Source organism: Salvelinus sp. IW2-2015, linkage group LG28 (genome assembly GCF_002910315.2).
Source record: "Salvelinus sp. IW2-2015 linkage group LG28, ASM291031v2, whole genome shotgun sequence".
NCBI classification, from domain to species: Eukaryota; Metazoa; Chordata; class Actinopteri; order Salmoniformes; family Salmonidae; genus Salvelinus; species Salvelinus sp. IW2-2015.
In genome coordinates this window covers 16,827,476-17,076,816 of record NC_036868.1, presented here as the reverse complement: position 1 = coordinate 17,076,816, position 249,341 = coordinate 16,827,476, and the positions used below count along the sequence as shown (strand labels likewise).

General features: G+C 43.2%; 8 protein-coding genes, 1 long non-coding RNA gene and 1 pseudogene across 22 annotated transcripts; 3 read left to right on the top strand and 7 right to left on the bottom strand.

The window, feature by feature from the left end:
* The first annotated feature begins 19,359 nt into the window (after positions 1-19,359).
* LOC111954524 (WD repeat-containing protein 26) lies at positions 19,360-32,381 on the top strand. 2 transcript variants are annotated; one of them, XM_023974320.2, is made up of 14 exons: positions 19,360-20,082; positions 22,238-22,337; positions 22,896-22,952; positions 27,027-27,163; positions 27,949-28,046; positions 28,259-28,415; positions 29,017-29,155; positions 29,328-29,468; positions 30,218-30,337; positions 30,713-30,858; positions 31,211-31,289; positions 31,491-31,620; positions 31,970-32,164; positions 32,279-32,381. In XM_023974320.2, exons 1-14 carry the CDS (start codon positions 19,802-19,804, stop codon positions 32,302-32,304), a joined length of 1,806 nt encoding a protein of 601 aa, XP_023830088.1. In that variant the 5' UTR covers positions 19,360-19,801; the 3' UTR covers positions 32,305-32,381. The 2 variants fall into 2 exon arrangements, with proteins under 2 accessions (XP_023830088.1, XP_023830087.2); XM_023974319.2 differs by having other exon boundaries at positions 28,259-28,433.
* A 3,743-nt stretch (positions 32,382-36,124) lies between these two features.
* LOC111954278 (fasciculation and elongation protein zeta-2) lies at positions 36,125-46,169 on the top strand. Of its 2 annotated transcripts, XM_023973874.2 has the most exons (9): positions 36,125-36,526; positions 39,239-39,347; positions 40,696-40,812; positions 40,932-41,073; positions 41,406-41,671; positions 42,235-42,315; positions 44,656-44,731; positions 44,864-44,929; positions 45,747-46,169. In XM_023973874.2, exons 1-9 carry the CDS (start codon positions 36,222-36,224, stop codon positions 45,761-45,763), a joined length of 1,179 nt encoding a protein of 392 aa, XP_023829642.1. In that variant the 5' UTR covers positions 36,125-36,221; the 3' UTR covers positions 45,764-46,169. The 2 variants fall into 2 exon arrangements, with proteins under 2 accessions (XP_023829642.1, XP_023829643.1); XM_023973875.2 differs by lacking the exon at positions 42,235-42,315 and having other exon boundaries at positions 36,126-36,526.
* Positions 46,170-48,573: 2,404 nt separating this feature from the next.
* Positions 48,574-49,571, bottom strand: LOC139023241 (uncharacterized). The gene is made up of 2 exons (XR_011474390.1): positions 49,364-49,571; positions 48,574-49,254 (listed from the first exon to the last, which is right to left on the bottom strand). It is a non-coding gene; the product is annotated as an uncharacterized lncRNA (long non-coding RNA).
* Positions 49,572-57,545: 7,974 nt separating this feature from the next.
* On the bottom strand, positions 57,546-98,471 carry LOC111954585 (estrogen-related receptor gamma). Its single transcript, XM_023974431.2, has 8 exons — positions 98,154-98,471; positions 82,633-82,878; positions 82,374-82,531; positions 81,547-81,663; positions 74,869-74,979; positions 73,978-74,160; positions 60,027-60,296; positions 57,546-59,811 (listed from the first exon to the last, which is right to left on the bottom strand). The coding sequence occupies exons 1-8, from the start codon at positions 98,207-98,209 to the stop codon at positions 59,567-59,569; spliced, it is 1,386 nt and encodes a 461-aa protein (XP_023830199.1). The 5' UTR covers positions 98,210-98,471; the 3' UTR covers positions 57,546-59,566.
* An 11,156-nt stretch (positions 98,472-109,627) lies between these two features.
* Positions 109,628-119,375, bottom strand: LOC111954383 (G patch domain-containing protein 2). Of its 3 annotated transcripts, none has more exons than XM_023974096.2 (10): positions 119,178-119,375; positions 118,364-118,607; positions 117,631-118,172; positions 117,339-117,403; positions 113,623-113,799; positions 113,254-113,374; positions 113,074-113,113; positions 112,887-112,951; positions 112,656-112,744; positions 109,628-112,005 (listed from the first exon to the last, which is right to left on the bottom strand). In XM_023974096.2, the coding sequence occupies exons 1-10, from the start codon at positions 119,225-119,227 to the stop codon at positions 111,836-111,838; spliced, it is 1,563 nt and encodes a 520-aa protein (XP_023829864.1). In that variant the 5' UTR covers positions 119,228-119,375; the 3' UTR covers positions 109,628-111,835. The 3 variants fall into 3 exon arrangements, with proteins under 3 accessions (XP_023829864.1, XP_023829865.1, XP_070291851.1); XM_023974097.2 differs by having other exon boundaries at positions 117,634-118,172; XM_070435750.1 differs by lacking the exon at positions 119,178-119,375 and adding an exon at positions 118,806-119,126.
* A 536-nt stretch (positions 119,376-119,911) lies between these two features.
* On the bottom strand, positions 119,912-150,437 carry LOC111954560 (centrosomal protein of 170 kDa protein B). Of its 6 annotated transcripts, none has more exons than XM_023974381.2 (20): positions 150,022-150,437; positions 147,559-147,696; positions 144,026-144,115; positions 139,940-140,018; positions 139,747-139,805; positions 139,461-139,578; positions 138,085-138,201; positions 137,405-137,923; positions 136,043-137,280; positions 135,489-135,677; positions 135,159-135,300; positions 133,289-135,079; positions 124,910-125,165; positions 124,617-124,788; positions 124,305-124,343; positions 123,589-123,726; positions 123,269-123,357; positions 123,036-123,129; positions 122,886-122,937; positions 119,912-122,678 (listed from the first exon to the last, which is right to left on the bottom strand). In XM_023974381.2, the coding sequence occupies exons 2-20, from the start codon at positions 147,661-147,663 to the stop codon at positions 122,422-122,424; spliced, it is 5,544 nt and encodes a 1,847-aa protein (XP_023830149.1). In that variant the 5' UTR covers positions 147,664-147,696; positions 150,022-150,437; the 3' UTR covers positions 119,912-122,421. The 6 variants fall into 6 exon arrangements, with proteins under 6 accessions (XP_023830149.1, XP_023830150.1, XP_023830151.1 ...); XM_023974382.2 differs by having other exon boundaries at positions 135,159-135,282; XM_023974385.2 differs by having other exon boundaries at positions 122,537-122,678; positions 122,879-122,937.
* Positions 128,488-129,437, top strand: LOC139023247 (uncharacterized; annotated as a pseudogene).
* Positions 150,438-151,418: 981 nt separating the features above from the next.
* LOC111954329 (RAC-alpha serine/threonine-protein kinase) lies at positions 151,419-190,403 on the bottom strand. 2 transcript variants are annotated; one of them, XM_070435971.1, is made up of 15 exons: positions 190,247-190,403; positions 176,055-176,240; positions 162,788-162,916; positions 162,437-162,551; positions 159,212-159,338; positions 158,945-159,076; positions 158,777-158,842; positions 158,591-158,659; positions 157,918-157,978; positions 157,811-157,875; positions 157,594-157,722; positions 157,215-157,429; positions 156,456-156,543; positions 156,066-156,168; positions 151,419-155,199 (listed from the first exon to the last, which is right to left on the bottom strand). In XM_070435971.1, the coding sequence occupies exons 2-15, from the start codon at positions 176,098-176,100 to the stop codon at positions 155,120-155,122; spliced, it is 1,425 nt and encodes a 474-aa protein (XP_070292072.1). In that variant the 5' UTR covers positions 176,101-176,240; positions 190,247-190,403; the 3' UTR covers positions 151,419-155,119. The 2 variants fall into 2 exon arrangements, with proteins under 2 accessions (XP_070292072.1, XP_023829742.1); XM_023973974.2 differs by having other exon boundaries at positions 162,437-162,548.
* A 5,902-nt stretch (positions 190,404-196,305) lies between these two features.
* Positions 196,306-206,949, bottom strand: LOC111954583 (adenylosuccinate synthetase isozyme 1 A). Its single transcript, XM_023974428.2, has 13 exons — positions 206,632-206,949; positions 202,452-202,554; positions 200,718-200,780; positions 200,513-200,563; positions 200,114-200,180; positions 199,148-199,255; positions 198,958-199,039; positions 198,556-198,682; positions 198,101-198,255; positions 197,811-197,935; positions 197,487-197,584; positions 197,188-197,337; positions 196,306-197,081 (listed from the first exon to the last, which is right to left on the bottom strand). The coding sequence occupies exons 1-13, from the start codon at positions 206,797-206,799 to the stop codon at positions 197,029-197,031; spliced, it is 1,350 nt and encodes a 449-aa protein (XP_023830196.1). The 5' UTR covers positions 206,800-206,949; the 3' UTR covers positions 196,306-197,028.
* A 225-nt stretch (positions 206,950-207,174) lies between these two features.
* LOC111954108 (inverted formin-2) lies at positions 207,175-235,287 on the bottom strand. Of its 4 annotated transcripts, none has more exons than XM_070435752.1 (22): positions 235,129-235,287; positions 224,453-224,868; positions 224,221-224,336; positions 223,776-223,935; positions 222,355-222,388; positions 222,044-222,185; positions 221,825-221,957; positions 220,894-221,676; positions 220,598-220,737; positions 220,381-220,442; positions 214,429-214,531; positions 214,171-214,256; positions 213,978-214,078; positions 213,797-213,867; positions 212,097-212,275; positions 211,877-212,000; positions 211,558-211,722; positions 211,234-211,336; positions 210,620-210,772; positions 209,846-210,385; positions 209,673-209,729; positions 207,175-208,045 (listed from the first exon to the last, which is right to left on the bottom strand). In XM_070435752.1, the coding sequence occupies exons 2-21, from the start codon at positions 224,847-224,849 to the stop codon at positions 209,674-209,676; spliced, it is 3,648 nt and encodes a 1,215-aa protein (XP_070291853.1). In that variant the 5' UTR covers positions 224,850-224,868; positions 235,129-235,287; the 3' UTR covers positions 207,175-208,045; position 209,673. The 4 variants fall into 4 exon arrangements, with proteins under 4 accessions (XP_070291853.1, XP_023829373.1, XP_070291854.1 ...); XM_023973605.1 differs by lacking the exon at positions 209,673-209,729 and adding an exon at positions 209,512-209,652; XM_070435753.1 differs by lacking the exon at positions 209,673-209,729.
* Positions 235,288-249,341: the final 14,054 nt, after the last annotated feature.

Genomic DNA, 249,341 nt, shown 5'->3' with positions numbered 1-249,341 from the left:
ATTGTCTATTGTTGGGGCCTGCACAGCCCGCCATGTGCTCCGCCAGAGGTAGCCTGACTGCCATTAGGTACGAGATGAGATCCTCAGACCCCTTGTGAGACATATGCTGACACATGCACATTTGTGGCCTGCTGGAGGTCATTTTGCAGGGCTCTGGCAGTGCACCTCCTTGCACAAAGGCGGAGGTAGCGGTCCTGCTGCTGGGTTGTTGCCCTCCTACGGCCTCCTCCACGTCTCCTGATGTACTGGCCTGTCTCCTGGTAGCGCCTCCATGCTCTGGACACTACGCTGACAGACACAGCAAACCTTTTTGCCACAGCTCGCATTGATGTGCCATCCTGAATGACTGCACTACCTGAGCACTTGTGTGGGTTGTAGACTCCGTCTCATGCTACCACTAGAGTGAAAGCACCCCAGCATTCAAAAGTGACCAAAACATCAGCCAGGAAGCATAGGAACTGAGAAGTGGTCTGTGGTCACCACCTGCAGAACCATTCCTTTATTGGGGGTGTCTTGCTAATTGCCTATAATTTCCACCTTTTGTCTATTCCATTTGCACAACAGCATGTGAAATTTATTGTCAATCAGTGTTGCTTCCTAAGGTGGACAGTTGATTTCCAGAAGTTTGATTTCCACAGAAGTTTGATTTCACAGAAGTGTGATTGACTTGGAGTTACATTGTGTTGTTTAAGTGTTCCTTTATTTTTTTGAGCAGTGTATATATACATTGCATAGTTTATAACCCTTATCTAATACTTTTTAAAATGTGTGCATGTCTTTGTCTTATAAACTGCAGCAATTTCCAGTCGCTGTCATTCGGATTACCAAACATATAAACATCTTCAAATGAAACGTGTGTGGTGGTGGTGACTTTCAAGAGTACAGTGATGGGCCTCAAACATCATCTTATAACCGGACAGCATAATAGAAGGCAAAACCAAACCAATCATTATCGAGTATATAGCGGGTGAGGGTATTCACAGCGCGACCGCTCAGAAAAGGGTGAGGTCTACAGCCAACCGTTTTTACATGGTCCTTCTAGCTGGATTTAGTGACAACAGTTTTTTACAATGGTCATCATTCTCCAATTTAGCGACCAATAGTTTTTACAAAAATACTGTAACAAATCCTCAGCCATAGTTATAAAAGGCAATTCCAACCTCATAAGGATGGAATATATCTCCAGTTGCTTTGGTACACGATCGTCTAATGAATTAACGGACCAAGGCGCAGCGTACGTAGAGTTCCACATGTTTAATAAAATGAAACTAACAAAACAACAAATAGAACAAACATACGTGAAGCTCAAGCAGTGCTCACAGCAACTACACAGAAACAAGATCCCACAAAAACCATTCCACCCACCACCGCACTTGGAGCTAGGCCCACCCACCACCTCACTCGGGAGCCAGGCCCAGCCAATCAGGAATTCGTTTTTCCCACAAACGGTCTTCATTAACGGTCAGAATTACTATCCCAGTTTCGGTCTTAACATCCTGCAGGTGAAGAAGCGGATGTGAGGTTCTGGTTGGCATGGTTACACGTGGTTTGCGGTTGTGATGGATGTACTGCCCAAAATTTTCTAAAACGACGTTGGAAGGTGGCTTGTGGTAAAGAAATTAACATACATTCTCTGGCAACAGCTCTGATGGACATTCTTGCAGTCAGCATGCCAATTGCACTCCCCTCAGAACTTTGTGGTATCGTGGTGTTTGTTTGACAAAACTGCACATTTAGAGTGGCCTTTTGTCCCCAGCACAAGTGCACTTGTGTAATGATCTGTTTAATCAGCTCTTGCTATTCCACACCTGCCAGGTGGATGGAATACTTGGCAAAAGGAGAAACGCTCAACTAACAGAGATGTAAACAAATGTGTACACAACATTTTGAGAAATACACTTTTTGTGGCGTGTGGAAAAATTTCTGGGATCTTTTATTCAGCTCATGAAACATGGGACCAACATTTTACATGGTTGCGTTATATTTTAGTGTAGTATGCAAGAGGGAAAGACGTAGGAGGACTATTCGTACCAACTTTAAATTGTATTTCCATCACTAGAATTTCGCCCATCTTAAATTGGTTTAGACTCTGATTATTATGCTCCCTTCTGAGTATAGAGGGAAATAGAATGTCTCTATTTGCCCTGGAAGAGGTGGTCATCAACTCATATATCCCTTAATCAGGATCGGAACCCTTTAAAAAACAATTGCCTAAAATGACATACCCAATCTAACTGCCTGTAATGATGTACACTGAGAGTCGGGAAGCGAGTTCAGGGAATGAATACATTAAATAATAAATGAACAAAAACAAAAATACGAATAGCGCACCGACATGAAACAAGCAACAGAAACAATGACGATGGTGTGCGCACATATACGAGCAGCCTGGTGACGCTAAGAGGCCGGAAAGGGAGCGACACGTGACACTGCCTGTAGCTCAGGATATGCATATTCTTGATAACCGACTTGAATGGAAAAGTTTGTGGAAATACTGAAATTAATGTAGGTAGAAGTATAATCACATTAGATTTGGTAAAATAAGATAAATACGAAAACAAAAAACACTGGCGTTTTTCTAATAAATAAATAAAAATCAATCTTTGGCAAGAAAGCCATAAAATCACATAGGAGTTTAAGCGGCAATATAGATTCTGCCACCAGATGACAGCAGTGTGGGTGTGTCAAAGTTTCAGACTGATCCAGTTTTTTACACTATGATCCTTAACCCGGACTTTGCGCATCACAGCGCCATCGTGTGCAAATTGATTTTGTCCCCACACCAAACGCGATCAAAACGACACGGCAGCAAGGTTGAAAATATCAAAAACGAACTCTGAAACCAGTTATAATTATTTTGGGGGATCAGGTCGAAAAAGCCATTAAACATTTAATGGCAATTGCTAGCTCGCTAGCTTTTAGTTTCTAACTAATTTGGTCCTATTTAGGCTTAGCTAAGCTTGCTGTTGTAGCGTAATCTGTCCTGGGTTATAAACATTGAGTTGTTATTTTACCCTGAAATACAAATTAAAATCCTCTACTCCGACAAATAATCACACACATAAAACGTAGCCGACTCGTTTCCAGTAATTTGTCCTACTTCCAGCTTCTTTTCTTCTTTGTACTTTATATGGGCGATTGGCAACGTACTTTCATATTAGGTGCATTACCTACAACCGACCTCAGTTCATCCTTTCAATCGCCTCCACGTGGGTATCTTTCCTAAGAAACCAATGAGAGATAGCCAACATGGGTATATGCTTCTAAAAACCAATGAGCTAAAGATGGGAAGAGGCAGGACTTGCAGCGAGTTCTAATGTTACAAGTATAATCACCTATTTTAGCGCCTGGCAACGCAGACGCTCGTTGGTGCTTGTGGGTGCAATGATTTGAAGTAACAGTATGTGGTCAATTTTATAGCCAACGCTGTGCACCGATGGGTCCGGTTTGGGCGTTGTGTTACATTTATGCACTAACATTTTGATGTCAGTCTGCCCAATGCCGAATTGGTAATTTGATACATTTTCAAAGTAATATTAACTAGAAGAACATACACCAAATGATATGTAAAAAAGTTTACACACCCAGGAAGGTCATACATTTTTTCCTACAGCACACACAGACACCGAAGACATAACCATCACACATCTAGATGGCAGGGTGGGGTGGGGCCCAGAAAAAGCAGTTGTTCAAGGAACTGTAGAACCCAGTCCTACATTTTAATTTAATTTACTTCAGAGGTGAATGTATCAAACCAGTGCCCCGTGATAAAAGTTATTTATTGGTTGTGCAAGCTCTCCTCAACATAGCATGGTATTTTTTTCAATGTAAATACTAACTGTTAAAATTGATAGTGTAGTTAGATTAACAAGAAATTTCCAGCTTTCTGCACATATAAAGACATGTCTATGTCCTGGAAAGTTGGCTGTCTACTTCGTCATTCTAGGTGACATTAGTGTAGCGTTAGTAAGCAACCTTCCGGCTATATAGGGACACCGAATCCCGTAGAGGTTATTAAGCTGAAAATACTGTAACTTTTTGGAGGCTGACCTAACCAAAATTTACATATAAATGTGAATTATAGATCTATCATTTCTCATTTGAGAGCAAGTCCTAAGAAGCTGTTATAGCTGTTTCTAATGTGTGCTATTTTCTATGCTTCTTGTGCATAGGTTTAGTATTTTTGCGTCTTTTCACTTTGGTTTATTTGTACAACAGCTGAAAAATACAATTAATTGGGGTTATTGAAAATGTTTTTTCACAGTGGTTTCGAGGTACAAGGATTCTCTACACTGTAGCATTGCATGTTTTTTGTCACAATAAAACAGAAAATTAAGAGAAAAAATATTAGATTTTTTGCAACCTGGAAATGCGGCAGTAGCTATTTCTGCATATTGCTTTAGTCCTATTATGATTGCTCAAACACGATTTCCTTAATTTTGGCTCAAAAGAAAAAAATCAAAAATTTAACTGAGAATCAACATGGCAGGCCCATACTGCCAATATTTTCAAACAATAATGCTTTGGGTGATCTGGAGTTGCGGCCTTTTGCAATCCCTCCATTTGGTCAAATGTTGGAATCGGTACCCTTACCGAGTCATGGACAGTCATTTACATTTTAACATTTTATGTCACTTTTAGCAGCACCGCTCTTATCCAGAGCGACTTTACACGTAGAGGTGCATACCTTTTATTATTATTATTATTTAATTTTTTACATACTGAGAAGAACAAGGAATATCCCTACCGGCCAAACCTCCCTACCTGGCCAAACCCTCCCTAAACCCGGACGACGCTAAATGCCAATTGTGCGTCGCCCCACGTCGATCTCCCGTTGCGGCCGGCTGCACAGAGCCTGGCGCGAAAACCCAGAGACCTGGTGGCGGCAGCTAGCACTGCGATGCAGTGCCATCTATGAGCCACTGCGCCACCCGGAGTAGTCATGGTTGGTGGCAGAAACATTCCATGATTCTGGAAAGATACACATTATCCAGGCGAACTCCATTTTTCTATATTACAACTTAGGTCAGCTATGCTGGCCTATTGGAAGTCCCTCGAAAGCCCAATACCAACTACCGTAAATGTAAATGATTAACGAGACGTGGTGTGATCATAACAACATACAGGAACTCAAGTCCTTTTGTTCACCTGACTTAGAATTCCTCACAATCAAATGCCGACCGCATTATCTACCAAGAGAATTCTCTTTGATCATAATCACAGTCGTGTATATTCCCCCCAAGCAGACACATCGACGGCCCTGAAAGAACTTCATTTGACTCTATGTAAACTGGAAACCACATATCCTGAGGCTGCATTTATTGTAGCTGGGGATTTTAACAAGACTAATCTGAAAACAAGGCTCCCTAAGCATAGCATATCGATTGTGCGACCCGGGCTGTCAAAACCCTGGATCATTGTTATTCTAACTTCTGCGACGCATATAAGGCCCTCCCCCGCCCTCCGTTCGGAAAAGCTGACCACGAATCCATTTTATTGATCCCAGCCTATAGACAGAAACTAAAACAGGAAGCACCCGTGCTCAAGTCTGTTCAACGCTGGTCCGACCAATCGGATACGACGCTTCAAGATTGCTTCGATCGCGTGGACTGGGATATGTTCAGCATAGCGTCAAACAACAACATTGATGAATACGCTGATTCGGTGAGCGAGTTCATTAGCAAGTGCATCGGTGATGTTGTACCCACAGCGTCTTTAAAACATTCCCCACCAGAAACTGCGGATTGATGGCAGCATTCGCGCAAAACTGAAAGCGCGAACCACTGCTTTTAATCAGGGCAAGGTGACCGGAAACATAACCAAATAAAAAACAGTGTAGCTATTCCCTCCGCAAGGCAATCAAACAAGCTAAGCGTCAGTATAGAGACAAAGTAGGGTCGCAATTCAACGGCTCAGACACGAGAGGTATGTGGCAGGGTCTACAGTCAATCACTACAGACTACAAAAGCAAAACCTGCCCCGTCGCGGACCACGATGTCTTGCTCCCAGACAAACTAAACAACTTCTTTGCTCGCTTTGAGGACAATACAGTGCCACTGACACGGCCCGCTACCAAAACTTGCGGGCTCTCCTTCACTGCAGCCAACGTGAGTAAAACATTTAAACGTGTTAATCCTCGCAAGGCTGCAGGCCCAGACGGCATCCCCAGCCGCGTCCTCAGAGCATTCGCAGACCAGCTGGCTGGTGTGTTTACGGACATATTCAATCAATCCTTATCCCAGTCTGCTGTTCCCACATGCTTCAAGAGGGCCACCATTGTTCCTGTTCCCAAGAAAGCTAAGGTGTAATCTGAGTATAACGACTACCGCCCGTAGCACCACTCGTCATCATGAAGTGCTTTGAGAGACTAGTCAAGGACCATATCACCTCCACCCTACCTGACACCCTAGACCATCCAAATTTGCTTACCGCCCCAATAGGTCACAGACGACGCAATCGCAATCACACTGCACACTGCCCTAAACCCATCTGGACAAGAGGAATACCTATGTAAGAATGCTGTTCATCGACTACAGCTCAGCATTTGACACCATAGTACCCTCCAAACTCGTCATTAAGCTGAGACCCTGGGTCTCGACCCCCCTGTGCAACTGGGTCCTGGACGTCCTGACGGCCGCCCCCAGGTAGTGAGGGTAGGTAACAACATCTCACCCCGCTGATCCTCAACACTGGGGCCCCACAAGGGTGCGTTCCAGCCCTTTCCTGTACTCCCTGTTCACCCATGACTGCGTGGCCATCCGCCTCCAACTCAATCATCAAGTTTGCAGACGACACTACAGTGGTAGGTTGATTACTAACAACGACGAAGATGGCCTACAGGGAGGAGGTGAGGGCCCTCGGAGTGTGGTGTCAGGAAAATAACCTCACTACTCAATGTCAACAAAACAAAGGAGATGATCGTGGACTTCAGGAAACAGCAGAGGGAGCAGCCCCTAATCCACATCGACGGGACAATAGTGGAGAGGGTGGAAAGTTTTTAAGTTCCTCGGCGTACACATCATGGACAAATTGAAATGGTCCACCCACACAGACAGCGTGGTGAAGAAGGCTCAGCAGCGCTCTTCAACCTCAGGGGGCTGAAGAAATTGGGTTGTCACCAAAAACACTAGCAAACTTTTACGAATGCACAATCGAGAGCATCCCGTCGGGTTGTATCACCTGATACGGCAACTGCTCCGCCCACAACCGTAAGGCTCTCCAGAGGGTAGTGAGGTCTGACAACACAATCACCGTGGGCAAACTACCTGCCCTCCAGGACACCTACACCACCCGATGTCACAGGAGGCCATAAAGATCATCAAGGACAGACAACCACCCGAGCCACTGCCTGTTCACCCGCTATCATCCAGAAGGGAGGTCAGTACAGGTGCATCAGAGCGGGGACCGGAGACTGAAAAACAGCTTCTATCTCAAGGCCATCAGACTGTTAAACAGCCATCACTAACATTGAGTGGCTGCTGCCAACATACTGACTCAACTCTAGCCACTTTAATAATGGAAAATGTATGTAATAAATGTATCACTAGCCACTTTAACAATTCCACTTTATATAAGTTTTACATACCCTACATTACTCATCTCATATGTATATACTGTACTCTATACCACCGACTGCATCTTGCCTATGCCGTTCGGCCATCACTTATTCATATATTTTTATGTACATATTCTTATTCATTCATTTACATTTACATTTTAGTCATTTAGCAGAACGCTCTTATCAGAGCGACTTACAGTAGAGTGCATACATTTTTTACATTTTTTATTTTTTTTTAATACTGAGACAAGGAATCCCTACCGGCAAACCCTCCTAACCGGACGACGCTATGCCAATTGTGCGTCGCCCCACGGATCTCCCGGTTGCGGCCGGCTGCGACAGAGCCTGGCCGCGAACCCAGCCCAGCCTGGGCGGGAACCCAGAGACCTGGTGGCGCAGCTAGCACTGCGATACAGTGCCCTAGAACCACTGCTCCACCGGGAGACCACCATTCTTTACACTTGTGTGTATAAGGTAGTTGTGAAATGTTAGGTTAGATTACTTGTTAGATATTTTACTGCATGGTCAGAACTAGAAGCGCAAGCATTTCGCTACACTGCTAATTTGTGGCCTGCTGGAGGTCATTTTGCAGGGCTCTGGCAGTGCACCTCCTTGCACAAAGGCGGAGGTAGCGGTCCTGCTGCTGGGTTGTTGCCCTCCTACGGCCTCCTCCACGTCTCCTGATGTACTGGCCTGTCTCCTGGTAGCGCCTCCATGCTCTGGACACTACGCTGACAGACACAGCAAACCTTTTTGCCACAGCTCGCATTGATGTGCCATCCTGGATGAACTGCACTACTGAGCCACTTTGTGTGGGTTGTAGACTCGGTCTCACTACGACTAGAGTGGAAAGTCACCCGCCAGCATTCAAAAGTGACCAAAACATCAGCCAGGAAGCATAGGAACTGAGAAGTGGTCTGTGGTCACCACCTGCAGAACCATTCCTTTATTGGGGGTGTCTTGCTAATTGCCTATAATTTCCACCTTTTGTCTATTCCATTTGCACAACAGCATGTGAAATTTATTGTCAATCAGTGTTGCTTCCTAAGTGGACAGTTTGATTTCACAGAAGTTTGATTTCACAGAAGTTTGATTTCACAGAAGTGTGATTGACTTGGAGTTACATTGTGTTGTTTAAGTGTTCCCTTTATTTTTTTGAGCAGTGTATATATACATTGCATAGTTATAACCCTTATTTAATACTTTTTAAATGTGTGCATGTCTTTGTCTTATAAAACTGCAGCAATTCCAAGTCGTCATTCGGATTACCAAAATCATATAAACATCTTCAAATGGAAACGTGTGTGTGGTGGTGACTTTCAAGAGTACAGTGATGGGCCTCAACATCATCTTATAACCGGACAGCACTATAGAAGGCAAAACCAAACCAATCAGTTATGAGTATATAGCGGGTGAGGGTATTCACAGCCGACCGCTCAGAAAAGGTGAGGGCATACCAGCCAACCGTTTTTACATGGTCCTTCTAGCTGGATTTAGTGACCAACAGTTTTTTACATGGTCCATCATTTCTCCAGATTTAGCGACCAATAGTTTTTACAAAAATACTGTATACAAATCCCTCAGCCATAGTTATAACAGGCAATCCAACCTCAGTAGGTGGAATAATATCCCAGTTGCTTTGTCACGATCGTCTAATGAATTAACGGACCAAGGCGCAGCGTACGTAGAGTTCCACATGTTTAATAAAATGAAACTAACAAAAACAACAAATAAGAACAAACAATACGTGAAGCTCAAGCAGTGCTCACAGGCAACTACACAGAAACAAGATCCCACAAAAACCATCCACCCACCACCCACTTGGGAGCTAGGCCCACCCACCACCCACTGGGGAGCCAGGCCCAGCCAATCAGAATTCGTTTTTTCCCACAAACGGGCTTCATTACGGTCAGAAATACTTCCCAGTTTCGGTCTTAGACAATCCTGCAGGTGAAGAAGCCGGATGTGGAGGTTCTGGGTTGGCATGGTTACACGTGGTTTGCGGTTGTGATGGATGTACTGCCAAATTTTCTAAAACGACGTTGAAGGTGGCTTGTGGTAAAGAAATTAACATTACATTCTCTGGCAACAGCTCTGATGGACATTCTTGCAGTCAGCATGCCAATTGCACTCTCCCTCAAAACTTGTGGTATCGTGTTGTGTTTGACAAAACTGCACATTTTAGAGTGGCCTTTTGTCCCCAGCACAAGGTGCACTTGTGTAATGATGCTGTTTAATCAGCTTCTTGCTATTCCACACCTGCCAGGTGGATGGAATATCTTGGCAAAGGAGAAACGCTCACTAACAGAGATGTAAACAAATGTGTACACAACATTTTAGAGAAATACACTTTTTGTGCGTGTGGAAAATTTCTGGGATCTTTTATTTCAGCTCATGAAACATGGGACCAACATTTTACATGTTGCGTTTATATTTTAGTGTAGTATGCAAAGAGGGAAAGACGTAGGAGGACTATTCGTACCAAACTTTAAATTGTATTTCCAGTCACTAGAATTTCGCCCCATCTTAAATTGGTTTAGACTCTGATTATTATGCTCCCTTGCTGAGTATAGAGGGAAATATGATGTCTCCTATTGCCCTGGAAGAGGTGGTCATCACTSATATATCCCTTAATCAGGATCGGACCCTTTAAAAAAACAATTGCCTAAAATGACATACCCAAATCTAACTGCCTGTAATGATGTACACTGAGAGTCGGGAAGCGAGTTCAGGGAATGAATACATTTAAATAATAAATGAACAAAACAAGAAATACGAACAGCGCACCGACATGAAACAGCAACAGAAACAATGACGACTGGTGTGCGCCATAACGAGCAGCCTGGTGACCTAGAGGCCGGAAAGGGAGCACACGTGACACTGCCTGTAGCTCAGGATATGCATATTCTTGATACCACTTGAATGGAAAAAGTTTGTGGAAATCTGAAATTAATGTAGGAGAATATAACACATTAGATCTGGTAAAAGATAATACGAAACAAAAAACATGCGTTTTCTATAAATAAAAAAAATCATCTTTGCAAGAGGCCATAAAATCACATAGGAGTTTAAGCGCAATATAGATTCTGGCCACCAGATGACAGCAGTGTGTGTGCAAAGTTTCAGACTGATCCAGTTTACACTATGCCTTAACCGGACTTGCGCATGCGCCATCGTGTGCAAATTGATTTTGTCCCCCCACACCAAACGCGATCACGACACGCAGGTTGAAATATCAAAACGAACTCTGAACCAATTATATTATTTTGGGGACAGGTCGAAAAGCATTAAACATTTATGGCAATGTAGCTCGCTAGCTTTTAGTTTCTAACTAATTTGTCCTATTTAGCTAGCTAGCTTGCTGTTGCTAGCTAATCTGTCCTGGGTTATAAACATTGAGTTGTTATTTTACCTGAAATACATAAAATCCTCTACTCCGACAAATAATCCACACATAAAACGGTCAACCGAATCGTTTCCAGTAATTTGTCCTCCTTCCAGGCTTCTTTTTCTTCTTTGTACTTTATATGGCGATTGGCAACTAACTTTCATATTAGGTGCATTACCACAACCGACCTCAGTTCATCTTTCAATCGCCCACGTGGGTATCTTTTCCTAAAAACCAATGAGAAGATAGCACATGGGTATATGCTTCTAAAAACCAATGAGCAGATGGGAGAGGCAGGACTTGCAGCGAGTTCTATGTTACAAGTATAATCACCTATTTTAGCGCCTGGCAACGCAGACGCTCGTTGGTGCTGTGGGTGCAATGATTGAATAACATGTATGTGTCAATTTATATAGCAACGCTCGTGCACGCGATGGGTCCGGTTTGGGCGTTGTGTTACATTACTGCACAACATTTTGATTCAAGTCTGCCCAAATGTGCCGAATTGGTCAATTGATACATTTTCAAGTATATAACTATAGAGAACATACACAAATGATATGGTAATAAAAGTTTACACACTCCCAGGAAGGTCATACATTATTTTCCCTACAGAAAAGACACCAAGACACTAACCATCACACATCTAGATGGCAGGGTGGGTGTGGGGCCAGAAAAAGCAGTTGTTCAAACTGTAGAACCCAGTTCCTACATTTTAATTTAATTTACCTTCAGAGGTGAATGTATCAAACCAGTTGCCGTGATAAAAGTTATTTATTGTTGTGCACTCTCCTCAAACAATAGCATGGTATTTTTTCAATGTAATAGCTACTGTAAATTGGATAGTGTAGTTAGATTAACAAGAATTTCAGCTTTCTGCACATATAAGACATGTCTATGTCCTGGAAAGTTGGCTGTTACTTACGTCATTCTAGTGACATTAGTGTACGTTAGTAACAACCTTCCCGGTATAGGGACACCGATCCCGTAGAGGTTATTAAAGCTGAAATATGTAACTTTTTGGGCGACCCAACCAAATTTACATATAAATGTGAATTATAGATCTGTCATTCTCATTGAAAGCAAGTCTAAGAAGCTGTATAKCTGTTCTATGTGTGCTATTTCTATGCTTCTTGTGCATAGGTTTAGTTTTTGCGTCTTTCACTTTTGGTTTTGTACACCAGCTGAAAATACAATATTTGGGGTTATTGAAAATGTTTTTCACAGTGGTTTCGATGGTACAATGGTTCTCTACACTGTACATTGCATGTTTTGTCACATAAACAGAAATTAGGCAAAACTATTAGAATTTTTGCAACCTGGAAATGGCAGAGCTATTTCTGCATATTGCTTTAGTCCTATTATTATTGCTAACACGATTTCTATTTGGCTCAAAATGAAAAAAWTCAAAATTTAACTGAGAATCAACATGGCAGGCCCATACTCCAATATTTCACAATAATGCTTTGTGATYTGGAGGGCGGCCTTTTGCATCCCTCCCATTGGTCCAAATGTGGAATCGGTACCCTTACCGATGTCATGGACAGTCATTTACATTTTACATTTTAGTCATTTAGCAGACGCTCTTATCCAGAGCGACTTACAGTAGAGTGCATACATTTTATTATTATTATTATTTTTTTTTTTTACATACTGAGACAAGGATATCCCTACCGGCCAAACCCTCCCTACCGGCCAAACCCTCCCTAACCCGGACGACGCTATGCCAATTGTGCGTCGCCCCACGGATCTCCCGGTTGCGGCCGGCTGCACAGAGCCTGGGCGCGAACCCAGAGACTCTGGTGGCGCAGCTAGCACTGCGATGCAGTGCCCTAGACCACTGCGCCACCCGGGAGTAGTCATGGTTGGTTGCAGAACATTCCATGATTTGAAAGATACACATTACCAGGCAACTCCATTTTTCTATATTTACAACTTAGGTCAGCTATGCTGGCCTATGGAGTCCCTTGCGAAACCCAACTACCAACTACCATCCAATGATGGTATTTATAAATAAATTATCTGGGTTCACAAAAGGACTGATCTACATTTAAAAAAAGTATGGTCCTCAGATCTAATTGAATCTGAACAACCCCTTCAACTGGAACAAAATATGGAAAAATATGACCTTTGCATCCCAAAATCCAAACCATAAATTTATACATTTTAAGTTTGTTCACAGACGGTATTTAACAACAAGGAAACATTTTAGGATGAAATTGGCCCCAACTCCCAACAGTTCACTATGCCCCCTAAATCAGGTAGGCACATTCCTTCATATGATGTGGGAGTGCCCTGCAGTTAAATGCTTTTGGGGCAAAGTTACAAAATGTATTTCAAAGTGCATGAATTTAAATATGAAATGCTTTGCATCTATTATGTTACTTAACGATGATAGCCCCTTGAATCTCTCAATTAATCAGAGAAGATTACTACTGGCAGGCAGTACTGCTGCGAAAAAGAAAAAAAATGTTGGCTCTAAGATGGCAATCACCTCACTCTCTCCCATTTAATCAGTGGATACAGTTACTATTACAAGTTATAACATTAGAATTATCTCCAGTGAGAATGAATGGTGCTAGTCAAGGAACAATTGAGGCATGGACAAATACTGTATACTTGACTCTGTAAAGAACAGTCTCTGCTGAAGCCCCACACATACAAACCAATAATATATATTTATTTCGACTTTTGTTACTTTCTTTGCATTCAGGCCCACGAGGAAGGGGTGGTACTTGGGGTCTCTGGTCTTTGTGGGGGATGGTGGGGGTGATTGGGGGGGGGGGGGTTGTAAGGGGAGACTCAGGGGATGGATGGTTGGAAGGGGGACTGATAAACAACCTTGGTTGCGGGGTGGGATGGCAAGGGGTGGGGGGATTGGTTTCTTTGGGTCGGGTTGGGGGGGGTCTCTGTTCTTTGTATGGAGTCACACTCGAGAGCAATACAAACAGATCCGGTAACCACAGCAACTGATAACACTGAGCTCAATATATAGCATGTCTCATCAAGCTCAATGTAGGATCGGACCCCTTTTTTCAATTTTCACCTGAAATGACATACCCAAATCTAACTGCCTGTAGCTCAGGACCTGAAGCAATGATATGCATATTCTTGAAACCATTTGAAAGGAAACACGTTGAAGTTTGTGGAAATGTGAAATGAATATAGGAGAATATAATACATTAAATCTGGTCAAAGATAACACAAAGAAAAAAACATGCGTTTAAAAAAAGAGTATTTGAAACGGAAGAGAAAGGCCATTATATGACTTAGGACTCTAAGCACAATTTAGATTTTGGCCACTAGATGGCAGCAGTGTATGCGCAAAGTTTTAGACTGATACAATGATCCATTGCGTTAAAATCAAAATGTTGTATCAAGTCTGCCCAAATRTGCCTAATTGGTTTATTGATACATTTTCAAGTTCATAACTGTGCACTCTCCTCAAACAATAGCATGGTATTCTTTCACTGTAATAGCTACTGTAAATTGGACAGTGCAGTTAGATTAACAAGAATTTAAGCTTTCTGCCCATATCAGATATGTCTATGTCCTGGGAAATTTTCTTGTTGCTTACAGTGTCATGCTAATCACATTAGCGCACGTTAGCTCAACCGACACGCGGGGGGGACACCGATCCTGTAGAGGATAACAGCATTGCTAATGGTGTTGGTGGTGTTGATGATGATGGTGTTGATGATGATTGTGATGAGGATAATGATGAAGGCTCTATTGCTCTTCTAGGCATTGTTAGAGCTTTGGCAGCACTTAGCTGACCTGGCAGACATTGCTCTGGTCATGAATGTCATTCTCACCAAACTCAACAACCAGTCCTTCAACAGCTTCATGCTTCGCATCTAAATGTGCGTGTGTGTGTGTGTGTGTGTGTGCCATAACCTACCTTTCCCCCTTAGGTCTGAATAAGGGCTCTGTGTTGGCTGTAGTGATCTGTGCTCGTAGACCTCACTATGACGTCTGGGGCAACACAGTCAACATAGCCAGCAAAATGGAGTCTACAGGGGTGATGGGCAACATTCAGGTAACGCACATTGTCCAATTTCCTCTCTCTCTCTTTCCCCCTTATTTCTTCTCCATATTTTCCTATCTTCTTCTCTCTTTTATCTTGATATACAGTGTGTCACGTTCGTCGTTTGGATGAAGAGAGGAGGACCAAGGCGCAGCGTGATAAGAATACATTCTTCTATTTATTTAACGAAACGAAGAACACTTAAACAAACTATGCAAAACAACGTGAAGCTAATTATTAAACAAGTGCAGACACAGGCAACTTACAAAAAGACAATAACCCACRAAATCCCTTAAGAATATGGTTGCCTAAATATGGTTCCCAATCAGAGACAATGATAAACAGCTGCCTCTAATTGAGAACCAATCTAGGCAACCATAGACATACAAACACCTAGACTAGAAAACACCCCATAAACATACAAAACCCCTAGACAAGACAAAACACATAAATCCCCCATGTCACACCCTGACCTAACCAAAATAATAAAGAAAACAAAGTAAACTAAGGCCAGGGCGTGACACAGTGTTTTCATTCTAACCCTTATAAAACCTTATCATGGAGTGACGTCACATGGGTCGTACTGGTACGGATTTTAAGATCCCCAAAAATCTGCTGTTGGCGCCCATTCAAATTAGCCCCACGGCTGTCTTGTTAGATCTTAAATTAAACATCATGACTGTTTTCTCATTAGCTGGGAATTTTGTTAGGAAGGTGTTCGATTCTCCATTGTCCGGGAGAGAGGCTGCTAAGAACCTACTCCAACTGCGTCGAAACCGCGGAGTACCTGGACCTCTGGGAGGCCTTCAACACGGTCCCTTTACTCCATGTCGGGTCCGGAGACCAAGGCTATGGAGGAGTACATTGAGAACTCTCTCGCTGCAGGGAGTGTTCGTCCATCTGCCTCTCCCGCCGACGCAGGGTTCTTCTTTGTGGAGAAGGACAAAACCCTGCACCTGTATATCGACTAACGGAGCCTAGGCTTTCGACCCTCTTCAGGGAGCGACCCTATTCTCAAAGTTGGACCTTCGGGAATGCCTACAATCTGGCTTGGATACGGGAAGGAGATGAGTGGAATACAGCGTTAAACATGGCTAGCGGGCACAATGAGTACTTGCTTATGCCATTTGGACTGACCAACACTCCCGCTGTGTTCCAGGCCCTGGTGAATGATGTGCTCCGGGACATGCTGAACCGGTTCGTGTTTGTCTACCTCAACGACATCCTTGTCTTCTCCCGTTAAGCTCAAGAGCACGTCCTCCATGTCTGACAGGTCCTTCAGCGTCTCCTGAAGAAACAGCTTTTCGTTAAAGCGGAGRAGTATGAATTCCATCGCTCCACCCTCTCCTTCCTAGGATACGTCATCGCTGCAGGACATATACAGATGGATCCAGACAAGGTGAGAGCGGTGGTGGATTGGCCTCAACCCACATCCATAGTGCAGCTGCAAAATTTCCTGGGATTTGCTAACTTCTACAGCCACTTCATCTGGGGTTAAAGCACCCTGGCTTCCCCCCTCTCAGCACTCCCCTCTCCCAAGGTTCCATTCACGTGGTCTCCAGACCAGGTGTTCTCGGACCTCAAGCATTGATTCACTACAGACCCCATCTTAATCCATCTGGACCTGTCCCCTCTGTTTGTGGTGGAGGTCGACGCCTTGGATGTCGAAGTGGGGGCTGTCCTGTCCCAGCGTTCTGCCCAGGACCAAAAGCTGCACCCCTGCGCTTTTCTCTCCCATCGTCCTACCCCTGTTGAAAGGAACTATGATGTGGGTAATCGAGAACTCCTTGCCATCAAGATGTTGTTGGAGGAGTGGAGGCACTGGTTGGAGGGGGCGGAACACCCATTCTTAGTGTGTACTGACCATAACAACCTGGAATATCTCCACACCGCCAAGTGCCTCAACTTTAGGCAGGCTCGTTGGGTCCTGTTATTCACCCGTTTCACCCATTTTATTCCGCTTCCCAAGTTACCCTCAGCCTCAGCTCATGGTGCAGCAGGTCTTCCGGATTCATGGACTTCCGGTCGACATGGTCTCCGATCGTAGTCCTCAGTTCTCGTCCCGGTTCTGGAAGACGTTCTGCACCCTCATAGGGTCGTCGGCCTGCCTATCCTCTGGTTATCACCCCCAATCTAATGGCCAGTTGGAGTGAGCCAATCAGAACCTGGAGACGGCTCTTTGTTGCTTCGTCTCTGCCAACCTCACCACCTGGAGCCAGCAACTTGTGTGGTATACGCCAGTAACGCCCTTCCCTGCTCGGCCACTGGTCTCTCGCCCTTCGAGTGTTCCTTGGGATACCCTCTGCCCAGATGATCGTCTGCCGCTGTCGCGTACCTGGAAGAGAGCCCGGGTCGCTCTTCTAAAGACCACACCCAGGTATCGCGACAGGCGGATTGCCACGGGGCCCCTGCTCCCCGCTATCGACTCGGGTAGAGGGTATGGCTTTCCACTCCGGACCTGCCCCTCCGGGTGGAGTTGCGTAAACTTTCCCCCCGTTTCATCGGCCCTTTCCCCATCTCTGAGATCCTTAGCCCCTCGGCTTTCTTTTGTTGCCCCGCACCCTCCGTATTCATTCCACTTTTCATGTGTCTAGGATTAAACCTCTGCCTCACAGCCCTTTGTCTCCTGTTTCCTGCCTTCCGTCCTGTACCAACTATGAAATAACACACATGGAATAATGTAGTAACCAAAAAAGTGTTAAACGAATCAAAATATATTTAATATTTGAGATTCTTCAAAGCAGCCACCCTTTGCCTTGATGACAGCTTTGCACACTCTTGGCATTTCTACAATGTAGAAAACAGTAAAAATAAAGAAAAACCCTTGAATGAGTAGGTGTGTCCAAACTTTTGACTGGAACTGTATGTGTGTTGTTATTGCTGGAATTCAGGATTTACTGAACAGTTTTAGGCTGAACTGCTTTCAATGGGGAGAGATTGCTTCCGTGGTTTTCATTGAAAACGTAACTTTCTCATATCGACCTGTGGACAATTTTTATCTGTCATTACCCTATGATGTACTGCCCCTAGGTGGTGGAGGACTGCTATAACATCATGAAGGAGTATGGATTCCGCTTCGTCCGGAGAGGGCTATCTTTGTCAAAGGGAAGGGGGAGCTACTAACCTTCTTCATGAAAGTAGCAACAGCACTGGTCCCACCACCACTACAGCCCTGCCTCACCAAGTAGTGGACCATTCCTGATCCACACCTGCTGATACAACAAACATAGTACAGATTACACATGGAGTCATCATTCTTATGTATATGAACACACTGGAGACATGCTTTAACAGCTTAAATTTAAATGCCATGGGCAAGCGTACAGTTAAAGCATAGGCAAGCGTACCATTTAAGCATGTTAAGAAAAACAAAAACACTCACTTTTGTACTCCAATAGCCGCATCTGGATTCTCTGGCAACTGATAGTCCAAGTGAAAAAGTAGAGAAACTAGGCCTATTAACTTATACACCTTTATAATGAGCAGCACAGCTTGCTCTCTGAAAGATGAAATCATACATTTTTTACATTGATGGGTACATGTACAATATGTTAGCTACTGTGTGTATATTCAGATATAGGCAACTACTTCATAGAACAACATATGTCACTCCTCCCAAAGTCCATATTATGACTCCAACTAAACTAGTGTGACAGGACTTGTTTTGCCTTGAGTATGATTATCCTTTATGTTCTATTATTGTTTTCAAACAGTTGAGCTCAGGTTTTGTAAGATAATGCCACTTGAAATATTATGTATGTATAATGTGTTAATTAAAAATGTTTTAATTTCCTTTTATTAGGTCTGTGTGTATTTGAACCTAGTACAGAACAGTATTTCCAGCAATCCTCAGCACAGTGAAATGACTGTGAGTTGCAGTATTATTTCTGGTCTGGTTTCTGGTGTATAAAACTCAAGTTCCGCCACTGAGTGCAAGTGATCATCTCCTCTGAATATGGATAGTGACTTTACAAATTACCTCGACTAACCTATACCGCCGCACAGTGACTCCGTAGCCCCTACATAGCCTCGTTATTGTTATGTAATTTTCATGTGTTACTTTTTGATTTGATATTTTTTTWACTTTAGTTTATTTAGTAAATGTTTTCTTAACTCTATTTTTTGAACTGCATTGTTAGTTAAGGGCTTCTAAGTAAGCATTTCATGATAAGGTCTGCACCTGTTGTATTCGGCGCATATGACAAATACAATTTTATTTTATTTGAATATAAGCCATTGCGACGCCTCCAATAAAAAAAACTATTTTTGCCTGGCATTTTAATATAAATTCTTTAAAGCTATCATAAAACCATGATCAATATGCAAAATTGGTCCCAATGCACCAACCATGGATTATATAATTCTACCGGAAGCAGGGTAGTATAGGAATTTCCGGTTACGTCAGCGTGTCTGGACTCCATTAGGGGGTTGCAGCTGTTGAGAGAAACAACAACAAAAACGGAGCGATTGACGGAACTATCACGGAGTCAGAGCGTTCTCAGCCGGGTTACGAAGTCTAAATTCTGGGAGCTAAAACCTCCTTTCCCACCCGGGGCTTCGCCGGCTTCTAACCACGGCCGCTCTCGGTGAGGAAACTCTGGCCTCCGCTTCCTCCTCCTCCGACTCGGACACCGGCGGAGCGTCGCCGCCCCCACGGAAGAAACACCGAGCCTCGGCGGCGGAGGGAGCAGGAGAGTCCGGGGATTCAACAGTTGCGACAGGCCTTTCTGGAGTTGTTTTGGGACTTGCTACTACTTCTCCACATCACCAAGCCACCTCTGCTATTCACTTTAACCGGACCCTTGTCAACAATCTCAGCGGCAATAACATGCAGTCAAACGGGGCAGGACAGGATTCAGAGCCTTCCTGCCTGAACAGCGCGCAAAACGGGGAGTCATCCTCGGCTGGGGGAACKCACTTCAACGGGCTTCTGGTCAGCACAAACAATGGGAATAGTGTCGGTACCAATAACGGAGCCGGACCGGGCTCAGGGACTTCCACAGCCTCTGGTTCGGAGGTCAGCTCCATGAAAAAGAAAAAACGTCTTTCGCAGTCGGAGGAAGATGTCATCCGATTAATAGGACAACATCTCCACGGGTTAGGGCTAAAGTAAGTTTACACGACGTGTCATTGGAAGGAAAAAACCCTAACATGTCAAAGCACATGATTCATGACATAATTTATTTGTGAGTTTWTTTCAAATAGCGAACTGCGTGGTGGCGGTTGATTAAAAACGGAATTCTGCGTTTGACAGACAAACATGGGGGAGGGGGTAGTTAGCAAGCTAACGTTAGTCGGAGGAAGAAGGGGTCCATTTTGCACAATACGGAGTGGCTAGGTCGATAGAACCACTGGTCTTCGTTACGATTGTTATTCTGACCTTTTATACAGAATAAAAACTCAAGACAGTTCACAATTTGGTTGGCTACCTTGACCCCACACAATAACTTTTTTTCAGAGTAACCTTATAGGGCTAGTTGAATTGCGTGTTGTGAGTTGTATATATATTTTGTTACACGGATGGAAATCGCATTACATCRCCTTGAAATCCAGCGAAAGATGCTGCAAAATATATATTGACTTGTGGCTACTAAGGATGTAAATGGCCATAGCCTGTTGTTTGAAATGACCGTATAGATTTCGCCTATTTTATACTATGGCGGCACCGTGTTACGTTAGAATAGTTGTCAGAAATGAAATGCCTGCGTTTTTAGAGGATTGCGCAAAAGTGCGTAGGGAGAACAACTATACCCTGTTTGACAGCGTCAATTTGTTTTCATTCTCCCGTGTTTCCCATATTTGGCCCTTTCGATGGCTTGCGTGTTTTCATGACATTGACATTTGGTGTTTACAAAGATAACGTCGATAAAGGAGTTTGCTTGATACATTGCTGTTAACTAGAAAAACAGACTGGGTCAGTGTTTCTTTTGAAACCTTTTGAGCGGCAGTCGTCTTGAACAACAACCATGGTACAGCCTCTTAAACCAGTGGTTATATCTTTCTAATCGCTTATATTATTCTGACGTTGCTATTTGCAGACAAATAAATATGACAGTCTGTCAACAATGGCAGTAGTGTAAATATGGACACAATCACCATTTATAGCCCCAGATGCAAAGTCAGAGCGATGTTTAACTCGTATCATTATTGGTGGTAGTGAAGAAAAAAATATTGGTGTTAATGGTGGCTCGTGAAGTAATCAGAATGACTTCCCCACTAGGGTATGATTTCATGGCGGCTGTGGAATGCGCGTCTATTCAGCTGTTATAGATTAGAAACGTTGATTGACTCTAATAATAGATAGGAGGAACACAATATTTTGAGCCCTCCATGGCTAAATTGGCCCATGTCACCACCATAATGGACTGTTAATGCAGTGTTTGATAGACCCAGCCTGCTACTGCTCGCCAGTGGAACTGCCATTACAGGAGCTGCTAAGAGAGCCTGTTTGGGTATGTTTATATGGGGGATAAATACATGCATTGTCTGCTATGGAACTGACGCCCCTACATTTCAAATGTGGAATGGAACGTGAGAATGGTGTCCGAACTCAGCAGGGTGACGCTGTAAACACTGCTGCACCACTCTCTTCTTTGATACATGAGGATGATGTCATCATGCTATGTTGTCAGTACAGCCCCACTCCATTTTATCACAGACACCTTTTCAGCACACTTATAGAGATTTACAGAAAAGGTACTCGCAGTTGACAGGTCTAGTTTATAATTATAACTGATTATTACTAATGCATTATAACTTATTGCTGGATATGGTTTAGATTATGTTATGCCTGTCTCTCCCTGTCTGTCGGTCCGGTATAACATATCAGTTCCATTGGCTGTCTTCTTGGCCAATGTTAATCTGTTTGCTATGAATGTTTAGGCAATTCATGTTTAATTCGTCTCTCCGTGGTCAATTGATTTTGGGCTGACATTTCAGTTCCTTTACATCTGTACGTTAATGTCCGTCTCGTTCAAATGTTCAGCTAATGTTTGCTGTGAACATTGAGGTAATATTTTTATGGCTCCCGAGTGGTGCAGCGGTCTAAGAGGTGTCACTACAGACCCTGGTTCGATCCCGGGCTGTATCACAACTGGCCATGATCGGGGGACCCATAAGGTTGCTCACAATTGGCCCTGTGTCGTCCTGTTTAGGGTTTGGCCGGTGTAGGCTGTCATTGTAAATACTAATTTGTTCTTAACTGATTTGCCTAGTTAAATAAAGGTCAACAAAAATAAAAATGTTTCCCCACTCTTCTCTACAGTCAAACAGTGGACCTGCTAATGCAGGAGTCGGGCTGCAGACTGGAACATACCTCAGCCACAAAGTTCCGCAACAACGTCATGGAGGGGGAGTGGGAAAAGGTGGGTCCCACGTTACCATAGTTACACCTCACCTTTAATGTTAGGCATAGCCTGCACACATCTACTTCAAGAGAGTACCTTTAACATGGTTCTGTTACTAAGTATCAATCACATGTACAACACCAACATTAAGCTACATATGGAATACATAAACAGTGCTGTTAATAATCATTTGTGCCAATCAATAAAATATTGGAACTTGTTGATGAAAATATAGGTTGCTAAGTTCCTAGTAGGGATCTTAAAGAGTTGTTAGTGTAATTACTTTCTCTTCTACATTGCCACAATACTCCCCTTCCAAGAGCCTTGGGCTAATAAGGCTTGTAAAAAAAAACGCAATATTGTTTAAATCCCATAAATGTACAGATATTACTGTGCATTATCTGAACTGTAGCCACAAAATGGCTTCACACACCATGACAATGACAGTTATTGACTTCCTCCACTGAGAAAGAGTGTGCTTATTGTAGTGGTYAACTGTTTTGATTTGTTGTTTTTGTGGCTTGAAAGTGCTGAGCCAACTATTTGTCTCCCCTCTCTCTCTTTGTTTTGGTCCAGGCTGAGAATGATCTCAACGAGCTGAGGGCACTGATGCATTCTCCCAACGCTATTGTGGTAAGCCCAAACCTGACCTGAATGACAGTCATCAACGCAGTGAAAGGGGACCACGGGTTCTAGAACGGTTCTGTCCCCAACCTGACTGTTCTAGATTAGAAAGTCCCTCCTTTGTGAGGCGGATCCATTCTGACTGGAATTTCAAGTGTTCCGGAATACCTTGGACGGACTGAATGGAATGTTTACAACAGATATCCTCATATATGGGGGTATAGTATCCTGCATTTAATAATTTGCTGGTCAGATGCTAAGTGTATGGAATGATTATCAGTAAAATGTTCCACCAATATTATTATTCAACAAAAACACAGTTGTATAATCACATTGTTAGTGTTTAAAGAATTTTGCATTATTAGTAGCTAGGCTTCATCTAATTGGTGACAGATTTTCATGCAACTATTCAAAAATCTGCATAAAGAAAATATGTGAATTTCCCCACTAGTAGTGTGTTTCCATCGAACTGACTTGTTGCAGATACAAATCAGTGCGTGATGACTTAGTGCTCACAAAATGTACTTTTTCGCTTAATGTTCATGTACGGAATAAAAATCTAATGTTCAATGTGTTTCCATCACATTTTCAACTCTAATGATAGTTTTGTCACAAACTGTTGCGTTAGATAGCAAATGTGCCTACTCTGGTCTTGGCATGTGCACTGTAGCCAACAACTCGCAGATACAGTGCAGGTAGGCTAGTCTATATAATGAGATTATGGATAAGAGCTACAATATTTTTTATTTGTCAAAGCGGCAGTTAAGCATTCATCATCATGTCACCAGAATAAGACCTGTGACATTTTATTGGAAGGGAGCATTGAACTCATACCATGCACTTTCACTAACCTGTGAAGTTCATAACTTTTTTCATCTGTAGCCTAATTTAAACTGCATGTTTTCCCTAGTCGTAGTGGGAGGACACCGTGGCGTGACGCTGAGTTTACTTCGATATGATGGTTATATCAATATCAACATCAATATTTGCTCATAAAGGTGTTTCYACTGCATTTTCTTGAATAATTAATTTTAGACAAAGATCCCACCATATCGAACAAATAAATTATGTTGAAATTTATACAATTTTAACGTAACTTCCTGTTTCCACAGCTGTCGTGATATTTGTTAATACGGTATGAGTTTTGTTGCATAAAGACTGTAGATGGAAATGTGGTTAGTGAGTTCATTGTAGATTTTCAGTCAACTGTATGTCTTGTACATTTTATTGTTTTTCTATATATATCATCTAATATCCATACATATTCTGGTGGAGCCCTGAGATGGAGCTCATTTGTCATTCGGCTATTCTTCTGAGATTGTAAATGAGGGGAGTCGCCTCTACCACGGGTACAGAGTGTTCAGATGTCATCTAAAGAACACGGAGGACTGCAGCTAGGCTAAATTATGATGATTAGACCTTGCTAGCTCATTAGGAGACAGGATACATTTGAGTCAGACACTCTTATCCAGAGCGAATTAAGTTAGTGCATTAATTTTAAGGTGGTTAGGTGGGACAACCACATATCTCAATTATAGTAAGTACATTTTCCTCAATGTAGAATGAAAAGGATAGATCTCAAAATGGTCTCCTGTAGCTTAGTCAAGCGCCTGTGGAGTTTTATTCTGGTGAACCAAAGGCGAGGTAAACTATATCCTGTTTTATGAATGTCTAAAAATGAATAGTCGTTTTCTGCCCTGCCATATAGCAAGAAGGTATGCAAGTTATGTCAAGCTGATTATGGTGGACACTTAACGATGGTAATTTTATATGCCAGAGTCATGGTTATAATTGAAAAGGTCAAACCGTGTTGGTCCTTCTGACAGGTTGTGTGTGTTGTGCACTTGGGCACACGTCTGTCTATGTTAGGGTGCGTTAACTCGTCTGTTGGGCTGTGGCAGGCCCAAGATAAGATGGATTCCTTTAATAATAGGGCTCCCGGGTGGCGCAGCTGTCTAAGGCACTGCATCTCATTGCTAGAGGCATCACTACAGATCCTGGTTTAATTCCGGGCTGTATCACCACCAGCCGTGATTGGGAGTCCCATAGGGCGGCGCATAATTGGCCCAGCGTCATCTGGCTTTGGCCAGGGTAGGCCATCATTGTAAATAATAATTTTTTTCTTAACTGACTTGTCTAGTTAAATAAATAAAAAAATACCATAAATGTCAGCACTGACCAAAATACCCAGACTGGTTAACGCTCTTGTTTGTGGTCACAAGTATTAAGTTAACGAGGAAGTGGCTAGTTACAGCTGGCACTGTGAGGTCTCTGGGGTTAAGCCAAGGCCTACCACATGACACCAAGGCCAACCAATACCCCCCCAGTTCACTGTCACCATGGTAATGCTGCCTGTCACTCAAATGATATCGGTATGAGCAAAGATGATCTATGTGGGACTGACAGCTCTAATAATGGGCATAAATGTCCACGAAGGCGGAAAGCATGCAGGAGGAGGCGAGAACATTCTAGCCAACCAGTTTCACGTTTTTTTTGTCGTATGTACGGGATACACATGGTATGCACCGTCCAATGAAATGCTTACTTGCAGGTTCCTTATCGACAATGCGATAGGAAATAAAGTAAATGGCAGTAGAATAGAATAACATTTTTAGCATAAGGATAATACAGGAAGGCACAATTTATACTCCAATATTTACATGTGTGTGGGGGGTGGGGGGGGCAGTGTATAAACTGAACAGTATAATAMGAGTCTGGTGTGCGCTAAGGTGAGGAGAATCAGAGCAGGTGGTCAGTCCAGCTCAAGTGTTCAGCAGTCTGATGGCTTGTAGATAGAAACTGTCTCTGAGCCTGTTGGAATCAGACCTCATGCTCCGATACCGGCTGCCCCATGCTAAGGGAGAGAACAGCTTGTGTTTGGGGTCCTTGATGATGCTGCGTGCCTTCCATCGGGCACCGTTTTGAGTAGATTACCTGGATGGGTTGGAGCACGGTCCCAGTGATGTACTGGGCTGTCTTCACCAGCTGCTGGAGGGCCTTGTGGTTGTGGATGGCGCAATTGCTCTACCAGGCCGTGATTGTCCAGCTGTAGTAATTAGAGATGACCTGGGTCGGCATGCCAGATTTCTTCAGCCGCCTTAGGAAGTAGAGCTGCTGTTGCACCCTCTGGACGAGTGGTGGTGTTTCATGACAAATGGACGCAGAGGAACTTAACTTGTGACTCTACCGTTGATGTGGATCGGGGCATGTTCCCTCTGCTTCCTGAAGTCAAAAATAAACTCCTTAGTTTTCCTGACGTTGAGTGAGAGAGGTTGTTGTCATGACACCACAATGCCAGTTCACTTACCACCTTTTATAGGTTGACTCGTCATTGTTGTTTATCAGGTCAGCAAACTTGATGTTTGTGTCGTTTAAAGCCACGCAGTTGTGGGTGAACAGGGAGTACAGCAGAGGACTGAGGACACACCCCTGGGGGGCCCCTTTGTTAAGACTGTGTGTAAACAACAGGCACAACTCTGATATAATTTTTTTTCCTTCTAAGTTGCCGGAATGCCACGTATATAAATGCATTTGTAACAACCTAAATATGGAACTTCTATCCGATCAAATAAGCCTTGCGTAGGAAATTAGCAATAMAATTTTATGTTGACCAAATTCAACTCTGTCATTGACCTCCATACCAATAATCCCCACTTCCTCTGCTTCTCGCTGTATTTTCGCTCGGACAGATCTTGGGGCGGAGTCAAGCCTCTCACTTTGCCTCTTTCTTTCTGGTATGAGTGCCTGCACCCTTTGAAGCACAGGATCAGAGGCGTTATGTTTTGAAATTAGTTAATTAGTATTAATCTGAAATCTGTTGGTCAGGATTCTGGGCTCCCGACGCTTTTTATGAAACCCTTTTATCGCCACTTGCTTACTTCATTTGTTTCTCCTCTCTCTCCTTTTTACTCATCTTTTTCTTCCCCCTTTTTTCTCTCATCCTTTCCCTTTGTCTACATTATCTATCAACCCCCCCTCCTCCCCCTCTCTCAATTTCTCCCATTTCTTCGGCTCTCTCCACCTCCTACTCCACCTTTCTCTCTTCTCCTTCATCTACCCCTCTCCTTCCCTCTTTCTCTGTAGCGTATGAAGTTCCTGCTCCTGCAGCAGAAGTATCTGGAGTACCTGGAGGACGGGAAGGTTCTCGAGGCTCTGCAGGTGCTCAGGGGAGAGCTCACGCCGCTCAAGTACAACACGGACCGCATCCATGTTCTCAGCGGGTACGCCATTACCTATCAATCACTTTAATCATCGGATGATTCAATCGATCAGTGAACACACGTGCTCCACACAGTCAGTCAGTATGGCATTACTGTTTCTACCAATCATATCAATCCGCTGTCTGATCAATCTGTGCAAACAGCATCCTCAGTGGGTTTGCCTGTCTATCAATCGCACCATTTACATAAGTCAACACGTAAGTCAATCATCAACTGTTACACTGTCGAGTACAACTCGGGACAGGATCCAAATATTCAGCGGGTAAATAAAATAATCCGCATGCTCACTAAGTATGCCAGTCTGTCTCTCAAGCAGTCAGTGGAAACCTACATTTATCAAGAAAAACGAACAACCAAATTTGCGTCAGTGGTTGATCAGTCACATTGTCAAATCAAATTTTATTGATCACATACATGTGATTAGCAGATGTTATTGCGGGTGTAGCTAAATGCTTGTCCATCTAACTCCGACAGTGCAGTAATATCTAACAAGTAATATCTAACAAATTACACAAAATATACCCAATACACACAAATCTAAGTAGGAATGAATTAAAACTATATACATATAGACGAATGATGTCAGAGCGGCACGGACTAAGATAGTGGATAGTATAGAATACAGTAAATACATATGAGATGAGTGAGTTCAATGTGGCTTTGGAGTAATAACCAGCGTATACAGGTTAATATTATGTTAATATTACTGTTATTAGAGGTCATGCATAACAAGTATTTGCCCAGTGGAGTATGTTGTAGTCTGACTGTTTTTTTGTTTTGTGTAGGTATCTGATGTGTAGCCATGCAGAGGACCTGCGCGCCAAGGCAGAGTGGGACGGCAAAGGCGCAAATTCACGCTGCCGACTGCTGGACAAGTTACAGAGTGAGAACACTGGCCACATTCCACCACTCACACACACACACACACACACTTCATATAAACACAAAAATACACACGCTACGTCACATACAGCCTCATGACACCGTATACACAAAGTCAAACAGGGCTTCACAGGGGTCTAGGGATGCACTTCAGACTGGATTATAGTTTGACTCCTGTCTCTTGTCCTTCTCTCCAACCCACTCCCTCTCCAGCGTACCTGCCCCCGTCGGTGATGCTTCCCCCACGCCGGCTGCAGACCCTGCTGAGACAGGCTGTGGAGCTGCAGAGGGACCGCTGCCTCTACCACAACACCAAACTGGACAGCAGCCTGGACTCTGTCTCCCTGCTCCTGGACCACGTCTGCAGCCGGTCAGCAACACACTCAGGGTGACATTTTCTGCCAAACACAGCTGAAATGTGCAAAAAACTAAACCTGAAAACCTCTCCTTTTTACGATGCCTACTGTAGACATCGGTAAAGATGAAGGCAATAATTTATGCGGATATAAAGAAAAGCATGTGTTTAAATACAGGGTCTTTGTGTGTGATACAGAGCTTTCCTGACCTCTTGACCTGACCAATATTTTTGGAATGCTACGATGTTTTTTGGTTTCAGAAATGTTGCGCACTGCAAGAGTCTTAAAGTGAACAGAAAAGATCACCCTTAATCACTTACTACATACATTTATTTGTCACATGCTTTGTGAACAACAGGTGTAGAAAAACAGTGAAATGCTCACTTACGGGTCCTTTTCTAACAATACAGAGTTAGTTTAAAAAATATATATGTTTTTAATAGGGACACAAGGAATAAATTACCAACGCCCATCAGTTGCCTCTATCCTCTCTTCTTCATTCTTTACCTTGTTCTCTCTGTCCCTCTCCACTGTCCTTCATTTTCTTCTTTCTCTCCCCTTTTATTTGACCGATTGACCTTGGTTGACCTCTCTCCTGGTTGGCACTGTCCACAGGAAGCAGTTCCCGTGCTACACGCAGCAGATCCTCACAGAGCACTGTAACGAGGTGTGGTTTTGTAAGTTCTCCAACAACGGCACCAAGCTGGCCACCGGCTCCAAAGACACCACCGTCATCATCTGGCAGGTGGACCCTGTGAGTACCACACTGAGCCCATATCCCCCACACCATCTGCTGTGTACATTCCCACTATATGCCTTATAGGAGTCATCTGCTGCATTAATGGCAAAGATGGTCACCATCTACTGTCTTTCCGTTAGTGCTTTACGCTAACCCAGAGCCTGGTGTCTGTGTGTGTGCTGTCTAGGAGAGCCACCAGTTGAAGCTGCTGCGGACCTTAGAGGGCCATGCCTACGGTGTGTCCTACCTGGCCTGGAGCCCTGACGACGCCTACCTGATCGCCTGCGGACCCGATGACTGCTCCGAACTCTGGCTCTGGAACGTCCAGGTATGGCAACACACACACACCCCGGGTGGAAAAACAGTATGTTAGTGCAGGTAAAAAATCTGTATAGGCATAGACTCCAGCCGTCCAGGACAGGCAGGTTGATTGAATTAATTAATTAGTTAAATAAATAGAAACACATCAATTAATGTAATTTATTGGTCAGAGTCCCTGATTTAGATGGGCCTGCTTTTTTAAAACCTTTTTCTCCCCAATTTCGTGATATCCAATTGGTAGTTACAGTCTTGTCTCATCGCTGCAACTCCCGTACGGACTTGGGACAGGCGAAGGGTGAGGGCCATGCGTCCCCCGAAACACGACCCAGCCGACCCACACTGCTTCTTGATTCAATGCCCACTTAACCCAGAAGCCAGCCGCACCAATGTGTCGGAGGAAACACCGTACACCTGACGACTGTGTCAGCGTGCACTGCGCCCGGCCCGCCACAGGAGTCGCTAGTGCGCGATGGAACAAGGACATCCCTGCTGGCCAAAACCTCCCCTAACTCGGACGACGCTGGGCCAATTGTGCGCTGCCCCATGGGTCTCCCGGTCACGGCCGGCTGCGACAGAGCCTGGACTCGAACCCAGAATCTCTRGTGGCACAGCTAGCACTGCGATGCAGTGCCTTAGACCACTGCGCCACTCGGGAGACCCATGGGCCTGTTAAAAACAGCCGTGCAGTAGACATCCAGGCTGGGAACTCTTCAGTGTCGTGTACTGACTGAGTGGTGTTTGTGCCCTGGTGGGTAGACGGGCGAGTTGCGGACCAAGATGAGCCAGTCCCACGAGGACAGTCTGACCAGTGTGGCCTGGAACCCTGACGGGAAACGCTTTGTCACCGGGGGACAGAGGGGGCAGTTCTACCAGTGTGTAAGTATTGTAAAAGGAGGATGTGTGTATTAGTGTGTTTTACCAGTTTGCTGTGTGTGTGATCTATCCACCAGATATACCAGTGTCAGTTGGTTCTTCCAGTTTGTCCTGCCAGTGTGTGAGTAGTGGGTAGGATACAGGACAGGAGGAATGAATTATACTGCAGCGAGGAGGGACTAATACAGTACAGTAAATGGACAGACTACTTTTAGATATGCACCTTCACTTCTAATTGATTAGCTGACTAGACAAGAACCTGCTGACCTTCAGAACAGAGACTGTCAGGATCTAGTATATTACAAACGGTGTATTTGTGTGTCTGAATCTGTCTGTCTGATTTTCTACCTGTTTCTGGCCTGTGTGTGTGATTGCCAGGACCTGGATGGTAACCTGTTGGACTCGTGGGAGGGCGTGCGTGTGCAGTGCCTCTGGTGTGTGGGGGACGGCAGGACGGTGCTAGCGTCAGACACTCACCAGCGGATCCGGGGTTACAACTTTGAGGACCTAACGGACAGAAACATGTGAGGGCTGCGGTTTCTCCCCGTACCAGATCACAATTTACCCTCCTGACTATTATTCAGTAGATTAACAACAACAAAATGGTTCAGAAGTCTTTGTAATAAATGGTTTATACATGCATGGTTTATACATGCATAATGAATACATGAACAAATTATACATGAATTACTAACTGTTTACTACTTTTTATTCATGTTTTATAAATAGATTATTAACAGACCTAAAGGAAGCGTTACTGGACCAAGTAATACCTTCAGAATGACTCATCTTAATTATGAAGTTGTCTATATACAGATATCATTGACCAGAACACAGATCAGTGATTGATCTCTGTTGTGAATTCCTCTTTTACAGAGTTCAGGAGGACCATCCTATCATGTCTTTCACTGTTTCCAAGAACGGAAGATTAGCTTTGTTAAATGTAGCAACTCAGGTGAATGGGGAGAGGGTGCTATACTTGAATACTGAAAGGACTGTACCAGCGGTATTCTGTGTGTGTGTGTTTGTTTGTTTGTGGACTAGTGTCTGTTTGTGTGAGGGAGATGGAAGAGAATGTACCAGTACTAATGGCTGTGTTTAGTGTCTAACTGCTCCCTCTCCTTCCTCCCCTCCTCCCTCCATTCTCCCCCCACAGGGAGTGCATCTTTGGGACCTGCAGGACCGAGTGTTGGTGAGGAAGTACCAAGGTGTGACCCAGGGCTTCTACACCATCCACTCCTGCTTCGGAGGCCACAATGAAGACTTCATTGCCAGCGGCAGCGAAGGTACCACCCACAGACCCAACAGCAGCCATTTTAGGCACTGACCACAGCTACTCCTCAAGTTTAGGATTAGTGTTGTAGTTGTTGAGCCCTACAACAAACGTGTTCACCACTGTGTCCCTCACTATGGGTGTGTCCCAATTATCGGGGCTCAACCCATGTCTCCATCTCTCACATTCATAAGCACACAAATACAGCAACCTTTTCAGCATATCATAGGAAGGTTGACATAAGGCTGATATTTTCTATATTAATACCATTGTACCCCCTCTTCCTCTCCTCTCTCTTACGTCCTCCACCTTCCCTCTCCCTCTCTCTTACTCTTCCTCCCCTCCTCACTTTACCCCCTCAGACCATAAGGTGTATATCTGGCACCGCCGCAGTGAGCTGCCCATCGCTGAGCTAACAGGGCACACTCGCACAGTCAACTGCGTTAGCTGGAACCCCGCCATCCCAGGCCTCATGGCCTCCGCCTCAGACGACGGCACTGTGCGTGTCTGGGGCCCCGCACCCTTCCTCGACACACAGGTGGTCGACGGGCTCAACGGTAAATACTGCTAGCATTTTGTTAGTTCAATGACCGTAGTAAGGCCGTAAGTTCAATGGCTGTAGAAAGGCCAAAAGTTTTACAGGTAATTATGTCATTCTCATCTCTCCCCAGAGAACTGCAGCAACATGGACAGTTGATGGTGACGTTGGAATGGAAAACTTATTCTCTTTTACAACAAGAAATAAAACCAACCAACAACAAATAAACATCAAAACGAGAACGAAATCCAAAACCTGACAAAACTAAACAGAGAAAAGTAAATCAATTGTCTCATGACCGGGCAAAACTATGGAGGTGAGGATGAAAACACTCTTACAAAACTAGGTCTTCATCCAAAACCAGAACCAGTGACTTGGAAGACCAGTGACCTGGGAAATCGATCTGATCCATTACTCCCTGCTGGCTTCCTCCACCCCACCAAGGCCACAGCCACACCAGGGGCTCTCCCCTGAATATTCCTCTGGAAACCCACCTCTTCCCTGGGCCTCAGGCCCAGCATCACGCCCCTGACCCCTTCAGACAGCCATTACAGACCATCTACACGGATTGGACCGCGTCTGTCATCTGTCTCTCTCACCTACCCGTGTGTGTCCATGGGGAGGGTGGTGGGGTGTTAAAAGGGTGGAGGGGGTTATAGCAACTCTTCCGTTTATTAGTTTTTCTGTTCTCCTTTCGCTCCTTTCTTCGCACTTGAGTTGTTGGACGAAAGCAGAAAATCAACACAAAACCAACCAACCGACAAAGAAAAACTCAAAGGCTATGCTTACTTTGGATTTTTTTACGATAGTCATAGCATTCTTATTGTTATCATTTAACAGGTGAATCCTAGGGTTGAACTAGGAGTAGTGGCCGAGGAGTGCTTTAGTGTGAAGAATACTCTCTCTCAATTTGGAAAAGCTATTTTTATCCCTTGTTTGAAGTCTAACACGGACACACACGCGCCAATGTCCCCCGAGTCGCACCCTCTGACTCCCCCTATCTCCCACTTCCGAGCTTAAGCWATGAACCGCACAGCTCACAGTTCCACTAGATCTGCCTGTTGGGTGGGGGTAAAGGTCAGCTGTCAAAGGTGAGAGGTCAGTGGTAGCTGGTGTAGTGTGGTTGCGTCACTGCTGTAGGGCCAAGTGTGAAGCAGTCCTCGTGTTGAGTATCTCTAAGAATGACATACTCTTGGATGTAGAGGTCTGTACATGCAACTATTGCCGTACACTGAGGACTGCACCTGTCCTTCCTGTGTGTGTGTGTGGGTGAGCGAGCTTGTGTGTATGGGTGAACTTCTGTGTGTTTGTTTAGGTGAGTGAATGCAAGGGCATGCACACCAGCAGAAGATCATGCTTTCCCCTCCTCCCCCAGTGAAATTATAAAGAGGATTTTAATCCCATTCAGAATTAATCCAAAACCCCAGAGCGACCTCTATCTGTGGAACAAAGAATACTTGAGAGCCATTTTGTAGAAACACATTTTTTTTTTTTAACTTGGCCTTTTCTTTTTACATTTGACTTTGCTTTTTTATATATTTCTCCTTAACAACACCTACCATTGGAATGGCACTGAGATACCGGAGTTGGATCAATTTTGTGGGAAAATTCACAGAGTTCACAGACTTTACACAAACACCCTCGCCTGTCCCCCCCAGGCACACCCCCACATGTACACCCAAAACACGCCGCTGAGATCTACCCCTAGTCGCACCTGCAAATGCTCAATTCCAATATAACCTGCTCTTAGCTCCCACTTTGACAGAGCTGGATAGGTATAGGCAAGGTTTTATGGGTGGAAGTGATCATATTGGAATCTAGCTCACGCCACACTTCCATGCACCCTACACAGTACACAGTAGTACACCATTCTTAATGTTAAGCATACAGAACCAAACACAACCTCCCACATATACACAGGCATAGCTGCTCCATCTTACATAGGCTTACAGCCCTTACTTAGCAAGACTGATTTCTGCACAACACCCCTTTCTCTCCAGCCAAGTCCTCCTTTTCAGTGATGAAGGCACCATACAGAGCTTTCTTCCTCCCAATTCGGGGTATGTAATGACTATTTGCTATGGACTGATATTAAATGTTTAAAAAGAACGCTTTTCTGTCAGTTTTTATGAAATATTTTCTTACTTTCATTTTTTGTTCTCATATCATTTCATTCTCTCTCCCTGTATTATCATATTAAAATATAACCAGACAACTGGTGTCCTATATTTTWTTTAAATTCATCTTATGATTAGTTTTGTCTTTTGGGTTTCATTTTTACTTATCCACTACTTCTTACATATTAATAGTGAATATGCACAGTAACACTCATGCCAATATGAGTGGGGTGAGTTATGTTTTGGGAGTGTGTTACCTTAAGAATCAGGTTTAAAATGTCCACCTCTCGCCTTTTAAAAGTGAGACATTGTGCAGTGATTCAATACCCGTGTCTCTGGAATATGTCCAGGACAGAAAAATTCTTGCTTTTTTTGTGCCACTGTTGGTTGCGTTTGCCGTTTCTACCCCTACCAAAATCAAAGCACTTGAGACTCAATAGTGGCTCTGTGGGTGTGTGAGATTCCATGATCTGTGTTTCACATTCTGGAATGGTGCTTTTCCCATTCTAGAACCTTCCATCTCTTGGACCCCTGAATGGACTTGAACTGCCCATCCACACCTTATGTCATGTCTGAGGAGTTGAGGCAAATAAAAAGTGAAGAACCCAAAAGCTTTCACAAAGTTATAATTCACCTGCTGGTGACATATGCTATGTCTGAATGCAACTTGGTGTCTACTCTTCCTTTGTCTTGGAGTTTCTAGGACTGTTTATGATTTGATACTAATAACTATCTTATTTCTCTCTCTGGAGGTGGTGGGGCTGGGTGGGGGAGTAAGCGTTTACGGTAGCAGATTAAAAGAGTAATTGGGGGACGGGGATCTGTTTGCGTTGTTTTATTTACAAAAGTGATTGTACTGTTTTGTATCGATGTGTAGGAGAAGTGTTGTGTGGATATTTTCAATAAAGCTTTCAGGGTTTTGAAAAAGAGCTGTGGCCCAACATGGAAGTATCAAGGGGCTGGATTACAGATATGGGATCAGTTTACATTATCCAATCCTATCCACAGTTCCACATAATCATGAGGGAGTACAGAGCTAAACTGACCTTTAGGTTTGTGTAAAGAGGCAACATGTCTCGACAGACTTTAGAGGAAAGTTTAAGTTCTCAGACTGAAAGGAGCTCTCCAATTTCCTGTGTTTAACTTTGTTTGTACTGTTGACTGGTTCACACACTTGAACATTTGATGACATTTGGTGTAATTCAGAGAAACAGCATGGCAGCAAAGAGGCATAGTGTGTGCATCAGAGGGGATCAAATGCCAAATTTGGGGATAAACAAGAACTGTTACCAATAAATTGTGACTATTTTAAGTTAAAAATCTTGTTTGAAATACATTTCTAATTTGAGGTGCCTTTGTGAAGTCGTTTTCTCCACGTATTATACAGGCCATAGAGAAATTGCATAATCTCCAACTATAGACCTTTGTCTCCATTCCTCTTTACATTAGCTCACCACCGCCACCAGGTGGGAAATTATATGCTTGCAATAACATTTAATGGCATTTTATTTACATAACATAGCCTACATTCAACAGTCTATGGTTCAATGCTGAAATACTCAAGACAATATTCAAAGATTATTAATTTGTTTTACCTTTTCCTCCAGTTTGAAACCATAGGTGAAATATGCCAAATGTGCATTTTAACTAAGAATCCTGTAAGGCAAGCTACTGACCACAGTCACTTACATGAAGATTAAAGAATACAATTGCATCGTTTTAAACAGTCTAACAATATAATACAAATTTGAAAAAATATCCCCCCAAAACCCCATGTGTGTTTTGCTCTTCAATCGAAGAGAGGGAGGGATACCCACCACGCGTGACGTCAGCAGAGGCAGAGACCACTAGCTTCATCAGTCTTCTCCATGTTCATCATCATCAGTGGCACATTCGTTATAGCCGAGGATAGAGCACCATCCAGGGGTAGGGCAGCCGAACCGAGTCCCTGCGGTAGTCATGGCGGCGCCGTTAGCCCACTTCGATGAAGACTGGCAGGATTTCAATGAATTCAAGTCGGCCTCAGGGTCGCCGAACCGACTAGACCAGCTGAACTCGAACGTGGCTGACACGGGCCTGGCGGAGGATTTCTCGGACATCGACAACAGCTTTTCGGGGGAGATATGCAGCTTCAAATCAATGGAGGACCTTGTCCACGACTTCGATGAGAAGCTGACAGTTTGCTTCCGAAATTACAACACTGAAACTGAAAACATAGCCCCCATTAAACCTATCACAGAAGATAATTTCCTCAAGGACGACGAGTGAGTGTGAATTGTGCTACTTTATTACTTTAGCATTGTTAACCTATCATCTGAAATCTGGTTTTGCTAAACTAGTTAGTTAGCCTACCATTGCTAAGGTTAGCCTGCTGCTAGCTAGGCATTTAAACAACAGGGTTGTTAGCTAGATAGCCATGGTTGTGTTGAATGCACGTGACACAAAGGTAACTTAAGAAAATCAGGACTTCAAGACCAGAGCCTTCAAGAGGTTACATTTGTATATTGTTTCTAGCACTTAGCTATAACTCTAACTGACCTGTGTTTTCAATGTAGCTAGCTACCCAACTTTAGTTTGTAAACAACTTGATATTTGCATTGCATGATTTCCTAAACAGTCCCTCCTTTCACATAAGTTACTTCAAAATATTAGACTACGTGTGTCTCGTGCATTAGCTATGTGCACTGCAATTAATTTACCCAATTCCGGCACTGTAGCTAGTTATTATACTGACTTTCAAGTCATCTGAGTCTGTCTAAACTCAGGACAGACGGGAGTCTGGGCTGTTCTCTATTGACGCGCTGCTGATGAACCACATCGTCATTGTGACATTTAAACAAATGAAACGCATACATCGAGGTACGTCTTTGTAATTGTTTTTGAAAGGGCACGCTTCAGCTCAGATTATGTGATGGACAGCGTTTATAAAACCAGTGATCTGTAGAGGACATCTGAGCTCAACCCTCCTCTTCACCCCTCAACTTGCTCTATACACGCACACACAGCCTACACATAGTCATATGCACACACCGAGATCGTGTCTTTTGATATTGGCAGCCTTGTATGTTGCTTTTGAGTCAGGTCCAAAGAATCTTGGGGGAAACACTGGACCCTTTTACAATAAAATGCGCTCCCATATGTAGGCCTAACCTAAACAATCCCTGTTGTCTTAGAATGGTGGTCTTTATAATATTATAAACCAGGTGGTTCGAGCCCTGAATGCTGATTTGGCTGAAAGACGTGGTATATCAGACCATATACCATGGGTATGACACATTTGTTTTTACTGTTCTAATTACATTGGTAACCAGTTTATAATAGCAATAAGGCACCTCAGGGTTTGTGGTATATGGCCAATATACCACGGCAAAGGGCTGTATCCAGGTACTCCGGGATGCGTTGCGTAAGAACAGCCCTTAGCTGTGGTATATTGGCCATATACCACACCCCCTCGGGCCTTATTGCTTAAGTAACACATGCTATAACAAAGGTAGCTAGGCTATCACTATAATAAAGACTTGTGGAGATGGCAGAGGATCTGTTAGCCTGTAATGTTGGTCTATGTATGACTCATCAGCATGCTCTGACTACAGAACAGCCAGTGTCATCTCCCTAAAATKGTCTCCTGGGCTGTCTCACTCAATACAGATACAACCTTGACGATGTCAGCTCCGCTTTGTTCATAATATCAATTTCCAGGGAAAGAATTAATTGAATTCACGCATAAATACACACACACACAGAGAGAGAACATGTATACACAGTACACACAGACCTAGTTTTGCAGTGCCACTATTGGGACCAGGGTGAGGAGGATGTGTGTGAGGGAAGTGGAGGGGGGAGTTTGGACAGAAAGAGCAGTGCACTGAGGGCAGCGGAGTCCTTTCATGAGTGAMTGCTCATTTGGAGGACATGCCTTGACTCCTAACTAGCTCTGAAGTTGGCTAATGGCCTAGCTCCATGCAGAGACACACAGCGAGGATGACAGGAAGACTGGAAGGAGTGTGTGTGTTTTATATTCCCTAATGTGCTTTTGGGGAAAGTTTCAGGATCAACTTCCCTTGGCATAGGAGGACAGAAGGAGAACTACTCATGAAGCTACATAGACCCACTGGCCACAGAGAGGCTTGTTTTATGCAGGGTGTGTGCATTGTTGAGAATAGCAATGCCATGATCAAAGGGTGACACAGAGACGGGGCCAAAGCGGTTCCTGCCGGCATTGCCCCATTTTTAGGGAACTTATCCCAAAACGGTATGTTGTTAATGGTAATAATGCTGTGTTAGTGAGAGAGCAAGAGGGAGGGAGAGAGTGGGGTTATGTGAATAACACATGTCTATTCATTGGAGTGTGTGGGCAGCAATCTCTCTGATGCAAAGCCTATCTGACGCGTGGGTTCACAATGCCCATCCTCACATTGCTCGCAGCAGTCAGGGTCAGACAGACGCACACACACACTCGCATGTATCTTACGCCAAACATATTCTCTTCCTCGCATGTATCTTACACATGCTCACTCCAATTGTGTAGCGGTTTCTATGTACAAAATGGAAGAAAGGTCCATGAAAATGTATTCTGTATTTTCCTGTAGCATAAAGCAGAGCCCTTTATAAGAAAATACTTGGACAATACATTTGGCATTGAGAAATGCTAGATTCCTGTGCTGTTAGCAGCGGGCAGAGAGACGCGAGCTGTGTCAAAGACAGAGACAAGTGGTGTGTGGGTGGGTGGCTGGTGAGAAAAGAGGATGACAAACTACTGCCAACTAATGATGTGTCAGTGTGGAAAGTCGTTTTTTTGTGCTGTGAATGAAAATGTTCTCTTTCTTTCTCCCTTCCTCGTTTCTCACCCTCTTTCAACCTCACATTGTTCTCCATTAATTCTCCCCCACTTACTCTTCTCTTGTCACCCTCTCATTCTCTTCATTCCCCTCACCATATTCCTCTTTCGCCGTTCTTTCCCTCTCTCCCTCCCTCAGCGTGTGGAATGCTCTGACCGATAACTACGGCAATGTGATGCCAGTGGACTGGAAGACCTCTCACATTCGCTCCCTGCATCTCCCCACTCTCAATCTCTGTGAGCAGAGGGTAAGACACACACACACACACACACACACGGTCTGCACCTCCTAGTGCTTAAATATATGGCCTAAAAATCATATCTAGATTTTTTTTCAAACAATATACATCTCGATTAAAAAAAAGAATATATATTTTAATCGAGATGTATATTGTTTGAAGAAGAAAAAAGAAAATGATATTTTTTGCAAACAAGCTTTGTTGGACGATTTTTAAAGGTCAAATACACTGCATTTCAAACAGTCAGCAATAATGTAATGAATTGAAGGCTTGTGAAATTGTACCTAGGATTAATATAAGCCTTCTACAACTACAGGACCCACTAATAATGTAATCAAAATAGTATCACCTGCTTTTTTTCAATCTGGCATTCAAGTCTATGAAAATTCATTTTTGTTACAAATTTTACCAGGACCATACATAATGCACATTCACTAATAATGACTTCTTGTAGCAGGCAGTATAGAAAATGTATACAAGTCTCATAAACCAGCTCTCAAGCACAAGCCTACGTGCTAGTGACTAGCCAGCTAAGTTTTATATTTCAAATGTAGCCAACTTGGATCTATTTTCTATCTAACAAGGTAGAACAGTTGAATTGTTATGAACACACCCTTCTGTCCRTCTCCAACTGTTTGAACAGCGTGCTAGCCTGTCCACTTTGTTCACATGTTGAAATCAAGTGGCCTGCCTTATTTCTCATTAATGAGAACGAGTTACCAACTCCTTATAGAATTGYTTTATGCTTATTGCAGATTTATAAAACACAGAATAGACAGCTAGTAAAGCAGTCTTTGGCTAAAATGCTGCTAGTGGTACGTGTTAACGCAATGCCACACAAAACAAACTGAGCATACATTTCCCAAATCAACRTTTATTGATATTCGTGTTTTAGTAGTGTCTGCTCTGTGTGCAGTATAAGGAGTAGAGACATATAAAAATGATATAGTTAGAGAGGGTTACTTCTCTATTACAGTAAAATAATGTCTCCATGTGTTTTGGTGACCATATGACCCATTCTGTTGGACCAAACCTCAAATGCACATTGTGAATTGTACCAGCTTGTCAGAGATGAACAAGGGATCTCTCATTTTTGGAAGGGGCTTGACGTGTGTGTAAATGGGAAGGTGCACTGCACAGAAGGAGCGAAGGAGACGAGACGAGACCAAAAAGACAATATGAGAACAAGTGGACATAAACGCTCATTAAAAAAATACAGGCATTTGGAATATCATGCTAGAATACATTTTATATATATATCGCCCTAGCACCTCCCCACCAAGCTGACTGCATCCCCCCTTTTTGCTCTCTCTCCATCTCTCTCTGTTTCTCTGCTCCCTCTCTCTGTGATGGACAGAAGCTGGACAACATGCCACTTGACCTGTCTGATGATGAGGAGCTGAGGGAACAGATGGACATGCACTCCATCATCGTGTCCTGCATCAACGACGAGCCACTCTTCACCGTCGAGCAGGTACACACACACACACTCGCTCTCTCTTTCTGTCACGTCTCAAATACACCTTACACACTCCTACTTACAAAGCCACACACATAACCGTGTGTGTGTGTTTGTTTGTTTGTTTGTTGCAGGTGATCGAGGAGATTGAGGAGCTGATGGAAGAGTCTCCAGACCCAGAGGATGATGAGAGCCCGTCCCAGTCAGACCTGTCCATGCTCTCCCAAGACCTCAGCAACCTCAAACGCTCCAGCTCCAACACCAGCTATGAGGACCGTGAGTTACTCCTAACTCTCATCTAAATCCCTAACAACTCAAGTGTTAACAGCTCCTTGCAGCTACATTGCACAACCCGTACATATATACAACTGAACAGCAGATACAGGCTCACAGTAGCATTGTTACGTAACAGACATTAGATACAACTGGACAGCAATTGCTGCATGTTTGTTATGTAACTTGTAAATGCACATCAAATCAAGGCTTAATGCAAACATCTGTGACTGACCTTGTAAGTGTATGTTAGTATGTGATACCCCCCCATGTGTAAATGTGATTTGTCAAGCCCTGTTTAAGTATGTGTTGGTATGTTCTGCGTCGTCTGTCAGGCCTGCATCGTCTGTCAGTCTCAGAGCTGAGCGAGGCCTTGGAGGAGGTGGAGACAGCCATCAGGCGCTACAGTGAGGAGCTGGTCCAGGCCCTGGCCCTGAGGGACGAGCTGGACTTTGAGAAGGAGGTGAAGAACAGCTTCATCTCGCTGCTCATCGACGTGCAGAATCGGCAGAAGGAGCACCGCGAGCTGCTCCGCCAGAAGAAGAAGACCAGGCCCACAGGCAGCGCTCCGAGGGCAGACAGGACACACGTTCCTGGGACGGTGAGAGAGACAGATATATGGATTTCAATGTATACAATGCATGTTGTGATGCAGACATGCGCGTATAGATATGTGTGTTGTGGACACTCATTCATACACGCACCACAAGGGAAGATGCATGCACTGGAAACTATGGGGGGAATGCACATGCATGGAAAAGCAACAAAACACACCCTGCAGTGCTGTACTAACTCCTGCCACACTCACCCTGCAGACCCTGTTGGGTCTCTGCCCTTACGCTTTATTCTACAGTCAGCTATTTTCCAGCTAGTTCCTATGTACATGGTGACATTTTGACATGTCTTAGTAAATACCAGCTGAAAACAGGAATGTCAAATAAAGCAACCTGGCGGTCTGACTTCATCCTGCCATTGTTTTTGTCCATTCTGAACTGTTGATCTTCCGTGTGGATAATCTGTCCTTTTCAGAACCTAAAACGATAGAGGGTTGAATCCATCTCTATACCCCTCTCCTGCTCTCTGGAGTGCTCATGTCTTTTTGGAGGGTTTCTCATTCTTTGGTAGTTTTATCTCTCTCTCCCTCCTTCCGCTTCCTTCTTCTAGCTCTTCACTATGGAGGGACTCTCCACTGTCATTCAGAACGGCCTCCGTCAAACTTTCGGCAGCACAGGAGGGGACAAACAGGTGCCCCCCTCTCTCTAGCTACCCGTCCTCTTTTTTTCAGTTTCCCCCCCAAAATTTGACAGTTCTTTTCTCTACAGCTTTTGCTGCTACTGTGTTCTCAACATGTTCTCTTTATTTTACCATCTTTCTTTTTCAGTTTTTTATACTATTTCTTAAGCCCTCTGCTGTCTTATCCTCTGGCTCATTCTGTGTCCATCAAATACAAATTAAGCTTCTCTGCTTTCATATCCTTCTCTTTTTGTGTCTCTTTTGTTTCCTATGATTTTCCTGTAGTATACTGTAATATATAATAATATATGCCATTTAGCAGACTGTTTTATCCAAAGCAACTTAGTCATGCGTGCATACATTTTTACGTATGGGTGGTCCTGTTTGTTGAACTGAGCGTTGTGTCTTGAGATTGGCAGGAACTTGATGCTGAATCATCCAATAGTGTGCTCTTTATTCCCTGCAAACAAGCGTTCCCCTATTACTATGGGTGTGCTCGTGGGAAATGGGAAGTCGTAAGTCCGACATTGTGCTCACGTGCCTTTTTGAAGTTGGAACAATTCTTTAACCAATAAGATTGTACATTGCTAATAATAAAGTTAGCTAGCTTGTGTAACATTGACATATGGTTAAACTAGCATTCTCCATATTGATAAGGTTGTAAATGTCAAAAACTGATTTGTTGACATTTCTTGGTTGAAAAGGTCAGTGGTGAAACATCGCAACTCTGGTAACAACATATTCTGAGTTTCCCACTTGCAATTCTGACTTGGAGGGTCATTCAAGTGAAATTTCCCACTGGGAACTAGGAGCTTCCGATCAGTTGACCAATGACTCTCTCGCTCTCACAAATAATCTGTTTCTTGACTTGGAACAAATGCAAGTATTGCCTGGCTGCCCAAACTCCTTGCTCTGGCCAAATGATACGCCACGCCCACGGTAGTTTGTACTCCGCAATGAGTCTGGATCTGAGTGTCTCCCTGACAATTTCTAGAACGCAAACACATTCTAACCATTCTTATTGGTCCCAGAAACCGATGGGTTGGGCAAGAGCCAGAACACACGAGTAAAGCKAGGTTTTGAAAATGTGTCATTGGCTTTGATACTCTGATTGGTTAGAGATGATCCAATCGCTAATGACATTGTTTTGTACAACACCCCTCATTTTGACGTCACCACACACACGACTTTAACGATGGCAGTCTCTGACTGAAGTATGTAGCGAACGATAGAGCAGTGGAATTATTCATTTTGAGTAGTCAGGCAAATACAAATGGTGATGGTAAGGTTTTAATACTCGAGTTCTTAAGTTGTTTGTAGTGTTGAAATATACACTAAGTGGCCAGCTTATTAGGTACACCCATATAGTACTGGGTCGCACCCCCTTTGCCTCCAGAACAGCCTAAATTCTTCAGGGCTGGCGTTCAAGTGTTGCTCAATTGGTATCAAGGTACCTAACGTGTGCCAGGAAAACATTCCCCACACCATTACACCACCACCACCAGCCTGTACCGTTGACACCAGGCAGGATGTGGCCATGGACTCGTGCTGCTTACGCCAAATCCTGACTCTTCCAGCAGCATGACGCAACAAAAACTGGGATTTGTCAGACCGGGCGATGTTTTTCCACTCCTCAATTGTCCAATGTTTGTGATCGTGCGCCCACTCGGGCCGCTTCTTCTTGTTTTTAGCTGATATGAGTGGAACCCTGTGTGGTCGTCTGCTGCAGTAAACCATCCAAGACAAGGACCGACGACTTGTGCGTTCCAAGATGCTGTTCTGCATCTCCCTAGAAACTGTTGTGTGTGAAAAGCCCAGGAGGCCGGCCAGTTTCTGAAGTACTGGAACCAGTGTGCCGGGCGCCAACGATTATACCACGCTCAGTCGCTTAGGTCACTCATTTTGCCCATTTCTAGCATTCAATGGAACAGTAACTGGATGCCTGTCTGCCTGCTTTATATAACACGCCACGGCAACGTGACTAAATGTCTGTAGGAGCAAACCATTTTTGTGAATGGGGTGGTGTACCTAATAAACTGTCCACTGAGTGTACATACCTGTTACGAGTTTTTTTTCTTCTGTTTGTCTTTTTATTAGTTATTATTCCCATTATTCTCAGTTTCTCTTGTATCATGGTGCAGTTTTTTCTCCTTTTCTTTGTGTTAAACCTTTTCCTTTTTCATCCCCCCTCTCTCCTCTGCCTTCCCTCTCTCCTCTGCCTTCCCTCTCTCCTCTGCCTTCCCTCTCTCCTGTGTCTTCCCTCTATCCTCTGCCTTCCCTCTCCTGTGTCTTGTACTCCCTCCCTCTCCTCTCGTTCTGTGTTTGTGACGGGTTTCTCTCTCTCTCTCTCAGTACCTGACCACAGTTATCCCCTATGAGAAGAAGGCTGGCTCCCCCTCTGTGGAAGACCTTCAGATCCTCACCAAGAGTGAGTACTGCTCGCAAACCACACTTGCCTGTCAACTAGCAAGTCACCATGAAAGTTTAACTGTAATGCCATAATAGCCGTGTTATAACCATAATATTCACTCCCAAATCACTTTTATGCTCTTCCCTGCAGTTTTGCATGCCATGAGGGAGGACAGTGAGAAGGTACCCAGCCTCCTAACAGACTACATCCTCAAAGGTACTCATTCTCTACCAGTTACAAAACTCTTACTCCCATTCAAAAGACCACACACGGCGATGTACATTCTCAAAGGTACTCAATTCCTTTGAGAAAATATTACTCCCATTCAAAACAGCGCTTTTGTCCAGATTGACTGTCTCACTACCACCTAGTGCCCGAGAAAGATACTGCAGAACACAAGGGTTAGGACATTTTGTTAGGAGGGTCTACTTCCAGTGTGTTCTTTGTTCCCTGAAGTGTGTCATACTAGGCCTGCAAGGTTGTTCTGAGCCTTCCATCTTGACCTTTACCCTCCTTGCCTCTCGTCTCTGCTGCGCTGCTCTCTCGCTAGCTCTGGTATGAGAGGGCTGGACGTGGAGGTTTGTGAGGCACACAGACTCACACAATCATAGACACACACATGTGTATACATACATACATACATATACACACACACACACACGCAAAGTGTCAAGAGCCCCCTCACACACCTCCTTCCAGACGACACCCTTCAATGGGTTTGTGCTGTATACTCGCCGTGCTTGTGACTATGGTGTACATTCACTTACCCTCTGTCTTACACGCACTCCCTCCTAGACTCACACACACTCTTGCTCACTCCCACTTCCCACCAAGCTTCTAGCACTATAGAGCTGTTCACGTGAGTGCTGTTCTGTCCACCTAAGTGAGTCACTCTCTTCTTTCTCTTGTGCAAACCTCTCATCCCTTAGTGGCTCTCCTCCCTGTGCGATGAATCCTCTTTTACGCACATATTTTCATTTGGTGGATCATTTATTGGTTGACAGCTGTTTTCTGTGTATTCTTGTCCCTGCAGTGCTGTGTCCCACATAGACCTAGTGGAGGAGCCCCCTGTTCTAGAACATTCTGACGGAACACTCAGGAGCTGCAGATTTCTGGAACATACCAATGGAAGGAGAGCCCCCCACCCCTCTAATAAGGTGGACTCTTCCTGTTGGAGTTTTTCCCCCGCCACATCTTTTCCCTCGACTCACATTTTAATACCTGATGTTTTACCTTACCTTTTTACGTGTAATTTTTAAGTGTGTTTTAATGTTCTAATGCTATAATCTCACATTAGTTTTGTCTTCTCTGCATGTTAGCGTCTCTGTTAGCCTGTTGGCAGTATTACTCTCCTTGTCTTAAGTGGCTTTCTGTACTTATTCTCTATCCTCTGTTTGCACTAATGTAAAATAACTTGAGAGGGGAAACTCATTCCTGTCTCTACATTCACCGGTCTGTCTTTTCACATCAGTAAGAAATAGGGTGAGGAGACAAGGAGAAGTCACTTGACCATTGGAATGAGTCTTTCCTCTGTTAGACTGGCCAATGCCCTCTGACTGGGGTATATAGGAGGGATGGGGAAATAAGGCTTCTTGAACCTCTATGGGTGGGATCAGTCATGGAGTCCAATGGGAGCTCTCCACTTTAACAGAGAGATCCTATGGATCAGAGCAATTAATGATTGACAAACTATGGTATTAGTGGGATTCAGAAGCCTTGTTTTTTTCCCCCCATCTCTTTTACGTTTCACAAACCCTGTCGGTTTGTCTTTGCATGCTGGTACATAGGATTAGGGAGCTACACCAGTGACATGTTATAAATCATTATTTTGTATACTACAATGGGGAAATTGCACAAATAGAACATGTATTTTTAAGTGATAACTTTTTGAAAAAGGGAAAAAAATAATGACAGAAGTTAGTTAGAAGGTAACCCGAAAGAACAAGCTTGTACAGCTTTTAATTTTTCTGTAGTTTTAGAGAAATTAGGGACTTTTTGCTGCCAGTAGTGTGGCCACTTATGACATCACCATTGTTATGTAAACAATAGCTGTCAACCTCTGACCCCTCCTAGTGACATGTTACATTATGACATCACCCTGTAAACTTGCCTGCCTCATACCTCACCTCTTAGTATGTACTGAAAGTTTAGGGTTATTATAGTATTTCAGTGGGTATAACACTAATATTAGGATGATGAAATAATGGTGTAATTGCTGTGAGTTGATCCTACCATGTTGTTTTTAAAACCAATAACTCTTTGATGTTGTGTTGAGGATCAAGTGATGATGTAATCAGTCGGTGATGTGTTCTTGTCCAGTGGATGTAGCAACAGTAGTAGAACACTAAATCGTTGTATGTACTTATGGAGACAATGTAACGGAGGCAGGGAGGTTTCTGTTCAAAGACAGGAGAGAGCCTTCAAACACCAACATTTCTATAACCTCTTGTCTACATCCACAACTGCCAACCTTCATCAGCACTATCTGTCATAGCAACGCTATGCTTGGTACGCCACAATCCTGTCAAATCGTCAGCATCTAACTATGCTCAGTGCACAATAATTGCAGTCGCACACAAACCGATCAGGTCCAGTCTATCACTACTCTACACCCAGAGCAGTGGTTCCACAGTAGTAGAGGATTATGGATTGCGTTAGGATGAAGAGTGGCGATGTTGTTACTCCATGCTTGGGGGATAATGTTTTAACATTAGCAAGCCCAGCATCCTGCAGCTTGAGTAGCCATGTAGTAGTATAATGCCATCAGTGATTGATAAGGCTACAGATAAGTATAGGCTAGAACCTGAAGACCTAGCTAAGTGGTTGTTGTAGCATCAGCTTGTAGGAACTCTATAGTAAAACTACTGTTGTAGTAACTGCTGGACGAAGTATTTAGAAGCCACCTGACACCTATAGACAGCAACTAGACATCCTAGGTAAGAAGTCCACGGTAGTGCCAGTTCTGTCCTCGCTATTAGAAGTCAAATCATGGTGTCTAATGGAAGCTTTTCCCTGGATCAGAGTGTCGTGTCGAGGTAATGGGTTTCAGTTGAATGTCTTCGAAGGTAGATTTCTTTAGTAAGGGAAGCCAGCAGACCTCTAGGTACTGTACAGAATCACATGCAACTATCTTTCAATTGTAGCAAGCTTCAAAAGCATTCACAACCCCTAGCATGTGCTGCATGCACTTTTCTACTTTTACTTCAGATAAATCAAATGAATGGTAAGCAATAATGTCACACTAAAGGAATCCTTAGCATTGAACCACATTGCAATGAGAAAGCTAAGCCGAACTGAAATATATACTAGCTAGGGTGGGGTTTGGACTCCTTGAAACTGGAGTCAAATTGAGTAGTATAATTTGGGTTGTCTTGGAGCGGCACGGCGTTGTCACGGAGATCAGAGAAGGTTATTGACTCGGATGAAGCTCTGCCCCTTTCGTCGCCTGGTCCCTCTATTTTAGCAAACATATCAGCGTATATCCACACTTTATCTAGAGAATTATATTTATATAAACACAAGCAACAAAAAAAGGCTGCCTTTGTAAATGCCTGAACWTTTGTGTATATATAATCTACTCATTTATTTTTAATGCACTATACTTCTCCCATTTGGGGTTTTTATGTTGTCTTGTCATGTGGTACTACAGTACATTAATTTATTGGGTAAGTGTTTTTGTTTTGTAACCATATTATTGACTAGTGGTACAAACTTTTTGGGCCAGAATTGCATCTGGAGCTCATTACAAATAAAATGATATGTTGACTTAACTTTGGTGTCATGCTATTGGTTTGTAGGGTGCATCCATGATCAATAATTGGTATTAAATCACCTTTTTACTCTTAAGTTACTATCAAAAATAAATTGGTCCACACTTTTATTAGATACAATCTGTACACAGAAATTGTGCAGCGACTTATCAAAAGGCATTCTTACATTCAGAGCAACAGCAAGTCAATATACAAATATGTTTATATAAAATGAAAACACTGTTCTCTTTGTATTTTAGGTCAGTGTAGCTATAAGAAATCCCAAAACAAATTTCAATATAAATGGATGCCTTGATACTGCTCATTGAAACAGGGAAATGTTCTCAGTGAAACTGTTGATCTCTCTATCAGTTCCTCTACCTCATCAGGAGTCTTCTCTTTCATGGCGACATTTCTGTCCCTGAATTATGATCAAATAGCCTGGCTCGCAAGACAAGTCCTTTTCTTAGATTATCTTCAGTTAGTCATATTTGCACTTTTATTTTTTGTATTCCATTTTTTATTTAATCCAAGAGTGCTGTTTGGTAGGTCGGTTGCAGTCATAGTCAAATAGGATGTTATTAGTGAATGTCTATGACTTGCTTTGTGTACCCCTCCGACCTCCCTTTGTGAGGGGCTGCCCCTCCAGTCGACCTGTCTGATCTGACAAGGTGAGGGGTGGACTTCAAAGGTCACAGCAGGTCACAGGTTAGTGTCGGTAAACATGGTGTGTTCCTTCCGCACCGTGCTGAAGCCTTTAATAGTGTCGACAAACTCCTCGTCCTCCATAAACTGGTGGAAGAAGGATGATGGATGGAAAGGGGGAGAAAGGAGGAGTTAATAATAAACAAAGAAGAAAGAAACGTCCTCTAAGCAGGGCCTACATTTCGGGGTGTCTCACCATCCCGCTGTCGTGGCCTTGAATGTGAGAGTCCCACACTTCCTCCTCCCCTGTCAGCGACTTCCTGTCCATCATCTGGCTCACACTGCGCCGCAGAGAGTTCTGGGAGTGGGCAGAGCCATGGATAGCGGAGACGTGGAGGCTGGACACATTAAGGATACCTAGCTCACCCTCCGGAGGGGCGTCGCCACCTGCCCAAAACTTACTGTCCTCCACTCCCTTGGGGCACAGATAGGAGACAAGGCAGCAAGTTACTGTTGTCCAAAATAGACGTGTATGTGTCTGTGGGAGAATTTCAATTGCACACTCCTAGTGTCCTCTCATCAAAACCCATTGGAGAAGATTAGAGGGGAGGAACCTCTGGCTTTCTCATCTAATGGGTGTTGAGAAGGAGGAGAGAGGACGCGGGGAGTATGCAATTGAGATTCTCCCTGTGCCTGCCTGGTCTCTAACCTCCAGGTGCATGGTGAACCCTTTGAGTGTGACACTGTTGGAGGAGCTTGTTGTGTTGGGCACTGTGTCAAACTGAGAGGAGAGAGAATGTGTTACAGAGCGAGACATTTGACACATATCTCATGTTTTCCACTGAGATAGTCCGAATAAACCCCATCTGAGATAAAATATTCCACCATGTTGTATGCAAACTCATCGGAATAAAGTTAATTTCTATATGCTATGAAAGTGAAAGCATCATTAAAGTTGAATGACCCATCTCTTTCATAGGATGTTCCCACATACCCAGTTAGGCCGTCTCACCAGGTAGGAGTCGCTGGGGGGATACACGGCCATGGGGCTCCTCTTCTGCATGGGCAGGGCCACCAGAGGGGGGCGCTCTCTAGTAAAGGGGGTTCTTTTCAGGGCCTTGTGCAGGATGATCCCCAGAACGATAGCTAGAACCACCAGGGCTACCCCTGTCATCAGCACAATGAACCACAGCTCCCTGTAGAAAAGAGACCCGTCCCCGTTACCCCCCTCCGCCCGCTCCCCACCGGGAGGAGTGGGCTCCACCTGATCTAGAGGGGGAGAGGGACGGGTAAGAGGAACGGAGGCAACACAAGTGTACAGCAGTTGAACCTGTTTAATTGGGAATAATATCCAACTTGCTGTCTGATTCTTCAATCCTAAAGACGTCATGCACCCGCCACTATCACGTCTGGGACAAACCTACTCATCGTCTTTATATAGCTGTTTCTTTCTGTGTACTAATGGTCTCTTTATCAGTAAATGCCTTTGTGTCCCAGGCTTACTCTGAGTTCTAGGGGCTACAGCTCAAGGTAATGGGCCCAAGTCAACACTCTTTTTAGAAAGGTGATCACACAGTGAGAGAGATGAGATAACCAGGTAACTGGAGACGCACTTGTTGGCGTGGCCTATTTTCTATCCCTCTCTGATCGCACTCCTTAAGCAGCCTCTCTCATCCAACCATCTCTTACTGACCCACTGCTGTGATATTTCTGTCCTTTGTTTGCTCTCTGAACCAGAGTATTTGTGGGGTATTCACAGCTCAAAATGTTTGTTTGACACACCATACTTTCTATGCACAATGACTAGAGTTTTCTTAACTCCTGGTAGCATCAAACCCACATCTTTATAAAACTACATTTCATCTAATATATGTTAGTTTAGAAAGTCACATCTAATGTAGACATCATGAAGGCAATGACAGTTGACAGGACAGGAGAGACTAGAGGGAGGTATGAAGACAGGGAAAGAGAATAAGAGCAGGTTGACTGGCCAGTCCAGAGCCTCACCAGTGCTGGTGTCCGTGTTGGGGTGTGTGGCGGGGGCATAGACACCCCCTCTCCGTGAGGTGCATGTGATCAGGGGGGCAAGGACTGACCGACGGTAAGGGATCACACCTGTTGCCCCATCAATATTTCACACCGCTGTTTACCTTGGCTGATACACACTCTGCAACACCCCACAAATGAGCGCAAATGTCTTCGGAAGGTTTGAAAATTCTAAGTACTCTGTTGTCTTGTCCACCCTGCTCCCCTGCAGTTTGGTCTAGTGGTGTGGTCAGGATGCGGTCAGTGAAAAAGCGAAGCAATAGAGAGATGCAACTTCTGAGTGCTGTTAAGGTGTCCTCCTCACCTCAGAGATCTCCCATCAACCCCTGCTTCCACCCAGCAGCGTCATGGCAACAGCCAGGTGTCAGGTATCAGCTTGCCTTGAGAGGCAGGGTGACGGCCAGTCAGAGTACCATGCCGCTCTAATACACGCATTACAGTAACTACCTAGATCTTGTTCCACCTCACTGGAAAAATAGCTGTAGTAGTAGTAGTAGTAGTAGTAGTAGTAGTAGTAGTAGTAGTAGTAGTGGTAGTGGTAGTGGTAGTGGTAAGTGGTAGTGGTGGTGGTGGTGTTGGTGGTGGTGGTGGTGGTGGTGGTAGTAGTGGTGGTGGTAATAGTGGTAGTGTGGTAGTGTAGTGGTGGTAATAGTGGTAGTGTGGTGGTGGTAGTGGTAGTGGTAGTGGTTGTAGTAGTAGTGGTAGTGGTGGTGGTGGTGGTGTCTTTATGATTCACCGGAGTTGGCATGTTCTGGTGAAGGCCACTTTCACTTTGAAAGTCACTTTTAAATGTCAACCCTGATCTGTATGGATTTCGAGGTGTGTTCCAAAATGAGAACTAAATGAGTGGTAGTATTACATGGATGGGGCCTTGGCAGGCGTAACACAACAGATCCAAGTCATGGGGACATTAATGCAGTGACGCCTGCACTGAATTATTTTCCCACATGGTGGTGCTAAGTAACAACTCAATATTACCTCATGGCCCGCTACTTTGCAGTACCTGCTCTGAGTCCTGTAGTATTCTGTGTTCCATTATGTCATGTGGAAGATTGTGGAACACATTGTGCAACACATTGTCTTATTAGCAAAATGAAAAGAAGCCCACTAAAAGTACTGCACTAGACTATACATGAGAGTGTAAGAGATAAAGCTACCCTATGAATTATGTAGATGCATATRAAAGCCTAAAAAGTATTGTTTGCTGTTTGAAAAGACTGAGACATCACCGTGCAGGTGTTATGTTCTACTGACTTCCTTCTGGTGGCTTTGGTTATTGATGGATCGTGGTCTGACTATAGTGGGAAAAGGCCCTTATATCAAACCAAAGCTCGTATTTAGATGGGAGGGAGCACCATTCATCCTTATAATACTCTAATCAGCATTCATACCTTGCCGGGATGATTAGGGACAATGGCTTTTTATTGTGGAAGTGATCTCATTGCAGAGTGGCAGAATCAGCCTTTTACAGCCCATCTCCTCCAGAACCCATCCATCAAAGGGTGTCTGGGAGACTGAGATGGTAGACACACACTAACTCACTTAGAGAGAGTGACATATAGGGATGTCACTCACAAGGTAACTCACTTAAGGTAGGTGATATATTGGGACGTCTCTCGCCATCACTAACTCACTTAGAAGCAGCCGATGTGGCGAAACGTGTTGGATGCCCGACTTCCATCATGCCCCTTTTCAGCTTGAATGACTGGTAAATAAACCGATGGATGATTTTTGGGGAGATATCGGCTACACTCATTCATCCATCCATCTTGAGTATGCTCTGTGCAATTAGTCTCACGACTGACACTTTGACCCGACGCCGCCCTCCTCTCCTGGGGCCTCATTTATCAGCCGTGCGTAGGGTACTAGGGGGTAACTAGTCCCCCCTAAGAACAATGTTTAATTGCTGACACAAAAAAGCAATGTTTGGAAATAACATTGGTATGTGGATGAAGGTCATGCTCAGGCGAATAAACTAAAKGGAAATAAATGGCTACAGTTTACATGGGGTAAAGCCCCAGTTACCCGGTAGATTATTATGACATAGGGTTTCACAGAAGTGTGTTAAAATCCATTGAATCAGTTTTATTTAGAAATTCTTTAGTAAGCAATACTTAAAAGCTAAGTCTAGTTGTCTTATTTTAATGATTTAAATCAAATATGGGGGGGAAATGGTGTTGCACACGTCACCATTAATATTTTTTCTGCAACTAGTCCGTTTGGTGGAAACACACCACTGGTAGGAAAATGCACATATTTTCTGTATGCAGATTTTTTCGGTCGCATATTGAAATTCGGTCGCATATTGGATGGAAACCTAGCTACTGACAGTCACTCAATTAGCCCATGTCAGCTAACATTTTTTTGGGGGGGTAGGCTAAGTTAGTCTAGCGGCCAGCTATCTTAAACTTGTAGTAATCGTGGTCGAATTACCGACCAGGGGCCCCCATAGATTTTGTTAGTCACTCTCACTCAGATATCATATTAAAAACTGCAAACATTTCTCTCCGCCCCATGGCAAAATGTGTAGAATTGTCACGACCGTCATATGAATAATTGGACCAAGGCGCAGCGTGAGTAGAGTTCCACATTTTAATGATAGTGAAACTTCCAAAACAAACTTCCAAAAGATATAACGATCGTGAAATACGTAGTGCACATTGGCACTCAAACTAAAACAATATCCCACATAGCAGGTGGGGAAAAGGACACACTAAGTATGATCCCCAATTAGAGGTAACGAATATCAGCTGCCTCCAATTGGGAACCATACACACACACCAACATAGAAATATAATACCTAGAAACCCCCCTAGTCACGACCTGACCTAAAACACCATGGAAAAACTAAAGGCTCTCTATGGTCAGGGCGTGACAGTACCACCCCCGCCCCCCCTAAAGGTGCGGACTCCRACCGCAAAACCTGAAACTAGATGGGGAGGGTTAGGGTGGGCAACTAGCGTCAGTGGCGGCGGATCCGGCCATGGAGCCGGGCTTAACGCCATGCCTGGACTGGGAACTGGCGCAGGGGAAGCCTCCGGCCATGGCACCGGCGCAAGAAGCCCCGGGCCGTGGACCTTCGTTGGAAGCTCCGGGCCGTGGACCGTTGTTGGAAGCTCCGGGCCGTGAACCGTCGCTGGAGTCTCCGGACCGTGGACCGTCGCTGGGGTCTCCGGACCATGGACCGTCGCTGGAGTCTCCGGACCGTACACACGCACTGGAGGCCTGGTGCGTGGAGCCGGCACAGGTTGCACCGGACTGATGACACACTCTTCAGGGCGAGTGCGGGGAGCCGGCACAGGACGTACCGGGCTGGGAAGGCGCACTGGAGGCCTGGTATCAGAATATCAGCTGCCTCCAATTGGGAACCATACACACACACCAACATAGAAATATAATAACTAGAAACCCCCCTAGTCACGACCTGACCTAAAACACCATGGAGAACCCCGAGGGCTCTCTATGGTCAGGGCGTGACAAGAATTGTAGCAAACGTGCTTTAAAACTGCAATATTTTCTCTACACCCCATGGGAAAATGTGTAGAATTGCAGGAAATGAAAAAAATAAAAAATGTCTCTCCGTTGTCAAGAGTGGATCCACTAAAATGTTTTGCTGTTATGGCCCCCAAAACATGTGACTGCATATGTGGGTAGAAGACATACGAGCCACTGCGGACCCTCATGATGATTTCAGATTTTTAGTGTCCCCACCCCCATGAAAGTTGCCCATCCCTGCTCTAACACAATAAATKCATTTGACTTGGTGAAAATCCGTTTTTTGGAMWTAACTTCCTTACCACTTTTTCCATGTGATTTCCTCCTTCACAGACTCCATGAAATAATGACTTCTTCCTTAATATTTGGTCAAATTATACATTTTGTATAGGCCTATGGTTTCCTAGAAACAAGGGGGGTCAACATACTACCCCTTTGGCTCAATTTACCCCAATCTACATGTTTTCATTGATAAATCAGACCCAAACTATATTTATCAGCTCCTGAAGGAGAACCACAACCCCGCCTGGAAAACGTCCTCCATTCACCATTTATGGTAACAACGCCTTATTTGCTGTATGATTTGGAGGTGTTGGAACTGGGCCATGATAGTTGTTAAAAGAAAAAACACTGGAAAATGTGGTCACATTTCTGTAGAGGTGTGGGCTGAATGTTTTAATCTTTTGCATTGACTTTTTAATTCAAAAATATGCTTGCCGCAATAGCGAGTGCCAAACACTGGACGCACGATTGTTTGTTTATTGAGCAATTTAAAAATAAATGCTGCTTACAGCCCACACTTCTATACAAAATGTGAATTGTTGTTCAATATTTTGTTTATCAATTCATGATTGTTTCTATTTCCTGCCTTGGTATAGAGCCCCACAGTGGAGGTTTCATAATACCCATAAAGCAAAGTGGTCAAACAGGGAAACGGTTCTAATCGTTTTTCCACCATTCATTTTTCCCATAGGGGATTTTATAAACACTTAAAATCAAGGCTGTGTTTCTATAAAAATCACCTTGTCCTAGAGAGATTTACACGGTTATCAAAACGTCACGCCAGGGTCAGCCTACACAAAACACAGCCCTTATTTGAAGCGTTTCTAAAAAACGCTATGGGAAAAATGATTGGAACCATTTCCTTGTTTGACCGCTAGGTTATATGGGTTTATGACTCATACTGTGGTACTCTAAAGGCTCTGAAATTAAAACGGCTATGATGTCAATCTCCTATCGCAATACTGTAGCCTGCCCATATGCTTGCAATACAGTTGATCAACCACTAGAAGTTGTGCGTAGGCTAGATGTAATGAGTGCCAACTGTATTTGTGTAATAACCAGCAATGATATATTTATATTGAAAGCCATGCAGCTGTAGCGAATGCTTCCCATATTGACTCTGAACACAATCATTGAAAGGTTTGCTCCAGTCATCTGTACTCTGAAAAACCAACAACATTTATGATTGTAATTCTCCAATTTCTTTTTTTCTGTAATAAACGTCTATACTCATCCTTTTGAGTGTTGATTTGTAATTAATGTAGTTACATTGTGCTGTATCAAAAGCATTAAAGCATTAATTAAAGCATATTGAGAATGGTTTTAMTAGGAATTCAATTAGTTTTTCCTTTGATGGAATTATGGTGTCATAGAGGTACTTACAACTCAGAACTAGCATTACAGATTTGTATTTTTATTTATTTAACTAGGCAAGACAGTTAAGAACAAATTCTTATTTTACAATGACTGCCTACCCCGGCCAAGCCCCTCCCTACCCCGGACGACGCTGGGCCAATTGTGCGCGGCCCTATGGGACTCCCGATCACGGCCGGTTATGATACAGCCCAGGATCGAACCAGGGTGTGTAGTGACGCAAGATAGGTCTCTATCAACAGAGCCACATTTTCATTATTATAAAAATCTAATAAATCTCCACCATATAGAAGCTATACCCCTCTTACTCCCCTCAGTCAGGATTATGACAGGATTATTGCCTTTATGAGGCAGAGACTATCACAGACTGTGTATTTTATAGCACAAGCACAAGGCACAAATAAGACCATAATCCTTGAAATATTTTAGAATTGTTTCTTGAAAACTAGAAATGCAAAACATTTTGTGACTGAAGCAACAGTGGACTAATGAATAAATGTGCGTTATATCATTTTTGAGTGGATTTTTCCTTTAATGGCAATCATTCCATCTTATGTTTTTGTACTGAAGCAATTCGAAATCAGGTTGATATTTCAAGGACAATTTTTTTTATTTGTGCCTAGTTTTCCCTRTTAGGTTTGTGCTGTCAGACACAGAGTTTGTGATTGTCTCTGCCTCATAAAGGCAATAATCCTGTCAGGCAATCACAACCTTTGACTGAGAGGAAGTCAGGTGCGTTCAACAACCTTGACAATCTGTTCCCAGCGGCGCTTTTAGACTTCATTAAAATAATGTCGTTAATTATGGATCCTCTCTTATGGGACCATCCCCCTACCAGCCCCGACACTTCCTACTCATCTGTCCAATAGACACACCTCAAGCCAACATTTATGGCCACCTTGAGAAACGAGGCGCCTGTCATAGACAATCGTTCAAAGTGACAGCAGTCTGTTATCTGAAACAAGTCACTGCGGTAGCATGTGGGTGTCCATAATTTATTGTAACGTCAGACAGAGTGCCTGCAACTTTCCCTACTCCACCTCTCCTCCGCACTGATCTTCTCTTGATTCATGTCTACCCCTCTCCATTGCTTCACTATTTCCCCATTCTCTTCCCTCCTTTCATTCCCCCTCTCTTTATCAATGAGGACGTCTCCCCTTCTGCCTCCCCCTTTCCCAGAAGTCTGACTGGGACATATGATTGTGTCATAAACCTATAACAGATAGAAAGATGAAGACTCYTTCTGGAACTGGAAGCATCTTTATTGCCCTAGAATCGTCCTGAGAATGGTAGTAGTAGTGTACATCTCATCTGAACATGGGTTACAACTCAGTTGGCGCTGGACTTTATATACAGAATACATACATTTACACCCCCTTCACACAGTATTGCTGGATCACACTTTATGATATACTTTGTCACAAAAATATACAGATTATTCCGCACAGCTAGAGCAAATAAAAATACAGTTGTCCGTAATGTACAGCGAGTTAAAAGCTGTTTTCACATTCCTACTGATTTAGTTTCCATTAATTTGACCATTTATGATTCTCCAAGATTTCTACTCTCTGAAACAGAAACACAGAGACACGTTTGAAATACCACCACCAGATGTTCATCATAAGAAAGAAAAGAGGTTCTTTGCACAGTGTGTAATCTACAACTTAATGCAAAAAATGCACGGTTCAATGTCAAGTACTGTACATCACGTTATTATATTGCCTTAGATGCTATGGTATAGTACAGGTATCAGTGCCATGAGTGAAGTAGTGAAGCTAGTACAAAATCTTTTAATTACTTATTAAAACAAAATGATTTCATCTTTAGAAAATTATCTGTATTTATTCCTTTAATATTCTTCGTTAATGCCACACTGGTAAATAAAAAACAAAACAACAAAATAATCAAGCCAACAATAAATACATTTTAGGGCTCTATTCAATCAGATCTGCTTTAGCTGACATCTGCGTAGCGGCTGTTTTGATGGTGTTGGAGATGGAACTGCGCTAAGAGCTGTCAAATCCACAAGTGGCTCCCGGCATTATACCTAAATCGGACACTGCCATTGGCTGCACCGAGTCACATTATCTGAAAACCCATGCAGCCTTCTTTACAAGTTCAACACTGGAATGTGAGATGTAATCTACACCTCCATTAGGATGATAGAAACCCTCATTATTTAGTTGAATGATTTTTACATTTGACCATCATTATTTCTATATAGCTTTCTACACGTTTTCTTTCTGTACTTCTAACGCCAGTGGGTGTGGCTTCGTGACAATGATCAGAAGAGCAGCTGCTCACCGATTTGACAGTTCCACCTCCGACTCCACCAAAACATCCGCTATGCGGGCATCTGCTTTCGCGGTTAACTCTTGAGCTGATTGAATATGGGCCTTTTTTCAATATCTCCCCTCACCTTCATAATCATTGGGGCGGCAGGTGGACTAGTGGTTAGAGTGTTGGACAAGTAATCGAAAGGTTGCAAGATCAAATCCCCGAGCTGACAACGTAAAAATCTGTAATTCTACCCCTGAACAAGGCAGATAACCCACTGTTCCTAGGCCGTCATTGAAAATAAGAATTTGTTCTTAACTGACTTGCCTAGTTAAATAAAGGTTAAAAAAAATGAGTTACAGTTACGTAAATTATTTCCTTGAAAATATTTCAATTAAATCAAGTTCCCTAACTTATTATAGGTGAGTGCCTTACATACGTTATTGTGACCGCTTGCTGCATCCTTTGACTAAGTGTGTCACACCGTTCTTTGGCAAGCCTGTCCACAGTTCATTTTATATAAAAAAGAAAAGTTATTCAAGCACTACAATGCAAGATGAACAGGCTTAGAGCTGGTTTCACACAAATAATAATCCTAGAGGATCTTCAAGTTTTGGGTCTTTCTTCATTTCACTAGCACTGCTTAAGTTTATATTAAGAACTGCCATCAAGATCCCTCATAAGGCAGTTATCCCTGTCACTTAGGTGATGTCAGTCCTTTCTCCTCTCCTCCTGAGTTTGTAATGGCGAGCAGGGCTGTGTTAGCCTTGTCAAACTCACAACAGTCCCAGAATGACATAAAGAAGGATTGGACAACAATTACTTAATAGTAACTTCACAGAGGAGCCATTTTGTCTCCGTTCAGGTCCCCTCATTGCTGTTCACTCTGTTCTTCCAGCACAGTACCACTTCCTGCATTAATCTTGACCTTTATGACATCACTACCCTATCCTTCCTTTATGTGATCCTAGTCCCACGTGGCTGGTCAGGCCCTGGCCTCCAGCAGTTCCAGGAACAGTTTGTGCATGGGCACACGGCCGTCCTGCTTGATGCTGCAGAAGTGCTGCACAGCCCTGGCGGCCGTCTGCCGGAGCAGGGGCAGGGTCATGATGAGCTTGCCTGCCCGCCGAGGGTCCTCCGTGTGCTGGGCACTCTCGTAGTCCTGCAGGGCCCCATGGAGCACATCCTGGAGACTCTGGACAGCCTCCACGTCTTCTATCTGCATGGAGTCTGTGGAGAGAGGGAGCGGGGGAGCGGGAGAGAGGGAGCAGGGGAGAGGGGAAGGCAGATGGATAGGGAGGAACATAGATAGGGCAGGGGAAGGATGATATTGTGAGATGATGTTGGCATATATGCAGAGATTGAACGCCAGAAAAGACAAATAGCCATTGGAAAATACATGCCTAACTCAACCTCAATTACACCAACACAGTGAAGTTCCATACCTGAGTTAGCCAGTGAGATTGCCTTGAGGACAACAAACTCCTCCTTGTCAATCCTCATGGCTTTGTATTTCTTCACCAGCTGCAGTATGGTGTTGTTTAGGTCCAGTACACCTGCCAGTTTGGACTGCTCCTCATCCATGATGTAGTCCTCAGCATACACCAGCTTATCCTCTAGGGCCAGCGAGCGAAACACCACACGCAGGATCAGAATCTCCATCCATCCACTCTGCAGTAGACTCATCTGGTCTGCCAGCGAGAGCAAGGGGAAACCTGAAGAAAGGGGGATGGAGGAGAGATGTAGAGTTTTTAGTTTTAGCTAGGTCTAATTAGGGAGGCCAAAGAGGGGAAGGACAATTTTAAAGACATATATTCATCGAAAAGATACAACCCAAAAATAAAAACATTGGCATTTGAAAATAGAATTGTGATGCTTTTAGTCAGAATGGCTGGACCCATTGGAATTATTAGACCAAGGTCAACCGAAGGGTCATTGGATGAGGGGTCAGTTGAGGCTAGAGGGGCGGAGGCAGCGGTGTGGAACAGTTGAATAGTGAAAGCCCATAAGTTGTCAATCCAATAAGACACTCCCTTTGACAAACAGATACACCCCCATGTGAGCATGATTAGATCCACTCAATCTGTAGTCTCCTCACAACCCACACACACCCACACACACACACACACACACACACACACACACCCCACACACCACACCACACACACACCACACACACACACACAACACACACACACACACACACACACACACACACACACACACACAGCATAATTAAAAACCAGAAGATTCGTTTTACAGAATGGAGGGAAAGGAAGAGGAGGAGGGGAAGGCTTTTTCTTCTTTTTTTTACACCATCAGTGATTCTTATCAGGGTCGGGTGCTTTTACAATTGCCATGTGGAAGCCTGTGGCTCCCGCTCCTCTCTTATCTCTCCCAGATTGATTGGAACGCTGTCTGCAGACTCTTTCATTGGTTGATAGGGATCAGCATTCCGGTACAGAACTATCGCTCAGCAGAGGAGAAGGAGAAGCATTGTGTGAGTCTGTGTGTGTGTCGTTGTCTTTGAGGACACCTCTACATGGACACACACAAGGGGACACATAAAGGAGCATCAGAGACGTCCTCTGTCCCGCAGAGACAAGACAAAGCCGGCAGAGACAAAGAGGTTCTCTTACTTAACCCAGAGCAGTTAGTCCATGGGATGTCATTCTCAACGCTGTAGTTAAGGGTTAGGGTATGAGGAGCGCTTGGAACAATGATACAGGCGTACAGGCTTCAATTTGAGAGGGTTATCTGGGCTGGAAGGATTCAGCTGTGCCCCTACAGAAACACACACATAATAACTTCACAGCCAGCTTACAGCAGCCTAAAAAAGGCCAAAGTGTGGTGTGAGAGAGGGTCTTAAGCCAAGCTCATCTTCTCCCAGCATAGCCCTCAGACAGAATCAACGTCAGTCTCCATGACAGGACCAGACAGGGGAAGGGGCGGGGGGGACAGGGTGCTGAGTGGCCGAGCTGGACTAACCTCCCCCAGGGCAGTAGCAAAGACAGCCTGGGCCCCTCTGCCAGGACACTGGTTCCYCCAGCCATGGGCCGCAGCCTGCCACTCAAACAGAGCTGATGTGACACCCCCATTACGGTGCTACCAGGGGTCTAGAGCTGAGACTACTTTCTCTCTCTTTCTCTGTCCCTCATCACTCTGTCCTTATCTACTGTATCTCTCTTCCCCTCTCGCAACATCTCGCTGACTCTATCTCTCTCTCTTGCCTTCTTGCTCATTCGCTATCGGCCTCCCACTCGCTCATCCTCAGTTTCTCTCTCTCGCTCTCTCTCAGTTTCTCTCTCTCCATTATCCCCTCAAGTGGGTCCCTGGTGTGTCTGTGTCGGTGGTTGTTTCCCATGGCTGCTCCACTCCTCCAGACAGACAAACACTCCACTGGCAAAGGGCTACAAATACACACATCCATGTGACTGACTAGGTTAGACTCCCACTCTGACAGTAAACACTGGTGACAAGCAGAGAAGAAGAGTTTCAAGGCATTCAGGAGGGGAACGCTTTGTTGCTCTTCGTTCTTTGAGAACGAAGAAAGTGCTGCATAGGGAAAGACACACGCAGCACACACACACACACACACAACACACACACACACACACACACACACACACACACACACACACACACACACACCACACACACACACACACACACACACACACACACACACACACACACACACACACACACACACACACACACACACACACCTGCTTAGGCAGCGTTGTTGTGTAAGCATTACTGGACAAGCGTTAACAAAAACACAGGTGTTTCCCTGGTGATGTTTTGGGTGTGAACAGGACATTAACTGCTGATAGAGCCAAAATACTTTCTACTGAGTGAGAGAGAGAAAAGCTTGGGGAAAGAGATACTGGATATATGTGATCGAATTCAGGACCGCGGCATTTGACGCCATTTCCTACTTCACAGTAGGGATGTTAATTATATATAGAGTACTAGTCAAAACTTTGGACATACCTACTCATTCCAGCATATTTCTTAATTTTTACTATTTTCTGCAATTTAGAATAATAACACATATGGAATCATGAGTAACCAAAAAAGTGTTAAACAAATCAAAATATATTTGATATTTGAGATTCTTCAAAGTAGCCACCCTTTGCCTTGATGACAGCTTTGCACACTCTTGGTGTAACATGTGCGCTGAGAGTCAGAAAGTTCAGGTAGTGATGGTTTAATAAATAAACACAACTAAATACAAACAAGAAACACAAACAACACACAGACATGACACCGGAACAGAAGGAACCAAAGGGACTGACATATATAGGAAAGGTAATCAGGGAAGTGATGGAGTCCAGGTGAGTCTGATGACGCGCAGGTGCGCATAACGATGGTGACAGGTATGCGCCATAACAAGCAGCCTGGTGACCTAGAGGCCGGAGAGGGAGCACACGTGACACTTGACATTCTCTCAACCAGCTTCATGAGGTAGTCACCTGGTATGCATTTCAATTAACAGGTGCGCCTTGTTAAAAGTTAATTTGTGGAATTWATTTCCTTCTTAATGCATTTGAGCCAATCAGTTGTGTTGTCACAAGGTAGCTACTTTGAAGAATTTAAAATATAAAGTATATTTTGATTTGTTCAACCGTTTTTTGGTTACTACATGATTCCATATGTGTTATTTCATAGCTTTGATGTCTTCACTATTATTCTACAATGTAGAACATAGTAAAAATAAATAAAACCCTTGAATGTGTAGGTGTGTCCAATCTTTTGACTGGTCCTGTATATATAATTTCTGACATAAATGTTTTCTTGAAAATGTGAACATTCCTATGCCTTAATTACAGACTTGTATGGGATCCATAAATGTGAATCAAAATGCCTAGCTAGACCTAGTAAATAGCCTAGTTTAGCCAAGGAGAAAGCACCGAGCTACAGTATATCGGGAGAAAGGCAGGATCCATGATTAGCTGAGATAATGGAGGGGGATATTAGACAGACTACTTTCTGGATGACAATGCCATGCTCACTCATGTGTTTACATGTGAAATCTTAAAGAGATGGGTGGGGCTATGGCTTAAGAGGGTATGAATGATCCTGAATGGGCGGAAACAAAGAAGGGCTCTCTAGAAAACGTGAAAATCATTCAAGGGCAATTTGTCTCCTACTTGTCTCAAAAGTGCGATAACAAGTTTAGCTCATTTAYATTTCCCCCCTCAACTGCAGTGTATGATATACCATTTTGAAGCTCTGAGTTTGTACTTTTATAAAATGTTACAAATAAAAGGCAATCTAGAAAATTCGACATACATGTAAGTTCACCTTCCTGAATTGAGCCACATATGGCCATATCTACCTCCACTGCTCTCTACTTGGCTGTCATCTTTCTGGGGAAAGTCATTCGATTTCTAAATGCTTGTGTACCTTGACAAATTATGTAACAGTACTTACGTAAGGAAATTCAACTGGAAAATGAAACATACCTAAAATATATTAAAAGGGATCTGACATTGTTTGCCCAACAGAGGCAGGACAGTTAGACAGTTATCTGAGCCTGACTGTCACCATGGGTGTAGTTGTGGGAGGGGCTAGTTTTCCCAGTTAGCCCAGATCAACACAGCTGGCCGACGCCCAAGGGCCTTTCCAAAACAAAGACTTACCAAACCGAGAGAGAGAGAGAGACAGAGAGAGAGAGAGAGAGAGAGAGAGAGCGAGAGAGACATAGAGAGAGACAGCGAGAGAGAGAGAGACATAGAGAGAGAGAGACAGAGACAAATGTAAATATACATAAATAAAGTGACAGAGAGAGAGACTAGGGGTCTCTCACAAGGTCATCCATGTATCCACAATGTACATGTATACTCTACATCAAATCAGAGGGGAGGAGAGACAGACAGAGATTTGCAGCAATATTTGTGAACTGTTGCCACAAGAAAAGGGCAACCGAAAGAGCACAAACACCATTAGAAATACAAACTGTATTTAACCGTTTATTTATTTTCCCTTTCATTTACATTACATTTAAGTCATTTAGCAGACGCTCTTATCCAGAGCGACTTACAAATTGGAAAGTTCATACATATTCATCCTGGTCCCCCCGTGGGGAATGAACCCACAACCCTGGCTTTGCAAGCGCCATGCTCTACCAACTGAGCCACACGGGACTTCATAATTCAATTATTTGCACATTGTTACAACATTGTACAGTCCCACATTTTGTTAYGTTAAAGCTTATTCTAAAATTAATTCAATAGTTTTTTTCCCTCATCAATCTACACACAATAGCCCTTAATGACAAAGCAAAAACAGATTTTTAGACATTTTTGCAAATGTATTGAAAATAAAAAATGGAAATATCACATTTACACAAGTATTCAGACCCTTTACTCAGTACTCTGTTGAAGCACCTTTGGCAGCGATTACAGCCTCGAGTCTTCTTGGGTATGACGCTACAAGCTTGACACACATGTATCTGGGGAGTTTCTCCCATTCTTCTCAAGCTCTGTCAAGATCCTCTCAAGCTCTGTCGGGTTGGATGGGGAGCATTGCTGCACAGCTATTTTCAGGTCTCTCCAGAGATGTTAGATTGGGTTCAAGTCTGGGCTCTGGCTGGGCCACTCAAGGACATTCAGAGACTTGTCCCGAAGCCACTCCTGCATTGTCTTGGCTGTGTGCTTAGGGTCGTTGTCCTTTTGGAAGGTAAACCTTTGCCCCAGTCTGAGGTTCTGAGCACTCTGGAGCAGGTTTTCATCAAGGATCTCTCTGTGATTTGCTCTGTTCATCTTTCCCTCGATCCTGACTAGTCGCCCAGTCCCTGCCGGTGAAAAACATCCCCACAGCATGATGCTGCCACCACCATGCTTCACCGTAGGGATGGTGCCAGGTTTCCTCGAGATGTGACACTTGGCATTTATGTCAAAGAGTTCAATCTTAGTTTCATCAGACCAGAGAATCTTGTTTCTCACGGGAGTCTTTAGGTGCCTTTTGGCAAACTCCAAGTGGGGTGGAGTGCTGCAGAGATGGCTGTCCTTCTGGAAGGTTCTCCAATCTCCACAGAGGTACTCTCGAGCTCTGTCAGAGTCACGTCCCTGACCAAGGCCCTTCTCCCCCGATTGCTCAGTTTGTTCGGGCAGCCAGTTCTAAGAAGAGTATTGGTGGTTCCAAACGTCATCCATTTAAGAATGTGTTCTTGGGTTCTTGGGGACCTTAAATGCTGCATAAATGTTTTGGTATCCTTCCCCAGATTTGTGCCTCGACACAATCCTGTCTCGGAGCTCAACGGACAATTCCTTCGACCTCATTACTTTTTGCTCTGACATGCATTGTCAACTGTGGGACCTTATATAGACAGGTGTGTGCCTTGATGACAACGTTGCACACTCTTGGCATTCTCTCAACCAGCTTCATGAGGTAGTCACCTGGTATGCATTTCAATTAACAGGTGCGCCTTTCTGTCCTTCTTAATGCGTTTTAGCCAATCAGTTGTGTTGTCACAACGTAGGGGTGGTATACAGAAGATAGCCTTATTTGGTAAAAGACCAAGTCCATATTATGGCAAGAACAGCTCAAATAAGCAAAGAGAAACGAAAGTCCATCATTACTTTAAGACATGATGGTCAGTCAATCTGGAAAATGTCTATTACTTTGAAAGTTTCTTCAAGTGCAGTCGCAAAAACCATCAAGCGCTATGATGAACTGGCTCTCATGAGACCGCTACAGGAAAGGAAGACCCATAGTTACCTCTGCTGCAGAGGATAAGTTCATTAGAGTTACCAGCCTCAGAAATTGCAGCCCAAATAAATGCTTCACAGAGTTCAAGCAACAGACACATCTCAACATCAACTGTTCAGAGGAGACTGTGTGAATCAGGCCTTCATGGTCAAATTGCTGCAAAGAAACCACTACTAAGGACACCAATAAGAAGAAGAGACTTGCTTGGGCCAAGAAACACAAGCAATTGACATTAGACCAGTGGAAATCTGTCCTTTTTGGTTTTTGGTTCCAACTGCCGTGTCTTTGTGAGACGCAGAGTAAGTGAATAGATTATCTCCTCATGTGTGGTTCCCACCATGAAGCATGGACGAGGAGGTGTGATGGTGTGGGGGTGCTTTGATGGTGACATTGTCAGTGATTTATTTAGAGTTGAACACACACTTAACCAACATGGCTAGCACAGCATTCTGCAGCAATACGCCATCCCATCTGGTTTGCGCTTAGTGGTACTATTGTTTGTTTTTCAACAGAGCAATAACCCAAAACACACCTCCAGGCTGTGTAAGGGCTATTTGACCAAGAAAGAGAGTGACTGAGTGCTGCATCAGACGACCTGGCCTCCACAATCACCTGACCTTAACCCAATTGAGATGGTTTGGGATGAGTTGGTCCGCAGAGTGAAGGAAAAGCAGCCAACAAGTGCTCAGCATATGTGGAAACGCCTTCAAGACTGTTGAAAAGCATTCCAGGTGAAACTGTTTGAGAGAATGCCAAGAGTGTGCAAAGCTGTCATCAAGGCAAAGGGTGGCTACTTTGAAGAATCTAAAATACAGTTGAAGTCGGAAGTTCACATACACCTTAGTCAAATACATTTAAACTCAGTTTTTCACAATTCCTGACATTTAATCCTAGTAAAAAATCCCTGTCTTGGGTCAGTTAGGATCACCACTTTTTTTAAAGAATGTGACATGTCAGAATAATAGTAGATAATTATTTATTTCAGCTTTTATTTCTATCATCACATTCCCAGTGGGTTAGAGGTTTACATACACTATATCAGTATTTGGTAGCATTGCCTTTAAATTGTTTAACTTGGGTCAAACGTTTCGGGTGGCCAACAAGGGTGTAGGGAGCCAGTCTGTTTTGATTTCAGTTTAGGTGTTATGAAGGAACGTATAACATTCTTCCAAAATAATTCTCTCCATGACCTTGAATTGGTGGAGCTTTGTTAAGTCTCTAATATGTTCAACCATGTTTCATCAGTTATTTCAATGTTAAGTTCCTCCTCCTATTTCTTTTTAATATAGTTTGTAGAATGTTTCTAGAGATTTGAAATAGTTTTTTTGTTACTCCCCAAGTTGTATGCGTTAGTGAATACTTGGATTAATTTTGGAGGTGCTCGAGGGTCAGTCACTTTTATCTCCCTTAAGAAATAGTGTCGATCTTGTAGGTATCTGTAAAAATCTTGTTTATCCAAGCCATGCTTTTTACTTAGGTCCTGAAAGTTATCTAGGTCCCCATTCCTTATAATTGTACTGAATGATGTGATGCCTTTCTGCGTCCATTGTTTAAATCTGCTGTCCTGAGTTGCAGGGATGAAGCTGGGGTCGTATGCAGGCCAACTCAGCAGTTTGATCTCTCTGTCTAAATTATTTTGCTYAACTACCCTAAACCATGTCTTCAGAGAGAAATTAATCCACAGATTTTGTCTATTGTATATTTCTATTACCATGTCCTTATTTCCCAAAACTGACTGTATGGGTGTCTCTGTCAAAGTAGTCTCCATGTCTTTCCATTTGGATTCGTATTCTGAATTGCACCAACACACCAGAGGTCTCAATTGGGCTGACACATAACAATATTTTAGGTTTGGTACGGCCATACCCCCACAATTTCTTGGTAATTGTAATGTTGTATATCTAATTATTGGTCTCTTACTGTTCCAGATAAACCTTGATATCCGTTTATCACTAAACTGTTTAGGYGGGATTTCTATGGGCAGTGATTGGAACAAATACAGTAACCTTGGCAGGATGTTCATTTGGATTGTTTCAATTCTACTACTAAGATCTGCGGGAAGTGAATTCCACCTGTCCAGGTCATCATATATTTTCTTGTTGATGTGGTCATAATTCATGCAATAAAGTTTGGCTGTATCTTTTGGTAGATATACTCCAAGATATTTAATGGATGAAGAGGTCCAGTGGAAGTTATACCTGCTCTTCAGCTCTTCCTGTGGGGTATAATTATATACTAGGCCTTGGGTCTTKTGTACGTTAAGCACATACTCTGAATATGTTCCAAATGTTTGTAAAACATCCATCAATCTAGGTACACTTGAGCCTGGGTCTTTAAGGAATAACAGAACGTCATCAGCATACATGCATATCTTATGTTCACTGCCTCTTATTGTTATTCCCTCTAAGGTTGGGTCCTGTCTTATTGCCTGTGCTAATGGTTCGAGGTACAAGGAGAAGAGYGYGGGTGGAACATTACAGCCTTTTCTTGCCCCTCGCTCTAATTTTATCGTTCGTGTCAAATGTCCATTTATCTTTATTCTAGCGGTCGGACATGAATACAGTGTTTTGATGCACTGTATCAAAATGGTATTCTGTGCTTGTTGTTTCCTGAGTCTCCATGCTAGTAATTTGGTTGCCTTTGAGCCTGCTTCATAATATTGTTGTTTCAGGAACCTAAGCTTTTTCTCTACTTCTTCTCTATAAATCTGGTCAATTTCCTGTTTTACCTTTTGAATCTCTGGTAATATAAGARGGTCTTTCTATTGACTATGAAATCGTTCTAAGTTTCTTAAGGTTTCCTGTAATTTCAGCAGTTTCTGTCCTTTAATCTTTTTCTTGAGAGATGATGTGGCTATGATCTTTCCTCTAATAACCGCCTTAGCTGCATCCCACAATGTAGCAGGAGATACTTCCCCATTATCATTATTCTCCAGATAGATGTTCAATTCTGTCTTTATTGATTCCTTGAATGCTGGATCATTCAGCATGCTTGTATTAAGTCTCCATATAGTATTTATTGGATTGCTATCAATGTGTAGAGTAAGGTAAACTCCATTATGATCTGATAAGTCGCTCTGCCCGATCCTACAATCCTTAAGCCTGTGTCTATCTGCACTGTACATAAAAAAGTAGTCTAACCTGGAGTATTCAGTGTGGCGGGCTGAGTAAAAAGTATATTCCTTATCGGTCTTGTGGGTGTCACGCCATACATCGAGCAGTCCTAGATCCTACAGTATCCTATTGATCTTTTTAGCAACTAGACTAATTTTCCTATTTTGATTTGTGCTGTCCAATTTTGAGTTTAGAATTGTGTTAAAATCCCCTCCACAGATAAGAGTGCCAGTGGTTTCTGTGGCAATTAAATCAAACACCTTCCCGTAGAAGACCATGTCACTCCCTGGGGGTGCGTATACATTAAATAATGTAACTTCCTTGTTATCCAGTTTACATTTAACAAGTATAAATCTACCCTCCTTGTCTTTTATTTCTGACACAAACTCAAAATTAACTGAATTTGGGATCAAGATTGCAACTCCCCTTCTACCCATTTTGTAAGAAGAAAAAAAGTGTTCCTATATCCCATTTTCTTGAGTTTCTCGTGTTCAGGTGTGGATAAGTGAGTTTCCTGCCAGAATAGTATGTCAACTCTCTCCCGTTTCATCTTTGCTATTACCTTACTTCTCTTGGTGGCACTCCCCAGTCCGTTTACATTGAGACTTATGACCTTAAATTCCCCATGATGCATCGATATAAATAAATAACACTGTGCACCATATCTGCCTGCTTATCATGAACCTAAAAATGAACGAAAATTCAAGAACGATAATAAAGTAAACCAAAGTGGGAAAATACTTTGGTATTTGGACTCCCATGTCAGAGGACTGTCTCTTGCCTCTGGGGTTTGAGGGGATGAGCCTGTCCGCAGGATGGGCCCCTCGCTCAGATATGAAAATRCGTGACGTAGTCACAAACAAGACCTGGTGGAACCGAAAATAATAAGGCGCCTATTTCGTCGCTTATACACATCGGTTAATTACAAGTGAAAACTATATCGGTCATGCGTGCATATCATGAATCCTCCCCTTGATATGCCCTTCTGTCGCCCCGTTGTCAATGTGTCATTAATCCTTAGCTAATATATATGTTATTAACGTGACGCTACTTAGTGTGTTCATAAAGAACACATACTTTTGGCTACTCACCCTTGTTCAGCATTGGGGGAAAATAGGGGAGATATTTTACCTWTTGCAATGTCAACCGTAACAACCCAAAATCTTAACAGCTCGCGGTAACTATTAATTCTGTTAAATCCGATTCAGTGTCTTACTTCTTCCCGTTGGAAATGCCTGAGTCTCTCTCGGATGTGAACGTCCTCTCGCCCAGATGGTTTCCCTCTTTCTCCATGACCCTGCTTGTCGACAACGATCCATGGGAGAGCCTGCTCGAGTTTTTCCGCTGGTGATGTCGCCTTTCTCCTGGTGGTATACTCCACTGGGAAGCCCCTTGACTTCAGGTCCTCAGCCGCCTCGTCTGCATGCTCGTATGTAACCGGGCCATTTTCCAGAAATACCCGCATTTTTGCCGGGTATGGTGTTTGGAAGCGAATACCCTTCTCTTTAAGTGCTTTCTTAATGGGGGTGTATTCTTTCCTTCTTTTCAGTATCTCTCCCACGTAGTCATGATCAAAGAAAACTCGTTGGCCTTGGAAGCTAACAGGCTTTTTCCAGGTTGCATGTAAGACTTTCTCTTTGACTGAGAGTTTTAGGAACCGTACGACTATGGATCTTGGTGTGGCGCCGCTGGGGGGGTTTGAGGCCAGAGCTCGGTGTGCTCTCTCGATTCGCAGGTCAGTGCTGTCTTCAAGTATGTCCTTGAATCGACCCTCCACGAATTTGGGCATAGAGTCTTTTTCTGCGCCCTCTACTACGTTATAAAGTCTAATGTTGTTTCGACGTGAGAAACCTTCGAGTTCTGTCACTCTTGCCTGTAGTGCGTGTTGGGTTTTCAGTGACTGTTCAAGATCCGTATTTCCTTGACTGCGAAGTTCCATGTGTACGTTTCCCAATGCACTGTTCTGCGTCCCCCATTCTTGTAGATATGCTGTGAAGTTCAAATGTGTTTTCTTCAAGTTTCTGGTTAATGTCCTTCTTGAACTCATTTAGTTATTTTCTTACATCTTCTGGAAGTTCCTCTCGTAAGCCTGTGTGTGCGCCTCGCGCAATTCCTCCTTCATCACCTCATGAAATGAGGGTTCTTTTGCTGCTGCCATCTTATTTGCGCTAGCATTAGCCATCTCGGGTTCATCGACGATTATATCTTCTGCTGTCTTGTTATGGGCTGTTGTTGTAGCTCCGCAACCTTTTCCTATTTTCCCCTTTTCCATTTTGCGTAAATTATTATAATGCTCAGAGTAAATACTTGAATTTAGGGGGGGAAATACCCAACCGATGTGCAGTATGAAAAACTAGGCAGCCATTTCCTAAGTTGCGTCACCGGACGGATCGGAAATAGATACTTTTGTTCCTGTTTCCTCCAGCATCTTCACAAGGTCCTTTGCTGTTGTTCTGGGATTGATTTGCACTTTTCACACCAAAGTACATTAATCTCTAGGAGACAGAACGTGTCTCCTTCCTGAGCAGTATGACGGCTGCGTCGTCCCATGGTGTTTATACTTGCGTACTATTGTTTGTGCAGATGAACGTGGTACGTTCAGGCGTTTGGAAATTGCTCCCAAGGATGAATCAGACTTGTGGAGGTCTACAATATTTTTGGCTGATTTCTTTTGATTTTCCCATGATGTCAAGCAAAGAGGCACTGAGATTGAAGGTAGGCCTTGAAATACATCCACAGGTACACCTCCAATTGACTCAAAATGATGCCAAAACTATATTTTGTTAACAAGAAATTTGTGAAGTGGTTGAAAAACGCGTTTTAATGACTCCAACCTAAGTATATGTAAACTTCCGACTTCAACTGTATAACATATATTTTTATTTGTTTAACACTTTTTTGGTTACTACATAATTCCATTTGTGTTATTTTATAGCAAGCTTTTATTGTCTATTCCACTTGCTTTGGCAATGTAAACACACGTTTCCCATGCTAATAAAGTCCTTTGAATTGAAATTAATTGAATTGAATTCAGAGACAGAGACAGACAGAGAGAGAAACCAGGGGGCTGTCACAAGCTCAACCATGGATCCACAGAGTGGAATGCAAACTAAACGAAGGGGCTGAAGATATATGGCCTCTTTCCTCTTTATCTTCACCATCAGTGTGTGTGTCCGATGGTTCATATGTGTGGTCAATACATAACTAAACCATAGCTTAATCTTAATAGGCTTAAACAGCTTCCCTTGCTTCCAACGCTTCCATCCAGGAGAGCCCTAATCCTGAAGTTCAGCTTCTTTTGGTTCCAACACTCCCATCCAGGACAACACTAATCTAGATGTTCAGCTTCTCTTACTTCCAACGCTTCCATCCAGGAGAGCCCTAATCTAGAAGTTCAGCTTCTCTTGGTTCCAATGCTTCCATCCAGGACAACACTAATCTAGATGTTCAGCTTCTCTTGCTTCCAATGCTCCCATCCAGGAGAGCCCTAATCCTGAAGTTCTCTCTAAAGACTTCTCTTAGCAGCGGGGGGAATATCCTTTGGGACGAAGGGCAGAAACATTAAGGGGGTAATTCAGACCCAAGTTGAGCAGGCGTAAGTGGAACTTAATTCCAGTTGTGTGCACTTTTCTCTCTCCACATATTCTGACCTTGAATTTAAGCATGAGAATAGCATGCTATTCACCCGCTATTCATTTGGGGTGGAGATTTAAGAAATGAAGGTCTGGCGGAGGTGTGTCTACAGATACGCTGTGTTCTGACCTTGACCTAATTCCCTAATAATTCCACCACCTTCACACGTGAGGAAACCATGAATAAGGTCTATCGAACCTGCCGGTTCCAAGTGGAAAAAGCATCTACTATCTTTTTTTCTGATATGATCTCCATGCACTGTAATTTATACATTGATAAGGGCTATCGATAAGAGCTAGGTAAATGAGTAATCCATTTGGAGAAAGGGACTGTAAATACACATAGCAATTGTTTTATCCTATTTTTCCTTATGATCCCTGGAGACAAATGTGAACCCAGTCGTATKGAAGCAAACTGAAAATCATAACAACATTACATGTTTTGTGGCCTCTTTTCCACAGTGACGTCTGGCCCGAAGAGTATTTAAGAGTATTTTTGTCAAACAGATGGCGACACTGCCACATTAAGGTTTTGAAGGAAACTACTGCTAATACCTTCAGGTAGCACTAGACTCTGGCGCATGTTCAAGTATCACATTCTTACCTTTGCTTAGCAGACCACAGACACACAAACCACAAACAACACACACAACACACACACACACACACACACAACACCACACACACACACACACACACACACACACACACACACACACACACACACACACACACACACACACACACACACACACACACACACACACACACACACTGTTTCTAGGCTAAAGTCTTAATCCAACACAGGGCGCAACAATCTCCACTCTGAGCTGATGAGAGTCTTATTGAAAATGATGTGTGTTTATGCCCGTGTGTGTGTGTGTTTGTGTGTGTGTGTATACCTATGTACGTGTGTCTGTGTGTTTTCCTACCTGGGATGTGTTTGGCCCAGCCGATGTTGACCACCAGTTCGCGGTCGGCAAGGTCACAAAGTGTGGTCAGGGCTTTGATGTCACTGTCGGGGACGGTGGGGTCCGGCATGGCAAAGATACTCTCTGGTTCAGCCACCAGCAGGAGAGAGACCACCTTATTCTCTGCCAGACCACCTAGAGGAACTGAAAGACAGAGACAGAGAGAGAGAGAGATTGAAAATATACTTTATTAATATCTAAACGCACAAATGTGAGAATGTCATTAGAGACAAAGACAGTGAGAGCAAGCGAGAGAGTACAAAAGAAAGAAAGGGAGAGTGTGTTTTATTTTCTTGAAAGTACTACTTAAGTAGTTTTTTGTACTTTACATTACTATTTATATTTCTGACAACTTATACTTTTACTCCACATACACTTTTTACTCCATACATTTTCCCTGACACCAGAAAGTACTTGTTACATTTTGAATGCTTAGCAGGACAGGAAAATGATCAAATTCACACAATTATCAAGAAAACATCCCTGGTCATCCCTACTGCTTCTGATCTGGCAGACTCACTTAACACACGCTTCATTTGAAAATGATGTCTGAGTGTTGGAGTGTGCCCCTGGCAATCGCTCAATTTAAATAAACAAGGAAATTATGCTGTCTGGTTTACTTAAAATAAGGAATTTGAAATGATTCATACTTTTACTTTTGTTACTTAAGTATATTTTAGCAATTACATTTACTGTTGATACTTAAGTATATTTCAAACCAAATACTTTTAGACTTTTACTSAAGTAGTATTTTACTGGGTGACATTCACTTTTACTTGAGTAATTTTCTTATTTTATCTTTACTTTTACTCAAGTATGACAATAGGGTGCTCTTCAGCCCCTGATTCTTACATGTTCTCTTCTGTGGCAGGCCGTGTTGAGGGTTGAGGTAGGGGCTGTTCTCAGAGTCTATCCTTCTCTTGTACTTCTGTCTGCCCCCACGGACCCGGTCCAGACGCACACCTGAGTGAGACAAAGGGAGAGAGAGCGAGAGAGAGAGAGACACACACACATTTAGGTACATTTAACACACACACACAAATGTACAGTCGTGGCCAAAAGTTTTGAGAATGACACAAATATTAATTTTCACAAAGTCTGCTGCCTCAGTTTGTATGATGGCAATTTGCATATACTCCAGAATGTTATGAAGAGTGATCAGATGAATTGCAATTAATTGCAAAGTCCCTCTGCCATGCAAATTAACTGAATCCCCCAAAAACCTTTCCACTGCATTTCAGCCCTCCCACAAAAGGACCAGCTTTGACATCATGCCAGTGATTCTCTCGTTAACACAGGTGTGAGTTTGACGAGGACAAGGCTGGAGATCACTCTGTCATGCTGATTGAGTTCGAATACCAGACTGGGAAGCTTCAAAAGGAGGTGGTGCTTGGAATCATTTTCTTCCTTCTGTCAATCATGGTTACCTGCAAGGAAACACGTGCCGTCATCATTGCTTTGCATAAAAAGGGCTTCACAGGCAAGGATATTGCTGCCAGTAAGATTGCACCTAAATCAACCATTTATCGGATCATCAAGAAACTTCAAAGAGAGCGCGTTCAATTTGTTGTGAAGAAGCTTCAGGGCGCCCAAGAAAGTCCAGCAAGCGCCAGGACCGTCTCCTAAAGTTGATTCAGCTGCGGATCGGGCACCTCCAGTACAGAGCCTTGCTCAGGAATGGCAGCAGGCAGGTGTGAGTGCATCTGCACGCACAGTGAGGCGAAGACTTTTGGAGGATGGCCTGGTGTCAAGAAGGGCAGCAAGAAGCCACTTCTCTCCAGGAAAAACATCAGGGACAGACTGATATTCTGCAAAAAAGGACAGGGATTGGACTGCTGAGGACTGGGGTAAAGTCATTTTCTCTGATGAATCCCCTTTCCGATTGTTTGGGGCATCCGGGGAAAAAAGTTTGTCCGGAGAAGACAAGGTGAGCGCTACCATCAGTCCTGTGTCATGCCAACAGTAAAGCATCCTGAGACCATTCATGTGTGGGGTTGCTTCTCAGCAAAGGGAGGGGCTCACTCACAATTTTGCCTAAGAACACAGCCATGAATAAAGAATGGTACCAACACATCCTCCGAGGGCAACTTCTCCCAACCATCCAGGAACAGTTTTGGTGATGAACAATGCCTTTCCAGCATGATGGAGCACCTGCCCATAAGGCAATAAGATAACTAAGGTGGCTCGGGACAAACATTGATATTTTTGGGTGCTATGGCCAGGAAACACCCGACCTTAACGCATTGAGAACTTGTGGTCAAATCCTCAAGAGGCGGGGTGGACAAACAAAAACCCACAAATTCTTGACAAACTCCCAAGCATTATTATGCAAGAATGGGCTGCCATCAGTCAGGATGTGGCCCAGAAGTTAATTGACAGCATGCCAGGACGGATTGCAGAGGTCTTGAAAAAGAAGGGTCAACACTGCAAATATTGACTCTTTGCATCAACTTCATGTAATTGTCAATAAAAGCCTTTGACACTTATGAAATGCTTGTAATTATACTTCAGTGTTTCATAGTAACATCTGACAAAAGTATCTAAAGACAATGAAGCAGCAAACTTTGTGGAAATTAATATTTGTGTMATTCTCAAAACTTTTGGCCACGACTGTACACTAAAACACAGTACTCCTGTTTAGCAGACTACCCTAATGTCAAAACCAGGAGAGTGATGCACTATTCAAGTTCATTTGATTGACATTTCTCCCTCGTGACATCTCTAAGATTATAGGGAGCCTTAGAGAGAAGTCACATTGCTGGCATAGCAACATCAACCCTGTAACACAATATGTTACAGGGTCATCTTAACAAGCTCAGCGGTAACCTTATCGCCATGGAGATGAGGAGCTAACAGCAAGGTTAKGGGGTAAGAAGGGAAACATGGTGGGGGCTGGTCACAGCGGTCCCTTTACATACACACACCAACACACACGGACATGCACATACATGCACATACGCACAGTTCAAGTTTCAAATGTTTTATGTCACGTTCACTAGTACAGGGAATTTCCTTTCTTGCTTGCTCTTTCCCAACAATGCAGTGGTACTATAAAAAAAAAAGTAAGGTAGAACAAAAACACACGAGAAATAGAAAGAAGAAGAACACGAGAAAGTAAGTAAGCTATATACAGGATCAGTTCCAGGGTCAGTGCCAATACCATACTCACATTCCACCATCCAGTGATACCCTATACGCCTCCAAAGAGAATCTTGACTTGAGAGAGCTTTTATTAGCATGAGGGGTAAGGGTTAGGGTTGAGGTTAGGGTTAGGGTTAGGGTTAGGGTTAGGGTTAGGATTGAGGTTAGGGTTAGGGTTAGGGTTAGGGTTGAGGTTAGGGTTACGGTTGAGGCTAGAGTTAGGTTTGAGCCAGGATATGGACGTGAAGCTAGAATTAGGGTTGAGGCTAGAGCTAGGGTTGAGGCTAGAGTTAGGTTTGAGCCAGGATATGGACGTGAAGCTAGAGTTAGGGTTGAGGCTAGAGCTAGGGTTGAGGCTAGAGTTAGGTTTGAGGCTAGAGTTAGTGTTGAAGCTAGAGTTAGAGTTGAGGCTAGAGTTAGGGTTGAGGCTAGAGTTAGGGTTGAGGCTAGAGTTAGGGTTGGGCTAAAGAGTTAGGGTTGAGGCTAGAGTTAGGGTTGAGTCTAGAAGTTTAAGGGTTGAGGCTTAGGAGGTTAGGGTTGGGGCTAAGAGTTAGGAGTTTTGAGCTAGAGTTAGAGTTAGGGTTAGAGTAGGTTGGGGCTAGAGTTAGGCTTGAGGCTAGAGTTAGAGTTGAGGTTAGAGTAGGCTTGAGGATCTAGAGTTAGGGTTTGGGGCTAGAGTTAGAGTTGAGGTTAGAGTTAGGGTTGGGGCTAGAGTTAGGGTTGAGGTTAGAGTTAGGGTTGAGGCTAGAGTTAGAGTTGAGGCTAGGAGTTAGGGTTGAGGTTAGAGTTAGGCTTGAGGTTAAAGTTAGGGTTGAGGTTAAGTTTGGGTTGGGTTGGGGCTAGAGTTATAGGGTTGAGGCTAGGGTCAAGGGTTTCATATTCCTAACAAATCATAGTCCCTCAATAGTAAGATAAGAGGGGCGAGGGTTAATAGGGGTGAGGAGGGGTATTAAGGATTGGACACGGAGGCCTGAGGAGATGAGAGGGTATTAGGAGGATTGGACAGGATGGGTAAGCTAGGACCCTGGACTTTTAGTGATGTCAGTCCTTCCACTGTGGTCGGAACCAGTCTGGATAAGTCTAACGGTTGGCAGGAGCTCCAGTTTGAAGTTTGTGCAGGTGATGAGTGTGTGTGTAGGGAGGATTTCACTGTGTTGTCACACATTGGATTATATGAAAGCAAAGGAGCATAGGTGTATTAAAGGCAGTAAGGTTTGTTCTGTCTGTCGTCCGCCCTGCCGTCTGTCGTGTGTGTGTGTGTGTGTGGTGTGTGTGTGTGTGTGTGTGTGTGTGTGTGTGTGTGGTGTGTGTGTGTGGTGTGTGGTGTGTGTGTGTGTGTGTGTGTGTGTGTGTGTGTGTGTGTGTGTGTGTGTGTGTGTGTGTGTGTGTGGTATGATGGAGGTCAAAGAGTTACTCATAGGCATCTGAGCTAAGTGTAACTCTTCAGAGAGGAATGTGCTGACAACCAAAGGGACAAGAATAGCTCTGGAGGATAACAGTGTACACACACACACACACACACACACACACACACACACACACACACACACACACACACACACACACACACACACACACACACACAAGACACACACACAAACACACACAACACACACACAACACACACACACACACACACACACACACACAACAGACACACACAGACACAGAAAAACAGACACAGACACAGACACAAATCACAAACACAACACACACACACAGACATACACACACACACACACACACACACCTCTCTGTGTCGGAGAGATCTGAGGGTTCCGATAAGGTGGCGGGTGTTGGGTCACCCCCCCTCCCCCCTCTGCCCTCACTCCTGTTTGAAATCCCCCTGCACCTTTCGAAGGGGGCTTTACACATTCCCAAAACACACCCAACGGGATCAAGAGCACGGATATCCACTGAGCACAAGAGAACTGACCTGGATCGTCATTCTACATGACATCATTTCCCCTGGGAGAGACCTGACACATAGCCATCTGCATGTACTGTATGTGTAGTAGCTAAGCCACTGACAGGCGACTATCCTAAGCTGCCTCGGATAATGGTCTGATGTCAACGAATGCCCTTACTTATTAGCCTACTGCAAGCTTGTTAGTCAGGCACTGGGTCATGAAAGGATGTCAAAAGCTCTTATTCTTTAAAGAGATAAACAAACTAAAGAATGGAGCTATTTTTGTGTATATAATAAGACCTTACCTAATAAAATTAAAAATCTACTCATTCTATTTCAACAGTGTGCCCAAAACTTATATTAAGTCTTCCATGTGATTAGTGCTATGTGATATGATTAGCTGTCATATCCTCGTCGACACACAAGGAAAAACCTGATAGATGCACACTGCTCAGGGGAGACAGTATGCATAAAGTCATTTTTCTGATTCAACCACATGAGGTAAGAACTGTGTTCCAAGTAGTGGAACAATTAGAATGTTTGTTAGTCCACTGCCCTACTGAATTGTGAAACAGAACACTGATTCCGTGCTCAATCCAAYTTTATTCAGGTCTCCATTCTAGACCAAGGGTCTCTGTCCTTTAGCTGTGTGTTGTGCTGACATGGACCTCTCTCTCTGTTATAAGTCACACCACCCTGTCTCTACCTTTACTGCAGCCCCCCAGAGGAAGAGGGGCGTTACCAGGCACGATGAGGCACGTTGCGAGAACTGCTACCAGGGGGGTTACGACGGGAGTTACGAGGTGCGGTTCACATTTCATGGAGGTCCAGAAATCCCACAAGGCATCTGGAGGAATTTACGAGGGGGTGGGGGGTGAATTGCTATAGGAGCCAGAACTGGGTGCTGGAGATGCCCTTCCCCTATTAAAAATAAGCTAATTAAAAAAGGAGACACACACACACACAAGGGCTGACTATAGACAGATGCTGGATCTTCTCACCCTGGTTGAGGGGCTGATTAAATCAAAGCTGGTGAGCTGAAGGGGGAGGGAGCAGGTAGCAGTAAACTCTCGTTCCTTCTCTCTCTCTATCTCTCTCCTCTCTCTTTCTCTCTCTCCTTTTGATAAACAGCTGTCGGTTGCTCACACGCGGCCTTCAATAAGTGGTTCATACAGTGAAGCTTTGCCTTTTTGGGTCTCTTCTATTTTTGGCCAACAATATGTCACCGGCAGCCACACACTCCATGAGACCGCTGCCCCAGACACTCACCATAAAACTCTCCAGAGACTCTAGGGGCTAAAGATGTAGAATGTAAGATATGTCTGTTGTTCCAGATCATCTATTTCTATTCTGCGCATGTGTGAGTAGTGTGACACATCGGAAAAGAGACTGTATGTCTGAGAGAAAGAGGATAAAGACATGTTCACACACACATACTCTGGCAGATAGCCATTTTCTATTTCGGAGGTACCGTGACCAGTAGCGTCCTATAAAGATACTGGGCATTGTTCTGCTAACACCATACATGAAAACTGAGCAGTAATGCTAGCAGGCACTAAGGGGCTGGACCTGTTAAACAGGCAAAGGGATTACATTTCCCTCTGAAGTTAAGACAACAGGTCTCCATATGTTAGCAAATCTATTTGTGTAGAGGGAGTCTGGATCCACAAAGATATTCTAGATCTTGATTTGTAGTTCTTCTTCATTGAATTAAAACACTGTTATAGTACTGAACAGATAAAGATCCACTGGGATACAGAAACATTATGAACACCTGCTCTTTCCATGACATAGACTGACCAGGTGAATCTAGGGGAAAAATATGATCCCTTATTGATGTCGATTGTTAAATCCACTTCAATCAGTTTAGATGAAGGGGAGGAGACAGGTTAAAGAAGGATTTTTAAGCCTCGAGACAATTGAGACATGGATTGTGTACACTGAGTATATCAAACATTTGGAACACCTTCCTAATATTGAGTTTCACCCCCCTCCCCCACTTTGCCCTCAGAACAGCCTCAATTTGTCAGGGCATGGACTATACAAGGTGTCAAAAGTGTTCCACAGGGATGCTGGCCCATGTTGACTCCAATGCTTCCCACAGTTGTGTCAAGTTGGCTGGATGTTCTTTGGGTGGTGGAACATTCTTGACACACACGGGAAAGTGTTGAGAGTGAAAACCCCAGCACCATTGCAGTTCTTTATACACTAAAATCGGTGCACCTGGCACCTACTCCCATACCCCGTTCAAAGGCACTTAAATCGTTTGTCTTGCCCATTCACCCTCTGAATGGCACACACACACAATCCATGTCTCAATTGTCTCAAGGCTTAACATTTTTTCTTTAACCTGTCTCCTCCCCTTCATCTACACTAATTGAAGTGGAATTAACAAGCTTTTCTACGCTCAGTTTATTTTTAAAGGTACATAGAGGAGTACATTTATTTGGCTTTGAGGAGTAGAGAAGTTCCTTCCTCACCTTCTCTCATCATGCCCACGTTGAGACACTTCATGAAGCGACAGGCCTGGCACGACTTCCTCCTCCGCTTGGTGATCTCACACTCACTGGTGGCCGGGCAGCTGTACTCAATGTTACCTGTGGGTGGGAAAGAAAGGAGAGGGGGGATAGATAGAGAGAAATATAGAGAAACATGTAAAGACAGAGAGGTGAGAGGTAGCGAGGGAGAGATGGAGAGACAAAAATACAGTCAAGAAATGGGACAATTTTGTCTGTCACTTCTAAAACCTTTCATTCAACCACTCAAAAACAAACAAGATGCTGAAAAGACACAGGAAACTCCAACGAGGAAAAGTATGAATATTTCCTGGAAGTTAGCTAATCAGCAGCACTCTGAGCTGCCACATCCTATTAAAATCAGGACGCATCTGATCACCTGATCTAATATAATAAAATGATCTGACAGACATCCAGGTATGAACTTTGAGCCTGGGTATGTCTATTTGCATGCGGAGGAGGCTTAAGGAGCCTAAACTACACGAGGGACTTGACCCTGGTACAGGCACAGTCACAGACAATCACGTTAAAACACCCACACAACATGCTGCAAACATATGGATGAGACACACATACAAACACACACTGTAAGGAAACCTGTAAGCTTGCGTCCTTAGAGTTGATCAGGTGTTGATACTAAAACAGGAACTAGGAACTTATCAGCCTACTGGAGGTTTACCAGTACAAAGCCATACACCTCTGGTGTCTGTCCATATATACTGTAACACACGTGGGCACTTCAGGTGAACTCTTAACCCCAGTGTTCATGTGAATTATTGTAAGTGTCTTACCCTGGATGGTCCTCTTGAAGAAAGCCTTGCAGGCCTCACAGGAGGCCACTCCGTAGTGGTACCCTGACCCCACATCTCCACACACCAGACACAGCCTCTTAGCCACAGAATCCAGCAAGAACTCACACTTCACCTGGCCATCCTCACCACCAAACCGCCTGATGGAAGAGAGAAAGAGAGAGAGAGAGAGAGAGAGAGAAAGGGGTTAGACACACATACTGTATGGTACATGCACCCAAGCATAAATCCCTACACACACCTGTTGGCTGTTCCATTGTTCCCCATGCCCGCTGTGTGTCCGTAGAGCCCTGGTGAGTCCAAGCCGTTGGTGTGGTTGTGACTCTTGCCCAGGAGACCAAAGCTGGAGTTGGTGTCTGAGGAGGAACCTTCAGGGCTGGGTTGGGATGGGCTGTCCCCCTGGAAGCTGGGGCTGGGGCTGGAGGGCTCGCGCTTTATGGGGGGACAGGAGGTGTCCAAGCCCCTCACCGACATCCTGCCCAGGAGTCTGACAGGAGGGGGGTGCATAGGATTAATTTATGGTAACATCTAGTAACATAATGGGTGGTACATTGGCTTTGATGTGTGTATGATGTCCTTTCTGTCTAGATCTATCGCAGTTAGAAAACTTGACGTCTATGCAGACCTACACAAATACACCCACCCATGCATACCCATACAACCTCATACCTGTTCTGACCACGTACACACTGATAACCAACTGTCTTCCAGCACCAATTATTTACCAAAACCTCCTTTATCCCTCCCCTTTCCCTTTCAAAAAGAAAAAGGGTAGGAACCATCTTCCCCTCTCTCCATTCTCTGTCACTCTCTGCCTCTTCCTCTGTGCCTCCTACCCCTATCCCCCTCTCCTGATCCGTTTATCTATCCATCCATCTCCACGCTCACCCACCCAGCCGTTTGCAGTTTCCCACATATGCAAAGCTGAGGTCTATTAGACCAACTTGTTATGACAACAGGAGATTGCGTAGGCAAACATATGGAAATCAAAACAAAGATTCTGGCTCAGAGGTTTATTCTCACAGATCTCTTGTGATGTAGTAGATATTACCCATTGTGTTCAGTTACCAGAAGCCAAGTCCTTTTATCAGAATTCCAGCTCTGTCAAGTTTAGAGTTGTAGAGGTATTAATTTTTGGAATGTAATGTTTTTCTATGCTAGTGCTGTATGTTAATGGCATTGTTCAAACTGTAAGCCATGTGTTTTCACATTCTACTGTATGGATTTGTGTTCATCCCCCTACATTCATGCATGTTAATGTACAGATGAGCCTGCCCATGTGAGCGATAAGAGCAGAATAGACACTAATGTTGTTATGTGTTTCAGGAACTGGGCACACGTATAATTATTGTAGACTAACTGATACCTACAGTGCACGTGAAAGTATTCCAAAATGTATGGTGTTTACATGCACACTTAAATGCTGTGCTGACCCATGTGGCCGTAGGTTAGCACACACACTATCGTGTGTTGCCATACCCACTCTTAAAGAGCCACTGAACACGCCGATTGGCAATTGTGTTTTTCTGTTGCTCATTAGAAAAACAAGATTTCAGTCTTGGAAGTGTGTTTCCTGACCGATTCTGCATTTGGTTATGGATGTTTGTCCCCCATGATAGTCGACGGGGGAAGCCTATTTCACTTCCTGAAAATCCCCTGAATAATGCCCCACAGTGGAGGTGTCATAATACCCATTAAATCTAGCGGTCAAATTGTTTCCCATAGTGAAATTTTTAAACACTTAAGATAAGGGCTGTCTTTCGTGTAAGCTTACCCTGGCGTGACGTTTTGATAACCATGTAAATCTCTCTCGGACAAGGTGACTTTTATCAATCTATTTACTCTCAAATTCTAAATTGCTCATTAGCATCAAAGTAGGCATTAGATAGTTAATCCAGAGATTCTTACCTTTGCCTCGTTTCGGCAGTCTCATCCAGATCATAATGGCATTTGTAGTTCTTTATGATAGCCACATTAGGAGCTAATTAGCATTTCATTTTGGGGGGGGGGGTAAATACAGGCGAATATATTGATAAAAGTCACCTTGTCTGAGAGAGATTTACACAGTTATCAAAATGTCACACCAGGGTAAACCTATACAAAACACAGCCCTTATTTTAAGTGTTTCTAAAATCCACTATGGGAAAAATGAATTGTGGAAAAATGATTGGAACCATTTCCTTGTTTGACCGCTAGGTTTTATGACTCATACTGTGGTACTATATGAATCTAAGATAACTCAAGAAATCTGTAATACATTTTGATGTTTTTGCCGAGGATGTTTTAGTTGAGCAATTTTACATCTAACTAAGGTCTTTGGTGCAGTATTCCTTAAATAAAGACATTTGCGACGTGTTGTCTTCTATAAACAAAGTCAGAGCTGCTGGGCAGGTCTGCCTCACTGTCTATGCTACTGGATTGTGAGCAATCACCGCAGCTGTTCACCCCATATTAGTGGGCAAATGGACATTGTCAAATCAAAACCCAACCTTCATTTATACGTTGTGACACACGGATGTTCAAAACTCCGTTTTAGATGAGACCGACTTCATGACCAAAATTATCCTATTTACACTTTGTAGTCAATTTTGACACTAGAATAAATGTTTCTGACTCATATCGATGCCACATAGGCCGTTTTCAAAGGGATTTGTTGATTTTCAAAGGAAGTGGCTCTTTAAAATGACTCACACACTCCCTGTCTGTGTGGTGGAACCCAAGCTCTGTTCCTGCCATGTAAATCCACACGGTAATGACCACCACTCATTTGGTAGGCAAACTATCTGGCTGCCCTAAACATCACTAGAGTCAACCATGACCACGCTCTATCGCCCCTTGAAATCCACAGAGAGAGTGATATTGAAAGAAAAAGAAAAAGAGAGATATTGAAAGAACGAGAGAGAGAGAGACCTCTGTCATTCTAACTTCAACCTTATTCTACTTCAGCTCTAAATCGGATAAATTAATATATTGTTGCCTCTGAAGTGGTCCAACAAAGCTGGCAGAGGACAATGGACTGTGAAGAGACCAGTTTGTTCTCTCATCAGCTATCCATCACACAGGTAGATATTGCTGTGTCAGCTTCCCATAGACCTGAATTAAGGCATTCTCCAATTACTTGGTGGCCATAGATTTTTCTTTCAAAAGGCCCGATTCAGACTTAAGAAATGTACGTCTTTCCTACACATGCCTTTCCTACACAATTCTCAGTAGTTGGAATTCCGACTTACCTTATGAAGGTGCTTAACTGGCTTTGCAGGCATGGTTCCCTTGCRCGCGCTGAATACATTTAATTAAACCACTGAAAACCCTCCTACTTGCTGGCCAACAGATTTTCTCGTGGAGTTTTCATTCAATAGGGTTTTAGTCAATTTCATCTAAAGCCATCCCTTTAAATTTGGTGTGCCTTGAATTTTCTCACTAGAATATATGGAGAGAACGGTTCAGAATATTAGGAATCAATGAAAGAAAGCTATATAAAAACACACATATTTGTCTCCTTTTCAGCACCAATTGGTAGATTTAAAAATACTTTGATCTTACTTTTTACTTTTTAGGGTTATGAAAGTATTTATGAATAGGAAAGTATTTATGAATAACTAAAAACAAATAGTTTGGAGAACCTTTACGCATAAATTATATTGGTGAATCAAAAATAGTGGTTTGACTCATCCTGTAAATTGTCATATTCAATTGTTACATCCATTAAATATTGGAAGGTGAAAAAAAGTCTACATGTCCCAAATTATTGCACAACTTTACTCTAATATGATCCATTAATGCTAGCGACCCCCAGGAACAACTGCACGGACATGACATAGGAAAGAAAGGTAAATGGAATGGAACAACGCAAAATGTAGGCGACAAAATGAACGAAATGAACAATAAAGTGACACTGATAAATGCATGTGGGTATTACTGATGGAGGCTCCCGATAGTGGCAAATATTAACATGATAGAAAAGCCAGGGCATATATAATTATAACATTTGAATATGTTCGGCCCTACAGAAGCTTATAGCTTGGGTCTCCTAACCACTCCTATAGAAATGGTAGATTATCAGATACTCAACAAGAAGGTCTGATTTCATTATTACTGAAACAGGATCCATGTGGTAAATATAAAGATCCAGTCCATTTTAAAAAACAGGCCTGGTACTCATGGCTGATTTTGAAAAGGCTTTTGATAAAGTACTACTGGAATTTCTATATAAATGCCTAGAATCTTTCAATTTTGGAGAATCTCTTGTAAAATGGGTTAAAGTTATGTATAGTAACCCTAGGTGTAAAATAGTAAATAATGTCTACTTCTCAAAAAGTATTAAACTGCCAAGAGGAGTAAAACAAGGTTGTCCACTATCAGCATATATATTTATTATGGCCATATTTATTATGGCCAACAACAATATCAAGGGGTTAGAAATCCAGGGCTTAAAAACAAAGGTGTCATTGTACGCTGATGACTCATGCTTTCTTTTAAATCCACAATTTGGATCCCTCCACAGCTTTATAGAGGATCTAGATACTTATTCTAACCTCTCTGGATTACAAACAAATTATGATAAGTGATATTACGTATTGGATCACAAAAAAATACAACTTTTACATTACTGTGTAGTTTACCAATAAAATTGTCTGATGGTGATGTGTACATACTCGGTATACATAAAATTATCTCACGACAATAAATGTTTATAAAAAGTTAACAAAAACAGATAAAAGCTTGCAGCCATGGTAAGGAAAATTCCTGTCTATTTGTGGAAAAATCTCCCTGATGAACTCTTTAGTCATATCAAGCCAGACAAAATTAAACAGGCCTATTTATATAATGAATATACATTTTAAGGGCAGAAATGATTAAATATTAAAGCATTAGACCTCTCACTAAAGGTGTCAGCCATACAAAAGTTATACTTAAACCAGAACTGGTTCTCTAGTAGATTAGTAAGAATGTCTCACCACATGTTCAAGAATGGCCTTTTCCCCTTTATTCAGATTACAACGTCTCACTTTCGGTTATTTGAAAATGAAATAATCTCCAAAATATCGCTATTTTTAAAACAAGCCATAGAAAGTTGGTTGCAATTTCAGTTTGATCCACCAGAAAATAAAAAACAAATAATAAAACAAATATTGTGGTTAAAATGAAATAAACTAATTGATCAAAAAAACATACTTTTTTGATAAAAGGTTAAATAAGATATAATCTTTGTAAATTCTATCATAAATAGAACTGGTGGAATTATGTCACACATGCAGCTAACAAAATTAGATGGAAATGTCTCTCTATCCAAAATTACAACCAACAAATTGCGGCATTACCGCACAAATGGAAGAGGCAAGTGGAAAGTGTCACGCTCTGACCTTAGAGATCCTTTTTATGTCTCTATTTTGTTTTGGTCAGGGTGTGATTTGGGTGGGCATTCTATGTTCTGTATTTCTATGTTTTGTATTTCTTTGTTTCTGGCCGAGTGTGGTTCCCAATCAGAGGCAGCTGTCTATCGTTGTCTCTGATTGGGGATCATACTTAGGCTGCCCTTTTCCCTCTTTCTGTGTGGGATCTTGTTCTTTGTTTGTGTGCAGGGAGTTTGCACATCGAAGCTGGTCGGTCGTTGTATTCTTTATTGTTTTGTCCTGTTTTAGTTTCACTTCGTGATTAAATTATGTGGAACTCTAAGAACGCTGCGCCTTGGTCTCTTCCTTCCGACGACACCCATTACAGAAAGGGATGAAAGTAAGGAAATTGTCTGTTGGCCCTGCATTAACAGACCAAAATTTGTTAATGAAAGTTGTGATAAATAAAATAAAAAAACATTTTCATTTAATGACCCAAAATGGACATATAGATTCCAAAATAGTTGGGAAGAGATTTTCGATGTACTGATTCCATGGTACATGGTTTATGAACTGATAAACAAAACGACACCGGATTCAAAACTAAGAATTCTTTCTTGCAGCCAATAGAACATTAAATATATGGGGGATACAACCATCTCAACTCTGCGGATTTTTCTGCTAAGAGACAGAATCATTAGATCATTTGCTTTGGTACTGTCCATATGTAGCTTGTTTTTGGACGCAGGTCCAGGAATGGCTGAAGAATTGCAACATTTACCTGGAGCTAACTCTGCAGATAGACTACTGGGTGATTTGAAAAGTAATAGTCAATCGATCAATAATATAATATTTTTAGCATAAATGTTTATCTTTAATTTACAATCTGTAGAAACTATGAGAATAGAAAGGTTCAGAACTTTTGTGAAACAATCCAATATGGATGGTGTTGAGAGACAGATGTGAGGGATTGAGTGGAGCTGAAGGGTGGGACTAATAACAACAAGATAACTAATGTAAAATATACTGTGTCCGTAAAATGTATATAGGTTCAGAACTTCTGTGAAACAGCACAGTTAAAAATATATGGCAAACAGAAATCAAACTGGATGTTCAGAAATAGATGAAAGGGGTTGAGGGTAGCGGAAGGATAGGAGTAAAAACAAACAAAAGATAACTATTTAAGCAATAAGGCATGAGGGGGTGTGGTATATGGCCAATATACCACGGCTAATAGCTGTTCTTAGGCAGGACGCAATGCTGCAATATTACATTTACGTAAGTATTCAGACCCTTTACTCAGTACATTGTTGAAGCACCTTTGGCAGTGATTACAGCCTCAAGTCTTCTTGGGTATGACGCTACAAGCTTGGCACATCTGTATTTGGGGAGTTTCTCCAATTGTTCTCTGCAGATCCTCTCAAGCGCTGTCAGGTTAGGTGGGGAGCGTCGATGCGCAAATCTTTTCAAGTCTCTCCAGAGATTTTCAATTGGGTTCATGTCCGGGCTCTGGCTGGGCCACTCAAGGACGTTGAGAGACTTGTCCCGAAGCCACTTCTGCGTTGTCTTGGCTGTATGCTTAGGATCGTTGTCCTGTTGAAAGGTCAACCTTCGCCCCAATCTGAGGTCCTGTGCGCTCTGGAGCAGGTTTTATTAAGGATCTTTCTGTACTTTTCTCCGTTCATCTTTCCCTCAATCTTGAGTAGTCTCCCAGTCCCTGCCACTGAAAAACATCCCCACAGCATGATGCTGCAACCACCATGCTTCACCGTAGGGGTGGTGCCAGGTTTCCTCCAGACGTGACGCTTGGCATTCAGGTCAAAGAGTTCAATCTTGGTTTCATCAAACCAGAGAATCTTGTTTCTCATGGTCTGAGAGTCTTTTAGGTGCTTTTTGCCATGAGCCTTTTACTGAGGAGTTGCTTCCGTCTGGCCACTTTACCATAAACACCTGATTAGTGGTGTGCTGCAAAGATGGTTGTCCTTCTGAAAGTTTCTCCCATCTCCACAGAGGAACTATGGAGCTCTGTCAAAGTGACCATCAGGTTCTTGGTCACCTCCCTGACCAAGGCCCTTCTCCCCCGATTTCTCAGTTTGGCCGGGCAGAAAGCTCTGGATCAATGGAAACAGGATGCACCTGAGCTCAATTTCAAGTCTCACAGCAAAGGGCCTGAATAGTTATGTAAATAAGGTATTTCCGTTTTTTATTTTTGATCAAATTTGCAAAAACTTGATAAACCTGTTTTCGCTTTGTCATTATGGGGTATTTTGTGTAGATTGATGAGGAAAACATTTTATTTAATCCATTTTAAAACAAGTTTACCTTCTTTTTTTTAATATGGAAAAAGGGAAAGGGTCTGAATACTTTCCAAATGCACTGTGTATATACACTACCGTTTAAAATATTGGGGTCACTTAGAAATGTCCTTGTTTTCCATGAAAACATACATGAAATTAGTTGCAAAATTAATAGGAAATATAGTCAAGATGTTGACAAGGTTATAAAAAAATATTTTTAATTGAAATAATAATTGTGTCCTTCAAACTTTGCTTTAGTCAAAGAATCCTCCATTTGCAGCAATTACAGCCTTGCAGACCTTTGGCCTTCTAGTTGTCAATTTGTTGAGGTATTCTGAAGAGATTTTACCCCATGCATCCTGAAGCACCTCCCACACATTGGATTGGCTTGAAGGGCACTTCTTAAGAACCATACGGTCAAGCTGCTCCCACAACAGCTCAATAGTGACTGTACTGGCCACTCCATTATAGACATAATACCAGCTGACTGCTTTTTCCCCAAATAGTTCTTGCATAGTTTGGAGCTGTGCTTTGGGTCATTGTCCTATTGTAGGAGGAAATTGTCTGTTTTGCGTGTACTATTTAATGAAGCCAGCCAGTTGAAGACTTGTGAGGCGTCTGTTTCTCAAACTAGACACTCTAATGTACTTGTCCTCTTGCTCAGTTGTGCACCGGGGCCTCCCACTCCTCTTTCTATTCTGGTTAGAGACAGTTTGCGTTGTTCCGTGAAGGGGAGTAGTACACAGCATTGTGCGAGATCTTTAGTTTCTTGGCAATTTCTCGCATGGAATAGCCTTAATTTCTCAGAACAAGAATAGACTGACGAGTTTCAGAAGAAAGGTCTTTGTTTCTGGCCATTTTGAGCCTGTAATCGAACCCACAAATGTTGATGCTCCAGATACTCAACTAGTCTAAAGAAGGCCAGTTTTATTGCTTCTTTAATCAGAACAACAGTTTTCAGCTGTGCTAACATAATTGCAAAATGGTTTTCAAATGATCAATTAGCCTTTTTAAATGATAAACTTGGTTTAGCTAACAATGTGCCATTGGAACACAGGAGTGATGGTTGCTGATAATGGGCCTCTATTGGCCTATGTAGATATTCTATAAAAAAATCAGCCGTTTCATCTATGTTAATTCATAGTTTTGATGACTCTTATTCTACAATGTAGAAAATAGTCAAAATAAAGAAAAACCATTGAATGAGTAGGTGTGTCCAAACGTTTGACTGGTACTATATATACAGTTGGAGTCATTAAAACTAGTTTTTCAACCACTCCACACATTTCTTGTTAACAAACTATAGTTTTGGCAAGTCAGTTTGGACATCTACTTTGTGCATGACACAAGTAATTCTTCCAACAATTGTTTACAGACTATTTCACTTATAATTCACTGTATCACAATTCCAGTGGGTCATACGTTTACATACACTAAATTGACTGTGCCTTTAAACAGCTTGGAAAATTCCAGAAAATTATGACATGGCTTTAGAAGCTTCTGAGAGCTAATTGACACTATTTGAGTCAATTGGAGGTGTACCTGTGGATGTATTTCAAGGCCTACCTTCAAACTCAGTGTCTCTTTGCTTGACATCATGGGAAAATCAAAAGAAATCAGCCAAGACCTCCACAATTGTAGACCTCCACAAGTCTGGTTCATCCTTGGGAGCAATTTCCAAATGCCTGAAGGTATCACGTTCATCTGTACAAACAATAGTACGCAAGTATAAACACCATGGGACCACGCAGCCGCCATACCGCTCAGGAAGGAGACGCGTTCTGTCTTCTAGAGATGAACGTACTTTGGTGCGAAAAGTGCAAATCAATCCCAGAACAACAGCAAAGGACCTTGTGAAGATGCTGGAGGAAACAGGTACAAAAGTGTCTATTACCATAGTAAAACAAGTATTTTATCGACATAACCTGAAAGGCCGCTCAGAAGGAAGAAGCCACTGCTCCAAAACCGCCGTAAAAAAGCCATACTGCGGTTTGCAACTGCACATGGGGACAAAGATCTTACTTTTTGGAGAAATGTCCTGTGGTCTGATGAAACAAAAATAGAACAGTTTGGTCATAATCACCATCATTATGTTTGGAGGAAAAAGGGGGAGGTTTGCAAGCCGAAGAACACCATCCCAACCGTGAAGCACGGGGGTGGCAGCATCATATTGTGGGGGTGCTTTGCTGCAGGAGGGACTGGTGCACTTCACAAAATAGATGGCATCATGAGGGAGGAAAATTATGTGGATATACTGAAGCTACATCTCAAGACATCAGTCAGGAAGTTAAAGCTTGGTCACAAATGGGTCTTCCAAATGGACAATGACCCCAAGCATACTTCCAAAGTTGTGGCAAAATGGCTTAAGGACAACAAAGTCAAGGTATTGGAGTGGCCATWACAAAGCCCTGACCTCAATCCTATAGAAAATTTGTGGGCAGAACTGAAAAAGCGTGTGCGAGCAAGGAGGCCTACAAACMTGACKYRGTTACACCAGCTCTGTCAGGAGGAATGGGCCAAAATTCACCCAACTTATTGTGGGAAGCTTGTGGAAGGCTACCCGCAGCGTTTGACCCAAGGTTAAACAATTTAAAGGCAATGCTACCGAATACTAATTGAGTGTATGTAAACCTCTGACCCACTGGGAATGTGATGAAAGAAATAAAAGCTGAAATAAATCATTCTCTCTACTATTATTCTGACATTTCACATTCTTAAAATTAAGTGGTGATCCTAACTGACCTAAAACAGGGGATTTTTACAAGGACTAAATGTCAGGAATTGTGAAAAACTGAGTTTAAATGTATTTGGCTAAGGTGTATGTAAACTTCCGACTTCAACTGTATGTATGTATTTATGTATATATACATTTACAAAAATATATATTTGGGATTGGAAATGATGCAGACAATTACATTGATGGAAGCTACAATCTATCTGCAATATTTTAAAGCTGATCTACCCCCTAATTTTAGTTTTACAAATATATAAATATAACTTCAAAGAGCTCCTTTACTAGGGTACCTATGCATGTTCGTCCACTCACAGCATATTTCCAGCCTCCAAACAGTGGTGAATGGAAAGAGACATTTGACAATTGTTATTAGGCTATAATTTATGCGTCCACTGTTTTTCGTGCGTCTTCGTATCGGCCACTCATCTCTGCCTTGGCAAAATGTCAGTATTCATGTCGAACCACATCGCATTTTGGTGCGTAGGCTATACCACCTGTTTTCAAGTCCATTCATATATTTTTCATGCCTCTGACATGCGGTAATGATACATTATAGTATAATAACTTACAGTTTTGTTGACATTTTGTTTTAATTATTGTGTTTTATGTTTTACTTTCACCCCTGGTTTGCTTCAATATGACTGGTTTCACATTCGTCTCCAGGGATCGTAAAGAAAAATCATCTAAAACAATTGCTATGTGTATTTACAATCCCCTTCTCCAAACGGATTACTCATTTACCTATCTCTTGTCAATAGCTCTTATCAATGCATAAATTACAGTGCATGGAGAATGGTATTATTTATATCGGAAAAAAAGATAGTAGATGCTTTTTCCACTTAGAACCGGCAGGTTCGCTCGACCTTATTCATGGTTTCCCCGCGTTTAAAGGTGGTGGAATAATTATGGAATTAAGTCAAGGTCAGAATACGGCTTTATCTGTAGACACACCTCAGCCACACCTCCATATCCGGGATCTCCAACGCAAATGAATAGCGGGTGAATATGCTATTCTCATGCTTAAGTATGCATAGAGAGAAAAGTGCATAAAAAGGGAATTACGTTCCATTTACTCGCACTTAACTCGGGTCGGAATTTCCCCATAATGCATTAGCATTACAGTGGAATGGTAAAACATGGTGTGTTATCTAACCTGACAGATCTATAATCTATAGCTCTTCAAAAAAGCTCATCAAAGCCCTGTTAGCGCAGTTCCCATAGACTCTGGGTGTAAATCACAGACTCAGAGGAATATTATAAAGCAACAGGCTGTGTGTGAGTGTGTGTTCGTATCCAAAACAACTCTAATTGCACCTTGGAAACAAAGAGCAAAATGCAGCGTGAAACGACTGACGGTCAGACAGAAAGATGGGAGCAGACAGATAGAGAGAATGTGAAAAACAGAGAGGGAGAGAAAGAAAGGGCTCAATCGCTGGGCCATTAACCCGGGGTGTGTAGAAAGAAAGGAAAAAGAAACGAGAGGAGGCAACACTCACTCTCAAAATGAGCAGCCACAATACAGACGATGACCAAAAGGACAAGAGAGCCGGGGACACACACAGACACACACAGGGAAGGAAAAAGAGGTAGAGTGAGGGAAAGTGTCAAATTGTTTGCAGGACTAAAAGGCAGGTAGAAAAACCGTACATTCAAGTTTTATTAAAATTATTATTTGGGTATATTTTGTTTTTGTGCCCATTCGTTTAGTAGTCTATTTTGAAAAAATATATATAACACATACAGTGGGGAGAACAAGTATTTGATACACTGCCGATTTTGCAGATTTTCCTACTTAAAAAGCATGTAGAGGTCTGTAATTTTTATCATAGGTACACTTCAACTGTGAGAGACGGAATCTAAAACAAAAATCCCGAAAATCACATTGTATGATTTTTAAGTAATTAATTAGCATTTTATTGCATGACATAAGTATTTGATACATCAGAAAAGCAGAACTTAATATTTGGTACAGAATCCTTTGTTTGCAATTACAGAGATCATACGTTTCCTGTAGTTCTTGACCAGGTTTGCACACACTGCAGCAGGGATTTTGGCCCACTCCTCCATACAGACCTTCTCCAGATCCTTCAGGTTTCGGGGCTGTCGCTGGGCAATACGGACTTTCAGCTCCCTCCAAAGATTTTCTATTGGGTTCAGGTCTGGAGACTGGCTAGGCCACTCCAGGACCTTGAGATACTTCTTACGGAGCCACTCCTTAGTTGCCCTGGCTGTGTGTTTCGGGTCGTTGTCATGCTGGAAGACCCAGCCACGACCCATCATCAATGCTCTTACTGAGGGAAGGAGGTTGTTGGCTAAGATCTCGCAATACATGGCCCCATCCATCCTCCCCTCAATACGGTGCAGTCGTCCTGTCCCTTTGCAGAAAAGCATCCCCAAAGAATGATGTTTCCACCTCCATGCTTCACGGTTGGGATGGTGTTCTTGGGGTTGTACTCATCCTTCTTCTTCCTCCAAACACGGCGAGTGGAGTTTAGACCAAAAAGCTCTATTTTTGAATCATCAGACCACATGACCTTCTCCCATTCCTCCTCTGGATCATCCAGATGGTCATTGGCAAACTTCAGACGGGCCTGGACATGCGCCTGCTTGAGCAGGGGGACCTTGTGTGCGCTGCAGGATTTTAATCCATGACGGCGTAGTGTGTTACTAATGGTTTTCTTTGAGACTGTGGTCCCAGCTCTCTTCAGGTCATTGACCAGGTCCTGCCGTGTAGTTCTGGGCTGATCCCTCACCTTCCTCATGATCATTGATGCCCCACGAGGTGAGATCTTGCATGGAGCCCCAGACCGAGGGTGATTGACCATCATCTTGAACTTCTTCTATTTTCTTCTATTTTCTAATAATTGCGCCAACAGTTGTTGCCTTCTCACCAAGCTGCTTGCCTATTGTCCTGTAGCCCATCCCAGCCTTGTGCAGGTCTACAATTTTATCCCTGATGTCCTTACACAGCTCTCTGGTCTTGGCCATTGTGGAGAGGTTGGAGTCTGTTTGATTGAGTGTGTGGACAGGTGTCTTTTATACAGGTAACGAGTTCAAACAGGTGCAGTTAATACAGGTAATGAGTGGAGAACAGGAGGGCTTCTTAAAGAAAAACTAACAGGTCTGTGAGAGCCGGAATTCTTACTGGTTGGTAGGTGATCAAATACTTATGTCATGCAATAAAATGCAAATTAATTACTTAAAAATCATACAATGTGATTTTCTGGATTTTTGTTTTAGATTCCGTCTCTCACAGTTGAAGTGTACCTATGATAAAAATTACAGACCTCTACATGCTTTGTAAGTAGGAAAACCTGCAAAATCGGCAGTGTATCAAATACTTGTTCTCCCCACTGTACCTAAAAGATGATCAAAGATGTCAAGTATAGGTATATGTGGATTTAGGTTACACTAGCTATGCATCCTCCTTAACTTGCCCATTTAGCCTCTAACCCCCTGGTCAGTGATTTGAGTCAAAGGAGTCTTGTGCATGGTGATTCCTAATGGGCCAATAGGAGATGAGGTATCAGGCTGGAGATGAAACACTAGCATCACTGATGACTCTTAGTTTAAGTGTGTAAAGGGCTTGGGTCAAATCAGTTGGTGCTGGAGATGTTGGGTTAAACCAGTTAAGGGCTGGACCTGTTGGGTCAAAAATTGTTATTTACAATGACAGCCTATGTCTTGACAGACTGGGGAAGGGGATAAACATGGTAACACTTCTCCTATACCTGTATATTATATATGCCATTTAGCAAACAGTTTATGTATGGGTGGTCCCGGGAATCGAACACACTATCCTGACGTTGCAAGCGCCATGTTCTATTAAAGATGCACTATGCAGAAATCGCTCCACCATTTCCTGGTTGCAAAAAATTTGAATAGTTCACTTAATTTCAGTTTATGTGACAAAACAAGCAAGCATAGTGTAGAGAATCATTGTACCATCTAAACTGTTGTGAAATATATATTCTATAACCAAAAATATAGTATTTTCAGCTGTTTGAAGCTGGTGTACAAAACCCAAAGTAAAAGACACTAATATGTAACTTAAGAACGGGGAGCATAGAAATAGTGCACATAGAACAGATCTACCGCTTCTTAAACTTGCTTTCAATGAGAATGACAGATATATAACACACATTTCTATGTGAATTTGGTCGGGTCACCCAAGAAGTTATATATTGCAGTTTTAACTGAGCTACAGAGGACCACATATTTTCACTATAATTACACTATCAACAACACATAGTTACACAAAACATAAAATCGTGCTCTGTTTCTGCATCCTCTACTCACCCCTCTCACCCCTCCTCCATCTCCCTCTCTCTCTCTGTCAGTCAGTCTCCCTCAATGTCTAATATCCGGTTATCCTCCGGTTAGGGTCTTATCTGAGCTGTTGTCTAGTTCTGTATTATCACAGGGTTAACAGGATTTGCTTTTCAGTGTTGCAACAAATAGCTAATAACACCAACCTACAGAAGCGCACCTCTCTCTGCAGTGTTAATGCTTCACACAACACAATGCAGATTGATAACAAACAACATGTAAACAATGCAAACAAAATGATAGTGGTAATTAATTTAACAATTATCAATTATCAATTAAGTAATCTATTACAGGGAGTAAGAAAAATGTTCAATTTGGACAGTTATGTTATTTTTCCACTTGTACATAGTTGGAATATTTAGTGATAAAAACAAGTTCAAGAAACACAGTAGTATAAAAAATTGAGGCAAAGGCCGTCACAACTGTAAGTACAATTCTTCAGTGCACCAGCATACTAGTGGAACGACTGTAGACTAGAGTCTGCAGCAGTTTATGGACCCTTACTGATCCTCACTGCTCTGCAGGGGGTAAGATACCACACATTTCACTGCTTTCCTCACCTCATCTCTCTCTACTTCCTAATCTTCTTTCTCGACCACTTCCAACTCTCCCTTTTCTTCTCTCACATTTTCACACCCTGTTGCTCCTCTCCCTCCCACCTTCTCTTTCCCTCTCAGACCTAGTCCCTCAGCTCTGCGCACACAATGCAGGTATGTGGGTTTCATCCATCAAAGTTATCCTCTCATTCAGACACTCTTTTTCAGTAAAAATCCAAGAGGTACACTTGTTCCCTAAATAACTACATATGACAGCCCACTACCTTTGTTTCACACAGGTGTGCTTGTGCTGACAKAGAAGATATGTCAGTACAAGATATACCAAATAGCAAATAAAAACACCCAAACTAAGGTCTTCATTTGAGAACGAGACAGCAAGTCGTAGTGCACATGCACACTGTTCAATGCTTACCATTGCCTAAATAACATCACTGTGCTATTTAACTTTCTTTACACTCCACCGACAGTTTGTATACATACAGAATATGGATCAGAATAGTCCATGTACTTACTCAGTGTCAGGGTGATAGGTGAAACACTCAGGGAGGTACAGCTCTACTAAATCCATGTGCTCTTTGACACCATACTCTGAGGAGCAAAGATCCCTGTCAGCTTCCTCTTTCTTTCTTTAGTTGGTCTGTGTCTCCCTATAACTCTCTGTCTCTGTGTCTCTACCAATCTCTGTTTTTCTCTTATACACACACTTTCACTGGAGCAACAGTCTCTCTCTCTCGCTCTCTCTCTGTTTCTGTGTGTCTCTCTGTCTCTATTTCTCATGCGCTCACTGACTTTCCCTCTAGCAGCAGTGTTGACACTCCAGCCAGTGAGGTCTTAACTGTTGTGGCTCGCTCTATGATAGAGCACTCTAAGCTAGGGCTGGCCCTCATGAATATCCAGGAACTATTTTGCATGCCCCTCCCCCTGTACCACAATGTCGGCATTTGATTGGCCACCGTCTACTCCAATGAGAGCCGGCCAGACTCTAAATCGGAATTTCTGGTAAGGATATCTTTCTTTGTCCTAATAAAAACATTTTCCATTAGTACATTACAGCCTGGGAGGCTGACAATTTAAATTAATTGTTGCATTTGAATAGAGTTGCAGTTGAGATGTGTGTGTGTGTACTCGTGCGTATTTGCAGGGTTGGGGGGTAACCGATTATATGTAATCAGTTACATATAATCTGATTTAAAAGAAAATGGAATCAGTTACATTACCAGCATAAATATTGTAATCAGTTTACAGATACYTTTGAAAAATGTGATTATTATATCTTGGATTGCTTTTAAATTGAGAAAGCATACTTGCAATTTTTTTGAACATTTCTGTTTCCCAATGACATTGAATTCAGCATTGAAAAAAGGCACAAGTTGAAGTTTGTGTACTACCCACTGTGCCCAGTGGGTAGTAACTGTATCAGATGACATTTAGAAAGTAACCTACTCATCCCTGCCTGTTTGTAGTGAGGCCAGTGAGTTCTGAAAGCTTTTGTCCTACTGTGATGATACCTGATCCTTAAGGACATTCTATACATACATCTATCTAGGTTGTGTCCATGTCCTACTGAACAACAGGTGCCACAGCACTCCCTCCAACCACCCCTACCCCCAAACACACACACAAAAACACACACACACACACAAACACACACAAACACACACAAACACACACACAAAAACACACACAAACACACATGCACGTTGATTTCCTTTATTTAAAGCCCTGATTGACATAAGTTAAGTAACTCAATGATGCAAGCCTCCCTAACTGTTTAACTCACAGATCCCCGGCACCAATCCTGGATCTGTCACTAAAATGTGCCTAATCTGAAGCTCTGACCTCTCTCTGACTGACACACACACACCATATGCACACACACACATATGCACACACACACATATACACAACACACACACACACACACACCACACACACACACACACACACACACACACACACACACACCACACACACACACACACACACACACACGCTGGAGTGTGCTCTGGCAACTTGCCATCTCTGGCACACGAGCAGGTATCAAAGAGGAGCAACAATGTTCAAGGTGAAAAGGGGGTTAGATTCCCACTGGAGCACACTGACTTGATGTGAAAAATAAGACCATCATCAACACATTACTATGCCTGCATGCTTACAGCATACTTTGAAGACACTCCACTCATGTCTTCTCTACAAGGCACATATTTTCATTTTCTTTCCTTTACTAAAGAACTCAGGACCCTCTTTAGTCCTCAGCATGTCCCGGCTGAGTCTTAGGAAATCTCTGATCATTGGATGGTGAATCACTTAACAGAGAGATTGCCTGCGATCAGCCAGCGGCCAAATCACCCCACAAAGCCTCTCAGCTAGTTTACTGTATCAGAAAGGCTTAGAGGAAAGAATATAGAGAGAGGAATACAAAAACACAAACAAACACACGCACAGACAGACAGACAGACAGACAGACAGACAGACAGAACAGACAGACAGACAGAAGACAGACAGACAGAAGACAGACGACAGAAACAGACAGGACAGACAGACAGACAGACAGACAGACAGACAGACAGACAGACAGACAGACAGACAGACAGACAGACAGACAGACAGACAGACAGACAGGACAGACAGACAGACAGACAGACAGACAGACAGACAACAGACAGACAAGACAGACAGACAGACAGACAGACAGACAGACAGACAGACAGGACAGACAGACAAGACAGACAGACAGACAGACAGACAGACAGGACAGACAGACAGACAGACAGAACAGACAGACAGACAGACAGAGCAGACAGACAGAACAGACAGACAGACAGACAGACAGGGACAGAACAGACAGACAGACAGAACAGACAGGACAGACAGACAGACAGAGACAGACAGACAGACAGACAGACAGACAGGACAGAGAGACAGACAGACAGACAGACAGACAGACAGACAGACAGACAGACAGACAGACAGACAGACAGACAGGACAGACAGACAGACAGACAGACAGACAGACAGACAGACAGACAGACAGACAGACAGACAGACAGACAGACAGACAGACAGACAGACAGACAGACAGACAGACAGACAGACAGACAGACAGACAGACAGACAAGACAGACAGACAGGGGACAGACAGACAGACAGACAGACAGACAGACAGACAGACAGACAGACAGACAGACAGACAGACAGACAGACAGACAGACAGACAGACAAAACCACAGAAAGAGAGAGAAGGTAAGAGAGAGAAAGAAAGAAAAGGGTAAAAAGAGAAAGACGGATGGAGAAATAGAGAGGAAGAGGTGGAGGGTACGTCCAGATTACAATGACTGTTTCCAATTGTCTTTTCTAATTTCATTAGCTGGTCATCTAACACAAAGGAAGGTGATGCAGGGGTGAACAGAGTAAGTGTGCATACAGTATGTGTTTCTGTGGTTTTGATATCAAATCAGTGTAAACGGACACATCAGATTTAAATCTAGGTAGTCTGAGTAGTGTTCCGTGTTCTGAAGTGAACCTCACCCCACCCCCCACCCCCCTCTCTCTTTCATACGCACATGCTGTACAACACACAATATCATGTTCTGAAGCGACCCCTGGAAAAACAAACTTAAGCAAGGAGAAATCGCTTTGCTTATCTGCTTTTTGCTAAACCCCAAACACCAGACTCCATGGAGTGGTTCTTATCACACAGGTAATGAGCTCCACATGAAACACCTCACTCACACACACACACACATGACGCATAAAACTCCTCACAAAACACACACACCTGCACATATATACGCATACAATGTACAGTGGGGTTCGRAATTATTGCGTCCCTTGATAAAGATGGGCAAAAAAGACCTGTAAAATAAATAACGCGAATAATGAGCTATATTGTATGCTCAAAACATTTAAAAAATACATATTTTTATACTAATACAATTTCTCAGAGAAAGATATTTTGTTTAGCAAGTAATACAAAAAAATATTGGATCCCCTGTTTTCAATGCTCCAACACTGAGCCTTTTCCTAAAATATTTTATGATATTGGACACATTTGGCTGGATCTTAGACCATTCCTCCATACAGAATCTTTCCAGATCCTTGATATCCATCGTCTGCGCTTATGGACTGCCCTCTCCAATTCAAACCACAGGTTTTCAAGTCCGGAGACTTGAGAAGATGGCCATTGCAAAATGTTGATTTTTGTGGTCAATTAACCATTTATTTTATGAATTTTGATGTGTGCTTGGGGTTATTGTCCTGCTGGAAGATCTATTTGCGGCCAGCCTCCTGGCAGAGACAACCAGGTTTACGGCTGAAATGTCCTGGTACTTGGTAAAATTCATGATTATGCAACTGATCTTAGCAAGGGCCCCAGGACCGGTGGAAGCAAAATAGCCTCATAACATCAAAGATCCACCACCATATTTTACAGTAGGGATTATGTATTTTCTACATATGCATTGTCCTTTCGAAATGCCAAACCCACTGCTGATGTGGCCAAAGACCTCTATTTTCGTGTCATATGACCATAGTGTCAAAATATCTGTGTCTGTGTTCAGTGCGGCTATCATATACAATCACCAAATCTCAACTTAATCTCCAACGTAAATGTAACACGTGAAAATAATCTTCACAGGGAAATGATCTTCAATAAACCATTTAGGAAGAATACGATTTAGGTATGAGAGTTCCCCTAATAGCTGTTACTACCAATAGATTCTTTATAGCCTGAACCAAGTTATTGTGCTGTTTCATTCGGTCGTACACTTTGGCTAATTCAGGTACAAAGCCATAAACAAATTGAATACGGAGAGGAGAGCAATTATGATTTATTTGATCAATTAAGTCGTTGTTTGAGCAAGATTGACATTTTCTATGGCACAAGCAGTCATGGGGGGATGGAATACAATAATAGTGAGACACACAAGAGCAGGGCCACAGTGGCGTCTTGTTAGCCACTTGAGTTTAATATCACAGGAAATGAGTTTGTTCGCTTGCTCTAATGATAATACCTGCATTACCTTACCAGACCGTTCCTTTTAACTTTGTGATTTCAAGACACTCATGTATTTTAATGCATTTCTGAATAAAAACATATGAAACCAACCTGGGGTACTGTTCTGTATTTGGTGCCCTAAGCTTAATGTCATTTTTGATGAGCTTCATGAAAATGGATGTCCAGCATATTAAATAGATTGGCTTTTTCAAGGAAGATTGGCAAGACTTTTGTGGAATCTATTAAAATAAAGATCCCACTTTCTCATGTTCGATAAGCTCTCTCCCCAGAGGTCGATGCTATGCAGCCTACCTTCTCAAAGCTCTGAAAAGGAGAGACCTGTAACACAAAACTAAGCAGTCAGCATTGACCATAGTATGGATTACTTCCGCTTTTCATAATCTGAGAGAGTTGGGGAAGCAACCCTCAAACCTCACACAATAAAAATGGCAGAGTCAATTTTACTTTAATTGAAGAAGATTTAACTGTGCTACAGATAATATTTGGTCCCAGTCTAAAAAGAGTAAAACATACTCTGGCAACAGAGTAATTTTTTTAGAGTTGTATCTGCTCATATTTAGTGTTGATATTTAACTCTGCGTCATTGGGTTTCACTCTGTACGGTATTAACTCTCTGCAGTATTAACTCTCTGCAGTGTTGATCAGTATTCTAGAGTTAATTATGTAGGGTAACGTTTACTCTCACAATATAATCACAACAGTTAATTCAACTCCTATTGAGACAAACTGAACACTATTTTGGGGGTTTATACAGTCCCATTTGAGGTGAAAAGGTGTAAAGTCTCATTTACATATTTCTGTGTCATATTATGGTGGTTTACAATATGACATCCAATCACTATTCGTATCCATTTCACAGGGAGGCTATCCAGCAATCACCCAGGACTTACACTCAGAATGCATGTCAGAGGAGGGACGAGAGGACTGATGTTACAGACTACCTACAGTACATCATGTAAACTGGAACAGCCTTTCAGTAAAGGTTCCAACAAATCCAACCACTTATTAAGATTAGTTTAGTTAAGAAAATGTATGTTACATATCATTGTGTAGTATAAGATCAAAAACAATCAATGTACATGTGAAAACACAGATATTGAAACAAACCATTCAAAAAAATCGACCTGAAACAGAGCATGCTGGGAAATATGACAATGATGTCCATCCTACATATGTGGACACTCCATAGTTTTAACTCCCTGTCTCTGGTTACTCTTAATGGAGTTAAAAGTACTCCGTCCCATTCAATTTCAGTTATCAACACTCACTCCAGTGGGGTCAATTTAACTCAGTGATTTCAACTCACCTTGATTTACTGTACTCCCTGCCCAATCCCAGCACCCTCTCCATAAGGACAGCTGTCAGATTGAGTTCTAAACCAAGAGCGTCTCTCTCTGGTGTCCCCAACCCCCTACTGTCTCACCTCATCATTCTTCCTCTGGTCCTTCTGACATCATCACTGCGAGACGCACTGAGAATAATCAGTTTAGCTATCGTCTAACTCAGTGCAATCCATCAATTACTTAGACATGTTGTAGGCAAACACTATCGTCTCACTGCACAGATATAGTACATGCTAGGGACAGAGAGATAGACAGACAGAGAGAGAGATAGAGGGAGGGGGACTGGAGGAAGGGGTAAGGAGTAAGGAGTAAGGAGTAGGAGAAGAGAGAGGGAGAGACTATATGGATGGGTCTTTGGATAGATAGACTGACAGATTGACAGTTTAGTGCCAGGAAGAGCAGATTGGTCAAAATATTGATCAGTCACTCACACATTAAATATTGATCAGGAAACAGGATGTATTCACTATCAGAGCCTTGCCACCAGTGGCTGTTCCCTCCCTGTGTGGGAAACTGTAGTAGAACCTCTGGGACCACCTGATCACGCCACTGACCATAAAACTGCTACTTGGTCTATGGTGACAACCAACTATTCAATGGTTTGAAATGGTTTCCACTGCTCACAAGACCCTGTATGGTCCCGTTTGGAATACAGAGGGAAACACTGTTGGGTCGCTGCGGGACCATAGCCAGCCTATTGCTGCTGTCCCTAAACACTTTGGTCTGGATTGCCCTCTAGTGGAGTCCTAAAAAGCCAATTCTTCCTCCCTTCATTGGAGTAATCACTGATCTGAAACTATAACGTAGAACACTTGCTTTCACCTATGATAGGTATAACCTCTCTCTCTCCCTCCCTCTCCTTCTATCCCCCACCTTCTTTCTCTCTCTTTCCCTCTGTCATTGTGTTTAGCAGATAACCCACCAACCTGTATTTTCAGCTGGTCATGTAAGCAGACCTTTTTTAACCACTGGAGGATTACAGACGGGATGTCCTCTCAGCAAGGAGTACAGGATTAACAAGTTCACTTCCCTTCCCTTTATCTATCTCCCTATGTACAGATACACTATATATACAAAGGTATGTGGACACCCCTTCAAATTAGTGGATTCTACTATTTCAGCCACACCAGCTGCTGACAGGTGTATAAAATCGAGCATAAAGACATGCAATCTCCATAGACAAACACTGGTAGTAGAATGGCCTTACTGAACAGCTCAGTGACTTTCAACGTGGCACCGTCATAGGACGGCACCTTTCCAACAAGTCAGTTTGTTAAATTTCTGCCCTGCTAGAGCTGCCCCGGTCAACTGTAAGTGCTGTTATTGGGAAGTGGAAACGTCTAGGAGCMACAACRGCTCAGCTGCTAAGTGAGATCACACAAACTCACAGAACAGGACCGGTGAGTGCTGAAACGCGTCGCACATAAAAATTGTTTGTCCTCCGTTGCAACACTCACTACCGAGTTCCAAACTGCCTCTGGAAGCAACGTCAGCACAAGATCTGTTAGTCGGGAGCTTTGTGAAATGGGTTTCCATGGCCGAGCAGCCGCACACAAGCCTAACATCACCATGCAGAATGCCAAGTGACTGGTGGAGTGGTGTAAAGCTCGTCGCCATTGGACTCTGGAGCAGTGGAAACGCGTTCTCGCGAGTGATGAATCACGCTTCACCATCTGGCAGTCCGACAGACAAATCTGGGTTTGGCGGATGCCAGGAGAATGCTACCTGCCCAAATGCATAGTGCCAACTGTAAAGTTTGGTGGAGGAGGAATAATGGTCTGGGGCTGTTTTTCATGGTTTGGGATAGGCCCCTTAGTTCCAGTGAAGGGAAATCTTAACACTACAGCATACAATGACATTCTAGACGATTCTGTGCTTCCAACTTTGTGGCAACAGTTTGGGAAGGCCCTTTACTGTTTCAGCATGACAATGCCCCCGTGCACAAAGCGAGTTCCATACAGAAATGGTTTGTTGAGTTCAGTCTGGAAGAACTTGACTGGCCTGCACAGAGCCCTGACCTCAAAATCCATCGAACACCTTTGGGATGAATTGGAACGCTGACTGCGAGCCAGGCCTATCGCCCAACATCAGTGCTCGATCGAACTAATGCGCTTGAGGCTGAATGGAAGCAAGTCCCCGCAGCAATGTTCCAACATCTAGCGGAAAGCCTTCCCAGAAGAGTGGAGGTTGTTATAGCAGCAAAGGGGGAACCAACTCCATATTAATGCTCATGAATTTGGAATGAGATGTTTGACAAGCAGGTGTCCACATACTTTTGGTCATGTAGTATATCTCTCTAAATTACATATATTTTTGTCTCTGTCTTCCTGTCCTTCCTAATTCTTAATACTCTTCCTTTTCTCTCTCTTTCTTTGTATCTCTCTTTCTTTTCTGCTCGCCTTTCTCCTCAAATGATGAATATGTATGAACTTTCCAATTTGTAAGTCGCTCTGGATAAGAGCGTCTGCTAAATGACTTAAATGTAAATGTAAATGATGAACAGAGATATGGAGAAAACAAAACAAAAAGAGGGAGGGAGAAGATTCACCAAGGTCACCACGGCTCTTCACACCTTATCTCTGTTGTATTCTTTGTCATTCTCATATCTGGCCTTTTCTGCATACACACACCTGCTTCCCAGGCCTATCACGGGGCACATCTCAGGTGTGAAGCCACCAGGGTGGTGCTTACACAGGTGGAATACTGTTAGTCAGCACCTGACCCTCTCAGCATGATGTCTCAAACTCAGACACCTGCTGACGACAGCAGGAACCTCACATACACACACACGCACATGCACGCAGATAGACACGCAGGCAGACAAACAGGCAGACACACTCTAAAGATCGGATTACCTGGCCTACCACCTCACAGTTAACCTCTCTCTCCACAGGTGGTATAATCTTACTCTGTCTGGCAGTCGACTTAATACACAGGGTTGTTAGGTGCAAATTTCCTCCCACTTCATCCCACCTCTCTTCTGTTCTTCCTCTCTCTCACTCTCTCCAGTTCCTATACCCATTCTCCTTCTTCCATTTTCTCTCCCTCATTATCATTCTTGTTCTCTCTATCCCCTGTCCTCTCTCTGCATCTCCTTCTCTCTCTCCAATTCCTCTCCATCTTTCTCCTTTCTCTCCCCTCTCCTGTCCCTCCTACTTCTCCTTCTCACATACCTGTTCCTCTCTCTATGCCCTCTACCTCTCCCCACCCCCCTCCCTCATATAAAGGTGGATCGGTTGAGCAGCAGCCAATCAGCCAGACCAGTGGGTCTCAGCTACGCCAGGAACACCACTCCAAGATTACACATGATAATGACTGGCTTTGGAGGACCGCCATAACTGATGTCTTCCAATTATAGATGTATAACTATCGATCTGTCAACACTAGAGAAAGGGAGGCAGTAGAGGGATGGAGGGATGGGGAGAGTAAAGCTCTGTAAAGAAATGTTTACTTAACCCATGCGACATGGAATGAAGGATGAACATGTATTGTAAAAATGACAGAGAACAACTCATCACTGACCAACTTGACCTTAGAATGCAGGCGGAAGATTGAGGAATGCAATAAGATAGCTATTCTCAAAACTAATTGTGGGTAGTGGCACACACTGTTTTGGGAGAGCAGGAAGCCGATAGAAACCTAAGTTAGGTGGGTATACCTGAGTACAGGACAGATCTCTCCCACCTGGACAAAGGAAACACACACACACACTCACACAAACATTTCTATCCCAGCCCAAATGCCCTCTAGTCAACTGCCCTGGTCAAAATACCCCACTCTAGATACACACTTTCAAATACCCTCTAAATGCCCCCAGTCTAAATAGCCCACAACAACATATCTTAACATCCCATCCAGCCCCTGCTCTGTCCGACTCAGTACTCACTCTCCCTGTTTCCTCCAGAGCCCTGCAGCCAGCTGCAGTCAGTCAGTCTCAAGGACAAACGCCTTCAGCTCTACCCAGCTCTCTTCCTTCCTCTCCTCTCTGTAGCTCAGCGATGCAGCAGCACAGACTTTTCTCTCCTCTCCTCTGGACCAGCGCTGAGTTCACATACCCCACTCAGTCCTGAGTGTGTGTGTGTGTGATAGGGGAAGAGGATAGAGAGGAAGTAGAGGACACAGCTCTTCTGCATTGCCATAGATACAGGGATCGCTGTAGCAGCCTTGCGAAGGGGAGGGAGAGGAAGGGAAAGAGAGGCAAGAGCATCACGTTTTAGTGAGGTTCTCCGTCAGCATGTGAGTTTGATGCAAGTACACTACATATACAAAAGTATGTGGACAACCCTTCAAATGAGTGGATTGGGCTATTACAGCCACAGAGTTGCTGACAGGTGTATAATCGAGCACACAGCCATGCAATGTCCATAGACAAACATTGGCAGTAGAATGGCCTTACTGACGAGCTCAGTGACTTTCAAAGTGGCACCATCATAGGATGCCACCTTTCCAACAAGTCAGTTCCTCAAATTTCTGCCTTACTAGAGCTGCCCTGGTCAACTGTAAGTGCTGTTATTGTGAAGTGTAAATGTCTAGGAACAACAACGTCTCAACCGCGAAGTGGTAGGCCACACAAACTTACAGAACGGGACCGCCGAGTGTTGAAGAGCGTAAAAATCGTCTGTCCTTGTTTGCAACACTCACTACCGAGTTCCAAACTGCCTCTGAAAGCAACGTCAGCACAACAACTGTTCGTCGGGAGCTTCATGAAATGGGTTTCTATGGCCGAACAAGCCTAAGATGACCATGTGCTATGCCAAGCATCTGCTGGAGTGGCGTAAAGCTCGCTGCCATTGGACTCTGGAGCAGTGGAAACGCGTTCTCTGGAGTGATGAATCACGCTTCACCATCTGGCAGTCCGACAGACAAATCTGGGTTTGGTGGATGCGAGGAGAACGCTACCTGCCCGAATGCATAGTGCCAACTGTAAAGTTTGGTGGAGGGGGAATAATGGTCTGGGGCTGTTTTTCATGATTCGGGCTAGGCCCCTTAGTTCCAGTGAAGGGAAATCTTTACACTACAGCATACAATGACATTCTAGACAATTATGTGGTTCCAACTTTGTGGCAACAGTTTGGGGAAGGTACTTTCCTGTTTCAGCATGACAATGCTCCCGTGCACAAAGCAAGGTCCATACAGAAATGGTTTGTCGAGATTGGTGTGGAAGAACTTGACTGGCCTGCACATACCCCATCGAACACCGTTGGGATGAACTGGAACGCCGACTGCGAGCCAGGCCTAATCACCCAAATTCAGTGCCCGACCTCACTAATGTTCTTGTGGCTGGATGTAAGAAAGTTCGTACAGCAATGTTCCTACATCTAGTGGAAATCCTTCCCAGAAGAGTGGAGGCTGTTATAGCAGCAAAGGGAGGGACCAACTCCATATTAATGCCCATGACTTTGGAATGAGATGTTTGACGAGCAGGTGTCCACATACTTTTGGTCATGTTGTGTATATCAATCGAGTTTGAGAGAGAACTATTTATGAAGCGTGTTTTTGAAAAAAAGTCATTTTGATGTTTTCTTAGGGAGTTTTTTTCTGTTGCTTTTTGCTTGAGAGAGCGAGAAAGAGAGACATGGTAAGACAAACTGAACTCACAAACTGAATCTGCACATAATACCAGGGGGATTGTTTCACTCAGGCCTTCAAGTTTAATGAACATTACATTGGCAACGGTAACAGTTTTTTTACAAACCTATTTCAGTTGGTATTTACCAGGTAAATAGAAGAGACTGTAAAGTGTGACCAATATCATTTTTTTACTTTATAAAACATGTTACTGTCTACTGTACACACTGGGAATTGTTATTGTAAAGACATTGCCATGAGATGGTTGCTACACATACCCAGCAAGTACAGCATGCTTGGGAAACAGTTAGAAATTTGTTTGGCTTCTTTTTAAAGCCCCCATGCAGTCTTTTTAAAGTTACGTTTAAATCATCACTGTATGTCTATTAAATCACTGTGTATTTATTTCATGAAAAATAACGCCTCCTTTTGCCATTGAAATGCTCAGTCTGATCGCCCAACAGCCCTGACTGGCGGATAGGATCGTCTAGGCCAGAGCCTACCCCGCTAAGCCCTTCAAAGTAGGATAGGCACACAAATAAAAGATGACTGGTCATTGGTCAGAATAAGCTGATCAGATTGTAATGTCATGATCTTGTCCAATAACTCCACACCACCTGAACAGGCTGAAATTCCAGGAATTATTTTTCAAACAGCTCTTACACAAAAAGGGCAATATGATATTTTTCACAATTTCAAATTATTTCAATGTCATAAAAAGAAAAACAGGAAATCAAGTTAACTGCGCTGCCTTTTTAATAAAATAAACAGTATTCTGGAGTGTTCAGGGTTGAACATTCTACTTCAATACCATGATTTGAATTTAAGATTCATTTCCTGAATTATTCCCACTTCCATTAGGAATACCATCTTTACGGCCGGCACAATTACCATATAACCGACGGTTATGGATGAACACCATCATGAAAACAAAATAAAAGTCATAACCGAAAAAAGAAAGTCATGATGACGAGTTGGTTGTTTGAAACAGCTGTGTAGTGCTAGGGCAAAACCAAAACGTGCACCCGGGGGTAGCCTAGGTAACGACCCCTCCCTGCAGCAGAACACATAGAAATAGGATGAATAGAATGTTCTTGGAACCACTAACCCTGGCAATTTGACTTGTGGTGGCTGCCTGGTACTGAATTCAATAATTTCACTTGTGATGTAGAACATTCATTGAATTTATGTTAACTGATGTGGCTAACGCAATGGAATGTATTTTTTTTGTAATCAGTTGAGTTGAATCAAAACAAATCACAACACAAATTGATGGGTACACTTCCTACTTTGCTCCTATGGGTACACTTGCAATGCCAGCCAGTCAACCCATTATGCCATCATTGACTTGAATGGGGACGCCCATCCAATTCATTCTGTTTCTATGGGAGCACATGCAGTCAGGAGCAGAGGAGAAAATTGGCGTCTGAATTTTTTTAATACCAATAACCGTCATCTACAATCAAACATAACTGCCCAATATCCCAAAAGTAACCATATGATAATTTAAAGACATTTAAAAAAACATTTGCCAGTTACATTAAATTAGCGTTATACCAGAGGAATTACCTTTACCTAATGCAGTACTTAGCTAACACTTCAGCCATCACCTTTTTGTACTAAGCCACGGTAAAAACTAGCTGCATGTTATTCCATTATAATTACCCTTCAATAACACCAATGTAATGTAGTGTCGCAAAACATATTTAAAAACAAATAAACTTCCACCACACACATTATTTTGATGCGTACAATGATATTCACCTAAAATATATTTGTCATACTGTGCAATATCAGAACAACCATTGATTGAAGAGAAATTATATTCTTGTGAAACTGAGCCTTTTAGTGTGCTGTGCAGTACACACAGTCCAACTACACAACCTGGCTAGTCTCATACAATCAAACTCAACTACAATGCCTGGGTCTTTATTTCCATTCCTTCTCTTTTCCCTGGTAGAAACGTTGGACATCCCAACTACAAATGTGAGGTGGGAACCCCAACGCTCCATGCACTTCCCCTAACCAGGGCCAAAACTTCCCTTATGAGTTTAGGCCCTGGTTAGAGTGGAAGTGCATTTTCCTTTCGGTCTTCCTATTAGTTAAAACTGTCCTTGCTGACTTGCATCCGTTCCTTCATCCAGCTCTGCTGCGCCATCAGAGTTTCTTTCCCAGAGAGAGTTTCCCACAGTCCTCCCTGCTCTCAGTAGGGTCCATCTCCATCGAGGCCTACTGGCCTGTTCAGTTGGGGCCTAAAGCCTGAGGCTCAGTTAAAACCCAGACCCGCTCCCTTGGGTCTCTGTGTGGCCCGAACGGGCTCGGTGATGCCCCTGCCCTCTGGCCCCAGGCCCATGCCGGGGCTCCAGCCCATACTCTGCAGCATCCGGTTGCCCATGTTGGTCTCTGGGATGGGCCCTGCACTCTCACCTACCAACCCTAGAGAAGGGAGATAAAAGAACAGGAACACAGAGTTACAACAGAGAAAAAGACACGGAGACACAAGAGAAGGAAGAGGAGACGGAAAGAGATACAAGCAGATGATCTTGATGAAGGCTTATTGATTTGGCTCAATGGGCTGACGAAGCTACAGTATTTAACCCCTGACCTCTACCACTCCAACCCAATGATTTAGCGTCGGCCTGCTCTACAATGACTGGGTCACAATAGACATCTCGTCTCTCTTCCTTTGCCTTTGCTCTTATGTAGCAAGGAGAGATGAGGGCAGTAGAGCAGACTCCGGTTGCATCACTTCCTATTGTAGCCATTGGTAAATACCTATATATCCTCTTCCTGGAACCAAGATGGGTACCTGGTTATGACCCACTAACACTTTAATTCCTCATTCTCATCAAACACACTACTTAATAGAGGTAGAGGTGAAGGGTGGGGAGCAGGTGTGGTTTGGGATACACAGCCGTCATTGGCTTAAGAGTTAATCTGGTATCTCTCTGTGACTGCAGAGCCTGCCAACTGACTGCTGTCCCATCCAGATTAGAGAGGTGGGTTGAGAGCCAAAGATGGATTTAACAGGGGATGGATGGGTGAGTCAGGAGTGTGTCAGTACAGTGGTGTGTCAAAGAGTTTACCTGTGGGCGGAGGTAAGCCAAGGGGTGCTGCTTTGCGTCTCCTCTTGACGTCCCCCGTACACAGAGACCCCAGGTGACCACTCGTCTGCCTGCAGAACCACAACCAGGAAATAAGCCTCACTCATTAGCATCCATCTGTTGGCAACATTCTAGAAACAATGTGCTGTTGTGGATGGAACAACTGTATCATGTCTGTTAGATCCTTCGCTGATTGGACCATTCCTCGTGTACCTGCTGGCCGTCTTTACTGAGCAGCTCCTCCGATGGCCTCTGTCTGACCGTGAGTCCCAGTGCATCTAGAGAGAGAACAAATGAAAAGCCATTAGCAAATGTAAAATACATCTGGGCATTATCAACCACAAATGTATAATAGGTGGTACTGTTCTGAAAGTGCAGCTAAGTGATAAACATGTCTTACCTGTCCATGTTCTCTTCTAGATCCCGGACTAAACCACGGGCTGTGGAGGAGACAGGTTTGTTTAGTTTATTTGCACACAGTCAATTCAAATAGAGAAAAATGCAGAATGAGGGAAAAATTAAATGTATAGACAGATATTCTACAAGTCGGGTGACTGCGGGGGACGTAAGGGAGACTGACTCGTGTGAGTGGGGGTCCTGGTGGTGTCGTCCCAGCCGCTCGTTGAAGGTTTGTCCTGGGCTGCCTTGAGAAGCCTGGCCCTGGGGCCCCCCATGAAGCCGGCTCAGCCTGGCCTGGAACCCTGACACAGGAGAGGCAGCAGAGTGCACACATCATAGACTGGAATAGGAGAAACACTATGGCAGCTGTATATGCTACATGATAAACCCTGTGCAGGAAATGCCCCCTACTGGCCATATGACATCACAACTCTTTGTATAAAACAAATTCTACAATCATGCAAAGAGAGAGAAGTGGGACAAGTAATCAAAATGGTACTGGGCCCAGAGATCCAGGCAGACATATACAGACAGGTCTGGGTCCAGCTACCTCTCTGTGCCCCGGGGCTCATGATGGGGAAGGATCCGGTGAGGATGCTGTTGAAGACCGGGTCAGCCAGGTCCAGTTCCTCCCCTGCCTCTCTCTCCCACCAGGGAATCACCCCCGCCACCCCACACGCCCCCCCCGGCTCCCCCTCATAGAACCAGTCACTCTGCTCATCATCACCTGGGAGACGGGAGGGGGCAAATGTTAAAGGTCAGGGCTGAGAAAATAGGTTCCATACAAAACATTTACTTATTTAGATTTTGGACTAACCTTTTTTGAAAGACATGTTTTATTCTTGTTGATAACACTGCTATAAATCCTCATCCCGTCAGTTGAGGATGCCTGGTCATTCTTTAAAAGTTACTTCCTCACCATATTAGACAAGCATGCTCCGTTCAAAAAATGCAGACCAAGAACAGATATAACCCTTGGTTCACCCACCTGACTGCCCTCGACCAGCACAAAAACATCCTGTGCGAACTGCAATAGCATCGAAGACCCCCGCGATATGCAACTGTTCAGAAGTCAGGAACCAAACACGCAGTCTCAGAAAGCAAAGGCCAGCTTTTCAAAGCAGAAATTTGCATCCTGTTAGCTCTAACTCCAAAAAGTTCTGGGATACTGTATAAGTCCATGGAAAACAAGAGCACCTCCTCCCCAGCTGCCCACTGCACTGGCTAGGTAACACGTCACCACTGATAAGTCCGTGATAATCGAAAACTTCAACAAACATTTCTCAATGGCTGCCATGCCTTCCTCTGGCGACTCCAACCTTGCCAACAGCCCCGCCCCCCCGCTGCTACTCGCCCAAGCCTCCCCAGCTTCTCCTTTACCCATACCAGATAGCAGATGTTCTGAAAGAGCTGGAAAACCTGGACCCATAAAATCAGCTGGGCTTGACAATCTGGACCCCCTATTTCTGAAAACTGTCCGCCGCCATTGTCGCACCCCCATTACCAGCCTGTTCAACCTCTCCTTCGTATCATCTGAGATCCCCAAGGATTGGAAAGCTGCCGCGTCATCCCCTCTTCAAAGGGGAGACACCCTGGACCCAAACTGTTACAGACCATATCCATCCTGCCCTGCCTATCTAAGGTCTCGAAACCAAGTCAACAAACAGATCACTCGACCATCCGAATCCACCGTACCTTCTCCGCTGTGCAATCCGGTTTCCGAGCCGGTCACGGTGCACCTCAGCCACGCTCAGGTACTAAACGATATCATAACCGCCATCAAAAAGACATTACTGTGCAGTCGTCTTCATCGACCTGGCCAAGGCTTTCGACTCTGTCAATCACCATATTCTTATCGCAGACTCAGTAGGCTCGTTTTTTCTAATGACTGCCTTGCCTGGTTCACCAACTACTTTGCAGACAGAGTTCAGTGTGTCAAATCGGGGCATGTGTCCGTCCTCTGGCAGTCTCTATGGGGTACCACAGGGTTCAATTCTCGGGCCGACTTTTTCTCTCGTATACATCAATGATGTTGCTCTTGCTGCGGGCGATTCCCTGATCCACCTCTACGCAGACCACACACTTCTTATAACTTCCGCCCTTCCCCTGGACACTGCTATCTAACCTCCAAACGAGCTCAATGCCATACAACACTCCTTCCGTGGCCTCCAACTGCTCTTAAACGCTAGTAAACCAAATGCATGCTTTTCAACCGTTCGCTGCCTGCACCCGCACCGCCGACTAGCATCACACCCTGGACGGTTCTGACCTAGATATTGGAATCATTTAATACCTAGGTGTCTGGCTAGACTGCAAACTCTCCTTCCAGACTCATATCAAACATCTCCAATCCAAAATCAAATCAAGAATCGGCTTTCTATTCCGCAACAAAAGCCTCCTTCACTCACGCCGCCAAACTTCCCTAGTAAAACTGACTATCCTACCGATCCTCGACTTCGGCGATGTCATCTACAAAATAGCTTCCAATACTCTACTCAGCAAACTGGATGCAGTTTATCACAGTGCCATTCGTTTGTTACTAAAGCACCTTATACGACCCACCACTGCGACCTTGTATGCCCTAGTCGGCTGGCCCTCGCTACATGTTCGTCGTCAGACCCACTGGCTCCAGCATCTCACAACTATGCTAGGTAAAGTGCCGCCTTATCTCAGTTCACTGGTCACGATGGCTACACCCACCCGCAGCACGCGCTCCACAGCTGTATCTCACTGATCATCCCTAAAGCCAAAACCTAATTTGGACGCCTTTCCTTCCAGTTCTCTGCTGCCTGCGACTGGAACGAATTGCAAAAATCTCTGAAGTTGGAGACTTTTATCTCCCTCAACAACTTTAAAAATCTGCTATCCGAGCAGCTAACCGATCGCTGCAGCTGTACATAGTCCATCTGTAAACTACCCACCCAATTTACCTACCTCACCCCCATACTGCTTTTATTTATTTACTTTTCGCTCTTTTGCACACCAGTATCTCTTCTTGCACATGATCATCTGATGATTTATCACTCCAGTATTAATCTGCTAAATTGTAATTATTCGATTTATTGCCTACCTCATGCCGTTTGCACACATTGTATATAGATTCTCTTTTTTTTTCTACCATGTTATTGACTTGTTTATTGTTTACTCCATGTGTAACTCTGTGTTGTCTGTTCACACTGCTATGCTTTACCTTGGCCAGGTCGCAGTTGCAAATGAGAACTTGTTCTCAACTAGCCTACCTGGTTAAATAAAGGTAAAAAAATAAAAATACAAAATAAAATGACATACGTAGTGGAAGGTAGCCTAGTGGTTAGAGCGTTGGGCCAGTAACCGAGTCCCAGAGTTGACAAGGTAAAAATCTGCCGTTCTGCCCCAGAGCAAGGCAGTTAAACCAATGTTCCCAGGGCACTGAAGATGTGGATGTCCATTAAGACAGCCCCCCACACCTCTCTGATTCAGAGGTGTTGGGTTAAATGCGGGAAGACGTTTCAGTTGGAAGGCATTCAGTTGTACAACTGACTAGGTATCCCCCTTTCCTTTCCCCTAGTGGGTGCGGGAAATGTTTTTTTTAAAAGCCTAATTTAAAAATGTGTTTCTGCTTATAAATTTCAGATATTTGGAAGGATATTTGTTTGTCAACTTGTTTATAATTAGACACATGCAGCTTGTCTTCGGTCATAACTTGCTGACCTATAAAAATCAGTACTCACAACAATAAATGTTATAAATTGATAGAATGAATGCATCAATAATATAGTTGACGTCGGTAAAGTTGTCGGATCCATTACTGCTTCTCACAGACATCTAGGGAATGGGAGAAAAGCTCTAACACAAGGTAATGATTCTTCCCTTGCTGAAGGCTGTGCAACGATCCAACATGTTTCAAATTAGATTTCCGCTCGTCTTGGATGCATAATGTTGTGATTTTAATACGGTCTGCTTTTATGAAAAGTGTCAATTGCATATAACGTATCAGCCCACTTGCATTCGCTCAAGAGATGCTGAAAGATATCATATTTCAAAGTTTCTGTTCCAGAGACAAAATTAACATTACGTGTGTCACTGCACTGAAAGAAATACTTAATTCTGCACGAGTTCATTTTACATGAGTCTACATGTGAGAGGTTATAGGCCTACAGTCACTGTCCAGATTTCAGTTAATGATGAATCTCAAGTTGAAAGGTGAGGTAGACCAGTGGGTGCTGCCGCACCTCTTCTTCCACCAGTCCCTGTAAATGACAAGATTTGGTCAAATAGATAATTTACCTTGCCTCCCCTCATCATTGGTGTACAGTCCACCATCACTACTGTTGCTCACACTGCTGGTCTCACTAATAAAAGAGAGATAGAAAGAAAGAGATAAAAGGAGAAAAGATGGGAGTGTAAGGAGAGATGAAGGGAAAATAAGGGAGAAGTCTGAAGTCAATTTTCAGTGTCCATCATACAGCGAAACCTCTGAGGTAGGAGACCTTAAACAAGCCTTCTAAACACTGCTTTCAACCAGGTGAGCGTACCTGTGAACGTACAGGCATACACAAAGGAGCAGGGAAACACTAACCACCTGTCACTCATGTCCTCGTCCGAGCCCTTCTGCTCCTCAAACTCCATCTTGTCCTTGGGCCCCGCCTGCCGCATAATCGCGTCCCCACGCTCCACCACTACCCCCTCATCAGTCGCCTCCAACCCAAGCCTGTGGGCTGCCAGTTTCCTCTTCTTCACCCTGCACTTCCCTCCAACTCCACCACCAGTGAGCTCCATCCCCGCCCTGCCCTCAGCCGCGCTCACCCCAGGGATCCTGCACCCTCCGTGGGGCTTGGGGACAGGCGGGGGACCTAGCATGGGGGTGGTGCTATTGGAGGTCACTACCTCCAGAGGGGGATCGACAGCCATGCGTTTGACCTTGCGGCGGCGTCTCAAACTGCGGGACCCCTCCGCGCTCCCCACGCCTCCAAGGTCCTCCTGCCAGAGGGGGCGCTTGCCACGTCCTGTGTCAGGGTTCAGGGGGGTACGGCGCTTGGGCCCCAGCTGCTCGTCAGAGTCGCTGTTGTCACGGGCGTGGCTGTTACTGCTGGCAACGCTGCCTGTGGTGGCACGGTAGTCCTGACAGGAAGGGAGCGAGGGAAGAGAAATAGATTAAGACAAACATTTACAAAACATGCTTAGACAGTTAAACTGACAGTATCTGTGCTCTTAAGGAATCTTCTTACTGTACAGTTACCAAGGTACTGTTCCTTTACAATAAGATATGTGAGGTTCATTGAGGACCTGGACCGTCCGAGACCACCTCCCACCTTGTGTTCGTCCAGGCTGGACTCAGAGCCCTCACTGAGGTGGCCAGTCTCCCAGGGCGGGTGGGGATTGTCAGAGCGTCTCTTCCTCCCACGGCGTTTCCGGGCCTGTCTCTTCAGCAGGCAGCCCACAGCCAGCGCGTGGTCCCCCCCATCCCCAAAACCCCCCCGCGCCGCCTGCTCCGAGCTCTCCTCAAGCGCCGACACCAGGTCATGGACCAGCTCGTCCATCGTCCGGCTAAAGTGCCTGGGGAAGGAGAGAAAGGAGGTGTGAGTGTGTGTGGTACAAACAGTGAAGAATATATGAATTTGTGTGTGTATAGCCCAAATCGTGTGTGTGTGTGTACACACTACTATCCTATATTAACATGTCAGTTTGGAAAACTGTCCCATAGCATGAGTATAAGACCTGGCATCAATCTAATAGTAGTATCTGTGTACATACCATCTTAACGCCAGCTAGCTATTGCCTAGGTAAGTATTAACTGCAGCCAAATGTTGGATGAACTTCCATGCAGAGCTTGTGCTAAACGGCCCAGGCACTGCCAATGTGTTAATCCAATCCATGGAGATCTGACCTACATTTAAAAGCTAGCTAGCATAGTTGGCTAAACCAAAAAAGAAAAGCAAGCTAGTTAGCTGACACGCTATTTATTAGCTAACGTTAGTGGCCCATTTTGCTGTCAAAATGTAAACATCTGATAACTAGGTAGGCGATTAACGTTGTAATGTCTTCAAAATATAAGCAGCTGTCCAGTCAGGTAACTAGCTAGGCTAATCGGCTGGCTAGCTAGCAATTTTCTCAGAAATCACTTACCAGCTGGTTCCCGCTTTACTAAAGGTCTTTAAATTAGCTGCACCTGACATTAAAGCCCCCCAAAGCCTGTTACTTTTAACCAAAAATGACGGGAACACGTCTAAATAAGGGAGTAACCATTCTTACAAAGCTAGCCTAACAAATCTGCGAAAGCGCAGAAGAAACACTTTTTCTTCTGTGGTGTTGTTGTGGTTGGCTACCAACATTAATGGTGCATTACGGCCACCTACTGGACTGAAGTGTTTCTCCAGCAACTTTGTGGAAGTACATGCTTTGTACACCAGAGGCAACATTAGGCTATTCATTCTTGAAGTTCTTGACAAAATTGCAAAATCTGATTGGTTGGGGATCATTGTTGGACAGCAATCTTCAAATATTGTCACATAGCAGAAATGTAGAGACTTGGTGTGGGTCTGGTTTATGACAAGCCACAGTGAATAAAAATAGGAACAATCTAAGATTTTACCTAGGCTTTGCACTTTAGTTCCAAACTCTTCACTCCTTCTCAAAGCTAGGCTTACCCACAACGTGACAGTCTCGGAAATCCCAGACCTAGGGCAGCAACAGCACTGTTTCAGCACTATAAGCTCGAACAGTATTTGGTACATTGTGGGAGGCAGCCCAGCTGTCTAGAGACTAACACCATGATGCAGCAGTAGTGTACAATTGTTCTGTAGGTCATCATCTTTTGTTGTTAAATATCATAACATCTAAAATAAAATAAAGCATTTATGACTGAAATCAGTTTATTACAAATTATATAATGGTACAAATCAATGTTCATGATGATGCACAAACTGGTATGTAAAGTCCATGGCATAACATCTGTAAATATATTCAGTACAACACAAATATTAAATAAATAATTTGGAACAACAGTGTGAACATAACCTCAAAGTCATTAAAAATGAAACAAGTTTTTGATGTATACCAACAGATATTCACACAGTTTGGTTAGCACTTTGCAGTGTTTTTATACACTTATACTTGAGTTACATGCATTGTAGCAAAAACAAAATTAATATTGAGAAGTAGCCCAAAGCTGACATCACCCTTAGCAGCAGAGGTGACATAATCAGACCAATAGCCAGTCAGATGTCTGTTCTGGGTAGGTGACAAATCCATACATTCTCAATAGCTTTAGGGTCAGTGAACACCATGGCACCATTGATGACTGTAAAAAAAAAAAAGCTTTGCATTTAGCATAGATATGATCTGTTGTAGGCTTAAGTACTTGACAGAAATCATACTGATAAGCGATACTCTAAAACAGTCTGTTAAACCTACATTTCAGCTACATGTCATTGTTTTTACTGCTTAATTAAACATAGTGCTTTATTTTCAGTTCCACGCATGGCTTATGAGGTGTATCTCAAAATGAAAAAGTGCACATTTGGCAAACTAGCCTGAACTCTCACCCAACTAAACTATATAATTATGTTACACATGCACTTTCACAAAATAGTTTTAAAATAGTTTTTTTGTCCGTTCTTATTCTTTAACATACATCTATACAGGATTCCTCACACACAATCCCTGCTGCCTTTGCAGATGGAGTAAACTGTGACATTGGCTTAGCCCACAACAGCTACATAACTCACAGGCGCTCTTAGTGCACACACACACACACACACATACAGTGGACAATAAGGAACTGCTCCATTCTACCTTTACAGAGCTAGCACACTACAATACAGTCAATTTAGGAGACGGAATACAGTCAACTTGGGCCAATTTACTAATTTGAAGCATATACACTACCGTTCAAAAGTTTGAGGTCACTTAGAAATGACCTTGTTTTTAAAAGAAAAGCACATTATTTGTCCATTAAAATAACATCAAATTGATCAGAAATACAGTGTAGACATTGTTATTGTTGCAAATTACTATTGTAGCTGGAAATGGCAGATATTTAAATGGAATATCTACATAGGTGTACAGAGGCCCATTATCAGCAACCATCACTCCTGTGTTCCAATGGCACGTTGTGCTAGCTAATCCAAGTTTATCATTTTAAAAGGCTAATTGATCATTAGAAAACCCTTTTGCAATTATGTTAGCACAGCTGAAAACTGTTGTTCTGATTAAAGAAGCAATAAAACTGGCCTTCTTTAGACTAGTTGAGTATCTGGAGCATCAGCATTTGTGGGTTCGATTACAGGCTCAAAATGGCCAAAAACTCGTCAGTTGATTCTTGTTCTGAGAAATGAAGGCTATTCCATGCGAGAAATTGCCTAGAAACTGAAGATCTCGTACAACGCTGTGTACTACTCCCTTCACAGAACAGCGCAAACTGTCTCTAACCAGAATAGAAAGAGAAGTGGGAGGCCCCGGTGCACAACTGAGCAAGAGGACAAGTACATTAGTGTGTCTAGTTGAAGAAACAGACGCCTCACAAGTCCTCAACTAGCAGCTTCATTAAATAGTATTCGCAAAACACCAGTCTCAACGTCAACAGTGAAGAGGCGACTCTGGGATGCTGGCCTTCTAAGTACGCTCTTTACCCTCTTTCTGATGCTGTATAGTGTATACTGCATTTATTTGGGATCTGGAACATTGGATGACACACCATCCTAACATTCTGTACGCACAGCATTCACATAGAACAAATCTTAAGCATTTTCACAATATCAGACAATCAAGTTGAGAAAAGGGAGACTGGTGGTCAGTCAGTTCATTCAGTAGCTTTTTTCCCAAGCAGTAAAATATCCAAGTCCTTCAGGAACATTCAATGAATCATATTTTACAAGACAAGCACAGAACACTGCAAACACCCTCTCTAATGCTGCTCTGTTTTACCATGTCATTGAAGTAGTCCATCACATGTTCTCATGGACACCTAGTATTGTTTTCATCAGGATTATTACTATGGTAACAAAGTTGGTGCAAGAATGTAGCCTGTCTTATCTTGGGCATCTGGCCAAGCCTACAGTACTGAGCTACTACACATTGTACAGGACAAGTAGACAAGGCATATGGACATTATTTTGTACACAATCCACATATTAAAGCAACAAATTACAACTTATTTTACTCAGCTTTGCCTACTTTTAGTTGAGCTTGTACAAATGTGGAAGAAGCAATTCTAAACAGTGGTACTCAGTTACAGCAGTACTCAATTACAGTACACCTTTACCAGTCAAAACAGATACAGTATATCATGATAGTATTACATTACAAATGACAGTGTGGTGAAGGGAGGCAGTCGCCACCAGCAGATGCTACAGAAACCTGGGAACTCTGATCAGGCCATAAAGTTTGCCCCTTTGGGGCCTCGAGTGGTCCTCTTGGTGCTTTCGTTGGCGTTGGGTTTGGAGGTGGTGGGGCTGGTTGAAGGGCCAGCACCACGCTGTCTGTCCCCAAGCCCAGTGGGCTTACTGGGGGATTTCTTCTGCCGCGAGGGGGACCTGGTGGCCTGTCCTCCTGAAGCAGCAGTAGCCACTGCTGCCACCTTAGGGTTCCCACTGCCAGCTCCACCGGGTTCCACAATGCTGTTGATCACTACAACAACAAAGGGAACATTCCATGTTCTATTAGATTCCGTAGGCCTTCAGCTTTATTTAGATGTCCTGAATAGGTCATGCAGACATGAAGTCGTTCAGGAAAAGCAATTCAACATCGCACTCCCAGTACATTTTAGGAAGATTATTATTATTTTTTAACTACAAAGAAAAACCCATGTGTTACAAAGAAAAACCCACCCCTTACTTTCTAGTTGTTTCTGTACTCTTCTCAGCTCGTTCAGGATGGAAGAGATTTCCTGTGACAGTAGAATTATTACGATTACACATTTTCCCATATAAATGTCCTCAGTTTTACACTATCAATGTAAGATGTTACTGGCTACCAATTCTGTACCTTATTTGATGTTTTCAGGATGGGGACTTCGTTTTCAGCATTGATCTTCGCTTCGATCTCCTCCCAGGCCTCAGTCTTGTTGTGGAATAAAACCCTGATAGAAGAAAAATACTAAATACTGTATAATCCTTCAGAGCCAGGCAGAGAGGAATACATTGACTAGCTCTTTTCCATTTAACATACAATGCTAAAATTACACAAGGTAAGAGCCAAGGTACATCAAGTTCCCTTACTTCATTTTCTCAGCCAGCTGTTCTGTGTTCTCCCGAATGGCCTGAGAGAGCTGAGAAACAGGGTTCAACATCAGATTGTCCAAAATCACCTGGAGGGAGAAAATGGTGAATGTCAAACACCCAAAGTGTTTGCAAAGTAGTTTCACATACATTAATATACTTTAGTCTAATTCCCAGAAGACCAAAATTAACTGCAACAGCTCATTTTGTGTAGCCTGAGTGCCAGTTTGTTTCTGCGTGAGCCTAGGTTTCCAAATCATTGTTAATTAGTGAAAGTACAATTCTTAAGGGAGGAGAAACAAGTGTGACAGGAAAGTGACCTCTTCACGGTTCCACCGTGGCTTAGAGCTTGGCTCTTGGTCATTCATGTTAGGATCCAGGTCCATGACAGCGGTGGAACCTGGCGATAGTAGAACCTTCTGGTAGTTTAAGCTGGCCTCAGGAATATGTTGGACCAGCTGGAAAGAGAACAGAATCAGTGCATGGACCGCACGTTCTGAACAACTAACATGACCATGACTACTGAGGGACTCAGTGCCTCAAGGCCTTCTACTGTACTTCAAGCACACAGTGAGAATACGAAGTTACAATATCTTTGGTCGATTTTTCTCTAGTACAGAATAACAGTGTGACTAGTGCTTTGTGATTGCATGCACCAAGGCAACATGCAGGAGTGAGAGCAGTTGAACTGTGAGCAGTGAATTTTAGTTTTGCTGGGATACAAGCCCATGAAATAAAGTGACATTAGTGGAAGGTGAAAAGGTGTCTGTTGCAGTGACAGTGAAAGTCTGTAGTGAGCCAGTGGCAAGCAGTTATGGTCCAGAAAATCTGTCACCATAAAAACTCATTAAGAACACATAGAACATCCCAGTATGATAAAAATAAGAATCTGTAGCATGACAATCCAACAGCATACGAGTGTTTGGGTTAGTGATGATAGTCTGAAGAGTGTGGGAGGTGAAGGAAACAAATATAAACCTTTGCAAGAGACAGACACAGAGACAGACACAGAGACAGACGTATCTGAGGTATGCACCTGAGATGGGAGGACCCCTCGCAAAGATGTACATGGCCTCTGTACAGTAGAGAACAGAAACATGCTCATGATAATCTAAAAAATGATAAGGGATCCTTTGCACGCGTCACTGGACCTGTACATCATTTTGATGTAAGAGCTTAGTGGCACATGGTTCAAATAACTTATAGAGGGAAGAAAATTCCCATAGGCTCCAGTGCAGTTGTATTATGCAATAGAACATTACAAAGGGATGGAAATAACTGTACATAGCGTGAGGCGCAGGTCAGGGGGGCATGTTTGAAGTGTATTATGGGTAGTGGGCGGGCTCACCTCTTCCCGGCTAGAGATGGGGATGGTGGATGCGGGCCCGGGCGTGTTGGGTGCAGAGCTGGGGGAGGGGTTGGTGCCCATTCCAGAGGAACTTTGAGAGTCCCCGTCCCCCGCCACGTCATGGATCTCACGGGCCAGGATGGCAAGGTCCTTGGCCAAGTCCTGACTGAGCCTGGGAAGACAGAAACACAAGTCACGACCACATAAAATACGTACAGAATGCATGTTCTACAGCTGCCAATGATAAGGCTCAATATGTGGTTTCAGCCAGGCGATCCATTGTATCACCCTACTTTGCTATCTCGGCGCTGTGTGTGGTCCAGTTCTGGTAGTGGTCATCCTCATTCTGGACCTCGTCCTCCTCCAACTCCAGTGAGCCGGACTTGGACCGGGCAACTTCTGCAGCAGCTTTCTCCTTCTGGGCCCGGGGGGTCTGTGTGGCAGCAGACATGTGGGAGGAGCGTTTGTGTTTGGGGGTTCCAGAGCTGGCCTCATATTCCTCTTCAGATGTGGAGGTGTAGTCTGAACCCTTCTGCCTTTGACGGGAACCTACCAGATAACAGCACGGTTTTTCATTTGATCCATATCTCATGCAGTTACAGGATACATACAAAAAAAATGTTGTTTTAAAGGGTCAGCCATGAAGTGCGGCAACCCTAATTTGCTCCAGGGGCAAGTGCCTTGCACAAGGGCAAAAAAAAGTGTTTAAAATAAAATAAAAACATTTCAGCTATTTAAAAAAAAAATGTTTTTCTGCAGAAATAGGGCCTCCCAGCAGCACCACCTTTATAATATGAACAACATTAGTCATTGACAGACCCTTGGGATTACAAATACTACGCCACAATACTGATAAGTAAAAACGCAATACACCAGCACTGCATAATATGGGCCATTCATTTACAGTGCCTTCAAAAATTATTCACACCCCTTGACTTTTTACATGTTTGGCTGTGTTAGACTTAAATTAAAAATGGATTAAATAGAGTTTTTTTTGTGCCACTGGCCTACACACAATATCCCATAATGTCAAAGTGGAATTGTGTTTTCAGATTTTTTATAGATTAATTCAAATGAAAAGCTGAAATGTCTTGAGTCAATAAGTATTCAACCCCTTTGGTATGGCAAGCCTAAATAAGTTCAGTAAAAATGTGCTTAGTAACAAGTCACATAATAAGTTGCATAGACTCACTTTGTGTGCAATAGTGTTTAACATGATTTTTGAATGACTACCTCATCGCTTTACCCCACACATAGTTATCTATAAAAGGTCCCTCAGTCGAGCATTGAATTTCAAACAAAGATTCAACCATAAAGACCAGAGAGGTTTTCCAATGCTTTGCAAAGGGCACCTATTGGTAGACGGGTCAAAAAAATACACCATCCAATCATTACAAAGATACAGGCGTCCTTCCTAACTCAGTTGCCGGAGAGGAAGGAAACCACCCAGGGATTTCACCATGAGGCCATTGATGACTTTAAAAGTTGGAGTTTAATTGTTGTGATAGGAAAAAACTGAGAATGGATCAACAACATTGTAGTTACTCCACAATATTAACCTAATTGACACAGTGAAAAGGAGGAAGTCTAAAAATAAACAAAATATTCCAAAACATGCATCCTGTTTGTAACAAGACACTAAAGTAATACTGCAAAATATGTGGCAAAGCAATTCACTTTTTGTCCTGAATACAAAGTATTATGTTTGGGGCAAATCCAATACATTACTGAGTACCACTCCATATAAAGCATAGTTGTGGCTGCGTCATGTTATGGCTATGCTTGTAATCATTAAGGACTAGGGAGTTTTTCAGGATAACAAATAAACGGAATGGATAGGCACAGGCAAAATCCTAAATCCTAGAGGAAAACCTGGTTCAGTCTGCTTCCACCAGGGGCTGTGTTTCTATTGAAACGGCAGCAGGCAGCAGAGGGCATCATCACACTGCTTCGTAGCAACTACACTGAGCTCCTACAGGACAAGCCAAAATACAGCCTACCAGCATGCATCTCAAAAGGGAGACTGAGTCACATTCACTATGAAGGGTGGAAAAGGTCACTTCAACTCATTGTCAGGCCCTGTTTCAATACTCAGTGGCCCTGTGTTTTTATGTGCACCTGAATTAGTTTTCAAATCTTAAATTTGATCATATACAGTCCCGTGAAAATGTATTTGCCCCCTTTCTGATTTTCTACATTTTTAATACTGAATGTTATCAGATCTTCAACCAAAACATAATATCAGATAAAGGGAACCGGAGTTTACATTTTTTTAATACTTATTTAATCTAATTTAACTTTAACCTCCCCACGTCTACCTTTGACTCATTCCTCTCTGCCTCCTTCTTTCCACTCCTCTCCTCTTTTGACCTCACCCTCTCACCTTCCCCCCCTACTCACAAGGCAGGCAATACGCTTCAACCTCATCTTTACTAGATGCTGTTCTTCCACTAACCTCATTGCAACTCCCTCCAAGTCTCCGACCACTACCTTGTATCCTTTTCCCTCTCGCTCTCATCCAACACTTCCACACTGCCCCTACTCGGATGGTATCGCGCCGTCCCAACCTTCGCTCTCTCTCCCCCGCTAACCTCTCCTCTTCCATCCTATCATCTCTTCCCTCTGCTCAAACCTTCTCCAACCTATCTCCTGATTCTGCCTCCTCAACCCTCCTCTCCTCCCTTTCTGCATCCTTTGATTCTCTATGTCCCCTATCCTCCAGGCCGGCTCGGTCCTCCCCTCCCGCTCCGTGGCTCGACGACTCATTGCGAGCTCACAGAACAGGGCTCCGGGCAGCCGAGCGGAAATGGAGGAAAACTCGCCTCCCTGCGGACCTGGCATCCTTTCACTCCCTCCTCTCTACATTTTCCTCTTCTGTCTCTGCTGCTAAAGCCACTTTCTACCACTCTAAATTCCAAGCATCTGCCTCTAACCCTAGGAAGCTCTTTGCCACCTTCTCCTCCCTCCTGAATCCTCCTCCCCCCCCCCCCCTCCTCCCTCTCTGCAGATGACTTCGTCAACCATTTTGAAAAGAAGGTCGACGACATCCGATCCTCGCTTGCTAAGTCAAACGACACCGCGGTTCTGCTCACACTGCCCTACCCTGTGCTGACCTCTTTCTCCCCTCCTCTCCAGATGAAATCTCGGGTCTTGTGACGCCGGCCGCCAACAACCTGCCCGCTTGACCCTATCCCCTCTCTCTCTTCTCCAGACCATTTCCGGAGACCTTCTCCCTTACCTCACCTCGCTCATCAACTCATCCCTGACCGCTGGCTACGTCCCTTCCGTCTTCAAGAGAGCGAGAGTTGCACCCCTTCTGAAAAAACCTACACTCGATCCCTCCGATGTCAACAACACAGACCAGTATCCCTTCTTTCTTTTCTCCCAAAACTCTTGAACGTGCCGTCCTTGCCAGCTCTCCCGCTATCTCTCTCAGAATGACCTTCTTGATCCAAATCAGTCAGGTTTCAAGACTAGTCATTCAACTGAGACTGCTCTTCTCTGTATCACGGAGGCGCTCCGCACTGCTAAAGCTAACTCTCTCTCCTCTGCTCTCATCCTTCTAGACCTATCGGCTGCCTTCGATACTGTGAACCATCAGATCCTCCTCTCCACCCTCTCCGAGTTGGGCATCTCCGGCGCGGCCCACGCTTGGATTGCGTCCTACCTGACAGGTCGCTCCTACCAGGTGGCGTGGCGAGAATCTGTCTCCTCACCACGTGCTCTCACCACTGGTGTCCCCCAGGGCTCTGTTCTAGGCCCTCTCCTATTCTCGCTATACACCAAGTCACTTGGCTCTGTCATAACCTCACATGGTCCTCCTATCATTGCTATGCAGACGAACAACAACTAATCTCTTCTCCTTTCCCCTTCTGATGACCAGGTGGCGAATCGCATCTCTGCATGTCTGGCAGACATATCAGTGTGGATGACGGATCACCACCTCAAGCTGAACCTCGGCAAGACGGAGCTGCTCTTCCTCCCGGGAAGGACTGCCCTTCCATGATCTCGCCATCACGGTTGACAACTCCATTGTGTCCTCCTCCCAGAGCGCTAAGAACCTTGGCGTGATCCTGGACAACACCCTGTCGTTCTCAACTAACATCAAGGCGGTGGCCCGTTCCTGTAGGTTCATGCTCTACAACATCCGCAGAGTACGACCCTGCCTCACACAGGAAGCGGCGCAGGTCCTAATCCAGGCACTTGTCATCTCCCGTCTGGATTACTGCAACTCGCTGTTGGCTGGGCTCCCTGCCTGTGCCATTAACCCCTACAACTCATCCAGAACGCCGCAGCCGTCTGGTGTTCAACCTTCCCAAGTCTCTCACGTCACCCCGCTCCTCCGCTCTCTCCACTGGCTTCCAGTTGAAGCTCGCACCGCTACAAGACCATGGTGCTTGCCTACGGAGCTGTGAGGGGAACGGCACCTCAGTACCTCCAGGCTCTGATCAGGCCCTACACCCAAACAAGGGCACTGCGTTCATCCACCTCTGGCCTGCTCGCCTCCCTACCACTGAGGAAGTACAGTTCCCGCTCAGCCCAGTCAAAACTGTTCGCTGCTCTGGCCCCCAATGGTGGAACAAACTCCCTCACGACGCCAGGACAGCGGAGTCAATCACCACCTTCCGGAGACACCTGAAACCCCACCCTCTTAAGGAATACCTAGGATAGGATAAAGTAATCCTTCTCACCCCCCCCTTAAAAGATTTAGATGCACTATTGTAAAGTGGCTGTTCCACTGGATGTCATAAGGTGAATGCACCAATTTGTAAGTCGCTCTGGATAAGAGCGTCTGCTAAATGACTTAAATGTAAATGTAAATGTAATTAACAAAGTTATGCAACACCCAATAACTGGTTGTACCACCTTTAGCTGCAATGACTACAACCAAATGCCTCCTGTAGTAGTTGATCAGTCTCTCACATCACCGTCGAGGAATTTTTGGTCCACTCTTGCATGTAGAACTGCTTTAACTCAGCGACATTTGTGGGGTTTCAAGCATGAACTGCTCGTTTCAAGTCCTGCCACAACATCTCAATTGGGATTAGGTTTGGACTTTGACTAGGCCATTCCAAAACTTAAAATGTGTTGCTTTTTAGCCATTTTAATGTAGTCTTGATTGTGTGTTTTGCTGCGCTTCAGCTTCAGCTCACAGACAGATGGCCTGTCATTCTCCAGTAGAATTCTCTGGTACAGAACATAATTCATGGGTCCTCTATTAAGGCAAGTCGTCCAGGTCCTGAGGCAGCAAAGTATTCCCAACCCTCACACTACCACCACCATGCTGACCATGGTATGAGGTTCTTAAATGTGGAATGCAGGGTTTGGGAATAAGTTTGCCAAAAAAGCACCTGGATGATCATCAAAACTTTGAAGAATGTTCTATGGACAGATGAGTCAAAAGTAAACTTTTTGCCTCCCGGGTGGCGCAGTGGTCTAGGGCACTGCATCGCAGCGCTAGCTGCGCCACCAGAGACTCTGGGTTCGCGCCCAGGCTCTGTCGCAGCCGGCCGCGACCGGGAGGTCCGTGGGGCGACGCACAATTGGCCTAGCGTCGTCCGGGTTAGGGAGGGTTTGGCCGGTAGGGATATCCTTGTCTCATCGCGCACCAGCAACCCTGTGGCGGGGCGGGCGCAGTGCGCGCTAACCAAGGGAGCCGGGTGCACGGTGTTTCCTCCGACACATTGGTGCAGCTGGCTTCCGGGTTGGAGGCGCGCTGTGTTAAGAACGCAGTGCGGCTTGGTTGGGTTGTGTTTCGGAGGACACATGGCTTTCGACCTTCGTCTCTCCCGAGCCCGTACGGGAGTTGTAGCGATGAGATAAGATAGTAATTACTAGCAATTGGATACCACGAAATTGGGGAGAAAAGGGGGTAAAAAAAAAAAAAGTATAACTTTTGGGGCAACATGGGTCCCATTATGCCTGGCGAAAACCAAACGCTGCAAACCCAAAAACATTACAGGAAGCATTTGTTCGCGGTCATTGCAGATAAAAGGAGGCACAACCAGTTATTGAGTGTAAGGGGGCAATTACTTTTTCACACAGGGGCATTCGGTGTTGCATAACTTAGTTTATGAAATAAATGAAATAAGTATGTCATTGTGTTATTTGTTCACTCAGGTTCCCTTTGTCTAATATTAGGTTTTGGTAGTAGAACATTCAGCATGAAAAATATGTAATAGTAGAGAAAATTAGAAAGGGGGCAAATCCCTTTTCACAGCACTGTATGACTTTCAAATCATACATTACAATTCATTAGTGTAATGTGAAAAGGTGTCTGTTGCAGTGACAGTTGCAGAGAGTCTGTATTGAGCCAGTGGCAGGCAGGCAGTTATTGTCCTGAAAAGCGGTAACCTTAAAACTAGAGGTCGACCGATTAATCGGAATGGCCGATTAATTAAGGCCGATTTCAAGTTTTCATAATCGGTATTTTTGGACACCGTTTTGTTACACCTTTATTTAATCTTTATTTAACTAGGCAAGTCAGTTAAGAACACATTCGTATTTTCAATGACGGCTTAGGAACGGTGGGTTAACTGCCTTGTTCAGGGGCAGAATGACAGATTTTTACCTTGTCAGCTCGGGGATTCAATCTTGCAACCTTACAGTTAACTAGTCCAACGCTCTAACCACTTGATTACATTGCACTCCACGAGGAGACTGCCTGTTACGCGAATGCAGTAAGAAGCCAAGGTAAGTTGCTAGCTAGCATTAAACTTATCTTATAAAAAACAATCAATCAATCATAATSACTAGTTAACTACACATGGTTGATGATATTACTAGCTTATCTAGCGTGTCCTGCGTTGCATATAATCGATGCGGTGCGTATTCGTGGAAAAGGACTGTCTTTGCTCCAACGTGTACCTAACCATAAACATCAATGCCTTTCTTAAAATCAATACACAAGTATAGATTTTTTAAACCTGCATATTTAGTTAATATTGTCTGCTAACATGACTCGTTGCGAACTGTGAAGACTATTTCTTCCTAACAAAGACAGCCAACTTCGCCAAACGGGGGATGATTTAACAAAATCGCATTTGCGAAAAAAGCACAATCGTTGCATGACTGTACCTAACCATAAACATCAATGTATTTCTTAAAATCAATACACAGAAGTATATATATTTAAACCTGCATATTTAGCTAAAAGAAATCCAGGTTAGCAGGCAATATTAACCAGGTGAAATTGTGTCACTTCTCTTGCGTTCATTGCACGCAGAGTCAGTGTATATGCAACAGTTTGGGCGCCTAATTTGCCAGATTTTTACGTAATTATGACATAACATTGAAGGTTGTGCAATGTAACAGGAATATTTAGACTTAGGGATGCCACCCGTTAGATAAAATACGGAACGGTTACGTATTTCACTGAAAGAATAAACGTCTTGTTTTCGAGATGATAGTTTCCGGATTCGACCATATTAATGACCTAAGGCTCGTATTTCTGTGTGTTATTATGTTATAATTAAGTCTATGATTTGATAGAGCATTCTGACTGAGCGGTGGTAGGCACCAGCAGGCTCATAAGCATTCATTCAAACAGCACTTTCGTGCGTTTTGCAAGCAGCTCTTCGCTGTGCTTCAAGCATTGAGCTGTTTATGACTTCAAGCCTATCAACTCCCGAGATTAGGCTGGTGTAACCGATGTGAAATGGCTAGCTATGGCTAGCGTTTCAAACGTCACTCGCTCTGAGACTTGGAGTGGTTGTTCCCCTTGCTCTGCATGGGTAACGCTGCTTCGAGGGTGGCTGTTGTCGATGTGTTCCTGGTTCAAGCCCAGGTAGGTGCGAGGAGAGGGACGGAAGCTATACTGTTACACTGGCAATACTAAAGTGCCTATAAGAACATCCAATAGTCAAAGGTATATGAAATACAACAGAAACAGTCCTATAACAACTACAATTTCTTACCTGGAAATATTGAAGACTCATGTAAAAGGAACCACCAGCTTTCATATGTTCTCATGTTCTGAGCAAGGAACTTAAACGTTAGCTTTTTTACATGGCACATATTGCACTTTTACTTTCTTCTCCAACACTTTGTTTTTGCATTATTTAAACAGGTTTCATTATTTATTTGAGGCTAAATTGATTTTAATTATGTATTATATTAAGTTAAAATAAGTGTTCATTCAGTATTGTTGTAATTGTCATTGTCAAAAAAATGTAAAATCGTCCGATTAATCGGTATCGGCTTTTTTTGGTCCTCCAATAATCGGTATCGGCGTTGAAAAAAATCATAATCGGTCGAACTCTACTTAAAACAGTAATTAAGAACACATACACAACATCCCAGTATCATAAAAATAATAATTTGTATCATGACAATCCCCAGTCAGTCTTAAATTTGATCATACTGTATACACTTCTAGAAAAAAGGGTTCTTTGGCTATCCCCATAAGGTAACCCTTTTTGGTTTAAAGTATAATTATTTGGGGTTCCAGGTAAAACCCAAATGGGTTCTTCAAAGGTTTCTCCTATGGGGACAGCTGAAGAATCCTTTTAGGTTCTAGATACACTCTTACAAAAAAAGGTGCTATGACTTTTAAATCATGAATTACAATTCAAAAAAATATATATACGCGTTCTCTGCGTTGCTTTGTGCAAGCAAATAGCATGGCTATGCAGATTGAGAAGTTACTCAATGGTAACTTCAATAATACTCACTGGTTGTGCTGGAGTATTTAGTCCCGCTGGAGCGTGTGCGTGTGAAGGGCTGCTTCCCAGGGGCTCCGGACCCTCTTGTGACCCCCTGCTTTGCCCCTGCTTCACCCACTGATGTCTTCCTGACCGGCCCAGTTGATTCTGCACTCCGGTTGGAGAAGCCAGGCCGGGTTGAAGGGGTGGTGATGGAGGACTCGTTGTCACTAGGCGTAGTGAAGGAGCCTGCTCGCTTCCTGGGCATGGCCAAGATGTCCAGTCTGGAGAGGAGCTTCTTCCCGTCAGCAGACACCTTGGAGGGAGCACCGATGTGGTCTGAGTTCTGGGATCCCCGGTCAGTCTCTGTACCATCATTGTCAGAGGTCTCTTCCAGGCGTGCCCTGCGCAGCATGGATGCTCTGGTGGGCCGTGGTGCTGACAGGCTGTTGGAGCGGATCAGCGCCTGCTGTGCTGCACTCTTGGGGGTCTTCCCATTGTCCTCTTTCTGTAGGGGAGCTATGAGCTTCTTGTTGCGGCTGGCGGGCCGGGAGCTGGTCTCATGGTCAGAGGCCGTGTCAGGCCAGTGCTGGCCAGAACTCTGCTGGTCCTCTGATAGGTCCAGGGAACCGCAGTTCCCCGTGCTGCGCCGCATCTGGAAGCGCTTGGCCTGCTCGGCCTTGCTGCTGGAGTTATCACCAGCAGCTGCGTGGCTGCGGCGTTTCTCTGACAGGCGCTCGCGGGCTGTGGGCTGGCGGTGGCCCTTCTCCTGGACAGACGGACTGGAGGAGGACCTGGCGGCCGTCCTCTTCTTGGGGCCTGTGGTGACGGGGGTGTTCTTGTTGCTGACCAGGCTGACGGTGCTGGCTGTATCCACATCGGATTCCCCAGACAGAGAGTCGTCCATGTGACTGGAGGAACCTCCTCTCTTAGAACTGTGTCCGGAGCCTGAGGAGGGTAACTTGACCTCCAGGGAGGAGAGAGAGGCGTCTGCTGCATCCCGGAGGAAGGGCTGTGGGTCCTTTGCAGTCTCTCTCCTCTGCTCCATGTCCCTCAGGGTGGGGTGACTGGAGATGTGGGGGAGCCTCTTAATCTGGATGTCGTCACTGGGTTGCTCCTTGGTGAAGCTCTCCTGCCTGACGAACGAGGAAGTCCCTAGAGAGTCTTTACTGGGGTCTTTAGACTCCTTGTCCTGCTGGGAGTGGAGGTTGGGGGCTGAGTTGTTTGGCTTGATGCCCAACCTCCGGGGCTCGTGGCTGCTCAGGTGCCTGATGAAGACGGTGGTGGGGGAGGTTTTGGCAGGGATGTCTCGCCCCCTCTCAGGCCCCTGAGACAGAAAAGGGCTTCGGGCCAGGTCCGGCTTGACTAAGCTGCATTCCTCAGAACCAATGTAAAAAGAGGTGGACTTGGTAGGTTGAGACGGAGACAGCTTATCTTGACCCCTATAGTGAGGTCCAGTGTCCCCGGGCGAGGTAGCGCCACTCGTCCTCTCCTGGCTCTTCCTGGTCCTCTCCAGTACAGAGCCATCGTCAGAGCGGCTGGCATCACTCAGGCTGTCTGGGTCTACATCGTCCTGGACGCACAGCCTCTGGGTGGAGTCCTGATGCCGGGGCGTACCACTACTCCTCTCCAGGGGGGTTTCGGGGCCTGGGTAGGGGGGTTCGTGGCGGATCAAGATGCTGGGGGTGGGGCTTTCTGGCTTGTCTCTGTCTCCAGGAGGAACCTGGGGAAGCAGCCTCCTGATCCTACAACTCTGGCTCGCCTCTGACTCAGAGTTATCCATGCTGTGGCTAGGCATCAACCGACTCATCAATCGTAAATCTAGGAAAGATAAACATATTTTAATTCAGCCTTTTTCCCCAAAGTTTGCTCACATAAGTTGTGGGTGCAGACGACTCACCTCCCTCTGCAAATTCCCCTTGAGGTGGACTACAGCTTGGTTCTGCACAGCTGTCTGCCAGACTGGCCCAGCGAGAAACCCACTTAGGCCCCTCCTCCTGTGCTGCAGTGTTAGAAGACGGCACCTGAAACAGTGTAGGAAACTATGAGGGGTTAGATGCAGCGATACAGAGCACAACGTCGAAGGATACCCACCATTATAATCTCCTTCCAAGAACAATCCTTACATTGTAAGGAGAGGCACTGTAGAAGCCAAAGGGAGTAAAGGAAGGACAAATAATAAACTTATTAAGTCCCTAATTTCTCCAGTAGCGTAGGACGGTGAGGTTACCTGGAAGGGGCCTGAAGGGGCCCCACTGAGAGCGGCTGGGTTAAAGCCATGCATAGACACTGCTTTCATTTGATCCACAGTGCTAGCGTCACTAGGCCGGAGCATTGCCGGCTCGTCCTTGCCATCATTAATGATGGGTCTATACACTCCGGCACCACTGTACTCCGGTGAGTCGAGGACACCAAACACCTGTCAGGGAGGGACAGAGCATGCATGAGGTAGGTAGGAGAAGAGAAGGGACAATGGGACAATGGGACTTTGCAAGGGGAAGAAGGACAGATGGGGTGGAAGGGGGTACTGGGTAAGGAGAGGAAGTTCTCAGCATGCGTCCCTCAAGGTATTCCTATTCAGGTATTTGATTATTTATTCTAGAACTATACCACTTGTTAGAATTGTAGCATTTAACATCAGAATCCAAACAGTGGAGACGATACAGTACAATAATTACACGCAGCATGTGAAAAGGTCCACCATCCCACCAAAGAAGTCATGGTGGTGACAGACTTAAAAAATTGAGAATGTTTAAGGTGAACCTCCGGCTGCTACAATCTCACCTGGTCGATCATGTTGCGTGCCTCCTCCACCTCTTTGTCCTGGGACTCTGTTTCGATGGTGTACGTGCCGGCATCACTCAGACTGTCCTCTTCTTCGTTCCTCACCACCCCCAGACCCAGCGGCATTAGAGGGGTCGTGGAGGGGACGGCTGAGCGAACTGGGGAGGCAGTCTGGACAGGGCTGCGAGACGGGGGCTGGGAGAGGGCTAGGGCTGGGGAATGAGGGGCAGGAGTTGGAGAGTAGGAACGTGGTGCAGTGGTTTGCAAGGGGGTGGAGGGATAGGAAACAGAGGAAGGGGGGTCTAAGGGAGACGGAATGCGGGTGCGAGAGGGTGACATCATCATCACCGGGGGAGCGGACATGGGAGGAGACGTCTTATCTCTGGTGGGGGACAATGCTCTGTGGGCTGCATCCTTCATCAGGAATTCTGCTGCAAACTCCTGGGCCAGCTTGGACTTCTTCCCCACACTGCCAAACGGCTTGATGGTGATGCCAGAGGAGGTGCGAGAGGAAGGCCCAGAACCGGAGGAAGAGGAGGCACTACCTCCACTCAGGGGCTCCTCTGTCTTCTCCCTCTTCAGGGAGCTCGACCTCAGGGGCCCGCCATGGCCCTTCAGAGGAACAGTCACCTGCTGGGTGGGAGGCATGTGTCCGTGCATGGAGTTTGGCCTCTCCCCGCCCTTCCGCCGCTCCAGCTTGGCCTTGAGGGTGGAGTAAGAGTCTGCGTGGGCGGGGTTGGCCGTGAAGGACTGGGAGCGTTTTTTGCGCGGGTTGTCGAAGAACTCTATGATGAATGCTTGCTGGCTGAGTGGCTCCTGGGGGTCGGGCTTAGAGCGGCCCATGGTGGGGGAGCCAACCTCAGGCGGGCTTTCAGACAGAGACCTCTCAGGGACCACAGGAGAGACTGGGGTCAGTTTGGGCGGAGAAAAGTGAGGCTGGAGTAACATTTGTGATGGATCTGACTGGACTGTCTGGTGTGGTTGGACTGACAGCACTGTCTGTTGTGACGGCACTGACTGGTCAGACTGAATTGAATGGTGCGACTGGACTGTCTGCTGTGACTGAACTAATTGGTATGACCGCACAGTCTGTTGTGATGGTTCTAACAGCTCTGACTGGGAAAGCTCAGACTGGATCGAATGTTGCGACTGGATCCGGTGGTGTGACTTGCGTCGCTTCCCTTTCCCTAAAACCGGGTCCTCAGAATCACTCTGGGTCCCATCGTCATGGTGGTGTCCTAGAAACAGATCAATTCAAACCACAAATGAGGGACAGAAAACACACACGCAGCCCCTTCCCAAACCTCCCAACACCTTACTGAATTCTATGAACGTTTCTTTTTTAAAGTACCACTCTCTTACCTTTGAGGCTCTTGATGTTTACAGCCTGGTCACTCTTGACACTGTAAACATCCTCACACGTGGGACGCCTTCTCATCATTCTGACATCACTGTGCACCAACCAATCTGCTACCTTGCACTCGGCTGACATCACCTCAGTGGGCGTGGTGGCCAGAGTTTTGCCAGATACCTGCTGCTGTTTCCTCTGGCGCGAGGAGAACTTGGTGACATGGTCCTTGATCTTGATCTTGCCTGGGGTGCAGTCGTCAAACTCTATGGTGAAGGAGGCGTGGCTCTGCACCACGGGGGGAGTGGGCGAGGTGGGGGTGGGAGGGGCATGGGGCGTGTCCGTGTCCTTGGTGGGGATCTCGTGGAGCTCTGCCCCCGGGGACTTGGGATGCAGCTGAAACTCCTTGGTAGGGATCTCAAAGTAGCTGGGCTCCCGATGGTAGGAGAAGCTGGACTTGCCCTGAGCGTCCCTGTACTCTAACAGGGAGCCATTCACCTCTGAATCTAACGCTGAACCTTCTTTTGGAATCTCTGCAAATGGATAGGTATGAAAGCACCAATGAGGCTACACAAGCAAATTAAAAGACAAGCATAAACCATTCTTTGTTTATTTCTATTCATTAAAAAAGGAAACAAACATTTTTACATTATATTTCCTAAATGAAAATGGTGTGAATCGAAGATTCACTGACCTGGGTGACCCTCCTCTGACCGGTGTCCCTCACTGTGTTGTCTTTTGCTGGCCGCATCCTCCTCCCCCCACCATGAGGGCTGGCCATACAATGGAGTGGGCCGGGAGGTTGGAGTCTCTGAACACACAACACACACGAGAGAGGACTCATTTCTCTGCAGCAGTTATTATCTACTATTGGTCTACTATTATTATTATTATCTACTATTGGTCCACTGGGAGTTTAGAGAAAGAATATTCAAGGTTTGTCTCTACCCCACTAGAATACATCAAATCACACACACATAAAGCTTGTTATTTATGACATAGTATTTCATCCAATGTGTCCAACACATCCAGTTGATCTCGAGGCAATGTTTTTACTGCAGAGGCTACAGTAAACGAGGAGAATAATTCTGTGTTGATTTGAGTGAGGATTCAGTTGTTATCCACTGGATTATACTTATGCCGTCACAGCCTCGCAGGGCAAGCAAAAAGTATCAGGGACTCATCAGCCGGAGAGGTCACAACACAGGCAGCCTATAAAGCTGCCTTTAGTCGATAGATAGTTGATCGTGACCTATTTATGGCGTAAGGATTACTCTCTGGCAGAGCAATTGACAGTGTGGGATGCCAGTGTGAATTACACAGAGCAAAAGAAATCAAGCAGGCCATCGTTGCTGAGCTGAACTGTGACTATGGGTGCGGTAGCCATCACCATGGAGACCGCATGCAGCCGCCGCCGAGGGAGAGAGAGGGGTGACAAAGAGGGGGAGCATGTTCTGACTGAAATAGGATGAGCTGATGCTGACATCATGGTCGAGGGACATTTATTTATTATTGAGGAGCAGAGCAAAGTTCAAATACTCATCATCCTCACACACCATACCATTCCAGGTATTACTGAGTCACAGTTTATAAATCAGAATAATCCAGGATCATTCAACCAAGTTAAAACAGCTGTGTTAGTATCATCCCCCAAAAATACAAAAACACACCATGTCCCTCCACCGCAGATGCGGAGGGGCGACATCGGAGGATGCAGTGGATTGAGAAGCAGCCCAAAAACAGATCTCTCTAGCTTAAACTGACGGATTTCGATGGGGATTTTTGTATTAAATCAAATATTATATTCATTAGATTGATGCAATCTTAAGGATTAATCAGTGAGATAAATGAAAAGAGAGCAACCCACTATGTCCCGATTCCCAGAGTTCATGAGCTCAAAGCCTCTATCACATCATGTAGTTATCCAAACAGGTCTATCAATATGAGCACTACATGTATCTAGACCTCCTACTAATGAGCTTTGTTTTATGATAAGAAAAAAAGCACATTCCGTGGAAATATACGGTGGAAGAGCATTTAAACAGGTTTGAAGCCTTCGCTAACGCTTACCTTGAGACAGAGATTTCCTGTCCGTCTTCTCTAGCTTGGACTTGTCATCCAGGTGCTCAGCCCTCTTCCCCTCTGAGGCTCTCAGACCCATCTGCAGCTGGCTGGTGTACTTCTCATGCTGAAACAGCAGGAGGCGCAACACAACTCAAAAAACAACACACTAAAGTTGCCTAAGAGAGCTCCAGCTAAATGATGTGATGGTAGACCAGTACTGTCTGAAAAGCTAGTCCAGGTTAGGGTTTATTGTTTAATACAGTTGAGGTTTGCATTAGCATAGAAAGCTGACCTTGAGTGCCTCCTCTGGGACTTTGTGTTGGCTCTTCTCCAGGACGTACACATGAGAATGTAAATACTAGGTTAAGGCAATAGCCAATCACATCACAGACAAGCACTTCAATCAAATTCCAAAGCAAATGTTGATTACGGATATATGGCACAAGAAYTATGCATTGATGACGTGAGTGAGAAAAAAAGGATATCATATCCGAAGCGAATGACATCAGATAGCTTGAGGGTAATGTAAATCTGGTCTGGGATCCTCAGGTCATTCACAAAGGTCTAGAGGGGAACACAACACAGTTGGTTACTGTAAACAGGAGATGTTGAAGGATGACATGTAACACGAGTCTCCACGAGGTCCTGGGATAGACACTGTGCATCACTCATCCACCAGTCAGCTGCACAACAAACAGTTCAGTGAACTATATAACAGCTAATCTCCCATTCCGACCCAACAATTTCCCATCTCACAGCACTATCCGGAGGCCTTTACAATTTAAAAGGAAAATAGTTGCTAGACTACTCAGTAAAATGGCCTCAGCAGCACTTTTGGGCCACAGTTGTCATGTTGTATGTCATTATGAACTGGGTAGTTTGGGTCCTGGATGCTGATTAGACAATATACCATGGGTATGACGCAAAAACACTTGTTTAGTGTTCTATTTATGCTGGTAACCAGTTTAGAATAGCAATAAGGCATCGTGCCTAAGAACAGCTCTTAGCCTTGGTACAGTGCCTTTGGAAAGTATTCAGAGCCCTTGACTTTTTCCACATTTTGTTACGTTACAGCCTTATTCTAAAATTTAGTAAATTGTGTGTGTCCCCCTCAGCAATCTACACACAATATCCCACAATGACAAAGCAAAAACAGTTCAGAAATTTTTGCAAATGTATTAAAGATGGAAATATCGAATTTACGTACGTATTCAGACCCTTTACTCAGTACTTTGTTGAAGCACCTTTGGCAGCGATTTCAGCATCGAGACTTCTTGGATATGGCGCTACAAGCTTGGCACACTTGTATTTGACGAGATTCTCCCATTCTTCTCTGCAGATCCTCTCAAGCTCTGTCAGATTGGATGGGGAGCGTTGCTGCACAGCTCTTTTCAGGTCTCTCCAGAGATGTTCGATCGGGTTCAAGTCGGGGTCACTTAAAAAAATATATATATGGCTTTACGTTACCTGTCATCACATGGTTGGAGAGTTACTTATCCAATATAACTCAGTATTCTTCAATGGAAGCTTCTCTAACATCAGATATGTACAGTGTCGGGTCGTTGTCCTGTTGGAAGGTGAACGCGCCCCAGTCTGAGAGCAGGTTTTCCATCAACGATTCCTCTGTACTTGCTCGCTTCCTTCTCGTACCTGACTAGTCTCCAGTCCCTGCCGCTGAAAAACATCCCCACAGTCTGATGCTACCTCCACCATGCTTCACGTGTCGAGATGCTCATGTTTCCTCCAGACGTGACGCTTGGCATTCAGGCCAAAGAGTTCAATCTTTTCATCAGACCAGAGATCTTGTTTCTCATGGTCTGAGAGTCCTTTAGGCACCTTTTGGGAAACTCCAAGCATGCTGTCATGCACTTTTACTGAGGAGTGGCTTCCGTCTGGCCACACTACTAAAAGGCCTGATTGGTGGAGTGCTGCAGAGATGGTTGTCCTTCTGGAAGGTTCTCATCTCCACAGAGGAACTCTAGAGCTCTGTCAGAGTGACCATCAGGTTCTTGGTAACCTCCCTGACCAATGTCTTCTCCCCCGATTGCACAGTTTGGCCGGCAGCCAGCTCTAGGAAGAGTCTTTGTGGTTCCAAACTTCTTCCATTAAATATGAGGACCAGTGTTCTTGCGACACTTCAATCTTGCTGCGAGAAATGTTTTGGAACCTTCCCAGATCTGTGCTTCGACCAATCCTGTCTCAGAGGCTACGGACAATTCCAAAATCTCATTACCTTGGTTTTTACTCTGACATGCATTGTCAACTGTGGGACCTATATTAGACAGTGTGTGCTTTCCAAATCATGTCCAATAAATTGAATTTACCACAAATGTATCCATCAAGTTGTAGAAAGATCTCAAGGCTCTCATCCTTCTAGATCTATCGGCTGCCTTTGATACTGGTGAACCATCAGATCCTCCTCTCCACCTCTCCGAGTTGGGCATCTCCGGCGCGGCCCACGCTTGGATTGGCGTCCTACAACAGGTCGCTCCTACCAGGTGGCGTGGCGAGAATCTGTCTCCGCACCACGTGCTCTCACCACTGGTGTCCCCAGGGCTCTGTTCTAGGCCCTCTCCTATTCTCGCATACACCAAGTCACTTGGCTCTGTCATATCCTCACATGGTCTCCTCCTATCTTGCTATGCAGACGACACACAATATCATCTCTTTCCCCCTTCTGATAACCAGGTGCGAATCGCATCTCTGCATGTCTGGCAGACATATCAGTGTGGATGACGGATCACCACCTCAAGCTGAACCTCGGCAAGACGGAGCTGCTCTTCCTCGTGGGAAGGACTGCCCGTTCCATGATTCGCCATCACGGTTGACAACTCCATTGTGTCCTCCTCCAGAGTGCTAAGAACCTTGGCGTGACCTGGACACACCCTGTCGTTCTCAACTAACATCAAGGCGGTGACCCGTTCCTGTAGGTTCATGCTCTACAACATTCGCAGAGTACGACCTGCCTCACACAGGAAGCGGCGCAGGTCCTAATCCAGGCACTTGTCATCTCCCGTCTGGATTACTGCAACTCGCTGTTGCTGGGCTCCCTGCTGTCCATTAAACCCCTACACTCATCCAGAACGCCGCAGCCCGTCTGGTGTTCAACCTTCCAAGTCTCTCAGTCACCCCGCTCCTCCGCTCTCCACTGGCTTCCAGTTGAAGCTCGCATCCGCTACAAGACCAGGTGGCTTGCCTACGGAGCTGTGAGGGAACGGCACTCCGTACCTTCAGGCTCTGATCAGGCCCTACACCAACAAGGGCATTGCGTTCATCCACCTCTGGCCTGCTCGCCTCCCTCCTCTGAGAAGTACAGCTCCCGCTCAGCCCAGTCAAAACTGTTCGCTGCTCTGGCACCCCAATGGTGGAACAAACTCCCCCACGACGCCAGGTCAGCGGAGTCAATCACCACCTTCCGGAAACACCTGAAAACCCCACCTCTTTAAGGATACTAGGATAGGAACCCATAGTATACCTCTCTAACCCCCCCCCCCCTTAAAAGAGTTAGATGCACTATTGTAAAGTGGTTGTTCCACTGGATATCATAAGGTGAATGCACCAACTTGTAAGTCGCTCTGGATAAGAGCGTCTGCTAAATGACTTAAATGTAAATGTAAATGTAATGATCAATGGAAACAGGACGCACCTGAGCTCAATTTCGAGTCTCATAGCAAAGGGGCTGAATACTTATGTAAATAAAGTATTTCTGACATTTGCAAAAATGTCTAAAACCTGTTTTCACTTTGTCATTATGGGGTATTGTGTGTAGTAGATTGCTGAGGAACATTTTTTATTTAATACATTTTAGAATAAGGCTGTAACATAACCAAATGTGGAAAAAGTCAAGGGGCCTGAATACTTTCCGAAGGCACTGTATATTCAAGCAATGAGGCACCAAGTGGTGTAGTATATGGCCAATATACCACGACTAAGAGCTGTTCTTAAGTGAAGTGCCTGGATACAGCCATTAGCCGTGGTATATTGGCCACATACCACAAACCCCCAAGGTGCCTTATTGCTATTATTACCTGGTTACCAACATAATTAGTAAAAAAGTACAAATATTTTTGTCATACCCATAGTATACGGTCTGATATACTGTACCTTGGCTGAAAGCCAATCAGCATTCAGGGCTCTAACTGCCCAGTTTATAAACACCCATGTAAAATAGATAACCAGCTTAAGCAAGCACTTAGTAGATACGTTCCATTATGCTAAGCTTAGAACTAGCATTTACATTGTCACTGCACAGTAGACTACATACAGCATGAGCAGATAGAAAAACAGAAAATAACGTCATAGGACAGAGCTTAACCATTCATAATTCTCTGCTTCTTTTAGCTAGCATTAACACACCCGTGTAAAATAGATAACCAGCTTAAGCAAGCACGTAATGGCACTTATCTACTGTGCTAAGCTTAGAACTACTTAACAGAACACTGAAACATCTAGGGCCTTTTTATCTCTGTGTGTAGTAAGGGGAGTCCTTGTACCAAAGACAGTTGAACTTTCTATTGAAAGTATTTTAGCTTGTACCTCCCTCTTTACCCCTCCCTCCCCTGGGTACTCACTCCATTGAGGCTGCCCAGGTCTTTGACCAGGTGCTCATCGGTAGCAGGGTTGTAGTTGATGACGGCATGCTGCTTGTCCACACTTCGAGACTGGAAAAGGAAAGGAGAGAACCATGGATGGTTTACTTCAACTGTGCCCTACAATTACAATCTCTGTTTAAATACATTTCATACTACAGATGTAGGATCTTAATTTGATCACCCTGTTGCATGATACATTTCCTGCAATGCAGAAGATGTAAAACTTGTAGTGCATTTGAGGTTTAAAAAGTCTTCTGAAGTTTGTAATTTCCACTTTGAAATTTCAGACTTCACTTTCCCTTACAAACAATGTACCAACCCCTACAAAAATGTCCATGAATTATAATCCACATTTTATCTTGCTACAATATTATTTTCCTGCTGTAGAAAACTGGCTCAAATTAAGATCCTAAATCTGTACCTTAAGAAGTACCATTACTACAAATGACAGACAGTGACTATAAATCCTATAATTTAGTTTCTGCAGTGATGCAATTTGCAAGACTACTTTCAATACCTCCATTACTCATATGAAGTAAGCAACATGTCAATACTGTGTATGATACTCTATACCCTCAGGCGCATATGTCAAATACTTGATCCAGTCCCTACGGGAACCAACGGAACAGAACCAGAAGGTCAAACTCGTGCCAAGAAGACATGTAGCCGAACTCCTGTTGCTCAACTACATGTGAGGGAAAGACTTCACTAGCTAAATTCAATACAGTTCACCATAAGACGCCTCAAACTAAGCCACGTGGCTTCCATTAACCACACGTGTCATTTCCTCGTGGGACACAACTACGCAAAAGTTAGAACACTCTCACAACCATAACACCATTTAAAAGACGAATAATTCAAACATACCATACTATCTAAAAGCGTCTGTCTCAAGAATCTGAGCGATGCATGTCCAACAGGCCTCTATTAAAAAGGCAAGTGAACTGGAGGATGACTCACTAGATAAGTAATAGTATCTAGCTGTATTTGGTGAATTGTATGAATGACGAGCAAAAAAAAGAAGAAAGTACTTTACATTCACATCCTCCTACTCACTACTGCCTTGAACATGTCTGTGCGGAGTACACTAACACAATGGCAGGCTCTGCCTTGATAGTCACTCCTAAAGAGCAGTGTTTCTCTATCCATTTCTCAATACATTTCCCACCCACAAAACAAGTTAATGAGTACAGTTACTAAAAAGTTGGCCATGTCAGTTGAAAAGGATTTCCCTACTATGACAGGCGAGAAGGCTAGACAGTGGAAGGAAGAGGGAAATGTTCCAATGTGGTTACATCCGGGAAGTGAAATGGGTCAGAGACTAAACTCAACCACATCATGACAGGAGCCACCATCCAGACAAGATCTTCAGACAGTGACCAAAAGCATTCTGCCTAGCCAAGTTGCTAGGCTAGTTCAGTGCAAAAATCACTGTTAAACACATAATGATGAAAGACCTAGTGATACTGAAGCCTGATACAAGAGACATAGGGTGGTAGTCCAACTCAGTCATGAACCACCTCAGGTGGGAGCCCCATACCACTGAACAAAATACTCTAAGGGAGTAATGGCTAAGGGCCACAATGGCAGTCTACTATCAAAACAGTAGCTTTGTACAAGCATTGTATCCATTTTCAATTAATAATAACATCATGACAAATAATCCAGTTCACTAAAATGGTGTAGTTGCACCAGTGTGTCATATATTCAAAATAGTGTTTGGAGCTACACAATACCATCATTGTTGCCAGATGTATGAGGTAACTTTCACCGCTAAACAAATAAAAAAAGGTGATAAATAGTGCTGGAATCAGAGACACTGCTGTGGCTCGGCAGGTAGGAAGGACAAAGGCCTGTTATCTGTGGCCAACAATATGGAGGGAGTGTAAATTACACACAACACAGAGAAGAGAAGACCTTTGTCCCCTTCAGAGGGCTTCGGGAGGATGAGGAGACTGACTTTAAAGTGCAGGTATACTAACAAATTGGGTTTAGATTGAAGGAGCGGGTGAGAAAGCATTAGTCCTATAACACAATATTGTTCCGGGATGGCAACAGGCCACCCATTCGCCGTGTGAGGGAAAAAGTCCATCTCTGCTGTTGCTATTGGCAACAGATGGCCACATCGGAAGACACTGTGGGGCAGACAGCTCTGCATCATCAGGATCTCCGAGCTGGCGCCACGGCAACTGGTAGGAACTATATACAGTATACTGTACATGACATTTAAAAAACAGGCCACATTTTGGATCATGTCAAGGTTAACAACTCCCAGTGCTCTAAAAGGCCTATTTTTCACTGCAGACTTTTGTTGATAACTGATGTCTTCCTCTAGTAGCAAATCAGTGTATCTAGCTGTTGCTTCTTGTAATATCAAGGGCTGAGGCTTTGACTGGCCAAAGCCTGACACCAATAGTAGATAGCCAGTCGTCTTTTTCAGAGTAACGTTACAGTCATCTGAACTATGCAGTGAAATGGTACATCAATGTGGCTATAACTATCTGTATGTAAAATTACGTTGCTGTTCCACCCACACATCAAGGAAGGTAGTGATCTCCAGCCGACAGACAGAGTGCTAGCCCTAACCAGATGACAACCTTATCGACATACCATCTCATTGACCATCCCAAAATAAGAGACCTTTGTTGAGAGGCGTCTGCTTCCTTCAGTGATTTCTGTGATGTTTGACATCCATTTCCCCTTTATGCCACCCCTTCCTACTGTATGGTAGCCAATCAGATTGTCCTAAAAATTTGCCTTTACCATTACAAATAGTCAGCCAGTGTTTCTGGAAGGATTCTCAGGAGGTTCCCATTTCGTCTTAGCCCAGCACTAACACACCCGATTGAACTAATCAACTAATCACTGAGCCCTTGATTAGTTGAATCAGGTGGGATACAACAAAAATTGGGCACCCCCTGAAGGCTCCTCTGATTGGATTTTAAAAATACTGGTCTATGCTACTGCACTGTAGAAACCCTTGCACAGGTCCTCCAGACAGCAAACTCTGACATGATCGGATAAAAGTGAGCATGCTTTCAGAAGGAGGATAGATAGACATATTTTGAGTGTTGATCAATTTGTTGTCTTTCATGCTACACAGGAAAGAGACAGTGGCTGAGGCAGGCTGAAGAGGGTTTTCTGACTGGGTGGATGACTCACTGTCCCATGGGCACAACTACCTTCTGCTAATGGTGCCATGGGACAGTGAGTAAACTACCCCATCAGACAACCCTCTTCAGCCTTTCTCGCTTTCCCATGTAGCATGACAGACAACACAGTTTTACTTACTGCCCTACTCCAGCCACCATCTCTGAATGATCTTAGTAGTCACTGAGTTTCACTCACAGACTTCCCCTCTTCCTCATGAAGAAGAGGACTACATGGAATACAATAATATCTCTAGTTATCTGCGCCTGAGGATAAGATGATGCATTAGATTAGAGAGTAACATCAATATTAAGCTTTTTAAAGGAGGTTGTCAGGGTCAGGGCCAGGGTCACGTCACCTACTTGCAGCATCAGCTCACAGTCCTCCCGGCCCACGAAGATCATCTCCCGTGGAAGACGGTGGCGGGTGGCAGAGCTGCTGACCAGGAACCATGATGTCACGCTCATCTTCACAGGCCCCCCGGGAAACCCCTTTGCATCCTGGGACACACAGGAGACGCATACAGTATGTCAGGGTAGGACACGTGCAACGTACAGTATGGTATCCATTCAGGGAGGTAGCCATCACCATAATCATGAACGATCGATCATACTGACCAATTGTCCCTTAAAATATGTTTAAAAAAAATTGCCATCATAAAATTCATCCAATGGGCAGATCTCTCCATTAGATAGACATTTTGTGGCACATAAATATTTACATTGCTCCAGTGTTGTGGTAACACAAAGTCCAGCACACTGTCAAGTCTTGTAGACACATCAGCAAATAGAGTTAAACGATGTCTAGAAAACATCAAAGAACCGTAACCTATTCATCAACTCAACCAACAAACTATCAACTGCTGATTTCAATGCTGTCACTATCCATTGCACATCGATCTGCTCAACGTAGGCCTTGCTATGGACACCCTTGAGGGAGCAGGACATGAATTGATTGACCTGTTATTTGAGTTCACTTGTTCACTCACAGGACTATTCATACTGCAGTCCCAACATGCCGTGCAGGATGCTGATTCACAGGAAATAACATGAGAAAGAGTGGTGGTATCAGTGAAAAATCAAAGGCAGGCTTATGCTTGGGTGGAAATGAGATTGAGAGCCTTTTTTCAAATGACACTAATGAAGCATTCCGTGAGAATGATCAGTAACTACTGTCAGTGTGCCTTTGCAGTGGTTCAATGTCACCAACAGGGAATGGTACTGTAGCTAGGTCAGTGGTGTAGGTAAGCCCATAGCCCTCTGTTTAGAAGTCAGCGCTGCTATGACACCGCAAGCTTTGGGACTGGTGGCAAGGGATGTGAAACTGAGAGGGCCCAAGATGCTACGTTGTAACTAACACTGGAACCACGCCCTAGACCAGGGACGGCCAGCCCTCTCCTAGAGAGCTACTGGCTGCTCAGGCTTTTGTTCCAGCCCTGCTCTAACACGCCTGATTTAACTCATTAGCTGCTCATCAGGATGCTGAATCACATGTATTAGATCAGGGGTGTTAAGGACAGGGGGATACTGCTAGCACGGCGATAGCGATATAGCACAGCCTTATAGCACTGAAATGAAGAGGGCCTTTAATAGCAGCAAACAGCATCGCAGGCCTTTGATCTGTAATCTGAATGCTTGTCTTTCAACAGGGAGGTTTAAGCTTAAAAGGGCCAATGTCCTGCAATGGACATGGGTGGTGTTGCTCTGATACCAAAACGAAGGCAATAATGCTCACATTAGAAATAAATGGAGAGAGGAAGATGGAGAGGTCTTTATAGCAGCTATAACATCGATGTAAGAGTCCCCTGCCCTATCCCTCCAGCATTGTGATATTATTTCTTAAGACCACGGTTTTGTGTAATATCACATTTCATAGAGGTTTCTCATATTCAATAGTTTGTGCCTAACTAGAATCCTCACTACAATAGCTCCGTGTTACAGTGAACACCAGAGAAAATGGTATTGCTGCTAAGTAAGCCTTACAGACACCCAAAACCAGAGCTGCCCATACAAAATAACAATGTAGGCCTATGGTGATGAATATTATTACTGCATAATAGGTAGCAACATACTGACTATAAGAAAGCAAATGTTAGGCTCATCTCAAATGGAAACAATGAAACATATTTCTGAAGCAAATCTTAAATGATTCATAAACACACGTATTATTCATACTAAGAATAGGCATCGCATCAATTTCCACACTCCATTACAGGCCGGTGTCAGTAGCCAATAAGATGCACGTGATAGCCTACAGAATGTCTGCATGCCCTCTTTGAAACATGCACCGTTATAAGATAATTGAAATCCCAGTTACATTCAAGCTCAACCTGAATGTGTCCTTGAGGCGACCTGACTCGTTTCTTCAATAGTTTCTCCAACGCCTTTTAATTTGTTCATTAAATAACCCGATCATACAGCGCAGCTGGTGCCGGATGCTCGCGTCAGTGAGAAGCCAACCGACTGGATGATGATGTCTGCTTTATATGCCCAGCCCAGCACTATTGTTAGTTCATATAGTCCTACTACGATACAACGTATACAATTGATTGGGCGCAATAGCCTAATAGCTATAGGCAGAGGATGCAACTGTCGATACTGCCATGGACAGAATGCTACAATCAATGTAGCTAACATTAAAAAGGCGCGTTTATCGCCTAAAGCCTGGAGTAGGCTACTGCCCCATTCAGTGAGGCACGGACGAGCTAGATCTTTATCGTTTTAACCCAAAATATATCGCCGTCGACCATACCAAATAAGATAGGTCTAGGCCACTGGCATGATGAAATAATGTAATTTTCTAATATTGAAATCCTCGCGACCTACCTACAATATTCCAGATGCTGCTCCCCACCAAAAAGCAACAAACGATGTCACCATCAAATAGACAGCACCAGCCTTGGCGCAATCCTTTGACAATTCAGTCTGTGGTCAAATGTGGCTTCAAATCGATGTCGTTACGCGGGTCCAGGTGAATATCATGCACTTCGGGTGGTGATATCGATGCTGCTGTTATGGCATTTCTGTCTGACCAGCGCGCCGCCTCCAAACGCACAGCAGGACCAACGGCGAATATCAGATGCTCAGTTATCTGGTGGTGCACCTGCTCTAATGTATGCAGAATGCAGGATTATATAGCTATGTCTATCCCAAATAAATATGAACAAGCGTTGTCTAACGAAGATTTTGTTACAGATTCTTGTTGAAATATTTTTGGATATTGAAAATGTGGTTTCAAAATCATTCACGTGAGGGGCATTGGACACCGTTATGTGATGACGTCACGTCTTTTGTTTACATTATAATTTAAAAAATGTAGTGTAGGCTAACAGCGAATTTGGAATTGCTGATACGAATTAAAATGTTGCAAAAGTGTGTTATTATTACGGATATTGACTGTGCCTTCTCATCCCATACGGACTGCCAGGTAGGCCTGGTAAACTACATGTCTATACCTCGCGCTTTTGGATAGCCTGTAAATCCACGCCCTTGATTACATAGTAGCCTACAGGAGGCTATTGAAATTGGTGTAATTTCTGTTAATGGTCAATTATAAATAAAGAATTCAAATCAGCTTCCTGTAAAACTATCATGTCATGGATGATTTAGATGCTTAATTTGTCCATTATGTGCCCAAAGAATCTAATGCTTAACCTTTCATGTGTGTTCTTATTTTGTGATCTTGTTATGATTACACTTTATCCAAGATAGGCCTATCCTGATTAGGATTAATGGCAAATAATGCAACCTTCACTATTTACTATGTTCAATAATAAACTGCATAGCCTTTTGAGCCAGAAGATGGCGCACTATACATGCCAAATATGGCTTTGCTGAAATAGTTTCCTTGAGGAACTAGCTGAAGAAATAATCTCCCAAACATAATGCAAAATGTCCTTCAAATCTACAGGATTGTTTTTTTTTAGGATAAGGGCTAGGGGCCAATTGAGAATTCAGCAATTGGCTGTGTTGCTCCCTCCACATGGAGCTCGGCTCACAGCTGGACCCCGGAAAACCTGGGTTTGTCTCCCTGGACCTCTGCTCCCTATCCTGGGCTGGCCTGGGCAATCTGCACTTGGCTCTAGGCTGCCATTGTCAGTCCAATACAGAGATCCAGTGGATGAGCCAAAAAATTATGTCCTGGACAATATTTGTAGGCTACTTGATATACTCTTTATACAAGTGGGGAGCTTGAGTGAATTGAACAAATCAAAATCATAATATTTGTTCAAAAAGTCTTTATTTCTGAATCCCAATGAAAATAATGCCACATTTTTGCCCACACAGCAAAGGAAAACATTCTTTGCACAGGAGGTTGGTGGCACCTTAATTGGGGAGGATGGTTTGTGGTAATGGCTGGAGCGGAATCATTAGCTCCGTTCCAGCCATTATGAGCCGTCCTCCCTGCAGCAGCCTACACTGGTTCTTTGTTCACAAAAGCTGGAGCATTCAATTGTTCAGTTTCTCATCTACAAAGGGGGCATCAAAGGGAATGAAATAACTTAAATATAAATTCTTTAACATTTTCTTACCCCCCCAACTTACATGGTGAATCACCAGGGAAGGACCAGTTGATAAGTAACAATTAGGTCAATGATTTCAAAATAAGGAAGTAAAAAAATAAGTAAATATACAAAACTGGAATGGGTCAACAAAATTAAATATATGTTTTACATTCATTTATAATTTCTTTAACATTAATTATTAATTGTATTGTTTAGTGAACATTTTGAACCCTTTCCTAAATAAATAATTTATATTCAGAGGGGTTTCAACTAACTTCAAATTAAATAAGGCCTTAACACTTAAACCTAGAATCTAGGGCATCTGGACACAACGTAAATTACCATCAGCAAAATGTGGATATCCTCACTTGGATTCAATTAAGACCATTGAGGTATTTACGTCTCAAATATTTTTGATTTAATATGTAAAAAGGTAAGATTCTCATTTGTTTTCCTTGACTAACATACCATACATAGCCAGTGAGTTTTTTACAAATCACTGATACAAATGCATTGAATTGTTGGCCTCACAGACCTGTCCGCACAATCGCTTGTGTACACACACACACAAATACAGTCATCCTTCCTTGATTGTGGATATAGTCACAGCCTGTTTGGTGTGTTTCGCTGCACCAGTAACTGTCTATGTACAGTAGCTGTCTGTCTAAAAGGGTTGAGTACTGTAACAGTGACCTCAGTGAGGTGTTGCTAAAAGCATTGGGGAGAAAACACCCAATAACTGGAAAGGATCGCAAAACAATAAACAATTAAACGTACAAACAAATAACAGGCTACCTGTTGAGAATCTAACAGCAAAGAGAAGGTCAATTTGTTGGTAGAACAGAACATTCACACCATTCATTTTGTACACTCAATTCCAAAGGTTCGTGTCAGTACATGAGCATGCCTTTCAGATGATCATATCCCCCAGTTGTCAGTCAGTGCGACTCCGGTAAGGTTAAGGGTCAGGGCGAGGTTGTAAATCTCACACAAACTAAACAGGACTTTGGTCACAGTTCTAGCTAAAAGAAAGACATTCATTTCAAACCATTCATTTTGTATCAGCATTGCCCAGCCCCCTATCCCATCTACCCTCATGAGGATTCCAGTCACAAATATGTTTGCTCCTTCTTTCCTCTCATACCACAGCCCTATGTTATTGCACAATTACATTTACTTAGACCAGGTAGTCTTCCCACAGTATACAGAAACTGTCCACCAAGCTAAGGGTCTTCAGAATATGTACTGGAACATGGCTGGTAAGAGTTTTGTTATACATTGTTCGGACTGTGACCCGTGCTCTCAATACCAGATAGTTGTGGAGCAACTGCTTGGTTGGTAAATCGTTTTAAAATCTTTACAGGCGAGCTTCAGACTCTTCCGTTGTTTAAGCCATGCATGTGTCAGCATTCAATGGCATGCTGGTAGAAAAACGCATTTGTTTTTAAAAAGTTGATTTCTATTATCAACATGTAGCTAGCAGCTAACAGGTCTACGAGCATGGTTCTCTGCTAGATATAAAAAGTAACTTTTATTAGCTAACTCATCTCAATGTACTTTGAAGTTGTATATGTCTATAGCTTTGATAGAGAAATATAAACCAACAAAAGGGTTCCTTACACATGATTTCAACAGAGCCCATTTGTTTAATGGGTAAATGGATATAGTGGCCTTTCTAACAAAACAAGTACGTACATCCAGTCATTTCACCATACAACCTACTGTGGTCGCAGCAGCAACTTTTGCCCGCTGTGTTGTACCGGAATACCAAGATTGCTATTCGCATGAAAACAAGCTATTTCCCAAATCATAAAGGTAGCCAGATACACCAACCCCCACAAAAAAATCCCTTTATAATCCACACACCGTTTGGTGAATTTCACTCTGCGCCATGCCAATTTACAGATGGTGTGATMCCGTACACCAAACTTTCACTGTACTGTAGTCACTCTAACTAAGGAAAGCTTAGGCCAGAAGGCGAGGGAGGCCAGTAACACTGAAGAAAAGTAGAATAACAGATCATTCTATAGACTCCATTTCAGTACTCTAGTCCTCATTGCTACTATAAAGGTGTGTGTGTTTGGGAGCATCAACATTTGAGAGGTGAGAGACAGCAGGGTCATGTTCAGAAGTCACAAAATAGGAGAAAGCAAACAGGAGGTGCTATTGCAGGGATGGGCAACTTTCCAAAAACAACGTATCTTATTGTTTAGAGTAAGAATAGTAGAATACACAAGGTGCAATTTTGAAATTTGGTTGTGCATAAGCAGTTTCTCTTGTTATGTCAGTCACTGACAGTCCCTCAATTAGCCCATGTCAACTAAGATATTTTAGATTGGTAGTTAGTCTAGCCAGCTATCTAAACTTATAGTAATTATGATCAATTTAACGGCCGGGGGGCCCCCATTGATTTTATTAGTCACTCTCACTCAGATATATTAAAAACTGCAAAACTGCATATTAAAAATTTCTCTCCACCCTATGGCAAAATGTGTAGAATAGCAGGAAATGAACTGCAATTCTAACTTAGGGCCCCCCAAAAGGCTAGGGCCAGACTGACTGCATGCGTGGGTTTGGCCCCTCGTGATGAGTTCTGATTTTTTGTGGCCCCCACCCTCACCAAAGTTGCCCATCCCTGTGCTACGGGAACTTGTTTAATAAGAACACATATTTTCATTTTCGATTTCAAAACGTTTTGCTTTGTGGTGCCCTACTGAACACAACCCAGGTGTGGAGCTTTAGTGTTACCTCTCGCAAACCTCTGAATATCTGTGAGTCTTTGAGAGCACAATGGCAGTGGTGGCTAGTAGAAGAAGATGGGAAGAAGGAGGACTATTTCTAAAGATCACGCTATGATGTTTCCTTTGCTCCCTCAAAATATAAAGCTAATAATTTGKAGAAATAGATAGTGTACCGTTTAAAAAGCTCATTTTCAGAGATTGTGTATAACTGTGCTTCTCTTTTGAGGCTAGCTGCATATGCATCATTGACAGGAAATCATGTTGCCATGAAGAATTAGGTTGGCCGGTCACCACTATATCTTAGTGACTTTTGACCTCTAGTCCAAGTGTTTTCCTATTGGCAGGCAACCGACTCCTCCCCTCTAAGCAACACAAGTACAGTATTTGAAACACTGGTGACACCAAGGGAGACTCAATAGTCGAAAGTGGCCTTCCACTCCTCGTCTCCTCTCCTCCCCTGGACTCATCTGAAGAGGAGAACAGGCTAAGAAGCCACGCTAGACAATTGAGATGTGCCCCAACAATTACAGAACAAACAGACAAAAAAGAAGATAAACATGAGTGAGGTCATAGATGGCCTATGAGGATGAGGTCTGTTCAGAGATTGGGGCATTAGGGTGAGAGCAGTATGGTCTGTAAGAGGGTGAGGAGAGGGTAGAGGGGGTCTAGGCTTCGGTTTCAGGCTGTCCCACTGGCAGAGTAGGAGAACTGGGGGAAGTGGGGTCTCCTGTCGCTGTCGAAAGACTCCATGCTGTCATCTGGGAAGGAAAAGGAGGGCAAGTTAGAGAAAGAGAGTTAAAGCGCAATTAATTCAAAACTGACATTCACGTTCCAAAATAATAAAACTCAACAACAAAGCAATTAAGTCAAATTGTGGTTTAACTAGTAGTATGAAAGCTACTAAGCCCACTAGGGGTAGTCAGTGTGCTATAAATCCATCAACTCTTTAAAGCGGGGGCACAAACTACTGCACTCAGTATCAGAAAATAGGCTGATCCTCTTTGAAGTCTTGTAGATCGATGCATTGCACGTTTTTTGTTTATACAGCCTTTTAGCATAAACTCCCACCGTACCCCACTTCTCTGTTAAACTACAGAAATACAAGATATCAGACACCGTCTCAGGCTACCTCTGGAGATCCCTTTGATCTCAACAGAGTTAGGTAAATCTGCCTTTAGCTATTTTGCACCTTGCGGAATGGTGTACAGAGTTTGCTGAAATTGGATGAATTAGTGCCTCTAAAGCGAGAAGCGGGCAGGCGAAGCAAGCAGAGAGGCGGATGAGAAGAACGGGATAGGCAGAGCAGTGACTGTATTCTAGCAGGATAGTCCATATCTCCAATCATCTTCGCTGATAGCGATGTTGTGTTTCCATAAGTGGATTTTTATTTACCTTTATTTAACTAGGCAAGTCAGTTAAGAACAAATTCTTATTTACAATGACGGCCTACCGGGGAACAGTGGGTTAACGACCTTGTTCAGGGGCAGAACGACATATTTTTTACCTTGTCAGCTCAGGGATTCGATCCAGCAACCTTTCGGTTAATGGCGCAACACTCTAATCACTAGGCTACCTGCCGCCCCATATGCTTAACATACAAAATATATAAGGGGAGGGAGGGTACCTTGTCCTGGAGGCGTGATGGTGATGGTCTGCCCGGTGAACTCCACATCAAAATAGCGGGTGTCTGTTTCCGAGGTGACCTGGGGCTTGAAGGGCGGGACCAGCTGAGAAGAAAAGGAAGGAGTCATGATAGTGGGCACCTACATGTCATAACACTTGTCATAACCATGACAACAATGAGAACTAGTGGAGCCTGCTGAGGGGACAGCTCATAATAATGGCTGGAACGGAGCGAATGGAATGGCATCAAACACATGGAAACTCTGTGTTTGATGTATTTGATACCATTTCACTTATTCCGCTCCAGCCATTACAACGAGCCCGTACTCCCCAGTTAAGGTAGCACCGACCTCCTGCGATGAGAACACATAGAAAGCTACGAATATGATACCTTCTTCTCATACACGTCTTGCCACTCGATCCCAGCGAAGAACTTGTGCTGCATTATCTCCTTGGCGTCATCAGGCCCTCCACCTAACCTAAAGAGAGGCACACACACACATACATTCATTTATTGAATGACCATTGTTACAAGCAAGGTGTTTTGAGGTTGTACTTTCAATCAAATCAATCAAATGTATTTATAAAGCTCTTTTTTACATCAGCCGATGTCACAAAGTGCTACACAGAAGGGAGTACACCTTTAGCACGTATTGGTCGTTAGCACGCAGGGCGCTCCGATTGGTGTTACCTTAGTCAGTGTTACACCTGTGCTGGTTGCCATCTTGTTAGTGGGAAGGCGTTTCATCTGTGCTGGCTCAAGTGCTATTTAAGAGTGGCTGGCCCAGCGCTCCAGTTGTCTTGGGATGTGGAGTGTCAACACCTTTATTTGGCTCTGCCTATTTGATTTCTAGAAAAACATTCATTTGTCTTATTTCCCTGATCTAATTTTGCTCCACATTTTTCATTTGCTTCCTATCTGTAAGTTTGGTGTGAGATTTTCTTTTTGCCTCTTCTTGGGCAAATTTAGTGGACGTCTTTTAGGTTCCAGTTGTTGTTGCTCCTAAACCCCCCGTTTCATATTGGTTGTTGGTCAGTGACTCTTTGTTAGTTCCCCCTACTGTTTAGCGCCATTTTTTGTTTTCTTGCTGGGGAATGTAACGCCACCACATACACATGCAGAAACATACTTCACACACACCCGTCTTACCTCTGCTTGGGGTCCTTCTTGAGCAGGCCAGAGAGCAGGGACTTTCCCTCGGGCCCCAGGGTTCTAGGGAAGCGGATCTCCTCCATCAGGATCAGCTCAAACAGCTTCTCATGGTCCTGGTTGTAGAAGGGCAGCCGACCGCACATCATCTCATACATAACCACACCCAGACCCCACCAGTCCACAGCACGACCGTAGTCATTGTCCTCCAGCACCTGTGTGTTAGGAAAGGGGGAGGTAGAACATGAGCGTCATGTACAGGTGGGTGGTAGATCCTCTGGAAGGGCTTTCTAACCCTTAACTTCTATGTTAGTGGTTCTGATTCACTGATGATAGCTTTCTATCAGTGGAAGAACAGGGTTGATGGGTAGGTGTTTACCTCGGGGGCCAGGTACTCTGGCGTCCCACAAAAGGTCTTCATGGTGGCCCCGTCCTTGATGCCCTCCTTACACAGGCCAAAGTCTGTGATCTTGATGTGGCCGTCTTTGTCCAGCATCAGGTTTTCCAGCTACAGTAGAGAGAGGGTTAGGGAGGTTCCAATAAGAACACATGTTTTTATTTTCCATTGCGAAACGTTTTCCGACTCCTTAACTTACCTTCAGGTCCCTGTAAACCACGTTCTTCTCCGAGTGGAGGTAGTCCAGCGCCGACACGATCTCCGCTCCGTCTGTCTCTTATACACATCTAGATGTGTATAAGAGACAGCCGTAGAACCGGGCCCTCTCCTCGGAGAACACACGGTCTCGTGATAGGTGAAAGAACAGCTAGGTGGAAGGAGATGGCGATTGTGTCAATTACATTGTCACGACTTCTTCCGAAGTCGGTTCCTCTCCTTGTTCGGGCGGTGTTCGGCGGTCAACGTCACCGGCCTTCAAGCCATCACCGATCCATTTTTCATGTTCCATTTGTTTTGTCTTGTTTTCACACTCACCTGGTTTCAATTCCCTAATTACATGTTGTATATTTTCCCTCTGTTTTCCCCCCATGTCCTTGTCGGGAATTGTTCGTTGTATGTATTGGTGCCAAGTATGTTATGGTGTGCGACGGGTTTATACCCACTTTCTTTAATTTTGTATGTTGGTTTTTCGAGTTTTTAAGCAGTTATTAAATAACTCAGTTTATACCAATTTCGTTCTCCTGCACCTGACTACCCTGCCACCAGCACGCACCCTATTACATACATTTACGGTCACATAAATCCAACCCATTTCCCCTCACCCTTACCGGTATTAAGTTCACTCCCATCAATTGTCTTACATGTAGATTAAGGAACCATGTCTGTTCTATTCATTACAGTTCATCTGCAAGGTTCAGAGTATTTCACCTCACTGATAAGGAGTATGTATACCTCAGGTAAAATGCAACACAGTACTCACCTCTCCTCCATTGGCATACTCCATGACGAAACACAAGCGGTCAGGCGTCTGGAAGGAGTACTTCAGACCCTTAATGGTAAGGAGAAGGAAAACATTTAAGAAACACAATGCTACCCATTTATATTAGGATAACAGTAAACAGAGGGAACACATATGCTGATGCACACCAATGGAATGGTCTCTCACCGTTAAGAAGGGGTGTTTGGAGTTCTGCAGTACTCTGTTTTCAGTGAGCGTGTGCGCTACTTCATCCTAGAAAAGAGTAAGGAGATGAGCATGATCCAAGTAAAGGAAATACCAGTATGTGCAGACACAAACTGAGACAAAGACACACGCACACACTCGTCTACTCACTTTCGCCACAATCACTTCTTTCTTGAGGATTTTCATAGCGTAGTATTTTCCTGTGGCTTTTTCCTTCACCAGGATAACCTTCCCAAAAGTTCCTTTTCCCAAGAGCTTGAGGTATTCAAAGTCGTGCATAGTCTAGGAGTTGAGAACAAACAGTTGGATGAACTTTATTTGACCATATCTAAAACCCTGCCGCTGGTATTTGTCTTGTATTAAAGTAACAAGAAATGCTGAGTAGAAAGGGTTAGGGCTAGGGTTGGGTGTACGCACCACTTTAAGTTTGGGTTTGGTGAGGTACATCTCCATGTCCATGGGGTCTGGTGAGGAGTCCATCCTCTCCTCCTCCTGTTTCTGCAGCCCATCAGCCACCTCCTGGATGGCCTTCGTCCACTGCTCCCTAAGGATGGAAGGAACCAGAGGGGGATGACTCTACGGGCTCTATTTTCGGCTGGTGCTAAGGAAGCGCAAGTGTCAAATGAACATTAGTTTGCAATTTCGTCAAGTAAAAACTGACGCACTTTCATTTTCCACCCCTTTGGCCAGGTTTGGTAATTTACCTGTCTCACGTCAGCTCACTTGCGCTGAGGTGGGAGGGATGGAAATATTTAAGGTGCGCCAATAAGCCAATTTTGGTCAGCAAAAAAAACAAATAAAAAAAAACTAATTCAGTCAGTGAAACTAGGGCTATTTAAGGCCAACCAAAATCTGGTCTTAGCGCTAACTCAATTGGTTACGGCATTGATTTTGTCAGCGGAGGTACACACAGTAGCCTTACATTAGTGTACATCACTAATGTTTTATTCAAATATCAGAGCAGCAAAACAGTCACAGAACTTCCCTTTTTATTTATTCTGAACATTCTTTTTTTTCAGCTTCAGTGAAAAGTTTGGACTCATTATGTGCGATGCGCATGAAAGGTGTCAGTAACTGTAGGAAGCCTGTTTAGGAACATCAAGTTATTGAAAAAGACTGCTTATTGTTTTTTGTTGATCAAAAAATCTTCCACTTTCCTCTGCCGGACCAAACTGTCAAATTGTGGGAGATCTAATCGCTGTCCGTGGTGCTTAATCCGCTTGTAGGCTATATTTGCCCGTTTGTTTACCTTTCACATGGCAAAGCATGTCAACGGCAATGGTAGGCTATAGCTATATATACACATTACCGGTCAAAAGTTTGGACACGCCTACTCATTCAAGGCTTTTTATTATTTTTACTATTTTCTACATTGTAGAAAAATAGTGAAGACCTCAAAACTATGAAATAACACATATGGAATCAAAAAGTGTTAAACAAGTCAAAATATAATTGAGATTCTTCAAAGTAGCCACCCTTCGCCTTGATGACAGCTTTGCACACGCTTGGCACTCTCTCAGCCAGCTTCATGAGGAATGCTTTTCCAACAGTCTTGAAGGAGTTTCCACATGTTGAGCACTTGTTCGCTGCTTTTCGCTGTTGTCCAACTCATCCAAAACCATCTCAATTGGGTTGAGGTCGGGTGATTGTGGAGGCAAGGTCATCTGATGCAGCACTCCATCCCTCTCCTTCTTGGTCAAATAGCCCTTACACAGCCTGAAGGTGTGTTGGGTCATTGTCATCTTGAAAAATAAATTATAGTCCCACTAAGCTCAAACCAGATGGGATGACATATCGCTTCAGAATGCTGTGGTAGCCATGCTGGTTAAGTTTGCCTTGAATTCTAAATAAATCACAGACAGTGTCACCCGCAAAGCACACCATCACAACCAACTGCTCCATGTCATCACAAATGGGAACCACACATGCAGAGATCATCCGTTCACCTACTCTGCGTCTCACAAAGACACGGCAGTTGGAACCAAAAATCTCAAATTTGGACTCATCAGACCAAAGGACAGATTTCCACCTGTCTAATGTCTATTGCTCATGTTTCTTGGCCCAAGCAAGTCTCTTCTTATTATTGGTGTCCTTTAGTAGTGGTTTCTTTGCAACAATTTGACCGTGAAGGCCTGATTCACAGTCTTCTCTGAACAGCTGATGTTGAGATGTGTCTGTTACTTGAACTCTGTGAAGCATTTATTTGGACTCCAATTTCTTATCCTCTGCAGCAGAGGTAACTCTGGGTCTTCGTTTCCTGTGGCGGTCCTCATGAGAGCCAGTTTCATCAGAGCGCTCAATGGTTTTAGCGACTGCACTTGAGGAAACTTTCAAAGTTCTTGAAATGTTCAGCATTGACTGACCTTCATGTCTTAAAGTAATGATGGACTGTCATTTTACTTTGCTTATTTGAGCTGTTCTTGCCTAATATGGACTTGGTCTTTTACCAAATAGGTCTATCTTCTGTATACCACCCCTACCATGTCACAACACAACTGATTGGCTCAAACGCATTAAGGAGATAAATTCCAAAAAATAAACTTTTCACAAGGCCACACCTGTTAATTGAAATGCATTCTAGGTGACTACCTCATGAAGCTGGTTGAGAGAATGCCAAGAGTGTGCAAAGCTGTCTTCAAGGCAAAGGGTGGCTACTTCGAAGAACCTCAAATATAAAATATATTTTGATATTCTTTCACACTTTTTTGGTTACTACATGATTCCATACACGTTATTTCATAGTTTTGATGTCTTCACTATTATTCTACAATGTAGAAAATAGTTGTTTTTTTTAAATGAAGAAAAAGCCTTGAATGAGTAGGTGTGTCCAAACTTTTGACTGGTACTGTATATTTGGGAGCAGTATAACGGTGAGTGGACATTCCCACTTTCTCCTTATAGTTGATCTTCTTCCAGCTCCTATGAAAAGATTGGATGTGTGTAAAACCCTCCATAGTCTATGTCGTCTTAGGCCTAATATCATATGCCCACGTGGAACAATTATGGTGCCTGTAACTGTATTTAGACAGCCTATTTAAAACAAGTTGTTGTTTTTTGTTGACATTTTGAATTTGAATTATTCAGTCTTTTTAGGTCTCATCAATAATTAATTTAATATTGATTATTGACAATGTTTGGCATGTCCATGGCTCAGACATAATGCATTTTACAGTAGGCCTATTTCAGTGTGAATCCATTTTGAAGCCGTGCAATTTCTTAGTACAATGTACACTGCAAATATGCTCAACATATTTAGCAAATATGGGACAGGCCTACATTTCGTTTTTTTGTTTCTGTAGGCTATTTAACAAACTAGGCTATAACAGACTAACACTCGAATTGGAGTTGTGAAAACACAATACATAAAATCCTTTACATACACAACTTGAAGCAACCACATATTTAGCCTTGGAGCACATTCTGGTTGGCCAGCGAGGGATTAAGTCTAGACACACCCACAACTTTCTTATTAATCAAAACCAAGTCCTTTCGCGATACTGTCAGCTACTGCGCCCATAATTCTGGTTGTGAAAATAGCTCAAGTATTTCGGACATACCCCTGACCCATCCACCAGCGCTAAGATTTACCATTATGTTAGGTTCGTTAAAATAGAGCCCTGTGTGTGTACATGTGTAACCCACCTCTCCTCCGGGCTATCCACGTGGAAGGTGCGCTCTATGACAGTGGTCCACTGCAGGCAGCGGATGATGAATGTGTTGGGCTTAGGACGCTCTGTTTTCATCAGCTGACATTCTGCTGGTCATAAGGAAGAAGGAAGAGAGAGGGAGGGAGAGAGAGAGGGAGAGAAAGACAGGGAGCAAGCGAGAGATATGTCATGCGGTCAAGTGAAACATCAGGGATGCAGAGTGTAGTGCAAGGCTAGAACAAAAATGTGGAACCTCGGAGGAACTTGAGAACCAGAGTTGAGAAACACTGCACAATTATTTTGTTAAATTTTGTGGTTAGGGCAGAGTGTCATAGGGTTGCCTTACGTGCTACTGAGAAGTTATTGAGTGGCGTCTCCAGTTGATCGATGTCTTGCGGTCGCTCCTTGTACCCGATGAACGTACCGTCGCTCTTCAGCAAGAAATACCTGGGTCTCCAAGTCTTTATGTACTCTCCTGAGAGAGCGAGAGAGAGACACAGAGAGTGAGCGAGACGGAGAGTGCATATCACATCAGAAAGGACAATACTCTGTCAACCTTGGACAGTGCAATCTTAATACTAGCCCAGTCTGAAGAGCATTAACAACACAGTGCTATCGCTAACCCTAGGGTGAGCTAGTAATGATAGCACTTTGGACAAGTGTGTGAGAAAGACAGATTCTCTCACAGTCTGGTTGACCGCAAACTGAGGCCTTTCTCCTGGTGGTTTCAGAGAAAACTGAACTTTTCTCATTAGGCCTTTTCCTTCTCCTTTTTATGTATTTGTATTATTGCTTGTTTATCTCCTCTTTACACATTATGGTGTGTGTTGCCAACCTGTACTGTACCTTTAAGACAGGCAGCTAGTAAACACGGGGTCTCACCCAGTTTTTTTTATTTTTTATAACTGTGGCTAGAGGTACTTCTGGTAATCAACAACCAGATTCTAGAAAACAGGAAGTGACACACTATCAGCATGGGTAAACACCACAGTTAGAAAAGAACAAACCCCAATCAGGTCTAATGTCAGTGCTGCTGCTGACTCATTTGTTACCCGCTCAAAGAGGTGCGATGAGATCAGAATCCTCGGAAAACAGTTTTATTTTCACACGCACACACTGCAATGGCATGGCTAATGAATAAAGCAGCGGAGTGTGTGCATGCTACCGAGCCTGTGCACATTTTCGTGTGGCATGGACCGGATGGTGTTTTCACATAGCCAACAGCTGCAGGTGCACAGGATGCTCCTGGGGCAGAGCTAATGAACAAGCTGTTAACTTATAAAGTCAATCCATCTCTGTCTATTAAGTGTTGTTGCATGGTGCCTGTCTAGACTCACACACCAATGCCACTCATCTCCAACCCATTTCTTTACAAACAGCACTTAAGCCTGAAAACATGTTTGAAGGTGCATGTTTTAAATGGGTGAGCCTATGATAATGTACTGAGCTGTAAGTACCTGTGCAGTGTGCTGCTAAATAGATACTCTAAGGACAGTGATTTCTAGTGACAGTACTGGACAGGTGAAAGCAATCCATCCATACACCTCCAACCTAATGCCAGATCGGTGCAGTTGGGGTAAAGGAGGGAAGTCGAGGAAGACGCAGTAGAAAATTGAGATGCACACTAATAATGCATAAATGACGGAGAGCTACCCAGGCAGGCAGGAAGTTCAGTTTATTGGGATCCTCATTAGCTACTATGCAGCAACTACTCATCCTGGGGTCCACAAATGTACAAATACATGACAAAGTACAGAACAGTAATAGACAAGAACGACATAAGATAGTACATTAAATTCAAAATAAATAACAGTTATATATAGGAAAGACCACAAGATTTAAAAAAAAATATTGACAGTGTACAAAATATTAGGAACACCTGCTCTTTCCATGACAATAATATCACCTGTTAAATCCACTTCAATCCGTGTAGATGACGGGGAGGAAACAGGTTAAAGAAGGATTTGTAAGCCTTTAGACAATTGAGACATGGATTGTGTATGTGTGCCATTCAGAGGGTGAATGGGCAAGACAAAGATTTAAGTGCCTTTGAACAGGGTATGGTAGTAGGTGCCAGGCGCACCAGTATGAGTGCGTCAAGAACCGAAACGCTGCTGGGTTTCTCACGCTCAACAGTTACCAGTCTGTATCAAGAATGGTCCACCACCCAAAGGACATGCAGCCAACTTGACAACTGTGGCACGCATTGGAGTCAACATGGGCCCGCATCCCTGTGGAATGCTTTCGACACCTAGAGTCCATGCCCCAACGAATTCAAATCAAACTCTATTTGTCACATGCGCCGAATACAACAAGTGTAGACATTACCGTGAAATGCTTAGTTACAAGCCRTTAACCAACAGTGCAGTTCAAGAAGAGTCAAGAAAATATTTACCAAATAAACTAAAGTAAAAAATAATCAAAAGTAACACAATAACAAGGCTATATACAGGGGGTCCTGGTACCGAGTCAGTGTGCGGGGGTACAGGTTAGAGGTAATTGAGGCTGTTCTGGTGGCAAAGGGGGGTGCAACTCAATAATAAGGTGTTTGTAATGTTTTGTTCACTGTGTATACATATTCAGTACAGTTAAATTAGATCTTTAGAAAGAGGAGAGGCTCTAAGATAAACATATTGTATCTGTTTTTAAAGTTAAACTTGCTTTTTGCCTGAGTAACCTGTGGTGGCAGAACATTCCATGATGACATGGCTCTATAGATAACTGAGCAATGCATTAAATCTGTTTTTGGTTTGGGTATAGTGAAGAAAGCCATAGTGGCATGTTTGGTGGGGTAGGTACTGTATGTCTGTTTGAAGTGTATGCAAATAGATTATGCATGTGATTAGGCATTTTCAACACACAAATTCTTCTTAAAAAATAGAGTAGTCAGTCAATTTCTCAATCATGAAAGACTATCATGCATGTATTATTATTTATTTATTTGGGGGGGGCTAGATAAGCTTTAATATTGGAGATACTGTGGCTTCCATCAATGTAATTGTCTGCATCATTTCTAATCCTCCAAATATTATATTTTTTATATATACAGAACCTTCCAGAAGGACAACCATCTCTGCAGCACTCCACCAATCAGGTTTTTATGGTAGAGTGGCCAGACGGAAGCCACTCCTCAGTAAAAAGGCACATGACAGCATGCTTGGAGTTTGCCAAAAGGCACCTAAAGACTCTCAGACCATGAGAAACAAGATTCTCTGGTCTGATGAAACCAAGATTGAACTCTTTGGTCTGAATGCCAAGTGTCACATCTGGAGGAAACATGGCACCATCCCGGCAGGGACTGGGAGACTAGTCAGGATTGAGGCAAAGATGAACAGTACAGAGTACAGAGATCGTTGATGAAAACCTGCTCTCAGACTGGGGCGAAGGTTCACCTTCCAACAGGACAACGACCCGACACTGTACATATCTGATGTTAGAGAAGCTTCCATTGAAGAATACTGAGTTATATTGGATAAGTAACTCTCCAACCATGCGATGACAGGTGATGTAAAGCCATAGTTTTTTTTAATAACAAATGAGGATCAATAACAAACGGAACACTGAAAACTAACAATACAGCTCCAACTAACATCTTATTATCCATTTATTTTGGCCAATCATCAGTCATCTGAGTCAATGCAGTACAAGTTAGGTGCCCTTCCCTATATGCATGCTGAGCATCTGTAGTTAGCATTGTATTTATTCCAACGATAGACAGCTGCCTCTGATTGGGAACCATACCCGGCCAACAAAGAAAAAGAAAGACTAGAATGCCCACCCAAATCACACCCCGACCTAACCAAATAGAGAAATAAAAAGGCTCTCTAAGGTCAGGGTGTGACAACAGGCAGCTGTTACAGCCAGCAAAGGGTGCTTTACCATTTTTAGGTAGAAAATAAATTTCCGTTTGCATCAGAGACCTTATCTAACATCACACACATATTCTCCAGATACTGACAATTTGTACTTGGTGGCCTATAGCAGCACCCTAAAATAAGAGACTTCAGGTGTAGCAGGTGAATCTGCATCAAAGCACTTCTATTTCATTTGTCATGAGATGCTCTCTGAGCTTTACAGGAATATGGCTCTGAATATATACAGCAACACCTCCCCGCTAGACATTCCTGTCTTTTCAATATACACTGAACAAAAATATAAAACGCAACATGAAAAGTATTGGTCCCATGTTTCATGCGCTGAAATTAAAGTTCCCAGAAATGTTCCATATGCACAAAAAGCGTATTTCTCTAATTTTGTGCAGAAATTTGTTTACATCCCTGTTAGTGAGCATTTTTCCTTTGCCAAGATAATCCATCCACCTGCCAGATGTGGCATATCAAGAAGCTGATTAAACAGCATGATCATTACACAGATGCGCCTTGTGCTGAAGACAATAAAAGGCCACTCTAAAATGTGCAGTTTTGTCACACAACACAATGCCAGAGATGTCTCAAGTTGAGGGAGTGTGCAATTGGCATGCTGACTGCAGGAACGTCCAGCAGTGCTTTTGCCAGATAATTGAATGTTAATTTCTCTACCATAAGCCGCCTCCAACGTTTTAGAGGATTTGGCACAACCAAAGAATTTCTGCACAAACTGTCAGAAACGATCTCAGGGAAGCTCACCTGCGTGCTCATTGTACTCACCAGGGTCTTGACCTGACTGCAGTTCGGCGTCTTAACTGACTTCAGTGGGGCAAATGCTCACCTCCACTGGCACGGTGGAGAAGTGTGATCTTCACGGATGAATCCCGGGTTTCAACTTTATCGGGCAGATGGCGTCGTGTGGGCGAGCGGTTTGCTGATGTGAACGTTGTGAACAGAGTGCCCCATGGTGGCGGTAGGGTTATGGCATGGGCAGGCATAAGCTAAGGACAACCAACACAATTGCATTTTATCGATGGCCATTTGAATCCACACAGAGATATCATGATGAGATCCTGAGGCCCATTCATCCACCACCATCACCTCATGTTTCAGCATGATAATGCATGGCCCCATGTCACAAGGATCTGTACACAATTCATGGAAGCTGAAATTGTCCCAGTTCTTCCATGGCCTGCATACTCACCAGACATGTCACACATTGAGGATGTTTGCGATGCTCTGGATCGACATGTACGACAGCGTGTTCCAGTTCCCGCCAATATCCCAAAACATTCCACAGGCCACAACCAACAGCCTGATCAACTCTATGTGAAGGAGATGTGTCGCGCTACATGAGGCAAATGGTGGTCACACCAGATACTGACTGGTTTTCTGATGCAAGCCCCTACTTTTTTTCTTCTTCAAGGTATCTGTGACCAACAGATGCATATCTGTATTCCCAATCATGTGAAATCCATAGATTAGGGCCTAATGAATTTATAATTTCCTTATATGAATTGTAACCCTGTAAAATCTTTGAAATTATTGTCTGTTGCGTTTATATTTTCATTCAGTATATGTTACATCCTTGTATTTCTACTGCTGTATCAAAGGCGCTGTCAGCCTCAGAAATGGCTAATATATTAATATTATCTCAGATTAGCAAATTACTCATCTCATGAGGCTATATATATTTATATGAGCTAACTTTAATCCTTTCCGGGGTAGCTTATATAAAACTGAACTCAATGATAAATGGGTTGTATTTCTAATAATTCTATTTATGATAATAACAAAAGGAATTAATCGATTTTTGAGGAGATGATGTGCAGCAGATGCCTGGTTTAGCTCAGCTGCGTTGTAGGGTCCTATGTGCAGCAGATGCCTGGTTTAGCTCAGCTGCTGTAATGGTCCTATGTGCAGCAGATGCCTGGTTTAGCCTCAGCTGCTGTAATAGGTCCTATGTGCAGCAGATGCCTGGTTTAGCTCAGCTGCTGTAATGGGTCCTATGTGCAGCAGATGCCTGGTTTAGCTCAGCTGCTGTAATGGGTCCTATGTGCAGCAGATGCCTGGTTTAGCTCAGCTGCTGTAATGGGTCCTATGTGCAGCAGATCTGGTTTAGCTCAGCTGCTGTAATGGGGCCTATGTGCAGCAGATGCCTGGTTTAGCTCAGCTGCTGTAATGGGTCCTATGTGCAGCAGATGCCTGGTTTAGCTCAGCTGCTGTAATGGGTCCTATGTGCAGCAGATGCCTGGTTTAGCTCAGCTGCTGTAATGGTCCTATGGCAGCAGATGCCTGATTTAGCTCAGCTGCTGTAATGGGTCCTGTGTGTAGCTGGTGTAGACAGTGCAGGCGCAAGACAGCAGATATGAGTAATCAACGTACTTTTACTCAAAATGTCAAATATACAAAGTAACAAATACACGCACACCATGACAGACCGAAAATACAATAAACAATCACTCACAAAAACCCATGGGGAACGAGGGTTAAATAATGAACAAGTATAGTGGGATTGAAATCAGGTGTGTAAAACAAAAACAAAAAACAAATGGAAAATGAAGAGTGGATCGGCGGCGGCTAGAAGGCCGGTGACGTCCGGTGACGTCGCCCGAACAAGGAGAGGGACCGACTTCGGCGGAAGTCGTGACAGCTGCAGCACGGTGTGCTATTCTTCGTTCCACTTCTGGACTGTTGGTCCCTTCTGATTGGGGTGTTGTCCTGTAAGCATGGGGGTAGTGGGATGGGGGTGCTGTCCAATCTGGAAGGGCCTGATGGTGCAGGGTGGTATTGCCGTCTGGATGGGGCCCGATGGTGCAGGGTGGAGCTGGATTCTCTGGCGCCGATGGTGCAGGGTGGTGTTGGCCGGCTGATGGGGTTTGATGGGGCGTGGAGGCTGGAGTCTTCTGGATGGGGCCCGATGTGCAGGGTGGAGCTGGATTCTCTGGATGGGCCGATGGTGCAGGGTGGAGCTGGATTCTCTGGATGGGCCCGGATGGTGCAGGGTGGAGCTGGATTCTCTGGATGGGGCCCGATGGTGCAGGGTGAGCTGGATTCTCTGGATGGGGCCCGATGGTGCAGGGTGGAGCTGGATTCTCTGGATGGGGCCGATGGTGCAGGGGGTGGAGCTGGATTCTCTGGAGGGGGCCCGATGGGTGCAGGGTGGAGCTGGATTCTCTGGATGGGGCCCGTGGTGGCAGGGTGGAGCTGGATTCTCTGGATGGGGCCCGATGGTGCAGGGTGGAGCTGGATTCTCTGGATGGGGCCCGATGGTGCAGGGTGGAGCTGGATTCTCTGGATGGGGCCCGATGGTGCAGGGTGGAGCTGGATTCTCTGGATGGGGCACAGCCTATAGCCAGCTCAGCATTGTTGCTCTGAATAAATGTGGAAGGGCACATCTCCACGTAACAACAGGGTGGACACAGTGATTTTGTGTTAGTTAATCCATCCAACTCTGGCTGCCACTTGCTGCATTGCAGGATCTACATGTCTTCTCATTGCCATCAAATCATTAGTAGCGGTGTGAATTATAATACGTTTGACCCCGTTTAATGTGTTGCTTGACAGACTGACATGCCTGTAGTGCTGAACTTTTAGTGTTTTTTAAGGTCGGTTCGGTTTCAGTTCAATCATTAAAAAAACAATCACGGTTTCTGCAAAAATTTTACATTAAATTAATTATGAAATAATTCTATTAAAATGATTAGTGCTTTTTCATGGAAATAACAAAGCCAAAAATAGTGAACATTCAACTGCCAAAACCTTGAAAATTCTCCATTGTCTCGGTCAGGGCCACATAGAAAAGTAGGAAATTACTATTAAATAAAATATATTTCAATTGTGTATATTACTTCGTTTTATTTGATGACTTTATAATTTTTCATTCCTTAAAGTAATCATCTCATCTCTGCTCAGGCACTAGCAGCCAGCCAGCCAACAATCTAACATCATCTCTGTTCTCCCCATACTATACTGTCTTTAGTCATCCTATTTAGCTAGGCTAGCCTGCCTAAGTATGCTGCAGAACGGTCTGATAATCATTTTACTATAAATTATTTTACTACTATAAGTCATCCTTTAATGAACTCTCTATCCCTTACTCTCATCGTTGTGTTGTCTACATTCCTCTCATGTGCCGGCGTATGTGGTGTGTGTGTATCTAACCTAAAGTAGCAGGCGTAAAAGTGTATCCATCTGTGTCCGAGACAGAAAAGAACAGGCGCAATGGATTATGGTTAGTGTAGTTAATTGCCAAGTTTATTTGCTGAACTTGGTTGAATATTTGCTCAAGTAAAACAACTCCCTTCAGCCCAGCGTCCCATATAGTTCTTGACTTAATTTATCTTGTGAATGATTTGATTTCTCTCCAGAGAAACGGCGCATTGGGCTCACAAAAAAAAACTAAATGGAACTCAAGTAATTGATCAGACGTCGGTCAATTGGCTGTTTAATAACCGGAAAAAAACATTTGGTTAATCACTAAGCACTACATGCTAGGGAAAAGCAGTTTCTCTGAGAAATGTGTCATTGGAGTCACAAAATAAAAGCCATAGGGTGCTCTGACTGTGTGCTGCTGTTGTGGGCTGTGGTGTCTGGAGTGATGGTCTTTGGAGTGGGGTGGTGACCACAGGTGGCCTTTCCTTGTCTTCCTCTCTCCTGAGGGTCCCAGCATGGCTCCGCTGGCACTCTGGGACTGGGATGTGAGGGTCTAAGGGAGGTCTGTTCAGACCTATCTGACGAGGGGAATGTGCTGGTGTGGGTAGTGAGGAGTTGCACTGGGTCTGGTTACTGACCTCTTGTGCTGAATGTCTGAATTCTGGGAGGTCCACTATGAGAAGCTGTGGTACTGCTGATGAGGGGATGTGAGGGTGTGGTAGTAAGGGTTGTGGTAGGCCCCAGTTTTTCTCTCATAGAGTGGATGGCACTATAGCAATTCTATGACTGCTGACATAAGTCAACAGTGGCTGAGCATGGTGGTGCAGTGACAGGGAAGATAAGAGATACCAGTGCAGTCTGGGATAGGAGGAGGATGTGGTTTCAAAGGAACTGTGTGGCTTATAATAAGAATCCACTTCCTCCTGTACCTCCCCCACACATACACACTCGGAAACACACACCCACACACACTCGCTCTGATACACGCCCACGGGGGATGCCTCGCCAACCCCACCCACACACACACACACACACACCACACACACACACACACACACACACACACACACACACACACACACACACACAACCACACACACACACAACCACACACACCCAACACACACACACACACACCACACACACACAACACACACACACACACACACACACACACACAAAGGCCTAATCTAATTCAGCTCAGCCTACAGTGTGGTAACCAGGCCCCTCGAATAGGCAGTTTCTTCTAAAGAGGCAAACACTGTACACTATTGTGTTTTATGCATGTGAATAGCTACAACAGCAGCAACTCAAACTAAGTACCGTCACCTTTATTGGGGGAGCGATCATCCATGTATGTGTATATATATATAACTGTGAAAAGAGTATGACATGCAAATTGCTTGTGAGCAGAATGAATGCGAGGGTAGACAGTTCCTGTCTACACTTTGAGATAGACAAGTAGGTCAAAACATCAGTCAGATGTCATACCTGTCTCTAAACTCATCCATTCAAGCACAAGCACAGACGACAGAGTACACCCGTCGTCTTCTGGTCAGCGGTCCATTTGCAAGCAACTATGAACCTTATGCTAGGCTTGGTAACACAACAATGTGGTTCAGTAAGTGCTGTGTGTGTCCCTTTGATAACTCGGCACACATTTCTCATCCATACAGTGGGAGAACAAGTATTTGATACACTGCCGATTTTGCAAGTTTTCCTACTTACAAAGCATGTAGAGGTCTGTAATTTTTATCATAGGTACACTTCAACTGTGAGAGACGGAATCTAAACAAAAATCCAGAAAATCACATTGTATGATTTTTAAGTAATTAATTTGCATTTTTTGCATGACATAAGTATTTGATACATCAGAAAAGCAGAACTTAATATTTGGTACAGAAACCTTTGTGTGCAATTACAGAGATCATACGTTTCCTGTAGTTCTTGACCGGTTTGCACACACTGCAGCAGGGATTTTGGCCCACTCCTCCATACAGACCTTCTCCAGATCCTTCAGGTTTCGGGGCTGTCGCTGGGCAATACGGACTTTCAGCTCCCTCCAAAGATTTCTATTGGGTTCAGGTCTGGAGACTGGCTAGGCCACTCCAGGACCTTGAGATGCTTCTTACGGAGCCATCCTTTAGTTGCCCTGGCTGTGTGTTTCGGGTCGTTGTCATGCTGGAGAACCAGCCACGACCCATCTTCAATGCTCTTACTGAAGGAAGGAGGTTGTTGGCCAAGATCTCGCGATACATGGCCCCATCCTCCCCTCAATACGGTGCAGTCGTCCTGTCCCCTTTGCAGAAAAGCATCCCCAAGAATGAGTTTCCACCTCCATGCTTCACGGTTGGGATGGTGTCTTTGGGGTTGTACTCATCCTTCTTCTTCTCGAACACCGGCGAGTGGAGTTTAGACCGAAAAGCTCTATTTTTGTCTCATCAGACCACATGACCTTCTCCCATTCCTCCTCTGGATCATCCAGATGGTCATTGGCAAACTTCAAGACGGCCTGGACATGCGCTGGCTTGAGCAGGGGGCCTTGCGTGCGCTGCAGGACTTTAATCCATGACGGCATGGTGTGTTACTAATGGTTTTCTTTGAGACTGTGGTCCCAGCTCTCTTCAGGTATTGACCAGGTCCTGCCGTGTAGTTCTGGGCTGATCCCTCACCTTCCTCATGATCATTGATGCCCCACGAGGTGAGATCTTGCATGGAGCCCCAGACCGAGGGTGATTGACCGTCATCTTGAACTTCTTCATTTTCTAATAATTGCGCCAACAGTTTTGCCTTCTCACCAAGCTGCTTGCCTATTGTCCTGTAGCCATCCCAGCCTGTTGCAGGTCTACAATTGTATCCCTGATGTCCTTACACAGCTCTCTGGTCTTGGCCATTGTGGAGAGGTTGGAGTTTGTTTGATTGAGTGTGTGGACAGGTGTCTTTTATACAGGTAAGAGTTCAAACAGGTGCAGTTAATACAGGTTAATGAGTGAAGAACAGGAGGCTTCTTAAAGAAAAACTAACAGGTCTGTGAGAGCCGGAATTCTTACTGGTTGGTAGGTGATCAAATACTTATGTCATGCAATAAAATGCAAATTAATTACTTAAAAATCATACAATGTGATTTTCTGGATTTTTGTTTTAGATTCCGTCTCTCACAGTTGAAGTGTACCTATGATAAAAATTACAGACCTCTACATGCTTTGTAAGTAGGAAAACCTGCAAAATCGGCAGTGTATCAAATACTTGTTCTCCCCACTGTATGTAAGTGTTAAGAGGAGCCACCACTACCAGTATGTCTCTGCCTTACAGCCACTCCTCAATATGCCTCACCTGACCCTGTAGTGTGCTCAACCACACTGGGTCTGAGGAGGCTTTTGGTAAGGAAGGTACYGGCTGGCCTGGCTGACACATGACCACCCTCCCCCCAACCTACAAATCCTCTGCACCAACTGTAACTGCCAATCTCCACAGACTGATCCCGGTGTACCCGTCTCCTCTGCAACGTTTGCGAACGGAATGCTTTGATCAGACAAGAGTGGCACACCATCGCAAGCCACATAACCGCAGGCTAAAGGGTGTGGCTACTTTGCCATATCAGGAACCAACCAGCTGCCAGGACACTAAACAGTATTTAGGCTGAGGCTGGGATTTAAGAATAAGCCTTTCCAGTTGTGAATTTTGAGTCCAGGAGTCACATCCAAAGCACATTTTTCTCCTACCTCGTGTATGACTCTTTTGCTTGGAATCAGAGGACTCCTAGCCATGCTGAGATACTGGCTAAAAAAGGGAAAGGTAGATGCGTTCCAGGGAGTCCAGATGTTTTCCTCAGAGCAGGCTTTTCCAATGGTTGACTAACACCTTGGTTGGAGCCCCTGCCATGTTTCAATGTGAAGAGTCCCATGGAGGTCGTCCTAGCATCCATCCGTGGCTTTGATTATCCCTGGAATAGTGGGAAAGTCCAAACTCGGTCTGCAGTGATGGAACCAATGCCCTTCAGTAACCGCTTAAACCCAAGTAGTTGACTCACTTCACGCTAAAATACAGCCCTATCTGATGAAAGCAAGAAACCTGGCATAATCGGGTCATTCAGGCTACATTTATATACCTTGCTTCCATTACATACAAACCAGTTCAGCATATTGTCAACCATACAGAGGAGACATGATGCACGTTGGCATGTTTAAATTAGGTGACTTGCATACAGTGCTTGAATGAGCATGACCCTCCTAAACTAAAGTTGTTGTATAAAGTTTGAGAGTGACAGGTGGGCAAAGCATGAGCATTTTTAAAATGCACCCTGAGCTGAAAGAGCCTGACAGCACCACCCTGCAGCCTTCATGGTTTCCCATGGGTGATGTCACCATGGCCACATCGAGAGAGAAAAAACATCTCCCCCCAAATCCCTTGTGGGCAAAACAGGCTCGCCGCCACACTAAGCGGCACAAATCCAGCATCGGCTGCCTTCCTTTTGAACAGGGCCCAGAGCCATTCCGGGTGGTGTCTGTCTGCATAGCTGAACTGGGATGACCCCCAAACTCCTAGACACGGCGCTACACTGTCCGACTGTCCGAGGCTGGAGGGAGGGAGGATTCTCCCGTAATAACCCATTGGCCTTGCAAACTCCTCAACCGTCCAACTTCCACAGTGTGTAGGAGTCTTACTGCTGCTGTCGCCCTCCACCACACCCTTATCCCTGCTCCATTGCAGAAAGTTAAGTTGCGCCTCTGTGATTGAAAAGGGTGTTGTATACAACCCAATAACAGAATTCACTCTGAAATATCCAGTGTAGGCAATTAGAGGATTTCATATGTGAAAACAAACATAAGTGGCTGAAACCATCGTTTGTCATTGTCAGTCATTCTCTGAACTCCTTAATTTTGCAATCCGTTCTTCCCTGTGGCTACAGCTGTGTCGAGGTGAGGCGGCGTGCGCTGGCGACAGTTCAGTCATACAGTGGGGGGTGTCATCCTCTTTGTTTATAGAACACAGAAAGGGTCAAAGGTAAAGCAGGTGCAAGTGGAAAACATGCACGAGGTTTGGCTTGGGTCACAGCAGAGACCCAGAGTTCAACCTACACACAGACTAATCCAAAAGTTAATAGTTCATTTCTATCCAGAAAAGGGCAAATATTTTGTTTCACCCACCTAAGTCCTGATATAACCGCTACTAGTGTGTGTGCGCACTAACAGGTTTGTTATGAGGATGTATTCACAGGCCTTAGGTGTTGGGAACTAACATTTTATGAACCATGAACATTCGTAGCAGCCATTAAATACTTCAGAACAGTAAACATTCTTATAGACCGTAAACAATATCGAGGACCATAAACATTGCATCACTTGCATTGTAGACCTGGTTATCTATGAATGGAGCTGAAACAACAGGAAGCAATCTCAGGAATTTGTGAGACGACTTTATCTGCCCATTTAGGTCAAAAGACAACAGGTTGGCTAATTGAAAAATATGCAAAATCTACAAAGAAATCTACACTTATTTCATATCAAAACAGAGGAAGAATCAATGGAAGATTGTGTGATTTCCAAAGCCTTAGGTAAGAGGGTGTGGGAGATGGAGGGAATATGTATTTACCGCGTTTGTGAAGCCATCCCTCCTTCACAATGACTACTTCGCCCATGGTGGTCTGCGGAGGAATGGGGGTAAGGGGGAGGTTCTGTCCACTGAGGGAGTCCCACAGAAGGAGAAGACACTCTGGTCCCCTTCAGTCAAATCAGAAGTGGTCTAGTGCTGGGGAACGTTTCAGCCAGCACTGGTTACCTATTGGAGTAAGACAAAGAGAGGCTGGATTTGAACTAGGACACCCTATTACACATTCTTCAATGCTGCAAATATTAACACACCACAGGCAGTGATAAAGCAACATTAAGAGACAAAGAAACAAGGACTACAAATGGCAATCAGTTATTATTCCAGAAAAACAGCTCAAGTCATTTACTATACAATTACAAAGTAATTACTAAATCACTATGTAACAAAATACAATGTTAGAGTAATTACAGTTTTACTACACATGAATAAGGACAAATTCATGTAGTGTTGCCATTTCTATCTGTTTTTTCTGTAGCGTTGTACCCTACTGAACAAGTGTCTGGTATTTGTTATTATAAATTGGGTGGTTCGAACCCTGAATGCTGATTGGCTGACAGCCGTGGTATATCAGACCGTATATTTGTTTTTACTATTACGTTGGTAACCAGTTTATAATAGAAATAAAGCACCTTGGGGTTTCTGATATATTGCCAATATAGAAGAAAAAGAAACGCACACCTATTTAGGCGAGGTGCTGGCTAGCGGAGTAGAAAACGTAAAAATAAAGGAGAGCCGCACACTCTAGGAACTCTAATTTAACCAATAAGGCACGAGGAGGTGTGGTATATTGCCAATATACCACAGCTAAGGGCTGTGTCCAGGCACTCCGCATTGCATCGTGCGTAAGAACAGCCTTTAGCCATGGTATATTGGCCATATACCACACCTCCTCGTGCCTTATTGGTTAAATTAGAAGACCGGATCCTTACTCGGATGGCACCAAGACACAGAACTATGCAGACCGTTTAGCAGCTGTCAAATCTTTCTACCATGTCATGGCTACCACCCCATGTATCCCTCCATATCTATCAACAGTGGAAATATTGCACCAAAATTGTCCCTTGGATATATAGCCTACTTTGTGCAATGCCATATAAGATCATTTAATACGTTTAAGTGATAATGAACACCCTCGAAGCCGGTGTTTGAAGGATACATTGGCACTGGTGTTGTTAGGCCCGAGACAAAGTCGAGGGGAGGCAAACCGTGCCAATATATCCTCCAAACACCGGCTTCCAGGGCATTATCACGTTTATACAACGAGTTACCAACATATTCAAATAAAGATCGACATATTTTCATAAAAAAAAATATTTTGATAAATGTATTCATACTATTTCATCCTTCCACAAGATATAGTCCCGACACAAAACTAGAGTTGCTACCCAAGCCAGCTGGTTGTTCGTTCTATCGGTTTGGTTGCCAGAGACGCAACTCAGTCGTTCAGTCTTTTTGTTCTGTATCTATGGACGCGACACAGGTCTTCGTTCTAAATGTTCCATTGCCATACTGGCTGGCAACATTCTTATCCCTTGCTTGCTAGCTAGCCAACTACAGCTAACTTACAGTCATGTCAAACAGTGCAGCCAGAACAGTAGCTGCATTTGTTTAAGCTGTTTCCTAGTGACATTTATTTGGCTGCATCCATAGGCGCGATTTTGCCTGGCACAGAAAATGTGCTTTCTCATCAGGACACTGTTGTTCAGAGGAGCTAGCCAACAACACAACTAACACAATCACTTCAAACTGAAGCTGGAAAGACTACAAACTAGCTGCACTTTGTTTCATTTTCTTTTTTCAATTGACATTTCTTTGTGTATATATATCCATAAAAATTATGCCAGCTGATTCATGATTTCGAATGGCTAAGAAAAGCTGCCTGCCTGTCTGTCTCATCCCGACACGTTCATTATTATGGGACAGCTTGAGATCGAATGTCAGAGAGCCAGACAGCAAGGTTAATACAAACCTCCGCTGTAGAAAACGAAGTGTTAGTCTAAAAATAAAATGTGAGATAACGGATTTTTATAGTGGAGATCAAGTTTACAAATTGTCTGGCTGGGCTGATGAGACAGTGGACTGTGCAGTCAGATGGAACAGAGTAAATAAGCATTTTAACGTTATAGATTTAGCCAGTGGTATCTTGGGGAAAAGACACCGGCTGGAATGCAGTTTTAACCAATCAGCATTAGAACCACCCGTTGTATGAAATTAAATAATAATCAAGGTGGTTCACAGGTTGGGTGTTCTGCTGTTGGACCAAACTAAATCAGGTATATTCAAGGAATGAGGGAAATTTCAGATTTCCATTGGTAGGCCTAAAAATTATAATATTGTACTATAACTACACTATGATCACCATGATTAATATTAGTGCTAGGCTAAAAAATAAAGAGAACCGTTGCTGAGCCTTGCAGAGCTTTATTTGCCCTAATCCTCTGGTTCTTGAAATCCTGCCCCTTGACTGCAACCCAATGATATTATATTAAATGACACCCCTGTTCATCAGAATGATATGACTAGCCATGAAAAGAGCTTATGAATGCATTGGCAGAAGATCTGTACGATAGAGAGAGGGGTTAATGCAGGTTCACATTATTTAATATGGCTTCAACAGACAGCAGGTGCTGTCTAGCACAGCAATATGCCAAGTGTTTCTACTGCTACTGTCAAACTCTGTATGGAAATGGATGCATTCCAGATATACATTTTCTGCACGTCTAAACAAATTACAGGATGGTTATAGCATGTTGATGTGGTTGTGCTGAGATGGTAAAGATCAAATGACTTCCAGGCACAGGGCTGGGGAAGGAGGCAGCAGTTCTGTAGACTAAGCCCAGACAGAACACCCCTCCCCACTGCACAACACTACATGCTCCATCTAGCAGCTAATTACATAAATCAACCTGAAACTGGCTTTACTATGCAGCTTAATGTTTTTGATCTACCAATCAAGTATCATTTCACCTAGGGAAAAAATAACAGATGCCCATAGTGAACTGTTCAGAAGCCCAAAACAAACAGACATGAAAGACAGGAGCAAGTATGTTTACAAAATGGCCATTCACTGGACCATAGCCCACCAGACTATTTGTTTTTGTTTAACTAACTAGCTGCTAGCCATGTTCTGATTTCTTCATTTGAAGACCTCTCTCCAGGCCTATTGCAACCATTGGTGGTCACCAAATTATATCCAGGGGAGCTCCCGTTAAACCATCAATACAAGTAACTGTCCAGTGAAAATATACTTTTAAAAGTTCTTATTCTGTTAACTCATACCCATATAAATGTTGTTGACTGATCCTGTATGTGGCCAAAGCATACATTGAAGAAAAACACACACAAAAACACCCTAAACTGTATATAAAACAGACCATTAAAAAATGCTTGCTATTTCCTCATACAGTATGATGTCATACTCCTGAGGAGGATGAGCTGGCYAATCAGCCTACTATCAGGATAAATATTTTTTTATGACCAGTATACGCCCACACCATTCTGTTGTTGGGATATGCCCACACTATTCCAACACGGAAAAGCTGCTTTTAACATACGTAATTCCAAAAATGTTGGTAAGGAAAACTTTTCACGCATATTGTCATTATAAGTCATACTTCATAGAAATCTGGAAACACTGGACAATTACTTTAATAATTTGTATTAATAGTCATTTCTTATCAAGAGGGGAAAATAAAACATCCCTGAACTGTCCACATCTAAAATGTGTAATGAAATCAAGCAAACATGAGATCAACGGATATGCAGGTTTACTCTTGTGGGTTTTTGGTTGCAAGCAAGGCTGCTTAAAGGCTGTCATCTCCCATTGGTAGTTTGAAGAAATCCTGCACTATTGCAAGGTCGTTGCAATTGGCCAGTCAAATCTAACTAGTTAGGCTACCACACAACAACAACAAAAGGTGAATTGCAAAATATTAGAAATCTACACATGGTATTCTCTAGCCCTGGTAAGGGCTTCAATCTGTGCAGTACAAAGGGGCAAGCCAAGGGTCAAGAGRTTGTGTGTATGTAATGTCTCCTGTAATGAGTTGCCTGTAGGAGAGAGCGAACAAACCCGGAGGGGTTCACCAGGAGGTCATACACAGCTCCCAGAGAGGCATGATTTGTCTGCGTTGAGGAAAACATGAAGTTACAGACCTTGCAGTGACCTTTTTTGCTTGCTGCCTTGCAGTACATAGAGCCCCACTGTCAAACCACACTCATGTTGCACAGCACAGAAAGAATGCTGACAGGACTAAGCAGAGGTTAAGGTGAGGAAGCCAGGAAGGGGGAGATTGCGAGACAGTGGTTTTTCATTGCTTAGACTTTGTGGGAAACTGTCCGTCAACATAACACATAACATTTCCATAGGATGTACAAACTCAGCGAGCCACACTATAGGTCAGACTACATCCGTTGTGATGTTTTAAGGCGCATTGAAGACATACGTAGTCTTCAACAAAACAGACAGACCCCTAACTGTACAGTTGTGGCCAAAAGTATTGAGAATGACACAAATATACATTTCCACAAAGTTTGCTGCTTCAGTGTCTTTAGATACTTTTGTCAGATGTTACTATGGAATACTGAAGTATAATTACAAGCATTTCATAAGTGTCAAAGGCTTTTATTGACAATTAAATGAAGTTGACGCAAAGAGTCAGTATTTGCAGTGTTGACCCTTCTTTTTCAAGACCTCTGCAATCCACCCTGGGATGCTGTCAATTAACTTCTGGGCCACATCCTGACTGATGGCAGCCCATTCTTGCATAATCAATGCTTGGAGTTTGTCAGAATTTGTGGGGTTTTGTTTGTCCACCCGTCTCTTGAGGATTGACCACAAGTTCTCAATGGGATTAAGGTCTGTGGAGTTTCCTGGCCATGGACCCAAATATCAATGTTTTGTTCCCCGAGCCACTTAGTTATCACTTTTGCCTTATGGCAAGGTGCTCCATCATGCTGGAAAAGGCATTGTTCATCACCAAACTGTTCCTGGATGGTTGGTAGAAGTTGCTCTCGGAGGATGTGTTGGTACCATTCGTTATTCATGGTTGTGTTCTTAGGCAAAATTGTGAGTGAGTCCACTCCCTTGGCTGAGAAGCAACCCTACACATGAATGGTCTCAGGATGCTTTATTGTTGGCATGACACAGGACTGATGGTAGCGCTCACCTTGTCTTCTCTGGACAAGCTTTTTTCTGGATGTCCCAAACAATTGGAAAGGGGATTCATCAGAGAAAATGACTTTACCCCAGTCCTCAGCAGTCCAATCCCTGTACCTTTTGCAGAATATCAGTCTGTCCCTGATGTTTTTCCTGGAGAGAAGTGGCTTCTTTGCTGCCCTTCTTGACACCAGGCCATCCTCCAAAAGTCTTTGCCTCACTGTGCGTGCAGATGCACTCACACCTGCCTGCTGCCATTCCTGAGCAAGCTCTGTACTGGGGGTGCCCCGATCCTGTAGCTGAATCAACTTTAGGAGACGGTCCTGGCGCTTGCTGGACTTTCTTGGGCGCCCTGAAGCCTTCTACACAACAATTGAACCTCTCTCCTTGAAGTTCTTGATGATCCGATAAATGGTTGATTTAGGTGCAATCTTACTGGCAGCAATATCCTTGCCTGTGAAGCCCTTTTTGTGCAAAACAATGATGACGGCACGTGTTTCCTTGCAGTTAACCATGATTGACAGAGGAAGAACAATGATTTCAAGCACCACCCTCCTTTTGAAGCTTCCAGTCTGTTATTCAAACTCAATCAGCATGACAGAGTGATCTCCAGCCTTGTCCTCGTCAACACTCACACCTGTGTTAACGAGAGAATCACTGACATGATGTCAGCTGGTCCTTTTGTGGCAGGGCTGAAATGCAGTGGAAATGTTTTGGGGGGGATTCAGTTCATTTGCATGGCAAAGAGGGACTTTGCAATTAATTGCAATTCATCTGATCACTCTTCATRACATTCTGGAGTATATGCAAATTGCCATCATACAAACTGAGGCAGCAGACTTTGTGAAATGTAATATTTGTGTCATTCTCAAAACTTTTGGCCACGACTGTACATTTGATTTGACATCATGTTTTTTCACCCAGAATGGGATGTACAGTGTAATGAATCTCAGACGGACCTATAGGCAGACCAGAGAAATTGCTTTGAGATGATCCGGTGATTGCAAGGGGGGTGCAGCAAGGGCCCTATTGACTGGGACTAGCCAATGAGAACAGAGACGGTAAAAGGTAGACTAATTCCAGAGAAAAATCCTGCTGCCCCCAGCATACACCCCTCTTCCTCCTTCCTTTCTCCTTGCTACACACACACCCACCACCCATCAATGTCTGGTAGGGGTGGGCATGAATAATCGAGTACTCAAACAGACGTCAAAACTCAATATTTAACCAGAGATTTTTTTTTTAAATTAAAGAAAGTCCAACACCGTAAAACTATTTGGTCAAAATGTTGTCTTGACCAAAACATTCATTTACTTTGACTCTAGTGTTCCATTTGTACCTGTGCATTTGCGGAACACAAGAAAAAACAAACCAAGCCAAGCATCACACATTCTGCTACCTAAAAGCCTTTACCCCTCTGTGTCTCACTCAATTGTGTTCGGAGCGCTCCCTCTACACACTCTACAGAAATAAATGCCTTTAAAAACATATCTAACTGATGGGATGACGACAGTTTTATCACAAATGTAAAATGGACTGGTTGACTGAAGTAGCAAAATATGTGTTACAATAATGAGCTGCAATTTTGGAACAATTGCGTAATTTCCCGCTTCAGCTACTTTGTGGTTGTCACTAGCTGCCAGTCACAAAATCAAAGTCTCTATATTAGAAAAACTCATGAAAGGTTGGGCATAAGGTTAGCAGTGTGGTTCAGGGTTAAGTTTAAAATCTGATTTTAAAAAGAGAAATTGTAGAAACAGGCACGGTTTATGATTAACGACTGGCTGTGGTAACTCGTGACGGCCCTACTTTGCAAATTGCTAGTGCCATTTAGAATTGGTTAGCCTAGGGAATAACACCCCTAAATAAACAGGTTCCAGACTGAAAATATGCAAAAACATTATTTTGATAAAGACAAAGATCATATTTTCGTCAGAATCATTAAGAATAGACCTACTCACCAAACACTAGGCCGTAATTCCTCCCATGTGGTGTCCAATGTGGAATTGTTAACAGTCAGGATAAACGAAATCAAAATGTCTGTATATCGAAAAGAAGACCGATTTTTGGTTTGTACCCCTGAAAAATATTTTTCAACTCTCCAAATTGGGCCCAGTTTCAAATGATCACTGTTTGAGAATAAGTGTTCCAGACAGGAGATGTGCATCACTTCTGTTCTATTTTTACTATAAAATGTGTGTCGACTGTGATAAGGGCTCGGGAAATAAGAGCATCTTGTCTGCTAAATTAACAAAACAAGGCTATGCCAGTGCACAGCCATAGGCTCCTACAAACAAGCACCACACTGCTGAAGGTTCAAATGATTCAAGCTTGATGATTAGTTGAATCAGCTGTGTAGTGCTAACGCAAAAACTAAATGTGCACCCCTTTGGGTGCCCAAGACCGAGCATGGGAAACCTTGGCATGTAGACAAATTCACCACAAAAAAATTCCAGTGCAGGCATTGTGTTCTAAAAATAGCTTTTATTTATTTATTATTAAGAGTACTCGAAGAAAAAAAAGTAGTGTGAGTACTCAAACAGTTCAAAAAGGTCAAATGTCCATCCCTAATGTCTGGCTCCTCAAAAAATGAAGTAAGCTTTATGCGACATTCTTTAGTGCATCATACATCATACCCTTTACTTTCTGAATTCACAGATTTTACACATCAACCAAACTTCTGGGAGAGCGCGATGGTCCCTTTTCGATTTCCTTGGTACGCACAGAAAGAGACCACAGTGTTCCTGTGAACGACAGAAATCTTTAACAACAGCCCTCTTGCCCATGTGGTTAACTCCCTTGCCCCAACTTGCAGCACAAACACAAACTCGTATTATGCCAGCAGAAGCAAACGGATGCACAAACACACACTCGTATTATGCCAGAAGAAGCACAAGGATGCACAAACACACACTCGTATTATGCCAGCAGAAGCACAAGGATGCACAAACACACTCGTATCTATGCCAGAAGAAAGCACAAGGATATGCACAAACACCACCACTTCGTATTATGCCAAGCAGAAGCACAAGGATGCACAAAACACACACTCGTATTATGCCAGCAGAAGCACAGGATGCACAACACACACTCGTATTATGCAGCAAGAAGCACAAGGATGCACAAACACACACCTCGTATTATGCCAGCAGAAGCACAAGGATGCACAAACACACACTTCGTATTATGCAGCAGAAGCACAAGGATGCACAAACACACACTCGATTAATGCCAGCAAAGCACAAGGATGCACAAACACACACTCGTACTTATGCCAGCAGAAGCACATAGGATGCACAAACAACCCTCGTATTATGCCAGCAAGAAGCACAAGGATGCACAAACACACACTCGTATGGTATGCCAGCAGAAGCACATGGATGCAACAAACATACACTCGTATTATGCCAGCAGAAGCACCAAAGGGATTGCACAAACACACAACTCGTATTAATGCCAGCAGAAAGCACAAGGATGCACAAACACACACTTCGTATTATGCCAGCAGAAGCACAAGGATGCCACAAACACACACTCCGTATTATGCCAGCAGAAGCACATGGATGCACAAACACACACTTCATATTATGCCAGCAGAAGCACAAGGATGCACAAACACCACACTCGTATTATCCCAGCAGAAGCACAAGGATGCACATAAAACAGCTAACACTATCATCCATAACACAGGACACTACACAAACCATGTTCAGAAACAGAAACTACTCCTCACACCTGTCTAATAGCATGCAGCTCCAACACATGGGAGCGCATAGAAACATGTGCAGTAAACACATCCTCACAAAACAACCTCATAGGCGGAGATTACAAATGGTTCATTCATGCACACACCAGACTAATAACTCTAAGAAAATGCGTACCGTACCAAACCACACATAATAGTTCGTACATGCAACACACACATGCAACGACACACACGCGACACACGCACGCACACGTGATCCCTTAGGACCTCACACTGACATCTCCTCCTGGTTCAGGCACACTCTGCAGCCCAGAGCGCTCCTCCCTCCAAAGACGCCTGCACGTCCCCACCACCCCCACTGCCGGCTGGCTGCGCGAGGGGAAAAAGAGACTTGGCCCATGGCAAAACACTCGCTCCCTCAGACACACACACACACACCACACACACACACACACACACACACACACACACACACACACACACACCACACACACAACACACACACACAACACACACACACACACACACACACACACACACACACACACACACACACACTCGCAGCACTCGAATGAACCCAACGCCCTCACAGCTGGTCACGTGACCAAGCCAGAGAGGGAGGGGAGGAGAGGGAGGGGAGGAGAGAAGGAAGAAAGAAAGAAGGAGAAAGAGTAGGAGCGAGAGAAAGACCGATACAGAGGGAGGGAGGGAGAACGAGAGGGAGGAATGGGAAATGAGGGAGGGAAAGAAAGAGGGAAAGAGAGGAAAAAGAGAGGCCCCTTAGGGCTGCCACCGCCACGCCTAGTTCGACATTTGTGGCCTCGTCATGGTGGAGTGTGCACCACGCGCCCCAGTGTCAGGGAGCCAGGGAAGCTGCTGCAGAGGAGAGAGGGAGTGTATAAAATACAGCAAGAAAGAGGATGGACTCTTCTTCATGCCACGCAGCTGCACATCCACAGCTGGGATTTGTGGGATGTCAGTGGACATGCCTTGACATTAATTAACATGTGGAGTAGCAGGGTTTTATGGTGAATAGGGTGCATCCCAGCAGCGGCTCTGTGCAAATGTGCCTTTCAAAGTACAGGAGATGTTGGCCCTTGAAAAGGATGATAGGAGGCAAATAAACCTGCAGTTTTGTCAATGGATTGAGTTAACAGCACACAAAGTCTGCCAGGCCAGAAACTGCAGACGGTAGATAATGTGCATGAGCCAGTGTGTGCAGTGCAAAGGCTGAGGGAGGGCTTTTGGGTGGAATCACCCTTAATCCTAACGACTCATACATGTAGCAGCTGTTTCTGCCAGGTACAGTTGCTAACAGGTAGAGTTCACCAGGTTCATTCCACTAAATGGGTGAAATGATGCAAATACAAGAGTCAGCCACGTTGCCCATACTAGACCTACTATTTTGTTTGCTGTTCTGTTTGGTTACTAACCAGGTGACCACTGACCATGTTTGCTAATGATCCCTTACCTTCTAGTACACAATATTCTAAAGAAAGACCCCCAATCCTGTGTGGTGCGACTTTCTTCAGATTGACTGTTGTTTCCAATCATGTCTGGCAACTTTGAATAATCTGTCAGAATCAATTGAGACAGAAATGTGACAAAAGTTACTCATGTAATCAGTGTGGAGGTAACTTCTGTTAAGAGTTGTTTAAAAGAGGCTGTCAATATCCTCACATTCAGCAGGCTGTCAATATCCTCACATTCAGCAGGCTGTCAATATCCTCAAATTCAGCAGGCTGTCAATATCCTCACATTCAGCAGGCTGTCAATATCCTCACATTCACATTCACGAGGCTGTCAATATCCGCACATTCAGCAGGCTGTCAATATCCTCACATTCAGCAGGCTGTCAATATCCTCAAATTCAGCAGGCTGTCAATATCCTCACATTCAGCAGGCTGTCAATATCCTCACATTCAGCAGCTGTTAATATCCTCACATTCAGCAGGCTGTCAAATCCTCACATTCAGCAGGCTGTTCAATATTCCTCACATTCAGCAGGCTGTCAATATCCTCACATTCAGCAGGCTGTCAATTTCCTCACATTCAGCAGGCTGTTCAATATCCTCACATTTCAGCAGGCTGTCAATATCCTTCACATTCAGCAGGCTGTCAATATCCTCACATTCAGCAGCTGTCAATATCCTCACATTAGCAGGCTGTCAATATCCTCACATTCAGCAGGCTGTCAATATCCTTTCACATTCAGCAGGCTGTCAAATTTCCTCACATTCAGCAGGCTGTCAATATCCTCACATTCAGCAGGCTGTCAATATCCTCACATTCAGCAGAGCTGTCAATATCCTCACATTCAGCAGCTGTCAAATATCCTCACATTCAGCAGGCTGTCAATATCCTCACATTCAGCAGGCTGTCAATATCCTCACATTCAGCAGGCTGTCAATATCCTCATATTCAGCACGCTGTCAACATCCTTTGCGTTAATTGCTAATGTTCGGGAACAGGCTGAGCAAAAGGGAACAATGAGTGGGTGAATAGCATAGAAGGAGCATTTACAGAACCCAAATATAAAACTCATTTCCAGATCCATTCCTTGAATTCTAATGACTTTGGACAGGGTGGTTCGCCCCTGAATTACAGTGTTTAGATTGTTGTTTGTTTTTATGTTAGGTAACTAAGCAACCACCACCCCCCTTGTTTTCAAATGGACCACCTTGAGTGAGTAGCCACATTTTTTCTGATGAGCGTGAAGATGGGTAAAAGAGTGCTTATTTATGCAATTAGTGTACAGCATATTTTACCTCCCTGTAAAACATAAGCATATGAAATACACTCAGCTTAGTTAAGAGAGACTATTACTGGGTGTAACAACTAGGCTGGCGCTGTAAGCTTGACTGGATGTCTGTGCGTGAGAAAGAGTTCAAAAGAGACTGACTATGGATTGCAAACAGAAGTGTCTGTTTTAAGGTGGTTGTGGCTAGTTCATTTGTAAACCCTTGAGAAGTAGCCATGATTAGACGTTTCTTCCAGACCTCATCTGTCTAGACAATAAATTGGGTTGAAAGACTCAAATACTGACATGTTGTTTGACTGATATCCTTCATGCTGCCCCACTCCTTGACCTCTGATGGGATTCAAAGGGTTATCTTTCTCAAACACACAGAGACAGTGAAATGCTTTGAGAGTTGTAAGAGGTGAGGGTGGACCCCTTGTTAAAATGTCATGAGATCTGGAGGTTGTGTGTATGTGTGTGTGTGTGTGTGTGTGCGCGCGGTTGACACAACAACTCCTCTTGCCATTTGTCTGATTGTACATCTGAACCTCTTGGCTCGCTGACCGGCACAATACGCTTGTCTGTGCTACAGCAGCAGATTCCAGAGACATTCCTCATATTCAGGCTACGACCAAATTTGAGGTATTTACATCCACAGGGCAAACAGTTCACACTACTGCTTACTTCAAAAAGTTGTCACAGCCTGTCTCTTACACTCTCCATCCTCTGGTGGTTTTTTTCAGTCTTTGTATTATGTTTTAGGTCTCCTGTTCCTCAAAACAACCCCAGGCACACACATTATATGTGAGATGTTCGTAACCATCTCATTTTTGGCTTTAAAATAATTTATCTGCCATGTTTAGCAACAACTGTGAGTATTGACCATGATCAAACAAAGATATTGGCATTTAGTAGAGAACTGTTCCCAACTGCAATGGATTCTTTTCATGGCAACTTGTTTGTTTTAAGCCTCAATATGCTCCCCCTTCCTCCTCCGAAAAACTGTCAGTGGTACCCTGACATCACCACAAATCTGCCTTGAATCCTGTCTGACCTCCTTGTTAGTGTGTGCTCTCTCTCTTCTCAAGGTAATCCACACACACTAGATTTTAGGAGCATGTCTAAGAGGAGATAGCAGTTGTGTGAGAGAGACAACGTGTCTGGTGTCTGATTTAATAATMATTTGCGTGTTATTCATTATGCTCACAATAACCCTGCCCTTGGCTTGGACTTTGGTATCGAAAGATGCTGAGTTGGGTACCAGAGGAAAGCCTTGCTACATTTTCACCAGTCACTTTGTCAGTGTAAGGATTTTAAGTCATTTTTTCTGTTATGTAATTGTAGTGTTTTGAGAGGTATTTTTGCTGTAGGCATAATTTCAGCTCAATTATTCCTGGAGATTGAAAATGGAATACTAGCCTCTGTCCATCACATCTTGTTTTTAAATGCTTCAACACAAACACACAATCTCACTATCTCCTAAACTTTCTATATTTTGTTCTCTAAGTAATATGGAGTAAAAGTAAAAAATAAAAATCATGGTGATTACTGCACTCCCTCACCTGTGGCAAAATCCATAATTGAGAATAGGCAGATGCACTGTAAATCTGACAGTTTAACATCACATCATTTTTGCAAATGGCATGTCATGATACAAATCTATAACACAAAGATAGTGTGAAATAGTTTTTTTTTTWATGCAGTAAAATAGGTAATTTAGAACTTCATACAGTGGTTGCTTTTCATGAAATACATTTTGTAATCATATCACCGTTTGAATACAACTTTTCAGCCAATCTTTTAGGGTTGATACACGAGTAGCCTATGTGGATGTAATGTTTCCACACTATAACGCAATAAGTGGGGGCCATTGTTACAGTCGGGTTACAGCACACGTGTTAGCCTACTGCAAAAAGCAGGTTCCCTTATTCTCTATGGTTAGCCTACAATGTAGAAAATATATCAATGGAACAACCTTCAAGTCCCGGTCAGTTATTTTAGGTTCATCAATAAAATAATTCAACTAAGTTTCAACTAAATTAGGCTACAAGACAATACTGAGTGAATAGGCTGAGCTTCACCAAAGAACAAAAAGATGTTGGGAAACTTATTGGACTTGTCACTAATAACACTGTACGGCGGATTTACACTCCTTGCTGTGGCCAAATGATACCAAGCGGCATTAAGCAAATGTACTACTAACATAACAACTAATGACAGGGAATTGACTTTAGTTTCCCGAGCACTGTGACCGACACCTAAAAAAATAAGATTTTACAGTAATTATGTGAACTCTTCGTAAATATAATGTAAGAAATGTAATAACGTGCATAACTGTGGAAATTAGCTATGCGTCACAAAGCTACACATTACACACAGTCAGCTAAGTGGAACAATATCCCGAATTGTAAATATTTCTCATATTTTGGCTCGTTTTTTTACAGTTCTAGGCCTAGCAGCAGATTGGGTGAAGAAGATATCCGCATCCCACTGACTACAATGGGAACTACCCTTTCTGGCATGACTGAAGACTGAAACAACAAAATAAGAAATCAAACACAGTACTTTACCTTAACCAATTCAAATGTTATTCCGGGCCATTGCTTGGACTCTTTGACAATTTATCAGCGGATATGTCCATGCGTATTCGTTAATGTATCCTCGTGCACTAGAAGTCTAGCCTTTCTCCCATTAAACCAACCGAGCCTTATGTCTGAACGGCATTTGAATCGCTCCTGGGTCCTAAAGCCGACCCAATACCTGTACCGTAACCTCATTTGCCTTTTCACCCGTTTCAAGAGTTCATACTCATTGTGTCACTCAAGATGCAAAATGCCACGTTTTCTGGGACTGTGTTGTTAAACTAGAACGTTATACGGGATGATGATGATGATAAAATTGAGAACTTTACTGTAGGCAGAAAAAACTTGCTTTGTATCTATCTAATGTATTTACGGGTAATTGAGAGAATATTATATTTCATTGAGAGAATGTTCTATCATCATTATTGCTAAAATGAGAATTAATACCTATTCTAACTCTATAATTGATGCAGAAAAATATCCATTAGTTATGTAAGCTAATTACTTACAGTATACAGTATAGCAAACCATTAGTTGGGCTCTTCTTTCTTGATAGGTTACATGAATGGCACATATTTAACATAATGATTGGGAGGGAGTGCATTAGAATTATGGAGGCAGCGTTTGTGTGTGTGGGGTGGGGTGGGGGGGGGGGGGGTGGGGGGCGTAGTGTGTGTGTGCCTACTCATATTACACATGAAAGTGTGTAATAAAGGTGTAAGTGTGTAATAAAGGTAATGCCACAATGACAACACTTCAACACAGTTTCGGTAAAAAGCCTCCATGATGAGGTTTAGGGATTCTTTTTTTGCCACAGAGGAAATCCCCTGTCAGAGCCTCAGCCGGTAAACAAGAAGTCAGAGCAGAGTGGGTCTGCCAGCAGGACAAAAGGCCTCCATTCAGCTGGCTCAACTACGAGAAACACACACACAGCCGCGCTTCATGAGCTATTTGTTATTGGAAAACTACTCGGACACTTTCAGTGTTCTGTGACACCACTTTGGTTCATTGACCTCATTTGGAGTAGTTATATGCTTAACTAGGCTACTGCTGTCTAACTGTTCTGTCTCACAGACTTTGTCTCAAGAAGAAACTATATTTCCTTAAATGTCTACACTTTCATTATCAGTCATGATTTGTTTAGTTATGAGATCAGGAAGCTTATATGTAGCTTGTTTATTTCCATACCTCTTTACTTTGTGACACAGAGAGTTTGGCTTTTATAGTATTACTGTTGTATAAATTAATCAACAGAAATGGATTAACGAGCAAACCTTTACTGTATATTATACTGTATATTGACCCCCCTCACTCGTTCTCTTTCTTTCTTTCTCCCTCTCTTTCTCTCTCTCTTTCTCTTTACAGTGCATTCATAAAGTATTCAGACCCCTTCACTTTCTCCACATTTTGTTACATTACAGCCTTATTCTAAAATGGATTAAATAAAAACATTTCCTCAATCTACACACAATACCCCATAATGACAAAGGGAAAACATTGACCTTTTTTAGCAAAAAACTGAATATCTTATTTGTATAAGTATTCAGGCCCTTTGCTATGAGACTCGAAATTGAGCTCAGGTGCATCCTGTTTCCATCGGTCATCCTTGAGATGTTTCTACAACTTGATTGGAGTCCACCTGTGGTARATTCAATTGATTGGACATGATTTGGAAAGGCACACACCTGTCTATATAAGCTCCCACAGTTGACAGTGCATGTCAGAGCAAAAGCCATGAGGTCGAAGGAATTGTCCGTAGACCTCTGAGACAGGATTGTGTCGAAGTGCAGATCTGGGGAAGGGTACCAAAACATTTCTGCAGCATTGAACATCCCCAAGAACACAGTGGCCTACATCATTCTTAAATGGAAGAAGTTTGGAACCACCAAGACTCTTCCTAGATCTGGCAATCAGGGGAGAAGAACCTGATGGTCACTCTGACAGAGCTCCAGAGTTCCTCTGTGGAACCTTCCAGAAGGACAACCATCTCTGCAGCACTCCACCAATCAGGCCTTTATGGTAGAGTGGCCAGACGGAAGCCACTCCTCAGCGAAAGGCATATTACAGCCCGCTAGGAGTTTGCCAAAAGGCACATAAAGGACTCTCAGACCATGAGAAACAAGATTCTCTGATTGAACTCTTTGGCCTGAATGCCAAGCGTCACGTCTGGAGGAAACCAGGCACCGCTCATCACCTGGACAATACCATTCCTACGGTGAAGCATAGTGGTGGCAGCATCATCTTGTGGGGATGTTTTTCAGCGGCAGGAACTGGGAGACTAGTCAGGATCGAGGGAAAGATGAACAGCGCAAAGTACAGAGAGATCCTTGATGATAACCTGCTCCAGAGCGCTCAGGACCTCAGACTGGGGCGAAGTTTCACCTTCCAACAGGTCTTTGAGTGGCCCAGCCAGAGCCTGGACTTGAACCCGATCGAATATCTCCAGAGAGACCTGAAAATAGCTGTGCTGCCTTCCAAACTGACAGAGGTTGAGAGGATCTGCAGAGAAGAATGGGAGAAACTCCCCAAATACAGGTGTGCCAAGCTTGTTGCGTCATATTCAAGAAGACTCATGACTGTAATCGCTGTTAAAGGTCCATCAACAAAGCACTGAGTAAAGGGTCTGAATAATGATGTAAATTATATATTTTTATATATTTTTTAATACATTTGCAAAAATGTCTGAACCTGGTTATGGGGTATTGTGGGGTATTGTGTGTAGATCGATGAGGGGGGGGGGGGAACAATTTAATCAATTTTAATTTAAGGCTGTAACGTAACAAAATATGGAAAAAGTGAAGGGGTCTGAATACTTTTTGAATGCACTGTATATATATATATATATATATATATATATATATATATATATATATATACACAGTGCATTCAAAAAGATATAAGATATATTTTCCAGTAAGAACTCAGCCCCCCAAGCAAAGGTCAGATTGCCAAAGCATCTGGCACTTTCTTCTCCCCTGAAGTGTTTTTCTTACAATTACACACAGCCAGAAAAAAATAGAGCTCTTAAATCCAATTAATGAGAAGATAACCGTTTCTCCCTTGGGTCTTTGTGATGACACATTTAGTGATGCAAGGTTTTGTTTTCTCTAAAAGAGAAATACGGTATTGCCCAAGGCAACAGACACCTGCCGAGAACTGTTTTAGGTGTCATTTAACACTTTAATTGACCACGGCTTTCACTTTTACACATCACTATCTCTTCAAAAAGGAATTTCCATGGCAAAACCACAGTATGGTTACTGTATGTTTTAACTCAAGCTGCAACAAATTATCTTTCACTAATATCGGTCAGGTCTTTGAGTGTTATTATGACTGGATGTTTTCCCAGATGAAGCAAAGAGAGAAAGAGAGCGAGAAAGCAAGAGATAGAGGGGGGGGAGGCAGAAAGCAAGAAAGAGAAAGCAAGAGGGAGAGTGAGAAAGAGAGAAAGCAAGAGTGAGAAAGAATGTGAGGTGAATAGAAAGATAGAGCAACAGCAGAATTGGAGGCAGATGGTGTGACAGAAGACAGCAACACCCCTACTGTGCAAAATGCTGAGTGCCAGTCTGTGAAAGAAAGCCACACACAGCACCTTTTCTCTTCAAGCCCAATCTGTCTTTGCTGTGTTGCCCACTTATAGTGAGGGTCCTACTGGGAAGGTTATTGTAATTGAGCCACACCTACAGTATCAATCTACAACAACGATGTAATAGTAATGCAACTACAATCTAAAGTAATAGCAATGTAACTCACCTCAATAAAAGTATTGTGCTTCAACTGTTCAAGTTCTATGTGGGATTCAATGGCTTTGTTTGAAATCAGAGCCATTTTAGATAGTACATTTCTCTCTGAGGTGCTGAAACCCAGACTCTAGCATGTTGTAAATTACATTACAAGAAATAAAGAACCTGGACAACCTCCTCAATATCGGCAATTAAAAGTTATCCAACAGCCAGTATAAAGCCAGAAGCAAAGATATAACCTCGTTTCAACATTACGTTAGTATTGGCCCCTGCTGGACCAGAGGAACACAACAGGTATAACAACAAACATCCAGAAAAGAAGGCACAAACACATAAATATAAATGTACAAGGAGAGGAAGAGATGTTAAGTAGCGAAACAGGTGAAAAGGCCTCCTGTTCCTCCCCTGCAGGGACACAGTTCCAGGAACATTTTCTCATAGCAACTATGGATTTAATGTCAGTAAAAGAGACAAAATGGCCCCCTGCTAACCGGATGAGAAACTCCAGCAGGCTTGTATCTAATATGCCCTAACCTTCTCATGACACAGCCCATCCCTGGGTCACGGTCTCTGGCTATTTTCAGGGAAGTGACAGCGGGTGGCGGTGGCCTTCTGGGGTGACACTCAGAGAAGGGGGGAGGGTCATGGGGACCAGGTGTGGTAAAAGGGACAAGTGGCTGTGATTTAATTTCAAAGGGTTTTAATCTGATAACCTGAAATGGCCAAACAGGAGCCTCATTGCCACTATTTCAGCAGTGAACGGCGGTGCGGTCGTACCGGCCTCTCTAATGAGACTAAATAGAGACAATGTTCCCATCACCACTGACTCACCAGCAGGTTACTATCCACACCGCTGCCAAATAAATAGAGGGATTTCAGGTTCTGACAGGTGGAAAGAAAGTCCCTTGAATGACATTTTCCTATGTATTATGTCCACCTATTGTGTTCTCAGAATGGTGCAGATAAAGGTAAAGAGATAGAAAGAGAAAACCCCTTCAGACTGTAGAGATGCGCTGCCAATTTAAATAATCCAGTGCGGTACATGATGTCAATTCCCCAGTATTCGCCAGAGTTGTGCCTACTGTTATCTTTTCTTGACAAAGGGGTGAGCCAGAGATGTACACTACCGTTCAAAAGTTTGGGGTCACTTAGAAATGTCCTTGTTTTTGATAGAAAAGCWAWTTTTTKGTCCATTAAAATAACATAAMATTGATCAGAAAGACAGTGTAGATATTGTTAATGTTGTAAATGACTATTGTAGCTGGAAACGGCTGATTTTTTATGGAATATCTACATAGGCGTACAGAGGCCCATTATCAGCAACCATCACTCCTGTGTTCCAATGGCACGTTGTGTTAGCTAATCCAAGTTTATAATTGTAAAAGGCTAATTGATCATTAGAAAACCCTTTTGCAATTATGTTAGCACAGCTGAAAACTGTTGTTCTGATTAAAGAAGAAATAAAACTGGCCTTCTTTAGACTAGTTGAGTATCTGGAGCATCAGCATTTGTGGGTTCGATTACAGGCTGAAAATGGCCAGAAACAAAGACCTTTCTTCTGAAACTCGTCAGTCGATTCTTGTTCTGAGAAATTATGGCTATTCCATGCGAGAAATTGCCAAGAAACTGAAGATCTCGTACAACGCTGTGTACTACTCCCCTCACAGAACAGCGTAAACTGGATCTAACCAGAATAGAAGTGGGAGGCCCCAGTACACAACTGAGTAAGAGGACAAGTACATTAGAGTGTCTAGTTTGAGAAACAGACGCCTCACAAGTCCTCAACTGGCAGGTTCATTAAATAGTACCTGCAAAACACCAGTCTCAACGTCAACAGCGAAGAGGCAACTCCGGGATGCTGGCCTTCTAGGCAGAGTTGCAAAGAAAAAGCCATATCTCAGACTGGCAAATAAAAAGAAAAGATTAAGATGTGCAAAAGAACACAGACACTGGAGAGAGGAACTCTGCCTAGAAGGCCAGCGTCCCGGAGTCGCCTCTTCACTGTTGACGTTGAGACTGGTGTTTTGCGGGTACTATTTAATGACGCTGCCAGTTGAGGACTTGTGAGGCGTCTGTTTCTCAAACTAGACAAACAAAACATAGATAATACACAACAGATCAATGTATGTGATGTAACAGATTTATTTGCATATCAGATTTCCACTTGTAAAAGTGTTGCACTAGAAAACTTTTGGGGTATAACAGTGTCATTTTCTTAGCTGTTACAGTACAGTGTCAATGGGGGACATACTATTACTGGGAAAAAATCAATTTGACTGGCAAAAAAATCCATAGAAACCGAGCTCTAATTGCTACAACAATAGATTTGTTTTATATAATCAAATGTGTCACAGAAGCAAAGAACAGGATCCCTGTGATTTTTCAACATAGTGTGGACAGCAAAATGCAGTATTGCACTTCAGTTCATGGACAAGTATCAGGACACATGATTTCCACCTTGACCACAACATGTCATACAACTACCTAATTCTGGCCATTGCACATTGCATTGTTCAAAATAGTTTTACATATCAGCTGTAGTTCTAGCATGCAAGTACTATGGTAGACATCAGATACTGGCCAATGTTAATTCAAGTCTAAACAACGTAGGTTAGCTGACATGACAGCAATATCAAATCAAAACAATATTCAACAAAATACGAAAATGCTGTATCAGTGCAAAGAACGGAATTGGAACATAAACAAGTCTATTTGAACTCACCTAAGACAATTTCATGGTTTGTAAATTGCAATAGAGAAGAACTACTGTGACACAATCAATATAACTATTATTTGCTCACTTTATTGTGCTTTTTGAACCATGTATAGTAGAGCATGGTGGTTGCACAAACTCTCATTTGAACCTGTTTGTTAGTCCAGGAGTTGGGGTCTGTGCAGCTGCTGCTGCCCCTTAAAAAAAAAACATTTTCAAAACAGAAGAAATCTGACCAGAGCAGATAAAGCCATACCACCTCAATTCACCTTCATGGAGAGAGGAAGGAGGAAGGACAAAGGTCTTGTTGTGTCCTAGAACATCTGGATCATAGACTCCCTGGCCTTGCCCACTCCAACCCATTTGACTGGAAAGAGAAAAAGTTGATTAAGAGCTATTGAAAAATGTTTCCGTATTGATTTATTKAATTTTAAAATAACATGTAAGTCCTGCATTTGGAATAGAATACTTACTGGGTACACCAACGTGGTTCTCCACAAAGCGAATGTAGTTCTGGGCTTTGACTGGCAAATCTTCCCACTTCCTACAGGCTGAGGTGTCACTCTTCCAGCCAGGCAGTTTCTCATACTCCACCTCCACTTTCTCCAGGACGTCCATGTTAGCTGAGGGGACATGGGTCATACAGAATATAGAGAAAGGTTTTGTGTTAACAATTTCCAAATGAATCTTATAACGCCAACATCATCTTCTTTGTTTGATTCACCACGTATACATGTATGAAGAGRATATGTACACTTGCAGTCAGTCTTACCTGGGAAATAGGGAATCTTTTTGCCCTTGAGTTTATAAGACACTCCCACTTTGATTTCATCCATCACATCAAGGATATCAAGTTTGGTTAATGCAAACCTGTTATTGAAAAAAACACGGTACAAATTTAACATATATCTCTAATCTCTTGTCAACCCCTAATTAAATAAAGGTTAAATAATTATAATTTTTTTAAATAAAAAAATGGCATCTAAGCTAAAAGTTCCCAATAAGATCCACTAGGTGGCAAAGTAGCCCAACTTTTCTATTAAAAATACAGGACTGCACAACTGTAGGGCAGGGCAAACCCTGCAGTGAAACTCACGCCGTGAAGCCGTTTATCATGTTGGCGTAACGCAGGATGACCAGATCCAGCCAACCACAGCGTCGTTTCCTCCCTGTGGTCACGCCCACCTCATGGCCCCGCGTCTGCAGCAGCTCCCCAACCTCCTGTAAGGACGGATGACAGCAGAGAAGCTGGTCTGAGCAATCAGACCTTCAACTACTCTATTCTGTGTAGACTTGACTACTTCGAGTTGAATTCTAACATCATGTTCTACAAAATAGATCTCCTCTAATTTGTATTTAATGTATCATGTTTGGGGTTCGACTCACATTGACTTGTTCTGTGGGGAACGCCCCGATGCCCACCCTAGTGGTGTAGGCCTTCACCACCCCGTACACATCACCAATGTTCAGAGGGGGGATGCCCAGTCCTGTACACACACCACCCACGGTGCAGTTTGATGATGTCACAAATGGGTATGTACCTGGGAGACGAGCGCAAGATTTTAAAGGAATGCATTTGTGATAGCCTCCTGGATATGCACCAGACCCAGAACTATTGGGCAATGTCTACTTTTGAAATGTCCTTATTCCATTATAATGACTATATGTGGTGTCAACAGGTGTAAACAAGGACTGTGTAGACCCAAACACAAACCTACTCTAAGGATACATACCATCCCTATGTACATACCATGATTCTCGGGCCAACAGTGCTTACTCATATTCATGCGTCTATACCCGCCTCGTACGGTCAGCCATAGGGGAGTATAGTATTTCCTTACCAAAGTCAATGTCAAGCAGGGCAGCGTTCGCGCCCTCCACCAGAATCTTCTTAGGGGGTCCATTAATAGCGTCGTACATGAAATAGACACCGTCTCGCACCATGGGTCTTATCCGCTCAGCATACTCCTAAAAGGTTAGACAGGGTGCATAGGTGAGATTTGTTCCTACTGTATGGATCGATGGATCATGAGAGCAGAGCTACTGTAATTGTCATCTGCTTCTCCGATGCTAAATTTAGACATCACCCCATGATGTGGTGATGATGATTATGATGAGTTAGGAGTATGCCCAATTCAGACAGACTTTTTCTACTAGCTGAGGGGGGTTGTTTACCCCATCGCCATGTCAACACATAGTGTACACAAACAAACACGTAAAAAAGCGCACCTCATGAAACTCACCTTTAATTTCTTCAGCTGACCTTCAACATCTACCACCAGTGTGGGGAACATGGCCTGGTACTGCTGAGCAAGATTCTTGAATCTAGGACCAAGCCACCATCAGAAGAACATGAATATACTGTTATTTTCCTAATAAATGTTCCTATTGTCCAGAGAGCCAAATGCCAACTGGTACTCCCCATAACCTTACCTTGTAGAAAACTCTTTGAAATCATCTAGGAGGTCACAGATACGCAGCCCTGTACGTGACGCTTTGCTTGAGTATGTCGGTCCGATGCCTTTCTTTGTGGTTCCAATACTGTATGAAGTAAATGTTGAATTATAACACTAGAATTATTTCAACACTACAGGAATGCTAATAAAACACTTAATCTGGTAACACTTTACTTAAAGTCTGCAGGTAATGCTTAATAAGACATTACAAGCATTGTATGCCTTTGTAATGAATCATAAATCATGACAAGTCTTACAATGCATTATTCAATGGTGTCATGTAAGTACTAATTATGTTTATTTTCTGGGGTATCTGCACTTTACTTTACTATTTATATTTTTGACAACTTTTACTGCACTACATTTCTAAAGAAAATAATGTACTTTTTACTTCATACATTTTCCCTGACACCCAAAAGTACTCATTACATTGTTCATGCTTAGCAGTATAGAAAATTGGTCCAATTCAAGCACTTCTCAAGAGAACATCCCTGCTCATCCCTACTGTCTCTGATCTGGCGGATTCACTAAACACAAATGTTTCGTTTGTAAATTATGCCTGAGTGTTGGAGTGTTCCCCTGGATATACGTAAATTAAAAAAAATATATAATAATTGCTTAATATAAGGAATTTTAAATGATTTATACTTTTACTTTTGATACCTACAGTAAGTATAGTTCAGCAATTACATTTACTTTTGATACTTACGTACTGTATATTCAAAACCAAATACTTTTAGACTTTTACTCAAGTAGTATTTTATTGGCTGACTCACTTTTACTTTAGTCATTTTCTGTTAAGGTATCTTAACTTTACTCAAGTAATGCAATTGGGTACTTTTTCCACCACTGGCATAATGAATGAATCTCAATGCATTACAGCTGCAGGCTTTAGTAGTGTTGTTTGAGCCCTGCAGAAGAAGGTGTAATTTACTGTTCTTACTTTTTCCCGTCCTGTGCTTGTCTCTGTACCTCCTGGAGCCCGTCGACTGCCTGGTGGAAGTCAAACACTGTCCAAAGGGTAAACAGGTTATTTCACACCATGGACACATAAACACAACAACAGAACATGTCATTGGAACATGTAAGCAACATGAGAGACTATGGGATAAATGTATCTCCATGTTCTATAATTATCTGCAACAACTGTTGACAAACTGCTGKCACAACACCAACGACATGAAGTACAAACATATACATCAATTAGCAATTGATTTGCGAACAATCAGCAATAATCACATCCGTTACTGTGCTTGTTCGTCTGATTAAAGTGCTATCTGAACTACATGTCCTTTGCCCTCTCTTTTAAATGCAGCTGTTTTCCCATGAGACAGTTAGTTACCAATGTGGGCCCTGTCTGAGATGATCAGTCTCTTCTCCCAGTCTTTAAGGCCTGTGGGAAGGAAACATAAAACAGTTAGGCAAAATCACTCTGTCCTCTCATCTGCTGACTGCTGTTCCTTTCTAAAGAGATGATCAATGTGAACAATCTAAGACAAACTATAGGCTAATTACTCCACTTAACATTGACACCTGAATCTCCCAACCTTTCTTTTCATTTTTTTCCGCTTCTTCTAACAAGCCTGGCAGATGAATGACCACACCGTTGCCTGCAGAGACAGAAGGGATGTTTTGTGTAAAAATAGATGCGATTTGATATGATTTTCATATACAGTACCAGTCAAAAGTTTGGACACACCTACTCATTGCAGGGTTTTTCTTTATTTTGACAATTTTCTACATTGTAGAATAATAGTGAAGACATCAAAACTATGAAATAACACACACGGAATCATGTAGTAACCAAAAAAGTGTATTTTATATTTGAGATTCTTCAAAGTAGCCACCCTTTGCCTGGATGACAGCTTTGCACACTCTTGGCATTCTCTCAACCAGCTTCATGAGGTAGTTGCCTGGAATGCATTTCAATTAACAGGTGTGCCTTGTTAAAAGTTAATTTGTGGATTTTTTCCCCTTCTTAATGCGTTTGAGCCAATCAGTTGTGTTGTGACAAGGTAAGGGTGGTATACAGAAGATAGACCTATTTGGTAAAAGACCAAGTCTATATTATGGCAAGAACAGCTCAAATAAGCAAAGAGAAACGACAGTCCATCATTACTTTAAGACATGAAGGTCAGCCAATACGGAAAATGTCAAGAACTTTTAAAGTTTCTTCAAGTGCAGTTGCAAAAATCATCAAGCGCTATGATGAAATTGGCTCTCATGAGGACCACCACAGGAAAGGAAGMCCAAATAAATGCTTAACAGTCTCAACATCAACTGTTCAGAGGAGACTGCGTGAATCAGGCCTTTATGGTCAAATTGCTGCAAAGAAACCACTACTAAACGATTGCGTGAATCAGGCCTTCATGGTCGAATTGCGGCAAAGAAACAACTACTAAAAGCAAGAGACTTGCTTGGGCCAAGAAACACGAGCAATGGACATTTGACTGGTGGAAATCTGTCTTTTGGTCTGAGTTCAAATTTGAGATTTTTGGTTGCAACTGCTGTGTCTTTGTGAGACGCAGAGTACGTGAATGGATGATCTCYGCATGTGTGGTTCCCACCGTGAAGCATGGAGGAGGAGGTGTGATGGTGCTTTGCCGGTGACACTATCTGGGATTTATTTAGAATTCAAGGCAGACTTAACCAGCATGGCTACCACAGCATTTTGCAGCGATACGCCATCCCATCTGGTTTGCGCTTATTGGGAATATCATTTGTTTTCAACAGGACAATGACCCAACATAACTCCAGGTTGTGTAAGGGCTATTTTACCAAGAAGGAGAGTGATGGAGTGCTGTATCAGATAACCTGGCCTACACAATCACCCGACCCCAACCCAATTGAGATGGTTTGGGATGAGTTGGACCACAGAGTGAAGGAAGAGCATCCAAAAAGTGCTCARCATATGTGGGAACTCCTTCAAGACTGTTAGAAAAGCATTCCAGGTGAAGCTGGTTAAGAGAATGCCAAGAGTGTGCAAAGCTGTCATCATGACAAAGGGTGGCTATATTCAAGAATCTAAAATCTAAAATMTATTTTGATTTGTTTAACACTTTTTTGGTTACCACATGATTTCATATGTGTTATTTCATAGTTTTGATGTCTTCACTATTATTCTACAATGTAGAAATTGAATGAGTAGGTGTCCAAACTTTTGACTGGTACTGAATGATTTGACAGTAGGCCTACATCTTACTGGCAAACCAAAGAGCAGAGTGACTGGTCAGGGTGAACAGTGGCAAACTGCTGGTGATAGGGAATAGAAATGTACACACCGATCACAGAAACAGCTTTGGAGTTGATGATCCCACTGGGGAGGAGGTGGAAGTCATATTCCTTCCCATCCACGACCACCGTGTGACCTGCGTTGTTACCGCCCTGTGGTCCGAAAAACAAGAAGAACGGAGAGGGCACTCAGGAATGCAACAAATGTATGGGTTATCTTATCTCATCCAACAAGTCTCCCCTATCTAGGCCACCCCCTCCTCCCCTAATCCCCTCTTCTCTGTTCCAGCCCCCCCTGCCTGCAGATACACAAGACTGACTAGTCACTCTATAACATGCCAAGGGGGGAGGGGTGCCTGCGGAAATATTTTTCCCCAGAGCAAACTAACTGGCAGTCTGCAGAACTAGACTAGTAGCTATTTTAGCAGCAGCAATGATCGGGACAAGGTGACACGACACCCCCACACACACGTACTCCATGTAGTCTGGGATATGGGGATTGGAGTGCAGTCTGCCCTTCTCATGTATCCATGCTTCCCCAGGCATGTGACTCCTCTTTATCCCCTAGGCTGGCAGGCACACTGGAGAAATGGGGGCATCCCAAACTRACACTCAAATCAAATCAAATCTTATTGGTCAGATACACATGTTTAGCAGATGTTATTGCGGGTGTAGCGAAATGCTTGTGTTTCTAGCTCCAACAGTGCAGTAATATTCAGCAAGTAATATCTAACAATTTCACAACAATACACACAATTTGAAGCATCTTTGTTTGAGGACTTTAAACGTTACATATAGGACCTTGCATCATTGTCCTAAATGTTATGTGTACAGTATGTTGTTACTTCCAGTATCCCCTCTGCAGCTGTATTTCAATCCTGTCTTTCTGCAGGAACCCCTCTTACGTCTCCACCAGTGGGATCACAGATTTATGCTGTCAGGTTTACCAATACCAGTCGCAATCTCTTCCTTCGGCAATGACAACGAGGAAACTAAATGTGCTAATGTTAACACGTGTAACACCTCTGCCAATTACAGTAAATAAACATTAAGACATCTGTCATCAGCAGAAGCTTACTATAAATACGCTCTGCCATATTTGTAAGGCTACTTTCCAACAAAGACTAGTGTTGATTTGTCAGTCAAAGGACCAGAATGTTCTTGATTCAAATGATTTCCACCGGAGCACTGAAAATGAATACGGATTGAACAACGTGAGGCTAGTATGAAAGAATAAATCTAGAAAAATACTGACGTTACAAATGTTCCAAGGGATGGAAAAAACAATTTGCATTTTGCTATAATTACTACAAGGTTCAGATAGCTGGCTAACTTACCTAGCAATCTATAAAGTGTGAGCTGACGGGCTCAGTGGCAGCCCGTCCATTAGAGCGTTAGGGGCGGTGCCTCACTACTTAAAAAAAATGTACAGTACCAGTCAAAAGTTTGGACACACCTAATTGCAGGGTTTTTCTTTATTTTTACTATTTTCTACATTGTAGAATAATAGTGAAGACATCAAAACTAYGAAATAACACATATGGAATCCCGTAGTAACCAAAAACRTGTTAAACAAATCAAAATATATTTTATTTTTGAGATTCTTCTAAGTAGCCACCCTTTGCCTTGCTGACARCTTTGCACACTCTTGGCATTCTCTCAACAAGCTTCATGAGGTAGTCACCTGGAATGCATTTAAATTAAAAGGTGTGCCTTGTTAAAAGGTCATTTGTGGAATGCCTCTCCTTCTTAATGCATTTGAGCCAATCAGTTGTGTTGTGACAAGGTAGGGGTGGTATACAGAAGATAGCCCTATTTGGTAAAATACCAAGTCCCTATTATGGAAAGAACAGCTCAAATAAGCAAAGAGAAACATTACTTTAAGACATGAAGGTCAATCAATGAGGAAAATTTCAAGAACTTTGAAAGTTTCTTCAAGTGCAGTTGCAAAAACCATCAAGTGATATGATGAAACTGGCTCTCATGAGTACCGACAACACAAAAKAAATACCCAGAGTTACCTCTGCTGCACAGGATAAGCTCATTAGAGTTAACTGCACCTCAGATTGCAGACCAAATAAATGCTTCACAGAGTTCAAGTAACAGACACATCTCAACATCAACTGTTCAGAGGAGACCGCATGAATCAGGCCTTCATGGTCGAATTGCTGCAAAGAAACCACTACTAAAGGACACCAATAATAAGAAGAGACTTGCTTGGGCCAAGAAACACGAGCAATGGACATTAGACCGGTGGAAATCTGTCCTTCGGTCTGATGAGTCYAAATTTTAGATTTTTGGTTCCAACCGCCGTGTCTTTGTGAGACGCAGAGTAAGTGAAAGGATGATCTCCGCATGTATAGTTCCCAATGTGAAGCATGGAGGAGGAGGTGTGATGGTGTGTGGGTGTTTTGCTGGTGACACTGTTTAATTCTTGAATTCTAAATAAGTCACACTTAACCATCATGGCTACCACAGCATTCTGCAGCGATACGCCATCACATCTGGTTTGCGCTTCATGGGACTATCATTTGTTTTTCAACAGGACAATGACCCAACACACCTCCAGGCTGAGTAAGGGCTATTTTACCAAGAAGGAGAGTGATGGAGTGCTGCATCAGATGACCTGGCCTTCACAATCACCCGACCTCAACCCAATTGAGATTTTTTTGGGATGAGTTGGACCGCAGAGTGAAGGAAGAGCATCCAACAAATGCTCAGCATATGTGGGAAGTCCATTAAGACTGTTGGAAAAGCATTTTTACAGGTGAAGCTGGTTGAGAGACTGCCAAGAATGTGTGCAAAGCTGTCATCAAGACAAAGGGTGGCTACTTTGAAGAATGTCAAAAATAAAATATATTTTGATTTGTTTAACACTTTTTTGGTTTCTATGTGATTCCATATGTGTTATTTCATAGTATTGATGTCTTCACAATTATTCTACAATGTAGGAAATAGTAATGGTCGTTTTGTTAGATAAAATCCTTCTTTATATCCCAAAAAGTCTGTTTAGTTGGTGCCACTGTAACAGTATAACTTTACGTCCGTCCCCTCGCGCGAACCAGGGACCCTCTGCACACATCAACAACAGTCACCCACGAAGCGTCGTTACCCATCGCTCCACAAAAGCCGCGGCCCTTGCAGAGCAAGGGGAACCACTACTTCAAGGTCTCAAAGCGAGTGACGTAACCGATTGAAACGCTATTAACGCGCACCACCGCTAACTAGCGAGCCATTTCACATCCGTTACACCACCGATTTCAGTAATCCACTCGTTCAACATGCAAAGGAATCCAAAAAGCTACCGCTAAAGCGCTTTGTTAAAACAAAGTTTCTATTTAATCCTCAGGTACCCTAAAATGTAATTAAACTATAATATTTCATACGGAAAGAAGTATGTTCAATAGAAAAGTAAAATTGGCAAGTGCGCGCCCACAGACTGATTTCCAACTGTGACTCCTTGTACCAAAACTCAAAATTCTTCCTCTTTGTGGAAGAAACAAGCCCGAAACCTTGAACAAAGACTTGACATCTAGTGGAAGCCTTAGGAATTGCAATCTGGAAGCTGGAATTGCATCTTACCCATAGCTTTTCTTTGAAAGAGCATGGGATCTCAACAAAAAAAATCTGGTTTGTTTTTCTTTGGATTTYCGGCTACCATATCAATTGTGTTATAGTCTCATACATTATTTTAACATTTCTACAAACTTCAAAGTGTTTTCTATCCAATGGTACCAATTATATGCATATCATGGCTGGTCCTGAGTAACAGGCAGTTTACTTTGGTCACGTCAGTCAGGCAGAAATTCTGAAAAAAGGACCCTAGCCCTTAAGCACATAAAAAGAGCTCCTAACTCCTGTTGAGCCGGGTTCATGTTACAACAGACGGGTATTTCCTTGAATAAACACAGGGTCTTTCAACCCAACATTTCACGGTGCTGGGTTGAAATAGTTATTAATGCCCAATCTGCTTTCTCTCATGCGCCTGGAAACAAAGTTAACGTTAAGGCACTATGAATCAATAGATACAGTTTTCACAATGGCACCTACTTTACACTGACTGACATTGCATAGAGTTGCACAGCGGAGCAGCTGGAATTGTTAACAGGTGCGTAAAACAATGTGTCCAAATAAACATAAAGGTCTTGCAAGTGCAAACTTCTCAAATAAAGAAAAACGCAGACACATAAAACAATGAGTACATTTCTTTATGTATTTTTGTTTCCTCACCTGGCATCTGCAAATGATGTCCGACTCTGTCGCCAACAAGTCGACCACTTTTCCCTTCCCTTCATCGCCCCATTGTGCACCAAGTACAACTGTCACCTTGTTCCCCTTGTCGTTTCGAGGTCGCTTCCCCCCTGTGCCAGGGTTTGTATAACAACTTTTGTGAGACATATTTATCCTGACAACTCGTATGTGATGAGAAAAATGTCCCCTCAGTGCTCAAGAAGAGTCCGGTCTAACCAAAAACGGGTTTGCCGCCTGATGTCGAGGGGGTACACCAACCGTAGTCTAGACTGCACATGATCTCGTGTCTATATTTACTGTCAGACCCTTATCAGTTGTTCAAGACTACCACGAAAGCGAGAGCCAATGAGAATTCATAGTTCATTCTCGGAGCGCTAGTCTCGTTTGGATGAAACTACTCGCACACGTTGCGCGCACTATGTTGAACCAGTGGACCGGCCATATGCAACAATTTTAACYGTGAACATAGCTATTAGCACACACATATAAACGAGATAGACAAATCGAATAAAAAAATGCATGGAGTGTATCAGATTATTTTATTGTATGTAGAGTATTTTTTATAGCCTACTAAATCCCTGATTAGCATACCTTTTTTAAATGACATTGTTAATGCAGAGTGCAATAAGAAACAATAACTGTTACTGTTAAAAAAGAGACTATAGCAAATTATCACTATAACATTGTTGTGTCTGGAAAAACAGGTGAGTTTATTATTATGATCTATCTATGCTGTTACCTTGTCAATATTTAATGGCTAACTGATCATGAACCAATATTCATTACAGTCATTACACCAATGCTTGGCTGTAGGCAAGAGGCCCTCTATTTGCCAAATTAAATGAGGGGCCCTCTATTTGCCAAATTAAACGAGAGTCTGTATCAACAAGTAAACATAACATGTAGACCTACTGTAAACATTTGTCTCAGTATCAAATTGAAACATTCTATACATAGACATGTTGATTTTCATCAAATAATGTATAATATTTCAATGAAATTGTGTCAAATACATTGAATGTCCATGATGAAATTGTAACATGCAAATGATCCCATCATCATCATCATCATCCATACTTCCTGGGGCTGGTTGCAAAGCAGTTCCTGTCATATCATTGCCAAATCCTGTTATTGACGTAGTAAATAATACAAAGACCCCACTATAGGGGGTGCAATAAGGAAGTCTCCATTTTGAAAAACAAGCATCACCTAGGTTCGTTAGGTAATCCTTTGAAAAAAGTGGGGGAAACATGCATGGCTGATATAGATATTTGTAAGTACAGTATAATGTATACCATAGTATTTGTTTGGCAGACGGGTGGAGCACTGGAAGATGGCGTCAACATTCATGGTTTCTTTTTGCCTTTGGCCTTGTCCTTCTTCTTGCGTCCACCTAGAAATAGAGATACAAGATAGAATCAGTGATGTTGCACATACCAACCACACAGCTATAGCTAATTTAATTTCACCCAGAATACAAGAGGATAGACCATTGAGACCCATTGCTACACTAGGAGCTGAAAGGAATAAGTAAAGTAAATCAACAAGATGAGAGCGCATGGAAAGGAAGCACCCCCAAACAATGGAGACAAGGACACAAATATAGCTTAAGCTTGACATTGTGGGATTTTAGTGAAGCTGTGTACGTTCAGGTGAAGTAGGTAGAATTGTCCCCTAACAACTGATCTAGGGTCAGATATTTGAATTGCCCTAACGATAAATGGTACTCTGTGAATAAGGGCAACTTCTGCCTCAAGTGTTTACATAACAAGGAAAGTGTATTGAGCGTCAGACCCATAGCAGTCCCTCTCTCCAGACTGCACACTGGTGGTTAGAAGATAATAGACCCATAGACCCCACAGAAATGTCATCTTCAGGGGACATCTGTGATTTTAACATCCCTTAGCAGAGTGACAAAGATTTACAGCACATTGACAACAAACTGCTTCCCTGACATGTTCATTTATAAAATAAAATAAAAATGGGGGCAAAAATTCATAAAAGAAACAACAAATGGGGGAAAATCTGGTAAAAAGGATTAGTTTGCAGTAGTAAATTCCCACGGGGCTCACACTGGTTGAATCATTGTTGTTTCCACGCCATTTCAATGAAATTACATTGAACCAATGTGGAATAGATGACGTCTGTGCCCAGTGGGTTGTTCTTAACGTCAAATGCAACATCATTTTTTATAGAGGCCTGTTCCTTGTTAGACACTACATGTAAAATACACAAAATGTTGCTCAAACCGAGTGAATCAATAACAACCTAGAAATGACCCACAAAACCAATGGCCCAGATCTGATCTAACTCAATGATTTACTCTGTGTGTGTGTGTGTGCACGTGCATGTGTTTGTGTGTGGTGGTGGTTGTTGGTAGGGAGAACAGGCAGTTCGGCTGAGGTCCTGCAGTGTTCAGTAGGTCGGTATGCGTTCCGCCAAGCGCGAGGTGTATCACATCTCCCATCATAAGGTCACCTTGGGTACTGGGGGGATCCAATGATGGCAAGCCTACAAATCTCCAACCACCCAGTGCTAGCTGACAGACAATATACACCAACAAAAAGCCCCTGCGAGTCATCCATAAAGCACCAACCAGCCAGGCTAAAAACACCACATACCCCCCAGACATGGAAGAGAGTTGAAGCAGGAACAGTAACTGCAAGTGGCGTATGAAAGGTCAATGAGGAAAGGGGAGGGATATGCAGGATGGACAAGACATAGAATTGAAAGGAAACCAGTTTTTTTTTTAACTAGGCTAAACTAACTAAGTCAGTTAAGAACAAATTCTTATTTTCAATGATGGCCTAGGAACAGTGGGTTAACTGCTTGTTCAGGGCCAGAACGACAGATGTTTACCTTGTCAGCTCAGGGATTTGATCTTGCAACCTCTCGGTTACAAGTCCAAAGCTCTAACCACTAGGCTACCTGCCGCCCCACCAATGACTTGGTTAGATCCATGCAGGATTAGTGGATGGTGTTTCTGGGATTCTGAAAAGCCTGAAAGGAGGAGAACCTACCTCAATGTAACACACAACTCTTTTTAGGTTTAGTGTGGCCTTTTCCATAGCTCATGTCTATTTTTAGGGAATTAAAAACAAGAAACAAAGTTTTCCTTACAGGACAAAAAAAATCAAGATAAGCAAGAATGGTTCATTTTCTATCGAGATGAGGCTAGTTCTGAAGAYATTACCTTCGTTATGTCTCTTAGTATCCCCCCGTTTCTGTGCCTGTTGTTTGGGCTCTGCGTCACCAGCAGCTGTGTTTGAGGGGGACTCTGATGATTGACTCTCCTCTAACCCCTTTCCATCAGCCCCACTTTCCTGGTTCCCATCTATCTCTGTGTCTCCGCTCTTTGGACCATCCCCACCAGCTGAGAATGCCTTCCTGTTCACATCCTCAACCTCTGAATCAGCAGCCTTAACCCTCTCCACCTCTGGGGACTCCTCCTCGACCAGGCGGTCAGCCAAGGAATCCATCCCAGGTTTGAGGTCCTCACTCTGTGTGTGATCACAGGTTCCCTGGTCCTTGGTGGTGGTATGGAGGTCTGAGGGGCCTAAGGTTTCGGGTGAACGTGATATGAGTGAGGGGTGTGTGGGGAGGCCGGATGAGGACTCCCCTACGACTGAATCTCTGTCTTGTTGTCTTTGGTCATTGGGTGATGTCACCTTTTCAACTTCATCTCCATCTTTAGCATCTATAGCAGACAATCCCTCAGGCTGTGTGCCCTGCTCTAGGGGAGGAGAGAGAGGAAAATTATTCATTAAAGATATTAACATAAAGCACAACTAACTACATTTACCTCCTCTACAAACCTCCTCTACATTCTACATGCAAGCCTTTCAGATCTACACAAGTGCCTAGTGCTTAGAGGTAAGAGGGTGTTTCTGGACAGGGCCTTAGTAATATCTTTCAAACAGCTCGAGGCAGCAGCAGAATCAATGGCCAGTCCCATCCTCATGCTCACCCGACAGACTGCTGTCCCTTTTCTTGTCTGCAGAGGGCAGGCTTGTCCTGTCGGCCTGGGGCCTGGTCTTCCTCAGTGCATAGCCCTTCCTGATGTCAGACAGCAGGTGGTCGATTATGCAGCCCTCTTCCTGGACCGGGGGGGCTTTACGAACTGGGATTGAGAGAGAGAGAGTTCATCTCAAAACAGTCCACCCTGATACATGCAATGCTCTGGTAGTGCGTTTGAATTTGGACTGGTGAACTGCAATTATCAAACATGCACTTATAGGTGTCAACTGTCCTTAGAAAGTGGCATAATTTCCTAGTCTCCTTTCCTTAATCTGCACTGAAAGACTGGACAGTTAAAGGCAATGGAACCTTCTATTTTGTGAGGAATGCTTTCATCTCCCCAGTTCTTCTAGATCAATGCAGATGAAGGAGGAGGAGACGGGGAAAGGGATCTTCTGAAGACTATTGAGACACAGCCAGGGAGAATCCCTTTCAGAAGCTACACATGATCCATGTATGATTATGATGTTGGTAACGGGACACTGTTGAGTTATGACTATAGTCACCAGGGAGTGCCTTGAGGTAACAGTGTTATTTGGTGTGTTGGCTGGCGGTTAGACTCACTTATTTTCCCGTTATCCCCTCTTGGTCGCTTGGAATCCTCCTCCTCCTGCTGTTTCTTCCTCTTCTCTGCCTTGATGGCTTGCTCTCGGCGGGTCTGATTGTCCTGGGATTTAAAAAAGCAAGAGAAAACACACAATAGTACAGGTATCCAGAATGTGAAACCATAGCAATGTGGTATTAAATATCGGAACAAAATTGGAGGACCTATGCAGTCAAAATGTATGACCCGGTTTGTGGAATAAACACAGAAAGATATACTTTGAATGGTTTTATATAGGAACGTCAATAGGTGAAGTAGGTCCATTAGTTATTTGTTTCTCTCACCTTGAGAGCTTTGATGAAGAGTCCCCTGAAGGTCTTTATAGTGCTGAACAGCTCCTCCAGAGAGAGACGAGATGAGTCCTCACACAGATACAGTGCCAGGTCCTCCTTCTTCCTGTCAATGGAGAAAAACCTCTCCTCCAGCTCCCTGCAGGCCTCCAGGCTTCCCTAGAGTAGACAGCCAATTCAGGGGGATTTATTTAGTTATGATCTGGCAACAATCCCGATGAAGTCACAAATCTCTAACACCATTAAAGGGGCGCTTGTACGAAACTACAAAGTCACCTGCTCTCTGGTGGTGAGGAGAGGTATTGCAACCCACCTGCATTGCAGTTAGATACTGCTCCTTGATGTCCTCCACAGAAGAGGAAGCCACCTTCTTCTCTGAATCTGTCAACCGCTTGATGAGCGAGCTCACCTCTGTCTGGATAGACTCCAGATTCACACTGTGGAAGTAAACAATAAACTTGGTAAGGTTAGCATAGCCTCCGTGTCAAGCTTTGATTAGACTCCACAATGTTGTATACAGCTTTTTCCAATACCCAGCAGCCTTTTCACAGATCTCTAAATCATCTGGAAGGTTCAACAGGTCATCATGGTTCTGCTCAGCATCCTGTAGGATGTGGTGGAGCAGCGTAATGCGACTTTTATTGGCCTTGGTCTCAGTGAGCTTCAGCAGGGTTCCGATCTTGAAGCCCTCAGCGTTCCCCGTGTGGCTCCCCTGTAGAACAGAGATAGACAGATTGTTAGTTGTTAGTGAGAGAACTATGTTGTTATGAGACCATCATTTTTGGTTTGGTTATAGGGTTCAGGGTTTCAGGAACCCTGAAAAAGGGACGTTTAATTCATAAAAATCCAAAGATAATTCATAAAAATCCAAATAACTTCACAGATTTTCATTGTAAAGGGTTTAAACACTGTTTCCCATGCTTGTTCAATGAACCATAAACAATTAATGAACATGCACCTGTGGAACGGTCATTAAGACACTAACAGCTTACGGTAGACAATTAAGGTCACAGCTATGAAAACTTAGGACACTAAAGAGGCCATCCTACTGACTCTGCAGACGTGGCCAGGGCAATAAATTGTAATGTCCTTACTGTGAGACGCCTAAGACAGCGCTACAGGGAGACAAGACGAACAGCTCATCGTCTCCAGTGGCAGACCACGTGTAACAACACCTGCACAAGATCGGTACATCCGAACATCACACCTGCGGGACAGGTCAGGATGGCAACAACAACTGCCTGAGTTACACTAGGAACGCACAATCCCTCCATCAGTGCTCAGACTGTCCGCAATAGGCTGAGAGAGGCTGGACTGAGGGCTTGTAGGCTGTTGTAAGGCAGGTCCTCACCAGACATCACCGGCAACAACGTTGCTTATGGGCATAAATCCCCCGTCGCTGGACCAGACAGGACTAGCAAAAAGTGCTCTTCACTGACGAGTCGCGGTTTTGTCTCAACAGGGGTGATGGTCGGATTCGCGTTTATTGTCGAAGGAATGAGCGTTACACCAGGCCTGTACTCTGGAGCGGGATCAATTTGGAGGTGGAGGGTCCGTCATGGTCTGGGGCGGTGTGTCACAGCATCATCGGACTGAGCTTGTTTCATTGCAGGCAATCTCAAGCGTGTGCGTTACAGGGAAGCACATCCTCCTCCCTCATGTGGTACCCTTCCTGCAGGCTCATCCTGACATGACCCTCCAGCATGACAATGCCACCAGCCATACTTCTGTTCTGTGCGTGATTTCCTGCAAGACAGGAATGTCAGTGTTCTGCCATGGCCAGCGAAGAGCCCGGATCTCATCCCATTGAGCACGTCTGGGACCTGTTGGATCGGAGGGTGTGTGCTAGGGCCATTCCCCCAGAAATGTCCGGGAACTTGCAGGTGCCTTGGTGGAAGAGTGGGGTAACATCTCACAGCAAGAACTGGCAAATCTGGTGCAGTCCATAAGGAGGAGATGCACTGCAGTACTTAATGCAGCTGGTGGCCACCAGATACTGACTGTTACTTTTGATTTTGATCCCCTTTGTTCAGGGACACATTATTCCATTTCTGTTAAGTCACATGTCTGTGGAACTTGTCAGTTTATTTCTCAGTTGTTGAATATTGTTTATGTTCATACAAATATTTACACATGTTAAGTTTGCTGAAAATAAACGCAGTTGACAGTGAGAGGACGTTTCTTTTTTTGCTGAGTTTAGTACTATATGGCATCACATGTTATGGATTCTTACGTAGTTAAGGAAGTTTCCAACGTCCAGAATGAGCTTGCAGAAGCTTGGCAGTCGAGTGCTCACCCTCAGACCTTATAGGATAGAAATAATAACCGATTAAAGAGAATAAAATAAAAGGAATTTTAATTAGTCGTAGGGGTGATGAGAGTGGTAGGGCAGGCAGCCTGGTGCCTGGACTTACTCTCACAGGCCTCATCCAGCAGCTCAGCTTTAGGTTGCATCATCTGTAACACTGAGCTGATCTCCTCACACAGCAACATGCACTCGATCCTCAGGGCGTAGCTGGGGTCAAACACATACACACGACCACGGTCAACATCCAGGGTGAATCTGTCCTAGTTCATTGAACGCTATTAAGCTGTGGAGATCTTTACCATGGAACAGCTAGGAGCTGGAGATAAAACTGGTCCACACCAGCTAACTTCTTTCTCTCTCCTTGGTAGGACGTGAGGTTATCCATCTGAGTGGTGGGGAAAAAACAACTTTCCTATGAACATAAACTGAACACAAACATTTGGTTCCCAACACTATGTCGCTATCGAAAACAGAAAATGTATTTAGATCTAGAAATACAGTGTGGCCGCTTGAAATTAACCAATGAACTTGGCAGGGATTCCTGTGCCGGCACGCACCTCATGCTTCTCTGGTTGTAGCTTCTGTAGCTGTTTCAGCACCTCCACATCGAACTTGGAGCGGTCCCCTTTTTGGATCATGGCCACAATGTCCTCATGTGAGCTGTTAGGGGACATACAAATTACAGTGTCTTCAGAAAGTATTCATACCCCTTGACTTATTCCACATTTAGTAGTGTTACAGCCTGAATTCAAAATGTATTAAATTGACTTTTTTCTCTCTCACCCATCTACACACAATACCCCATAATGACATAACATGATGCAGCTACAACCATTCCTGAAAATATGAACAGTTGTACTCAGTGATGTGTTGGATTTACCGCAAACATAACGCTTTGTATTTGTATTTATTAAGGATCCCCATTAGCTAATGCCAAGGCAGCAGCTACTCTTCCTGGGGTCTGGAGAAATTAAGGCAGTTATACCATTTCTAAAACATTAAAATACATTCATTACAGAATTCACAACACATTAAGTGTGTGCCCTCAGGCCCATACTCCACTACCACATATCTACAACACAAAATCAACACAAATATAATGTGTGTGTGTATGCATGTGTCTGTGCGTATGTTTGTGTTTCTTCAAAGTCCCCGCTGTTCCAGAAGGTGTATTTTTATCTGTATTTAAAATAAATCTGATTCTACTGCTTGCATCAGTTACCTGATGTGGAATAGAGTTCCATGTAGTCTTGGCTCTATGTATAACTGTGCGCCTCCCATGGTCTGTTCTGGACTTGGGGACTGTGAAGAGACCATTGGTGACATGTTTCGTGGGGTRTGCATGGGTGTCTGAACTGTGTGCTAGTCGTTTAAACAGACAGCTCGGTGCTTTTCAACATGTTAATACCTTTCAAAAGTCCCTCTTTGCGGCACCTGACCACAAGACTGAACAGTAGTCCAGGTGCGACAAAACTATAGCCTGTAGGACCTGCCTTGTTGATAGTGCTGTCAAGATAGTAGAGCAGCGCTTTATTATGGACAGACTTCTCCCCATCTTAGCTACTGTTGTATCAATATGTTTTGACTATGACAGTTTACAATCCAGGGTTACTCCAAGCAGTTTAGTCACCTCAACTTGCTAAATTTACACAATGATTTGTCCCACACACAATGCCTTTAGTTTTTGAAATATTTAGTACTAACTTATTCCTTGCAATCCATTCTGAAACTAACTGCAGCTCTTTGTTTAGTGTTGCAGTCATTTTAGTTTCTGTAGTAGCTGACGTGTATAATAGTGTTGAGTCATCTGCATACATAGACACACTGGCTTTACTCAAAGCCAGTGGTATGTCGTGAGTAAAGATTGAAAAAAGTATGGGGCCTAGACAGCTGCCATGGGGAATTCCTGATTCTACCTGGATTATGTTGGAGAGGCTTCCATTAAAGAACACCCTCTGTGTTCTGTTAGACAGGTAACTCTGTATCCACAATATAGCAGGGGGTGTAAAGCCATAACACATACGTTTTTCCAGCAGCAGACTATGATGGATAATGTCAAAAGTCTCACTGAAGTCTAACAAAATGGCCCCCACAATCTTTTTATCATCAATTTCTCTCAACCAATCATCAGTAATTTGTGTAAGTGCTGTGCTTGTTGAATGTCCTTCCCTATAAGCGTGCTGAAAGTCTGTTGGCAATTTGTTTACTGTAAAATAGAATTGTATCTGGTCAAACACAATGTTTTCCAAAACTTTACTAAGGGTTGGTAACAGGATGATTGGTYGGCTATTTGAACCAGTGAAGGGGGCTGTACTATTCTTAGGTAGCGGAATTACTTTTGCTGCCCTCCGGGCCTGAGGGCACACATTTTCAAGTAGGTGTCACGTTCGTCGTAGTGAGGAGACCAAGGCGCAGCGTGATTATAATACATACTTCTTTTAATAAAGAAATATACTGAACAAACTAATACAAAACAACAAAAYGAACGTGAACACTATAAACACTGAGTGCAGACATGCAACATCACATAGACAATAACCCACAAAACCAAAATGGAAAATGGCAACCTAAATAGGATCCCCAATCAGGAACCAACTCAGGCCACCATAGACTTACATTTACCTAGACAATACCAAAACCCCATAGATATACAAAAAACCCTAGACAAGACAAAAATACCCATACCACCCTCGTCACACCCTGACCTAACCAAAATAATAAAGAAAACAAAGATAACTAAGGTCAGGGCATGACAGTAGGCATAAATTGAAGATATGGCAAATAGGACTGGCAATATCGTCCGCTATTATCCTCAGTCATTTTCCATCCAAGTTGTCAGACCCCGGTGGCTTGTCATTGTTGATAGACAACAATCATTTTTTCACCTCTTCCACACTCACTTTAAGGAATTCAAAATTACAATTCTTGTCTTTCATAATTTGGTCAGATATACTTGGATGTGTAGTGTCAGTGTTTGTGGCTGGCAAGTTTGCCAATGAAAAAATTATTAAAGTAGTTGGGAATATCAGTCGGTTTTGTAATGAATGAATCTGATTCAATGAATGATGGAGCTGAGTTGGCCTTTTTTCCCAGCATTTCATTAACAGTGCTTTTTACTATCATTCTTTATGTCATTTATTTTTGTTTCATAGTGTAGTTTATTCTTCTATTTATTCAGTTGTCACATGATTTCTCAATTTGCAGTACGTTTGCCAATCGGTTGTGCAGCCAGAATTATTTGCCATTGCTTTTGCCTCATCTCTCTCAACTAGGGTTGCAAAGGGTCAGAAACTTTCCAGTAAATTTCTGGAATTTTTACAAAATTTTCCATGAGAAGTTAAGCCCTGGAATTTGGTAAATTTTGATTAAATTCCTCAAAAAAGCTTATAACAGTGAACCTTTTTTAAGGCAATTCTAGGTCTTGTGGCATATTTTGATTAAACTATCCCCAATTCAATGGAATTGCAACCCTCTGCATGCACAGTGCATACTTCCATCACATGTGCAGTGCACTCTTCCATCACATGTACAGCGGATTTTTAAGATCTTCCACACTAATGAGATGCTATTGAGCCCACACTACTACACTGTCTAAGCCAAGGACTACATGCTTTCTGGTAAGTTTTGATTACAATACTGGGTGGGGTGAATATATTTTATTTGACATACATAATTTTTTCTTAACTAGTAAATAGTAGGCTACAGCAAAGTGTGTTTAAATTATTTCTAACTTGTTAACAATTTCTGCTAGTTAGTTTTTGCTACCATGTGGGTTCTAGCTTGCTTGAGCCTGCTAACTGAGGAGTGTTAATTCACCTGTTTCCATACATGTTTCATTTGAAAACATTTATCTTACAAAGGAGTTGTTTAATCTAACTGCTTAACTTTTTATCTGTACATGGAATTGTATTTGTTTTTTTTTACTCATTTTTTTCTGATCTTTACAGGAAAATGCCACGGGCACTATCTAATGTGTGGAGACATTTCACTGCAGCTAATGTAGTAGGAAAAGCTGTGTAATTTGCAAATACTGTGACAAATCAAATGTGAAGAATACAACAAAGATGCAGAATCATCTGGCCAAGTGAATAAAGTTCCCTCAGCGCTCACAACAAGCAACCTCTGACAAAAGTCCCTCTACTTCTATTTGAGGTGAAAATTATGAATCAGACACCTTATCGGTAGCAACAGCTCATGGTCCTCCTGGAATCAGAAATATTTTTTGACTCAATGGAGGAACGTAGTCAGAGAAATGCTGATGAATGTCTTGCTTGAGCTGTGTATGCAACTGGTTCACCTCTGATGCTCACAGGCAATGTGTATTGGAAGAGATTTCTGAACGTTCTTCGCCCAGCATATACCACTCCAACCAGAAATGCTTTATCTACTAATTTGCTGGATGCAGAGTTCAACATAGTTCAAGTGAAGGTCAAGCAAATCACAGAGAAAGCAGACTGTATTGCAATCATCTCTGATGGGTGGTTGAATGTTCGTGGGCAAGGAATAATGAACTACATTTCCACCCTTCAACCAGTATTCTACAAGAGCACAGACACAAGGGACAACAGACACACTGGTCTCTACATTGCAGATGAGCTAAAGGCAGTCATCAATGACCTTTGACCACAGAAGATATTTGCACTGGTGACAGACAATGCTGCTTGGTCTAAAGTGGAGGAGTCCTACCCTCACATCACACCCACCCAAGGACATCATGGCACTGAAAACAATGGATACACTCTACAAGAGAGCCAAGGAAATGGTTAGGTATGTGAAGGGTCATCAAGTTACAGCAGCAATCTACCTCACCAAGCAAAGTGAGAAGAATTAGAGCTCCACATTGAAGCTGCCCAGCAACACCTGTTGGGGTGGTGCTGTCATCATGTTTGACAGTCTCCTGGAGGGGAAGGAGTCTCTCCAAGAAATGTCCATATCACAGTCTGCCGATATTGGCATCCCCATCAAGAGGATCCTCCTGGATGATGTATTTTGGGAGAGAGTGGTAAGCAGCCTGAAACTCCTGAAACCTATAGCAGTAGCCATTGCACGGATTGAGGGAGACAATGCCATCCTGTCTGATGTTCAGACTCTGCTTGCAGATGTAAGATAAGAAATCCGTACTGCCCTGCCCACTTCACTGTTGCTCCAAGCAGAGGAAACTGCAGTTCTGAAATACATCAAAAAGTGTGCAGACTTCTGCCTGAAGCCCATACGGAATAGGCACAGCGGCTGCAGACACAGGTACCCCCAGCGACGAAGGTGCAGGAAGATCAGGCTCCAGGGCGGCGAAACTATTCGTTGTTTGTTTCCACTCCAGGCCTCTCATTGGGAGTGTAGTTTGCTTTGCGGCAGGCCGCTGTCTTCGGCTTACACGGCTCGTGACATGCGACATTTGTTGATTGCCATGCTCCTCTTGCTGTGCTCCTTCGACTCCGCTATCAGATTGGGGAGGAGAAGCAGGAGATGGCTCCCCTGGCGAACGAACTCCGGGCAACACCGGCCAGTCCGATAACGACAAACGACAAGACGGAGATGCATCCAACATGCGCGGAAGCCATCCAGCAACCGGCGTAGAAAAGGTAAACATTCCACTCTGCGTTTTCCCCAATTTCTGACGTAGGCTGCATGATCAAGGAAGCCACCTCAAGCCTATAATCCTCAGCAAGCAAACAATTGCCGCATTGTAACTCTGAGTGATCCAGTTTGTCCTAAAACACAGAATAATAGATACAGCTCCTACAGCGCTGGAACCGTTCATTTACCTCTCCAGACAAAGAGGGCCCCATTGGAAAACTCATCTGGGACTAACTTTGTTAGCTTTATGGCTAACGTTAGCAGCTTAGCTAGGTTAGCGGCTCTTTCAAGCAGACTTTAACCTGTATTCAGGACATAAAGTTAATTTATTTGCCATATTTTTTGCAGTTTTACTTTAGTGTCTTATTGCAAAGAGGATGCATGTTTTGTAATATTTTAATTCTGTACAGGCTTCCTTCTTTTCAATAGGTGCCCTTCATAGCGAAGCATTGGAAAACCTCTCTGGTCTTTGTGGTTGAATCTGTGTTCACTGCTCGACTGAGGGACCTTACAGATAATTGTATGTGTGGTGTACAGAGGTGAGGTAGCCATACAATAGTCATGTTAAACACTATTATTGCACAGAGTGAGTCCAATGCTACTTATTATGTGTACTTGTTAAGCACATTTTTGCTCCTGATCTTATACTTATTGACTCAAAACATTTCAGCTTTTCATTTTGAATTCATTTGTACAAATTTCAAAAACCATCATTCCACTTTGATATTATCGAGTTGTATGTGTAGGTCAGTGACATAAAATGTAATCCATTTTAAATTCTGTCTGTAACACAACAAAATGTGGAAAAAGTCAAAGGACGCGAATACATTCTGAAGGCACTGTATTTCAACACTCTTCTACTGTACCTATCAATTCTTAAGTTGCCTCCTTTACTAAGACTCTCTTCTTCATATTTCTTGCCTGAAAATACTCACCATCTGAATTGTTTTAAGAATATGTTCAGGTTAAGATTTTTCTTGGCATCGATGAAAGAAATCTGTAGATGGAGAAAAAGTGTGATGCTTGAAATTAAAACAGGGGATGTGTTAAGGAAAATGACAATAATGATGAAGGGAGAAGAGAGAGTGAGATTATAAGGCCATTTCAAAGTCTAATGAGATGGGGTAAGACCACATTGATTACTCTCTCTACCTCTTTGGGCTCCTGTTTGACCGCAGGGGCGCTGCCTTTGGCCTTTGAATCARTCACTGGCAGACAGAAGAGCTCCTCAATACTGGAGTAGTCAGGCTCCAGAGAATCTGACTGTACCGATGTCCACATGGAGTGACTGTCTGGAGCAAAARAACAAAATGGTGTACAGTATTTGAATTATGACTTATACACTACACTCTTGAAATGTATCCAAAATGTATCCAATTTGCACTTGTCAGGGTCAACTGTATTTGTTGGTTTAATTCAATGGTGACACAATCTGACAGGTCCCTTACCAGTCACCACTCTGGATGGCAGCTTCTGCCAGTTGAGCTTCTTCATGCGTAGTGTGGGGCAGCGGCCCGCCTTGGGTGGAGGGGCATAGTAGGATCGGCCCAGTGTCTGCACACTCTGGGCCATAATCATGTCACCGCCACCAGGGGGAGGTGGGGGGCCCATACCAGGCAGTGGTGGTGGGGGTGGGGGACCCATACCAGGCAGTGGTGGTGGGGGTGGGGGACCCATACCAGGCAGKGGTGGTGGGGGTGGGGGACCCATCCCAGGCAGGGGTGGTGGTGGTGGGGGACCCATCCCAGGCAGGGGTGGTGGTGGTGGGGGACCCATCCCAGGCAGGGGTGGTGGTGGGTRGGGACCCATTGTGCCAGGTAGGGGTGGTGGTGGGGGGGGACCCATGCCAGGCAGGGGTGGGGGAGGCGGTGGACCCMCATGCCCCATCCCTGGTAGAGAAGGTTGGGTAGGAGGGAGACCGGGGAGAGGCCGGGGAGGGGACAKYATCYCWGWCWAGYYWWGWWGTGGTGGGGGTGGAAGTTGGGGTGGGGGTGTGCCGAATGCTGCCATGCCTTGTAGTGGTGGGGGTGGAGGAGGAGAAGGAGGGGGGGGTGCAGTGGCAACAGGGGAGGTAGATCCTTTAATGAGGACACCCAAATGATCGGTCAATCTTTCTCTCAGGTCTATCTGAACGCCCCTGTCTGTGGTCTTGACCTTGACCTCAGGTGACCATTGCTGACCCTTGGAGGACACCAGACGTTCCATCAAGCGCTCGGTGGAGTCAACTTCAGCTAAAGAACACACACACACACACACACAGACAATGTCAGAGTGACATAATATAAACCAGCCAAAACATGTCAGCGTACATGGCCACAGTAAATAAATGGTGAAAATTATGTTTTTATGGACTATGAAGGTGATTGATCTCAGACTCACGTTCCTGTGCCAGCATAGTAGCACGGTCAGCCAGGGCCTCCAGGGCCAGCCACACCTCGCTGTGTTCCGGCCCCAACAACAACAGAGCGTGCAGGATGGACAGCAACTGCACCGAGGCAGGGGAGCTACTCACCTGGAGAGAGGGGAGGGGGTTATATTACTTGTATTATCTGCTGTGTGTTTTAATTACAAATAAATACACCCTTAATTGGTGCTTACTTTGGTGAAGAGTGTGGCGAAGACTTCCTGGTGACTGCTCATGTCAATACCTCCGTACATGCTCTCCATCTCAGCCCCATCATATGCCATGGTGTCCTCAAAGGTCTCACACTGGATGTTCAGGTCCACATCATCCGTCTCCCTGTAACACACACACAAACATACATGAATACGTATTTCCACAGGAAAAAACAAGTAGCAGTGTGAAAGAAAATTGGTGTGCTGTGCATAACAGAGCATTTGCTTATTCCGAAAAAGTTTATATATATTTGAAATAAATAAAAATGTATTATGCAAAAGACTCAACTTACCTCAGTTTTGGAAGTAAATCCAGTAAGTGTAGCCCTGCGAGACAAAGAATAAGTCACAGTTAGACATTTTCATCCAGTTTGACATGTCCACATAGAGATTCTATCAATTACTAGAGGGGCTATGTTACAAATCCTAAAAGTTCTACAATGGGGTGAAAATGGCAGCCATATTGGTCAGGGAGAAATCCAAACCAGTCTAATTGAATTAATGGCAGTAGAGGCATAATCCTGATTTTACTTATAAAGTAAGGCATGTGATATATATCATAAATTGTGTAATAGAATTATTGTCAAACTAAAATATTGTCATATAATTATAAATACTGTTTAAACAGGTTTTATASCAATTTTCTGTATAAAAAGCATCTCAAATATATTTAAACAGAACATGTCAACATGCTATTGTGTATACAGTGTATATATAATACATCTAAAAAATATGTTTTACTATTTTGCTGATAGGTGCAGTGAAATGTGTTGGTTTACAGGATCAGCCATAGTAGTACAGCGCCCCTGGAGCAAATTAGGGTTAAATACCTTGCTCAAGGGCACATCGACACATTTTTCACCTTGTCGGCTCGGGTATTCAAACCAGCGACTTTTCGGTTACGAATCACACTGCGCTAACGGCTAGGCTACCTGCCGCCCTATTATTTGATACAATATCAGTATGTGTTGCATTTASAACTTGTCTAAGTCCTATCATCTACTGATTTCCGCCAGCGTATGGCTGTGGACTGCATTGTTTGGATATTGGCAAACTGGCAGTTAAACAAATTAATGGAATCATTCCTCTAAAACTGGCTGGCTATCTAACTAACAAACATACAGTGCAGATAAATTCTTCAAATTCATTATTTTACACGATATCTTATCACAGCACTGGCAAACCATGGTTGACCAACTCCCTGACCAAAATGGCTGACCTTAATGCCATCATAAGAAGGTTCATGACCATTCTAGTACTATAATTCTTAATTCTATGAATGTCCATCTCCATTTCCTGTATTCAAGCCATTGTTTATAACGATTGCAATATCTTCATCATTATGATAAGATTTTTCAACATATGAGGCACTCCACACCATGTAGGCTTCTGTATATAAGCATTATTGTGGTACTTCTTGATACTGGTAATCAATTTGTGCATGGTTGATCTTTAAAGGGTACAGACACTCCTTAAGCCTCTCCGTTTCCTGGGCAACAGTATTGGAAGRTCAAGTAGACATATACATGGCAATGGAAACCTTTCTCAAGAAACAATAAGTGAGTCTAAATACTAAAAAGCATTATTGGGARGATACACAAAACTAAAATTGGAGGTAGTGAAAGCAGGGTCTCCTTGTTTCTTTTCTTCCATTCACACCGGTGCTCTCTATGTATGTGAGTGTTGAAAAAGCATGATGAAAAAGTAGTGATACCGATGAACTCTTTGCGTAGTTTGTCCCTCTTCCTCAGGTCCTGTACCCTGTAGATGATCACGTTGACCACACTCATGAGGATGACCATATACGGCACGTTGTCCGTCRCATGCAGCTCGTTCATGATGACGCTGAAGCGGTACTGGTGGATCTTCACACTCTGACAAAGATATAGTTATGAAGATAACATAAGTCAGCATCCCTAATTCATGAAGAGCAGGGAGATGCCTTATCTAAAGTAGGTTTTCCTTATCTTAGAYGAGGTAAAATACATTTTCACACTCCTCCTTTAATACTTTGTATGAATTCAAGGGGGTATCAATGCTGCTTCAGCTAACAATTGCTTTGAAAGTAAACCATATGAAAATAATTATCAGAATTTGTCTTTGTGTATATTTATGCTGTTCTGTATAAAAAAAAAGGTGATGGCAGGGTTACACCTTACTTTATAGTGATCCAGGGCATCCATGACCAGGTGGTGTCCCTGTGGGTTGAACATGGTGAGGGCTGCCAGCAGCTCAAACACCTGCATCTTCACCATGGTGTTGGACGTGTCCAGTGCTGCCAATCAAAAAAAGAGATCATGTTCCAACAGGCAGTCAGGCACACAGACAGACAGACAGAGACAGGCCTTTGCCAAAACTCTTGCCACCCTTCTTACGAGCCCTCTTTCTCACCTTGTGACAGGGTCCTGACGTATCCCTCATTGTCCAGTATAAAGTGCAGCCCAGCGGAGGAGTTCATCACTGCCTTCACACAGGCCACACAGGTGAGCTGGAGGATGGCGTCAGCGATGCGGGCACACCCACGGCCAGACAACCTCTCCAGGGCCTCCATCAGCAGATCCAGCCCATTGAGCTCCAGGAACTGCACCATCCAGTCCTGGTYACTCCCCTCCAGACGCCTCCGCAGCCCTGAGTAGTTGACCACCGTGGGTACCTGTAGCAGTCGTATGCATAGCTCTGGATCTGCATTCTCCAAGTTGGCCTCCAGGTGAGCATCTGGGTCCGGGGGGCTGCTGGTCAGGTGCTCCTTTAGGGCCWCCCACTTCYCTTTGGATGCCTTGGCTGCCATGGCAACCAAGAAAGGTGAGCTAGAKGTAGAGAAACATTGTGCAATATTCGTGTTGTGCCACATAAGAGTGAAACAGAGACCCACAACAATTGAAACAAAATTGAAAAATAAGTCTGTAAATCATGCATTGGTTTGATTTGGAGGAACTACAAAGCATTATTGGAAAGATACACAAATCTAAAATTGGAGGTAGTGAAAGCAGGGTCTCCATTGTCAAAGACCTGCCTGAAGAGGAACCTCCTCTGAACTCAGGGGGGGTAAAAGAAGAGGAACTCATCAGGAACTGCCTGAAGAGGAACTACCTCTGAACTCAGGAAGGGTAAAAGAAAAACAAACATCCTTTTATGCTGAAACTCTGAAAATCCTACTTGTGAACTGGGAGCAACAAGTTGTGTCCATTCACATGCTTTGAACTYGTTGAGAACCCCTAATTGGCTAATGGCAAACAAGCTGTGTCAACCATGAACTAAAAGTACAGCTATCATGCTCATAACCAATTTATAGTGTTCAAAAACCATATTAATAGATGTATTTTTATAAATAATGTTTTGTTGTTGCATTTAACAGCAAAAAATGCTGTTATCGAGGTAATTTCCTTAGTATAGTAGGTACTATCTAGAACCTAAAAGGGTTTTTCGACTGTCCCCATAGGATAACCCTTTGTAGAACCYTTTTTGGTACTAGGTAGAACCCTTTTCGATTCCATGTAGAACCCTTTCCACAGAGTGGGAACCAAAAAGGCTTCTCCTATGGGGACAACCGAAGAACCCTTTCGGAACCCTTTTTTTCTAAGAGCCTAGGTGACGTCAGAGTTCATCATGTGGGAGAAGTCGGAGCTCAGGATGAAATGACACAAGAGTTCMACCTATCAATTAAGATTTGGAGGGGCATTGAAGTGGATTATTCCCAGTTGTATGTTCATATTTACGAATATATGAGATGCTATGAACGCAGCGTTAGCATTGTCTAAAATGCTGAAGTTGGTTGCTGTCGCTARTAGAGGTCGACTGATTATGATTTTTCAACTCCGATACCGATTATTGGAGGACCAAAAAAAGCCGATACCGATTAAATCGGAMGATTTTTATATATATATTTGTAATAATGACAATTACAACAATACTGAATTAACACTTTTATTTTAACTTAATATAATACATAAATAAAATCAATTTAGTCTCAAATAAATAATGAAACATGTTCAATTTGGTTTAAATCAAGCAAAAACACAGTGTTGGAGAAGAAAGTAAAATTGCAATATGTGACATGTAAAAAAGCTAACGTTTAAGTTCCTTGTTCAGAAGATGAGAACATATGAAAGCTGGTGGTTCCTTTTAACATGACTCTTCAATATTCCCAGTTAAGACGTTTTAGGTTGTAGTTATTATAGGAATTATTTCTCTCTATACGATTTGTATTTCATATACCTTTGACTATTGGATGTTCTTATAGGCACTATAGTATTGCCATCCTAATCTCGGGAGTTGATAGGCTTGAAATCATARACAGCGCAATGCTTGAAGCACAGCGAAGAGCTACTGACAAACGCAGGAAGTGCTGTTTGAATGAATGCTTACGAGCYTGCTGCTGCCTACCACCGCTAAGTCAGACTGCTCTATCAAATATCAAATCATAGACTTAATTATAATATAATAAACACACAGAATTACAAGCCTTAGGTCAATAATATGGTAAAATCCGGAAACTATCATTTTTGAAAACAAAACGTTAATTMTTTCAGTGAAATACGGAACAGTTTCGTATTTTATCGAATGGGTGGCATCCCTAAGTCTAAATATTGCTGTTACATTGCACAACCTTCAATGTTGTCATAATTATGTAAAATTCTGGCAAATKAATTACGGTCTTKGTTAGGAAGAAATGGTCTTCACACAGTTGCTACGAGCCAGGCGGCCCAAACTGCTGCATATACCCTGACTCTGCTTGCACAGGACGCAAGAGAAGTGACACAATTTCCCTAGTTAAAATAAATTCATATTAGCAGGCAATATTAACTAAATATGCAGGTTTAAAAAATATATACTTGTGTATGGATTTTAAGAAAGGCATTGATGTTTATGGTTAGGTACATATTGGTGCAACGACAGTGCTTTTGTCACGAATGCGCTTGTTAAATCATCACCGTTTGGCAAAGTAGGCTGTGATTCGATGATAAATTAACAGGCATCGCATTGATTATATGCAACGCAGAACAAGCTAGATAACTAGTCATATCAACCATGTGTAGTTAACTAGTGATTATGATTGATTGATTGATTGTTTTTTATAAGATAAGTTTAATGCTAGCTAGCAACTTATCTTGGCTCCTTGCTGCACTCGTGTCAGTGGTCTACCCTGACCACGCAGTCTCCTTGTGGAGTGCAATGTAATCTGCCATAATCACGTCCAAAAATGCCGGTTACCATTGTTATTGAAACTTGAAATCGGCCCTAATAATCGCCATGCGATAGATTTGCTAGTTGCTAGGGTCTATTTTGTGAAGTGCACCAGTCCCTCCTGCAGCAAAGCACCCCCACAACATGATGCTGCCACCCCATGCTTCACGGTTGGGATGCGTGTTCTTCGGCTTGCAAGCCTCCCCTTCTTTTCTCCAACACAACGATGGTCATTATGAGCCAAAGAATTTTTTTTTGTTTCATCAGACCAGAGGACATTTCTCCAAAGTACAATCTTTTTTTATGGCGGTTTTGGAGCAGTGGCTTCTTCCTTGCTGAGCGGCCTTTCAGGTTATGTCGATATATGACTTGTTTTACTGTGGATATGGATACTTTTGTACCTTGTTTTCTCCGGCATCGTCACAGTCCTTTGCTGTTGTTCTGGGATTGATTTGCACTTTTCGCACCAAGTACGTTCATCTCTAGGAGACAGAAAGCGTCTCCTTCCTGAGCGGTAGAACGGCTGCGTGGTCCCGGGGTTTATACGTACTATTGTTTGTACAGATGAACGTGGTACCTTCAGGTGTTTGGAAATTGCCTCCAAGGTAACCAGACCTATGGAGGTCTACAATTTTCTTCTGAGGTCTTGGCTGATTTCTTTAGATTTTCCCATGATGTCAAGCAAAGAGGCACTGAGTTTGAAGGTAGGCCTTGAAATACATCCATAGTACACCTCAAATTGATCAAATGATGTCAATTGCCTATCAGAAGCTTCTAAGCCATGACGTAATTTTCTGGAATTTTCAAAAGCTGTTTAGGCACGTCAACTTAGTGTATGTAAACTTCTGACCCACTGGAATTTTGATACAGTGAATTATAAGTTAAATAATCTGTCTGTAAACAATTGTTGGGAAAATTACTTGTGTCATGCACAAAGTAGATGTCCTAACCGACTTGCCAAAACTATAGTTTGTTAACAAGAAATTTGTGGAGTGGTTGAAAAACAAGTTTTAATGACTCCAACCTAAGTGTATGTAAACTTCCKACTTCAACTGTACCACTTTCAGTATAAGATYAAGATTAAATGTAAATTAAAGTTGGGTGAACTATCACTTCCACTTCAGTTCTGAGTGTGACTGTTTGGACTTTACAGAGTTCTATAGAGGGCACACTACTAGTAGGCCTATGCCCTGTCCCAGACAGCAAGCTCAAATATCAGTCACTATCGCTGTGTCTTTCACTGAGGTCGTAAGATMTGACTGCAGGTCATGCAACTGGAGATGGATGGCATGTGGCAGAAATTAAGCCCCATGGGCCACCACAAAAAGGAGGTGAAAAGTTATAATGGACGAATGTGAGAAGAGGGGCATTTACTAATAGACAAGACAGTTAATAGACGATCACCAGGTCTTCCTCCTTTGACTTTGATTGAAAAGGTTAAAGGCTTTTGTATATGTATATGTTCAATTGAAAAGACATTCTGTAAAATGTGCTGCATCCCAACAGCCATCAGCATAATATGGGATAATGCATAGTACATTTGGTGTCATACTTGCTGAATTTGCAACAGCTTTGTGAGTATACTGATTCAGTCCCATTGTTGCTTGGAGCTGCGGTTTAAAGAGTATTCAGTGCCATTGGGACATAGATTAGTGACTGACAGATTGGCACATTTATAGCCACTCAACTTTGTGAGGACAGACAGACAGGGAGTGACCTAGGCTTRGGCGGTATACCGTATTTGCCGTATACCAGGGTATTATAAAATACCGATGGTATGATTTTCAATACCGTCAAGCTTGAGTTATAAGCCATTGCTTATAACTAACTATAAGTTAACTATCTAAAATGTGCCAAATCTATTATCTCCAGCTCAGGGCTCCAACTATTTATTTGGTTTGCTAACTTGCTAGCTAACTTGCAAGATTGGTTACAGTAGAGACAATCAACCCCCTCCTGGATGAAGATCCCTGATGCCTATTTTTTATTAAATGTTTTCTTTTGGAAAGAAATAACGCCCCTTATGTGCACTGCCGGTAATACCGTATACCCCGGTATGCTACAGGAACAGTATAAAGGTATGAAAATATGGATATCTCCCAACCCTAGAGTGACCCAGTCAGCTATTCAGGCCTGTTAGCCAATACAATCACATCCCTCGCAGTGAATCTGATATGAGTGCTCCGTCTCTCTCTCCCCCTCACACACAACATTTTTTGTCCTGTCTGTCTCTCTCTTGGACACTTCCTACTTTATATTTCTCTTTCTATGACTCTTTTTCCCTGACCCTCCCCTTTTTTCCCTCTCTCACTCACCCTTTCTTTGTTTCTCAACTTTGTTAGAAGCCGGAGTCTTTCCAAACCAGTAGTAACAAATAGGAACCTCAGGTGGTATGATATCTTAAACTGTCAATGGGTRTGTTTCATAGATTAAAGCAAGTGTCAGACTCTTACCTCAATGAGGTATTTCTCAAGTGGAACTGCACCAAATGTGCTACTTTTAACAATTTCCACTGAAGATTTACCAAAAACATATTTACAGGAAAAACTGTGCAGATACAAAGTTTGGTAACAGAATAAAACTGTTACCAAACTTTTATGAAACACACCCATTGACACCCATTGACAGTTTGAAGGTTTTTAATGTGGCGCTTTCCAGTGGTGCTGGAGTAGAGAGGCTAAGATTTTCCATAAACACAAAATCCTGATCTGTGCTGATGTCTTTTTTCCCTATTGCTGCTCACTAATCCTCAGGCTTCCTGTCCAACAAAGARGCAAATGACTATTTCCATTGAAAAATGTACGTTTTGGAAAGGCTACTGTGTCTGGTGCAACATTGAGATAAAAAAAACGATGTACAGTATGACCAACCGGAATGACACCATACCTCTAACTTAGCCCCRTATGCATGTTCTAACAAGTAACAACCAATCCACACTCAGTGGCATTATAGGAAAACAGTCTTGCCATGTGACTGGAATGTTCATGCTTCAAAAATGTCCTCAGCTAAGCACATGCTGACACATTCAACAAGATGTGGAATTTCGGGAGCTACAACGACATAGTCGTGGATACAGGAATCCCTGGTCTGAAAGGGTACATTATTTGAACAGGCTTCKGCTTCTATGCTGCCTGGAAGGGAAAGGCTGAAGGAAACAGACAAATTTCCTGCAGCTTAAGATGGGATGGGGACAGACAGAGAGACAGAGAAAAAGACTCTTTAGGAAAGAATGATTAACTTTTGTTGTGTTATTCTCTCAGTCACATTCCTCCCAAAGTTGACCTGGGGTCATCTATATGGATTTGCTTGATTATATTGACAGAGATTTCTGAAAGAGCCCAGAGATCATTATTGGTTCATATAGAGGCCTCAATGGCAATACCAGGCAGTTATCAACAGGGTTGGGTTCAACTGAATTAAATAAATTCAGGAACTTTTCTGTCCCTTAGAATGTGTAGCATGACATTCCTGGAGTGCTGGATATACTGTACAATGGGACTTCTTGTCAACATCAACATCATCCAGACCAGCATGACCCTGGCAGAGAGAATCTTCCTGGAGTCATGTGAAATAAGGATCCAGGCCATGGGCTATGCAATGTGACCTCCTTAAATGCTTACAGAGCAACTGAGCAATCTATGCAGTTTATGATGATGGAATCACTATAAAAGACCTAAATAAAGATGTTCAGTAGCCATGGAAGTTTGAAACATGATAAACCTTGGCTCATCTCATGCAAAGGAATGGTTTTATAACAATATCATATCTGGTGCAGTCAGTGGCAGACTTACTATTAGGCAACTAAGGCAATTGCCTGGGGCCTCGCATCATCAGGGGCCTCGTGAACTTGCCATAATTTAGTTTAATAATACATAATTTCTCTGTTATCTTGCCCTCCTCCTCCACTTGAGGCTTTCCTCCACTTGTGAGTTACCTCCGAGGTACGCTATTAGCAGTAAACGGAGCGGTTTCTGTTTTGTTCCTAAAAATGTATCTTCTGGCGCATCTCAAAAACGTTTTATTTTCTTTGAATTTGGCTCCAGCTTTTGAACGGAGGCTATTACCGATTGATGAGACTCACTCACGGTTTGATGCAAAAAAAGTGAGATGGTTTGGGATGAGTTGGACCGTAGAGTGAAGGAAAGCAACAAGTACTCAACATATGTGGGAACTCCTTCAAGACTGTTGGAAAAGCATTCCAGGTGAAGCTGGTTGAGAGAATGCCAAGAGTGTGCAAAGCTGTCATCAAGGCAAAGGATGGATACTTTGAAGAATCTCAAATTAAAAATGTGTTTAACACTTTACTACATGATTATTTACTACATGTTATTTCATAGTTTTTATGTCTTCACTATTATTTTACAATGTACAAAATGTACAAAATATAAAAAATTATGAAAAATCCTGAAATGAGTAGGTGTGTCCAAACGTTTGACTGGTACTGTAGGTATTGGCCAGAATTTATATCCACCATAGAGATGGATAGAGATCACTACTTGGAAATAACCMGTTTTTGCATGGACATTGCCATTGAGAGCTTCCACCATTTTGAAGTAGTCAACTGGGTGGAACTTCCTATGGGTTAAGGAAGGATCACATGATCCCATCTAGGTCATCAGGTGGGCTCAGCCAATGAATTCTACTTGTGAGCATTCCATAACTGCAGGTGGCAGTAAATCACCAACCTTGACATTATACCTGTTCAAACAACAAACTCCAGGTGGCAGTATGTACCATTTCAGTTTGTTTACCAACTTATAGAAGTAGTAGAAGAAGAAAATTGAGTACTTCAAAATGGAGATGGCCTCAATGGTGCTGCCCGGTGCTCTCACAGACACCATAATGGGACAAAAGATGAGTTGTCTATGGTCCCTAACTTGAACATCTAAAACTAAATAGAAAACATGTAGAATGTTAATGGACTTATCTATTTAAAAATAACTTCCCTTTTCTGGCCCGCAAATTGCTTTTGATTAACAAATGGGTCCGGAACAAAACTGAAATCCCGATGTGACCCTCGGACCAAAATGATTGCCCACTGCTGTTCAATGTAGTGATACAAAGACCTTTACTAGTGAAGGGCATTTGACATTTTTTTCGGTTAGCCTTTTCATTTTGGTTCATTCATCTAAAAGAGCTGGCTCCGAAAAGCTCTTCGTTCAGTAGCCATGAATGCGTTTAATAGACATGGGCAGGGGCCTCAGACTGGCCTCGGCCTAGGGCCTCCAAATCACTAAGTCCGCCCCTGGGAGCAGTAACATAATCAACAGCTGTTGACCTTCTAGCTAGCTGCATGTGCACCTTTGTCAGCAGAGGATCTCCACTAGCAGTTCCTCTTCCCTATAAATCCAGGGCATCACCCTCCGGGACCCAGTCAGCAGATTGTTAGTCAGCATCACCATGCCAACACTAGTGCTGCCCGGGTCAGCTGTTTGTTCACCCGCACCCTTCCACAATTGCTAATAACCCATCCTCAACCACCAGATTATATGTGATAAAGTGAAAATCTGAGGCCAGCACCCGGCCCCTAGCCCACTAATATAGAAAATGCGCTGTAGTCTACAGTCAAAGACAGCTGAAGATTTAACCCATCTGAACAGTAGGCTACAGTTCCCTTGGATTTCCTTATTTGAAGTCCCCATCTTGTGACTGTTGAATTTGTATAGCTCCTCACAATCATCACATATAGGCCTAACATAGCCGGCACTGCCATCATCCTCTTTAAGCCTACCATTTCACCAAATTTTTCCCAAACATTTACTTTTCCTGCCCTCTTTATGTTCAACTCTCCATTTCACAGCTTTTCTCTAATTAAATTGCGACATTGTCCATTTTGCCTCCGTGGATTGACGCCATTCCCAAAAACATGTGGCGATTGGCGTGTAGACTATTTGGCACGCCTACAGTTAGGCCCTAAMGCTTATAGGCTTACGCACTAATGCCATTTAGCCTAAAATAATTTAAGAAAAACCTAAATGTAGCCTATAGATATAAATTGCCCAATAATTATACATTTATGGATTTTTTAAGGTATTTTTTTCTCTTTTTCAATCCGCCCTTCATCCACACAATATTAAATGACCCTAAACCCATCTGCCCAGTGGATATAACCGCGGGAACTGCAGGGTATGAGTCAACCCGTGCCTCACTAGCCAACACAACACAAATATGATTCTGTATGTAACTGTGCTTAAACACCCATTTGTCTTGAGCTTCCTAAATAGCATAGTCCCTATGTAAATAAATCGTATAGCCTTCTTAAACCTATCGAATTTCATTCTAAACTAATGGGCCATTCTGTCTTATTAACAGCAACATCAAACAAGAGCAGTTCAGTGAATGAAGTGACCTTTGTCTTCTGATCAAATCCGATCAATGATCTACATCATTGATTTTGAATCAAACACATACATCTAATTGGCCGCATTTGTGTGGCAGTGTTTTATTTTGTTTACAGAACGCATGGTTGTGCCGCATGCACAACTGCATACAACACATAACGCACACACCCCTTCTCATCTGATCTGTAAAGCCTATGTGCCTGTAGAAACACCAGACTGTCATGGTCAGCTGTGTATGTGAGATGGGCATGCCATGGTGGCACTGACCGCCCTCTTGTGTCCGTCCCTCTGTGTCACTCACACATGTAAACAATACATCGCCATAGGAACAAATGAGTCCCTCTAGAGTTCAGTGGACATAGCCCACTTACATAATCCAGTCATTAAACAGACATACACGTCACACTATCACCTAGCCATATCTATGACTAAAAAGAAAATACATTTTATAACCTGAGTTCTTTGTATCTCTTCTTAGTCAAAGATATGGCTAACAATCACCAAATGTGAAGTGCAATGCCAGTTCTCTAGGAACAGACAGAATCCCATACTAACATTTGTACATATATTTTTATCTTTACTACCAATTGGTAAATTATTAGTAAAGAAATAGGATACCTTGTGACGCATTGTGCCCATTGCCATCTTCACAAGCCTGACACAAAAGTGGCAGAACATTGAAGGTTGGCATTGGAACTTCACATTTGCCCCAGCCTGGTCTCTCACACTAGATGTSACATAATACATGTACATCTAACACACTCAAATTAGTATAATATGTTAGATTTGGTTACATAAGACGGAAGGTTACCTAAGGCAAAAAATGAAAGTAAGGTGGTTGGTCAGGATAGGCATATACAGTATAACGGTGAACGTCTAGCAACCCAATGGTTCGTGTTTGAATCACATCACAGACAACTTTTAGCTAATTTAGCATTTTAGCTAATTTGCAACTTTGTAACTATTTACTACTTTTGAGCTACTTTGTGACTACTTAGCATGTTAGCTAACCATAACCTTAACCCTTAAACCTAACTCCTAACCCTTGACCCGTAACCTTAACCCCTAGCCTAGTTAAAGTTAACCACTTTGCTAATGCAGCGTTAGCAATCTAGCCACCCTAACTAATGACAGCTACAACAAATTGGATTTGTAACAAATTGGATTTGTAACAAATCATACGTTTTTGCAAATTCTTAACGAATTGCAATTCATAACATACCAAACGAAATTGATGATGGACGTCATCAAATTAGTACCAATGGAATTTAACACACAGCATCATACTAATTGGAGTATGTATCCCGGATTAACATTTACTATGTTACGTCTACCCCTGAGTCTAGGTTGTTTGCCCAGGCTATGAACGAGCAAGACAATAGAATTCGCATCATGATACAGTATGCAACTATCTTATGTTGGACAAAAAGTTATTGTTAATGAGTGATGTGGTTCTCTCCGTCCARGTGCTTAAGTTGAACAAATTACAGATGTTACCATTTTTTCCCATAAAGTCCTCATTATGAAATGTGTTACTCTTACGTTACTGAGTCCCTTAGGCTGCACGAAGGACGAATTCCACAGCAAATCGAAGGCAACACTTATATCGAAAAGTAGCCGCTTTCCTACAATTCCTGYGTTCTAGTAGAAACTATGGAATATAGACAGACTGTTGTATCCAAACCCTGCTGCGCTGATCTCTGCATCTCACGGACTGCGCGTGACGAAAATTCTGAGGGTAGAGAGTAACATAGCTCCGCCTCCTCACCCACACATCTGGATGTTGATGAATTCAGCGAAATGGACCAGTCCGGACCAGTCGTCCTCTTAGTTGTTCAATGTCTCAATACTCTTGTCATATCATTCATCTTCTCAAATGTTCTAGACTAGGTAATATGAACAGGGTTGTTTAACTGAGGGAAAATTTGTTTCATATTGGATATTCGTACCTAATATTTGATCTCATCATAATATGGATAAGTTGTTTCCTACTAATTATTTGCCTACTTTAGCAATGTCATCATATTTCCATGCCAAGTTAGACGAAACAGTCACATTAGCCTGAGAGGTGCAATGCATGTCTAGGGCCAAATAAATATTGGATGCACCTATTGTGGAACAAGCTAACTCAAGCTTTACTACAACAGTGTACTAACTAGCAGCAACAATCTTAAACCCCCCCAAAAACGCCTTCATCTTCCCCTGATTCAGAATATACAATTTGCATAGTCATGGCACGATTTATGTAAGTTCTATTGAAGGTTGAAAGCCGAAAGAGAAAAAAATATATAAAAAAATATAGAATTAAAACTAAAGTGAATTTTTCCCCATTCTTCCCTGATTCAGAATGTCTCATTTTGTATKATGTATTTATTTTGGATCCCTATTAGCTGCTACTCTTCCTGCCCTGTTCTGAGCCAATTGCAATTTACCTACGTCCCTATTTGTGGCACATGTCCACATGACTGAACAGTAGTCCAGGTGTGACAAAACCAGGGCCTGTAGGACCTGCCTTGCTGTTAAGAAGGCAGAGCAGTGCTTTATTATGGACAGACTGTTGTATCAATATGTCACCTCATCTTGCTCAATTTCCACATTATTCATTACAACCCTAAACAACCCTACAACCCTAAACCTTTAGTTGAGGTTTAGGGTTTAGTGAATGATTTGTCCCAAATACAATGCTTTAAGTTAAACTATTTAGAATTAACTTATTCATTGCCACCCATTCTGAAACCAACTGCAACTCTTTGTTAAGTGTTGCAGTCATTTCAGTCGCTGTAGTAGCTGACGTATATAGTGTTGAKTAATCCACATACACAGACACACTGGACTTACTCAAAGCCAGTGGCATGTCGTTTAGTAAAGATTGAAAAAAGTAAGGGCCTAGACAGCTGTAGTGGGGATTTCCTGATTCTACCTGGATTGTGTTGGAGAGGCTTCCAGTAAAGAACACCCTCTGTGTCCTGTTAGACAGGTTACTCTTCATCCACAATATAGCAGGGGGTGTAAAGCCATAACACATACGTTTTTCCAGCAGTAGACTTTGATGGATAATGTCAAAAGCTGCACTGAAGTCTAACAAAACAGCCCCCAMAATCTTTTTATCATCATTTTCTCTCAGCCAATCGYTGTGTAAGTGCTGTGCTTGTTGAATGTCCTTCCCTATAAGCGTGCTGAAAGTCTGTTGTCAATTTGTTTACTGTAAAATAGCATTGTATCTGGTCAAACACCATTTTTTCCAAAAGTTTACTAMGGGTTGGTAACAGGMTGATTGGTTGGCTATTTGAGCCAGTAAAAGGGGCTTTACTATTCTTAGGTAGGGGAATTACTTTTGCTTCCCTCCAGGCCTGAGGGTACACACTTTCTAGTAGGCTTAAATTRAAGATATGGCAAAAAGGAGTGGCAATATCGTCCGCTATTATCCTCAGTAATTTTCCATCTAAGTTGTCGGAGCGGAGTTTGCCTTTTTGCCCAAAATTTCATTTAAGGTGCTCCAATGCGTTTAACTATCATTCTTTACGTAATTTATCTTTGTTTCATGGTGTAGTTTCTTCTTCTTTTTATTCAGTTTAGTCACATGATTTCTCAATTTGCAGTATGTTAGCCATTCGGTTGTGCAGCCAGAATTAGTTGCCATTTCTTTTGCCTCATTTCTTTTTATTTTATTTTATTTCACCTTTATTTAACCAGGTAGGCTAGTTGAGAACAAGTTCTCATTTGCAACTGTGACCTGGCCAAGATAAAGCAAAGCAGTTCGACACATAAAACAACACAGAGTTACACATGGAATAAACAAGAGTACAGTCAATAACACAATAGAGAAAAAAGAAAGTCTATATACAGTGTATGCAAATGRCGTGAGGAGGTAAGCAATAAATTGGCCATAGTAGCGAAGTAATTATAATTTAGCAGATTAACACTGTGATAAAGTGATAAAGAGTGATAAATGWGCAGATGATGATGTGCAAGTAGAGATACTGGTGTGCAAAAGAGCAGAAAAGTAAATTAGAACAATATGGGGATGAGGTAGGTAGATTGGGTGGGCTATTTACAGAAGTACTATGTACAGCTGCAGCGATCTGTTAGCTGCTCAGATAGCTGATGTTTAAATTTAGTAATTGAGTCTCAGAGATAATCAGAATATGAATGCCATCTGTTACTAGCAAATTATTGATTTAATGAACCTTGTTTCTTAAGTTACATATGTTAATRTGGGCTATTTTTAGCACTTTTCTGYTTTTATTGCTTTACTGGGAAGCTTAGCAGAGGTAGACATGCTCAGGTTATTTATGTTAGTGCAGGGYGAGCTGCACACAGTGGACTTCCTGCTAGGGGACACCGCCTCATTGTCAACAGTATAACTCTGGTTCATAGGCAYGTGATTACTGCATACAATAGCTGTAGGATCAGCAGAGGCATTTAGGACAGTAAGAGGGACATACATTAGGGTACTTACATTAAGTCTTCCAGCCCCTCTGGGATAATGTACATTTGCTGAAGCATTATGACAACTCAGCGACACAATGGTAGGGCTTAAATGAGCTGGGCTTGTGTCATTGATAAGTCATTGTTTCAACGCAGCCTTAAATTGCTGTGAAAGGATCCAGGAGTCCAAATGATGTGGGTGGATMCCATCCTCCTTATAACATGAGCTTTGTTTCCAGAAGGTATCAAAAGTGTCAATAAATGTAACACCCGCAGAGCTGCAATAGTCTCATAGCCAGTTCTTGTCAATATGGGGGCGCTGTTTCCACTTTGGAAAAAATCGTGCCCAAATTTAACTGCCTCGTACTCTATTCTAGATCGTACAATATTCATATTATTATTACTATTGGATAGAAAACACTCTCAAGTTTCTAAAACTGTTTGAATTATATCTGTGAGTAAAACAGAACTMATTTTGCAGCAAACTTCCAGACAGGAAGTGAAAAATCTGAAAACGATGCTCTGTTCCAGGGCCTGCCTATTGAATTGCCTTATATTTATGGATATGCATGCACTGCATACGCCTTCCACTAGATGTCAACAGGCAGTGGAAGGTGGAATGGGGTGTCTAGCTTGATCTGAGGTCAAACAAGAGCTCTTGGAATGACGTGTCCCAGAGGCACGCGTGGAAGCCCTCCCGTATGTCTTATGATAAGCGTTCGGTATACACGGCTAATATCTCCGTTGTGTTTTTTATTTGATACATATTAGAAAAACATCATAAAGTAGGTTTTTTCAACCGAGTTTCATCAGTTTATTCAACGTTTAATGGGACTTTTGGAGTTTTCCGTTCTCTGCGTTGAGAGAAATTGGGAACGTCATCAACATTGGCTAGCCTTGTGGAGCGAATTCGACAGGAGAGAAGGACATTCTAAAACCAAAAACGATTTATTCTTGACCAAGGACTCCTTGTACAAGATTCTGATGGAAGCTCAGCAAAAGTAAGAACAATTTATGAGGTTAATTCGTATTTCTGTGAAAATGTTGAGTCCTATTATCCGCCGTTTTGGCGGGTGTAACGGCAGCCCCAACTCACGCCCTGACCATACTAAATAAATACAAAACAAGGGAAATAAGGTCAGGAACGTGACAGCGGGCGCTGTCTCCGCTATAACGTAAGCTGTTTGTTATGGTAAATTATTTTTAAAAATCTACCAGGCGGTTGCATTAAGAACCAGTGTATCTTTCATTTGCTGTCCAACATGTATTTTTTAGAAAGTTTATGATAAGTTCTTTGGTCAGATTAGGTGAGTGTCCAAACTAGCTCAGGACATTCTGGTGAATCGATGCTACTTATTCACAATGTATAACCACGGTTTGCAGCTCTAAATATGCACATTTTCGAACAAAACATAAGTGTATTGTATAACCTGATGTTATAGGACTGTCATCTGATGAGTTGGTCAAGGTTGTGATTCATTTTTATATTTTGCTGGTTTTTGCGATCGCTACCTTTTGCTGCTAATAAATGCATTTGTGTGTTTGACTATTGTAGTAAGCTATATAAATGCTATATTGTGTTTTCGCTGTAAAACACTTAAAAAATCGGAAATATTGGCTGGATTCACAAGATGTTTATCTTTCATTTGCTGTACACCATGTATTTTTCATAAATGTTTTTGCTGAGTATTTAGGTATTTCACGTTGCTCTCTGTAATTATTCTGGCTGCTTTGGTGATATTTTGATGGTAGCTGCAATGTAAACTATGATTTATACTCTAATATGCACATTTTCGAACAAAACATAAATGTATTGTATAACATGTTATAAGCTGTAATCTGATGAAGTTGTTTCTTGGTTAGTGACAATTATATCTCTATTTGGTCGGTTTTGTGATAGCTACCTATGCGGTGAAAATTTTGAAAATTATGGTCGGTTTGAGTCTTTTGCTATTGTGGTTAGCTAATAGAAATACATATTGTGTTTTCGCTGTAAAACATTTTAAAAATTGGAAATGATGGCTGGATTCACAAGATGTTTATCTTTMATTTGCTGTATTGGACTTGTGATTTYATGAAAATTATATTATATGATATCCCTGTCRCGTTAGGCTAGGCTRTGCTAGYCAGCTTTTTTSATGAGGAGGATCCCGGATCCGGGAGAGAGAAGCGGTAGAGGTTTTAAGGAGGGCTAAAAGTCTGCTGAACCGTTCAATGCCACGATTTAGGGATGGCAGAGTGAGCCAATCAATTCTTTAAAATACATCTTCAGCTGTTCTTAGCTGCCCTTTGTAATGTCATTGAATACCAAATGAACTATGAAAGACTGAATTTCCTGATGCTGGTTTAACATATTTGGGAGCAGCTTATTGATGTTCTGTGTGGCTCAGTTGGTAGAGCATGGCGCTTGCAACGCCAGGGTTGTGGGTTCATTCCCCACGGGGGGACCAGGATGAATATGTATGAACTTTCCAATTTGTAAGTCGCTCTGGATAAGAGCGTCTCTTAAATGTAAAATGTAAATGTTCTGTACTCGTGCTCCTGGATAGCACAACGTTTTTGCTCCAGGGACTGAGACATTTCTCGCCATTGAACTGTTCAATACAACAGCCGGAGAAGGGAATTCCCACCCCTCACACAATTCGTTGAGTCTTTCACGGGCCCATGAGAAGCAGGTTAGCATATACCCGCTGCTCCCGGCGATCGGTCCAGACCTCCCACAGTAGGCAGTGCCCCGTCAGACAGAGAGAGCAAAAGGAGCCGAACTCGACGACGAAGCCGCTGCTGTAGTCAGCGTAGTTGAAGTCAGCACTGCCGTYGCAGACACAGGCAGTCCCAGCGATGAAGGYGCAGGTAGATCAGGCATCAGTGCAGCGAAGCTATTCCTTATGTCAATCTGCTTCGAACCTCAGTCACTCCCATCCATGCCGCTGCTTTCAGTTTCCACAACTTGTGACATGGGACAAATTAACGACATTTCATCAACAAGAAACACCTGTGGATTTTTTTCCATCCGCCCCATATTCAGAATATGTCATTTTCATTGTCATAGGTCTCTGTGGAAGACCTATGGAAGGTTTAAAGCCCCCCCCAAAAAAATATTTTGTTACGTTACAGCCTCATTCTAAAATGGATTAAATACTTTTCCCCCCTCATCAATCTAAACACAATACCMCAGAATGACAAAGTAAAAACCGTTTTTTCGAAATTTTGGGACATTTATTGCAAATAATAAACAGAAATACCTTTGTTACATAGGTATTCAGACCCTTTGCTATGAGATTTCGAAATTGAACTCAGGTGCATCCTGTTTCCATTGATCATACTTGAGATGTTTCTACAACTTGATTGTAGTCCACCTGTGGTAAATTCAATTGATTGGACATAATTTGGAAAGGCACACACCTGTCTATATAATGTCCCACAGGTGACAGTGCATGTCAGAGCAAAAACCAAGCCATGAGGTTGAAGGAAGTGTCTATAGAGCTCCGAGACAGGATTGTGGGGGAAGGGTACCAAAACATTTCTGCAGCATTGAAGGTTCCCATGAACACAGTGGCCTCCATCATTCTTAAATGGAAGAAGTTTGGAACTACCTAGACCCTTCCTAGAGCTGGCCGCCCGGCCAAACTGAGCAATCGGGGGAGAAGGGCCTTGGTCAGAAGAGAAGTGACAAAAGCATGAAGTGACAAAATTAGAAGTGACAAAAGCATGGATACATTTTTCTGCATCATTTTTGGACAGAAAGTTTCTGATTTTTGCAAAGTTACAAAGACACGGTTGGATCCAAAAATCGCCAATTTGGACTCGAGACCAAATTTACACCAGTCTAATGTCCATTGCTCATGTTTCTTGGCTCAAGCAAGACGCTTCTTATTATTGGGAAAGGATAGTCAGTTGTACAACTGAAATGTGTCTTCCGCATTTAACATAACCCCTCTAAATCAGAGAGGTGCAGGAGCCTGCCTTAATTGACATCCACGTCTTCAGCTCCCAGGAAACAGTGGGTTAACTGCCTTGCTCAGGGGCAGAACGACAGATGTTTACCTTGTCAGCTCAGGAATTCGATCCAGCAACCTTTCGGTTACTGGCCCAACGCTCTAACCACGAGGCTACCTGCCGCCCCTGCTGTCCTTAGTAGTGGTTTCTTTACAGCAATACGACCGTGAAGGCCTGATTCACACAGTCTCCTCTGAACAGTTGATGTTGAGATGTGTCTGTTACTTGAACTCTGTGAAGCATTTATTTGGGCTGCAATTTCTGAAGCTGGTAACTCTAATGAACTTATCCTCTGCAGCAGAGGTAACTCTGGGTCTTCGTTTCCTGTGGCGGTCCTCATGAGAGCCAGTTTCATCATAGCACTTGATGKTTTTTGCGACTGCACTTGAGGAAACTTTCAAARTTCTTAACATTTTCCGTATTGACTGATGTTGATGTCTTAAAGTAATGATGGACTGCTGTTTCTCTTTGCTTATTTGAGCTGTTCTTGCCATGATATGGACTTGGACTTGGACTTGGTCCTATTTGACCAAATAGGGCTAACTTCTGTATACCACCCCTACCTTGTCACAACACAACTGATTGGCTCAAATGCATTAAGAAGGAAAGAAATTCCACAAATTAACTTTTTAACGTGCCCTCTCTTTTTAAGAAGGCACACCTGTAATTGAAATGCATTCCATGTGACTACCTCATGAAGCTGGTTGAGAGAATGCCAAGAGTGTGCAAAGCTGTCATCAAGGTAAAGAGTGGCTATTTAAAGAATCTCAAATATAAAATATATCTTGATTTGTTTAACACTTGTTTTGGTTACTACATGCTTCCATATGTGTTATTTCATAGTTTTGATGTCTTCACTATTATTCTACAATGTAGAAAACAGTCAAACATAAAGAAAAACCCTTGAATTAGTAGGTGTTCTAAAACTTTTGACCGGTACTGTATATGAATTTCAACAACAAAATAAAGCAGCAGGATATTTCTCCATCCTCCCGATTCAGAATATATAATTTTCATAGTCATGCCATGCTTTGTGTAAGCGCTATTGAAAATTGAAAGCCATACAAATAACACAATAACGACATTTCAACATCAACAACAAAAAAGCTGGGAATTTTTCTCTATCCTCCCCTGATTGAGAATATATCATTCTCATAGTCATGCCACAATTTTCTGTAAGAGCTATTGAAGATTGAAATCCAAAATCGTATTTAATTTATTTTCACACAAATAAAGGTAGATTGTTTTCCATCAACCCCTGATTCAGAATATACCATCTTCATAGTCATGGCATGCTTGGTTCAATAGCTATTGACAAGAGAAAATCGAATATCCAAGATAAAAATAATTTTACCCCTGGTGCTTGACCTCACTATTCACACAGTTGCATGTTAAGTGTAGGAGTACACTTGAAAAGTTTTAAATGTCTATAAGGATGTCTTCAACATTATTCTAGCTGGAGAAGTATGGGTTGTATAGGTTAAGATAAAGGGTGAAGTGTCTAGGTCTACATGAAAAGTAAAGCCGTCTGATAGTCAAATCCACCCAGGCTAGGTCACAGGAGGGTAAAGTGAGAACAGACATTTCAAAACAAGTCTATACATGCTCATGCAGGCGATGTGCTCTCCTTACCTGACATGCCTTGTACGCAGRGTTATAACTACATATGAGGACAYCGAGGTCCGGAGCGCTGTCATTTTTTTGAATTTTCAGCAGTTTTCCTCATGTTAAACCTGTATGTCACTCACTGACTGTCACGTAATTAGTCCATGTCAGTAAACAATTTTTAGATTAGTAAATTAGTCTAGCCAGCAATCTAAACTAGTAGTAATCATGGGCCAATTACCGATCGGGCACGCAGGGCATGTGTCCATGGGCCCTGAACTCCAGGGGGCCCAAATTTATTTTGTTAGTTACTCTCACTCACATATCATATTAACATTGCATAARTCATGGCAAAATGTGTAGAATTGCAAGGAAATTTGCTGTAAAACTGCAACAAAAAGTTATGTAGAGCTAACTAATTTGTTAACTTTTTGTTAATTAAATCGTTTTTTTGCTAACAGATCCCTCTATGTATAATTAAATTATATTTTTTAATCCCGGTGCTGAGTTAATGTGAGTTCATGTGTAGGGGCTAATTGTATAGCWAATAGGMTATGTGTTTGTAGATCGACTGAGGTGAATGAAGCTCCAGCAACCAATGTGATAATTGCTGGGGTTATTTTTGCTTGTTTTTTCTGTTCTCCAAATAGCATTTTAGAGKTTTTAAATGATATAGAAATGCAGTAAATGAGCTTTAGTGAGCCACCTGTCTGGACCTCACTAAAACTCAGACCTTGGTTACGGCCATGCTTGTATGTACCACGCCCAATGCATTTCCGGTATTACCASCTGTCATTGGAATGCCAACCATGCATAGATAGACACCCACCTTTAATGATAGATAGTCAGAAAGAAGCAATCATCATCTCAACAGTCCGTAAGGTACACTCTATCCTGTTGCTACAGGCTACCTGCCAGTGTAAACCTAGCTCATATACAAACATGCTTATGTCAGTTGTGATAATGGATAATCATTTTGTTGCGACTGGGTCAGTTAATGCACATTACAGGAAGATGTCCCTCAAAGCATAGGCCTACTTAGGCACCTTGCCGTTCTCCTTAAAACAGTAAACTGATCAATGATAAGGAGTGGGCCACAATGCTTTAGCTCAGCGGGTTAACACATTCTTGGGGCACACAGACGATTCAAGTTCAAAGTCAGTCAATCACACAGGCAGACTGGGTAACAAGAGAAAACATGACTCTCCAAATATAAATGTTTTATGTGGTTGTCCTAACCCATGATATATTGAAGAATGCTGCTCTTATACAGCCTGTGATGGGATCTGTATTTGGAACTTTCGTTTCAATGCTCCTCCAAAAGGTACAATAGTTTAGCTTCCAAATTTGATTAAAGCTGAATAGATTTTTCAGCCGTGGGTGTGCAAACATTGAGTCATGCTGACTGCAATCGTTATCTCTCACACATCCGGCATTTAACTAAGTCGATAAAAACAGACTATAACCCTTAATCAGTTACCTTTATTTCGATTTTTAAAGAACGGAAAATTAAGCGAACCCAGATGATGATAAGACTGTAGCGTGGATTAATTATTACAATACAATGACCATGTCAACAAATACAGCAAATGTTTTTGGAACAGTGGAGGTTTGCTAAAGGATAACCTATGCCATGCACAGGCTTCTACCACGCCTGTGAAGGAGACTGCTAAAAGGGAGAACTGTCAAGAACAGCTGTGGGTTTGAATGAGTCAGCAGTAGTGGCTTCAGCCCCGGATGTTTTCGGTCCAGCCCTGAACCTTTTGATGGTCAAAAATATATAGATTTTATATAGATTTTTTCAGTCTGATATGAGTTTCCATAACCACAGATCACTTGCGCTATTCAGTATATAAGAAAAAAAATGTTTACTGACAAACTTATGACAAAAATAAACAATACAGAATACCGTGTTAGGCAGGTAGCCTAGCAGTTAAGAGTGTTGGGCCAGTAACCTGAAGGTTGCTGGTTCAAATCTCTGCTCTGATTAAGGGAAAAAGCTGTTGATGTGCCCTTGAGCAAGGAATTTAACCCTAGTTGATAAACGCATCTGCTTAAATGTAGTAGGGTTGTCACTACTTAACAAAGTCATAAATATGGCTAAACCCCGCCCATTTCCACAATTTATATTTTTTAAATCAGATTTTAAACCTAACCGTAACCACACGGCTAACCTTATGCCTAACCCTAACCTTGAATTAAGACCACAAAGCACATTTGTGTAGCCAATTTTAACTTTGTGGCTGTGGATTCTGACTTTGTGGCTGTGTTACATAATGGAAACCCAGTAGTAGGCACTGCAAGAAGCCTTTGGAGTGACACGGTAGATGCTGTGATACGTCCCTGGTTAGACGTCAATGTCATCAATCAACAAAACGCCTGTCTGTAGTATAGCACAAAGCATATGGCTATTCAGAACTTCTTCCGAAAGAGAGGCAAAAAAAGCTACCAGGTTGAGCACAAGCAGGCAGTGGTGGAGAGGGCAGAACATGTTCCAGTCTGCGATAGCAAAACAGTCCTGTAGTTTAGCATCTGCTTCATCTGACCACTTTTTTTATAGACCGAGTCACTGGTGCTTCCTGCTTAAATTTTTGCTTGTAAGCAGGAATCAGGAGGATGGAGTTGTGGTCGGATTTACCAAATGGAGGGAGAGGGAGAGCTTTGTACGCGTCTCTGTGTGTGGAGTACAGGTGACCTAGAATTGTTTTCCCTCTGGTTGCACATTTAACATGTTGATAGAAATTAGGTAGAACTGATTTAAGATTCCCTGCATTAAAGTCTCCGGCCATTAGGAGCGCCACCTCTGGGTGAGTGGTTTCCTGTTTGCTTATTTATACAGCTGACTGAGTGGGGTCTTAGTGCCAGGATCTGTCTGTGGTGGTAAATAAACAGCCACGAAAAGTATAGCTGAAAACTCTCTAGGCAAGTAGTGTGGCCTGCAATTTATCACAATATACTCTACTTCAGGCGAGCAAAATCTAGAGACTTCCTTAGATTTCGTGCACCAGCTGTTGTTTACAAATATGCACAGACCGCCCCCCCCTCGTCTTACCGGAGTGTGCTGTTCTATTTGGTGCAGCGTATATCCCGCTGCTGAATATCCATGTCGTCATTCAGCCACGATTCCGTGAAACATAGGATATCACAGGTTTGATGTCCCATTGATAGGATATTTGTGATCGTACCTCGTCTTGAAGGAGTTCCCACATATCCTGAGCACTTGTTGGCTGCTTTTCCTTCATCTGTGATCCAACTCATCCCAAACCATCTCAATTGTGTGAGTGTGGGTGATTGTGGAGGCCAGGTTATCTGATGCAGCACTTCATCACTCTCCTTCTAGGTAAAATAGCCCTTACACAGCCTGGAGTGGTGTTGGGTCATTGTCCTGTTGAAAAACAAATGATAGTCCCACTAAGGCAAACCAGATGGGATGGCGTATCACTGCAGAATGCTGTGGTAGCCATGATGGTTAAGTATGCCTTGAATTCTAAATAAATCACAGGCAGTGTCAAGAGCAAAGCACCCCCACACCATCACACCTCCTCCTCCATGCTTCACGGTGGGAACCACACATGCGTAGATCATCCATTCACCTACCTGCGTTTCACAAAGACACGGCGGTTGCAACCAAAAATCTCAAATTTAGACTCAAGGACAGATTTCCACAGTCAAATGTCCATTGCTCATGTTCTTGGCCCAAGCAAGTCTCTTCTTATTATTGGTGTCCTTTTAGTAGTTGTTTTCTGTTTCTTTGCAGCAATTCGACCATGAAGGCCTGATTCACGCAGTCTTCTCTGAAGAGTTGATGTTGAGATGTGTCTGTTACTTGAACTCTGTTAAGCATTTATTTGGTCTTTCTTTCCTGTGGCGTTCCTCATGAGAGCCAATTTCATCATAGCGCTTGATGATTTTTGCGCCTGCATTTCAAGAAACTTTCAAAGTTCTTGACATTTTCCAGATTGACTGACCTTAATGTCTTAAAGTAATGATGGACTGTCGTTTCTCTTTGCTTATTTGAGCTGTTCTTGCCAGAAGGAAAGACTTTCCACAAATCAACTTTTAACAAGGCACACCTGTTAATTGAAATGCACTCCAGGCGACTATCTCATGAAGCTGGTTGAGAGAATGCCAAGAGTGTGCAAAGCTGTCAAGGCAAAGGGTGGCTAAGAATCTCAGTATAAAATATATTTTAATTTGTTTATAACACTTTTTTGGTTACCACATGACTCCATATGTGTTATTTCATAGTTTGGATGTCTTCACTATTATTATACAATGTAGAAAATAGTAAAAATCAAGAAAGACTCTGAGTAGGTGTGTCCAAACTTTTGACTGGTACTGTATGTGTTCCAGAATAKAGAGTGTTCCAGAATAGAGAGACCCAAAGTAGCTACTGTAATTGAGTACTGGCAGTGTCTGCTGTGGCAAGTGCAAGTTTCCTGAAAAAGATCTAATCTCTCAATGTTCATCTCAAAGTGCACCAAATTCATGCATTTAGCTGTTGAAAATCCTTTTCTCTTGCTGGGGAAGGACGTCTCCGGACCCCCCTACTGGTTTTGGGCTAAGCCCCCAATGTCTTCAAATCCTAGAAATTTCCCTGGTCAGCAGTGGGATGTAGATCTAGCCTGACAGTGATTCTGGCCCAGACAAAAGCGGATTCATGTTATCTCACACACAGATGTGGAAGAGAATCAATGGTGCGGTTGTGCCTCAGTCCCATTGTTGATATTTTCTGAATCCCAAGAGTAGAGTGAACAAAATGGAGGATATTAAATAGGATACAGGGAGGAGAATTTGCCAAAATCTAACTGTCTGAGTGTGGTAAAAGCATACTATAAAGATGGATGGCCATATTGAGTATAGAGCTAATAAATTCTTCAGTTTCTTATTACATTTGTATTTGTTATTGGGCAAATTAGATGTATGGATTATTCTTGATTTCAGTTTCTGTCAAAGAGCTTGAGGGAGATAAATAAAGCTGTGTCTATCTATCTATCAAATAATCGCCATGGATGACTGGACCATTAAATAATGAAGTAAGCTACATGCCACCCAATAAAAGGCTGTGAAATACTACCAGGTGGTGAGGAAAGACAAACTGATGTGATAGTTGTTAGAAGATAGGGCACCAGTAGGTGGCAGTGTTGTTAAAGAATAAGATTGGCTCAGCGATGCGAACGATAAGAGACATCTTACTTGGCTTTATGGTTTTTATTTTACAAATGAAAGCTTACGCTACAGATTTTGCACAAATGTGATTTCCTTGTGCCGGGCAGAGTTCATGCTCCACCTGTAACKGTCGTTCTCCTCCTCTTCGTCTGAAGAGGAGGAGTAGGGATTGGACCAAAGCGCAGCGTTGATGGTAGACATAATTTATTAAATGAAAACGACGAAACACGAATAACACTAGARAAATACAAAACAAWTAAACGATGTAGACAGACCTGGACTTGAGAACTTACATATAACGAAGAACGCACGAACAGGTATAGACTACAAACAAACGATACAGTCCCGTGTGGTACGAACATACAGACACAGGAGACAACCACCCACAAACAAACAGAGTGAAACAGCCTACCTATATATGATTCTCAATCAGAGGAAATGAATAACACCTGTCCCTGATTGAGAACCATATAAGGCTAACAAACAATGAACCTAAACATAGAAACACGTAACATAGAATGCCCACCCCAACTCACGCCCTGACCAACTAAACA

Bases quoted from the DNA above. Each gene is read 5' to 3' on its own strand.
- LOC111954278 (XM_023973874.2), top strand. From the start codon at position 36,222: ATGGCGGCGCCGTTAGCCCACTTCGATGAAGACTGGCAGGATTTCAAT. The intron at 39,348-40,695 runs GTAAGACACACA...TGTGATGGACAG, and splicing joins TCAATCTCTGTGAGCAGAGG to AAGCTGGACAACATGCCACT. The intron at 40,813-40,931 runs GTACACACACAC...TGTTTGTTGCAG, and splicing joins CACTCTTCACCGTCGAGCAG to GTGATCGAGGAGATTGAGGA.
- LOC111954585 (XM_023974431.2), bottom strand. From the start codon at position 98,209: ATGGATTTAGTAGAGCTGTACCTCCCTGAGTGTTTCACCTATCACCCT. The intron at 82,532-82,632 runs GTGTGTGTAGGG...CTCTTCCATCAG, and splicing joins AACAATGGAACAGCCAACAG to GCGGTTTGGTGGTGAGGATG. The intron at 59,812-60,026 runs GTATGGAACTTC...CTCTCTCCACAG, and splicing joins AATCTCACTGGCTAACTCAG to ACTCCATGCAGATAGAAGAC.
- LOC111954383 (XM_023974096.2), bottom strand. From the start codon at position 119,227: ATGTCAGGTGCAGCTAATTTAAAGACCTTTAGTAAAGCGGGAACCAGC. The intron at 113,375-113,622 runs GTAGCTGGACCC...CTCCTGTGTCAG, and splicing joins GAGCCCCGGGGCACAGAGAG to GGTTCCAGGCCAGGCTGAGC. The intron at 113,114-113,253 runs GTCAGTCTCCCT...TCTCCTCCACAG, and splicing joins CAGGACCCCCACTCACACGA to CCCGTGGTTTAGTCCGGGAT.
- LOC111954560 (XM_023974381.2), bottom strand. From the start codon at position 147,663: ATGAGCGTGACATCATGGTTCCTGGTCAGCAGCTCTGCCACCCGCCAC. The intron at 135,080-135,158 runs GTGAGTCGTCTG...TATCTTTCCTAG, and splicing joins AGGGGAATTTGCAGAGGGAG to ATTTACGATTGATGAGTCGG. The intron at 124,789-124,909 runs GTAGGGTGATAC...CTGTCTTCCCAG, and splicing joins CACAGCGCCGAGATAGCAAA to GCTCAGTCAGGACTTGGCCA.
- LOC111954329 (XM_070435971.1), bottom strand. From the start codon at position 176,100: ATGGGCGAAGTAGTCATTGTGAAGGAGGGATGGCTTCACAAACGCG. The intron at 158,843-158,944 runs GTGAGTAGACGA...ACTCTTTTCTAG, and splicing joins AAGAAGTGATTGTGGCGAAA to GATGAAGTAGCGCACACGCT. The intron at 157,979-158,590 runs GTGAGTACTGTG...CCTTCCACCTAG, and splicing joins AGTATGCCAATGGAGGAGAG to CTGTTCTTTCACCTATCACG.
- LOC111954583 (XM_023974428.2), bottom strand. From the start codon at position 206,799: ATGTCTCACAAAAGTTGTTATACAAACCCTGGCACAGGGGGGAAGCGA. The intron at 198,683-198,957 runs GTGAGTTTCATG...CTAACCTTTTAG, and splicing joins GTCAGCTGAAGAAATTAAAG to GAGTATGCTGAGCGGATAAG. The intron at 197,082-197,187 runs GTAAGTATTCTA...TTCTCTTTCCAG, and splicing joins GAACCACGTTGGTGTACCCA to TCAAATGGGTTGGAGTGGGC.